General features: G+C 39.0%; 1 protein-coding gene across 2 annotated transcripts; it reads left to right on the top strand.

The window, feature by feature from the left end:
* Positions 1–46,032: 46,032 nt before the first annotated feature.
* On the top strand, positions 46,033–171,268 carry TNS3 (tensin 3). 2 transcript variants are annotated; one of them, XM_084222384.1, is made up of 28 exons: positions 46,033–46,074; positions 57,487–57,539; positions 58,305–58,476; positions 62,499–62,549; positions 63,794–63,916; positions 65,399–65,463; positions 69,943–70,026; positions 73,212–73,324; positions 74,965–75,025; positions 75,181–75,253; positions 85,469–85,598; positions 86,541–86,606; positions 89,959–90,063; positions 112,619–113,872; positions 123,504–123,679; positions 124,040–124,157; positions 124,253–124,336; positions 146,474–146,645; positions 149,003–149,643; positions 150,273–150,359; positions 154,293–154,421; positions 156,697–156,792; positions 160,177–160,254; positions 161,966–162,043; positions 166,522–166,690; positions 167,618–167,686; positions 167,816–167,842; positions 168,782–171,268. In XM_084222384.1, the coding sequence occupies exons 1-28, from the start codon at positions 46,048–46,050 to the stop codon at positions 168,924–168,926; spliced, it is 4,446 nt and encodes a 1,481-aa protein (XP_084078510.1). In that variant the 5' UTR covers positions 46,033–46,047; the 3' UTR covers positions 168,927–171,268. The 2 variants fall into 2 exon arrangements, with proteins under 2 accessions (XP_084078510.1, XP_084078509.1); XM_084222383.1 differs by lacking the exons at positions 46,033–46,074; positions 57,487–57,539; positions 58,305–58,476; positions 62,499–62,549 and having other exon boundaries at positions 63,850–63,916; positions 123,507–123,679.
* Positions 171,269–288,358: the final 117,090 nt, after the last annotated feature.

Below are 288,358 nucleotides of genomic sequence, written 5' to 3'. Positions count from 1 at the left end.
ACTGGGATAAAAGTACTTTCTGTCATTTTATGCTACTTTTTTGGCCCCTTACGCTTGTATAGTAATGCAATTTTGTGCTATCAAATTACATGATATTTTTCTTTTTGACATGAACTTTACTCAACTGGTTTGGTGAGACATTTTTTTCCTCACTAACTTTTCCATGTGCTGTCACTTGAATCACAAGTCAGGAGCAGACTCCACTTGGAGATGTATTGCTGGTTCAGGTTGTATGATCCTAAGTCATAGCTCTCTTCTCTAGCCTGGTCGACTTATTTATCTTTCTGTGAAACACCTTGAATGAATGAGGAAAAAATGGGGTATCTATAACAAAGACTCCATTGACTTTGAAATTCCTCTTAAGTTATTTAGTAATAGTGTTAGTACTATAACTAGCCATTTGTGTGCATTTTAGGATGTGTGTGTAAAAATAAAACCATATTTTTATACATACATACATACATACACAGAAATGCCTTATTTCAGCCAATATAAAAATACTTTGGTGTTCTAATTCTTTCACCACCATCCCACATTCTTGTCATGTAGCATAGGTTCTACAATATTTATATATTTGCTGGTGGTACTTGTGGATGTACTGATATGTGCACGATAGGTTTAGTTGATGTCATTTGGTTAAAATACAGCGCTACTTTGAAAGCAATAATATGTTTTCCAAGGGATTCTCATATGAGAGCTTCAGGGAATCTCATATGCCATGCTCTTTGCTATTTCTGGGAAGTTCTTAATTCTTTATTCATATTATCCTTGTGTGAGACTTTTGACATAATCTCCCCCCTTCTTTTTATATATTTTTCTTTCTTTTCTTTGTTCACCAAGAAGTTGTGGTCAGTCCTGTTCTAAAAGCCAGGTTTAGAGGGGAGATGGACAATATATTACTTGGTCTGTATGCACAGTAAGCATTCTTAAATATTTTTCTGGAAATGAAATCTGCAGGAAATATGGAGTACTGGTTCAGGAGGAGGAAAGTTGAAATATCCTCTTTTACTGCATGGAGAGTAGATAAAAAAGCTATTTTGTTTCATCAGTATAATACCAACTGTTGTATTCTGGGAAGCTTTATCTCATCAGTATTGGCTTGAGGAATGCTGGTTATGGGAAAGTGTGGGTAACCTGAAGAGATTTTATTCTTTGATTTTTCCTTGGGATCTTTAAGTAACTGGGCAGAAATCATGCAACTTCTGTGGTGCATTTCAAGTAAGAAGGAAGAGAGGAAGTGGAGAAGTAACAATGAGCAAACTTAACAGAAAGGGCTGAGAGATGACAGTCCTCTGTTTGGTGTGCTGTTTTTTTGTTAGTGATAGTGTTTATGAGATAGCTTAGTTTTGAAAAGGTTTCCTTATTTGAACTAGGGCTTAGACTTTTCATGAAGACTTCTTTCAGTCATCTCTTGTCTAAACCTTTCTTTTGGACACATCTGTGGACATTTCTTTAGCCCATAAAAGGTGGTGAAATTACTATTCTGCTAATACATTTCTGGCCCCTCCCTCCATGTATTTAAAATAATAGTTGTAACCATTATATAATCCAGTGGATTTAAAGCTACCTTGGAGAGTAGAAGAATGCACAAGGAGAGTCCTGGGAAATTGCAGTATAGGTTGGTAAGTTAGAGGATAAGGAAAAGGAATTTGTTTGACCACCGGTGGGAAGTTAACAAAACATATATTTTTTTAATATGATTCTGCAGTTATGCTAAGAGGCCGTGTAAAATTCAGCAGGACTAGAGTCTGCCATAGGGAAAGTTAATAGGGCTTTCTATGTATATTTATAATTTTCTTTTACCTGGAATGTGACTTGGATTTTTGCAAGTTTTAGAGATAGCCAAAACCTGTTTGCACATTATTTCTCTATCTCATCAACACAGAGAAACACCTGAAATAAATTATTTCATTTCAAAAGTCTAATCATTTTAGATTAGATTTTTGAAAATTTTCTCATAAATATAAATTAGTCACTGCCTGGATGACTTTGTAGGGAACCAATTCTGTTCAGCTAAGCGCCTTTTTTGGTTTGTTTTTAATGGAGCATGTATGTGTGTGAATATAACTATAGTTATATAGTTTTCGTGAAGATTATTTGAAAATGTTTAATTTAAAAATATTTCCTTGATTATTTAATAAAATATCTAAACCCTCTGACTGCCTCTTTAAAGAATGAACTGTTATTACAGTTGTAGTTTGCATGTTGGAAACATGAAGTTAAAATAAACTAATGTTGCTTTGGTCTATTATTCATTGAAACATTAACTGTTATGTTGTGATATGATATTTGGGAATAATATTAGGCATACCTATTCCATAGGTGTAATGAACCAGTGCTAAGTCTCTGTCAAGAAGGAATTGCTGTACTGGTATTGCCAAAAACAAAGTTGTGGATCTTGACTGTTTTTATCTATATTGGCTTAATTTCAGTCTGGAGAGTTTTTGTGTAAACTGCCTTTGACAGAGTTGCTGTGAATTTTGCATCTGATGATGTTTAGCCTGTAGCTACCTAATGAAAATGCTCTGTCATGAGTTGTATTTGAAATTCATCAGCTGATGAGGACAGCTGAGGATGCATCTGTAAGCTTTTACACTGTCTGCAGTTACATTGATATAAGTCTGTGACAGAGTTCCAGCTTCATTAGATTTCTGCGTGCCAAAGAGAGCAGAGCATGGCAAAATACTTCCAGAGTAATTTTTATAATGCTATCAGTTGAGAACACATGTAATTACAGCCTTTTCTTTCAGCAAAACCTGAGTTTGGAGCCTGTGGTTCTGCACTGTTTTCTTCCAGTTTTTGCTCCTAACAATTATGTGCACTTTGGATTCCAATCTTGAGCCTCGTGAAAGTAGCATTGCTTGCTGTTTGGTGTATTTGTTTTGCCTTACCTTTCGTTCCCTTCCCCTCCCCGCCCTGTCCCCCCCTCCCCGTTTCCCCCCTCCTTTTTATATATTTTTCTTTCTTTTTCCTTGGTGTCTTTCTTTGTGGTTCTCCACTAAAGCTGTGCCAGGTGACAACAAAAAAACCTTTGTCTAGGCTTCTGTAGATTTCACAGTAGGTTATGCTGACTTCTTGTATAAGAGACTGTAAGTTGTGGGTACTGAATTTTCTAAATGAACTATTTAACTGAATTGCTTGGAGAGCCCACAGTGGCCTAAAATGAACAACAGGGAGGGAACAAAACATGTGCATTTTAAAATACAGATGCCAAGACTGCAATGCAGAATATTTCCTAAATACCACAGAGAAAAATTGCATTTGATGTTTGTGTCATAAATTGACAGGTTGACTAGTTGATCAACTAATGTCAAGACCTACTTAAACTAAACTTCAGTATGTAAAGTGTGAGTTATGGTAATTGTTTTTCTTTCTAAGAGTGCAGGTGCCAGGGTTTATGAAGAAGTGTTTGTTAGGTAGGAAATAAGGAGAAGCAGGCCTAGCAACAGAATAAATTTACATTGAAGTTTATCCATTAATTTCTTCAAAAGTACAAGTTCTGCTAAACTTATTTTTGGAGAGCGTCACAGACATGTCCCAAAAGTAGAACTCTGCAGGGAAGAAGGGAGGATAAATCTGAGAACTGTGGGGTTTTTTTGTTTAGAAGTTTACAAAGAGAAACTGCAGCAACCAGTGGAGCTTGCTTTTATTTTTTCCTTTTTTTTTTTTTTTTTTAAATATATATGTAGAAGAGGCTATGGGAATGAGGGACTCCCAGCTCTTTGGGAACAATGCCCAAACCCAGTACAGAACCTCCTTGTCTTGGATTAGAGAAGTAACCTGCATGTAATGACATTTTTTCTTCCTCGTAGACCCCTGTCTCCTTAAAAGCATCTCCTGTAGTTTCAAAGGCAAAAAAAACCAATCAGGACAGAGATTTTTCAAAACTGAAAACTTTGATCTGTTTGCCATCAGCTATGTTCCTAAGTAATTCTGGAGTTCAGCTATTCTTTTCCTTTATTGTTTATTTTTGATATTAATTATACTTCTGACAACATCATCCAATTTAACCTGAAGTCACATGCTGCAAATGTCATACAGGGGAATTTGTGCCTTTGATTTCTTCAAGGAGTGATCAAAGTGTCTAATTACCCTGGTTTTAGCTAGGGTAGAGTTAATTTCTTTTCAGGAGCTTTTACAGTGCTGTGTGTTGGATTTGGTATGAAATGGTGTTGATAACAAACTGATGTTTTGTGTTTTGCCAAGTTGTGTTTATACTAAGTCAAGAACTTTTTTCTCCCCCTTGTCTCATGCTCTGCTGATGAGGAGGTGAGCAAAACAATCTGGGAGGCAGTATAGATGGGACAGGTGACCTGAACTGACCAAAGGGATGTGCCACACCATAAAACATCATGCCCTATATATATAAACTGGGATGAATTACAGAAAGGGTGGCCAGTCTGCATTCGGAAGGGGTGGTCTAGCATCAGTCAGCAGGTAGTGAACAATTGCATTGTGCATTGCTTACTGTTTCCTTTTTATTATCATTATTATTTACTATTGAAAATAAGGTACAATACAACAATAATTATTAATAAATTGTTCTTATCTCAACATACAACTTTCACATGAATTCTTCTCCTTATTCCATTTGGGGTGGAGGGGGAAGAAAGACGGGAGCTGACTGAGCAGCTGTTAATTTCCATCTGGGCTTAAACCACAGCAGGCCCCTTCCTCGGTTTTAGCGCCAAAAAGACCATAGTGGGTTGACCCTGACTGGATGACAGGCACCCACCAAAGCTTCTCTATCACTTTTCTCTGCAACTGGACAGGGAAGGGCTCATGAGTTAAGGACAGAGCCAGGTGACTCACCAAATGCCATCATGGGCAAACTAGGTGCACATTAGAGATTTTAATTGAATTTGTTGTAAAAAAATGAGAGCAGGGTAATGAAAAATGAAGTTAGACCTTAAAAATACCTTTCCCCACCTCAATGTTTTTCCCAGGTCTACCTCCTCCCCTCCAGGGGTGCAGGGAGATGAGGAATGGGGATGAATATCAATTGATGATGAGTTATTTCTGCTGCTGTTCAGGGAGAGGAGTCTTTCCCCTGCCTGTAGCATGATGTCCCTCCCATGGAAGGCAATGCTCCACAAACTCCACCAATGTGAATCCATCCCATAGGCTGCAGTTCTGCATAAACTGCTGCAATGTGGGTCACTCTTCCATGGGTCCTTTGAGAACAGCCTACCCCAGTGTGGGTCCTCCATGGGGTCACAAGTCTTACTAGGAAACCTGCTCCCTCCTCTGCAAGGGTCTACAGGTCCCTGCCGAAGTCTGTTCTAGCACAGGCCTCTCATAGGTTTACAGCCTTCTCTCAGGCATCTACCTGCTCCAGCGTGGGTCTCCTCCATGGGCTGCAGGTGGATTTCTGCATCCCTGTGATCCTGCGTGGGCTGCAGAGGGACAGCTGCTTCTCCATGGTCTTTACCGCAGACTGCAGAGGAATCTCAGCTCCCATGCTTGGAGCACCTCCGCCCCCTCCGTCTCTACTGACCTTGGTGTTTGCAGAGTAGTTCCTCTGTCATATTCTCACCCTGCTCTTCTCTGGCCAAAATTATATCTGCACAATAACTTTTTTCTTCTAAAAAATGTTGTCATAGAGGCATTACTACTATTTCTGATTGGCCCAGCCTTGACCAGCAGTAGCAGTCTTGGAGCTGGCTGGCATTGACTGTGCTGGAAATGGAGGAAACTTGTACCAATTTCTCATAGAAGTCACTGCTGTAGTCATCCTGCCCACCAAAACCTGGCCATGCAAACCCAATACGTTATTAAGCACTGTATACAATTCAGTTTTATTTCTCTAATGTTTCATCCTCTCTTTTAGACTTCCAAGGATGCGGACTAGTAGATTATTTCTCTCACTAATTTCTGCTGATTAATATACCTTATCATGGGAAAGATTTTCCTGAAAGTTTATTCCTGCAGTCTCTAATTTATTGTTTATGGATGTAAGTGAATTATCTTGGCTTTACACTGTGAGTAAGACCAACAATATTTCCTGAAGCTATTCTTAAGATCAAGCTGAGTGTGAACCCCCAGTGGGGATAGCCTCTGAGCCCCCACGCTGCTCAGTGTGGTCAGTTGTTGCAATCTCTGCTCCTCGGGGCTTCTGTGGAGTTTTGGATAGGCCTGTGTGGAGGCTGTATGTGAAAAGTGTAATTGATTTTTATTACTGTTCTTGTGCCTGTCACGTAGTTGTGTTTAAGTTATTTTTGGAGTCAATGAACCTTACACCTAGAGCCATGGTAAGTTGCTTAAAGCCACAAAGAAATCTTGTGATACCTCTTTACCATGTTACCTTAGGCATTGCACCATGCTGGGAAATTCTCTCAGCCAACATACGGGTGGAAGTCTGGTGCTACAATGGTCCAGCCATGGGACAGCTTTCTGCTTCTAGACACTTGTAATGCTTAAGCTCAGCACAGGTGTTAGTGTTGAATGCAGGCTTGTTTGCAGTGTTTTAAGGACAGTAAGGTGCAAATGTGAGATGAAAATGAAGAAATGTGCAGAGTGCTTGGAGGTTTTCATGGTCTGGTGAAATGTATATTTATTTCTGAATAGGTGACTGATATTTCCAAAAAGTCTGCCAATGAACATGAATGGTGTTCTGCACCTTCTAGAAAAGATAACAGCTGTCAAAGGCTTTGGGTAGCCTTCTCTGTTTTTCTATCTAAATGTTTCCTAAGTTATAGAAGCCATAAAATACATGTTGCAAATATAGTATTGACTTTTTGAATTCTGTCCCCAATCAGAAATTTAATAATTGCATTATATTACTATATGATATTTCAGCTATTGTGGAAATAATGCTGTTTTAAACTAGTGTATGTTTCTTATGCAGGAATGAAACAAAGGGATTTTAAGGCTTTGGTTAAATTGGCTGTTGTGATAGGGCAGTACTTATGATATTTTTAACCAGTTTAAACGGAACCAATCCTAGTTTTTATGTAGATAAGATCTTACGTCAGAAGACTGTTGGGTCATATCATAGACCTTATTCTTTATTTCCACTTAAAAGATAAGTTATAGAGAGAATTGTGAAATTATGATAAAAAATTAATTGCAGTGGCCATGTCCTGATATGGAAGAGATTCCTCACATTCTGTTGTCTCCCACACTTGAGAGTGGAAAAGCAAGGATGAGAGAGCGAGTGAGAGCACTTTCATGTAACTACTATTATACTGCTAAATATAACATCACTGTTAATTTGTATTATGTACAAAAGTATACTGTTAAATTATTTTATATATATACACTACTATATATAACACCACTGCTTTTTTATTTGAAAATTATTTATATTTCCCTTAAAATTATGACTCAAAAGCTGAGTGAAGGTCTGATGTTATTCTCCTTGCTTCCAGCCTCAAGAAACAGCTTCAAGGTCTCACACCTTCAAAAATAAGTCTTTTAAGAAACCCAGTGTCTGTGGATTCTGCAAACAAGTCATTGATAGCCAAGGAGTTTCCTGCAGAGGTGAGTAATATATGATGTGGTTTTTACTTTCTTGCTTTGTTAAGAAAATTAGTTTTATATTAATGTTAAAGTTTCTAGGAATACATATTTCTGGTAATTCCCCTTGGACTAAGTTATCTTTGGTTTATTTCCTTCCTTTGTACAGTAAGGTTCCCTGCTACTGTCAGGGAGTAGGGTTCTGTAGTAGGTAATTGGACTTGTATAATCATGTGCTTTTACTACAATGCTGTTTAGACAGAATAAGGCAGTGCCTGCCGAGGATCTGTGAGGGGGCATATGAGTGACGTTTGCATGGGGGATGACACTTGGCTCTGGAATTCAGTCTACAAATGAGGAAGTGTGTGACCCTTGTTCTCTGAGGCATGAAGGATTTATCTATGTTAATTTGCAAAAAAAAATCACAAGAGCAATAGTCTATTTCCTTTAATTTTTCTATTTGCATTATGCTCTGTCTAATCCTTCGTCCTTCAGTCTCATCATTCACTGAAAGAATGAAGTCCTGGATAACACAGACTAGAGACTTTCTGCGGGTGGCATTCCTGCCTGCACCTTACTGCTGTTTTCCCTCACTCTTCTCCCTTGCTGTGTAGAATTGTCCATCCTTTCATCTTCTCCATGGGGATACCTGTGATAAAATTAAATATTGGGAAAGCTTAATAGGCCTTTTCTGCAGGTTATCCAGGGATAGGGCTTTTGATCCCCTGGTTCCGTCTGGTTAATGTTTGACTCCTGTTATTCTATGTTATCAAACAGTTTCTTTACTTGCTACATGCATGGTTTACTTCCAAGAATGAGAATGTTATTGTCTGTTCATCTAAAAAGTAGTTGCTGTTTTCACTTAGAGGTGTTTGCACCAACTTCAGGTTCCAGTTGAATCTCCTTCTCCCATCTCCACCCTTCCATATTCTTCAGACACCTTAGGATCCCTCTGAGGATTTGAGAGGAAAGTGTAAGAGGATGGGGAAGGAATGTGGCCATTTTTGGAGCTATGGTACAGACTGCACCATAGAACAGCTATATATCCAGCATTAGAGCTATTGTTATAGGAATGGTAATTATGTATGTATTTCTTTAAAAATTTCTTCTGTCTGTCCTTCTGGAGGTTGGTTCCAAAGTTCTTAGGATTTAGTTGTTTTCAATTTAGCAGAAATTTTTTGGAAGGAAGACTGTTTAGTGAAGGAACTGCCTAAAGACCCTCTTGATCAGTTTCATTGTAAAAGGTACTGTATCAGGAGAGAATCAGAACTTTGATTCATAGAATTATTTAGACTGGTTAGGACCTCTGACATCATTGCGTCCAAGCGCTAACCCATCACGTCCAAGTATAACACTAAACCATGTCCTAAAGGGCCACATTGATGTGTCTTTTAAATGGCCCTTCCTTCCAACACACTCCCCATTCAAATACATTCATGTCTATGATACATCTATGTCTATATTGAAGTCAGTTTTGGATAAAAAAGCTGTGGGTGGGTGTTGTGTAGGTTTTTAGTAGTATGTGCTAGTCATTTTGGGAGTGTAGTTTTTAGACCTGTCTTGTAAATGTGGTGCGTAAAAACTTACTGTGAACAATGAACGTTTGAATGAAAGGTGCCTTTGAATGGCATCACTTTATCCTTTCATACTTCATTCTGTCCCAGTAAAGCATTCTCAGTTACAGTTTTTTTACAAAAGCAGTGGCAGAAAGGAAAGAGAGTTGAAGGAGGGGCTCTTCTTCTGCATGTTTGTCTTAGAAACAGATTCTCATTAGGAAGTAAGGACAAAAAGCTGTGGATTGATTTCGGCATATCTTACAGTAAGCCCAGGACTGCACAACTCCCTGTGGCTCTTCAGAACTACCCTCAAACTTGAATGTTCTGGTTTGATTTTTCCCTGAAGTACGGTATAATTTAATTAATGGCTAAGCAAATAATACATAATCTTGCACATTTACCTGGTTATCAAAAGGCCACTAGAGTTACAGGAACCTTTTGATTTTTAACCTGCTTACCCTAAATGTTGAATGTTCACTATTTTACCTTATTTGTAAATGTAGAAACCTCCCAGGGATCCCCCTGATGGGGAGACCCCTAAAAAGTTCTGTGCCAGTATTGACAGACGAATGGGACTTTTGTTTTTTTTGGTCTTCAGGTTGCTGTTTATTTTTTTCTTATCAAAAGTTCAGCACATTGTCTACATCTCAGACTTAGTGTACAAAGAGAAGGCCCCAAAAGTCACAATGCACACAGGTTCAAGGTCTTTTAAAGCTATTTTGTCCAATTAACTCTTAGAACATACTTTATTTCTACCTTTCTACCAATAACTAATTTTTTGTCCGTTCACGCAACATCCGCATTGTGGTTCTTTCTAACCAATCACTCTGTGCTACCAACACTGCAGAAAATGGAGCAGATGAAGAACAAGAAGGCAATCAGACAACGCCTAAAAATCTCTGTCTTGTGTTCTATCTACCTCCAAACCAAAAACCCAAAACTCTTAAGTTTTTCACCCTGTGATGAAGTATACTACTATCTATTTTACACACTCGTAGATTTCAATTAATCCCAAAGTCTTGGACGCTTTCTCCATGGGTGAAGGTTAAAAGCAGTAGTCTCCTGGGGATCAGGATTCTCAGGACAGGCAGAGAAATATTCCCTGTGCAACAGGGTTCCAACAGTAAACAAGCTGTCATAAGGATGTAATTTCTGTCTTTACAAGTGGATTTCTATTTTATTATTTTTACTTTATATTTTATATAAATTAAATAGATGTTAAAAATTTCTTTTATTTTCCTTTCCTTTAAAAAAATTATTATTTTTCTTTGTTGTATTGTGATTGAATAATTTTTAGTGTAGAACAGAGAGCTCTGAATCTCTTGAATCTCTTGACTTTTAAAAAAACTGGAGACCAGATTTGGGAGATTTGAGTAATTTTAAATAAGAAAGTATAATTTCACAGCTCTTAGAACATTGATGTGATGGGTGAAATATATGCAAAAAGTTGGAGTACTGTATAGATGTCTTTTGATGAAATTTCTCTCATCTCCAGTTGATAGTTACCTAGTTTAGGTTTAGCTGCTAGTGAGGCTTTACATGCAATACAAAGCATTCCATAAACTAATTTTTGAACTTAAAGCAAGTAAGGGTTTTTTTAATGAATTTAATGTCTTTTTGTCAATCTAATGCAGCTGTGAATGTGTTTGTTTTGGAAATATATATGTTGGAGGGATCCAATAGGAGGTCTTGTAGAATTTTAGTTCCTCTGTCTTTGTTTGTTTTGTTTTTTTTTTTCTTGAAACCTTTTTCCTTGATGCTTTAACTACATTTGAGTCTTGCTTTCTTCCTTTGATACTTTCTTACTTTGAAACATGTATAAGTGTTAGCTAGAGGTGGCAAATTATATTGGTATGTGCTGTTAACTATTGTGAGCAGAGAAATGCTTACCATGATATTATATGCAAGCTGAGTGTAATAAAGGATGCAATTCATCTTGTCTTATTTGTAAGATATTATACATCTTTAAATGTAAATTGGAAATTGTGTTAACATGTGTTTCATTCATTTGTTAATCGGCATATGTAAATAAGTCTTAGACTATTACATTGAGTGGGTTAATGATAGAAACTATGTTCTCATCAAATTGCAATATCTGTGTTTAATCAAGTGCTTTCACATGCTTACAGACTGTAGATCAAGATTTGGAGACAATTGGAGTAATTTTTCTTCTTTAAGAGGTTTGATATTTTTCTTTGAAATTCACCTACTTGTTTGTGACTGTTCTTGTGGTTGTCTAGTGATCCACTTTTGGTTTAGTTGGAGTTACTCACTTGAAAAAGCCCTCTGTATTTAATCAAATTCATTGCTTGTCACATTCATGGCAAGTCAAAATACATTTTTATATTAAGACTCATATGGATATGACAGATTGTTTGGGCATACTGTGTAAGTATATGTGTCTTTAATTTTATATTACTAAGTTGTAAGTGGTTTTCTATACTCAGTTTTTTCAATTTTAATACCAGTAATAACTTAGGAGCATCTTCATAACGTGCAAAACATGTCTCTTGTTGTAGTCCTGACAGACAAACTAGAAAGCTTGAAATTAAATTTGAATTGACAAACTAGAATACTAGAATTTGTATCCTGCTTGGGCTAGTGGCTTTACAGTTGGCTTAAATGGCAAAGAGTGCAGTGAGGTACAAGTTTTTGTGTCAGTCTGATTTCCATTGAGTGATCCTTGTGAATTAAGATCCTGCAAGGTGCTTACATGGGTGTATTATGAGATGTATCTATCTGTCTGTCTATCTGTCTTATATATATATATATATATACACACACATATATGTATATATACACACTCACTGTAACTTCAACATAACTAAACCACCTTCTAATTAATTATGGCAATGGGCATTGGTTGATTAACCATAAGATCATTAATTATGGCAACAGGCCTACCCATCTACTCATGTTGATGTTATAATATGGGAAGTCTTTGAGAGAATGAAAAGACTGTCATCAAATTGAAGGGGATTTTCATCATATCACTATTTGCTCTCTGTGTGGTGTTTGTACACTTACATGTTTTCTTGAGGACTGATCCAGCAGATCAGATTGTCTTCTGCAGGTCTGTTTTAAGATGGCTTTGAATCTCTTGTATGTGTGGTTTAGACTCACCAAGAAACAGCAGAAAACAAACCAGAAAATCATATACTATTTTCCAAAGTAATTAACTGCTAATTACCTCCAAATTTAAAGCAGGATATGCAGCTTATAGGACGAAATGGCATTGTCTGTTGTTATCCCTAGAGCAGATTAATAACTTACAGGTCTGGTGAACTCTAAGGAAGAGAGATTACAAATTGCCCAAGCAAGGCTGAGTTAGGTAGGGACCCAGACTCTTGCTGTAAAATTTCATTTCACTGTCAGTCTTGTTTGTGAGGATGTCCAAGTGAGACTGCATTAATTGAAGCAGAGAAGTCTTTTTAGTGACCCCTCAGAAGTGGGTGGATGTTGACCTGGATATGAGTGACACAGAGTGTACTGTCCTAGAAAGGAGAGTGAAAAAAGAAATGTGGACTGCAGCCCGTCTGTTGTGTTGGAATTTTGGGATTGTCAGCTCCTCTTCTCTGGATAAAAGGTGCACACAGTAAATAGCAAGTTCCACTGGATTAGTAAAATGTACTCTAACACAATTCTTCAAGATATGCATTAATATTTCAGTGCAGAGCTTAGCTAGTGAGACATGGAAACTGTGCACTCCATGGAAGTTATGTGCATAACAAAACAGCACAGACATGAAAGGGAATGATGATTAAAGACTTATTGGAGCATATAGAGATACAAAAGAAGCCACTGTAATCAGCAGGCATTACGCAACTGGTACATAAGCATTCTGGCTGATCACACCCACTCTGTAGCTGAGAGAGACAGTAAAATAGACATCCTTTGATGGATATATTGGTATCTTAGTAAGAACTCAGAGAGATTGGAGGAATTTTGGCAGAAGTCTCTAAGGTAAGTTCCTACTAACTTAAAAATAAAAAATGCACAAGGCAAAGAGCTCTGTGGAATGTTTAATGTTCACAGCTGTTACATGATGTTTCAGAAAATTGTCTGTAGAACCTGAGCTCTCTATTTGTTTACCTCAGAAGCACCAACTTAATGACACCAGAATTTGATCTGTGATTATTTAATTTAAAGTTAATGTTTAAACCTTACTTTTAACCTTAGTGCTCCTAAGGTTTCTAAAAAGCAGCAACTTCTCTTTATTATGACCAATAAATAATTAAATAAAAAGTACATGTGATCCCTCACCCCACAGTTTTTTGCCAGCAGAGCCAATGACTATTGGCTATTTCATCTGATATTCCTGCAATTTTATAAGCTTAGCCCACTTCAAGGGAACGTAAAATTCCTAAGGGTAATTGGAAATTAGAATTATCTGCTCGATTGGGAAAATCTTGAAATAAAATGCTAGTATCTTTAGAGTGAATGTGAAAAACTTCATATGCTATGTGAGGAACCTCAGAGTAAATATTGATGCATTTCAAAAACAACTTTACCCTTCTAATTAGCTTCAGAACAAGGGGTGGGGCCAGGGGAACAACTACAATGGGAGACAGAAATAATGTATAGGAAGATAAAATTTATTTAAAGAAAAGGTGGGTTGAAGAACATAGTTGTAATACAAAAGAGTTTGTTTTGGTACATGAAGAAAGCTTCAAGACCCTAAGTCAGGCTACAAGCATAACATATTGATTATATAAGCATGTGTCTTAGCTGGAAATGCAAGATGTGTCTAGAGGTGTGTATTCTATTGCCATCTGTTAGAGGTGGAGCAGTTATCTTCTGTTAATTGGGCCACCACTTAAAACCAGGTGGGGAAGTTTTTTATCTCTTCCACAACCAGTCCTCCCTCTGGAAAGTATCTTCTGATAATGGGGCATTAAGTCTCACTGCATGACTGATAAAATTACATCATCCCATCGTGAGATGCTCTGCCCAGGGGAGGAGCCAGGCATTCCTGCCTGAATATAATCTGAGATTTGGAACACCACAGTCAGCCTTTTCCACTGGATTCCTAGAAGACCACCAGGCCCATCTGCACCACTGGACCTTCAGAGGGAAACTACACCCCTCCTGCAGGATCACTGCTTCAACAGAACCACATCTGTCACTGCAGGAGGGCTGCAGCCACCATTTAATCAGGTTGCTACCCACACCCTAACCAATAGTATTCTGACTCTGTTAGTGTTGTTTTGTATTACTGCATTTTTATTTTTTCCTGATAAAGAACTGTTATTCCTACTTCCTATTCCTGAGAGCCCCTTAATTTCCAAATTCTAAAAATTTGGAGGGAGGGCGTTGGCATTTTCCATTTCAAGAGAAGCTCCTGCCTTCCTTAAAAGGCACGTGTCTTTTCAAACCAAGACAGCATATCATACTGATAATATTCAGATCATGTCAATGGTTTCCTTTTCATAGCCTATATTATATTTTGATCTGGTGGTGGTCTTTGTCACTGACATTTTTTGTATGAGCTTTAAGAACAATTATAAATCAGAACTTCTAGGCCCATAATGTTTTACCCACATAATCTAGCAACATCTGCCTTCTTACTTCCTTTAACCCTTTTTAAGCTGATCTCTTCTTATTTTTCTTTGATTCTTGCTCTTAGCATAATTTATGCAGGATATGTTTTCAAGATCCATGACAGACATGCAAGTTCTTGAGATCTTACACTGTCTGCAGCTGAAGATAGACGAAAAACCTGGAAGACAGTCCAGTCATTTTTTGGGTTTCATGTGGGTTGCTGTCTACAGTAATCCACAATCTGGTTGAAATGGCTTTGTGGATGAAATGTTGCAACATGGGGTTATCTTTTTAGCTGGAGGAGGGAGGTCTAAAAATTACCTTTTTTTTCTAAACTGGTGTAAGGTTTATCAATTTCCTAATTGATTGGCATGTGTACCTTAAAAAGGTCAGGGAAATTAACAGTATGAGTATTTTTTTAAATGTTAAAATATTTTCATTGTTGCTACTGTTCTGCCTTTGTAAACCTTTTGTGATCAAGATTTTTCTACAGGACAGGAAGAAGGTGGGAGTAAAGGAAAAGAAAGGACATGCTATTGCAGCTATAGTGCCAAAATATTTTTCTCTTTATTAAGATTTTCCACTGCTATAGTTGGCAACAGCAAGTGGAATATTTTCTGTTGGAAGGCTCATTCACAACACTATATTGCCCCTCTGCCCCCAAACAAAATGCTGAAGTTCTGCACAAATTTCCCATAGCTGTCTGTTAGCCTTGTCATGGTTTAAGGAAAACCAGACGTTTTCAGCTGGGGAAGGTGGTTCCCTGTGGGGAACCTGGTGGAGCTAATGAGTTGGCTAGTTTTGAAGAACCAGTCATCTGGCTTGGTTTTCAAGATTGATATCCGGTTAAACCACTTAAAAGAGTTGAATATGTCTCTGTGAAAAAGCACATTTAAAAAATAACAAAGCCAGGGAAAGCTTTCTTGGCTTTTGGATTTTGAGGAGGTAGCTGGCTGACCCGGTCCTGTGTGGCCAGGTTGGGCAGGGCTGGACCTGGTTGGGCTGGTGCCGCCTGGCCGGGTGGGCTTTGCCTGCAGCACAGCTGAGATTTCTGCCCTCTGAGAGGTGATGCATGGGCTGCTGAGCCCCTCACTGAGGAGCCTGTTGGGCCCCATCCTGGCAGCCGGCTGGGGCCCCTTCCTAGTGAAGCCCCCTAGTCCTTTGTTCTACTGGCGCTGCTGCGCCATGCGGGCCGGAAGCTGTATTGGCGCCAGGAGCCACCATGCAGTGGGGACCAGCACTGGGAGTGGCCCCACGGTTGGCACTGGGTGCAGCCCTGAGGCCGGGAGTGGCCAGATCTGGGGTGGCTGTGTGGCTGCCACCAGCCCGGACCGGGAGGGGCCACATGGCTGAGACTGTGCAGGTGAAATCGGCACAGCTGGGACAAAGGCTCGCAGCCATGGCTGCCTCGGCACGGCTCATAATGGACTTTGTGTGTTTAGCCGCTTTTAGCGAGCCATACTGCGGACAGAAGGACAAAACCGGCACCAGCAGCAGCTTTTCTTGGTTTTGGAATCTGAGTAAAGGAAAAGTGTTAAGTAAAGCCAGCTCTCACGGCGTTGGCGGAGACCACATCAATAGCAGCGAAAGACACATCAATTTCCCTAATGCAGAGCCTGGATAAGATCAACCTTTGAGTGCTATAAAACTCTGTAAAAACTGTTTCAGTTGATAAAGCTTGAGAACAAATGAACCTATGAACACCAATACTTTCCCAAATCAGGAAGAGGGAAAGGTGAAGACGTGTGGGGAAAACAACATGAGACACTGAGGTCAGTAAAGAAGCAATTCAAATTCTAGATGGGACGAGATTGAGGAGATGCCTTAGTCTTGGACTGAAATTCTTTTATGAGGCTGTGGTGAAGATATATTTTTTGATATATCAGACTTTGTTTTTTCCCTATTTTTATGCTAAAACACCTCATCCTTAAAATAGTACCCTGTAAGTTGACATGGCCCATTAAAGCAGCAAGATATGGGAGGGACTTTCACACTGGGAACAGATTTTCCTTACCCAGGCGGCTGATTGGCTGTGACATGGAAACCAAGACTGCTGAGGGAAGTGTTTGTTGTGGAGAAGTCTCCATAGCATGGCAAGAGCGACTCCTAAGCGGACTGAAGAAAGATTATTTTAGAGGTGGTAAACTGACTAAAAATTGCAAGTTTGATCTCTTTTTGTTTGGTGGGAAAGAAAAGAGGGTGTGGGGGGAGAAGTGTTCTGAAGGCTTGCTGTGATTTTCTTATAACTTTTCTTTAATTCTGTTAATAAAGTTTTCTTTATACTCTTTAAAGTTTTGAACCAGTTTTGCTCTCCTCCTTCTAATCCATATTTCACAGCAAGAAATGAGTAAATAATTTCTAGTGGGTATACTGCTGTTTGACCAGCACTAAACCTACTAGATATATTGGTGTGTTGGCTGGGAAACTCAGATTGGTGAACCAATACTGCTACAGCCTTTATCTTCAAAAACTGTTACTGTCATGAAGTAGTGGTAGCAATATTCGGATGAATATTGGTTGGCTGAATATAAGGAAAAGAACAAAAAGTAAATGAAGGATAATATTTGAAGCACAGGAAATGCACCAGCTGATGTTGTTGCTGTAATGTGGCTGTTAGAGTAGTGACATCTTTGGCTTTGCTAACTTCTTAAAAGTAGAAGTGTTTACTTTTACATCTAATGACTATTATGTTCAACTAGGCTACACTTATCCCACCCTCTACACAAAGTGGGCTGAGGGAAGAAATGCACAAAACTGCCTCCCACGAAATTGCATACCAAATTATTTTTACTGCTGTACTTAATTTTTGTGTGTCTGATTTTCATGCTGCTTTCCTTTTTTTTCTTGAGTTGAATTGTTGCAAAGTTAGTAGGAACGGGTCAGCAGAAAAGTGTGGTGGTGTGAGTCTTTTTTCTCATAATCTGATCACAACATTATTAAACACTGTTGAAATAAAAATAGCCAGCAAGCTGCACTTGTAGCAACATTTCATCCACAATGCCATTTCAACCAGACTAGTTTGCTGTAGCCAGTAGCCATTTGGGAGATTTTGGTCAAAAGTAGCCTCTTCTCCTTCCCTGCCCCAATGAGATTTTGTTGTGGTGGCCATAATTTGCATTTTCAGAAACCAAATCAAGTTATTTTAACAAAAAGAAAGTGTATTTTCTTCAGAGCCAGTGACAGTTCTGATATTTTGTGCAAGACATTTTCTGCAGGCATGAACTGTTGGTCAGTAGCAGTATTGCTAGCCTGCATATTAACATAGCTGGGCTATACCACTTCTATTACCCTCTGACACCTATCTGTCCTGGTATTAAGAGAGAAGTCTGGAGTTGGGAACTATAAAACTTAAGTCTTGTAAACATAAGTCTTTTTATATGCTTGGTTTAGATTGCATTCTGTTGTGAATTTTCGAGGACTCTGCTATTACTGTCAAAATCTATCTTTAATAGCGCGTGTCTGTTTTGCTGAATTGGAGATGGTGAGGGAAGGAAAGCATCTTTTAAACATCTAGGCCATTGCTTTGGTATCCCAGTTTATTTTGTTACCAGGAAGTTAAAAATGAATATCCAGGCCTGTCCGGTGTATGTTTTTGGAACAAGTAATTTTTCTTAGGGATTAGAAAGACATTAAACTGGGTTACATCTCTTTGATTCTCTATTCATATACAAGTTTCTACCCCAAGAGTATTTCTGAATTATCTTCTTTCTACTCTTGCCTTACATGGTGGGGTTTAAAAACAAACCTACAAAAACCTATCACAGAGAATCACTTAATAAAAACTGTGGTTAAGTGCATGGTTGTCTTTATAAACCAGCCATATTCACTACGTGTGCAGTGTGATGGAATATAGGAAACATGTTGCCATAACATGGGTCCATTAAATGCTTAAATGTGTCAATGTGCAGAGCCCTTACTGGACAGAGAAAAGGGCGTCCTGGTAAAGCATAAATCATTCTGCGGTTGGTTTACAGCAGTAGTTTCTTACTTTGTAAAAACATTGCTAGTGGTTTTTGCTTCTTACACACAAGAATGTAAGAAGCAGAACTTTCATTTTACAAAACTTTTGGAGCTTAAGTCTAAAAAATATGATTCACTATGCTCATTCTTCTCTCTTTACTCTGGCAGCAGTATTGGTAACTTGCAGGAGTTAACACGTCTTCTTTTTGATACCCTTAATCCCCTTTTCTCCCTATTGTTTAGGAACTGTTTTGAAGCGCAGTAAATTGACTAAATATGGCTTAGTCTCCATTTTACTACTACCCAGCTTGAGACAGTTCTTGAAGCTTCTGAAAGACTCAGTCTTGAAGTTGCTGTCAAGGTTAAGTTCACATCTGACTTGAGTGATTTGTTTCCGGAAAAAACTGTAAGAGCTGTTGTGTAACGCAAATGCAGAAAATGCTGATTTTCTTGTACATGGAAACTTTCAAAAAAAAAAAAAAAGCATGCATTTAGTTATCAAGAACTTTAATAGAGATTTTGTGTTTTGGTGATATTTGTTTTACATGAACCAGTAGCAAAATCATGGAAGTTGTCATGGAATTAAATCTGTTTTATATTTCTTCTTGCCTCACAGAAATCTAGGTCTAAGCATCTAAAAAGTAAATGAGACCTTGTCTGTAATATCAAGCCTTTCTGACAGTCACCATTTTTTAATTTACTTTATTTGGGGCTATCTTTGTTTTTGGAGGAAAATTCAAAGTAGCTTATAGAATAAACAGATCATATGTATATTTTTAGAGCATTTGTTAGCCTTTTTCAAAGTTAAAACTATGGTACTTTGGATCTGATTAGCATAAGAGGTTTGATAATCAGGATGCATTGGCAAGAACAAACAGAGCAAGAAGATAGAATCAAGAAAGAAGATTGCATGAAGACTTCTACCAGCAAAAGATGTTGCAAAATGTGTAAGTTTGTTTATGTGATGATTAACCCAATCATGTAGTAAAAAATTACTAGGCCTTTCTGGAGTAGTATATAAGTGTGCATAGTCCACAAAAGACAGCTTCTGATCACCTCTCAGTCTCCCTGCCTATCTTCATTGCTGATAACCCATGCTGATGTAAAGTACGGATTCTGCTAAATAGATGGTTTTGGTATGTGAAATCACTTAATGAATTTAGCCATTTATTCCCTATGCTGCCATGCAGGAAAAGTAAGTTTTTTCTCATGGTTTAAGAGAAGTCTTCCATTTGCTTTAAGGTTGACAGAGTTTTTAAATGGTATATATCATTATAAATGCTAATAGTGTGAATGCTAATACATTTTGAGAATAAAGAAACTTGATCCTCTAAGGCACTATGAACAAAGAACTTGTTTCTAACTTACATGTGGAGAAAAGAAATGAACATAGCATGTTCTCCTAGGGTGATGTTATGATGCTTGTATCCCCAACCGTGTGTTCTGTTTATGCTGGATATTATGTTCTGTGCCTTCAAGACTGGCTCTGAGAGCAAAGGCAGGGAGAAGAAGAAGCACAGAGCTTGTTATCAGCCTGCACTTACTCCTCTAGATTCTGCTGAACTGTGTTGTCTGGGCATGGATGGGGCAGAACAGGGCCCTCCTTTGCTTTTTAGCTAGTTTAGCTAGCTGAGGCAGAGAAGTTTTTCCCTGGACTGGTTCTTTCCCTTTTCTTGGAACTGTTTGAACCTGCTCTGGACTGGGACCTGGGGAGCACTGAGAGCTTGCACTTTGTAGCCTGCCGGGGTCGACTCTGGGCAGCAGCTTTTCCCAGTGCTGGAGGGATTGATAACAGAGCGAGCACCCATGGGAGAGACTTCCTCCTGAATTTGTCATCTCTTCAGAGTGGCTAATGAGTTTTGTCATCTGGTGTTGTTCATTGTGCTGGGGAGTGCTTTGCCTGTTAAATAAACAGGTTTTTTCCGCTTCTCTCTGAGGAAAATTTTCCCAAACTGGTTGGTGGGAGGGGCTGTGTGGGTGGGCTTTCTGGGGGGGGCACCATTTGGAGGTTTTCTCCCAAATCTGCCCTAAACCAGGACACATGTACAAGATAGACTAGAAGATGTGTCAGTAAGCCTTACTTTTTTTCCCCCTGAGCAGTGATGGGAGCATGGGGGCTTTTCATTCATGAGTTGTTGCACTTAAGTATGAAATGAGTATGAGAATTTGCCGACCTCCCACCTTGGTACTTGTATCTTTCCTGTTGGGTCAGGAAGCACAAAGACAAACAGGCTTTCAACTTCAGTGGTCTGAGGTTATGCCCCGGTTAATCTTGCAGTTAAACAGTCTTTCAGGAATGGATGAAAACTAAAATGCATCTTTTCTTTTAGTTTAGTTTTGTTTTGAAGTATGTAAATACTTTTAGAGATACAGACTTGAGTTTGGTCAGGTCTCTTATAGAAAGCTGATGAAAAGGAGGGGACAATCCACTTACTCTTTTAGTCATATATTTTGGTTTTTTTGTTTTGTTTTAGTTTGCAAGTATGCCTGCAGCAGGAAATGTGAAGAAAAGGTAAGCATGTTTTTTTGGCCCCACTTCTTGCTGATCTACATTTATTCAAAATTGAGGTAACAAAATCTGTATGACGTAATTAAGAATAAGATGCCTAGCTGGGGTATTGTTCTTGCCATTGATTAAAAAAAAAAATCCCAGTATAGATGAAACATTTGCACCAATGGTTGAATTTCTCATTCTTCCCACAGGAGGAGATTTTTAAGTTGAAAACATCAAGTTAAGTGGGTGAAATACAAATCACACAGTTCTGCCAGAAAATAAAAAAATATATCTGAGTGAATAAGGTATACATGCTGTTATGATCTGATTTAAACCCAGAAAAGCAAAGAACATTAACTCTCTGTGTGTAAACTGGAAAGAACTTGGAGGCGTTCAAAATGTACACAAAAATGGGATTAAAACCAAACAAGGTTAGATGTTGGTGCCAAAAAATTGATGTATTTTATTTAATAGTAGAAGAGGCAGAGAAAAAGGAAAAGAAAGAAAAGAGGACAGAGAAAGAAAAAGAAAGTATGAAAGAGAAAGAAAAAGAAAGAAAGAGAAAGAACAAAAAAGAAAAAGAGAGGAAAAGAAAAGAAGTATGTGTGGTGGGTGTGGGGTGAGAAAGTTACAGGAGTTAGGTGGAAGCATATCACCATCCAAGGGTCCCAGTGTTGTCTTGTTGCTCCCTTCCATCTGGTCTTCTTGGTGGTGAGGGTTCCATGCCATGCCGCCACATGCCGAGAGTACAGAATTCTGTGAGTTTTACCCCACTTGCAGGGGCCCAGTTTCACATTATCCTTTGCAACACTGAAGGTCTGTTGCTTCATCTCTGGTGCTGTGGTTCAGGGTCTGGAGACCCCTGGGAGTGGCCTTTTCATGGGGGGTGTCATGCCCTTCTGCTGCACATGAGCTTTCCCATAAGCTTTCCCCCGGAGGAGGGCCCTCAGCTGAGCTGGTGTGCACATTGTGCCTCTTTCCCCCCTTTGGTGGGAGGGTCTGTGGGAAGCCTGGCCGCTGATCGCCCTGGGACTGCAGTGTTCTCCCTGAAAGGTGCTAAGCTTGTGCTTTGTGAATGTCTCCAGTTCCTGAGTTTTATCTTATCTTCATCAGCGAATGGTCCAGGGCCTCACTCCGAAGGCCTGTTCAGGGTGTGGTGGTATTCTGTGCAGCTTTTGTAATACAGTTCTAAAAGTCCTTAATGAAAATGTTTAAGTCAAAAACTATAATATTTCAGTCTCCGATACTTGCACACCTGTATATCAGCCCCCATGTATGTGTGTATACACGCACCTATATAAATATATATATAATTAGTACAGCAACAGAGGTTTAAAGGCAAACTTTTGGCATTGGATTATAGAAGTATAAACATATTATTAATTTTCAGTGATTACTGTAGATTCCCCCAGTTCAGTTTCATTATTAGATTTTTGTTACTTGAGAAAATCTTCAAGTTCCTTTCGCACAAGAGGACGTCAGTAGTTCCCTGGTCTCACGTGACTCTCCCCATTGCTAGATTTGTGTAAATCAGAGACAGATTCAGTCTAAACTCTTGGAGGGCTTTATTTTTCCAGCAGCACTTTTATGGGGTGATATTCTGTTCTTTTAACTTAAACTTTTGATTAGTACTTGTTATCTACTAAGATAGCATATTTTATAGTCTCTTCTGGAGACCAAAGATCGAGACCTAATATCTGTGTTGTTACCTTGATGTTTGCAAGTATTTGGTTCAGTGCATCCAACGTGTATAACTAAATTCAAGAGAAGAATCTTTGCTTTGTGAAGGACTTGGAGATTTTTCAGGACATAAGTTTCAATAGGCTAAGCATTTCCCATTTTGAGTAAAAATGGTACATGTGCATTTGAAAATCACTGTGTTGTGTGGTATGCTGGGTAAATGCAGAATTCTGGGTTTTTTAATGGAATAAGGTGATAAAATACACAGTGATAATAATACCTTCAAGTAAGATACTACCTTTTAAAGGGTTTTATCACTTTTATACATTCAATAATGACTAGTAATAATACTATAATAATGGTGCTGTGTTGGTAGAAGCGAAACAGTGTAGTAGAAAGATGTCCTTTTTGTTAGACCATATGATGTAATTTATCCCTCTTGGCACAGTAGCTTTGGTTCTCAAAACAGTACTTGCAGTATGGAATTCTACCAGTTGTATGAGAAAGAATCTGATTTGTTGATAACATTGGTAGCTCACAGATTTACTTGGATAGGTGCTGCATAGAACCCAAAATGATCATATTTAAATGATTCTAAAGACTGATGTGATTCTTTGAACTTGTTTTGGAGATGAGCAATTTGGTATGTGTGCCTTATGATTAAAACAGGAAACGCTCATTTCAGCTCTCAGCCATTTGGGTTTTGACTGGCAAAAAGATTAGTATATGGATTACCAAAAATATATAATAGCCTAACATCTAGATACTGACTGGCATGTTTTATGATTTTTGAATAACTGAAATGAAATTATTAACATTTGTTAGAGAATATTAAAAAATTATGAAAAGAAAATAAAATTCAATAAGCAATTATTTCTTACAAGAGGCTTATTTTCTGATTTTCAGAGAAGTAGTCAGTCAGCACATAGCTTAAATTCAGAATTTTTCTATGAGTCTTTTTTTCTTTCTGACTACTTTCCAAGGCTCGTGATTTCTGCACCCATCAGTGTATGTAGTTTCACATCATAGTTGAGACGGTCACAAGACAAAACAACACTCCATTTTCAGAAGGCTTCAAACCTGGTTTTATTATGGCATGCAGGCTTTTTATACATTCTTACAAAACTCATAATTTTACACTTTTACCCATTGGTCAGGAAAGACAAAGTACTAATTGGAATAGACAGTTGCATGTTTCTCTTATTTATCCTTCTTTCTTTTTTGGTTTCTATGTCAACAACCTTGGTAGAAAATTTTTTCAGGGGCAATCATGGATCCTCTTATCAAACTTCTCTCTGGCTCACAGAAGTCCCTGTAAAACCTTTTTCACAGTTTCAGATAGTTGGTTGTGTTGTGTAAGATCCAGCTGATACATTGTCCTGGTTTAAAGGACAGGTGTCTGCCAAGGAAGGTGGGAACTTCCCTTGGAATGGAAAATGTGACCTTCTCCCCTGCAAATTATTATAACTTTGAACTGACAGGCTTTCAGACAAAGATATGGGGAAATGAACAACAGTTCTTTATTAGTGTGTATATATATATATATATCTGTATGTATGTATGTACAACAAGGCACACAAGCAACCGCAATGACAGCAACAACAAACAGAACCAGAAACCCAGTAACAGCCTTCTCTCAGCTGTCAAGCACTTTCCCCTTTGTTGTAGTTAGGGTTCCAGCTGGCAGGGGCGCTGGTGGCTCCTGGCCAGACAGGACGGGTGTGATGATTCCCCCACAGGTGCAAGGGGCACTGTGGGGTGAGCTCAGCTGCGTCTCTCCACGTGGGTAATGCTCCACCAGGAGAGATCGATAAGGGGATTTCTTTACAAGGTCACAGGGGCAGCCTCACCCATGGTAAAGAAGAAGTAGAGCCGGGATGGACTTCGTGGTGGCGGTAAATTCTTCACGGTAGCAGGAACTTGACTATTCCCCTCCTATCCTGAGAGAGGGGGGGAGAGAGAGAGTGCGCAGCCAGCTCCACCCCTCCTTCTTGGCCACATCTTTTTTTCCTCTCTTAAGTACTGGTCATTATCATCTCTTAGGCAACAAATGGGACAAAAATCCCTGAGAGAAAAGGAAAAAAAAAAGAAAAATCCTAACCTCCAACATACATGTATAACTTTGAGGTTGGCTTTTTTTTTGGTTGCTGTTTTTCGTCAAAATAAAGAAATATGTTGGCAAGGGGAAAAGTTATTGAGATGCTATTAGTGAGAGAAAGAAACAGAATGATTTCTGCTTGTCTTTGTTCACCACCAAAATATGGATGAGTTACTTTTTCATGATGGATTTGAACTTTCCACCAGATATCTCAGGATGCTTTAGAATGTTTTTAGGAGCGTTTGTTTTGTTTTGTTTTGGTTGGTTAGTTGTTTTATCCTCCCATGACCTATCCTGTTCTGCATGATTTGGGGAAGAACCTCTTTACTGGTCTAGTTATTAGCTGATTATCTCTGATCCTTTTTGTATAGATGCAAGAGATCTCACACAGACTTGCTGCATAACTTTTTTTCTTAGTTTCTTCTTTCTTCTTTTTTTTTTTTTTTAAAGAAGAAAAGCATCCTTTAGACTTTGAAAGTGGGATCAAAGAACCTGAGAACTATGCATTTTACATGGCTGCTGCTTGAAACACTCTCTTAGATAACATTATGTAGCTCATGCTTGTTTCTGGGAAAAGGGAATTAAGTAGCTTACAAAAATATACCACTCCTTTCTTCTTCAGTTTCTGTTACAAAAAGTTGTTTGCCCTTACTTACATTGTACTCTTAGCTTCTACTAAAGAGTCATTGCCTGCATATCCACTATTACAGCTAAAGGCAATAGCAACATCTTGAGGGGTATTCTGAGTATCAGCAGTGGCTGTAATTGGGTAGCAGGCAAAATGCACTGGGCTCCAGTGATATATAGCCTTCTGCAACATTGCTGTGTCAAACTATTTTGCTTTTGCTGTGCTGCTTTTATTTACTATGTTGCTCTTGCTGGGTATTTTGATGAAGCATGCATACACACAGAAACTGGTGAATTCCCCCTTGCAGTATTACATCAGAAAAATTGGAGCCACCCCAGCCTTATATTCCAGCTGTCTTGGTTTGAAAGACAGATGCCTGCCAAGGTAGGTGGGAACCTCCTTTGGAATGGAAAATATGACCCCCAACCCTCCAAATTATTATAACTTTGAAATTGTTGGGCTTTCAGGGAAAGATTTGGGAAAAGGAATAACAGTTCATTACTAGAATATATATATTCACACACACACACACATATATATATATACAAAACAAGGCAAACAAACAAGAACAACATCAGCAAAAACAAGCAGAAGAAAACCCCGGAAACCCAGTAACAGCCTTCTCTCGGGCGCCATGCACTTTCCTTTTGGTGTAGTGCTGATCGCAGCCACCAGGGGCGCTGGTGGCTCCTGCTCTGGCCAGGCAGGTGCGATGATTCCCCCACAGCTGCAGGGGGCGCTGTGGTGCCAGCTCAGCCGCCGCTCTCTACATCGGTAATACGACCGCACGGGCGGCAGGCTGGCCCGGTGCCCCTCCCGATGGCGAAATGGGCTGTGGCAGGCACCTTGGAGCAGCAGAGACAGGCACACCCAGGGTGGCAAACAGTATAGCAAAAATTCCAAAGCCGTAGCAGGAGCCGCTGGGTGTCCCAGCAGACACAGGGTGATGGATTAAAATGTAGCAACAAAAAACAAAACAAAAAAAAGGGCCTGAAGTGGTGGCAGAAAACAGTGCGGCCCGGCAGTGGCGGTGGGAGGTGCTCCCTCCGGAGGTTGAGGGGGGTCAGGGTCCTGGGTTTTCTCCTGAGGCATCCGAGTAGATGGTGAGGGTCCTTTCCAGTGCAGTCAGATGGTGAAAAGGTCCCAGTTCAATGGCAGCTGCTGGAACGAAGGCTCCCGATGGTGAGGAGAAAGTGTGCAGGACAGAACTCCACAGTGGCAGTGAATTGTCACTGCAACAGTCCCATGCTGAAACCACTACCGTCCCCCCTCTGATCCACAGAGGGAGAGAGCGGGCAAGGACGGAATACAGCCCCTCACCCCCCACCCAAAATCTTGTGGTGTCTCTGCACTTCTCAAGAGAAAGCTGCCCAGTTAACAGATGGTAGCAAACTGCCCCCTTCCCCCTCCTCCTTCTCCCATCCGCATCTTTTGTCTCTTAAGTGTTGTAGTTTCTATCTCTTAGGCAACACATAGGAGAAAGTTCCCTGAGAGAAACAAAAATAAAAACAAAAAGCCCAACAAACAAACAAAAACCAAAAAGAAATAAAAAAGGAGAAATTCTAAAATTCTAGTCTCCAACAGTGAGGAGTTGCCTTACTGGCTTGATAGAAGATGGAAAACTGGAGGCAGACATAATGAATAACCACAATTTGGTGGAAACAGGATGACAGTATTATCCATTATGAAGCTTTATCCCAGCAGTTCTGTTTTTTATCAGCTAGCTGAAATGCCTAAGCTTTGTTAGAATTTGCTTTTACTAATTGTGTTGATAATACAGCATTTAATAGCATTTTACTAGTAATTATTTCTAAAAGGGTGCTTCCCTTGTCTTGTTCTTTGTAGCTGAAGAAAGCATTTAAAATACATCCTACAGTTAAAGCATAATAATGCAAATTCAGTCTTAGTCTGGGAGAGCTAGTTCTGATGATAAAAGTATGTATTTAAATGTCATTCTGTACCATTTTATTGCATTATCTCTCTTCCAAATAGCTGGAAAACTGAAGATATATTTGGGAGGTAAATGTTTAAGGCTTTATTCTAATGTGTTCTGAGAAGAGGGACTTTTAAAAAATTACTAGAGAGCTGTTAAAGTCAGTACTGTGATATATAAAAGTCAGAAATAATGCCGTAAAACTCAGGTGCTTCCATGTCAACAAAATGCTCTCAATCTCAAAAATGTGCGAATTGCGCTTTACAACTTGGCATTCGCCCACTTTTTTGTGGGAAAGCGGAAGGGTCCTGTTCACAAATCTATGGCCTAGTTTAGCCTCCTTTGGCTTACTAAGCAGCATATTCCTAAAGTTTTTGCAAATGTTTTCTATAAACTTCCTGCTGCTGGAGAGGTCACTGCCCTTTTGACATGATTCTTGCAGACCTTCTGTCACAGATTGAAATCAGGCCTGTGCTAAATTGCTGTATGCATCTTAGTATTGTCTAATGCAAAGAGCTATTTTTCCTTCTTATGATTTAATACATTAAGCATTAAATTTACCTTAGGGAGATGCAAAGAGTCATCCTGTAGATGGATGGTTTTTAACCATCCAATACAGGGAAATAAAGCAAAAAACCAAAATGACCCCCAAACTAATTTTTGAGTTTTGCTTTTTTACCAACAAGTTTGACACGTATCTTCTGCCTTCATATTTTTCTGTGATGTTGAGTAGAAAAGACTGACATTGCTGCCTTCTGGTGCCCTTCTGTACCCCATTCCTTTCTTTCCTGTAATATGTATTTTAAAAAGAAAACAACCCGCACTTCTCCCCCATTTTAACCTATGCTTGTTGTTTAAATATTGCTTTTACCTTATCTTTCATCTCTTTATTTGATGGGCATAGATCTGTCGCAGGTCTTAGACATATACTAGATGTAGTGAAATCTGTGGGCTGAGTAGTGATTTCTGCAGTTTGTTGTGACAAAACTCCTGTCTCTTCACCCTAAAACTTCTGATACTGTTGACTGAAGTGCCATTTATGACCATAGGAACCACGATGCCTAAAGCTCTTATCGCTATTACTCAGGTGTTGGAAGCAGACTGAAGCCTTGAGAGACCAGACCGGTACTCATGTTATAGGTGCAGAACTCTGAGATACAGCCTTTCTGGTCCACAGTTTGTTTCCATTCAAGAAAATTCAATCCATGCTGGTAGTTTGTTCCTTTGGGAGAGGAATATGTTGGCAGAACAAAGAACCCTTCTGCTTCCTGGCCCCCTCCATACCTGGTAATGTTGCAAATTTTTTTTGGCTTTGCAAATGAAGAATGTTTACTCATGTAGATTGTACCAAAATACATACCCATGGAATACTTAAAGGGTAGCATAGTTCCCTGAGCAATCTGTGCCTCATAAAGCTTGGAGAAGTTAGATCGGTTACAAAGAAAGCAGAAGTTAAGTCTCAAACAGATGTATACAATTGTCAAAATTAGGATTTTTTTTTTAGCTGAAGAGGCAGCAAAATGAGACATTTTGAACAAATATACTATATTTTTGCACTTATTTCTGTTAAATAGTTTCAGCCTACTTTACAAAGCTCTTTCATCAGTTTTACAGATTAAATCAGGAGAGGCAGTAGCTAGCATTTACAGTTCAGGTTGGGAAATTAAACCACAGTGCAGAGAACTAGTGCAAAGTCCAGTAAAATCTAGTTTTAAGATCCTGGTTTCTGCTGCCTGGTTTAAGCCCTGTTAGCAGCACCCAAATTCTGACTTTCTTTTCCTTTGCTTCTGAACTAAATTTGAACAAATCCCATTATTTGAAGAAGGAAAGGACTTCATCTCTGTTTACTAGTTTACAGTTATCAGGGGAAGCTCATCAATTTTTGCTTCCAAGTACCTTCTGTTTTATTAGAAGATTTTAAAAAATCTTTTCCTCAAATAACCCATGTACCTTAGCTTGAGTGTATTCTTCAGAGAATTGAAGAGCTTTCATGATGTAGGTCAGGACTGTGATGTTGCAAAATGAAATGCAGCATGGAAGAAGGCCAGCATTTGTCATGAGTGTTTTGGAGGGTAGGTTGGAAAAGGGGAACAATAACTGGGCAGGCATGTCAGAAGAAGAAAACTAAGCAGAAAAATATTTTTTTTCCCAGGCTTAACTCGAGAGCTCTAGATTGGAATAAATAGGTGTGTGTGGTTTTGGTAAAAAAAAAAGATGTGTGTGTATAAATGTGTGTCTGTGTATACGTATGTATATATAGTATATATGTATCTATCTATGTAACATTCAGAAAATCTCCTAACATGACTATAATTTCATGCTATTTGCAGGATGTCAGTGACTTCATTTTGCTTGTCTTTTCACCGTTTCTCCTCCATTTTGTAACATAAGTAGTGAGCTAGAATGAACAGGTTTTTTAGTAGCTTACTTTATAGGTGAGGCTTCTTCCCCCTGCACATAGTTGGTGTTACACATAACCTGTGGCAAGCATGCTAGAATTTCTTACTTGATAAAACTGTAGCTTGAAAGAAAGTGGTTAAATTGCTTTTGCAAAAGCAATATAATGGTGTTTGAGATTTGGACTTTGAAATGCACCTTCGGTAATAACTTGCTCATTCTTTGAAGATGGTTGTTCACATACTTCTTGCAAAAAAGAGAATGAGAAGGAAGGAAGATAAAAATGAAATATGCATCTGGAAGTGGGGGAAAAAATCACTGAAATGTAACTACTGGTTATCTCAGCCAATGAACAGTTGTGTGTTTTGCGGGGGCATTATTGTGTTGCTATTGAGAGCGAGCAGGAACATATTTTATTTTCCTAGCGCCAGATATCCTGCCATTTGTTGACTTTTTTTTTGTTTGTTTGACTTAACATTTATCTCATGTTAGTCAGTTACTCATTAACTGATGTGGCTGATGTTATAGTCATATGAAGAAAAAATTACCCACAGATTCATTGGAATCAGAGTTCTTCATAAAAGAAATAATTTTTAATCTTTTTTCCATCACTATTGGACTTTTTCAAACTAAGGCTGAATGCAGGAAATATCACACCAGGAAAATGTTTTCATATTAACTGTGTATGCAAGAAAAGGCAATTTGTTTTTGAAATAGTTGCTTGATTATTTGTGACTAGTCTAACAATGTACCTCTGTGTCTATGTGCTGGGCACCGAAAAGGTAGGTATTTCTTAAAGTAGGCAAACCATTCTTACATTCTGGTATGGCTTGTTTATATGTGACTGTACAGAAGTACAGGAGCTAAATCCACCTTGGTGTGCTACTATGAAATATTACACTAATGCATATGCAGTACATTTCCTATAAGAATAAAGAAACTATTGAAAGCTGACAAACCTGGTTATCGTAGATGTCTTCAAGATTAGCTGTAGCTTCAGTAGGTGGACCAGAAAAGTCCTTCTGAAGTTTATTGTTTTGTGGGGTTGGTACAGAGTGTGTAACTTTTTAAACAAATGACTGAGACCTTTATACTTGGTTTCCTATCTCTGCATTGTCACTGAGTTTAAGTCTTGCTGTTTTACTTTTTAGCTCTATACTTTTAAATAAGCTTATTTTTTAGCATGTCCCAGACCTTTGAAAACTAGGAAAGAGAATTTGAGCCACTCATATATTCTCAACCTAGATTGTTTGGATGTCATAATATCCTCTGTTATCTGTTAACAGGTTTTAAAACTTTTAGCCTGTGTCTGGGTTAACAGTGGAAGAATTTGCTTCAACTGCTCATGAGAACTGAAGTTGGAATACAGCAAGGTCTTGATTATTTTGCTTCATCTGGGAAGAAATGTGCTATTTGTGTATATGGAGTTAGAAGAAAAAAAAGGTCAGTGCATCTTGGGTGCTTCATTGAGTTTTATAGCTGAAACACAGCAGCAGAACATCAAAGTCTTTGATTTCTGTAAAGAGGAAGTGCAGAAGACAGAATCAGCAGAAGACGAAATCTTTTTGTAAAGTCGGTTTCCTATATAGAGCAGTTTCAAGCATAGAGGAGCTAAGGGAAGAAAAAAAATCAGGTGTTATTCTTAGTGTTAGCTCTCTTCTTCTCACAGTCCAGAGCTGCCTGAATAAGATGCCACAAATCTGCAGAGATCTGCAATTCTCTTCTTAAGTTCTTGTCCACTGGATGTCCCCAGTGTTCTTGTGTCAGAAGAAAGGGGATTTTTCTTAAACAGTGAGTCAGCTGTAATTAGCTAGCAAATTACAGCAGAACTGTGTTTTAGTTAGCCAGAGGGGTAAAGATATGCTTGATTCCTCAAGGGTTTTGATCTGTGGAGGGAAGGGAGACAGCGGAGATTATATTTATGTATGTCAGTGATGACAATTGTATTCCACAGTGGTTCCAGTTAATAATTACATGAGCATGTAATGTTAGTTCATCTTTTCCACTGCACGACTCAGCCAGTCTGCCTGCTCCTTTGGTGTTTCCATTAATTCTTTCTTCCTAGTGAGAGGAAAGAAATATAAATGCCATGTTTATCTACTTTAACCTTAGGTGTTGCTAATGAGAACACGAGCAAAACTAGTTTATAAGTATGAGGTAATCACATGGTCAGGACAACTGAGATAGTCTTTCCTCCCTAGATGCAGGTGTTTGCTGCTTGTGGTGGTGGTGCAGGGTGCATGTGGTTTTGATTCTTTCAGCTGGGCACTGTTCTGCTTAGTGGTTTGTCACTTTGGCTTGAAAGGAGAGTTGTAATTCAAGGTGGCATATGAAGTTTTACATGCTATGTCAGGCAAGAGGTCACCAAGGCAGATGATGTCCTTGCTTCCAGCAGTAGGCATGCTGTTATGACAGGTTAGTTAACATCTGCCATGTGTGGAAGTATGAGTGTTAGGTTGGATAGAGCAGTGAATCATGAGTCACAGTCACAAAATGAACTGCAGAGGTGCAGTGTATTAAAACGTCGGACTTGCAAGCCCACTGAGGAATCAGAGGGGAGAGCAGACAAACTACAAGAGTTCAGTCTGTCCTCTTTTCTTTAGAGATAGTCTGGAGATCATGAGTGAGCTGGGAGTTGAAGAAACAATGTGCTACCTTTTTTTTTTCTATGAGTAATTTATGATTTAAGAAGCATTGAGAATTGGAAATCAGTCTTTTTTATAACCATTTCCAGAGGCAAATGCTGTCTCTTCCATGCTAGTGGTTAAAAGCTGTTCCTGAGTATTTAAGCTGGAGTGGGTTGTCCTTGCATATTCAGGTAGTAGCCCCTTTGACTCTTTGTCTGTGTTGTGTACAGAACTGATGTTTCTTTTTGTTCTTGCAGCTTGCTCTATTGCATGAGCTGCATCTTCTTTTTAATATTCTAAGGATTATAAATGACCTGAGGCATGAGGCCCCCTCTACTTAATAACCCCCTCTGTATACCATGAATTGAGCCATCATAGGAGTGTTCAGAGGATCATAGCAGCTGTTCTGAAAGAAAACTCCACCTTTGTTGTCCAGGTGTTGCTGCAGAGTTTCTGGCTGCACTCTGCTGACTGATAGACAAATCTGTCCTGGAGAGCCATAATTTTGAAGGTGAACATGTTAAATGAAACAGTTTTCACTGGGGTTGACCTCAAGGTGCTTGTTAAAGTGAGCATGCATGATGACTACTACTGAAGCTCAGCTGAGTGGTGTAAAGTGGTGTAAACCTACAGTCTTTAGACTGTATGTGTGAGATTTGAGGGTGCCTGCTATATGAGATTGTAGAAATAATCTAACACTTGGTTTTTCCTAGATCATCAAGTAATCCAAGTTAGTCATGCTTTTCCTGGCTTTCTTTGTGTTTTGGTTTCTGAATATCAAAATAAGCTGGTTTGCGTTTTTTTTGGTGCAATGTATACAGACTATGTTCTTCATAGGAAGTGTTTTTAATTTGGAGATAAATCTGTGAAGGTATGTGAGTCCACAGAATATCTGTGCTGCTTTCTCTGCTAAACCCATGACCCAAAGTCAGTTCCAGAACAAGGGTAAGGTGTTGGGAACTGCTGAAGTTCTAGATTTCTTGAAAAGCAGAATATTTACTCATTAACTAAAACTGAGATGATTATTAAAGAATGCTATAGAGGATAGAGGATGGGAGAAAACCCTTGATGTTTCCCTGTATATGTGACCTGAGGGAAGGCATTACTCTTCAACCCATTTCATTGATTAGAGTATGTGAGCAGGGCACTGAGTTTGCATTGAGCTAGTGCTAACTTTTTAGGGAGCTGAAAGTAGATAGTACAGCTGAGAGCAGCAGTGGATGCTCAGGTTCTGCACCTGATCTGATTGGTGCTTCTTTGACTGTCTGGAAAGAGCTCAAACAATGCAGCTGGGACGTTTTCAAAGGTACTATCTTTTTTTCCTTATTTTGTCATCATTTTTTATTCTAGGTGGTGACATCCTGCTTTCTTCCAAGCAGCTATGAGCTGGTAAGTATTTTTGGCACTACTGATATCCATCATGTTTTATTAGGTTATAGTTTAGATTATTCTTGTAGTCTCCTGTAACCTCTTATTATTTCAGTACTGTGTTATCACCTTCCTTTCTGAAGGCTTGGCAAATCAAGGGTCTTTTCCTGAAGCTTGTTTCTGTGTCCTGTCCCATGCAGGAATCCACGTTTTATGCTTTTATTTGTGTGTTTTAAGTAGAAAAAATACTTCAGTAATTGTTTGTTTCAACATTCTCATGTCAGTTTGGAAGTACGAGTAGTGTAAGATTTATTTGGGACCTGTTATTTTTTTGTTCCTGGTGGAACAGATAGTTGATTAGGATAGGAAAACCTTAAGCCTTTTCTGGCTTGCAATACTGTATTTGGTTGTTTTAGCTCCAAGGGTAATATGAGTGATGCTCGGAGGATGGATTGTAACAGTTACTTATTGAACGAGTGCTGGCAGCTGCTAGTGTCATTACTAGGACTAAGCAGCCAACAGCTGATGCACCAGTGTCAGCCAAGAACTCTATGTATTTTAGGTAAGTGATGCAACCACTGGCAGTTAGGAATCCTACATCTCACTTCTGCATTGCTGTGTGAATTGGCCAAGTTACTTTGTAAATTTTTGTGTCTTGTTTTCCCTGCTGGAAAAATAGAGGTAATGGTACTTACCTATTATGAACCACAGAAGTAAAAAAGTGCTTTTAAAATTATTATCCTATAAAGCAAAGCCTAGAAACCAAAATCAGTAATTTCTGGTGTTATGAGGAATGTGAGTATCAATTAATTGAAGATCTCTCCTAGATTTTACCCAGTAATTAACTCATATCAGATTCTGAGGATCTTGTATAGCATCACTGCTAAAATTATTAAAAGAAGAATTTTTAAAAGAAACCCTTTCTTTGTAGCTCACAGTATTAGGGGCATACTGGCAACTGCAGTTTCTTTCTTTTGTGTTGTACACACAACCCAAGCATTGATTCTGAAATGGAAAACCAGTTACTGTGGTTCAGAAGAAATTTTAAACATACAGCAACCTGTGGGATATGTTACTAGTCATTAATAATTCTAATTGAAGTTGGTTTATGTGAACTTGGTTTATGTGTGTATGGGGCAATGCTGATAATGTAGTCCCAACGGACTCTGTGACCTGCTGACACGTAAAGAGTGTAGATGGCATAACTGGCCTAACCTGTTTTAGTTTACTAGCAGGAATGTGGACAGAGTTATATTCAGTCACCAAATAAACATTTACTAGTTTGGGCAGAAGGAGTGGAATTCTGTTTAAATTTTTTGCAGGGATATCTGTAGGTGAAATATTTTCACTATACAGTATACAATATGTTTTATTGCTGAGAGTGAGATTGAATAGTGTGGTTTCCTTTTGGTGTGTAATGTGGTGACATTTTTATATTAGGAGTCCTTGTTCAGCACAAATAAATTTTTTCTATTTAGTGAAGAGTTCTGTTGTTCTGAAGGAGGAATAGCTGCAAGCAGTTTCTTTTACAACTGTTTTGAGTGTAAAGTTTTGACAAGATCAAGAATAAGTAGTTGAGAGGCTTAGATAATAGGGAGGGCAATATCTATTCAAATCAAACAAAACTTTGTGGCATCATAATTTGCTGCTGAACCATGGTTTTATCCCCATTCACTCCAGCCAAGGAATTCCAACCTTTTAGTCTTCACATGAATAAACAATACATATGCCTTCTATAAATCAGTGTTACATCTATTTAGTCAATGTAAGGATTGCCTGTATTGCGCTCCTTAAACTGGCTTATGGCAAGATGGTAGTTAGACTCTCAGAGACATATTTCTTGGAAGAGTATTGAAGCCTGATGAAATTCACAGATGTTCTTTTTCTTCAAAATATGTGTTTTATTGAGTATTTTCTTTTGTCTGTTACCAAACTGGCCCTTCCCATTTCTCGTGAACCACATGTCTTGAAGCTTTGTAATGACATCAGGAGCCTCATATATCAACTCAATGCAGCTGTTTGGGCTTTCAGGTGCGAAAATAAAAAGCAGTTCCTGTGTTCTAACACTACTTACTTTATGGTGTCATGCACATTCCTCAGAATGTGGGATGATGTTAGTCTAGCTCTCTTAATTCAATTCAAATGTTTAGCAAAGATGATGTATTCTGTTGCACTTAATTTTATTTCATGAAGAAACAATGGCCTATTTATGGGAATGGTCTTGCATTGCAAAGATTTATAGCTTAACCCAAAAACTGAAGAAAAAAAAAAAAGGTGGGGAAAAAACTGTCATGGGCCCTGTGTTTGTTTGTTTTTACCTTAGAGCTGATTGAGCTTATATAGTACTTCTAAAATTAGATAAAAATCAAAGATGGTAGGTTTGTTTAAATGGTCTTTGCTGGAATTATTGGATCGTATTTTGAAAGATTTTTTGTTACTCAGTTGATAGTATTTCTTAAATTGATGTTTTTATTTTAAAAAAATGCTGACAACTTAAGTCTTTTTCTCTAATGCTGTCAAAATAAGAGAAGGCTGTAAAGCTCTGAATACTTCTTGTTTCATCTATTACTTAAAAAAGATAAAAATCAAAAGGAAAGCAAATGGAAGCATATTATATTAGAGATAATTTTTGGATTCCATGAAATAGTCTAGAGTATTTTAAGATGCTTCAAAAGGGCAGTAGGCTAGTCTTCTTCACTGAATTTCTTTTTTGTCCTTCATGAGAGTGTATCTTTGAAAAGAATAAAGCAGACTAAATCTTAATTCCTCAGAGTCCCATCACCTATGCTGCCAAATTTCTTGAAGTAAAGAAATGTGTGAAGGCTTGAATTCTTACCTTAAAATGACTTGATTGATGAATGGTCCTAATGACTGCATGACTTGTCAGTTTTAAGACACATTTAAAAAGTGATCTTCAGCACAGAAATTTCTGATTTAATCTTAATAGCCTTTCTTCCTTCCCCCCCCCCCCCCATTTTTTTCCTTATTTTTTTTCCTAATAGTTACCAAAGAATTCTGCATACCTCTAGTCTGCCACCTAAATATCACTTGTCATAACTTGCTGTTATAATGCAGACAGATTAAATGGACATACCTGTAAAGTATATTTTATCATAACAGTTGCTTCAGGCTGAAGTTTGTTTAGCTGTTTTGCTAAGTCTTTGAGTGGAAGTTTGATCATTTTAATAGAGATTGGGGAAGGGTGTCAATGGTTCTGATTCCCATCCCCCTTCTGCTTAATTATGCAAGCTTCTTTTATGTCTGTTGAAAGAAAAATCAAAGACTTGAACATTCAGGCCCCTCCTAACAAACTAAAACCTGATTTTGAACAAAGTCAGATTGTGCTCTGTACTGTTTCAAAACAGGAGGAGAACAGAATAAAAGTAATTGTGGGAGAAATAGAGATTAGTTTGCTTTGGGGTTTTTTGGTGTGTGTGTTTTTCATTTGGTTTTTTAAAAGGAGCAAGAGCATACCTTGAAAAAATTGCTGAAGAAGTGAATGTGAAGTCACAAAGGCTTTATTTTAATTGCCTATCTCATTTTTTACTTGAAATTTTTTTTCTCAAGAAAAAATTAAAAACTAAGAACTGAAAATACATGTTGATATATAAAAGTTAAACCAAACTCCCAGCTATGTATGGGTAAAGTGAGGAAGAGAACAGGAAACTTTAAAAAAATTCAGTACTCTTAACAGTGCTTAGAATGCTTGTCCCCTGTTGCTAAAGAACACTCTCCTTCCTTTTTTTCATGCTGTTGAATGCAAGCTTTGTATGAGAAAGATCAGTGAATATAAAAAAATGAATTTTTATCCCTACTGCATTCATTTTAAACACATGTTTTGAGAAAAACAATGTGACACAATTTACTGTTCCCATGGAACACAGTCACACAGTCGATCTGTTTTTAATGTGGGCATGCAAGAGATTTTTTAAGAAATGGGAAGCTGAAGAATTGTTTGTAGTATTAGGAAGGTCTGTGCATGTAGATGAAGAATTGCATTCTCCAATTTCATTTTAAGTGGGGTCTCATTACTAGAAGATATAATATGTTAATTTGGGTTAGTCAGGCATGACCTCCAAACACAGTGGAGTATGATGACAGTAACTAAGCTGAGCTAGAAACTGACAAATACAATGATTTTGCTCTGCCAGCTCTGAATTTGGTTTCTGGCTTACATCAGTAAAAGCTTTTGAGAAAAATTTATCAAGTGGGTTTGGTTTGTAATAAATGTCTGTAACTAATGGCTAATTAGTTCTCATGTCTTCCCGTCTTTCTTCTTCCAAGAAATATTGTGGAAAGCTTATGGAAAACTAGGAACATGCCCAGCTCCATTATTTAGGGTAACTTCCTTTTTTTTTTTCCTATATGCTACATTCAAACTTTAGCTCACAGGATCTGTGAGATGCATGCAAAACAAGCCTTATATGCATATGCAGGCATGATTTGGTGAAGGTGAAGGACATGCTAAATCTACCAGACCTTCCCATTGATGTGAACTTTCCTGGCTCCTTCCAAGACTGTCACCAGAGCAGTTCTTAAGGGTATGCTGCAGGCTATAGCTGCCTGTCTCATGCACGTGCCTGCACATCATGGGAGGGGAAATGCAACAGCCTTGTTCTGTTCTCTGGTTTGTTTGCAAAGGGTGGGAATATCCAGTGGAGGTTTGTATTTGTCTGTTCAGTTCCTGCTCTGTCACCATCCAGAACCATAGTGCTCATGCCTCCCTGAAAACTGTAGGCTTTGGAGAAACATTTAAGGAGGGATGTTTCTTCACTTCTGGTTCATACAACTTTCCTGAACTCACGAGGAAGCAAAGGTGAAACTTTTGCTTGAAACTTTTTGAAACTTTTTTTTAAAGCTCTGTCTTGCTGTTCAGTTTTTCTTTATTAAATTTTGATGTGTGCTTTTCTCTTCCTTTTTTTTTCTTTCAGTTTCTTAAAAAGATTTTCCTAGTTTTCTCAATTTCTTTATTTGTAGTCAAAGATATGCAGAAGAACAAACTAATGTGACACTTTCACAAATCTGTGAGCTGATGCCTGATTTGAAATACTTGACATGATTGTGGTTTAAACTTGTTTTGGATTTCAGTTCTCCAGAACCAGGCTGGTGTGGGCCTCTTCGTAATGCATTTCTGTGAGGTTTGTTTTTTAGTTTTAGATTTCAAGTGCTTGCCAGAGTAAGGCCATGCTCTTCAAGGACATGCAGAGTTGAAGTTCCAAAATGCTTTTTTAAGTGCAGTCAGTGTCTTGTTCATAACTGTCTCTGACTTAGTCATAAGACAGCACAGAGAATAAAACTGCATGAATTGGCTACCCCAATCCCTCAAATTAATGAAATGCAGTGATCCCAAATTGAGCTGTGCAAGGCACACTCAATTCAAAAGCTAGTAATTGCATTTGCCAGGAGGGAGGGCTCACATAGTTTCTAGGAATATTAGAGGATTACAAGATTTAATAGGAATTCAAATATGAAGTTTTGTTATAACACAGTATGTTCAGTTCCAGGCGTTCATCCAAAACGAAATGAAAAGCAGGCTTTCTTTGAACAATGGAAACAACAGAAACAGGGAAATCAGCAAGAGGGAAAGGTTTGGTTGTTTCCAGAGCCAAGTGTGCCTGCTTGTTTATTTTCTTCAAATGGACTTCAAACCTTTCTACTGAGTGTGGTACTTTTTCAAGGCAGAAGCATCTGCTTTTCAGAAGTGTAACACTAAATACTATAGCAGATAAATCCAGAAGCATGATTTTCTTTCAAGGTATAGCATGCTTTTTTGTGCCATCCCAGCTTTCTTTTTCTAAAGCAAAATGATCCAGATTTTTCAGATTCCTCAGTATAGATACTTTTCAGATGGCATAGAAATTTTTCTTATATGTTTGACTTCACTAAAAAGCAAATGGGCTTGCATAAGTTCTGCTTGACATCTGACACTGGAAAAGGGAAATACCCACTACAGGGTGTATTTTTTTTCTGCTTATCTGCATAATTTTCTATTCTTTCATAGCTTATCCTGAGAGTGACAGATCTTATGTCCCTTGTGAAGATGCCTCTGATTAAAATTTGAAAATGCTTTTTCAACACTGAAATGTGTGAAAGGATAGGGTAGTACTAATGCCATCACTGTAAGTGAATGCTAGCCAAATATTAAAATAATAAACGACTGTGGCATTAGTTATTACAATGTAATCGAGGACTGCCTCTTGTCTTTCAAAAGGAAAAGACAAATCTTTTAGTGTTAATTTAAAAATCTGTTTTTCTTATAGTCAAAATTCATTGTAAAAAGCACAATGAATCATCTATGTGGACCCTTCTCTTTAGATAGAACTGTGAAGCAAGTGTGATGCTTTAGGTAAAATTCTGATGTTTGGTCTGACTGCTATATAATGGTGAATTCTGTTTGTTTATTGCTTAACTAAACTTCAGCCTCTGGCATCCCATTCAATTTTAGTTCTCTATCATGTCAAAAATCATACTTGTTTCATTTAATTTAGGTTTTTCACATTGGTGCAAAATTTTAGTACTTGATCGTAAGTAAAACGGTGTGGCAGAAGTATTACATATGAACTTTCTTTTGATTGTTCTCATTTAATGTCATTGAATGCTGGAGTCAAACCTCAGGCATGTTTCTCAGAGAAATGTCTTGGAGAACACCACTTGGTAGATTTTGAGGGTGGAAAGGGGGAATTAATTGAGTTTTCGATGTCTTTAAAGTGCAATCCAAATGAGAAGTGCTCAGGGCAAGGTAGTCTTACTGATGAGCAAAACAAAGTTAACAAATGTGAAGAAACTGTTAGTGGTGTCATTTTATCTTTTGCTATAATGACTTCATTTTTCCTTCAGAGAGGCCGTTTTTAGGGAGTCATTGTCAAAAATCTCTAGTGGTTTTCTTCAATAATGGTAGGAGGGAGAGGTGGGATTGGTTTTGGAATTATTTTAGCTCGTTCCATGGAAAAGTGGTTTTTATTTCTAGCCATGTCAATCAAATTTCCATTGAGCTGTCTTCATTGGGGGGTGACAATATTGTCTTTGGTATTGAAATGCTGTGATTGGTGAGGTGCAGAGGTAGAGCCATAGAATCACAGAATGGTTTGGTTGGAAGGGACCTTTAAAAGATTGTCTAATTTAAACTCCCCTGCCATGGGTATGGACACCTTGGACTAGACTAGATTGCTCAGAGCCTCATCCAGGATGGGTATCCACAGCTTCTCTGGGCAACCTGTTCTAGTGCCTCACTACCTTCAGAGTAAAGAATTTCTTCCTAATATCTAATCTGAAACTACTCTCTTTCAGTTAAAGCCATTTGCCCATGTCCTACCACTGCATACACTTGTTAAAAGTGCCTCTCCACTTTCCTTGTAGGCTCCCTTTAGGTTCTGGAAGGCTGCTTTTAGGTCTCTCTGTAGTCCTTTCTTCTGCAGGCTAAACAACCCCATCTCTCTCACCCTGTTTTCATAGGATAGGTGATCATCTCTGTAGCCTTCCTCTGTAACCTGCTCCAGTGGGTTCACATCTTTCTTGCAATGTGAACCCCAGAGCTGGATGCAGCGCTCCAGGTGGGTTCTAACAGGAGCAATCTGCCTTGACCTGCTGACCAACTGCTTTTGAGGCAGGCCAGGATATGGTTGGCCAAGTCCTTCTTCCCAGGGTTGCTCTTGATTCATTCTTGGCCCAGACTGTATTATTTATGCTTGGGATGTCCCAATGCAGGCACGGGACTTTGGATTTGACCTTGTTGAACCTCATGAAGTTCACACAGGCCCACCTTTCAAGCCTGTCTAGGTCCCTGTGCATGGCATTTTTTCCCTCCAGCATGCCCATCACATCACACAACTTCGTTTTGACAAACTTGCTGAGGGTGCACTTGATCCCACTCTCCATGTCACTGACAAAGATGTTATAGCGCCAGTCTCAATAGCCACCCAAGGAATGCCACTGGTCTCCATTTGGACATTAAGCCATTGACTACAACACTGTGACTAGCCAGCCAATTCTTCATCCACCAAGTGGTCCATCTGTGAAATCTATGTCTCTCCAATTTATAGACAAGGGTGTTTGTGGGACAATGTCAAATGCAATGCACAGGACCAGGCAGATGATGTCAGTCACTCTTCCTTCATCTGCCAGTTCTTCTAATGCTGTCATAGAAGGCCACCAAATTTGTCAGGCAAGATTTGCCATTAGTGAAGCCATGTTGGCCATCACCAATCACCTTATTTTCCATGTGCCTTAGCTTAGTTTCCAGAAGGATCTGTTCCATGATCTTGTCAGGCACTGAGGTGAGACTGACTGGTTTGTAGTTCCCTGGGTCTTCCTTATTTCCCTTTATAAAAATGGGGGCTATGTTTCATTTTCTTCCAGTCAGTTGGAGCTTCAGTGGAATGCTACAAATTCTCAAATGTGATGAACAGTAACTTCGCCACTTCCAGTTCCCTCAGGACCCATGGATATTTCTCATCATGTCCCATGGACCTGTGCTCCTTCAGGTTCCTTAAGTGGCCTTAGACCTTGTGGTCTCTTACAGCAGACAGTTCTTTTCTTCCAATCCCCGCCTTTACCTTCATTGAGTACCTCAGCCTTTTCCATGTCCTGGGTAACCATATCCTTCTTGAGAAAACCCATATTTTCCCTAGTCTTTCTTTCATCACCAGTGTACCTATGGAAACCTGCTTTAATGCCCTTGGCCAGATCGTGTCTGTTCTCTGGCTGCTCCGACAATTTTTCTGTTTTTCCTGGTCTCTACCTTCACCTTTTTAGAATGTACCTTTTTGTGTTTGAGTTTGTCCAGATGTGACTGGTTAATCCATGCAGGCCTCTTGAAATTTATGCCCAATTTCCTTTTGGTAGGCATGCATAGCTCTTGAACCAGGAGGAGACAATCCTTGAATTTCATCCAGCTTTCCTGAGCCTCTTTTCCCTCCAGGGCTTTAAGCCCACGGCATTCTACTGAGGAGATACCTGAAGAGGGCCAGGTCTGCTCTCCGGAATTCCAAGGTAGTGAGTTTGATGTGCGTGCTTCTCACTAACCCAAGGATCTAGAATTTCACTGCTTTGTGGTCACTGTAGCCCAGGCTTCCCTTGAGCTTCATGTTTTCCACTACCCCCTCCTTGCTGGCGAAAACAAAATCCAGCATAGCTGTTCTCCTTGTTGGCTCATCTGTCACTTGGAGAAGGAAGGGATCAATATGTTCCAGGAGCTTGCTGGATTGCCTGTGTCCTGCTGTGTCATCTTCCAACAGGTACTGGATTGTTTGAAGTTCCCCATGAGGACCAGGGCTTGTGACCCTTGATGCTATTCTGTTTTGCTGTGGAAGGCCTCATCAGATTGGTCTTCCTGGTCAAGTGGCATATAGCAGGCCTGCACTATAATGTCAACTGTTCCTGCCCTCCTCCCCTTTCATCCTGACCTGTAAACTTTCAAATCAGTTCCTCATCAATCTTGAGGTAGATCTCCATGCTCATTCACAGAGAGGACAACACCACCTCCTCATCATCCCTGCCTTAGCTTAGTTTCCTTAGTCCTTCCTAAAGGGCCTATACCCTTCCATTCCAAAACTCCAGTCACAGGAGTTGTCCCAGTATGTTTCAATAATGTCAGTAAAGTCATAAGCATACATATGTGTTACGCAGGTTAGCCGTAATATACTGAGTGTACTGTTATCATGGTGTTCAATGTCTTATATTGAAGTATAATGACTACACATGGGGCTCATGAAATGTGATAGGCATCAAATCTTCTGTTGTCTCTGATTTCTAGTTTTATATCTGGAAAATAGTTCTCTTAATACACATCACAGTTTCCCCATGGAAACCTCCTTTTACACGTAGTATTACAAAAAAAAAACCCAAAATGATGCAGTGAGATATTTTAATATTTGGTGATGTTTTCCATGCAAGATATCAGACCTTATGCCTATGGCAGTGTGTCTTCCAAATGGAAGAGAAGTCAGAAACTGGAAACAGCAGCCATGAGATAAACAGGGAAGGAGGGAGGGAGGACTTTCATAGTTTTGTTACAGAGATTGTAAAATCAGTTTGGCTGTCATTTTAATTTTTTTTTAAATCAATTTTTTTCTTTACTTTTTTCACTTGGATGTCCCATAGATTTATGTGTGATCCCTTCCCTTTTATTTTTTTTTAGCACTTAAAACTTCTAGCACTTAAGACTTCTAGTTGGCTCAGCTGTCTCTTAGAGTGGTTAGAATGGTCACCCCATGTGGGTGTAGTAAATAATGTTGAAGTTTCAAAAGAAATGTCAAGCCTCCACTAAAACTTTAGGAATTTGAAGTTTAAGTCTTCAATCTCAATGGGGCTGATAGTCTTGGTTAAGATGTTTAACTTGGATATTAGAATATACTTTCAAAGCCTCTCTTCATATGTGTTCAGTCAGAGATTTGAAGCTGGATTGTCCACATCTCGAACAAATGTACCACAGAAGTTAGCCAGTCAAGGAGTTAATTTGTAATTTTAGCTGATGAATAGGCAACAGGAATAGCAATATTTGGCTTGGGGCAACAATTTTAAAGCTGTGAAGGAAGCGTATGAAGACCTGAGTGTGATCCCTTATTATGTACCTGCATACAGACACTCCATGTGTATACAAAGACCTCTGTTTACCTGAGATGGTTTTTTCAGCACAACTCATTTCAGCAGTCTTCCCCTTAAATCAGAAGAAAAAAGAAACAGTGTGATCCTGCAAGCTGAGATAGTTATGTCAAGTCCTGTGCTTTTAGCACTCTGTTTCCTCATTACTAAAGTGGAGAGAGCTATTGCATCTAGCCACATGAGAGAATATGAGACATTTCAGTAGAAGCTTGACAAACTGGAGAGCAAATTCAAAACATTAAAAAAAAAGAGAAGAAGAGCTTCTTGCTTCTTATTCTGTATTCCACTTTACAGCTATCCTAGAAAACTTGCAGACTACACCAATGCAATGCCAGATTGAGAAATACATGGACAAAACCCCTTTTAACTGGCACACATTAGGTGTAAGCCTCATTTATGTCTCTATATGCAATTACACAAATAGGCTTGTGTTGGAAGAGTGGGTGCTGAGTTCAGCTTATGTATGAACTTTCTGGTGAAGGGCCAAAGTGGGCAGTGTGTTTTCCCAGGTGCTCTGCTCGTGCACCTCATGAAGTCTCTTCGTACGGAGATTTCCAAGTGAATTCAAAACCTGTATTTTGTGTGTTTTGTCTTTTTCTATTTGAGTCTGTGTATTTTCCTAGGTAGCAGTGGATGTGCTAAGACTGAAATAATATTAACTGAAGTTATAGTTACACAGTTGTTTGTCCTATATATATCAGCTTTAATCTGCTGAGAAGAACCTGGAAGCTTCAAATAGGGTTCCTGGGTTGAATTAACAGCACTGATCAGTCTGTATGTTAGTTTTTCTGACTGACAGATTTGTACTTGCAACACTGTGGAGATTTGATAGCTGATAAGGTAAGTCAAGATTTTAAGTAATAAAATCAAACAAACGCAAAGCCTATTTTCATGGATTAACTGTGAGCCAGCCAGTCTCACATTGTAAGCATTATGGTTGATGTGGGATGTATGCCCTGGTAAACTGTGTGTGGTTTGTTTAACTAAGCAAGGTTTTGAAGGTGTTATAATTTATACACACTGAAAACCTATAGCTCTTTCCAGCTGACATTAGTAACTACAGTGTGTCTGGACTTTAGTGAGCAAAAAAAGTTGACAGTTATGAAACTGCCTCTCTACTTCAAAACATCTTTCCCACAGCAGGATTTGGAGACCAATTTTTAGTTGTACCACTGCTAATATTAGACTTTTTGCAGTCATGGATTGGCTCTTTCCTTTTAAAAGGTTTGTTTTAAACCTCCATTGATACAATTTAGCATGTTTTTAAGCCTTGAGAAGATTTTTTTTGTCCAGTTCTTACAGAAAATTCTCAGCAGTTCACTTCATTGATGTCCACTCGAGTGTCTGTTTTCATGAAAAAGCATAAAATAAGAGATTGGATGAGAATGCAAAAGGGAATAAGTGGTTAGCAATGTACATCTCCATAGATCTTGTACCTTGGAATAAACACTCTCAGTAGCTGAGTATTGTCATATAGACTTGAATATGCAGGATGATAATGCAAAACTAATTAATTTTCCATATCTGTTTGAAATGTAGTTAGCTTATTAATACTGTAGAATGAATATGTATTTCTGAATGGTTTTTTTGTGTATTTGTGTATATGCATATATATGCCATTAGGAGAGGATTTCTTAGAATGTACTTAAGCTATGTGGAGAAGTAGTTTGTGTTAACTTTTCTCCTTTTGCAGGCTAATAACTCTGAGATGGTTAAAAATCATGTAACCAGAAGTGTAAGTAATTCTGTTTTATTTATTATTTTTTCTTTTACTTGGCCTGATTTATTTTCCTGCTTGTGGCTGCTTATTTGTATCACATCTTCATAAAGCATTTGTTGCTAGCCATTTTCAAAGTATGCACTTTGGTTTCTGTACTGTGTGAAATTAGCCTCTGATTAGGACTGTTAGTGTTTTTTTCCACCACTGAGTTTTTTCAGAAACAATGAAATGACCTCTGCATCCCTTGTTTAAACCAAGCAGGGGAGAAATAAAGGTAAATATTATAGTCTTCGCAGACTCAATTGTATTTAGATGCATTCAGAAAGTCAGTAGATTTTTTTTCAGAAAGAATGATATTAATTCTTGTATTGTATTCAATATGAAATTGATCTTTTAGCTTATATTTGTTCCAGTTGCTATGCCATGTTATTTAAAAAACAAATTAGGTGCCACTTCCCAACCCTTTATTACTATGGCTGTAGTACTCCTGATAAAAGTAGTATTAATGACATTTATTGCAGTACAGTAGAACCCACTCGTCTAATGTACAAATTTCTGCAAATAGGAAGTAGAGCCCATTTCAATACTAACAGCACTTATAAGTATACTTTTAGCACAATTTCTGTAAAATAAATAAGACAAAAAAAACTTTTCAAGTCCTTTGGAGTTACCTTTTAACAGAGATGTCAAAGCTTGTAGATTTCTAAATAAATTATGGGAGATGCCTATAGCTAACTCTGCTAGTAGGCAACTGTGATGCAGGTATTTGATTTGCCACTGTGAAGGTGAGGCTAAAATTTAAAAAGGGACAGAAGAAAGGACTTGCAAGATGCACGTGGTCTTCACCAATTTATCGTTCAATTTCAGACCAGCTCTCTATTGCAATAAATGAGCATTTGTTTCACAGTGTTAGTCCTGTGTGCATTGCATTTATTTTGTGATGCTGTCCATGGTTCAGTGCTGCAGGCTTCTGCTGGTGCCACTCTGTGCAGGGCGTGAAGAGTTCTGATCCCTGACTACCTATGTAGACAGGAGATGTTCAAAGAGGTTACGTTTGTATTAGCAGTATAGTTCATTTCCTTTGGCTGACAATACATGTTTTTCTACAACCAAGGGTATCTCTGTATTGTATCCATGCTATTATCTACTCTGTTTCAGTAAAATTAGAATTATTTCTAATTGCTAGAATATATTTGAAATTGAGACCAGCTAAAATGTATAGTTATGTGATTGTTTCACCTTTCAGTTCACTGTTCTCCTCCTTAACGAGACAAATTGACTAAAATTAAAGAATCAGAAAAGAGCATACTTCTTAGTTATTTGCATATGAATAATTGGTTTTGACAGCTGCTTATAGTGAAACAAATGTGAGGCAAAATAGTGAGGTCACTCTCTGATCTAGTTGCTAGTTGGAAATTTTTAGCATCTTTGTATTACATCTGAATACTTCAGAGGGTTTCCTGTTTCTACTGGTTGTTACACAAGCCAAGATCATATGTTTCTTGACTTTTTTGTTCTTTACATGTAATGGTTTGTGCACAGCCATTTTGAATGCAACTTTAATAGCAAGCAATGTTTTTTCAGCTGTGCCTTTTGTCTTATTGTGTTTTGCATTGATTATTACTTGACCATTAGCAAGCTTCCTGAAATTGTCAGTAGTTACTTTCTATGGACCAGTATATTCCAGGAGCAAAGGTTGACATGGATGGATGTGCAGAAGAAAGGTCCAGTGTGAAGCAGAGACGTCTGTTTGGAAAAGAGAGGAGATGTAAAGTTGTGGGGCTGGGCAATTCACTGAATGCTGTCCCCAGACAGTGGGCTGGATGCAGCCATGAGATGAGGCTTGGATGAGGCTTTTGCAAGTCTCGCTCTGTGACCGCAGCACACATCCCATCTGTGTGGTGCTAATGGGAGGTGCATCTTTCTGTTCTCTTCCTTCTAACTTTGTGCCGTGCTTGTCCTCCTTTTTTTTATTAACTAAACTGGAAGAAACTGTTTAACAGTTTCTTGACGCTGGAATTGCTTCTTCTTTCTCTTCTCTCCTTTGCAGATTGTTTCATGGCATCTGGTCCAGGAAATAAAAACTCTCTTGCATTTTTCTGGCAATATGTCTGCTAATGGAATATTTCTAGTGTCAGCTCTTACTGCTTTATAGGAAAGGTGTGTAAACATCAGCCAAGACAGTTATGCCTCAGTTGTGACACTACCTAGAATTCAAAATTTTGTTAGCTTTTTTCTAGTGTTCAGGGTAGCTCTGAGGCATGGATAGCACCTTTTGACTTGGGAAATCAAAAGTGCATTTTCTTACATTTAAAGGCCTTCCTCATGGAATGTTATTTTATTCTTAATATTATCATATTTAAAACAAATCAAACTTCTTGTTTCAACTAAAGGCTGGCAAAAATGATTCTGTCACTTTCTGTTCAAGAAGTGTGTGCACAAATCTTCTGTTAGTTAACAGGTGGTCTAAATGTGTGGTGAAAGTTTTACTTCAGTTTTGATCATTTACATCTTAACTAGGTCTGAGAGAAACTCAGGAAGTCCACTCTGAAGGCTTTTCCTCTGCTGTCAGCTCTTTTTTTTCCCTACTCTGCTCATAACTATCTCTTTAGAGGAAATAGAGCACATACATATAAAAACTTTGTGTTAGGTGTTACTTGGTCATGCCATACAGAGCCTCACAATGTGGTAGGTGTGAGTTAATGCAGAAACCTTTACACTCTGCTATGTCTGTTGTGCTTAATTAGATTGCCTGTGAATAGTACTCATTCAGGAAGCTGTTTCAGAGCTCCAGCATAATTATGAAACTCTGCTACGACTGGAGCTGGAGCACATATGTTATTTTAGTCAGTTGAGGCTAGCTCCCTTCCTAATACTTAAATTAGTAATACTTGCTTATGGATATGCTAATTTCCCTCATCGATTTGTAGTGGAACACAGCCATTTAGTGTTGTCACAACTCTGATTCACCCAGGTAGGTGTGCAAAAGACAATAGTGCTGATGAGGGCTAGCTGCTAACCTCACAAAGCTTTGTGTGAACTCCTATTCTTGAGATATGGTAGAACTAAGGCTTCAAGAAATATTATTTTCTAAATGCAAGCATGTATACCTGCAAAATTTTACACTAGGACACAATTATACCTCATTCTCACATGAGTAATGACTTTACATGCATTCAGTATTTTCTTCTAAAGAGTCTTTTCTTCTAAAGAGCAGAAATGTGCTACGTGCCTTCTCTCTGTTATGATAAAACCAAATCATGGATAGATAGCCCAGCCATACAAGGAACTTTCAGTCCATGAGCAGGGCTGTTTTCTTGAATCTAAGTAAGTTGGAAGATAATCTTTCTGCTCTGGTTAGTTCCTTCTTGCCCTGGCAGGTTGGTAGGTAGGATTCTATATCCAAGGGCCCGACACACTTTTTAAAAAGTGAGGTGGACTACAAAGCCCTACAAGTAACTTGTTTGGGAAGGCTGGCAGTTTTGGCTGAAATGGTAGGAGCTCCCATGAAAGAATCGTGGGAGCAGCTTTGCCAGCTGCTAAGAGAGAGACAGAAAGCAAGCTGGGATGTGTAAATTCTGTGGACACTGTCATTTGCAAGGGTCACATCTGTCTGGATTCCTATGCAGGGGAACAGATCAGGATTTTTATACCACAGTATACAAAACAAAATGAAATTTGCTCTCAAACAAATAGCTGCCTGCAGTAGAAATAAATATCTTCTGTAGAGTCAACTAAAACAATATTTTAAATTAATATTTAATATTTACTAGAGGAATTGATACACAGTAGCATAGAGATATTTTTATTTACAAAGCATGAACATTTTCTGCACTTGGAATCATTCTAAAGCCAGAAGCCAAAAGATTATGCAAATTCTGGTTCTCATCCAAAACATCCAAACATGTTTCACTGTGTCAGTAGGAATTATTATGGTGAGCATCCCACAATCAGTGCAGTTCATTGTCCTGTCTTTTTCTGCAGTATGCTGGAGTGTATAGAACTGTTACACTGTGCCTTGGAATAGGTTGGAGAATTGCTTCTGATTCCTGTCCATGGCCTGAGGAATGAAATACATCACAGATCTGGTTCAAATGCATTCAGGTATCTTGAATCTCTTCGTATTTTTATTTATGCTGTTTGAATGGCGAGCAATCACACACAAGAAAAAGTTTCATAAGATGATTAAAATCTGTGTAAAACCAATGTAATTTTATGCAGATTAGCTAATTAAATTCTCTGTTGCCTATAGCACCATTAAAAATAGGCACAAATAAAATACTTATATTTGAAGTAGATACATGTCATTCTTTCAAAATGTCCTGATACCTTTAAATCACAGATTTGTCATTGATTGATATTTCAGATAGTTGGTTTCTACTCATTGATCCTTATGCCTGTCAATGCTTTCATTCAAGAGGGAGCCCAGGAGAGAAACAGATGAGCTACGTGAATGCATGCCAGATCTTGTAGCTCTGAGTTTGCAGTACTGCAGTTCCTTAAAGGAACATATATATGGTTGATGTACAGCTGACTCAGCTGTTTAGAACAGCCCAATCCTTGAAGCCAGGTTTTTTATATTCTGCTGAGATAATTTTTAAGCAGATACTATATCATTCTGCTAATACTATTGTATTGTAGTTCAATGCCAGCAGCTGGGTCTTAGGAAACGCAATTGTTTGATTTTTCATTTAGCTTCCTTAGTCTGTCCTTGATTCTAGTCTCAAAAGGGGCAAGTCATAATCCCACATAGGATTTCTAAGCCCATGTGTGTCTCACATGTCTAGTTCTACTTTGGTATTGGAAACTAGTAGGTAGCATATTTGGTTTTTGATTTACTTACTTTTCCAAGCTGTGTAGTAACTCAGTGTACTGCAAAAATGCAGATGAATTTGTCTGGGGCAAAACTGAACTCCCTTCTCTGTTGGGGTTTTTCATGAACAGGACGGGACTGCTGGGATATGACCCTTGAGCTTTATTGCAGCATCAGCCTCATTACATGGTTAAGACAATAGGAAGATGGCAACAGTTCATATACTGCCAGCAGCAGCCAAAGATTTCTTTGTTACAGAGCATTTTAAAAACTTTCTAGCCAATAGCATATTGCTAAAGCTTACAGATAATTGTTCTAGCCAATCACTAAAAGCACAGTGCACCTGCTTCACAGAATGCTTGCTTGTATGCTTTCTATTAACAATACACTATATGCTATTATTAAGCTTAAAACCTTCTGCTGTCTTGCTAAGCATAGTGTTGCTTGCACTGCTTTTCTGAAGACTTAAGGTCTATCTTAGCCAAGCCTAAAACTCAAGCTATTGTTTCATGTCCTTGCTTGCTGTACTATTTTAACTTTTTCTACTTTCAGACTTTGCAGCTGCAGCTAGCTCTTAAGTTTTCTATTCCTTCTGTTTCTAAGGCCTGCTTTTACAGCTTTCTGGAAATCTTCTTACTTTTACTATTTCCCACATTTCCCTCTCTCAGTACAACTACAAAGAAACTTTCTTATCTTTATAGTTTATTAACTACCTTGTGTTACACAGCTGTATTATAATACATAGTTCTTTTTGCTTGTTTGAGGTACTTCTCTTGCTTGTTTTAAGCATTGCTATTTTACACTACAGCAATTTTAATGCTGTAAAAATCCGGTCTATTCAAAGAATAGAAGTCAAATCTGGTAGTAGTTACTATTTATTGTTCTAATAAATTTTGTTCATTCTAAGGTCTTAATTTAAAGCCTTCATTTATGTCTATACTTGCATCTACTATCTCTGTAAGATCTTGAGAACTTTCTGTGATTTTATTTCATACATCTTTCTCTTGTACGATAAACTTCTTTGATAGTTTGGCTGTCATTTGTTGCACATACTGAAGTACATAAGGTGTTATTACTAGTATCTCCACTAAAACTATTAACACATATAAACCTGTTTTACAAAGTTTCTTTAACTAAGGTGTAAAGCTTTATCTTTTGAACAAATTATCTATGATCTGCTGTCTTCTTTGATTCGAGCTGTTAGATCTTTCAGCTTTTGAATGGATTCAAAATGGTCAGATTCTTATAACACAATGCTTCAAATTCCTCTCAACTATGTCTGTGTGCCAGTAAAAGAAAATCAATTGCTGCTCTATTTTGAAGGGTAGTATGTCTGACACTGCTGACACCTATTAGCATATCACTAATTGCAAAAGTGGCATTGGTTTGTTTACTCTGCCAACTTCTAACTCGATCTAACTGTTTCACTGCCTTGGCAGAAGTAAGTTGGGATTGAAGCAAACCTGCTGAAACTCTTTTTGCAGCTTTCTAGGGCCTAAAATCACTGTTGCAATTTTCTTCATATTGATGGGTGAGTCTTTTTCCTCTATGTTTTTTCTTAATGACTGTTTCAGTACTAGGTGCTAGCACAGTAAGTTGTCTAATACTGCATGGACTACATTCAAGGCATGATGGAATGCTTTACTAAGCCCTGTCTCCACAAATGAACTAATATCCTTTTGGTAATTGTCTTGGATATTGTTCAACCCCGGAAAGTCCACCCCAACTATCTGAGTAATTGCACCAAAAGCTCGAGTTTCTATAAGCAGGGTAATTGGGACTGACATTGTATTTCAGAGGATCATTGTCTTGCCAATTGCTATCTAAAAATGTAAGACAGAAACTTATTGTTAAGGAATTAAGAAACTTCAATTCCTGGGGTTCAGAAGGTGCTTTAGGAAGTTCTTTAGTCTAAATGTCCCAATTAACTACAGGATTGCTCCTGTTGGCAACTTCACCTGGCTTACTATTGATTTTTGGTCAAGGGATCATAATATATGGGTAATGGCTAATCTTTTACTGGCACACTGGCTAGACAGGTTGAAAAAGGCTTTTCTGGGTTCGAATTGGACAGACATGGTATCTGAGCCTGCTGCCTTGGCTAAGGTCACCCAAACATTTGTTTTTGGTTGTTCTACAGGCAAATCTGCGCTGCAAGAAGCAATTAAAGCTAGCCAGCACCAGTGTAATACTTGATTTTGCTCTATACCTTTCATGGGCTATTTTTTGGCAAAACATTTTCCCATATATTTCAACTCACAAATTCTGCTTTTGTTCCTTCTTAAAGTTGCCTGAAGACTAAACGACTTATTATTGAAAAAGTGGGGTTTTGTGTGTTCTTTCTGTTTCTAAGGCCTGCTTTTACAGCTTTCTAGAAGTCTTCTTACCTTTACTATTTCCCACACCTTCATCCTTTGTCCTTTTCATACATAATCTTCCTGGTGTCAGAAGCTCAGTGGACTTTAGCCTATGAACTGTGTAAGCCTATTGAGGTATGTTAGCCTACTGGCTGTAACCCAAGTTTCCTTATTCTGTTCTTGGAAAAGTTGAAAATTATCATCTAGCTGAGATAATGACTTTTTTTTTGCAGGCATTATTTTTTACTTGATTGCCTCATTTTCTTTGAGAAGTCTTCTCAAGCCTTTCAGCGTAGGACAGGGGATGCAGATTTAACAGAAAGGTTATTTCTTATTCCTTCTATTTCTGGACTTGTGGAAAAGTTGTCTCAATGCCATCTCTGTGCCACATGGTGTGAGATGGCCTATGCATGATCTTTGTCATGTTTTTTGCTCTGAAGCTGTGAAGTGGCTTAAAGTAAGATTATAAAGGTATGAGATGTTGTTTGCTGTGTGAGGCAAGCGCAAGCTTTCTATTTGAGGCAAGCCAGGACATCCATGAAGGAATTCACCCTCTTTGGTGTCAGAAGAAGGTGAATAAACAGGGCTGATCTCAAAAGTCCACTTAGTTCAATCTGTGCTTTAGTTTAATTGGACTGCTTGGCTCACTTTCTACACTTGCATTGACAGCAGGCTGTACTGGGAAACTTATGTCTAGGGACTGTTGTGAGCTGGTGAAAATGATTCAGAATTAAATATGGGACTGTTTCTTAGCTTCTGTATCATGTCTTGGTTGTAGGGGACTCTGGGATGGTGTCATGGTTTGACACTGGCCCAGTGCCAGGCACCCATGAGAGTCACTTGCTCACCCTCCCCTGCCACAGGTGGGCAGAGGGGAAGGAAAAAACGTTGATGAAGGCTTCACAAGTTTAGATAAGGACTGGGACAAAACACTTCAAGGGCAAAACAGGCCCAACCTAAGGTTGCAAAGTGAAATTTATTACTAACAGAATTAGAGGAAGACACTGAGAAGTAAAATAAGCCGTTAAAACACTGTTTCCCCCCAGCCCCTCCCTCCTTCCCACCAACAGTGCAGGGAGACAGGGCATGGAGATTTTGGTCAGTTCATAACCGAGATTTTCTCCCGCTGCTTTGGGAGAGGAGTCCTTCTCCTGTGAGACCATGGGGTCCCTCCCATGGGAGACAGTTCTCCGTGAGCTTCTCCAGTGTGGGTCCACTCTCACAAGCAGCAGCCTTCTGCATCTACTGCAATGTGAGCCCCTCCAACAAGCAGACAGTCTTTCCAAAACTGCTGTGGCATGGGTCTCTCTTTCCACGGGGTGCAGTCCTCCAAGGAGAGGCTGCTCCAGCCTGGCCTGGAAGCAGGGACCCTCTCTTTCCGCTGGGTCTTCCACTGGATCACAGCCTCCTCTAGGCATCCACATGCCTGGAGGATAGGCACGTGCTCCGACGTGGACACCTCCCCCACGGGCTGCAGGTGGATCTCTGCATCCCCCATGGACTGCAGGGGACAACCTGCTTCACCATGGTCTTCACTATGGCCTGCGGAGGAATCTTGGCTCCACATCTTCCCCCTCCTTCTCCATTGACCTTGATGTTGCCATGTTGTTTTCCTTCACATGTTCTCACTTCCTCCTCTTCTCTTGACTAGGAGCAAAACCTGTGACTTTTCTAGCAGCTTCCCACAGGAGCCATCTTTGTGGCTCCCCTGCTACCAGGAACCAGGCTGTGCAAAACCAATACAGATGGTTTTGTCTGAGGACTTAATTTTTGAGAAAGTCGGCATCAGAAGCTCTGTGATGAGTCCAGTACTAGGTGCAGGAGCCAATGGCAATAAAAGAAGGAATACAGAGTGTGTCAAAGGAGAGAGTTGTATGGCTTGATTTTTTTCTGTAAAAGGGCAATGACAGTACCTTGGATGCAATGAATTTGCTTATTAATTTAAATTTGTCACTGGAGAGAAGGTGGTTGTTTGTTGAGAAGCTATTGCCTCTATTTGCTGGCTTTCATACAAACACAGGTAAATTTGACCAAATGGTTCCTTGCACTTGCTTACGTTGAGATAACTTCTATGTGGTATTGTTTGGAATATCAAAATTGCTTAAAACTGAATAAATAGGTGAATAGAATGTGTTTACTTTATTGAAAACTGTTTCTTATATGACTAGTTATACTGTCAGATGTACAGGTTATGGCAGCATTGCCAGGCATTCCCAAGGAAGCAGGGGAACAAGAATCATGGGGAGAGATTAACAGAAGAATTATCTAAGGGTGGTCTGTCCTACTCACAACATATCAAGCACTAGTTTCACTGAATCTATTGCAGTTGCAACTCTAAATTTTTAGCCAGGTGTGATTAAAACACTCCATATGGAACCACTGTTTTTCATTGCCCTGCATCTTCTCTACTGCTGTTAGTTGTCAGGAAATGAAAATCATACCTAGTTTTGTGAGATTTTCTGTGTAATTGTCCATTTTGAGATGTGCCAGATGGCATTTGCTGTCTTCAAAGGTTAGTCAAATTTTTTGCCATTATCCCTTCAGTGTATCACAAGCAGAAAACAGTGTTTGCTTGTTTTCACTTGGATGGAGATGATTTGCCTTTAAGGATGGTCTGCCCTGTGCTGCTGAATCCTGTTAGAGGAAACTTGTGTTCTGATGGTTTGGTGACACAGCGTGCATACAGTAAATATATATCTCACTCATGTTTTTTTTTGCTAGTGGTTTGCATTATGTTATTGTTCATATGCTTATACACTGAATGCTACTAGGATTTATTCTAGTTTATCTGGCACAACAGTGTGAAATAGAGAATGATTTTATCACTAACTTTCTTACCAGAGGAAGCTGTTTTAAGTGTCTGATTATTCAGGATACTTATTTACTTGTTATTTACTTGTTTTGGCACCCATGGTATATTATCTAAAGCCTTTAAAATTCTAAGAAGGGATTGGTTAAAAAGAGGCTGAAAATACCGTGAAGTTTCCTCCTCTTCTGTTGTCTAAGTAAAGACAGAAACTAGTGAAACTGGGACCAAACACTTACATGAGGCGCACCTAATGCCATCAGTTGTGCTTTAAAATTTGCCAGAACAGTTCACTTTGAGAAATTCTGAAAGAAAATATGCCACTTTCATGCTTATATGTGTTCTAGCTATTCCTAGATTTTGATACACAGCATCAGTTTATGGAAAGTTTTAAGACGTCTTCTATTCAAACACAGTTTATTTGGTTTGGGAATACTTGTGTGTAGCCAAAATAGATGGGATTTATCAGTTTTTCAGCTCTGACTCTTGATAAACAAGCTTTATGTGCGTGTGTCTGTATATTAAGCATGAATTCAGGGCAGGGAAAGGAAGGAGTACTCTTTCTCTTATTGATTTACTGATGCATGATGCTAAACTGAACTTCTGATTTTCTGTATCAAAATATATCCGTATCTAAGTGCTAAATTAAAAAATATACAAAACACATGAATTTAAAAGTATTAAAAATAAAATATACACAAGCTAAAAATATATATAGAAATAGCTTAATGTAAATTGAATAATATTACTTATTTTTATTTAATGTTTGTATAGTAGTAGCTGTCTTTTTGTAGAGTTTTTTTCTTTTTAAACCTGTCCTAAAAGGAAGGGATACTGCTCCCTTCAGATGTCTCTTTCTCCCTGTTACATACAGAGCTTGGGTGACAATAACACTGGAGCTTAAATCTAAGACAGCTACAGTAGGTGAGACAAATTCCATTACTGTGGTTCATGTGGGAGTATGTTTTTACACTGTTTCATTCATAGTTACTATTACTGAAGAAATGGAACTACAAAAGTAAACTACTACACATTCTCAGGAATAAATTCTTAAGAGTCTGATTCAGGAGTAGATATTTCAATATTGTCATAAGAAATTCAGTGGAGAGGGACTTCTTTTGAAGGTTTATACAAAAATTCAAGTTACATTTTCTCAAAGCCCACTATGTTTTCTCTAATCTTAATGCTAAGAAGAGCACTAAAGTGCTAAGAAGAGCACTAAAAATGTCACAAAAGACTTTTCTGGCAGTAGTGAGATGGAAGAGGTAGTAGAAAGTTAGACAAAACTTGGTCATAACCACAGTGCATTCAAAACATAGGGCAATGATCCTCTTGTATCCTCTTGTTGTTATAGTCTTTCAAATCATAAATGAGGCAAAAAGGTAGAAACATTGACATCAGTGACAGCAAGTTAAGGTTCTGGATTGATTTTTCTGCTTTCTTTGTTCCAGAATTCCAGCGGTGTTTTGAAGAACTCATCTTTCAGTTGTGACAAAGTATCACGGCAAGTATTGCTTTCAAATTTATGTAGCAGCATTAGGTGGTGCTGCGGTGGGCTTAGGTTTTGTAATTTGTGGTTGTGATTTCTGTGAGTTCAATATTCTGCAAGATACGATCTGCTATGCAAGTTCCATTTTTACAATGCCTTTGTGAGAAAACAACTAGACATATTTATTGAGCTGATCTTCTGATATTTTATTAAGATGGACAAAGTTGTGGGAAAGTTCCATAAGCTGGAAAAGAAAGAGAAGTATTTGTTGACTAACCGGTGAAATTATTTTAATTACATTCATATCGGTTGTATTTTGGGGACTGGTTTTAGATTCACTTCAGTTTTACTCGGAGCAGGCTTCAAGATCTGCAGTGTTCACTGTTCAAGCTTCTAATTTGTAAAGCATTTGCAGAATTCTACAGAGAGATGTGTACAGACAGAAGTACCTATACATTTCTATTTGACTCACAAATTTGTTGTACCTGTATTTGTCAAATTGCTTTCATTTTCCACATTGCTATTCATTTTCCACATTATTGGTTGCAGAGATTTTTTCACTACAGTTTTGATGTGAAGAATTCTGGTGAAGAACTCCATTTGTGTTCTGAACTGAATACTTCGAGCTCTGTAGGCATTTAGTGAGTTGTAACTGTAATGAAATTATTGGAAACATCTGATGCTTGGCTGTAGGAGTCTAAGTTGCAATTTCTTCTCATTAATATGCCATGTCTCTTCTGGGCTGCCTTGCTCTGAAATGCCTGATCTAATTTCTTCCAGAAGTGCAAACTTTGATCACATTATGGAGGAAGGCTCTGAACTTGACCTCACTTACATCACAGAGCGGATTATTGCTGTATCGTTCCCTGCTGGCTGTTCTGAGGAAACTTACCTCCACAATCTACAAGAAGTAACACAAATGCTCAAATCCAAACATGGTGATAATTACTTGGTATGTGTAAGATCAGCCATTTTTGACACATCTTTCTTTGTCATGCAGGAAGACTACTTTTTGTCCACATAAACCTTTACAAGCTAAAACTCACTCTTTGGGCCATCTTTACAGCCTTGTAAGCAAGTTCCAGATTTGCAGTAGTGTTTTAAGCGGCTAGATATTGAAAACACTTTTTTTGCTGGGGCAGTGCAGTCTCTGTGTTGGTGTGGTGATAACATGTAGTCAAATGCTGAAGAATAATTTCACTGACCATTTTCATTGTCCAAAGCATGCTCTTAAAAGATACACACCCTGCAATGAGGAGTGTGTTCTTTGTTTGTAGCAGTGAGCTACATCTGGGTTCTCAGGTGGGTATCTGATAGTCTGTCACTGTCATGTCTTCACTTGTGAAGGCAACATTTAAAACTAGGGTTGCTGTTGATGTGTTCTGTCCAACTCTTCCTCATTAACTTGTTTAGGTGCATTTTTCATGCCATTTAATTTTCTATAGGAAATCAAGCAAATATATAGTGAGCTCTGTGTGCAGATTTTTTTTTTTAAATGTTGACAAAAACTGTAAATCTCCTGTGCTGTTTATTTGGTATTGCCATGGCATGTATTGTCTCAGCTTGCTCTGTGAGGGTGAATTTGAAACAAGGCCAATATTTTATTTACTTTTTTTCTTGTACTATCTTTTTAGGTATTGTGTATTAACTGTTAGAATTAAATCCATGACTTCAGGAACATGAACTTTACTCACAGTAGAAATTAGTTACTAGAGAGATTCCACTCATGATTTAAACACATTATCTTCTTCTCACAAACTGAGATGTCATAGGTGCATTATAAACCAGACTGAACTTGTGATGTGAACTGATGTCCTCAGCATGCTGCCTTGCTGCCCTTGGCTTCCCCTCCATCAGGCACTGGTAGCTTATAAGGCACACGATAGTAATAATGTGAAGGTGACCTGTGTGTAAAGCTTTATAGGTTCAAATTCACCTGTTCTCTGGCCATTTCCGTGCAATAATAGTGTAAGCTTGTAGTCTCTCCACTACACTTAATCTCACTTAATACTTGATTGTATTACAAAAATCTGATATGTGGTAAGTCTGGTTTAGTGTCTCAGAATGATTGTAGTCTCTGCCTCTGAAAGTCAGTTTGTCCTGCAAAGTTTAATTTTTTAAATTTTTTGTTTTAGTTCTGTTCTATTTATTAATTTCTTTTCTAATGGATAGTTTGGAAATCAGCTGTCTTGATAAAAAGAAAGCTTTATGCCATCTACTCCAAATGTGTTTCTGCAAATTTACAAAATAACCTGACAAAACATAGCTAGGTTGTAGATTCAGAGAGCTTGTTTTTAAACTACCTTTTGTTTCTCATGTTTTGAATACCTCTTCAGCCTGCTCAAGAGGCACATGTGAATCAGCAAAGAAAAAACCCCCAAAACCTCCATGAAATGGTATGCAAGTCAGCAGTCCTGCTGAAGTTGATGGGAACAATTCTACTCTTCTATTGGGTCAGGGTCTCAGATAACAGAACATATACTACAGCATTTGTCATTTTTTTCTAGTTGTTTTCCTTTCACTACAGTGAAAGGAGTGAACGCATTGCTTCCTGTTTGAGTCTGAGTTCATTATGAAGAGTATGAAAAAAACCCCTAAGTATCTAATTTTCTTTAACAGTAGAGGATTATACTTTGACAGTCTGAGACCAGAGATTAAAGTCTGTTGATAGCTTACAGTGAATTTTTTCTCTGCCTTGATAGCCTAAAAAGCCATATTCCCTGTAGGCTTTGGTTCCCAGAAGAAACATGACTTTTCCAACAGATGAAAATTAGAAATTGAAGTTAATGCTCCTCTTTCTTGTACCAAAATATAAGTAAGTAGACCTAGGATATGCCAGAGAGGCACCAAAAGGGATGTAGTTAATCTTCCACTGTGTTATGGTTTAATCCCAACCAGTAATTTAGCCCCACACAGCTGCTCCCTTGCTTTCTCACCAGTGGAATGGGGGAGGGAATCAGTAGAGTAGAAGTGAGAAAATACATAGAATGAGTTTAACAAGTTACACAAAAGCTTTACACACGAGCAAAGCAGGACAAGGAATTAATTGCTTTCTATGGGCAGGCAGATGTTCAACCATCCTCAGGACAGTCAGGCTTCATAAGCCAAAATGATGACTTGGGAAGCCAGAAACCACCACTCTGAATGTCACCGATCCCTCCTTCCTTAAGCTTATATGCTGAGCATGTTATATGGTATAGAAAATGCCTTTGGTCTGTTGAGATCACCTGTCTTGGCTCCGTCCTTTCCCAGCTTCTTGTGCATCCCCAGCCCACTCACTGGTGGGGTGGTATGAAGGCTCTTGGAGAGAAAAAAATTTCTTGAAAAAGAAAAGCTCTTGACACTGTGTAAGCACTGCTCAGCAATTGTGAAAACATCTCTGTTTTATTATCACCATTTTCAGCAAAAATAAAAAAAACCACACCCCCAAATGAGCTACTGTGAAGAAAATTAACTCTACTCCAGCCAAAAACAACTCGCAATGGCATCTATTTATACTATATACTTCTTTTCAAAGGCTTCTATGATGTCTTGCTTTGTTGTATGCAAAATGTTGGTTCCTGTACTTTCTCGTTTCTATTTTGTGCTGTTGGGATTCCTGGAGTATCTCAGTGTGATCACTGTAGCTTGATGGGGACATGGGTACAACAGCATCTTTGAGTTTGGTGTCTGACCCAGCAGCTACAAATACCCATCATGAACAGGACTGTATCCTGACACAGGAATTTTAAATTGTTCTTAAATAGAAATACAATAAGAAAGATGAGTAAAAAAGTTTTTGTCAAATACCCCTTCTTTTTCTGTGGAAAATTTTAGGTAATCGATTTCTTAATATAGTTTTAGAAATAATTTTAAGAATTCAGTATTGAGAACTACACCTCTCTGTTACTTTGTTTTCCAAAGCGAATAGAAAATTACAAAATTATGAAAGCTAGTAGAAAATTACAAAAACAATTGTGTCATTTATAGAAGACAATGTTAATTTAATTCCTGTTTTACTATTGGTATTTCAGGAAGGATAAGTACAGTGATGTAGTTGCTTTAACCTGTTCAGTTTTTGGTTTCTTTGCTTAGCTGATGAGAGTGCTGGTTAATGCAAAAGGGTAATACTTTAGGAGAGTGTTACACTTTAGAAAAGGGTTCTTAAATTGTCCTTGGGTAGTACTAAACTGTAAAAGGGACTTGCCTCATATTTACTCTTTTTCATGTTTATGGCCTGTTTATTCCATTCTCTCAGTGTAATTAATGAGACTTTTTCAATGATTATGCCATCTGTACATAACTTTGCATGTAAAATAGCCACGCTGTGAAGGAGAATCTGCCTCATTAGCATTGTTTCAGTTCTTGAGTAATGGTATTTCAGTTTTTTGTTATTGATTGATACTAATTTAAGGCACTTTGTAATGAAAGAGTCAATTATCCTTGTATACACTGCTTTCTTGTGTTCATTTTGCTGTCTATCTTTTCACTTATTAAACACTAAGTGGAGGGTAACTTCCTATTTAGTGGGTTAACAGAAGAGTTGGAAAATCTCGTAGTCTGAGTTATAGTTAGATAGGTATGTCATAACTTCCCTGCAATGTTTTGACAGACCAATACTTTCCTGTCAGGAATGCAAATTCAAATATTGAACAGTGTACCACCCTCCCAGACTTCTTTTTATTAATTCTTATGGTCAGCATTATATTTCATGGTAGCCAGGTCTCTCAGTATACCTCTGACTCAAAGCCATGTTAAATAAATAAGATGTAGTAGAATTTTATTCGTCCTTTTTCAAAATGTGAATTTAAGTTTAGCTTTAGTTTCATTGTAAAATAACTGAATATCTAAAATACATTTGCTAGTGCTACCTAATGTCAAATGTTAAGCCATATCATTGTAGTTTCTGGTAATTGTTATGTTTCAAATACACCTATTTATTGCATAAATTATAGAGTCTTGATGGTTAATATTTTTTTCTTTCTTTCTGAACAGGTATTAAACCTCTCTGAAAAGAGGTATGAACTTGGCAAGCTTAACCCAAAGGTATCAACTGTCTTCCATAACATAGCTTTCTAGTGTTAAATACAGCTTAAATGGCCTGATAAACCCTGAAGCTATGCAAGTGTTGATATACAGAATAAGAGAAGCTTTGGAAGATACTAAAACACCCCACATGCATCCCCTTTTTTTTTTCCTCAAGTTCTGTTTTGTGTCTGTTAGATCTGTGTTTTACACAGCTATTCCTGTTATTTTCTTAGACTTTACACACAGGACCATAAGCCTGTTGTGACTTCTGAAAAACTTCTGTTGGGTGATACAAATTTTACTTCAAGTATACTTTTTTTGTGCAGTCACAGGATACAAGAGTTGTATACTGTAACGTACAGTCAGCTGAAGCTAGTGAACTTGATTCAGATAAGGACTTCCCCTTTGTACTATCTTTGAGTAGTTGCTTCTCTGCACAATAGAGACATAAAGAATTTCAGAATGATTGATGTCTGACTCTTGTTCCTTCTCACTAATTAATGTTTTTGTTTGTTGTAAGAAATGATGTGCAGGTACACTTCAGCATCTGTTATAAGGCCAGATAGAATGGCACAGATGTGTATTTACAGCAGTAGATTTACAGAGATAAGCTAGCTACCTGAGGAAAGTACTGAAACACCTCTCAAGTTTAACTTTTTGCATGCTTTATTGATCTTAAAGGATGGGTTTTTTAATATTAGGCATATGTTGAATGCATAATATGTATATATTGCATATGTTTTGTTAGTAAATATGCATATAATAAAAATAGGCTTAGTAAACTGTATTATGTAGTGAATAGAAAATCTGAACAAAATTTTTACATGCTGTAATCATGTTGCACATGAAGGAAATAAACTGAAAATAAAATTAAAGCCATCAAAAATCATTATTTGCTCTAATTCTAATTGAATTTACTGGTACAAAATACCAGAAATGCTAAATGAAAAATCATGTAAGAAATCAAGACTTTCAGAAATGTTGTCACTTCTAAGTGGTTGGTGAGATTGGGATGGTACGAGGAGGGGGAGAAGGAAGTTTTTTGTTTATTTGTTTTTATAAAAGTACTCGTATCCTAAAAATCCACAAATTCCCTCTTCACGTTTAGAGACCTGTAAGCATCATGACAATTGAATTGCATGACTGTCTGAGATGGGAAAAGTTGTGAATACTTTCAACCATGACATTTATTTAAATCCGGATTTTAGTATGTGATACTAGGGTCGAGGTGTCTCTCGTAAATGTTACTTGTTTAATTGCAGATTATGGATGTGGGGTGGCCTGATTTCCATGCTCCACTTCTTGATAAGGTGTGCACCATCTGCAAGGCTATGGAGTCCTGGCTGGACAGTGATCCTCAACACGTGGTGGTGATCCATTGCAGAGTAAGTGCTGTGGATGAGTTTGTATTCATTTTCAAAAACCTTGTCCTTTACTCTTCTTGCTTAAAAAAATAAAAAGTTAGATCTGTTTTCAATGTTGGCAACAGTGTGGCAGATGTTCTGTTGATGTAAATAAGCTTAAATCCATTGATCTTCCATGCTTGTTAAAGATGTCTTTTTTATGACTTACTTCCTAGCCCTTGCTGTAAGTATAGCGTGAGCCAATGTTACTTCATCCTTCAAAGATCACTGTTACTTCTGTAAATGTATTTAGAAGCTTGAGGTTTTTTCAGCTTGATGGAAAACTCTCCATGTTCTCTGACACTCATGAATTTTGTTGCTGCAAAAAGATAGCTACTGTATCACACATCATCTCTTTAGACTGTGTGTGGTTGTAGGAAATGAGGTCATTAAGGACCTTTGGATACTTTTGAAAGGTTTTAATTGACAGCATCATTGCAGTGCCTTAGAGTAAAGCTACCAGTGTGCTGTGTTGCTTCCTCCTGCTTGCTCACAATAAACAGAAGTAAAGAAAAACCTTAGTTAAATTTGGATAAAATGAATTCAGAACTGGACTGGTAGCTGCGCTCATGACACTTGATGCAAACCTATCTCTGTATCACTGGCACATGTTATTCTAAGCAAAATAATGGTGATAATGGGATGGAAACTTCAAATCCAGTTTTGTAGTCTCCAGTCCCAAATTTCTTCCAGGCAGAATGTTGTATGAAACACTTGAAATGTTACTAGTTGCAGGAATGCAGCCAGGAAAACGGCCCATATGTGGGACAAAAGGGAACAAAGAATTTCTGGGTACACAATCAAATGCAAATTGATAATGCATGTTTTTGATTAATGCCTTTTGCTAATATAGATTTCCAGCCACAGAGATAGATACAGCCACCTACTATCAGCTGAGAGACTGAAAATATATTGAAATCTCTGAGAATTACTGCATGTTAAATTTTATTGCATTTGTCATGTAAATTATTTAAAGACATTACTTTAAAGACATTACTTTAGAACACTTTTTAAATTATCCAAAGAAAATCAGTTACTATAAATCTCAGGTGTTGGGGAGGTAAAAATGTGAAAACATGCCAGAAAGGCCTATTCTTTCAAAGATTTCATCCTGGGAATTGCAGCATTGTCTAGACTTGTTGTGAATGATCTCTGAAAAAATAATACAAAATTAGAGTAGTTCATGCATTTTTTTTCTTTTTTCCCAGTTGATTCCTCTTAATTGGTAAGATTTGACAGGCCTGCACATAGAAATCCTACTTAGTTGTTTTTTAATGTCATTTGTCAGCCAGCTTACATTGACAGATAAGCTGCTACTCATTATTTCCACCTTTCCATCAACCTAGGATACATGAGAAAGGACTCTGAATCTCTTGCCTTGAAATTGTATTTAGTATGGGTCTTAAATATAATAATGCCCAATAATGTAATACATAAGTTATGATTCCCTTTTTCCTTATACAGGGAGGAAAAGGAAGAATAGGTGTAGTCATATCATCATATATGCACTTTACCAATGTTTCTGCAAGGTAAGTATGAGTAATGCATGTTGTGTGTTTTTTTCCAATAAACATTGGGGAAAATGCCTTTTAGTTGATTACTGTCAGCTTACTGTTTGTCAGGTTTTCTTCTCAAAGAATTTTGAAGCATGTCTTTCTTAACAGAGGCTGCTTTCATGATAGTTTTTGTGTAATCCTGCTTCCAGTAGGAGACTGGATTAGGTGAAAGCCTAAGGTCCCTTTGAAACTGAGATTTTATTGTGTGCAGAAAGCTTTTCTGAAGGATGTTTTCAGATGAATGATAGAATGTGCAAGAAACCATTTTTATGTCATGGTACTATCTTTATTCTGTTAAACCTCTCTGTTTGCCACATCCATCAAGTAGCCTGTTGAATTGGTGAGAAATTATTCCTTAAGTACTTGAGAAAAACTGTTATTAAAATCTGGAAAGAGTGTTTGAATAGGGAGCTCCTAGACATTGATCCAAGTGCAGAATGAAGTGTAAGGAATAATCTAGACTTGAGTTCGCAGTCGGTTCAAACGATAGGTGTCTGATTACTTAGTTTTAATAGTTTCTTTTGGAGTACTCAGATTATGAGATGACAATTGACAATTTATATTAAAAATGATACAGTTTGATAAATGGTCTCAAAAAGGATGAAGTGCATTTTGGATATTTTTGTTGGGATTCTAATCACATTGTTTTCCTTTGGGGTTTTTAAATTTATACACATACATAAATGTATGTATATACATTTTATATACATACATAAATGTATTAAAATAAGAGTACACTCTAAATGTCATGGTTAAATCAAATTTGGTCCTGAATTCACACCAGCATGTCAGTAATAGATTTGATTCACTACTGTAGTTGATGGAGTCTTGAATCACTAGAGGTTAATGGCAAATTACTCATGGATTTCAGGCAAACTAGAATCCTGGAAAGTAATCTGTGTTCATTGGGGCAAACCAAATTTATAAGTAATTATGGACCAAGAAACGAAGTGCATTGTGTACACCAATATGTGCTGAAAAAACCACTTGCTTCAGTGATTGCCACAATTTCATATTTTGCTGAGAAGTATTGTGAATGGCTAAAACTGTCAAGTGAAGGTAGTACAGTTGTTATGGTGTGATTTCAGTGTTGCAGTATTATGTCATCCTTAAAGGTGGTACCTGGCTATGAATATATTTTAATAACACCATTACAGTCACATTCAGGTGGTGGTTTGTTAAGCCCAGCGGTGAAAGGTATCAGCTTTTACCCCAAACAAATTCAGGATTCCTTCAGTGTGAAGTTGCAGGAGAGGACTGAGCTTGGAAGCCCTCTTTAACTTTCTGGATATCTGGCAGCTGCTATCCAAAGCTTAACTTTTCTGTGTAAGGATGAGGTTGGGGGTTTCCCAGCTAGGATTTGTGTATCCCCATTATCAAGACTCTTGCAAATTGTACACAGCAACCTTGCAGAAGCAGAAATTACTGCAGATGCTGCTGTTAAGGGTGCCATCTACTGTGTCTGAATTGTTACTTGGAAGACCTTGAAGATGTTGGCACTAAAGAAAGTTCATACTTGTTAGCGTGCATAGGTGTCCTGGTTCTGGCCAGGACAGGGTTAATTTTTTCAGTATGTTTGAGGGAGCGCGGCCAGTACCCAGAGGTTGTTCTAGACCGCCTCATGTCATTGCCAGGTGTGGGGGGAAGGGGATCCTTCAAGGGAGAAGGGGTCCCTTTGGGTTGAGATAGTGTGGCAGACAGAGCCATCCAGCACTGTCTATTGTTGGGGGTTTCCTTTCTTCTACTCTCTGTCATTAGTATTGTTGTTACTATTCATTTTCCTATCTTACTCCTGTGTCCAGTAAATTGTTCTTATTCAAAGACCAAAACCTGTGATCTTTGCCATTGTGCCTCCAATTCTCCTCTCCATCCCACTGCAGGGACGGGGAAAGGAGGGAGGGAACAAGCAGCAGTGTGGTTTGGAGAGCATCAGTAGGAGCAATAAATTAGGGAATTCCCTTCCTGAACCAGGACAACATGCCAAAAAAATCTAGGCTTAGTGAAATCCTGTGAATTTATGCTTAGCACCTGCTGTAAAGGCAGGCTAAGAATTAGGGTTGAGGTTGTTCAGTCTGGAAGAAGAGTAGGCTCCAAGGAGACTCTCTGGTGGTCCTCCAGTACCTGAAGGAGGTCTACAAGATGGGTGGAGTGGGACTTTTTCAAAGTAAGGCAGTGATAGGACAAGTGGGGGATGGCTATAGACTGAAGGAGGGTAGATTTAGATTAGATACTAAATATAAAGAAAAAATTCTCTAATGTTAGCGTGGTGAGACACTGGAACAGGTTGTCCAGAGAAGTTGTGGATGCCACATTTCTGGAAGTGCTCAAGGCCAGGTTGGATGGGGCTTTGAGTAACCTGGTCTGGTGAAAGGTGTCCTGCCCGTGGCAAGACAGTTGAAACAAGATGATCTTTAAGGTTGTTTCCAAGCTAAACCGTTCTATAATTCTATGAAAAATCTTTATTGATGCAACCTCCCTTTAGTTATATGTTGTAATATCAAATTTTCTCATTTAGGAAGGAATAATGGGTCATCAAATTTATGAGGTCAAACAGAGCTCTTTGCAATTGTTGACAAACTCTATTTTAACAAGCAAAGTGCTAGCAGTTTTTGGCCAGTTAGGAAGAGGCTGCTTAAATTCAGGATGGCAGTGGGGTGAAGATGAATGAAGATATATGATGGATTAAGTGAGAAGAGGATTTGGGTCAAGAATATTTTAAGTACACACTATGTAATTTTGAACAGCCATGAAGAAAAGGCTCGACTTCAAAGCTTGATCCAGCACCCTGTCAAGACAATTGGCATCTTCTGATTAATTTTTGGAAAATGCATAAATTTCATTTTTATCCTGATATACATATGTGTAGTTTGCAGGTTGTTTTTTCCTCTGAACTCATTTAGGTTGAACTAATTAGGGAATTTAAAAGTTGAGATTTTGGTGTTGTCTTGGTTTAGGGCAGATTTGAGAGAGAGAGCCTCCAAAAGCAGGCCCCCCCAGAAAGCAAACCTACATGGCCCCTCCTCCCACCCAGTTCGGGAAGAATTTTCTTGGTGAGAAGTGGAAAAAACCTGTTTATTTAACAGGCCAAGCACTCCCCAGCACACAAAATGAACAACACCGGATGACAAAACTCATTGGCCGCTCTGAAGAGACGACAAATTCAGGAAGTCTTTCCCATGGATGCTCGCTCTGTTATCAATCCCTCCAGCACTGGGAAAGGCTGTGGCCCAGAGTAGACCCCGGCAGGCTACAAAGTGCAAGCTCTCAGTGCTCCCCAGGTCCCAGTCCAGAGCAGGTTCAAACAGTTCCAAGAAAAGGGAAAAAACCAGTCCAGGGAAAACTCTGCCTCAGCTAGCTAAACTAACTGAAAAGCAAAGGAGTGCTCTGTTCTGCTCTGTCAGTGCCCAGACACCACAGTGGAGGAGTAAGTGCAGGCTGATAACAAACTCTGTGCTTCTTCTCCCTGCCTTTGTTCTCAGAGCCAGTCTTGAAGGCACAGAACATAATATCCAGCATAAACAGAACACATGGGGATGCTTGGGGATACAAGCATCATAACGTCGCCCTAGGATTGGTGTGTTCTTATATTTTGGAACTTCCAGATCTTTTATGTTCTGATGCAAATTAAGACTATGAACTATATCTGTTATGAGACACATTGTTTTTGTCTGGAATAGATATGCAAGAATCACCATAGCATGTTACTTGGCATATGTGATAAATAACATTCTTACTGATGTTTGGCACTTCTTTTTCCTTTTTTTTCTGTAACCTCTTGCCTTCCTTCACCCAAAAAGACCCACATAAGAGCCATTCTGGATAAATAATAGAAGAAAATGTATTTTTTGGAATATGCTGCTCCTTGATTGTGTGTTTGAAGTGTTTATGGTTTTCTGATGTAAAATAGTTCTTTTTCAAAGAACTGTTTTACATCAGTCACTTCCTTGATGGCTCAGGGTACAGGAAACAAAGGCTGAATGAATTACTGACTGCTTAAATTAACCTCTATCCTGGTACTACAGTTCTTTCTGAAAAAGAAAATAAGTTTGTGTTTTATAGAGAGAATTCCCAGTGGCACATTCAAAAATTATGGCAAGTATCCTTCTTTGGGAGCCTGAGTCATTTGGTTCTGCCAAAATTTTTTGCATTCTGATTTCAATGTATTCTTGTTGGAAGTATGCAATTCAGTTTATTGAATAAGGATGTAGGTGCTTTGCTCAGGAAGGAAACTATCTTAAGGTGTTGAATATGAAGGTGTCAGTGGAATAAACATCATTGTGCACAATATCCAAATTATTAGAGTTGCTAGTTTTTTTAAGGTGCTTGTTTTTTTTATTTTTCTTAACTTCCCTCCTTTTTTTCTTCCAAATATTTCTGCATATTTCAAGCAGTAGCCTGATGAATTTTTGAGATAACACTGAAGCAGAATAACATGTGTCTCTTTCTTGACAGTGCTGATCAGGCTCTAGACAGATTTGCTATGAAGAAATTCTTTGATGATAAAGTTTCAGCTTTAATGCAGCCATCCCAAAGAAGGTATTCGATTTGTCTCTAATTTATATCAATAGGAAATGTCATAATTATCTTCTGGATCCATCCCTTAATCCTTTCCCAGCTTCATGGAGGCTATTTCCACAATATCCTCCCGTGCTTCCTGAATTTTCAGCTCTTTATCTTATATCAATATTCCTTGATTGATGAGATCTCTCCTTCAATTCCTGCATGTGGTCCCAGACAGACAAGACCTTTTGTACCAAACTGTTATCTAATGGGTTCTCACTGCATTGTTTATTAACAAAGAGATGTCACAATCTTGATTGGTGCAAGATAATAATAAACTAATTTTTCTCTGGTATAATAATGAGTATGTGAAGTGTGCTGATTAGTGTGCAATAAAGATCTTTTTACTACTTATTTAGAGGATCTGCAGATTATGCACTTGCCCCATGCCCATGCTAGTAAATGTTTGTCAAAGCATGCAATATTCATTATGTTTATCTGGATGTATTACCTTTTCAGGCTGTCTGTATGACAAAGGTTGAATCAGGATTTGAAGTAATAAGCACTTTGGAAAGTGAATAGTTCTGGGGTTCACTCTGTACCTTGTTTTTATAACAGGGAATTGAATGATTCAGTACCAAAAGAGACTGATATCCATCAGACAAATAATTGTGATATAGGTGAATCTCTTTTAGAAATATGAAATATCACCTGGGTTTGATTTGGTAATTACTGTTTTGGGTTTTTTTGTCTTAATCCATGTGTATGCAGTCGGTAGTTTAGAAGTTGTTTAAAGTATAAGAATTTGCTAGTAATTAAAACAGAAAAAACAGTAGCAACAACTAATGTAAGGTGTTTGATTCTGTTAATCTCTAAATAAAAACTTACCAGTTACTTTTTTAACCCATTAGGTGACATGCACAGCTCTTTTAACTTGAGAAATAGTAACACAACATTCCATTAGACTTGAAATAAACTTTTCATTAGTAGAAGTTGACTGGCCTTTTTTTTTTGTTTCAGCTTTGTTCTTGCGTATATGTGTATCGCATTTCAATAATAAGGATTTGAGGATGCTGCTTACCAGAGAAGTGTGAACCATAGCAGCAAAAGGAAAGAGATATTGTTAATCTTCCCATCCAGAAGCTCTAGACAGCAGGCATATTTCAGTGAGAGCTAGGAACCTCCACAACAGCCTCTGAATTTTGTATCAGGGCAGTTTTCCAACCGTATTGACAAGAAATTTCAGTAGCTACTGACTTGAGTGAACTGTATGTGAGCCCTAAAGCTAGATGTTAGGTATAAATGGTTGCATCTAGCTTTCCTACACCCCCTTCAAGGACGTTTGCTTAATTCTGCTGGGGGTAACTGCCGGTGGGAGGGTCTCAGAGATACTCAGTTTGCTTCTTGACTGATGGAGTTAACATCTTTGCTCACCAGTACTGAACTTGAGCTGCCCTTGCCATCTTCCAGACATATACACATACTTAGGAGTGTAATTTCTCATGAGAACAGAAGTAGCTTTCCAAACTGTTTGTCAGAACTGTTATCCTAAATCTCACCTCTCCTACCTTTGCCTGGCCTGGCAGTGGCCACTAATCTTATTGCAGAGAAAGGAAAACCAACTCTTTTAATATCTGTGGATAATTTTATACTCCTTTGTTCCCATTCTGATCAGTCAGTGGCCTTTTAATATGCTTTTTCTCTGAAACCATTGCTGGGTACTTAATTAGTGATATCATTGGTAAAACCCAGTTGATGTATAAATGGGTATAATTTAAGTGGATCTCAAAATTGTAAAATATGAAAATACACCATTTTTTCCACGTTTTGAAACCTTTTCTCTGCTAAATCTTGTCCAGATAAAAATAAATTGTGGCCACTAAGTCACTTAGCTTTTTCCTACTGCTAATTGGGTACTGTAACAATGGCAAGAAAAGTAACTGTAGACCAGATCTATTTTGAATCCATTCTCAGATAAGCAGTTGAAGATTTCTCTGAATGAGAAATGCAGATAGAGACCCTTCATATAAAAAAAATTTCTCACAAACCTTCAGGATAATGTTTGAATGCTCTTCTCAAAAATAAGCCAACTGTCTCTAGGCCCCTTAAGTGCACTGCCTTGAGAAAGGTTTTCAAAAATTCAGTCTAATTTTTGTAATAATTAAAAGAAGCTGGTAAAGAGAAAATGGTCACATTGATAATAATAAATAATTTATTAAAGTCGTGAGAGGTCACTGACAAAACATTTTAACACAAATTTTTTTGTCATGTTAGGTGTGCCACTTTGTAAAATTTGTGCTTTGATGTACCAAATCCTTTCAGAAAGACTGAAGGAGAAAACAACAAAAAAAAAGTTGCCTTTTCTTAACATTAAAAATAAACTGAGCTTTGCAAGCTCTCTGTAAAATGAAATCTATTTTAAATTACCCACAACCCTCATTCTGGGGTAGTAAAGCTGTTGTTACTCAGTGGGATATCCTTAGTTGTGGTGATGCCAGGAGTTCAGTTAATGAGATCTGTGCTAAAGGTGAAAAAAAGGTGATTTTTCTCTATACATTCCTGAGAATAAAATTAAATGAAGATCTTCTCATAAGCATGGGAAAAAAAAGGACTCAAAGCTGGTGGAAAAATTAAAGACACTGCAATGATGTTTACTTGCATGTATTTGCTCATGAGCTTGTGACCAAACCACGTATTAAATTGCAGAAATAGAATAATTTTCACATTGCTGTGGTAGTTTTCCTCTTGTTTTGTGCTGAATGAGATCACTTCTCATTATGAAGATGTTATTTGACAGCATTGCCCTTAAGATTTCTGATGAGGGCACTTCTTGCTCTTGTTTTAATGAAGATGACTTCACTGTAAATTGGATGGAAACCATATCGTGTTGCTGTGAAAGACATTTGAGACTACAGTTGTAACTAGGAATGTGTACCAAAACAATTGACTGTACTGTCTCTTCTACTTAATTTCTTACTTAGAGTAGTAATGTAAATATCTAAAATAAAGATATCAACCATAGCAATGTAACAGCCATGGATTTAATACATTGGTAAATTAAAGTGTCTTTTCATGCTGTTTTGTGAAGATTATTATTTTGGCTTTATGTGCATTGTCACAATGCTATTCATTACCCATAATCTGGAAATACCATTGTGTAAATAATGTATTTCCCTAGTATTAGTGGTTTTATATAATTCAGATAAACTTTTTGTTTTCAGATACGTGCAGTTCTTAAGTGGCCTTCTATCTGGATCTGTGAAAATGAATGCAACCCCTCTTTTCCTGCACTATGTTATCCTTCATGGCATCCCCAACTTAGATGCTGGGGGAGGTAAATTACCTAATTTTTCCTATTCCGGTGTAGGATCAAAGTCTTGTTTCATTTTGGAACTTTCTAGAAAGGCTGCATGAATCTCAAATTAGAATTAATATCTTCTTGATGTCCATCCAAATATTCCCAATTAAGTAGCCAGAAGAGAAACATTCTAAGAGTAAAAATTGGAGCAGGTGAAATAAATTTCTTGTTTTTTTTAAATGAATAGTTGATGCTATTTGTGTCTGCCTATCTCTGAACAGTTTTGGTCTCTGTTACTGCAAAGGATCTGGGAACCTGGTCAGGTTTCACAGTAATTTCCTCTTTGTTTTGGGAAATGATGATAAATATAATCTCTTTTCTGTTTTGAGATTGGATTTTGTGTTGATAAGCTGTTCAGATAAGGTATACTTACAGAATTACACAGAATAATTTTGTTTGGAAAAGGACCTCCAAGATCATAGAGTCCAACCTTTGACCCATCATCACTTTGTCAACTAGATCATGGCACTAAGTGCCATGTCCAGTTGTTTCTTGAAAACCTACAGGGATGGTGATTCCACCACCTCCCTGGGCATTCTGTTACAAAGTTTAACAACCCTTTCAGTGAGAAAAATTCTTCTTGCTGTCCAAAAGGAGCTTCCTCTGTGCAGCTTGAGGCTATGACCTCTTATTGTATCATTAGTTGCCCAGGAGAAAAGGCTGACTCCCACCTTGCTGCAATCTCCCTTCAGGCAGTTATATGGAGTGATAAGGTCTCCCTGAGCCTCCTTTTCTCCAGGTTGAACAACCCAGCTCCCTCAGCCTCCCCTCATAGGACATGTGTGGAGACTCTTCACCAGCTCCCTTGACCTTTTCTGGACACACTACTGCATTTCAGTGTCTGTCTTGAAGTGAGAACTCAGCACAGTAGTTGAAATGTGGCCTCACCACTGCTACTAACGTGGCTTACTATCCTAAGGGGATTTAAAATTAAAATGATAGAATGAGATAATGTGCTAGAGCACTGTGAAGGAATACAACTTAATGGTTGCACTTGATGAACTTAGAAGTCTTAATGATTTATGATTTGTTTCTGCATTTTTATGATTCGAAGGTAAAATAGCACTGGTCTTTTGTAATATAATCAGCATGAATTTCCAATGATTATATTGCCATTGTTGTTTAATCTGATTTTATTACTAAATAACTGCTTAAATAAGGTTAGGGTATTGTTTGTTCTAGGTAGAAATTTAAGGACCTTATTAATTTTGAAAAAAATCTGAAGATCAAATAATTTGTTTATTTGGAAAATATTTTTATTTTATACTGAGGGTTTGCTTTCTTTTGGCCATTATCATTCTTCCTTTATTAATTTTGTTTTCTTGCAGAATTTTTTTCCTTAATTACCTTACGAGAATCCTGTAAAGTCCCTCCCTATTGAATTCAGAACTAGTCTACAATAAAATGAAATGAAATAAAATAAAATAGAATACCTTTTAGCCTAAAATAAAATAAAATATAATACCTTTTAGCCAATTTTGCTTTGAAGGGTATTTTGACATGGCACTTATGTGCCATTTTGCTGAGTCTGGATGTGCATGAAACTTCCTAGTTGTAATTGTTTTCCTATATCTGAATGTTACAAAACACCCTTTTTTTGGTTGGATTCTTTTCAGCTTGTTGGCCTTTTCTGAAGTTATACCAGGCTATGCAACCAGTTTATACATCTGGAATATAGTAAGTTGTAAGCATTTTCCACTGTGTTTTAATTTAGGTTTTAATTTCCATGATTACAGAATTACATAGCCTTTTTTAGTTTGGTTTGTGGGTTTCTTGTTTGTTTTGCGTTTTTGTGTCTTTAAACCATCTATGTTTTTTCTTCTGTCAAGTAGCATACAGTCAGAAAATCAAAGTCGAATCTGCATTGCTATAGACCCTGCCCAGCTTTTGAAAGGAGATATTATGGTGAGTTAATTGTATGGAATGAAAATCTATTGACATGACATTTAGTTTACAGTTTCTGACCTGTTTTATGCTGTAAAAAAAAAATACTTGATGGAATGCCTGGAAATACTACAGAATAATTTAGGTTAATTTAGTCATAATTTTTGGCTTTCATGGGAATTAAAAGTCTTGTAAAACTCAAACAAGAAGGTTTTTAGGAGGAAATTGTTTTCAAAACAATTGCTCTCAGCATTCTCATTTTGTATCATCACCAAGTCCAGTAAGGCCTGTATTGCTCTTTTCTTTATAAAAATTACTGTGGGGAATATTTGTAATTTGGCATTAAAATATCTTGCCCTCTAATTTGGCAGGCTGTGTGCACAACTGTAAAACTATCTGCTATAAAGAAAATGCCTAAGTAATTCTAAATTGTTCTGGCGCTCAAAAAAGTGCGATACCGAATAAGGGATAGATAATGTCCGAGGTCTGGCCAGCAGAGGGTTAAATTTTGCAGTAGCCAGGCAGGGCATGGTTTGGACCCAAAGGTTATTTTGTATGACCTCGTGTTATTTTTCAGGGACAGGGGGAGGGCTTCCTTCCTGGTCAGGTAGCGTGATGGAGGGAGTGCTCAGGTATTGCTGGGGTTTCTGGGAGGTAGGGGGGAGGAGGGATGGGAGGGGTCTGTGAGCAATCATGTGTGAATTGTGTAGGTTTTGTATACTTGTCCTCTCCATCATTTGTATTGTTGCTGTTACTGTTTGTGCATCCAATCTGCTCTCCAGCCTGCTGCTGGGGAGAGGGGGAGGGGTAGTGCTTGAGCAGTGTGTGTGGTTTGGAGTGTTTCAGTGGGAACACTGAATTGGACAATACCATTTCTGGACCACAATAGTCTTTCTTGGCGCCCAATGTGAGGCACGAAAGGTTAGGATAGCAACAGGTCTGCCAGAGTGGGTTTGAAACAAATTTCATTTAAGCATTTTGTTGCATTAGGTCCAGGAGCCACTGGTCACAATGTTGCTTAATTTGTCGATGTTGTACCTATGTATATTTCTGTACCTCATCATATTTTTCAGATCAGGGAGAGGGATCAGGCTTGTTTTGTTGGTGTTCTATGTGATACAAGCTTATGATGTGGTAACATCAAGGACAGTGAGGGTCATATGGATGTGTATTGAGTACTGCTCTCCTGCCCTTACCTCCAGCACTATCTTTGTGTAACATAATAATCATACCCAGTTTGTGGGGGGAACAGCGGAGAATGATTTTCCCCAGCTTTTCACCTCCTTTTTCTCTTTCGGACCTCTTACAACAGTTTTTGAAAATTTTGAATTCCCCTTGGATATTTAGGAAAGCTTGTTCCTGTGGCTAGGTCTTCCCTCTCTCCTCAGTCTGGTCCACACCATGTTACAGGAGTCACCAGTTACAGGAGATTTTTAGGAGGGTCTTTTAGAGATCTGCCCCCAGGGTGGGTCATCATGAGTGGCATGGAACGTAGGAGAAAATGGGCCAGCTTCTGAAGGACTATTCTGCTCCAGTGGTTTGTAAGGTCACCCCTGAACAACTACAAGACTCTGTTGAAGTGATAAAATATGCAAAAGAAGAAATGCTGTGGCAGTTCCAGAGAGGAATGAAGTTTTGCAATGTGCTGGGCTCTGGCTGCTGTTTATTGGACATTCCTCATTACCAGACAGCACACTCCGGGGGAAGGGAGGAAAGCATATCAACAGGCACTGTGGCCACTCAGACTGCAGCTGAACCAGAGGAACAACATGTGCTGGTAGCAGTTGCTCCTATACAGAAGAAGAAATCCAAGACTGACTCAATTGGCATAATGAGGGATGAAGAGGCAGTAGAGGACTACACAAGAGGAAGGAGCAGGGCTATCACCTGATCTCTGTCCCCGGGTGAGCTGGGAAGTATGAGTAAAGATTTCAGCCACCAGCTGGGTAGCCCCTGGTGATGTGGCTGGTCTAATACTGGGATATTTTGTCCCATGATATGAAACCAGATGGTAGTGAAGCCAAGCAACTGGGATTTGTGTCCTGGAATGTGTACATTGGGATTGGGAAGAGGACAGCATCTCAGCCTCAGGAGGTGACTCCTGTCAAGTATAGGGAGTGTTTTGTATCTTAACAAGGGTGATCTGTTAGTGCAGTGAGACAAGTAGAACACCATGGAGAAAGGTATCCAGTACTTGAGAGAATTAGCTGTGCTGGAGGTATTTATAAGGATTCAAATAATGAGCAATTTCCTATAAAGCCAGATGAAGTCTAGTGTACACAAACACCACATGTGGTGGAAGTTCCTAGGAAGTGCACCATTGCTGTATATTAACTCATTGACAGTAATGTCATGGAAAGAAGGTGAACAAAGAGTGGATAATTTGGTTGCCAAACTCTAGCTGTATGAAGAAAGTATCTCTTCCTCCCTATGGGCCTGCATCTTGTCCATAGAAGGACTGTCCTTCTGCAATTCAGAGAGCAATTCAGAGAGCAATTCAGAGGACCTCCTGCAATTCAGAGAGGACTACCAGCAATTTAAAGAAATGTCCCATGCCCTGCCAGTACAGACAAGTCTCTGCTATTAGCAATAAGTGTTGTCCTACTCAAGAGAGAAGGTACACACTACAAAGTAACCTGTGGTTTTACCTGCATAACCATGGAGAGGATATATGGAGGTGGGATGGAAAACCCATCTCTGTGCTAGCAGCACTGGTGTGTGAATTGAGAGGAAGCACAACTACTGCAGAAAATTCTTCAAGGATAAATCCTGCTCCAGTTTCCAGTAAGACCTCAGAGAGAATAGGACGACTGGTGCTACTTCCAATGCTCTTGAAGGGATCTTCATGCTTACAAGAAATAAGTAACAAGTACTGTTACAGGAGGGGCCCTACCTTCAGCCAGGTGTGGGAGAGGACGGTCTGATTTATTTGACTTCATGGATCCCATGGCCTGGATCATCAGACTCGCATGAGTGTAAGGTTTTAGTTGACACCAGCATACAATGTACCCTGATGCCATTGAGATATGTAGGGGCAGAATCTTGTGCTCTTTTCGGGGTGACAGCTGACTGTAATGGAAGCTGTAGTGAGCCTGACTGGGAATGAATGGCAAAAACACCCAGCTGTGACTGGTCCAGAAACCCTATGCATCATTGGCATCAATTACCTTAGGAGAGGGTATTTTGAGGACCCAAAAGGTCATCATGGGGCTTTTGGTGTCTCCACAGCTGCTATGGAGACAGAGGAATTTGGACAGCTGAACACCTTACCTGGTCTCTCAGAGGACCCTTCTGCTGTGGGACTTCTGAGAGTCAAAAAACAATAGGTATGGGTCACTGGGACAACAATGTACCCTTGACAGTAGTGCAACAAAGCATGACACCTCAATTTGTCGTAGCATGGCGGCCCCGGCTGGGCAATAATTAACACTGGCTCCATGATTCTAGAAGGCTGATCACTTGCTTTATCATACTATACTTATTAAGAAAGACATATCCCTTACAGACAGTCGGATACAAGTGGACCCTATTGGTCCTTGAATCCAGACACCATCACCATTGGCCAATTAAGAAATCACCTTTTGGTAAACAGATCTCCATAACACATTCCACATATTCACAAAAACAGGTGCAGCAAGTGAAGATAAAAATGGTTTATCATGCTTTTCTCTGATCTTCTCACAGGCTTCCCCAGGACAATGCCTGGGAAAGTTGTGTCTGTTGCTCTCTGTGACCAGAGAGCTGCTGCCACAGTGATTCCCCATGCATGAAGTGATTGCTTCAGAGAGCCAGGGAGTGGTCAGCAAGACTCTCTCACCCTTTATTAGTCCTGTATGGCCAGTGCATAAATCCATTGGAGAGTGGACACCACTTCTGAGTGCTGCTGTGCTGGGCATGCTGGAACTTCACTATGAACTGGAGTCCAAGGCAGCAATATGGTGTTACTTTTCACATTGCTAATGCATTTTCCTCCATTCCTTTAGCAGAAAAGTGCAGGCAACAGTCTGATGTTATATGGAGGGGTGTCTAGTACACCTGAAACTAACTGCTCCGGGACTTGAAGTAGCCCCACTATTTGCCATGTACTGATCCAGACTGAACTGGAAAAGGGCAAGGCTCCAGAATACTTGCAACACATTGATGGCATCATTCTGTGGGGTTACACAGCAGAGGAAGTTTCTGAGAAAGGCAAGAAGATAATCCAGGTCCTTCTGAAGGCTGGCTGTGCCACAGAGCAGAGTAAGGTCAATGGACCTGCCCAGGAAATTAAGATTTTAGGAGTAAAAGGGCAAGATGAGTGTTGTCAGGTTCCAGTGGATATAAGCAAAAAAAAAAAAAATAGCAGCTATGTCCCCACCAACCAGCAAGAAGGAAACACAGGCTTTCCTAGCTGATAGAGGTTTTTGGAGGATGCATTTTTCAGATTTTAGTTAGATTGTAAAACCCCTCTATGAAGTGAAGAAGAATGATTTTAAGAATAATGATTTTAAGTGTGGTCCTGAACAACAACAAGCTTTTGAACAAATCAAAACAAAAGACTGCTCATGCAGTAGCCCTTGGGCCAGTAAAGACAGGATAAGATGTGAAAAGTGTGCTCTATACCGCAGCTGGGGGGAAAATGGTCTTTCCTGACGTGGCTAGCAAAAGGTATCCAAGGAGTCCTGAGGACAAGCCCTAGGGTTCCAGAGTCAGGAATCCAAGGCCTGCTATACCCCTACTGAAAAAGAGATCCTGGCAGCTTATGAAGGGGTTTGAGCTGCTTCAGAATGATTGACATCAAAGCACAGCTCCTCCTGGCACCTCAACTGCCAGTGCTGGGTTGGATGTTCAAAGGGTATTTCACACATCACTGACGCTTCATGGAGTGAGTCATGCTAATCACATGGCTAGCTTGAATAGGAAACTCCAATTGCCCAGGGATCTTGGAAGTCAGCACAAACTAGCCTGTAGGCAAAAATTTGGTACTAACATCAGAGAAGCAGGAGGAGAAGGTGACATGCTGAGGGGGTCTCACCATATAATTGGCACCGGAAAATGAAAGCAATATTCTCTCTTTACCAACAGTTCCTGCTGTATTGTAGGGATACATTGAAAACAGAAAGCTGCTGTATAGAGTCCTATGTGACAAGTTGCAGAAGCTATTGAGGGACAAGGTGGATCAAGTCAGGTCACAGAGCTGAAGGGCATCCAGTTGGCTTTAGGTATCACTGAATGAGAGAAATGGCCAGCACTCTACCATGGATGGTGTACACATGGATGGGGGCAAGTGCACTGTGGGGGTGTCTGTACCGGTGCAAAAAGATTAATTGGTAGCACAGAGGTAAACCTATCTCGGCTGTTGAATGATATCAAGACATTGCTGCCTGGATAGAGAAGTTGGCTGCAAAAGTACCTCATGTAGATGCACACATACTGAAGGGTCAGGCTACTGAAGAACGTTGCAACAGCAGGGGGATCAAGCTGCCAAGATTAAAGTGTCTCAGGTGGATCTGGACTGGGAACATAAGGGTGAATTATTTCTGGCTTGGTGGGCCCATGACACCTCAGATTATGAGGGAAGAGATGCAACATACAGATGGGCTCGTGATTGAGGGGTGGATTTAACCATGGGCTCTATCTCTCAGGTTATCCGTAACTGTGAAATGTGCTGCAATCAAGCAGGACTAGCAGGTAAAGCCCCTGTGGTATGGGGGACAATGGTCAAAATATAAGTATGAGGAGGTCTGGCAGATTGATTGTATCACACTCAGGCAAATCCTCCAAGGCAAGCACTACCTTCTTACAATGCTGGAAGCAACCACTGGAGATGTACCTTGTGCCTCATGCCACTGACAGCAGCATCATCTTGGGCTTTGAAAAGCAAGTCCTGTGGAAACATGCCACCCCAGAAAGAAGTGAGTTGGACAAGGGAACAGATTTCAAAAATTGCCTCATAGACACCTGGACCAGACAGTGTGGTATGGAGTGGGTGTATCATACTCTTTATCATGCACCAGCCTCTGGGAAAACTGAACATTACAATGGACAGTTAAAACCATATTGAAAACAATGGATGCTGGGACCTTCAAACATCGGGATGTAGCGGATGCCACCTGGGAGGTTAACATGAGAACTCTACCAATTCAGCTGGCCCTGCTTGATCAAAACCTTCACATACTGCAGAAGGGAATAAAGACCCTGTGGTGCATGAGGAACATGTTAGGCAAGACAGTTTGAATAAGTTCTGCTTCAAGCAGAACTTCATGCATGGGACTGTTTTTACTCAGGGACCTGGATGCACTTGGTGTGTAATGGAGAGGTACAGGGAAAATGTCATGTGTACTTCTAGGGGACTTGATTTTGGGTGAGAACAGCAATATTGAATTGTATAATGTTGGTTGCTGAATGTCATTGCCAGTGTAAACAGTGAGAACAAACAGTGAGAATGGACTGCTCCAGATACACCAGTCATGAGCTCCTGTTGCAGCTTGCAACCACCCAACAGCACACCAGCCCTTCTGCCTTAGAAGACACCTAGGACAGATGGAAGTCACAGTCATGGACTGAATTAACTCAGCAGACAACTTGGAGGGATTAGGCGAGTGGCTATGGAAATGATACCTGTGCTTGTGTGTGTGTATGTACATATATATATATACGTGTGTGTGTGTGTGTGTGTGTGTGTGTGTGTGTGTGTGTGTAGATGGAAGGTGTGGGTTTTGGGCATGATGTAGATGGCATAGAATAAGGGGTGGATAATGTCCTGGTCTTGTTCAAGACAGGTTTAATTTTTGCAATAGCTAGAACGTGCATGGCTAGGACACAGAGATTATTATTCCATACCACCTTGTTTAATTTTTTTGGGATGGGGAGGGGCTTTCTTCTGGTCTGGTTGCATAGTGGAAGGATACATAGTTGGGTATTCTGTGGGGGGGACGTTTGAGCAATTGTATATGACTCATTCATTTGTTGTTTTGTTTTTTTTTTTCTTGTACACTCTGTTGTTGCTGCTACTTTTCATTGTCTTATTTCACTGCTGTTTTCTGTAAATTGTTTTTATCTTGGTCCGTCATTTTGTCTTTTGTGCCTCCAATTCTCTTCAGCCTGCTGCTGGGGAGCAGGGGAGAGGGTGTGGTCGAGTGGTGTGTGGTTTGAAGTGTTTCAGTGGGAACATTGAATTGGGGAATACCATTCCTAAACCACAACAGTGTCCTTGGTATCAGATGATTTTTTTATTTTCCCTCCCTATTCAGTTCTGTATATTGTTCTTTTGTTCTTTCACTGAAAAAGGGAGAAACAATTTTAAAATATACTATTATGAATTGGAATACTCTAAAAGTTTGAGGCAGTTTCAAATTAAGAACATTTTGTTAGTGTTTGAAGGACTGTTGGTACCTAAGGAAATGGAATAGATCACAACAGAAATCAGTCTGAGATAAAAACTCAGTATCTCTCAAATGAGATTTTAGAATGGAAAAAGAGCATGTAGCTTTTCAGTAATGCATCATTTTAAAAGAGATAATCTTCCTTAATATTATGCTATTATTTGAGATAATTCTGAACAAACCAGTGTCTTTTTCAGCATTTCAGTGTTTCCTAAACAAAAACTTCAGTTTTGAATATTTTTTTTATTATGTCTAAGAAAAATCTTCAGTGGTATCAGACAAAAATGATCTGTAAGATGCTCCACCTCTAATTCCTGAAAGGTTTAACTATTTGAAATGCATGTATGTATGTTTGTTTTAAAAAAGGTAAATATCCTTTCTTGCCTTAGATTTAGGGAATTTGTTAACATCATGTGAATAGCATGTGGTGATACAGAACAGATGCAGCTGTTGAAAAGCTGCACTGACATCTGCAAATGCATATAGGAATTTTCCAGCACATTACAGTGGCTTGCATTAATTCTTGATTATGGCATCAAAAGGTAATGAAGTCAGAATTCAAAGTTATGCTTAGACTTCATTGAAAGTTTGTTATGCGTACTGAGCGCTACAAGATGTTTATGGTCTATGGATGTAGAGGTAAAATATTACTGATTGTAAAAGAGAACAGATTTTCATTAAAAATTACAATTCTCTGTAGGTAAGTTCTTTGGGGCAAAAATTAAGTTAATTTTAATTTAATTAAAACTTTAAATTATTTAATTTTAAACTAATCTAGGCTAAATCCAAGGCTGGTACTTTGAAGTAGAAAGAAGGAGGAACTCCCTCTCTCATTCAGTATTTTTATAAATGAGATTATGTAAAAGACAGTACATTTTTAATAAATCCAACATCTGTGCAAAGCCAAGATTTATATTATGTATGAATATATATAAACTTAAAGATGCTCTTTTCAAGTATTTTTGCTCACATAATACAATTACATGGAGTTATCACAGTTACTTTCATACTAATTCTACATTTTGGAGCAGGTTAATGTGGGAAATGGATTTGTAGAGACCCACGAGGGGTAGTTTTAGATGATTAGCTTTACAGCATCTACATCATAGTATGGCAAAAAGCTGACAGGCTAAGAAACACTTCTAGTGTATTGTAATTAGGAAATAGCTGGCTTCTGATTGTGATGGCATGAATTATAACATCTGTATTGTTTTGACCTTCTCAGTAGACTGAAAATAAAATAAAAGTTTTTAAAACACCTCTCAGTTGCCCCATCTCTAGATGATTAAAAAAAAAAATTCCAACAGATTAGTTCTAATATCTCTCAGTAAGAGAGATATTAGTACTGTTTCTGTCCGTTTTTCACTTCTAGGCAAACTTGCCTTTTTCATCCTTTATGATGATGTTTTATCTTTACAGAGTTGCTTGGCATGCTGGAGATTGAGCACTTTTTTATTGACTTGAGCAGTCCAACTGCTACTCATACCTTACCTTTTGGTAATTAAAGTAATCAAGTCATGCTGGTAGTTGTGTTGGACTAAAAGGAAGTAGACCCTTTAACAGGGGTGTGTACACAATTAGTGCATGTAGAGCACTGTCTAAAGAAAGAAGCAAATACAGTTTTGCCTGATATTGCCAATATACTGTAGGGGATTCTCTTAAAGCAAACAAACAAACAAACAACCTCCTTGCTTTCTGATTAAATAGAGATTACACGCATAGAGAATCACCCAGCCCTTATAATGGTTTAGGAATATGTGATTTGCATACAGAATACTTGACAAGAAAACATTTCTGGTATATGGGCTGAAATATTTCAGAAGTTGTCCTGTGTGCCAGGTATATGGTGAGTGCTGATTAACTTCTGGAATTTAGGATATAATGAGGTTACTATAATGAAGGCTAGATAGTAACATCTTGTAAGATTTTTCAAATTCTGAAGTGAGAAGAATTTAGTTACTATGTTTTAACCCCAACTTTCAGAAGCATCCTTTGTAAGCTCTTACATTTTTCTTGCATTATTTCATTTGAGTAACTATGCTCTTCAGTTGTTTGGCATTTTCTATCTAGGATGCTTTTCATATTCTGAATTTAATAAAAGTGATATTTGTTTTCTTTTTAATGCATGTCAGTAATATCTGCTTTATAATGAAATCCTGATATAATCAGGATAGTGTAACAAAATTTTCAGTCCTGTGACTAAGGTTGTTGAGCGCCTTTGTAGGCCAGTAGAGTCAGAAAATCAGTTGGTAAAATATCCATAGGTTTTGTCTAAGGGAAGCTGGTGTTAGAGAATGTGTATGGTGTTCACTTTTAGCTACTGAAATTCATACTAGATGTTTTTGTAGAGTTCTTGTCCTAGCCAAGGTGTGAAAACTACTATAAACTTCCTGTAGTAACTTAAAATAAGATCCTATCATTAGAGCAGGTTTTTTACAAGTCCTAAAATAGATATAATCAGCTTGCAGGCTTGCTTTGAAGAAGTCCTCATATTCTTCAGTTATTTTGAAAAGGGTGTACTGAAATTCATTAATTCGGTAGGGAATAAGTTTGTATACAGGTCAGCATTTCAATATTGTACACATATTGTGTACAATATCACAGATATTGTGATTCTGGCTCATAACCTTACTGATGGGTGACTGATAATGAGGAAAATAGTGATTATTATTTTTTACATATCAAGAAGTACCCTGCTTTGGACCTGTTTAATCTTAAAGGATTGAATAACACATACCCTGCTTGTTCCAACATCAGAAGTGTCTACAATAAATTGTGTTGTGGCTGCTTTAATTAGCAACTAATATTTACACATTTGTTCAGAATTGTAAGAAAATACTATCTGACATAAAATGTTGCTCTGTCTTTCTAGATAAAGTGTTATCACAAAAAATACAGGTCAGCTACTCGTGATGTGATTTTTCGCCTTCAGTTTCACACTGGAGCTATTCAAGGACATAGCTTGGTATTTGGCAAGGAAGATTTGGATAATGCCAACAAAGGTACTTGTCTTCTGTGGTTGGTTGGATGTGTGTATGTGTGGACATCCAAGCATATGCATGTGATGATCTTCTTCAGCACCCATTTTCAAAAGGATTTTTTTTCCCCTTACTTATTTTTGGGGAAAGGGAGACTGCTTTGAGTTAATTAAATTGTAGTGTGTAATACCAGTAAAACTCTAATGACAGGAAAAGCTCTTCAAGCAAATTAACTTGTCAGAATAATTCAGATACTCCTACACAGTCCTTATCACCTTCTCCCTCATTTAAATGGTGACTCTCTTTGTCACCATTGAAGGAAATAAGATGAGCTCAGTAATTCTCTTTTCTGGCTAGTGAACACAGTCATAAAATCTGATCACATGTTTGTGACATAGTCTGAGTCTTTTAATATGCTTCAGAATAGCAAAGAATGGACACAATGTTCAGACACACTTGACAATATATCACACTAGTTCTCATATTTTCCAAATAATATTGTCAGTTTTATTGTGTTTATATGCAGGATTAGAACTTCCTCAGCCTATGTTACTAGCAAACTAAAATCAAGCATATTTTCCTGCAGCATGCAGCATAAGGATACCAAAAGTTTTGTGGTCAAGTATTGTGGTTTAGGCAATATGGGGAACAATTTTAATTTTCCTGGGTGTGTTTTCTTTATAAGCCACGTCTGTCTACTGTCTAGAGAGGGGGTTAGGAACTGTACATCTCTTCTGCTTTTTACTGTTCTAGAAAGCAAGCAAAACTCCAGCTGGCATTTATGTGGTCTTTTCTGGAGAATGTGTGGCACAAAGAATATGGCTTTTAAAACCAGATCACTAAGCTGTAAGTGGGAAGGGAAGAGTGATGTGTGTACGTGAGATAGCTGTAGAGAATCCTGATTTCTGAGTGCACTGAAACTGCTCTCTGAAAACATCTTGCTGAATTCCTGTCCTTTGTTCTCAGATGACCGTTTCCCTGACTACAGCAAGGTGGAATTAGTGTTTTCAGGAACTCCAGAGAAAATTCAAGGTGAGCATAGAGAACCAAAAATATGCTTAATTTGAAAATAAATCAAATTGAAATACACACTAAAAAAAAAAATTCCTCTTCCAATTCTCTTGTTAAAAATCTGAAATGTTACTTTTTCATTAAAATATATTAGTTATTGGTCTAAATTTGGAAAAGTTAATGAAGACTCTGCATTTATATCAGCATAGAAGTCACCAGATTTTGTTTTAAAGGTATACCAGAACACTTGCTACAACTAGTAGAAAACATTAATATATCTGTGTAAAAGATAGTAGGTGGTTTGGCTCAGCATGTGGCAGCCGTGGCCTGTCCCATAACCTCTCTTGGATGTTGTTGTAATTGATTATGTTTGCAGTATTGAAGTTTGGACTGTCTTCAGTTTAGCATAAAGAGATACAGCTGTAGTTTTCTTGGAAATGCTTCTGCTTTGAAGTTGGCTTGTAGGATATTCTGCATGCTTCCAAAATTCTGTTTTAATATGTTTAAGATTATGTGATAATTCTTACTTGCAGTAAGAATTTAAGATTATGCAGATCATTGCAGCTTAATTCTGTTAAGGAATGTGTTCTTAATCATTTTATGGTCTCCCAAAAAGTATGGATTCTGCCTAAGACTGACTGAAAACCAAATACTCTTAGCTGTCTCTCTCATACATATTCCCATTCAGTGTCCTCACTCTCCTGTGAATTGCATCTTTTCCTCCTTTTTTTTCCACATGAATTTGATAATCTAGAAAATTATGGCCATAGCCACTAAGAAGTTGGCACAAAAATCTCACTTAGCCTGTTTGAAAGCCATAAAAGAAAACCAGTTTTATAAATGAATTTGTCTAGCTTGTTCTAAATGTTTCTGGATAGTAAATGTTTGAAGATAAGCCAGTTAACATGTCTAAAAAAGGACCAAAATTTTTTTCAAGTTTTCCTTCCTTAGATGACAAAATGAGAGGTGTGGATTTTTTAGTAGGCTTCAAGCTGTTGAAAAGTAAGGTTCTAAGTAATTGGATATTTGTATTCAGTTGCTGTCTGAGGAATTAAGTGGCTAGGAAGAGCAGCTCACCTTTGTTACTCAACAAGTTATATTTTTTTAAGAAGAAGTCTATGCAGCGGTCTGGGAATATGTTGAAAAATTCTTTAACTTTAGCACAATAGTATATGATCCCAGTATATAATCTTAATGCTTAGTTTTGGACCATACAGTGCTTAATACAAATACCAGAGATAAATGTGACCTTGTGTTAATTCTCTACATCTGTGACTAACAAGTCTTGTGCCAGCCAATGCTTCCTTATTTACTTATGTTAGTGATTAATGTGTACTAGTAGAGATCTTAGTTTTGAGAACAAGGATCATCTATCTCAGAACAAAGAACGATAAGAGAAGGACATTATGACATCACCACATGTTTGAAATATTCTCAAAGAGAAAAGATTAATCAGAAAATATGAAACCATATCTAAATAAGTCCACAGAAATAATTAGCATATATGCATGTATTCAGGAAATGTGATGAGTATATATTTGTTTCAGGAATATAACCTGGTCTGTTAGGTTACTGGGAGTACCTGCTTTGAGGAGAAATCCCCATGCAGCCAACACTGCTAGTAATGTTGGCTTTCTAACCTATGAATTGATTGGAGAGTTTATTTCCTGGTTTTTGGTGACACCTTGAAATACTTACAATTTCTACAAAATGAGTTTTCCACATATGAAAATATTATAGAATTATAGAATAACTAGAGGGTATCTCTAGTCCATCCTCCTGCTGAAACAAGGCTCATTTGTAAGATTAGACCAGTTTCCCTAGAGCTTTGTCCAGTCAAATAATGAAAAACTTCAAGGACTGAGACCTCACAGCCTCAGTGGGTGGGCTATTTAAATGTCTGACTGTCCTCACAGTGGAATTATTTTTTCTTATGTTGACTCTAAATTTATCTAGATTCAAATTATTCAAATAATTTTCAAATATTCTGTTCCTTCTGCCTTGCTCCAAACTGGCTGTCTCTTCTACAGCCTTCAGGAAGCTGCTGTCAGCTCTTTGTCAAGACCATCTTATCTCCAGACTGAAGAAGCCCCGACCCCTCAGCCTTTCCTCACAGGGAAATTCAGGGGAGCATGACCAGGGTGCTCAGGTCTTCCAGTCCTGAGCACCCTGGTCATGCTCCCCTGAATTTGCTTCAATTTGTTAATATAATTCTTGTATTCTGTAGCTTGAAGCTGGACACAGTGTTCTAGAACAGAACTGACTGTGATTTTTTTAAGAAAGAATGCAGTTGCCAAGAATATAAGATCCCTGAATATTTAATAATAAAGTTTATAAATCTGCCTTGTGACAAATGTCATCACAGAAACTCTCTATAGATGGCTTTTCCCAGGCTGCATATAAAGGTACAGGACCATAGCATTCTAGTCCTAGTTGTAACTATTTTTGTTTTAAATGTCACAGTATGTGCATAATACTGTTGCTTTAGAAAAATTTACAGTAGGACTTTGTAGACAGCCAAAGGTTTGATAACTGAGGATTTCTTTGTTCCCTAATCTAGACTGAAAAGACAGTCTGTTGATTTGTATCAGTATCAAAGCCAAGTTCAAGGTTGTGAATTCTTGATGCCTGTGCTTTGCTTTTGAATCATGGGATTATGCCTAAATTCCTCATTGTATCCATTTAAAACCTGAACATTAATTAATGCCGTGTTAAGGGCACAAAAACATGGGTTACTGCTGAAAATTCCAGGTGCGTTCAGCAGAGCAAAACCCATTGAAATGCAGCAAAACACATTGAAAGCTGGCTTTCTAGTCTCAGATTCTGCAGAGCTGCCACCTTGGGGGAACTGGAAGGGACATGAAGTCACAGTTTTCAGCTCTTCCTGTTCATCCTTAGTGATAAATTGCTCTGGTATCAGAATGATAATCGGTCTGAATCAGAATAAAATCTGTAACAAAGTCTAATCTTATAATTCCTTTAGAACCATCTCCTTATAGATACTCATGGTTTCATTCTCAGAAGCTCTTTATCATGTCTGACCCTCTAGGGCTGGGTGGATCATGTTTGTTAGTTGTGTTTAGGAACTGTGTTTAGTTATCAGCCTACATCATAATCAAAAAGCTCAAGATAAAATTCCCTGAATGATAAATTAAGCTTTTCTTCTTTTTTTTTTAACTGTTTTATTTAACCTTTCTTCCCCTTTTGCTGCTTCTTACATTTCAGAATATGGTGTTGCCATTCAGGGAGCAAACATCTGTCAGAAGGCTACATACATACATACATACATACATACATACATACATACATACATACGTGTATATAATTACATATGTGACTGATAATTTTTGGTTTCAAACACGTCTCATTTTAGGATGTGAACACCTTCAGAATGATCATGGAGTAATAGTTGATTACAATACATCAGACCCACTGATACGCTGGGATTCCTATGAAAATATGAGCCCTGATGGGGAAGGTGAGTAATTTTGTCACACTAGACCAGGGCAAAACCTTTTGCAACAGTTCCAGAATGTTCAAAAGAAGAAAGGAGACCTCATTTGCTTGAAGCTAAGGCCACTTTACTGTAGTGGTGTGAAGTAGTTTTCCACCCTTCCCTATTTGGCCTTAGTAGTTCTAATTTAGGAAAGAAAGCTGTAGTAGCTGAGATCCCTGTCAATACACAGAATGAAGTGAGACACAACTGATTGATAGAAGTTACTTATTTGTAAATTTGCCTAGAGACGACTTCTTTGTTCCAAAGCTTCTAGGTGGAATTCTAATACAGAATTTTAAGAACAACAAAATTATATGGTGAGTTTGTAGCTTTTGGTTACTATGTTATCTGGAGTATTTCAGAACGTGCACCAGGCTGTTAATAAACAGACAGTAAAGGATGTGCCTATTTTCATATATTCCTTTGTAAACATATTTGTTTACAGGTTTTTTAGATTTTTTCTTTCTGTAATTGATGGCATTTTTCTTCTGTAATCAGATGGCAAAAGATGAAAACCTCCAGTACTGCCTTCAGATTCTGACTCCAGTGTGAATGCTCTCCTGATGTTTTGCTTGAGTGAATGCTGTGCTTTTAATGGATGTAGTTTTTCATGTAAGGACTCAGTATGTTACACGTGTGGCTGCACACGTCAGTGCACATGCAAGCCTGACTTCTTACAAGTAAAAACATGAGATAAGGTATTGAATAGATGCCAAAGTTCTTGTTTTTACAACTTGCCTGTTATCAAATGAGAGACACGTGAAGCTGGGATGCTTAGGTAGCTTCTCTCTAGGTTCAGTTTCAATTGATTTTTATAGTCTAGATTTGGCATTGACCATCTAATGACCACATCAGTGAGGGCAGAAGCTTACTGGGAGCTTGAGCTTCTTCCACTGCCTCACTCTTGTAATAAGAGTATTTCCTAATGCACAGGAGACTCCAATCTGCAGAAAACTGGGGGAATAGAGAGGGTGGAAAGAGAACAGTAATTTTTTGCAGCAGCAGGTAGACCACTCCACAGGGAGTCATCAGAGTTTTATGAGACTGTGCAGTGTATTTTAGGAGTAACGTCAGAGAGACTGAATCTTGACTGGAGGTGATGTCTTAGTTCCTGCCCATGATGTTTCAATATCATTTATGATTCCTTTCCCTTTCTCCCTCTGCCATCCTTTCCCCCTTCCTTTGCATATACCTAGCCCTCAACAAGCAATGCATTGATATCAAATATTTTTTAATTGCTGAGATTGATTGTCTAGATGGGTTTGACTTTCCCATTGTCATGCATTGCATTGTAGGTAACTACAACAGTACAGGAAGTTGAAAGCAGAGATAAACATGCAGGCTGTTGGAAGATACAGAACTGTATGCTATTCATGTCTTCAATAACAGTTGGTCAGAGCCCATTTACAAGTACAACTAGCTTGTTTGCCTGCTGTTCAGAAGTCATATGTGTTATTTAATAGATTTTTATATCTAATTTGTGTGCAGGGTACTTTTTAAATTACCTGAGATAGACCAGAAATATGATAGCATAGATATTGAGAATTTCATTGTACATCTGCAAAAAACCCCACTTGAGTTTAAACTAGAAAATATACCACAAGATTAGATGTATATATTTATTCTTTTCTCAAGTAAATATTTATGAGGCAGACTGTTACCTTATGATATTCAATAACAGAATTGCAGGCAGAGCAATGTCTCTGCATAGGTTGGAGAAAAGATCATGAGGAGCACATACACAGGCAACAGATATATTTTTCTCTTAAGGATGGGGTCTTTACTTAACACAAGTTTGAGCTTAGTCTGCTGCTTAGGGAAAATATAGCACAGTTAGGTCATCTTCTGTGTAAGATTTATAAACATCAGGACAAGCTTCTCTTTAGGGTTTGTGCAGATGTTTAGTATCCTGCTTGTGCATTAAAAATGTGTATTGCATCCTAGTTTTCACTAAGGTGACAGACCACTAAGGGGAGATGGTGATTTCACATCCAGAATGTGATCAAAGTCAAAAACCTTAGAATATGAGCCCTTTAGCTGTAATCCTAAAGTCTGAGAGAGAATCTCTTCTGTACTTTAGAAAATATAAAGGTGTAATACATGGTACATTTGAAAGTGCATAGCAGTGGTGATATGTTTAAGGTGCAGGTAAGTGTCATATAGAGCACCTTTTTCAGTTCTACTTTACATTAAGGTAAACCCATAGCCTTATGTAGGAGCTGGTCTTCATGGTTTTACTTGTACCTGTTTTCCCCCAGGATATTCAGTAGAAATAGTATGAGATGTCAGTGACAGATGATTCTTATATTACAGTTATAAACCTTTTTGTTAATTTAAAAAAAAATGTGAGCCCATGAAATTCCTTACCAAGGCGGTCAGGAAGGCTACAGCAGAGCCTTGTGAACACAAATTGTTTTGTAGGTATATGTGCGTGGAATGTGAATTTTCAAGTTGCTGTGTTAAAATAGACATTAGAAGTGAATAAGAGAGTAGTATCTCTTTTGAAATGGTACAACTACTTGGCTTTATTTTAAAAGATGGGAAGACATGATAAAAGAAAAATATATCCAAAAGCTCTTGATTTACTGGCATGATACACTATTATGGACATAAGCAACTGCCTTTTAAATGATCTTGAATCATTTGCTAATAAGACTGTGTACATAGGTGTTGAATGTAGCCTGGCTGTATTCAGTTTGTTATCTGAATTTAGTTCCTTATCCTTCATTCTTAATATTTTTATGGAATTTTGACAATTGGAAAGCAATAAATTATTTGCATTTCTTCTTATAAATACTGGTTTTTTTCAGATCCCTTGGGAAGTGGTTTTCCATAATAGATGAAAAATAATATTAAGTTCCTAATTTTCAATTTATATCAGATTTCCTCCTCCTTGAGCAATACATTAGCACAGAGACTTCTGCTACACTGATTTAAAAGTATGCATTTAAGTGTAGTATTTGGTACCAGAAGAATCGGATCTTCCCACTGCTGTGTAGCAGTCTGACATAGTTGCCATTGCTTTTCCGGTGTTTTTGAAGTCAGGAAAGACTTTTGTGATAGAAAGGAACAGAAATGACTTTTGATCTTTCCGAGCTCTCTTATTTTTTTCTTTAAAGTGTCACTTACCATACAGTAAATGTGTATGGATTTACAAAAGGTTGTTTATTTGCTGCAAAACAGCAAGATATCTGTGGCCACACATGTAGTATCTTCCAAAATCTCTCTCAAATATGAAATGACAAAAAATATTGAAAAAAGCTCCCCAAACCAGAGGGATTGAGGCAAATGGTAAAGATTTGATTTGTGTTTTGTGGAGGAGTTTTAGTTCTCAGTGATAATTTCCAGGACTATTACTTAGCATAGTGCATAAGAGATACTGTTCTTAAACACTCCCTCCTGCTGAAAATGCAAGTCTTTTTTGAATAGGAACCATCAGTTTATATGAAACCTGCCAGTGGATCCTGGTAAAAGCCTGGGCTCTGAAGTGTTCTGAAAATGAAATCAGATTTCAAAAAGATATTAAAATAAAAAGATATTAAAATAATATATATTGCTGAAGAACAGAAACTCATTTTAATAGAAAAGGTGAATTATTGGAAGAAGAGATGAATGCTACTCTTCCTTTTGCACTGTCTGACTACTTTATCTCAAGTCTATTCTACGTATTCTCATGGCATGCTAAAATTATTCTAGAAAAAATGCCATTTGTGTGTGGCATTCAGTTGCCTGAGATACAGGATTTTAGTTTTTTTTTTAATAAAGAAAACTGGTAAACCCAAAGTTCATTGTTGGCCAAAATAGTATTTGTTTTGGTTCAACTGAATTCAGTGGATTGACAACAGAAGTGCACATGGTTCTTGTTCAGTCTTCCATTTTAAGGCATTTTGCTTATTTTACAACTGCTGAATCCCTCTGCACTCTTTCGTCTTCCAGCTCTACAGTCTGTGGAAAGAGAAGCACATGTGTTTAGAATGCTTAGAAATAGCTTAAAATGACAAAGGAAGGACTTTGATTTAGTCTTTACAAAGCAGATACTAAAATTTCTTTCTCAACAAAGCCTTGCTGTTTGTTTCCCAGCAAACTACCTTTGCTTGCTCAGTGGTGCTTGGCAATTAGAACAGAAACAGCTTTGGCATAAAAATGATGGTTTTAATCCAAATAGGGTAGGACTGAGTGAATCCAAATTCCTATGTCTCAGGAGTGTTGCTTTCCAAATTTTCTAGTCTTTTGTAACTGTACTCAACAATAGTCAGTCAAAATTTGCCAAATATTTATAAACTGGTTTGCTCCTGCTTTTTTTCTTCCCATGAAGGAAAGTATCTGAGAAGTGTCTCCATGTACACAATAAATGTTTCCATGGAGGCAGTAAATAACCAACATTCTGGTATGCACCCATGTCATGTGATGAGATAGGATGTTTGACTTTTACTGAGATTTTTTTGTCCTCTTCAACACAAAGTAAATAGCTATTCAGTAGGGAGGTGCCCTCTTATGTTTTTAAACACTTGTGAGGGCCCTTTCAATAATGTAAAACTCAAAAGTTGAGGCAAAACTGCTTGGTTTTGGCACTTTACAGGAATGCAGATGACTACCAAAGAAAAGGGCAGCTTTGATGCCATTTCTGGTGAGTGAAGCTGAAGAAAAAATTCCTAGTGAATAAATGTTAATTTCAGTTTTTAGTCACCAGTTGGATGCAGTATCTTTTGAGACAAAGAGAAATTTGGCAGAATGTAGGGATAAAAATGTGTCCTCTAACACTTCCCCTCTATTTTACAGTAAAAATAGAGAAGCCTATAGAAGATAAACAGATTTACACTATAAAAATGTTGCCGCCTTGAAACAGTATCTGAAACATTGTGGAGTGTCTGCTTATAATCGATTTTTCTTTGAGAAAACTTAATTCTCCTATTTCTTGAAGTTTTGTATGTTCTTTTCTTTAACAGATATAATTTAAATTAGTTTGTGTGCTTAATAATGAAGCTGACAAAGAGCTGGGGAAAAATTAATATAAGATGGTTTCGTTAGAAACATTAATACAAACATAGGATTACAAGGTTTCATTTCTAAGTGTGCTGCAATAGGCAATTCTCTTTTGCCTTCCTCATTAATACAGCACTAATTTTAACAGTACTGTGGCTTAAATTTTTTGTTACCTCAATATGTTAGGGAGTAAATATAATTTCACACAGATATCTTCAAGTTTGTGCTTAATAAACTAAGATTGGTCTGGAATGTATTTTCTTTGGACTTAGCTTTGGGGGTTTGGGATTTTTGGTTGTGTTTGATTTTGTTGGGTTTTTTTTGGTTACAAAAAAAATTAATGTAGTATTTTGCATAGGTCAGATAGAAACAAACAGTTAAGTGCAGCCAGGGGCCTTTTCAATGGATTTACTCATTCAAAGTTACTTTCTTGTCTCTTTTAGGAATATATCATAAGGTATACTGAACACTTCATTGAAAGTCTAGAGTGTTCACTTAAGTGCTGAGCTGAACTCCAGAACTTCGCCTGTCCAGTTCTGTTGAAAAATAGTTTTTTCCTTTTACCCAAACATATAACTGTGTTGATAAGACAGTGTCTGAAGTGAGAAATTATGTGTATTTTACTTTGTGCCCGAGACCGTGATTTTCTTAGGTACCATTTACAAGTTCTGCTTAGTTTAAACTTAGTTCAGATAAAAAGAGAATCTCCCCCAAAATGCTAAGGGCCAAAGAGAAATAGTTATACCTTACCTAAATATTGAAAGTCGTATGTTTAAAGACAAGAAGAGATGAGAACCCCGGTTCCCTAGGCCCATGAATTTTTTCTGTGAGGCTCCTGCCTCTCACTACCGGTATTTCCATTTCTGGGAACACTTGCCTCCACACCCCTTGGTATCAATGTTTTTAACAGTGCACAAGTTTATCTGAAGCGCAGATTGCACTTGTCTAATACTTCCAGGCTACTGCAGAGCCAATTTTTTGCTTCCAAAAGAAAAAATGCATTTTAATGTCCTCCAATTAATTTTTGTCTTGTCTCTGTAATAGGCAGTGTTGTTATCCCAAGGATTTATTCACTAGCCCTTTGTCAAAAGCTTTCATTACGTTTCTAAACTCAAAGACCACAGGGTGAAATTTGAGTGGTTTAATAGATGTTAATGTAGTTTATGCGACATATAAATGTTCTCTGCAGTTCTGCTTTCGTAAGACTGTGCAAAAGACGTCTCTCTTCAGCACAGCAGATTCAGATAGTAGAAACTAGGAGGAAGGTAACACATGTGACTGTGACTATGTGGCGGTTTCGGTTCAAAACGAGGGCAGAAACAACAATGAAGTGTAGCGGTTTTGGTCTGCCAATCTGTTTCCCAGCCAATGCACCAATTAATGTAGGGGGTCTAGTGCTGGCCAAATCACCAGTGTACCCGCTAGAATTATTTCTCATCTTCTGCTGTGAGATAAGGATTAGGAGGAGGGCAAAACAGGCTCAAAACTTTTAAGGGTATAAAGAGAACTTCATTAACAGAAGTTAAAGAAAAAAAAAAAAAAAGAAAATCATAAAAAATAACAATAATAAGAAAAAATAATAAGAAAATCAGCATAAACCTTCTGTTCAGAACACTTCTCTTCCTCCCACACCTTCTTTTTTTCTTCTACATTTACTGACAATGTAAAGAGACAAAACCTGGGACTTGCAGTCAGTTTACCACCTCTAAAACAGTCTTTTTTTAGTTCTCTTAGGAAGAGGAGTCTCTCTTACTATGCTGTGGAGACTTCTCCACATGAAACACTTCTCTCATGGTATTAATGTCACAGCAAATCAGCAGGTGCCCAGTAATCCGCAATTGTGAAGTCCCTCCCACATTTTGAAGTTTTTTCTCATAACTACCACCGTGGGTCATTTCAGCTTATTGGGGTACTATTTTAAGGATGACCTGTTTTAGTATAGAAACCCAAGTTCTCTTCCTTTATCTCCGGGAACAGAGGCTTTCTCCTTTCTTCCCTGGGGCAAAGTTCTGATCTCTCTCATCTATCTCTGTTCAAGCTTCTCTTTGGATTACAGCTCCTGCAACATCTGCTTATTTCAACACTGGTGCTTCTGCTCACGGCTGTAGTTACAATGCAACAGCCCCCCAATGCATTCTATGAATTATAGGGAAAAAATAAAGTCTGATCTATCAACTATACCTTCACCATAGCCTTACCAGAGAATTTCAGTCCAAGACTAAGGCATCTCCTCAGTCTCCTCCCATATAGAATTTGACTCCGTCTTCACTGACCTCAGTGTCCTGTGTTGTTTTCTTTACATTTCTTCACCCTTTCCTCTTCCTGATTTGGGAGAGAATTGGTGATTGTAAGTTTGTTTGTTCTCAAGTTTTATAAATGAAAACATTTATTTATTGAAAGAAATAAGTTTTTATAGAGTTCTGCAGTGTTGAAAGATTAATCTTGTCCAGACTCTGCAATCAAGGAAGCGCTGTGTCTCTCTCTGCTGATCACATGGTCCCCGCTGGCTCTACGCAAGCCATGCTGGCGGATGGTGCTACCCTGTGACTTTCCTTCAAGTGGGGCATTGGAAAAACTGCTGCCACTGCTTTTGTCCTTCTGTCCACAGCATAGCTAGGCTAAAAGCGGCTCGGCAAACAAAGTTAATTGTGAGCCGTGTTAAGACAGCTGTGGCCACATGGCACTGCCCCAGTCATGCTGATTTTGGCCTTGCAGTCCCAGGCACATGGCTGGTCCTGGCCTCGAGGCCACTCCCAGTTCTGATCCCGGCCATTTGCTTGCTCCCAGTGTTGGGATGGCCCCTGCTGGCATGGACTGAGGGGCTTTGCTGGGAAGGGGCCTGATCACACTGGGACGGGACCTGGCAGACTTTGCAGGAAGGGGCCAGCCCGGACAGTTACCTGTTCAAAGGCTGGAAGCAAGAGAGCTTTTCCCAGGCTTTGTTTGTTTCTGAGTGGGTTTTTCCACAGAGGAGTGTTCAACTCTTTTAAGTAGTTTAACCAGGTGTCAATCTTCAAAACTAGCCTGCTGATTGATTCCACCAGGTCCTCACAGAGAACCAACCCCGCAGCCCATGGACTCTCTCCCCAACTAAAAACCAAACAATCTGTTATACCACAACAGACTAGCATTAACTTAGGGGCCATGTAACACTGCTTTTTCAACCAAGCCTATATTTGCCCAGCTTATATGATTTTTTTAGTAGGTTTGTCTTTTAGCATGTGCCTGTTTCTTAGTCATGTCAGCTTCAATCTATGGTTGTTAATGTTGTTATTTAAACACTAATGTCCAAATCAATATCTCTTCCCATGTACAGATATGACAGGAAACTCCTCCTCACCCAATCTTACAACCTATTTAATGGACCAGGTTGAATAAAAAGGTGCACAAGATGATGCCTTAAGATTTTAGCCTTTTTATTTTTCAAATCCTGTACTGCATTAGTGCATAACTCTAAACTCCATATAAAGTGTTAGCTACTGTCTACACATTTTGGTCAGACAAAACAATTCCTCTAGGCCTGAAGCTCAAGGACAGCCTACAGCCTCAGGCTCCGAAAAGTATAAAGAAAATTGAATTGGGGGGGGGGGGGGGGGGGGGTGCAAAGTGGGGGAATATGACTTCATTACCTGAAGCTGTAATTGGAGGATTAACCTCTGATATGTAAATAGACCAAACTTATATCTGTCTGCAAAACTCGTGACCATCATTCATTTTGAGTGTAGCCCTTTGGGTAGGCTTCGTCTGCCCTTAATGTACCTGAAGGCCCTTCATTAAATATATCCACTTTTATTCTTGGAACTTTGACTGGCCTCTGTTTCTAGGTAAGCTCGAAAAAGGCATCAGAGGCAAGCCTCTGCCACAGGTGTTTTCCTTCCCTGCACCTGCTTCCTGAACAACTCTTCCTCCTTCTTTTGAAGGCAATAGGGCATCCCACCAGTTTAGCTTCATTAGACAAGGAAAAATAACCTTCTTGATGTTATAGGTATTGGATATATTTTAACACCATACTTGCTCGAGAGTAAAATTAGCATGGTAGCATCACAGATTAAAAGTGTAAGGAAGAAACAATCCAAAATGCCTTAGTACAAATCAGGATTTGATTCTTTCCTAAGACCAGGAAGAGCAATTAAATCCCCACTCTGTGTCCACACCAAAGTATGCGTACACTGAACTCCCTTATGCGTCATATAAATGTGAGTGTTAACTCTGGTAAACAAAGGAAATGCGAATAGATGGCATTATCAGTCGTGATGCCATTTGTACATGACGTAAGAAGTCACAGAATCATTACATGTGCATGGATGAACTTGAAGTAAGATACCAAATTAGTTATGAATGTCAAATGACAAATCTCTGGGAAGACTTACAGAACAAGAGATGGGTTTTTTAGGCCACTGTGAAGCAATAGCAATCCTTTTTCTGGTGAATCGTGAAGTAATCACATTGTTCTGATTGGGAGTAATTTCTGCGCTTTTGCTGATCTTTTAACATTATATGCCTGCCCTTTTTTGGCTAGACTTCTTTCCAGTGACTCTCTTGGTCCTGCTTGGTGGTTTCAGCTGGCCACTGCAATGCTCTTTTTATAGGGTAATGATTTTGTGATGTTCACACTTTTCTCCCTGTTGGCAAGCATGTTCTGTTGATTATAAAGCTTGTTCAAAATGCGTTTTTTTATTATGAAGGTGCTTTGGTCAGGAAGGCTTGATTCTATGACGAGCGTTGTTTTTTGAAGGAGGGCTCTTTCAGCAAATTTGTCATGCTGAGATTTATTTGGACTATCCTGTAACTGCCTGTGACAGTGTCTGGGACACTGGTTAATTAAACAATATGTGTAAGTTTCTACCATTGAATACTTACTGAAGAACTGAGGACTTTTCCTGGAAAGGTTTCTGCAGGAAGCATCTTCTACAAATAGTGATATGTAGAAAAGTTTTTTATTTCCTTGCATGTGTTTCCAAGATGGTGTTAATACAACCACCTCAAATATGTGCTGGTGGATTTTTTTCTTGACTTTGAAAAAGACCATAATAAAAGACAAGCCCTCCTGAGTCCCACAGTTTTAGATTTTAATGTCTGGATTTTGAAGAGGCACCTGTTATATTCAATAGTCTGTACAGAGTGAAGCTTAATACTCTGTGGTTTTTTAGCACTATAGACCACAGACACTTCTGATAGTAAATTGTGATTAAATAAATTCCTCCAAACCAGGAGATTATATTTTTTTAAGTGACAGAAGAATTTTAGCTGTACAAATAACAATAACAGTCTTTAGTGCAGTTAGCTCTAGTGCTTTGCTTGTTTTTTAATAATGGTAAGGGAAGCTTTACTAGAGTTAGTACAATTTGTTATCCATGTATTGATCCCAGAAAGCTGGGATCAAATGTTATCCAAATTGATCCCTGGACATCTCTATCCCTGCTCCAGCAGTTTCACTTAAGTGTTAAATATTTATCTGTGATTCTTTTTGTGTAAGGCTTAAGTTCTTTGCAAAGATTTTCCTCGACATCAGAAAGCTTTGGATCAGACTGCTAAGCAAGAGGAAAGTGAGAGATGGGGTAGACTGCAGGTCTACCTTCATATTTATCATACCTGCTCTAGATTCTGCATTCAGACATGGGCAGAATCCAAATGCTGAAGAAGAGTTCTAGTTCAGACTCCTTCCCGACTGAATAGATGGCAGCAACTTTCAGTAATCAGAGAGAAATTTTTTTGTCAGAACCCAATCCTATTTCTTACTGTTGACATGCTCTCCAACTGTGGAAGTAAAAGTTGCATTACTACATCTCTTTTTCATTGTTTATGTTTTCTCTGTTCTTGGAGTTCCAGGTACGAAGGATCTGTACAGCTTCTGAGATGGCCCAGAGCAGTGAAATCTCTCTCAAGTAGTATGGGCTAGATACTGTCTTTCTCTGTCTTATTTGAACCTTGAAGAATGTTGCCTAAACTGTTATCCTTTTAAGGAACTTGCTAAGCTTCTGAAGTTCATCTAAAGTTTTCTGTGTCAGGATATTCCCTGTGCTCCTTTCAGTAAATATGCATAAAATATTCTTTGTATGAAGAACTTTTGTTCTTAAGTCATTTAGGTACAGTATAAGTTTTCCACCAAATATATAATTTATGTTAGTATATGCTTATGTTGAACGTGTGTAGACCATCTTCAAACCTTTTTTTTACAAGAAATAAATACTATAATTATTATCATATAATGTCACCGTTAGGTCAGAGATGACACATAGTCGGATCAGAAGGCAAAGTGGGAAAAAGCCTCATTTATTTAATCCTCTCTTCTTTTATAGCTTATTTTGCTACAGGTGGACCTGATTGGTCATTTAAATAATACATTTCACATGATTGGCTAATTAACAAGACACCCATTTGTAAACAATCTTATGAGAAAAACAGCAAAACAGATTATTAGAAAAACACCATCTGCAGGTTGTTTTTAATATTTGACGATCATTGTTTATCACCAGTTCCCTAAAGCTTCCTAAGCTGATTCTGGGAAAACTTATCTAGCTTTCTCTCTCTCTGGCTGTCAGATCCACAATATAAGGTTACCCCATATTGCTTGTACTTTTGCTCTATTGCTCAAAAATAAATAACAAGTCTTTTGAGTCCCAGTGCAAAATCCTTCAAGTTCAGTTAATGAGTTAGAAAATCAAAGAGCTGTGCTAAACATATGTGTACCTGAACTTTCTTTTTTGATCTGTGTACTTATTTAGAAACACCCGAAGATCAATTTATTGTGCCATGGAGTGGTGGAGTAATTTTATTATGAATGGCAATACTGTGGAACTACATGTTCCATACATAAAGAAAGGAGTGAATCCATTATGTTGACCTTTTGGACAGCCACTTTAAGCGTTTCACTGTGGTTCTGTACAGTTTTCAGCAACCATGTAGAGCCATCATTGTTTTTCTGCTGCTTTATATTTGATGACCATAACTAATTTTTGCTGAAAGCCTAGCAGTGTAGTAAGAGAAATGCCATGACTCATGGTGTGTGTGCTGTTTCATCTGTTTGAAAGAATAATTATGAATTCTGAACATCAGCATTTGGAGTATGCGCTTGCAAATTATTGAAGTGTTCCTGAAGATGGGCTTTGTTTTTAATAGGAACAAAGGGAGATAGTTTCACGTAGTTTAGTGACATTGAAATACCCTTAAACTTTATTTAGTGTTTTGTTCTTGTGGCAATGTTTCTGTACTGTGATGTTATATTGCTCTTTTGCTGGTTATCCAAGCACAAGGTACTTCAGTTGAGTCTTTGCTTACAATAGCTGAAAAACTTTTGCAGAAGTAGAATCAAAATGACACAATAGCTTCTGTATATTGGGTGACAGTTGTAAATGTATCGGTCTATTCTTTGTACTTTGGATGGTGGAACAAGTATTATTTTCCATTGATCCCAGGTGGGCAGAAGTGGGATGCTAAATTACAGTAGTATTCTAGGGATGAGCCTGTGCTGGCTGACTCTGTCCATGTTCCATACTGGCTGAACAGCAGCCAGCCTCTGGTGAAGAAACTTGTACTTTGTGAAGCAGTTTTTTCTTGCTCCAGTGTAATTGTAAAAACATTAAAGTACAAATGTGATCCTTTTGACTGGCAAAATTCATCTTAACCTTTGCACAGATAAAGGTTCTCTCGGGTCATGGATGTCCTCTTTTCTGCTTCTCAAAAGATTCAAGGTTTAAGGACTTCATGTGATCCTGTGTGTTCTGTTTGTTAGCATTTTGCTAACAACAATCCCATCAGTTGTTTTCCTTTCAGTGTTTGTTCACATTTTGGTTTTGTGATAACATACCTTGTTTTCTTCCGCCTCTTTTATTTTTCTCTTATGCTCAGGGACTTGAGAAACTTAGCAAACCAAACAATTTCCTGATGACCTAGGTACTGCTCTACTGCTCTTTCATGTTGGAAAACTCATTTTGTTTAAAATGAACTGCATATATGAATATCAGGTTTGCTTGGGTCAGGTTAAGGAAAAAAGTGATCGATGACTTCATACCTTTCTCCTTCCTTTCTAGTTAAATTCTGTTACCATCAAAAAATAATTTTCTTAAAGCTCTTTAAAGACATATTAAAGGATTGCCAGATTAATGTTTATGAAACAGAAATTGATCTCACGGTCTTGAACCAATTTATGAAATCAGGACCTACTTACCTACTTTTTATGTCACAGCTTGAGAGTTGCACTAAATGCAATTCTAGGTCTCCAAATTGCAGAAAGCACTACAACTGGACAATGCCAGGTTCTAAGATGTCATGGTTTCACAATCCATATATTTTTCTCCAAATTTTTCATCAGTTCATTGTGATTGGTTCGTTTGCATGGCCCTTCTCTGCCACTCTGCACCAGTCCAGGTATCACCTATACTTGCAACAGGCAGCATAAAAATTTTGAAGAGGTGAATATTGTAGCCTTGCTTACAAAATTTAAATCTATATCTGAAGTGGATCAGACTGGTGAACCCAGTAATCCAGTTGACCTCAAATGTGGGAATGTGTGCACAGCCAGAAGTACCTAGTACTGCAAAAGGTGATGCATCCCAGGAGTCCTGGTACTGATAACAGAGGAAAGAAAATCGGTTGAGTGGTATGGTTAGAGAACATCTTTCTAAACATATCTATGGATAGGTTTAAGTAGTGGTTGTACCAAAGTATTCTTGTTACGGAACAGCAGCAAGAGCACCATATTGTTCTATATCTCAAACAATAAAATTTGAGCAGCATGGTGACCTGTCTGAATGAATCTGTGTCAGGTAAACTTATCCATAGGGTAAGTTAATTTATGCAGTGATGCTATTATGTTTTCTGTGTTTCTTCTGGTAATCTAGCTAGGTGCAGGTATCAGTGTTGAGCCTCAGCCTGTACTCAAGCATGCTTAGTGTTAATAGTCCAAAATCACTGGCATGTACATGCAGTTCAAGCTTATGAATGAGCAAAAGTATCATAGCAGCAAGCCCCTGAACCGGGAATAATTAGTATTGACTCCATGATTGCAGAATGCTGATCAATCGCTTTATTATATTATGCCAGGCCATGCCCATCGCCCTTGCAGACAGTCTGATACAGAGGGATCCAATTGGTCAATCAATCCAAACACCATCACCAGTGTCCAATTAAGAGATCATCCTTTGGTAAACAAATCTTCGTAACATATTCCACCTGTGCACAGTAACAGGTGCAGCAAGTGAAGATAAGAATTGTTTCTCATTTTTTTCTCTGAGCTTTCTCACAGCTTCTCAGGAAAATCCTGGGAGAGCTGTGTCTTTCTCTCTGTTCAGAGGATATGTGATTACCACACAAAAGAGGCCTGTAATTGAAGCAAGGAAAACAGTTGGGATTTTTTTCTCACAGAAAACGAAAATGCAGTAAGATTAAAAGTTACTGTGAGACACATGAGTTTGCATTAGGAGTTTTTAATATACTTCTCTGTTTCTTTTTATATCTTTAAAGCAATTGTGGGAGGTTTCAAATTTAACAGCAATTCTATATCATCCCAAAGGATCATCCCAGTTCTCTGGTTTTGGAAAAGTACTGCCAGCATAGCATGTGTTGTGTGCTTTGTGTCTTTTATCAGAATTCTGACTTGTTTCATGTGCAACCATTTACTGATTTGCAAGAACAGCAACACTTGAACTAAAAAGTGTGTACTTTCTGAATTAGGTTTGAACTTAATTTTTAACTCCTACGTAAACAATGAACAGGTAGATGTATTTTGGGGATACAAGAACCACTTTTATCCTTTGTTCAACTGAGAAGTCATTAAAGTGCTGACTGTCCCTGAAATAGAACATGAACATTGTCCGGGGGTACAGCTCTCTGGTGGCAGTGCATTTGTACGTTTGGAATTACGTTCAGAGGAGAAGTGTGTGGACTACTCTGTGGTGAGATACAGCTGTTACTAAAGGAGGAACTAACCGCTTCACTTCCCCTGCTTTGAAATTATTCATTCCAGAGACGGAGAAGGTAAAGCCTTCTGGGATCTGGGAGCTTGAGAGCAGCAGCCGCTAGGTAAAAATAAGTGTTACTGCTACAGGACTTCCAGAAAGCTTTTCCTGCCTGAGAATTCTGGCAATACACAAATTTTTGAAGATGTGGATTAGTGTCTAGCCTGATTGGTCAGTGCAGGAGAAGAACTTTTTCTAGCAGCTGTTTATTTTGGGAAGAATGATGTCAGTAATCTAGAAACTGAAATTCACTCAGCTTTGTTTTGATATTGAAACAGAATGTGAAAAGAGCCACTGTAAGGGAATAGCTTGTAGACAGAATTACCTTTGCAGCCAAGTTCTTTCCACTCCTCCTTTGCTGTAGTAGTTCAGATTTCATTAAACATGATTGCCTCCTCTGGCTCCTCCCTTGGCATTTACATTTTCATTTGCTTTTTCTGGCTGATACAAGTCTCACGATTCTTCAGCAAGACTACGAACCTCCAGGTGCAGAAACAGTGGCTGCAACTCAAACACCGGGAGTAGAGACAATTCTGGCCTTTTTAAGCTTGGGGATTTGCCCTAACTTTGGTCTTCCTATGTGCAGAGTTTTGCTTAGAGAATATTAGCTGATGTAAATATGCCAGTGATTGACTATTGCAGAAAATTCCTGGTCACGTCTAGTAAAGAGGTAAGCGGCTTTGTTGTGGTTCAAGGGCTGGGAATACAAACCACATGTATTTCTCTATGGATTTTGTAGGAGTTACAGAAGGAGAGTTTGTAAGGAATGAAGGCCTGTCTTTGTTAGAGAGAGAGTAAGGGAAAGACAAGCACACATAAAATAATTTAACTTCAAAAGAATGCAGCTCGGGACTTGTCCAGGTTTGCCTGAAGGTAAAAATATTTATTTATGAGCTTGATAAAAGATAATCCAGATCTTCTATAATGCTTCTTGCTGCAACATAAAAAAGGGTACAGCTTGAAAAAATTTGTGTATTTGCAATTATCTTTTTGTTCAGGTGGACTGGATCAGAACAGCTCTTGCTGAATTTGTGGTGTATTAGTTTACCTAGCTGGCTTTCATTTGTTATGTTTTCCCAAGTGATGAATGGACAGCAGGTAGCTGTGGGGACAAGTCAAAAGGCTTAGAGACTGAAATATTTTTAGTTCACAAGCCTGACTTTGGCTATTTGGATTTCAAGAAGCGAAGTGCCAGGAAAACACAGGCTTGGAAGGATGTCACTAAATTTGGTATGTGTTAGTATTTCAGGTCATAATTTTAAATAAGATACTCTTTGTGTATCAGGTAGAGGAGTGAAAATACACACATAACCTTTGCTCTGAGATTTTCACTTAGGAGAATCAGTTAGTGTGTGCATGTAATTCAGATTCAGCATGGGAATGTTGTTGGGCTTCAGCCTGGGCAGTTCAGAGAGTTGGAACAGCTCCTCGGAAGAGTGGACAGGTTGAAAGAAAGTGGGCCTCTTTGCTTTAGTTAATTAAATTGCAGCATTACTTAGGTCAACTCTGTTGCGATCTTGTTTTTTGACAGCTATGTTGCTGTGCATTTTAACTTGGAAAAAATGGTAGCAGAGATTGAGTCATGCATGGAGATGAGATACTGAATTTATAAGGCCTCTGTGGTGCCATTACTAAGCAAGGTATAAAGAATGAAACTTTTCACTGCTGTTATGGTTACTCATTTTCTTTTGTCAAAACTGTTCCCTGCCTATATGCATAGCTTTACTTTTACAATTAAGTTGGTTTTCACCTTTTTTGGTGAACACATGGATGAAGACCAGGGTAAAGCGAAATCCAAAAGTCTTAGTGCAGAAGTGTTCTAAAATTACGTTTAAGAAAAAGGTAGAATATAAAATAAAGAGGTTATATAATAGAAGAACAACTAGAAACCCTTGTATTTTCTAAGTTTGTAGTATTTGAATAGTTCATTTGTCCTAGTTTTATGAACAAACAAACCATAGATGTATATAGCTTTTATATACTTATGGTTGTAAAAATTTATCGTTGTATATATTTATAATTTTTATAGATATAATTTATAGTTTAGTAAGACCAAGTTCAAGGTGCTGCACCTGGGTTGGGGCATCCCCCAATATATCAATACAAACTAGGTCGTGAACAGATCAAGAACAGCCCTGCTGAGAAGGACTTGGGAGTGCTGGTGGTTGAGAGGCTGGACACAGCTCAGCAACATGCTCTTGCAGCCCAGAAAGCCACGTGTCCTGGGCTGTATCAAAAGCAGTGCTGGCAATAGCGTGAGGGAGGGGATTCTCCCCCTCCACTCTAGTGAGATCCCACCTGCAGTGCTGCATACACCTATGGGGCCCCTACCACAGGAAGCAAGACCAGCAGAGGCCACCAAGTTGGTTGGAAGGATGGATGGTTTTCCTTATCTCCTGTGAGGAAAGGCTGAGAGAACTGTGTTTGTTCAGTCTGGAAATGAGACAGGAAAAAAGGGGTGACCTAACTGCAGCCTTCCAGTACATGAAGGGAGCCCACCAGAAAGATGGAGGGAGATTATTTACAAGAGCATGTAGTGAGTGACAGGACAGTCTTTAAACTGAAAGAGGAGAGGTTTAGATGAGATATAAAGAATAAACAGAGGGTGGAGAGACACTGGAACAGGCAGCACAGAAAAATTGTGGATGCCCCATCCCTGGAAGTGCTCAAGGCCAGGTTGGATGGGGCTTTGAGCGACCTGGTCTAGTGAAAAGTGTCCCTGCCCATGGCGGGGGGGTTGGAATTAGATGATGTCTAGTCATCCCTTGCAACCCAAACAATTTTATAATATATTCTATGATGATAGTTAAGTTTAAAAACTCCAAATTAATCTAAGAATGTTTTCCTACAGCTGTGCAAATTAGAAAATAATTTTGATATGTTCAATATGCATTTTATTTTCACAATTAGAACCTGCAAGTTTAAATATCCAGACTCCTCAGGAACAGCTAGATTTTTGTTTAGCTATGAGTTTCATTCTTTCTTATCTGCTTATAATGCAGAGTGGTATTTTTTTGGTTCCTAAAAAGGCAGCTATCTATTAGAGCAAATTGTCTAGTTGCAAATAAATTATTTTGACCCACAATCACAGTTGTTTTCTTGTGAGGTCTAATAATATTGTATTCATAGTTAAATTTAGAACCAAAAATCAGCAGGTCCCAAACTCTTATGTTTCTCATTTCATTTGTACACACATAATATGGCTCCTCAAGTTCTAGCATAAATATCAAAAGTCATGTCTGTCAGGCTCACCATTGTACTTATGATCAATGAGACTTCTGTTTGGGAAACCATTATTTCAAGAAATTGCTTTAGGGATTGCAAGAAACGACTGCTCACTTTAAAATTTTAAAGGTTTATTAAACCTCAACAACACAACAAAGGACTGAATAAGGAAAAGTGGACAGCACTGTGAGCATGGCTGACTGCTAGGGGCTCATCCACAAAACGGCTGCTCTGCCTTTTATTATACCCCTGGTGTTGCATCAGGCAACCCTGGCCCCTCCCAAAGTCTGCCAGTCAACTCTTCTTTGCTGGTGGAAACCTTCTTGCAACTTTATTGGAGGTGAGGTGTTCCCCATTCCCAGTTGCCCCATGCAAGGGACATATGTGCATGGTCCCCCTCCACATGTCCCTGACAACCAAGGCTGTCTGGTGGCAGTAATACAGTGGGGGGGAAAGGGGACTATGGGGAGAATAGAGGGTGTCCAAATAACAAACTACAATAACATAACCATACATCAACAAAAATTTTCTTAACATACACACAATATTCATCCCTAAATTGTGAGAGCCAATTGTCATATTACCCATCTATAGTAGGATTTTTGAAACTTGGTAGTAAACCAGACTTTCAGCAGTAATGTTCTTTTTCCTAAAATGGTGTCCCACCATCAATGTGGGGTGACCCAGCCCTGGGACTGGTTCAGGCTTTGTGCTGCTGGCAGAGTTTGGAAAATTTACTCCAAAACAGTTTCTGATTGTGAAATTCAGTTTTTTGAGTTGCTATTTTTGTGAGCCCAGAAAAACCTACCTAAACAACCTCTGAGGAAGTGAAACCTCTGCCTTGAGCAAAAGCCACTAGGGAAAAGAGAATCTGGCTTGGGTGCTCCAACTTTATAAAGAAACCCTGGCAGCCTCTGGCGCTGTTTCCAGACACAGAACTGGGTCTTAAGGAGACAGTTACAATCTTGGGCACAGATAGATATGCTATACAATAAAATTTTGGTTACCCAGGTGAGATAGCTTGATGGTAAATTTAAAAGCTATTTATTTCATAAAGTTATTTATTTATTTAAGTTGTTATTATTATTTATTTATTTATTAAAGTTGTTTATTTCTAAAAGCTTTTAAACTTACTTAAAAGCTGTCTGAGAATCCTGAAGTAGTTTAAGGCTAAGGCTAAATTAAGGCTACTAACACATATACATGCAGTATTCATTTTCTGTTTGTGAGTTTTGCCTTTTTTTTGTTTGGGGTTTTTTTGGGTTTTTTGTTTGTTTGGTTTGTTTTTTTTTTTTTCCTAAGTGAAATTTAAAGTAAGCTGTACTTGTGTCTCTTCTTCGGAGTAGAAGCTGTACAATTTACAGCTGGAAGACCCCCAAATATTTGGGGTTGCCTAGCATTCCTAGCAAGATGCAGAATAAATGTGATAATTTTGTACTAGTGGAAGAAGTACTGGACAGGGTTTTCTCTGAATCTTACAGAGTGCACATGTGCAAGACCTTTGGGTCAGTGTCCGCTGTCAGTGTGTTTGTCTTTTTGTCTGTACTTCTGCCACTAGGCTTGTATGGTACTGTATGATGGTACTGGAAGGGCTAAGAGAGGGAGATACATAAAGGTTTTCTGTTGTTTCCATGGCTGTACTTGAGAATTTCACAGTTTTTTTCTACTTACCATTTCTGCAAGGAGAACCAAATCTGCATGCTGGAATGTTTGAGCTTGTGTGAGGTATTGTATTTGGTCTGGCTGAGCTGGAGTAAATTGTCCTTTGGAAGCCCTCACAGTGCTGTGCTTTGCATTGGTAGCCCGAAAAGTGTTGGTAACACACCAGTGTTTTGCCTGCTGCTGAGCAGCACTGGCACACCATCAGCACTGTCTCTTTAACAATTCTCTCATACCCTCCTCCCATCCAGAGGGCTGGGAGTGGGCAACACCCTGGAAGGGCACCCAACTAGGTAAAAACAGCTGACCCGAGTTAACCAAAGGGAAATTCCATACCATATGATGTCAGCTCAGATATAAAAGCTGTGGCAAGGAAGAGGAATGGGGGCCTTTGTTACTTTACAATGTTTGCCTTCTGGAGCAACCGCTCTGTGTGGAAGTCCTGCTTTCTGGGAAGTGGCTGAACATTACTCTCTGCTGGAAGGTAGAGATCACTTCTTCCCCCCTTTGCTTATGCATGCAAACTTAAAGTTTTTTCTTGCTTTAATAAACTGCCTTACCTCAACCTTTTCCACCTTATTTTTGTCTCTGGTTCCCTGGGAAGGGAAGTTGATAAAGTGGCTTGGTAGGCATCTGGCATGAGAGCCAAGGTCAACCCACTACAGTATTTAGTCTGACTAGCATTTTTGAAGCATAGAGCCTAGTTTTGAGTAACAGAACAGTCAGACAAGACTTTGTAATTTGAACTATTACATTACTATGTACTGGTTCTGTACTACTTCACTGCATTCTAGTTCTGACCTGTTTTCAAGTCTGTATTTTATCAGGATATACAACTATTCCAAACAAAACAGGGTTTTTTATTGTTTTCTAGATTTTTAACTCAAAACCAAGCATACAGTAAAAAAACCCCGCTTAATAGTTACTCTTAGTTCTGTTTTTTTTTTTTTAATTTTTGTTTTTAAAATCCTGCAGTTTATTGTGGTACTGTATCAAAATACTTCACATGAAACACCAAGTATGCTTCATAGTCCTGGAAGGTCGTGGGAGCTGATGAGAAGTCACAGCGTGAAAGAGCCTGAGAAACTGTCTGTTGCTGTTTTTTTGATACATCTTCTTTTAAAAATACTGTTTTTAAGTATCTGTATACAGACATTCAGCCTCACGCATAGCAGCCCTTTTCAACATGGAATTTACACATCAGACTTGATCCACAAAGAAATTTTACAGCAAGGGGAGTTGCTTTCCTTTTTGCTCAGTTTGATAACTTTTTCTGAAAAGGAGTATTTTGGTGTTCTGCATGTGCTGTTTTTAAAATGAACATGAGACAAACAATAGTTCCTGGTCCTTAGAAAGTAAAAGATTGTCCTTTAGTTTAGCTGAAATCTATTAGAACTATTGTATAACCTTTATTATGTAAGTATTTTAACTGATGGAACCTTGTCAGTGATTTGTCCCCAAAGCTTCTTCCAACCAGACCACTTTTCTTGCCATTATAAAGACAAATGAATTAGTTATCATTGTGAGTACAATTTCTGCATAATGCTTTTTCTAAATGGGTATTGCCTAGAAAAGTTTCCTAGTTTGGAAGTTCATGATCATGATTTCATTATACATATATTTTGAAAATGTGTGGTAGAGTTGATGTTGAAATGCTTTGGGCTCTCTATAGGGCTTTTGATTCTGGAACTACAACAGATGTAGTTGATGGTAACCTTTGAGAAAAGTCTGCCTGTTCCTAAATTGTAATGGTTCAATTTTCTTAATCTCAAACCAATCTCAGACTATGAGTATTAAATGTTTTTCAGAAATATCTGCTTAATATAAATATTCTGGTACATGAACGATGTCATTTGAAAGCGGAGCTACTTACTTTACTTTCTCGGCTTTACAGACATTAGACGTATTTATTCCTAAAACTTTCCTTGAGAAATAGAATTGTGCTCATTTTCAGCACTGGATAAAAATTCAGTAGCCATACTTTAAGCTCATGTTGGTCTAACCTTTGTGATGTTATAGGTGTGCTGAGTTAGATGGGAGTAAGGCAACTATAGTTACTTCTGTTACTTCAGTTCATTAGTCCTTCTTTGAAACAAAAACATGACATGCATACCAGATCCTTTATATATGTAGAAATGTCATACTTTTAACATTTACTTGTGCCTTGTTTTGTGTAGAGATTTTATTCCAAGGACTGCAGCTCTGATTAAAAGCTTGTCTTCTCCTTGCACCACCAAGAAAAGGAGAAAATTATTCTTTGTAGTATAGTCAGATCATCAAGTAAAAATGGACTAAGTAATAATTACATAATAGATATATGTATTAAAGGCAAGTCTTGCTGGTAGGTTTCTGCTATTCTTGCTTTGAATGGAATGCATAGTAGCTACTCTCAAATTTCTAGTACTATAATGGGGGATTCTTTAAATTAGTATGAAGAGTTTGTGGTGCCATAAACATGAGCTCAAAACAGAATAAAAAGAGAGGATTTTATTTGATCTTGAGCTACAAGTGGCATATTGTATTTCCATCAAGAAAAGTCTTGTGAAATTAAAGAAGATAATGTCATTGGTATTTGCTGTAGTTATAGAGTTGATTTAGTTTTGCAGAAACAATACCGTTAGTGTTAACAATACTTGTGGCATGACACTAGTCAAAGCCCTTATATGATGCCTTGTCCTTATCTCTCCTTTTCCTTTTTACTTGTACCTCCACAGTGTTGCATACCCAAGGTCCCATTGATGGCAGTCTGTATGCAAAAGTAAGAAAGAAGAGCTCTTCAGACAGCAGCATCCCTGGTGTTGCTCAGGGTGTTCATGTTGCAGGCAGTCCTGATCACAGTGATCATACCCTGTCTGTCAGTAGTGATTCTGGACACTCCACAGCTTCCATCAGAACAGACAAGACTGAGGAACGCCTTGTCCCAGGAGTTAAATGGGGTTTGAGCCCACAAGAGAAGGCAGAACTGGACCAGCTACTTAGTGGCTTTGGTCTGGAGGATTCTGTCAGCACTGCCAAGGATATGACTGATGCTCAAAACAAATACAGTGCTACTCACCACATAGTGCCAGCTTACATTCACATGAATGAAGTCACCAAAATGAAGGACAGGGAGACTGATATTCTGGATGATGAAATGCCTAATCATGACCTTCACAGTGTGGACAGCATTGGGACATTGTCTTCCTCAGAAGGGCAGCACTCCACCCACCTGGGGAACTTCAGTTGCCACAAGAGCAGTCAAAACTCACTTCTTTCAGATGGCTTTGGAAGTAATGCTGGGGAAGAGCATCACAATGCTTTTGCTGCAGACCTGGGAATTGGTGTGGATTCAGTCTTTGAGAGGTCATTTGGAAGCACTGAGCCAAAGACAACTGAGCAACAGAATCCTTCTATCTCACCCCATCCACAAGCCTATGGCGCAAGTAACTACTCTACTCAGACCTGGGTACGCCAGCAGCAGATGGTCACTGCTCACCAATATGGTTTTGCCCCAGGGAATGAAATTAGGGTTGGCATTCATAACACTGTGGAGAATTTAGGCAGTGTCCAGAGCCAGTCCCAAGTCCCAGATGCTCCAGCACGTAGCTGTAGCAGCAGAGATGCTGTGCAGAGAGGGCTAGGAAGCATGCTGGGTGCTGCAGAAGCTGAAGAACATGCAAATGCTGATAATTTTAAGTCAAGGCAAATGCCTCAGAGGAACAGAAATGGCCTGGATCTAGGACAAAATGCTGGGGACTTGCCAGCTTCTCCAACTTTGGATATTGATCAGTCCATTGAACAATTGAACAGGCTGATCTTGGAGTTAGACCCTACATTTGAACCTTTCCCAACCCACATTAACACTCTCACCACAGACAGAAATCAAGTAAATGGCTTCAGCAACCTTGATGCACACATGGAAGAGCTTAACAGTAGTTCTGGTTTCCACGACAAAATTGAGGTCAGGAACAGGAATGCCTCTGGACATGGTAAGCTGTAATACTTTCTGAAAATCGTTCTTTTTCTAGCACCTGTGTGTTCATTATATGGTACAGCAGGACCCTCGGGTCATTGCTGACAACTTTGACAATGATTATCAAGGGATTATTTCTGATGTCCTCTTTACATAATCATCCAAGATATGGAATCAAAGGTTGTAAGGTAAGTGAGTTTTGCAGGTACTTGCCTTTTTGCTTGAAAAAAGTACCGTTCAGCAAGTTCTTACCTGTTATAGATGATGTCTTGGGATTATTTTGCTGTTGTGATAATAAGTTAAAAGGGAGCAGAATTTGTACATTGAGACATTTTTAGAAGGCATTGGTGGTGTAGGTTTTTCATTATTACAATTTCCATTTAAGTTAGGAGAAAAAGTTCCAACCACTTTATCTTCAAATACAGTGTAATGATGCTGGTATTAAATTTCTATGCAATGTTTTCACAAATAATATAATATTTGCCAGTAAAGTATTTTAAGACATGCTCCTTTGGAAAGTTTTCTGTTTAAAAATGTACAAATCACAGTGCTTGTTTGTTATCTCTGACTCTGAAATGATTACAGCTGGTGAAATTAAATACACAACACTTGCTGACTGTGTTGCCTAAGTAATGCTACTAGAACTAGCAGCTTTGCAAAAGGATGAGTAGTCTGCCTCTGGCTAAGTCCACTAAACCTGTTATTAATGGTCAACCTAAAATTTGTGACAAATAAGGCCTGTCCTACTGTCATGTTTGAAAATTTTATGGGGTCTAATTTCTCTGGCAAAACATATGCCCTTGCCTCCCTTTCTCCCCTTCCATCTTCCTCTTCCTCCTCTTCTTGTCTTCAGCCGTGGTGCAATGAAAGACTTGCTCAGATCCAGTCCCGAGGATTTGGTTGAGTGTTAGCCGGCATGACAGAAATCTGCCCATGGCCTCACTGGACACAGAAAAGTTGCTCCAGCTCAAGCCCATAGGATACGCTAAACCATGAATGTGCCTGACTAGTGTGTGGTGTCTGCTCATGGGCAAACCTATGTGATGAAGGATGGTGATTCTTGTAGGGAAGGTGAAATCACAGTTCTGTGCTTAGGAGGGTAACCGAAGACTGAAGAAGTCCAAAAATCCATGACTAATAAATGTGAGATATTCGCTGCTTATTTTTAATACACAGTATGTATTTTGTGGCATTAGTTTGTAATTCTCTTGATCTTTCCAAATTATTAGCTGATGGACAAATTGAGATTTTTCCAGCAGGAGAGAACTCTTCTCTTTATAGACAGTAAATCTACTGAGGGGGATAAAGAGATCATTTAGAATAAGTCACCTTTTACAGTTCAGTGTTTGAATATATGAAGCTTAAAAGAGATACGTGACATTTTCTCAGAGATTCTGGTCATCTTGAAGTAGAAGTCACTGTAATTTCCCTTCCATTTTTAATGTCAGGTAAATAAAGACCAGTGAAAATAATTGTGCTTGGGGAATGTTCTGGAAGAGGTTTTGTTTTAAAGAATTAAATGATGGAATTTCTGTATTTAAGGAAATCAAATATAAATGTATAGACAGCATTTTAAATTCTGGATATTTGAGGGAAGGTATCAGGGCACAGTAGAAGAGGAAAGACTTTAGTAGTCAGGAACATAAGAATAGCCTTTAATTAAACAAAATTAGAAAAATAATTTGTATAGCTTCAGAACAATAATAATTTTTTAAGTTTGTCTTTATGTCAAGTGCTAAAATGTTCCATTTCTGACTTCTGCAAGTAACATTCAATTTATACTAGCAAGAGCTTCATTTTAAAACTACTCAGAGTTCTAGAGGTAAAACAACACAAATATGTGGTATGCTGCCACCTCTGCATGAGACCAGGAGGTCACCAGCACGTACTGATTTTCTAAGTGCTGTAGAATTTATATATTTACATATCAGGACTTGCCCCACTGAAATATACAGAATCATATGTTTATTCATGCATGGTGTGCGCAAACCAGCATGGGGAAAAAGCTATTTGCCTGAATGAATATTAAGAATGAGGAACACTGGAATGTTTCTCTGTATATACACCACTGTTCTGAATCACTGGATTGAGAACTGGGTGCATATCAGGTCTCAGAGGGTTGTGGTCAGTGGCACAGATGGCTGTAGTTCAGGGGTCTAAATCCAGTCATGTTTAATGTATTAATCAGTTGCATGAAGGGGTAGAGTTCCTCCTCAGCAAGTTTGCTGATGCATAAAACTGGAGGAGAAGCCATACTCCATAATATGTTGAATGTGGTTTATCTTACTTTGGAGTAGACTCATAGAATTTTATAGAATTAGGATAAGTAGGGGAACATCCAAGGCACTTAATTAGCTGTTTAAACTAGTGTAGCATAGGAGCTGTAACTGATGGCACAAAGAAATGCTGGCTGCCATGGGAATGAAGAAATAGCAAATAATAATGGATAATGAAAACAACAGTTGCTCACAATGGCTGATCGTACAGAGTCAGGTTTTAGAGGGAGCTCTATACTCTGTGACTTAAACAGTCCTTGACCTAAGAAGTATATTAATAGAACGAATTGGCCTGTGATAAAGAGACTTGGCATATTAGGACTGAATGGTCTGAGTGAGGTTGATTGGATGAATGAGACATTTTGTGTGAATCTCTTCAATGGGAGGAGCGCCCAGTGCTGGAGGTGAATGAGATCAGTGTGATACATGGTGTGTGTGTGTGTCTAACTTGAGGGCTGCGTTAAAGGAGGATGGTGGAATTGTCTGGTTTCCTGCATGAGTGGTTTCCTGCATGAGTGGTTTCCTGCAGAAAATACATGCCTTAAAAGTGCATGCATGTTTCCAGTGCCCTGCAAAGCTGGAAGAATGTGCCTAAGAATGAAATGTGTGTGTCAGCTGGGATGTACATTATGATGCATTCTTGCTTCTGTTTGCGCATATGATTCTGCACTGACTGACAGATAGGCAACTACCTCTCCTTTCATGCTTCTTCCTACTTGTTTTTATACACCTGTATCCTTAGCATAGGTCAACCTGGCACAAACTACTGACTGCCCATGTAACAGAGTTCTGGGTTCTCTCTGAAATGATTTCTTGCATTAAGTGCTTAGGATTTTTGGATCATTGAATTTCTTTTTGCTAGGACATATCTTTATGAACCATGCAGAACAATGGCTGATGACCTCTTCTCTCCTTCAGTGTCATGTGTGTTGCTTATCAGAGGTGAATCACTGCACTGTTTATTAAGATTTTTCCAATTTTTTTTTTTTTACATAAGTTGAGTTATGCACAGATGTGTTTCTGATAGTGAATGAAGCTGCTGTTTACTAATAACACAGTGCTGCAGTAGTGCTTAATTTTAAATGACAGGAAGTTAGAACATGAAAAAATTTTGATGTGCATATAAGCTTTTCTTTCAGCCTTATATTCCCCGTTTACTTCACTCTCTGTGTATTCTTTTATGCCTAATAATTAACACATGACCTCAGTCTACTGCTAAGGATATTAGTAAGACTTATTTTCTCAAATCAGCCACCTGTTATCACAAGGCTTATGCTTGTTCAGTAAAAGAGGAAAGTGAAATCAAAATTTTGCTTCAACCTACAAAACTATAAAAGCAAGAATTTGTTAATAAATGTAGAGGACAGTAATGTTTTTACCCATTTTCATTATAACCTACCATCCTTGTCACCCATGTCTCATCTGTGTACCCCACCTTTTCACTGTTAAAATGTTAAAATTTGCATCTTTAGAAAAGTATTAGATGCAGGTGAGGAATTGTGTGATCACATGAAGGCAGAACACAGAAGCACATGCATTCAATATTTTGGGCAGCCTGTTTCAGTGACTGTGACCAAGATATGCATTTCTACCTAAATTTGCCAGCATGAGGAAAAGAGGTTCTATATTTGCCATAAGGTTGAAATGATATTGTTGCTCTCATGTAACTCTAATTCTTCTTCCTGCATGAGTGATGGCCATAAGGTTGAAATAATATTGTTGCTCTCATGTAACTCTAATTCTTCTTCCTGCATGAGTGATGGTGTTTGAAATTACCATCTCAAAACTTGGCTAGGTTACCTACTTTAGGAATTACACAGATACACAATTCATACAGTCTTATATTTTGCTTGGAGTTTATCAGCTCAACGCAGAATTGAGCATTAAACAAAGCCTCCCTCTCTCAAAAAAATAATGCAAAATGAATAAAACTGAGGTGGCTTAGGATCTGATTACATGTCTGGAATACCTTCACAGATCTTTCCTCTGTCAAAAATAAACCTTTGGAGATGGTCCAAGATACAGTATCGTAAATCATACTTCAGCTCTTTGCAGACAAAGGAGAGAGAAAGAAATCCTTTTTGCATACCTTATTAAATAAATTTTATAAAAGCATTGAACTGTTGCAGATGTTCCCATTTACTGTGCTATTCTGTGGGTAAGCACAGTCCCTCTAAAATAAATTGTGAAATGAGGGAAAAACAAAACTTGTCAAACTTCTCACCTGCTTTATTTGTATGTAAAGTACACTACAAAACTGGTCATTTCTGTTGGACAGGAAAATTTTGGTGCCTGGCTTGGGAGTTAATTTTACAGTGGTTAAGAGTAAATTTGAATTTTTAAGTTATAACTGAACTAGATTCAATTTTTAAACTAAATTAAATAATTTTTTGAGCTACAGTTAAAAATTGAATTTTAGTTACATTTAGCAGCACAATAATTTTTAATTTATGTCATGTACTTACACCATACATTTTTAAGAGTCTTGTAGTTTTCAGCATGTGGGCCTGAGTGTATCATCATTATGAACTCTCTCTATGGGTTTGGAGATACCCAGTCTGGATTTTCCACTGGTCTTGCTTCCCATTCTTAGCATAATGTAAATGGGCTATGAAACTAAAGTGACAGATCTGCAAAGCTGCTGTGTCCTATGTTTGATGGTCTACTTGAATTTGGGGTAGAGTTTAGACCTTTTCATTTGCTTGTTAGACTAATTGGTTATAAGGAGTTTACACTCCTAGTCTACTAGCTGTTAAAAATTGGGGTTAAAAAGAATAGTTTGCTTGTTAGTAATTGCTAATTGCTAATTATTGCTAATTATTTTTTCAAGAATAAAGGGATTTTCTGACTTCAGTGGCAGTTTAGGTTACATTCAATGCCCTAACCTTTCTAAAATGTATCACAGGCACAGCATAGTTGGCTTTTGTTCTAATTAATAGTTTTGAAACAGTGTTCCTAAAGATCTTGGAATCTGAAAGTGTGGGCATATCAAGATCCTTGTTTAGTACTCGCATCACTAATCCACCAAGGTCATGGGTTCAATCCTCATACTTCATTTAAGATTTGGACTCAGTGATCCTGCTGGGTCTCCTCCAACTCAGAATATTCTGAGATTTTGTTTTTGAGCTGGCTATGTATTTGATTATCTTTTTCCACCACAGCAATATTTAGTTCAAGTTTTGTCATGCTGTCTTTGAAGTTACTTTTTCTTTCAGTATGTCATAATGATTCTAAAGCTGATTCTAATTTCTTAAAGTAGATTTGCTATGGTTTAAGTATAAAGCTGTTTTGAAAGCTTGATCATTCCATGCCTTCTTTAAAAACCTTAAAAGTCGTAGAAGATAAATGGTGGCAAAGGAGGAGATCACTTTCAGTTTGGATAGTGTTGTTGGTAACATTTTTAGTATATGGGATACTCCCTGAAGGCTCCTTTATTAGAAGTGAACTTACTTTCCTTGTTGCGTTCTTAAGCCTCATGTTGCATTGTATCCCCTTGTTTCAACAGTAATTGATAGGTCTTTTTAAACTGCTGCGTAGGCATCGACTTCTGGAATTTCTGCAATGCTAACACAGTTCTCCCCAGAGTGTTATTTCAGCCTTCATGACTTCTGCTGAGGTCTGTGAAAGGCACACTGGAAAACCAGTTTTGTGGAGATTTTCACTGTTCCTTTCACAACAGAGCCCTGCATTTTATTGCTCTGTGGGTAGAGCTTCTTATGTCGTGCTAGCTTTCCACACCAGTTGGAGCTGTGGTAAGAAGCTCACTTGAAGTGCAAGCACTTGATCTTTTCCTCTCTGTGTGTAACATGCTTGTACACAAGCAATGAATTCCAGCTTGTCTGTCTGCAAAGTGTGTTAAGTTGTATTGATTGGTTGATTAAGCATATATCCTAGTAAGGTTTCCTTTTGTTTCTTAAAAAGATATATTATTTTCTTAAACCACTTAAAAGTTTGTCAGATTTTCTTGAATGTATAGATGTTACCTGTTTCCTCTTGTGAAAGGATTAGAACTGAAATGAATTGCAGATTCCAAAAATCCTGCTAGACAATAAATGAAGTTGAGAAGCTGCCTGTGAAATAATATAGTTAACACTGCTTAAGCTATATCCAGAGAAAATGATCTTAACTGTTGCTCAAGTATAGATGATTGAAATTCAAGTGGTTAAAATCAGTTTTACAAGTTCAGACATTCATATTTCAATGCTGTCACAAGGAATTATATTTGCAACCAGTTGGATAATTCGCTAATAAATGAGATACACCATTGTTATTGACAAGCCACTGGAGACAAGATTTTAAACTTAGCATTGTTTTCTTTCCAATAGTTTTAAATACCTCTCAATAGTAGTTGAGGAAAGGTAAGCAGTTAAAGAAACCAAACAATGATTAACCTTTAACCACTGGTTAGCTGTAGCTTTTGCATGGTGATAACCATCTGATGAGGTAAGTGCCTGATGTTGCTCTGATGCCAATCTGTTGGAATGTTATTATTTGTTCATTGGGCAAAACAAGACTACTTTTTTAGGGAAAAATTACTTTTCACATGGGAAAAGAGAGAAAGGACAGTATATGAAATGCTTTCAAAGAAATAAATATGTGCTCCTGGGTTATTTATGAAGCTCTGCCAAAACTTTAAGCTAAATGATAAAAACAAAAATGAATTTTGTAACTTCTAGGAAGTCTTGGCAACTGACACCTTACACTGTAAAAGGTTCCTTTCAAATTACTAAGTCTAAAATATTAAATATTAAAAGTCTAAATATTATGAAGTAAAGTTTTGAAACTAATGAACTAAGTAGTAGTAATTTTTGCTTACTCCTTCACTTAATTTTAATCTCTTAGACTTATTTGCTTTAAGCTTTACTGAAATATATCAGCTCAACTTCTCCTCTCTGTTGTCCAGCATCTAATGGTAATTTGGTATGTAAAGCACTTTCAGTCTGTTTAAGGAGAATATCCATTTTCCCAGAGAGGCCTCTTTATAGCTTTCTGAGGACTGCATTAACTTTGTAGAAATGACTAGCTTCATGAGTGTACCAATATTATTGATGATGAAATCCTCTCGTTAGTATGACAAGCAAAACTTGCATTAAATTTCAAAGGTCTTTTTTGACCGATCCAAAAGATAGGTATTCTTTATCATAGTCTCCAAGGCCATGTTAACTTAGAGAGATATTCTGAAATAAATTGTCTATGCCTTTGTAACTTGTTTACAGATGGAGTGAAACTCTTATTTGCTGTTCCTGGCTCCAGCTGCCTCCTGTGGAGAAGTGGTGGGACTGGGAGTATCTGGTCTCAGATTGTCTGAGATTCTGCAGTGATTCCCGCTCACTTTTCTTTACAGAAATTACAAATAAAAAAGGAAATCCAATGCAAATGTTAGTAAATGCTGAAATAGTATAAACTCAGTCTACATTCTTAAATGTCTCCAATTTCAGTAGAATTCACTGTGACTGTTCAGTGTCATGTAAGAGGTTTAGAAGATATTTGTGATTTCATGTCCTTTTCTGGCTTCAAAAATCTTGAGTGATGCATCTAGTTTGCTTACAGGGTCTTCAGCACATACTCTTTCCATAAATGAGAGACCACACATAAAAATTCAAGCTGGGGGGGAAAAGTTAAATATGGATGCTTAAAAAGTTCTTTAGTTTTCCCGGTTGCAGCAACCATAAAAACAGAATCTCAGTTGTGTTTTTTTCAAAATCTCAGGTTTTTTTCAGAATCTCAGTTGTGGTTTTTTTCACTAGCTTTATAAATACTGACTTGATAAAATTAATAACTGGCTGTATTTGGACCCTGAAATTTGACCTTATTGGTGGAATTTTCAAAAATTACTAACATGGTTTTATGTATTTCTTTATTTGCTTCAATAGTAGTTATTATAACATTTGCTTGGCTGCTAGCAGAGATGGATTTTTTGGAAGTGTCTAATTCTGTAGTTTAACAAGAGATTTATTAATATTTTTAGGATAAGCCCCTACTTGCCAGCAAGTTACTCACGTTGATACGTACATATGTCAATGCAGAATCAGTTAAGTATCATGGATTTTAGTCTAAAATCCCTGTCTCTGTTTCAAGCTTGAATAAAAACTGTTCCACTATACAGAAATGTACTTGTGCATTAATGCTTTATAATTGTGTAGTGTAATCAAGGTGGAATGTCTTTAACACAGACTCCTATGCTGCATGCCAGATTTTACACCTTAGCTTCTATCAGCCACTTCAGATTAGGAAACTGATGTTGTGTAAGGTGTACGCTATTGTTTTTCTCTACCCAAGTTGCAGATTAAGCCCTCCTGCTGGTTTAGATGAAGGACACACTTTGGACTCCTAGTGTTATGGCTCCATGATCAGGGTCCGTAGGTGATGTGCTTCAGCAACACATATTTACTGTTGGAAATTACTGTAAAGGTTTAAATTACACCAAGCAATTCAAGTAACTTCTTGGGGAAATACTCAACTCTTTTAAGAGAAATAGCTAATCCTCAGAGATCTTTTTGCATATATATAGAGAGAGAGACTATAGAAGCTCTCAGAGGAGTATTTGAAAAGTTGCTATGCATGTGGTTGTTTTTGTGACTACTCAGTAAATTCTACGGATCCTTGTTGTTGATTTAAGAAGGGTAGAAAAAGCAATTGTTGCAGGAATAATCTGGAAGTGCCTGCTGTTTGGAGTGGATGATGACCATGTATAAAATCCTGCTAATCATAGCTCTGCATCTAGTGACGTGCTCTTAATAACGTCTTTGGAAAAAAATAGTGCTTTCTGTCCTTGAGTATCCTGGATCGTTCTGCTGGTTAAGGTTACTCTTCTGTGCTGCTCCTCAAAAGGATTTCCAGCTTCTGTGTGTAGCTAATACCTAATTTTTGTGATTGCTATGTGTGTCACAAAAGGTATACAGTGAACTGAGTTTATAAGGGCCAGGATCTGTTTTAGCTAAAAATAATCTGCGTTTGGGAGGGGAAAGGGGTGGGAGAAACACAGCCCCGGGCAGCAGCAATGGTTTTTCTGCCCAGAGCCACTGTGTGTCAGAAATGGCAAGAGAGGGTTCTCATTGGAGGGCCCGTAGCGACCCCTGCTGTTTTGCTCTTCCGATTGCACTCGGGGTGATAGCTTCAAAAATGAGCATCTGGAGAAACATGCTGCTTAACTTACTCCTCTACAACAAAGGACATGGTGAATATTTTCCAGCTGGTGTCAGCAAAGAAACTACAACTGGTGTCTTTCCCCCACCTATGTAAAACAGTTTTGTTTTGTAAAACAGTTTGAACATTCTTGATTATAATCACTACAGACAGAATAGTGAAGTTTGTTTTAACAGTTCTAATTGAAAAAAAAAATAGTTTCTTAATCAGCTTGCCTGTTTTCAGCAGCAGGTATGCAAGATGATGCAACAGGAAAAAGGCTCAGAAAGTTAAGTGTTGGGCAGTATGACAATGATATTCCTGGGGAATCATCATATAACAGGTGTGGATGGATGAAGTCTCCTGCTAGTCACCAGGCTGTAATTCCAAGATCACCGGTTGCTGGAGGGAAAACCAAGGAGGTAAACAATCAAGAATATTTCACTAAATACTGAAGTGAGTGGCCAGTAGGAAATCTTATGTTCTGTGTCCAAAATTAATGTGAAGCAATTGGGCAGTTACAGCATGACAATAAGAACAAGTAACTGCATTCACCTTAGTAATGCAATTTAATGTTTAAGGATGTTCTTGTCTTTGCATGTTTTGGATGTCTCTTGTGTTTGCATGTTTTCAGTGTTCCATGATATCTCTGCTGGAACAGTAGATTGCATTATATCTAATTACAGAAACCTTCTGTAATTTGAGGAAGAATGCCCCACTGTGTCATAGGGTTAAGTGAGAATTAGCACACTGTAATTTTGCTTTTTTGTGTCTTCTCTTAGATGATTGTTGTACATTACCAGGATGAAATAGATGGGGAAATCTTCTCCACAATAAAAAATGGAAATGAGGCTGTCACATTCACATCAGCTTTTCCCCTGTCACCAGAGGTGACCTATGGTAAGAAAACATCTCTATTTATTTATTTATTTAAATAGCACTTTTGACATTTTAGCTGTTACTGAAGAGGAACTGCCCTTTTCCCTCTCTCCTAGTGACAGCACCTCCACCGTGCCATCAGCAGATTCCCTCCAGCCAAAAGGCCAGCAGCCCGTCTGAGCTGTACAGAACCATTTCTGGTAAGGTACCCCTCTTTCCTAAGTAATGTGAAAATGAACTGTGTATGAAGGCAACTAACACAACAGTGGTTTATAAGTAGGACATATAAATGGTGAATTTAGACATGCCAATCAGAGAAACAGATTTTAGCAGTCCTATTTTAATCACACCAAAACCCAATGTAGAGTAATGAAGAATTATCCAAGAAGTATTTAATACCTTCCACATTTCAACTGCCAACAGGGAGTCCCATGTTCACATTCTTTGCACAAATCTAGTGTGAAGCAATTAGGCAGCTGTGTCATGAAAATAAGAGGAAATGCAGCTTAGTGTTTGAGGCTATCCTGCTCTTGTTCTCTCTCTGTTTGCATGGTTTCAACGTTCCTCAGTCTTTCTGCTAATATTTGATGACATAAAAATACTATCAGGAGACTTGAGTTCTTTGTAATTTTAAGCAGGTTTTGTCTCCATCTCAGGAAGGATGGGTGATATCCATGTTGCCATCTTTCCAGGCAAGTGAAGCTGACAATAGAGCTTGACAGCAGCTATGCTCAAGTCAAGGAGATCCTTTACCAGAGGAATGGATGTTCTGGAGGGGTCTTTTTGCCATGATACAGTTTGTAAATGCGCAGCCATGGGAAAGTAGTTGGTACTGGATGATTACATATTTAAAGATTTAATATGATCTTGCTATGATTTTTTTATTATAAAGGATGATTTTCAAGGCCTTAACTCTTTGCTACTAAAAATAGCAGCTAAGCTACTGTTACGTGTCACCTTTTTTGTGCAAAATTATTTGAAAACACTAGGATTTAAAGGAAAAAAGTATTTCTGAACTGCATCAGAAAGTGCTGGACATAGCAGGAAGCCAGCTAATGTATTTAAAACCTGAATAAAAATCACAGGCATTCATTTTATGCATTACATATGTTCTCATGAAAATTCATGTATATTATGTATAGTTTTACTGCTTAGGCTGTGACTGTCTTCTCCAGGAGAATCTTGACTAGACTTTTCAATAAATTTGATGATAGGTTTTGATGCAATAATAGCTAGTGTTTCAGTTTTAACTTAAAAGACCCTTTATGTTCAATTTGCCTCACTTAATAGTTTTATTCTGTCTTGACATTATTTGCTTTTGACAACTATCTTTAGAAAAATCTTCTACCCAGTTCAAGACATCTCTATATGGTTCTCCCTACTTCTAAGTAATTAGTGGCAGATATCTTCCTGGTGACAACTTCATCAAATCAATTATAGGTTGATCTACTGAACACTTTGTTGTGAAATGGTTTCTATTAATGTTGCTAAGAGCTAAGAGTTGCCCTGTAAAAATATTTGGCTTTCAATGTGTTTCTCTATTTTGATTCTCCTGCTTAATTTTAAATAATGTCATCTCTCAAATGCTGGTTTTGGATTAATGAAACACTGAAAATAATTATTCTAACTATTAGAAAAGGAGACAATTCTTCCTTTGAGTGCCTGTTTTAAAATGAAGCTCAAGGTGTACTGAATGCTGCAGGTTACGTGCTCATCTCCATGCAGCTTTGGTTTTAGCTGTAAACATAATGTACTCTGACATTAAAAATGTTAGTTGTTAATTAGTTAAAGGTTAAAAGTGTATGAGGTGGGTCAGCTAGAGAACATGCAGTAAAGACACCTCTTGGCAAGCATCTCTTAGAAATGTTGATTGGGTGATTTTCCCATCAGAGCACAGAAACTTCTGTTGTCAGAGGCAAGTAAGAATCATACTTCAAATGTTTTAAAATTTTCTCTTTTCCCTTCACTTCTACTGTACTTATTGCCTGCATCTACCATAAATATCCACTGTATCTACTTGCTTCTATGTCTTCTGATTTCTTTCACAAGAAGTGCTTCTTATTTCTGCTACCAATCCCTAATTCATGCCCTGAGTAAGAGTGTTTATGTTTTGTGTGTTGAAGAGGCTAAGAATCTGAAGGGAACACATGCAGCTGTTCCTGTGGCTGAGGCTGCTTTAATGCACATGCCATAAAGGTGACTCTAACAGTGTGCACTTTGCAAGAGTTCTTAACAGCCTCAATTTTTAGTACTTTCCCTTACAGTCCACCTCCTCTTTTAAATGCTTACGTGGTCTTTATTTTGGTAAAAGTCAGGAAGCATACTGACTTCTTCAGAAATTTTCAACAGCGTGAGGCCTTTTATATCATGGACTCTGGAGTCTTAATTTCTGCCATTAAGATATTACTACTTTTGTCTCAGTTCAGATCACCCTTGAATTCAAAATTGCTTTGTTCTGCATATCAGCTTTGCTGTTTATCTCTTTTTTAAGTTACCAGTGTGGATGCTGTAACCTGGTTACCAATTATCTAGATGTATTATTTCCTCCCTGTTTCCTTGTGGAGAATAGCATTCAGTGTAAGTAGCACTTGCCATATCAAGGGATTCTGCTGTGATTTTAGAAAAGTACAAAAGTATGTAAAGAAAAAATAGTCAGGAATTGCAATGATATCCAGTCCTTAAGTATTAAAAAAAATGACAAAATTCTCTCTTCTTTAAGTTATTAATTTAATCTGTGTATCTAGTGTCTAGAATGCATCTGATTTTTAACCTGTTTACCTAAGGACACTGTTTTTAATAAAGTCTTATAAAATGGAGCTCTGTTATCCCTAGAAATCTTAATTTTCTTTCCAGGTAAAACCACTTTGCTGGGGAAAGTCAGTCTAGTAGTGTTACGTATCTGCCTCCCTTCCATTAGCTATGCCCTAACTCTTCATTCTTCTTGTACATTTATTGGAGATGTCCTGCCTGCAATATTTCAGAACCTTGTTCTTTATCAAACAGGTATATATTTAACTTCCCTCAGTCTGTATGCACGCAGTCAATTTTGTGTCAGCACTACTGCTCCAGTGATGACTTGCTGCTATGGTTTCATGGCCCTTTTCTTCACTTTACGTAGCTTGAAAGTAATACAGCACCCACAGAGTTCATTCTGAATTGTCTTTGAAAGACACCTTGTTTCTTGAGATGAACTTAAGTAGTCTATAAATTGGCTAGTGGCCTATAAATTGGCTAGTTTTGTAAATACCCCTCAAAAAATAGGGCTGCTCCACTCAGAACCCAGATACAGCTCTCTGGAATTTCACAATAGCTGATGTATATTACATGGGAGGGTGAGTCCCACACATCACTGAAGGAACTGAAGCACTATTTGTAGGCTATTTTGAAACTTATAAAGGCTCTTTTTTCTTGAACAGCAGACGGCTAATTTAAGTCTCTTTGTATATAGAAGTAACGCATAAAAGCGTAGCAAGCTCTTTGCCAGGGGACTGAATGCTGGCTTGCTGCCCTGCTACTCTGCCCCTGAGGCTAGATGTGAAGAACTGCCCCTTCTTCAGCCCTGGTCAAAGCACAGACAGAACTTTGCAGAAGGTCTGCGTTCACAAACAGGCACTGTCTCGCAACAGAGGGGAGGGATCTGTGGAACAAGGGAAGATTGTCTATAATCCTTTATCAATGTACTGACAAAGAGAAGACATGATGTCAGTTTTTTCCATCTTTTCTGAACAGCCTAACTAGGCTTGTGTAGTTCAAGCAGTGCAAATGATGGAATGAAAGCATTGCTGCCGGTGTAAGGAATCTCTGAGCCTTCAACCTTCAACCTAAAGCCTTGCCTTCTCATCTCTTCCATGGAGCTTAGACTATGTACTGTACTCAAAGCTTGTGTATGAGCTGCATCTATTCTAAAAATTTTAGAAAGGGCAACTTTTCTCCTCATGCCATTGTGGAACTCTTCAAGACCTCATACTGGAATATTTCCACAATTTTTCTTGTACAGACTCTGTTTTTATCTGACAGAGACATTGTAGCCCTAATTCTCTTCATTGAATAACACAGACTTATTCTATTACATCATCCAGCAGAGTGATGACTGTTTAATAAATGTATTGGAAGGCAAACCACAACCTAACAGCCTCATTATTGCATAATTCTATTACTATTAGAATTTTATACTGTTGTGGTATCATACTGTTATTCCAGGATTGTCATTTCTTCCAGTCACTGAGTTGCAAGGGAAATGATACTGCTTAATTTTTCAATTAAAAAAATATCAGGGTTCTAAACTGAGGGGCAGTTTGGGAATAAAAGTGAAACTGATTTATGGAAGGGAAAAAAATCCCTGTTTATTATGGGCAAAAACTTTCTCCACAATGTGAAAAGCTTTCATTTATACCTTTCTCTCCTCCTCTTACCTGTTTTTGTAAGCTATGGATGTCCAAAGCAAGTAATAGATTCAGAACTTTTCCAGACATCTGGGTTCATTTGCTTAGAACATCAATGCATCCACTTATGTGGATGGTTAACATAAGCTCTGTCCTCCTGAAAACAGGTACATTTTTATTTTTGCTATTGCAATTTAGGGTTTTTTAGATGTTTTGTTTATTTTAGTGGGTTTTCATTTGTTTTTTTGTTGAGGTTATCAATGAAAAATAAGTAATACAAGTAGAGAAAGGAAATTTATGACTTAATGCAAAGCAGATACATCAGATTTCTGTTACATTTTCCATTGTCCTGCAATTGCCCTTGACATGTTTATGTCATGGCTGAATACACTGTTCATCTACACAATATTTTTATAAACACCTCATGTTTCTTGATTGATGTGTTACTCTTTGAGCCAGGTCTTATGAGCTCTCAGAGAACCCATCACACCTGAGATAGCTCAGCCACCCCAAATGGCATAAAATTAGCAGGATAGCTTCTGAGGTAGTATTGGGAACAGAAAAAGGTTTAATAAAAGGCAAAATAACAAAGCTCTTACAGAGAAAAAACTGAGCCAGGGCAAGAGGTCCTTGCTTCTGCTAAAACACCCCACAAAAGCCATTATTTCCTTTGTTCTCTTCTTTTTCTAGTGAATTACCCAGGTGGGACCTCTTGGCCTCTGTCCAGTTGGGCAGCCCCAGGTCTGAGGTGAAGTCCCAAAGGTCCTATGAGGTGTCTTTTTACCAAATTGAGGAGAGAAACTTCTGGGATTGTTGCCTTTTTAAACAGACAAAGAATAATTTGGTAACTCTGTCAACAGAGGGCATATTCCTACACTTAATTATTATAAAATACACCATTTACTAGTGCATAAGAAGCCTCCAAAGGCTTCTGGAGCAAGCAGGAAATTACTTGGATCTCCTGTTGGGATTCTACCAGCATGAACTTAATGAGGGCTTCCAAAAAGAGCATTTGGAATGCTGCAAAGCAAAATCATAAATGTTCAGAGACCACTTCTTGGTTGTTGTAAACATTGAAGTCAATATAATGTACTATGATCTATCACACTTTTCTGTCTCTAGGTCACTTTCATTGAGACATTTAGCTCAGTAAAACTAACCTTTACACAAAGTTTTTATTGCAGAAAAGTTGGAGATGACTTGATGTGTTTTCAAGTCTTCACTGTCAGAGGTCTCCTTCCCTTTGTGCCACTGATTATAATACAGTTCTCAACATATCTTTCAAATACAGTCATGGAAATGTATTTATTTGGTCTGCAGAGAAATAAACAACACTTATTATCAGTGATTTCACTCTGGTAGTCCAAATTCAATGAAAAAGTAATAATATTCCATCTCATGTGCTAAAAAGCTTAACCATTTCATTTGGTTTATATCAGTTTGAATGGTGAAAAATATCTTGTAACAGTAGAATGAAATTGAAACTGAAAATAACTTAAAAAACTTGTAGTCCATGCCTCCACTGGGTGGTATTAACTACAATCCTTACAGTATAAGTGTTTACAACTGAGCTATTTGATAATCAGCTGTAATTGAGATTTCCCCTCCCCCTCAGTTTGGCTAAGATTTTCATGGGAGGAACTCTCCCAGTCGACACTACTTAACTTCCCAAAGCTTTAGAGATTAAATGATTTAGAGTTTAATCCATTTAGCTAGCTAGGTTTTTTTACAGCTATATGTTTCTACATAAAACTTAAAAAAATCTGTACATGTTTTAGCCTCTCAGCAAACACTCTAATATGTCATTGATTCAGAGGAGAAAGGAATATTATTTTACATAACTGAATAGAAAAAGCTAGGGCGTGCCAAGTCCATGGCAGATAGTATGTGATGATAAACCAGTGGGACAATATAAATGTGTGTTTTCTTTGGCTGATACATTAAAGCTGTCCAAAAAGGTCACTCTCGTTACTGGATTCTCATAAGAAAACTCATTCTCTAAAATATACTCTCTCTTCCACTGCTTTTGGATACTCTAGGTTGATAAAATATTCCGGAACATGAATACATTTTGTTTTGTAGCCAGCGTTGTATCTGATCACAGACTCAGTAATTCTTCAAATCTGATGCATATGTTAAGACAAAGATATTTCCTGATTAATTGTACTTACAGCTCCCTGAGCTAAACTTCTGCAAAGGGACACAGTCTGCTGTGACCTACATGCTTACCATCACATTGAACATAAGAAAAATTCAAGTACTATAGATGGTCATAGATAATACTGTGCTAGCAGAATGCATAATCTAGTGCACATGTACATAATTCCATGTGCAGCTTCTCTGTAATACTGAAGAATTTGAAGTGGGAAAACAAAGAAGATAGGTGTGTTTGGAGGTTTTTTCACGAACAGGATGGGACTGCTGGGATATGTTCCTCGAACTTTTATTGCAGCATCAGCCTCATTACATGGTTAAGACAATAGAAAGATAGCAACAGCTCATGTACAACCAGCAGCAGCCAAAGATTTCTTTGTTATAGAGCATTTAAAAAACTTTCTAGCCAATAGCATATTGCTAAAGCTTACAGACACTTGTTCTAGCCAATCACTAAAAGTACATGTATGCCTGCTTCATACAGTGCTTGCATGTATACCTTCTATTAACAATATACAATACACCATCATTAAGCTTAAAACCTTGTACTATCTTGGTAAGCATATTTTTCTGCAGGCTTAAGGTCTATCGTAGCCAAGCCTAAAACTCAAAAAAACCCTTCTTACCTTTCCTATTTCCCACAGATAGGTTCTTCAAACATTACATTGAAGAGATGTTGTGAAACTATTCACTGTCTCCTCTTCTGCTCTCCCTTGCTTTTGTAGCAGGATTTGCACCTGGACAGAAACACTGTGATCATAGATCAGAATTGGCCTTAAACCATTAAAACTGCTCTGTTCAAACCTCTTTAGAGATAGAATCAGATACTGATTTGGAAAGACTGTTTTATACTATGTGTTTAATTTTCTGTGCAAGTATTTACATTGGTTTGTTTGTTTGTTTGTTTTAATGGATGACTTTTCATTCCATGTGGGCAAAGCGCTGATAGATATGTAAATTAGAGAACTGAGACTGTTCCCTTAGAAATGCCCCTCTCAGAGGTCCCTTGGCACTGCCTGCATCATCCATTTGAACCAAGACACTTCTGAAAAGTTGTATGGAGTCTTCTGCCTCAAGCAAGTGTGAATTAAGTTTTCTCATGGGAAATGAGTATCCAAGTAGTGGAGACCCTAAATACAGAAAAAGGCTCTTTACTTTCTCATCCACTCATTTTCTCCTGAACTCAAATGTTGAACTGCATTAAAGGAATGGCAGATCTTGTGACAAAAGAGTTTTCCTACAGGAGGTCATATGAAATAAGGTTTCTAGCTTGGGACATCTTTAAAGTCTCTTGCATATTATATGTCTTTCATCAATGGTACCTCAACAAGTCTGACTGGTCCTTGATCCCTCACTACTAGCATTAAATCAAGCAACTGCTGATAGGTTCTTCATCAAGAATCTACCTACCCTCTAGGTGCTTCCCTTATTTGGGGCACCACACTTTAATCCAGTTCATTTGTTACTTGTTTTGTCTTGACTAACTTTTCATACCACTGCAAACTGTAAATGAAACAACTGCCTTATTTCAAAAGGATTTATTAATGGAGAAAAAACTTGAAGTTTTTCATAAGACACATTATTGCCTGTTGCAGTTTCAGGAACCAAAACATCTGAAAGTTTAATTGTGCAGCTTGCAGCTTTCATCCTTCCTGTAGCTCTAATCCAAAGGCATTTTCTCTTGAGAGAAAGCAGTAGCATTATCTGATGTTTATTTATTTTTGTGGTTGGTTTTTGGTTTGGTTTTTTTTTTTTTAATACTTACCATACAAGATAACTGACTGTACTTGGAATATGCATTTATTAGTTGAAAAGATGATGGCACTTCCAAGGGTGCTGAACACAGTTTCTTGTTAGGTTCACTAGTATCTGTGAGAGCTCAAAAATTCTAAAATTTAGTCAATAAAATAAGCTGTATAATTCTGAAGTTCCAAATGCCAAAAAAAGTTGTTTATATAATCAAATATTACATGGGAAAAATGTGTTTATACAATGCTTCAGTGTTGTTACTCAATCATGGTCTCAAAGCATATGTGCCTCTTCAGTTAAATTTGAAATACACCCTGATAATACACTGGTGGGTAGTGGTGGTTTGGTTTTGGTTTTTTTCCTCTTTCTTTTTTCTTGCTAAGAACCACTGAAAAAGTGATTACTTGAGTGGTTTTTAAACATTCTGTTTTATAGAGTTTGGTTTCTCTTTCTTTCACTTTCCATGGGAAAAAGTAATGCATTTCCCCACATAAATCAGTCATTTGATAAATAACTATCTTTGTATATATTCATTGAAATATAGATGAATAATATCTTACACATACATAAAAAAAACAAAATAATCTGAGCTGGGAAATCCATCACTAATATTTGCTTCTTTTGAAGATGCAAACAAGAAGCCATTGACTTAAAAACCATTTAAATAGAAATACGTGATTGGAAGAGCAGACAGCCTGGCAGATGTGTTTGTTTTTACACATACCTGAGGTTACTTGTTTGCAGTGCATGTGCATAGCATACATTTTTGAGATGTCACTAGTTACTTTGCCTGGAAAAGGTTAAATTAACAAAAACCATGGGAACGGCTACTGCTCTTGCTATGATTCTATGAAATTTTTTCAACTTTTCCAGGATGAGGCCTGGCACTTCATGACTGATATGCCAAATTATTCCATGTAGTTTGAGGGAAGCCCGAAGAAGAGAGCTCCAAAAATCAAAGTACAGCTGTGAGCACACGTTTTCAAAACAAATGCAGTTTTAAAATGATCCTGTGTTTGAGTGAATGCGAGGGTTTGTCTACTGCATTTACAAGTTAAAGACATTCTGCAGTTTCAGAATAACTGACCTTCCAGTGTTGAGTAGGAACAGAGAGGAAATACACATTCCACTTAATTGTTTATAGACTAAAGGTCACATTGCTCTTTGGTTTTTTTAGGATGCTGTTCTCCCCAATGTTAATTCTCTTCATGTTTATTCCCTCTTGCAGAGGAGGAGAAAGCCAAATTAATCTGTGTTTTTCTGTGCCTGAGTTAGGCAAGTTATTTCACAAAGCCATTTATATTCAGGCACCTTGTAGACAAAATCTGAAATGAGCAATCTACTTGACATTGACTCCTATGTTTCTGTCAATCATCAGAGTAGCAGGGAAACACATGACATTCCTTCACAAATTGTGGAGTTTGCTGAATTTGTATGAAGGGCACAGCATAGCCACTCTGCTTCAGGGATTCTTGCTGGAGAAAGGTGCATGTTGCAATTCAAGCCCTACATTTTAAACTGTTTTCATTAGAATTTGCAGTGTAATGGTTCTGATCAAGCCAGGAATCTTATGTGCTATATCTGGGAGAACTGTGCACTGGTACCACCTGGCAGAGATTGAAAGACCTGATCCTGATCTGCTGTGCTGTGCCTGGAACTGCCATTAAATCAATTCTTCTTGCCAAATAACAGACTTCCTCCTTTTGAGATGGCAGTATCTTACACGCTGACCTAAACCAAATCAGTTCCTCAGTTCCTCGTGTTGGATGGAGATGTCCAACACTGCCTTTCCTTCTCTTCCTAACTCTTTTGTGTGCAATCAGCCTTGCCCTTTATATCTTCTGGCTTTAGAGTTTCGGACTTTTTTCTTCCTTGGAGAAGAAAGTCTCATCTGGTTGAAACTTTGAATTTGTGATAGAAAGACAAGCAAAAGGTGAGATTTTTATTATGTGCCCTTTTGTTTGTTACTAATAGTCCATGTCATAGGGATTTTCTTGATGAGTAGCCCCTTAAGTATAACTGAGTCTATTAGAAGGATCCATGTAAAAAAATCTTGAAAAAGGGTGAATTTGATAAATGCTGACAAAACTCAATTATATTAATACTTTAAATTACATTATTTCTGCTTACATTACATCCTTATAATACTTTGGAAAGTAAGTTTCTTATTTAACCAGCCTTCTTCATATGTCATCTCAGACTACTGTTATCTTCTTTGTTAAAGGTTACTACTATTCTTGTTCCCTTCTAATTCAGCAAGTGTAAATAGCCAAACAAGCAAAGCTTTCTAGATTTGAAAATCTGGAAAAGAATGACATATCCAAAGGTCCTGTGATTACAGTGCTTTTTATGCAGATTCAGGGATACTTTCTATGGAGAGAAATTTTCACTAATCATTATTCTTTATAGAAGTGTGAAGTTTGTGTTTACCTGCCTCTGGCTCTGCCAGGAAGCATCCAAGACAAAGTGTAGTTGTATAATAAATTCAAAGTAACGGATGTCACTTCCGAACTGCTGCATAATAACCTCTTCTTACCCCATGCCAAGGATTTTCTCTTCTTTTTACCTGATGATATGTTGTATATCACAACTAGCCTTTGCTATTTGATTCTTCTGAGTGCAATCTTTATGCAACATGTTTAATAGGAGCAGCTGCTATGAAGGAAAACAGTGGTAGGAATGAATATTTTTATAAATGAATAGTTTGATTTACATTATGGTCTGTGGGAGAAGGCAAAATGTTAATTAGTTTACCAGTACTCATCTCTATAACCAAGCTAGCTTGTGTATTTTAATATTATCAAAACTGTTTACATGCATTCAAAGCACGGTGCCGGTAGAACTTTGAAAGCAATTGAATAATTCATCATGGGAAAGTTTTAAATGGTTGCATTTGTTTCTGTCTAGATCTAGTAATTTCCTGCAGTGATCCTTTCAGAAAATACGGTGTGCTGGGTAGTGATGAACAATCTGAAAAGGAAATATGCTGCTCATTGTGCAGCTGCAGGTTTCCACTCGTCTTCCTGACCTGTGAATGAAACATGCTCAGAACAATGCTAGGGGGATGTTGAATGCAACACAATAAGGCTATACGTGTTTTGTAATCTTGGGAAGCGAGTAAAACTTTATTCAGAGCTCTGGAGGCTAAATTTATCCAAGAGTGTTGGGCCACTTCGTTGTAATGGAGTAGCTGGGCTTTGGTCAGCATTAAAAAGCACTAATCTGACAATTCTCGGTTTCGTGTCTTGCATCTCTCTGAAAGAAACAAAATAAGTGAGGTCAAATGAAGTGGTGGGGGAAGAACAACACCCGCCCCCCAACACTCAGAAAAACCTCGCAAAATCAACCAAATACCAGCACACGCAACCCCTCCCCCAGCCCGAGTTCCCAGTCTCCCCGGTTCGTGTGCCGGCCGCTCGCTCTCCGCCCCCGCGGCGCTGCGCGGAGCAGGGGACCCGCTGGGAGCGGCGCTCTGCGGGGAAGAGGCGGTGAGAGCCGGGCGGGGAAAGTGGGGGGAACGAGTCGAACGCAAGTAAGGTGGAGTCAGCGCAGCAGGCATACACTGAATGGGCAGTCGAGCTGAAGAGCGAGCGGGAAGCCTAATCTAACAACTATCGGGGAATTACTTTCTGCCTGGATGAAGGGAACTCTGGCCATTCTTCGTCTGGGCGGCTGTATTGAGACAAGGGAGCCCGTGCTTCTCTCGCCGCAGACACTGGAACCCACTTTGCGGTGAAGTTCCAACAGCGAGGGAGAGTGGCGGGCGCTGGCAGATGCGGGCAATAGCTTTTCCCAAGTCTCTGCGTGGCGGGCTGGCGCGCCCCGCTGCCTGGATTCCGTGAGCCTCCGGCGGCGTACGGCACGGAGGGAGGGAAGCACGATTTCGCACAGCCCCGTGGGAGAGCCGCTGTCGCGATGGCTTCCGTAGGTAGGTTTGTGATTCCCTGCGCCCCTGTTTAGTGCGTTTTCCTAAATCTGAAAACTCTTTTTGTGGGCTGGTCTCGTGTTTGGCTGGTCGCGCTCGCCGCAGCGGCGGCGAAACGTGACCCCGGGAAAAGGGGAGGGCGGCGGGCGCTGACTGAAGCGGAGCAGCCTCAGGCGGGGGCCGCGCCGTGTGCGGGGTGCGGAGCTGGGAGCACGCAGCCTGCGGCCTGCTCCTGCTGCTGCGAGCTCCGTGGAAATGAAGTGGGAGGAAGAGTTGCGCCTTTTGTAGTCGTGTAACAACGTTGGGAGTCTGCCCAGAAACTGCTGAGAAGGTTTGCAGACGAGGAGCTCTGTCAGTATGAGAGTTTTCTGCAATCGCTGACAATGACTGAGGGCATGAGGCAGGGCTCGAGAGTTTTGTCTAGTCACTTTCCTGCCGAGGAAGCCTTGTAATGTTTTGTGTGCCGTGGTGGGTCTTTTTCAAAAGTAGAAGAAATGAGGGCTGCCTGGAGTATGCATAATTTCTGTCTACGTAGAAGAAAATTTGTCCAGGCTGAGTCTTTTTCCTCCCCTGAGGAATGTTTTAGTAATGTTATAGCAGCACTGAATTTCTTTTCGGAAACATGAAAGTTGTAAGATTTTGTAAACACGAGTTTTTCTTAAATGAGGAATATGGCATAGTTTTTCTGCTTTCTTGCTTAGTGAGAAAAACACTTTATTGTGCCATTGGCACTGGAAGGGCAATTGGTCTAATTTGTGCATCCAAGACAAAGTATATTTGTGTAATACATGTAGAACACTCTCTTACTTCAGATCTGAATTTTCCATGAAAATCTCATAGAGTCTTAGAGTAGCCACCTATTACGTAGTACAGTGTACAGGATGCAGCAGAATGTAGATGCAACCTGGTTCCTACTGCCTTAATGCAAACAATTTTTCTATTCAGGCAGTAGCAGCACATGGTTGGGTAAAGACTGCAACCCTAAAAGGAGAGTTACTGAATCACAGTTGAGACAGACCAAGAAAAAAATGCAAGACTTCTCAGTCGTGTGTTTTGTGATACTGAACAACACTGAAGATAAACTGAACTGAGTTTATTTTTACCAGTATCAATTTCAGATTATTAAAAACAGCCTTTGAAAAGTCAGATTTTTCTGGTTTTAATATAAAATGGTTTAGGTATACAGCTTGAAAATCAAAAAAACAGCCCTCAGTTTTGTTATTCAGGCCGCAGTGAACTGGGTTCAGCATTTTGTTGCCGGCAAGTGACTAGAAAAATGAACAGGTTGAAGATTGTCACATTCAGGCGGAATTTTTCTCACAGCAGAAGAACAGGACCAAAGTGAGTGTTTTGATAGAAGGTCCAAACATCAGTTTGATTGCTTCCATTTTTTCTATGAGGCAAGTATGCCTCAGACGTCAAAAGCTGCATACTGGGACCCCCGCTGGTTTCTCGTGGCACCAGGGAGCTGGACTGAGACAGAAAAAGGGGAGTTTAAACTCCTTTGTTGCTCTTTCACCTTAGGGAAAGTATATAGGTCATAAAATAGAAAATGTCACAGAGTCTTTGTGTTTGCTTCTCAGAAGTGTCAGAAAGTCAGGCCCAAGCTCTGTCCCTTCTTTCACTCAGTTTGCCCTCTCTACCTTCACCCTTGCCTCCTTTCCTTAGGCTTTGCAGTGTATCTTGTCAGTAGACATGAGTGGCACTTTTCAGTTCAGCACAGACACAGCTTAGACCTGCATCTCCAACATTTTAATGGATAATGAACTTTGGAGCACATTGCTGATATTTTACTCTTTTCTTGAAAGGTCTTTCAGTGCATTCTTCCTGATAAAAGTATTGCTGTTCATTGGAAGGTACCATATGCATGTTTCATAGGTTCTTTTCTCTTTTCTAAAACTATTGCAATTTAATTGTATGGTTTGATGAAAATTGTCATATTCAGCAATGTGAATGTCTGAAATTCCATTATGAGATGAACATGATAAGAATGGAATCGTCTGTCCCTAAAACCATTTTACTAATTTGCTGTGTAAACTTAATGTGGACATGTTAATAATTGTGTTCTAATTGCTTTATTTGATTTTTTTTTTTTCACTACTGAGTGAGCTGCTGTACACAGAGACAGAATAGGGGTTCTCTTGTTTATGCGTTATGTACTGGTAGTGATTCTCTACTAAAGAGTGTTTTAATCACATTTTATGTTGCATGTGATCTGGAAGTCTTGAGGACATGCCTCTGCAGCTGCTTTGCATTCCTAAGACAGCAAAGCTTGCTTAAAGTCAGTATCACAGCATCTGCAAGGTCTTTTAAAATACATTAAAAGATAGATGCAACTGATTGCTTTAGTCCTTGGGGAAGTTTCTTTTCTTCCCTCGGTACTACTTGTGAGAATGAAATGAATTAGCATAAGAAAGCCTTTCAGAAAGTCATGATAGGGATTTTACTGCTTTCAAGATGCTGTGTTGTTATTCTGTTCAGCAAATAGGAGTTATTTGTATTTTGGTGTTTGAATGAATGTACGATACCAAGTTACCTGTAAAACGGTCTTCCTGTTTTCTCAGAAAAGAAGCAATATAGTACAGGTCTTAGGGTTTTAGTATGAGGCAAAGTGTGGTCTGGTAAATCATACTTTTCATTCTGATCGATGTGCAGAGGGTAAATGCTGTTAATTGTGTCAGCCTGTGGTTGTCTGGAGATAAGCTGACACCTGGCATAGCTTCAGAGGCTGCCTATGGCTGTTACTGGCAGGCTGTTATGGGAGCTAGAACTTGCAGAATACAGGAATGTAGCATTACACTCCCACTTTTGTCATGCATCTTGCTGGCAGGCCAGGGTCTCCCTTGACGGTGGTGGAATGCTAGCCTTCCTCACCCAGTGCTGGCTGGGGAGGGCTGCTGTGCCAGGGATGCTTCCTCGAGGGGTGACAGCTCTCTTTAGGGCATAAGGCAAGATTTTTTTTTTTTTTAATTCTAAATTCATTTGACAGGCTCCCAAAACACAGTGAACACTTTCTGAACGCAGACAAAAAATAATTGCATGAAGTTAGAAACCTTCAGTACTGTAGTGTACATTACATTTAACTATTAGCAATTTGGCTTCTAACTGTTGAACGTGTTTTTTCTTACGCCAAATAAACGTCCCTTAGACATACTTTACTGCCTCTCCAGATGTGCTGTTTTATTTCTGAGGTTGTCAGTCACTCCATTGTTGTATTTTCTGTAATATCCAAGTATGCAATATGTATTCCACTGAGATTCTTCTCAGAAAAAGCAACTAAAGCTGATCTTTTTTTGTGCAGAGAGGTTAATGCCTGGATGCTGGAGCCACTGTCTTAATTACTTGCCTCAGGTTCAGCCTGACTGATTATTTTCGAAGAGAGTTGCTCCACTCAAAACAGGGATTAGCAGAATCTTCTAGCAATAGTAATTTTGTCTTTTCCCTCTTCACAAACAGGAAAAATCCTATTACATTTTCTCTGCTTGGTATTAGTGGGTTTTTGGGAAGTGTGGGAACTGAAGGTGTCTCCATGTTGGTACATGGCATGTACTTCTAAATGAGGAGCGGGGCTGCTTAACATTGAATAGGAAAGCATATACTGTGCAAAAGAGACAAAAAAGTTATTCCATTCCCTGGTATGTGAAGTTATAAAAGACAAGACTTTAGGCATTCTTTATTGATTTCCACATATTCTGTGAAAGGGAAGGAACAGTGTGACCAAAGTTGATTGGTTTCATATAAGGGAATAATTTGGCTCACTGTATTTTAGTGAAATTGAAAGCAGAATGTGACAAGTTTAAAAGGTCAGGATTTCAGTAAAGTTAGTACTTCGGCCGAAAGCAGGAGAGACTGCTGGTCTCTCTTACCATTTTTGGCACCTTTGCATTTGGAAAAGCAAGGGAGTGAAAGAGAAGATAGATAACCTGTAAGAATCTTACAGTGCAAATAGACTTGGAAAAGCATTAGTTTGTTATCTGGCTCAAGTGGGCCATTACTTTGGCTTATTTCAGAGCAGTATTATTTTCTCTGTCCATTCGGCTTTTATATTAGCCTCAGATAGTTGTAAGGTAATAAGCTTGATGTTTTGGAAGCAGAATACTGACTTTAGGCTCCCTTTCGCCAGAAGATGTAACTGAGGGTCTTTACTTGAGTTTTCAAGCTGATGCACATGCCACATTAACTAACACCTTCTCACAAAAAGTATTACAAAGTTTGAAATGTATGAAGACCTACTACAATACAAGGTATGGTAGTGAAATGACTGAATGTTGTTACCCATCTTTTATCTGGACCTTAGTGGTGTGGGTTAAGCTACTCTGGGTTTTTTTCTTTTTTGGTAGGTTTGGTGTTTTTTGGGTTTTTTTTTTGTGTGTGTGTGTGGGGGGGGGGGGTTTGTTTGTTTGGGGGTCTGTAAGATCTTACTTTATGTGGCTGTGTGGTCGGCACACCCAGCAGTTTCTGCTTACAACTGAAAAAAGCCTGCAACTTCTACAGGTTTTACCTCCTGCTGTCAAGTAGAAGAGTGAACTGGATGTTTTTATGCCTTGCACCTTGACACAATTAGTATTCTTTTCTTAATCTCAATTTTCAATAGGGTATGGTGCAAAGAGCTCCTTTCTAAGGTCCTGCCTTTAAAGGTGATGATCAGTGTTAGTCAACGTACATCTGACCTGGGTGCATGCAAAGATACCAACATGAATTATCTTAGCTTTGTCATGTCACTTCTTGAAGTAGGGAGCTGCACTTTTACATTTGACAGTGTTTTCACAGCTCTAAATGGCATGGTAGGGGCCTGAACCAAGAAGCACTGATGCTTTGCTTTCTGTTAAATGTGCCAGGCTAGTTAATTCTGTAGAAGCTATGAAATTGCAGAATTATTGATTCCGTGAGATAAAGGGTTAACAGCTGACCAGTGAACTCTGCAAGAGACAATGAGGGGACATAGCTAAAGTATCCAGCCGGTTTGTTTTGAATTGAAGTAAAAACAAGGCTGGTTTCATGGGAAGTTCCTTTAAGATACACTTGTTTCTAGCCTGGGAAGAGTTGTACCGAGTTGGTGTTTTTTTCTGCAGTTTACGTGCCTGGCTGCCAGTGGCTTTTCACACGGTGGCTCTGTGTTTAGTATTTTACACCTGTGAAAATGGGCTGTGAAATGCATCTGTGAGCATGACAGTGGTCCTTCTCTCGAGCTCTAAAGATTATAGCAGCGATCCAAAGCCTGCAACAGGGAAGAATCAAGTCTTGGTCCCTTTATTTAAGCAAGTGCTGTAGAAGGAGTGGAATTTGCTGTGTAAATCTGTTGGACTAACTCTTATGCACGTAGTTGTGCTCGTATTAGAGTGGGAGATTTAAAGCTCTTTCAGAAGGATTGCCACTCCCCTCTTTGCCCCCAAACTCTTAGTAACTGGATTCCAGTGACTTCCCTATATATTCCGGTGTCAGGAGAGACACAGAGACATGAAAACAAGCAAGCATGTGGAGATAAGTTTGGGATTGTAATTCCTATTCCTGTGAGGAATTCAATTCAGAAGCAAAATCGTCTCAACCTTCAGTGTAATTGGGAAGCATCTGGGCAAGTTCATGAGATGCCTGTTGTACTTGAGGTACTTTTGTCTCAAGCAAGACAAATGCTGGTCTCTGGAGATTTGTCGAAGTTGTGTTTCTGGAGAGGCTCTAGCAGTCTTCCCACTGTTATAAATTATCACCAAGAAAGCCGAATTAATAAATGGGAAAGATTTTATTTTCGCGACCAAAATACAGTTCTCAAAATCCACAGTCAGAGACGGCGTCGAGCCCGGGATCGCGCTGGGTGAGCCTGGATCCCGCTCTGTTCACCAGCGCCGTGTCCGATGAGGCTGTTCTGTACATTTCTTTATGCCTGAGGCAGGGGTGCCCCGATTTCTGGTGTAACCCCGCATGTGTATGAAGGTTTCTTTTCACTGTGCAGGGTTGGACAGCTGCTGTTTCCTGGGTAGTGGCGGCCGCTGATCGGGTCAGGGGAAGTCGCGTATTCAGATGGATGTTTCTCGAAGGCTTCGGGTATCTTGGTTGATGATACTTACCAAGTGCCGATCGTCCTCGGGTGTGCCCTGATGGTTCCGGGGTAGCCCATCTCTGCTCCAGCCACGTTCTTTTATTAGTTAACGTGGCATTCTTCTCCTGCTGCCACCAGGAGTTTCCTAATTCCAGTGTGGAATTTAACATCCAGTCTCGTTGGATGCTCGTTGGATGTTAAATCCATTTTACTATTTTTATTTTATACATTTTTCCCCCTTAAGCATGAATTACTTTATATTACATAGTACACTATCTACATCAAGTTGACCAATATGGTTTTGTGCAGCCAGCTTTTTTGACTCTTATTTGCACCAGTATGAGGATGACTGTAATGTAGCTGATCGGGTAAATACAGATTCACATTTCTGTAGCTCTTCCACACGAAACATTTCTGCAGTGTTTCCCTAAAGTTCACTCCTATGGCTGTCATGAATATCGTTAAAGTAATGGTGTAGTTAAAAGTTTCTATTAAAAGGCAGTTTTCTGTTTCCCTCATCCAATTAAATGTGCTGTGTAATGAATTCAGATGGTTTTTAGTCAGGGCACTAACGTGCAGATTTTCTTGTCTCAGACGTATCTTTTAAGTACCTTGCACACTCCTCATTCAAGTAATAGCTGAACCAAGCTTTGCCATGAATTGAAAGGAAAACAGTATTCATTTTTACTTGTTTTCAGTGACTTTTTATATTAGGAAGATTCACTTATGGAAAAAATGCATTACTGTGATCTTAACTCTTTGTAGGAGTGGATTTATTCCCTGACTTCCTTGGTTTTGGGTTCTTTTTCTCCCCCTCCCTGATTCTTTGGAAGTTTCTTGAGTTGATAGTCAAGAGACATTAATTAAAGATTGTTTCATCTGTGATTGTCTTACTGGGTTTCAGTCCTGCCAATGTTGAGGTCAGTAGGACTAATCGGGTGAATGAAGCTATTCAGATGCATGGGCATTTGTAGTATTATAGTCTTCCGACATGGAAAACAGTGTGGTTGAGCCTGGAGCTATGTGAATAGGTGTTAACTTTTTAATAGTAATACAGAATAATTAAATGCAATCTCCATTAGAGCTTGACTGGTTATTTAAGTGTACCTCTGAAAAACGGGGCGAAACTGTTCCTGTATAAAGCTCTGCAGTAATAGCATCCACATTATTCCTCATCTAAATACATCTGTTTTAACTATATCCTATAGTATCTGTGTGCAGTATAATTAAGTTGGACATATTTCATATTTCAGTGTGGTGCTGTTTGCAGGCTGTTAGGAAATAAAGGTTACAGTTGTTTTGCTTCTTTGTCTGTGTGGTGTGGACAAAGTCACACCTGAAAACTGTAGCTGCACACGTGTCATAGCTTAAGCCCAGCCAGCTGCCAAGCCCAATGCAGTTGCTGGGCACTTTCCAGCCCCTAGGATTGGGGAGAGCATTGGAAGGGTAAAAGGTAGAAAACTCATGGGTTGAGATGAAGACAGTTTAAGAGGGAAAGCAAAAGCCCCATACACAAAAGCAACACAAAAAAAAGAATTTTACTTCTTTTACAAAGAACTTTACTTCTTCCCATGGGCAGCCAGATGTTCAGCTATCCCCAGGAGAGCAGAGCCCATCATCACATCTAATGCTCACTTAGGAAGACAAACACCATCACTCCAAATGTCCCCCCCTTCCTCTCCCCATTTTGTATACTGACACTGATGTCCTGTGATCTGGAATAGCCCTCTGGTCAGTAGGGGTCACCTGTCATGGCTGTCTCCTCCCAGCCTCCCATGTACCTTCAACTGCCTTGCCGGTGTGGCAGTATGAAAAGCAGGAGAGGCCTTGGCTCTGTGTAAGCCTTGCTCAGCAATAACAAAAATATCTCTGTGTTATCATTACTGTGTTAAGCACAAATCCAAAACAGTCACATACCAGCCTCTATGAAGAAAGTTAACTCTACCTTGGGCAAAACCAGCACAACAGGTAAACCATGTGCTGCTCTGTGCTGCTAAACTTTAAACCCCTTTAGTTGTGTCCTTTTCTCATCCTGTGAGCAGAAGGCACCTTCGTGCCTTCACATCAGGTTTATACACACAGTGATAATATTCCCTTGAGCTTTCTTTTCTCCAGGCCGTACAGTCCCAGCTATCTGGGACTCAGCCCCTGCTTCTATAAAAGATGCTTCAGCCCCAGTGATGGTGTCTTTGTGACCTTGTGCTGGACTTGTTCAAGCAAATCCCTGTCTCTCGTATACTGAGGAGCCCATAAATAGGCACAGAGCTTCACATGTGGCCTTTAATGCTAAGCAGGGAGGAAGGATCACCTCCCTTGATCTGCTGGCAGGACCTTGTGATGTTAGCTGAGATTCTATTGCCCACCTTTGCTATGGAGTTGTATTGCTGGCTCATGGTCAGCTCATCGTCCATGAGAACCACCAAGTCCTTCTCTACAGAACTGTCTCCAGCCAGTCTACCCCCAGCATGTGCTGGTGCCACAGATTATTCCTTCTCAGTTGCAGGAGTTTGTATTTCTTCTTGTTGAGCTTAAGATTCCTTTTCTTCTTGGATTAAATAGGAAACTTAAATTCAACAAGAAGTAGGAGGAAATCTTAAGTTTCCTTTTTTCCCATTTCTCCCACGTCTGAATAGCAGCACAACCATCTGGTTTGTCAATGACTCCTCTGTCAATGACAGTTTTCTGCTGTCTACAAAACTTTATCCTATTATCAGTGTTGTTAGTGAAGGATGTTGAAGACTCTTGGTCCTAGTATCAGGGTATAATGCTATGACGTGCCTTCTAGTGGACTTGCTGCAGCTGATCACAATCCTCTGGGCCCAGATATTCAGGCAGTTTTTATTAGATCTCACTTCCACTTATCCAACCCTTGTTTTATCAGTGTGCTTATGAGGATATTATGGAAGACCAAGATAAAAACCTTACTAATGTAAAAATAAGGAACTCCACTGCTTTTCCCTTGGCCACTAAGCTAGTCAGTTTACTGAAGAAAGTTATTTCAGTGGATATGCATTATTGCTGCTTTGTAAATTCATGCTGACAACTCTCAGTCCTTTTTCTGCCATGTGTTAGGAAGTGGTTTCCAGGGTTAGTTGCTCCATCACCTTTCCAGAGACTGGGATTAGGTTAACCAAGCCTGCAATTCCCTGGATCATTCTTCATACCTTCCTTGGAGCAATGAGTGATAATTGCTCCCTTCTTGTTCTTAAGAATCTCTCCCAGTCATTGAGACCTTTTAAAGATTATTGAGAATGTCTTGCAGGGTATCAACCAGCTCCCTCAGCTCTCATGTGTTCGACGTCTCCACTCAAATACGTCCAGTTTGTTTTAGTTTTCCTTTGCTTAGTCCTCCTCTACTGAGGGTATGTTTTGGTCCAGATTTTTCCTGTGGTCTCAGGGGCTTGAGGTTCCCTAGTGCCTGTCTCACTGATAGACTGATATGAAGAAGGCTGTACCTCAGTGTCACCTGTGTCCTTATCCATCAGGTCCCCTGCCCCATTCAGCAAGTGGGCCCCACCCTGAGACCCTCCAGCTTGCTACTGCCACCACCACCTGTTCCCTCTGCCATGCTTTCTTAACCAGAAGGGACCTTTTCTCCCTGGAAGAGACTCCCTTCCCCCCACCCCAGCGCTGATATGAGATGGTATGCAATAACTCCTGGCCTACTGCAAAAATAACTCTGTAGTGGCTGGGACCAGGACACCCAGTTTTCTACTGGTATTTTAAGTGCAAATGGTGCACTTGACTAGACATACCTGATTAGCACTGTGGACTGTGAAATGCAAAGCATCTTGGAACAAACAGTCCATTCTCATCTTTAGGGCTAGAGAATGTATTCTGGAGAAGTGATCAAACAGTTTGAGTGTAGCAATTCTGTAATCTCTATTCCCTCTGCTGTTTGACCTGCTGGATGTTTTCAGCAATCAACATAATTTTTCTGAAATAATATCTACTGCACAAACAAACAAAAAATCTTCCTTATAATCTTATTAAGAGAAAACCAAACTATTTTATGAACATATTTTTTAGCACAAGGTTCATAAAAATGCATGTTGTTTTTAAATTTGCATTTACTTTGTTTTCTTTGCTGCAGAATCTCAAAGTTACACGGAAGCCATTAACCTCTCTGTGGTGATGTCTGATGGCACCGTGGGCACTAACTCTTCTTTGCTGAGGGCCAACATGCAGACTGATCCCTCTTTTCAGCGCTGTTTTGCATCTTCATGTACTGTTTCAAATAGCAGTCCTATCCCAGGGGCAGAAAGGTAGGAAAAGATTCTCCTACATTATTGTTTAGTTCTCATAATAATAGTTCCCAGACAAGACGTTATGCTTGCATCTTCACTGCAGACCATTTTCTAAGAACTTTGAGGTGGGTTGTGACAGTTAATGTTGGAGTCCATTGGATGGATTTTAACACATATAGAGGTGTTACTTTTATGTGAGGGAAACAATTAACTTTGAAGATAAGTGAGAAGACAGAATTTTATAGCTCAGTTATGTTATTTGTGCTAGCACATATATATAGCTCGTATATATTTTTCTGTGTGCTTAACTGGTGTCTCTGATGTTTAACTTAAAGCCATGTCATGAAAATTCACATTGGAGTAAGCTGTATAGGAGAGAAAGGGAGCACTCTTCTCACTGCAGACATGTTTTTAGTCGGTAAAATGTCAGTAGATTTGCTTTGGTAGTGTATAGCTGATTACCTTTCAACTGATCAGCAGGCTTAAAAATTTTATTGTTTTACAGTTAGATTGTGGTAAACATGTAGGGCTCTGGACAATAGTGTGAACTGTATAAATTTACAAAGTAGTTCTTGTCCAAAGGAGCTTACAGCATAAGCTAAGAAATGGCAAGAAACAGCAAACAAACAAGGAGTCCCTAGTTACTGTTAGAATAGTCGGAAGACCATAGCAGTGCATGATCAGTCATTAGCTGTGTGCTATATTTATTCGATAGACAAGGTGGTACCTTAGACCTGGAGAAGTTATCTTCTCTATCACTCTGCAAAAACATTCCTTTCTGGCTAATTATCCTATACTTGTTTTTAGCTATTTGGCTCCTTTTTCACAGTAAGTATTTTGGAATACTTCTGGTAGGAGTGTCAGAGTGTCAATACTTCAAGTATGTCTTTACCTATTTATCTTTTATTTATCTCCCAATCTAACCGGTTTCATTTTCAGTCAGTACTGAGACTGTGAAAGAATGTTTTGGTTTTGTGATTACGAATGTGAACCTTAAGATGGAACAAAATATGTTGGTAATTGCTGCAGAGGAGGCAGTGTAACAGTTACAAGTGGATGTGTATTAAAAGCTTATCAGGCAATTCAGTCATTATCAAGCTTACATTCCTACTTCAGACTTTATCTAGAAAATTTTATTTGCTTCTTTCTAAATATTTTTCTATGTTTTTTTATTTCACCTAGAAGATAGCCACAGCTCTAGAGGAGAGGTTTTTTTCTTGCAGCAATGTCTTCTTCAATTTGCTTACCTTCCATTTCTTTAATGGCCTTTCTAATTTGAGTTGTTTAAAATCTGCATTCATTTCCACAACTCACTTTTAATTAAAAATCCTTTCTTTTTTGATATATATCTTATGTCAGCTTTTTCTCTTTGCATTTCACAATGAGTTTGTTCTCTCTGAATTTGGTAATATTAGTAATCTTTTCCAGCTACAGCCTAAGGGCAATTTTCAGAAGCAAGGAGACAGCTTAAACTTTTATCAAATGATTTTATCAGATGCTTAGTTTCTTTTGTATGGGAAGACATTTTTTTTTATTTTTTACTTGAACAGGTAGAATTGCTACCCAGTAGAAAAACAGAATGTTTACTGTTGAAATATTTAATTCTATAAATCAGAGTTTTTCCACTGTCAAATAAATTAACCACTGGACCTGCCTACTTTCTTTTTTTTTTTAATATAAATTGTGTTGAAATAGATCTGTTCTGCAACTTATTCCTTCTAAACTATGTTCTTACCATTATCATAGTTACTGATTTGTTGTGTGATGGTGCATAACCACCTCCTCAGCCCATTTAATTTTCATTTTTATTCTGGTGAGCATTAGACACTGCATGCAAGAGCTGGTATGGCCGTGTCATGTTTCTTCCATAAACCTCTACCTCGATGCAGCTTTGGCATAAGAAATTGTTGCCTCTATTGTTATTTTTCAGGTAGCACTTTAGCTCATCAGGACTGTGAAGCAATGCTGCAAACAGCCTCACTGAACTGATTCATATTAAAACTAAACCCCTCAAACAGGGAGAAGTATTTTTAGCTGTCGTTAAATTTCATGGACTGGTTTACCGTGCAAACTCAGAAACTATCCCATCAACATGGCTAGGTGGAGGGTGAGATAAGGCAGAGCGTAATGGATGTACATTGAAGAAGTTACTGGTCAGGGTGAGGTTGGAATCCCTTGATCTAGCTGCATTACCTGGTCTAGCATGTTTTCAATCAGCACCCTGGGATATTTTTTTGTCTTGAGTGTCATGTTTCATTTCTTTCAATGACCACTGAAGTACGGGTTGTGCAGTAACATTTTAAGGGAAGATGTGGCTGGTGTTTTGTTTTTGTGTTCAATTTTTGGCTTTTTTTTTTTTTTTTTTTTTTTGACAGCTCTTCTGCCGCAGAATATCCTTGGCTTGAAAACAGCTCTAAAGCTTCCCTGTCAACCCAGTTTTCAGTGGGAAACACCAGGCAGCCAGGAGGTTACCTTGTGCCCTCTGAATTTTCAAGTGCTGTGCAGGATGTCTCTCTCCTGTCTCATTTCCAAACTCCAGGAATGCAAGCTGTCACCCTGAGCAACCCGGAGAGTTCACCAGCAAAGCCACACCAAGAACATGATATCAGCAGCAGTGCCCATGCCTACCTGAGCTACAGCACCGGTACCGGGGACAGTACTTCCCCCCGAGAGGAGACACAAGCTACTTGCATAGCCAGTGCTAGCACATCTAAAACGTTGAGCTCATCAGTGGCAAATGCTGATGACAATGACTTTTTGACACAAAACTTTCTTACAGTGGCCTCTGGACACAACAGCCAGAACAGTGCAGTTCTGCATCACCATGGAGGGAACCTACATGCTCAGCCACCTCTTCCAGAGAAGAAGAGGTCCTCTGAAGGAGAACGTTCCTTTTCCTCTGTGTCACCTTCTTCAAGTGGCTTCTCTAGCCCTCACAGTGGAAGTACAATCAGCATTCCCTTCCCAAATGTCCTCCCAGATTTCTCAAAAATGTTAAGCCCTTCCCCAGTGCAAGGTAGGTTCTGCATCAGAGAAATGCAAAATACATCAGATTTTATATAAGGTTTTAAAAAGAATTGTGGGGGTTTTAAAAGTGAAGAGGGGAAAAAAAAGTAATAGAATGAAAATGGCACAGAGGACTTGAATGTTTGCAGTAAATGGTGCCAGTTCTCTGTCTTTGGATGCATTATTCAGGAAACAAGGCTTCAGATTTATTCCTCTGCTTCCTAGAAGCCAGCCATTGGTCAGCTTACCTTCTCAGCTGTCAGATTACAATGGACCGGTGTTGAGTTCAATTTGTTTTAAAAAGGGCTGGCTTCTCTCTGTACCTTTTAGAGTTGCACCAAGAAAAGTAAAAGATGTACATGTGTGTTCATTGGGCCCTGTTGAGAAATTTGTATTTAATGCAGCTTTACAACTAAAAGGTTTTAATATGTTAGTGTTTTGCAAAATGAAACATCAAGCATGCTTTCAAAATCTTAGTGTATGTTATTATATTTGCTGGTTCTAAAACAGTTCAGTTTCTCTAAACTGTCCTAATGATGAGTTTTTTGAGTAATCATGGTGATTGGAAGTTGGAAAGAAAAGTATAAACACTTCTGTATTTAAAAAAATTCTTGACTTTTTTTCCTTTTTATTTCACAGAAAACACAGCTGATAAACATGTGACTGTAAAATTTGTTCAGGACACATCCAAGTTCTGGTATAAGCCAGATATTTCAAGAGAACAAGGTATATCAATTGATAAATATTCTGACATATCTGTTCATAGAAAAGCTAGTTGGTGAGGTCTCGAGTTTAGGTGCATACTTGATCTCTAAAAGAAATATAAAACCTAGAAGGGCCATAGACAACCCCTCTTGTTTCTTTTGTTGAAAGGCTGAATTTGAGTGTGGAGGGCAGTCAGATAGTCTTGAAAAATATTCAGTTAATCAAACAAATTATTAACCTAACTGAACTAACAATGAAGTAATGTAGGTCTACCTGTGGTAGCTGCTGCAAATGCTCTTTGGTGTGAAGCTGCAGATTTTTGAATGGCAGATATGCATGAAACAACACCAGATGGCTCTCTGCTCTCTGAAACCTTTTGAGTGTAAGTGTGCTGTTCTGACATGATCTCAGAATAATTCCTTAGCTAGGTCACCACAAAGGCATCCTCACCCACCAGTCATTTTCTAGCCTGAATTTCAATGTCAAGTGACATGCATTATTTCTTAAAGGTCACTACCATGGAACAACATCTTTATGATGTATGATGCAGATACAGCACTTTTATATGTAGATGTATTATTCAGTGAACTGAAGAAATCTTTTATTGTCTGTGTGAAAATTAATACTTATGAGCATGTGGGGTACTGCATCTGGCATACAGGAAAAACGTAGACCTGTTGGAGTGAGTATAGAGGAGGGCCACAAAGTTGATTAGAGGGATGGAGCACGTTTCCTATGAGGAAAGGCTGAGAGAATTGAGATTTTTCAGTCTGGAGAAGGAAAAGCTTCAGAGTGACCTAATTGCAACATTCCAGTACCTGAGTGGAGCCTACAAAAAGGATGGAGAGGGACTTTTTAGAAGAACGTGTAGTGGTGACAGGTCAAGGTGAAATGGTTTCAAACTGAAAGTAGGTTTAGATTAAATATTAGAAGAAAATTATTTACTGTGAGGGGGTGAGGCAGTGGAAGAGGCTGCCCAGAGCAGCTGTGGGATGCCCTCCAGCCATGGAAATGTTCAAGACCAGGCTGGATAGGGCTCTGGTAAAATGAAAGTTGTCTCTGTTCATGGCAGGAGCATTGGAAGTAGATGATCTTAAAGGTTCATTCCAATCCAGGCCATTCTTCCATGATTCTATGAACCCTGTCCCTACAACAGTACATATATAAGCATGCTGGGTGCTTGTTACAATCTACTAATCATAGAGGAGTAAAGTGAGCTCTCTGTGGATTCCGGATAGAAACTTCAGATTTGAATATTCTGTGAAATGAGACTAAAACCAAACAAGGTTAAATGTTGATACCAAAAAATTGATATATTTTATTTTATATTTTATATTTTAGTAAATGAGAAAGAGAAAGAAATAGAAAAGTAGATTGTGGGGGGACAGGAAGAGTGTCAGGAACAGATTAAGTAGAAATATATCACCCCTCTGTGGGTCCCAAGATTAATACAAGTTTGGCCCAGGTACCTCCCCTGAAGGGGGATACTCTCTCTTGCAAGACTGAATCGGTTGCATCACTTTGCATCGTCTATAGTGCTGTGGTGCAGGGCCTCTGGAATGAGTCTGGGGAGAGCTTTAGGAGTCTTGTTGGGTTATGACACTTCCTCAGCTGTCCCTCAGGTGAGTGTCCTGTGGATGTGGCTTTCCCAGAGTGGGGGGTTTTACAGCTGAGCCAGTTTGTGTAACGGAGGGTGGATGTTTGCTGTGTCTGACCAGACATCATGACATATACCCAAAACTGTCCTCCTCCCCGCTTTGCTGGGGAGGAGTCTGTGCAAACCTGGCTGCAGATAAGCCTGTGGGCTATGGTCTCCGCCCTGAAGCCAACTGGGGATGATTTTCCAGACAGCTGCTGAGCTTGGCCCTCCTGTGAATGCATCCTTCTCCTCAAACCTGAAATGACTGAAAAACAGTGTCACTTCTATCTTATCTCCAGCTCTTTTATGTGGCTTAACTCCCAGTTCAGGGTTTCAGTCAGGAGGTCCATTCAGGGTGGGATGGGCTTTGGTGGTGCAGCTTTGTTGCTGCACCTTCGTTACATACTTTTGCCACAATGGGCAAAAGTCCTTTATAACAGTGTTTCATCCATGAAATTATAACATTTGTCCCTGATAGTGCTTTCCAAATGCAATTGGTCTGACTGTGCTTGTGTTTATACTGTAATAATCAGCTATAGTGAATTGTGAGTATTGAGATAAGGCAGGATTTTAAGCTGGGATTTTTTAAAATGTGGCTGTCAAAAAGGAAAAATTACTAACTAGTTTTACATTGAGAAAGATACTAATACTAAACCAAAATAGTGTGAACTTTAGCTATTGGCAAATGGTGAATTGCTGTGTCTGTCTAGTTACTACGTTCTCAGATGGTGAGGATGTTTTTTTGTGGTAAATAGGATGTCTGGGGAATAAAGATCATAGAAAACTGAGCATTAATTCATTTTTGGATGATACTTTGTTGGTCCTTTTGCTCCAGACCCCTTTGCATTATCTACTGACCACCATAATGAAATCTGAGTCTTTAAATATGCAGAAAAATACCTCACGTGATGTGTGTCCAGTGAGGGACGTAGATATAAAGCAATTTAAAACCTAATTGCTTGAACAAATGAAACAGCAGTATTCCCAACTTTTAATATGCCTCTTTTCATCCTTGAAGTAAAACTTCATTTAAAAAATGTTTTAAGGTACTCTTGCTGATCTTTTTTGATATTTTTTCCCCCTGTGTTTAATAGACTGCTCCTGTGGCAAATTATTACTGTATCCCTTTGTATTTAGAAATGTTATGTACTGCTTAATTCCAGGGGTTTGTGTATTCATCCTTATCCTCTCAAAACAAGACATATTTTTGTGAAAAAAGGTTCTTTCCTTTGCCATCTGACAGATGAAGATAATAAAATGCATATGTTTGCTTTACTTGCTTTGACATAAGAGATAATTATGTCTCCTTTTTCCTGTTTTTTTTTTTTTTTTTTTACTTCCTCTTTTTTCATGAAATGAACCTTTGCTTTGTAAACATTGCTCAGGCCTTGCAAAATTTGCTTTTGTGCCCCATATGCATAAAAACCATGTTCTGTATGAACAGTCAATTAAGGAGTCCAGTGTCAAATTTGGGCTCTTTCTAGGGTTTCTCTGAAGGCATGCTGATAGTTGGAAATTCTAGAAACAAAGTATACTGATAGACACACATATTTCTAAAACTTGTATGGGGGAGGAAAGAAAGCAAAGTACAAAAATTTTATTAAGATCAATCATAAGATTAAATTTTTATCTGTTTTCAAAGTAAGTTTAAAATTTTGGGGTACTAGATTTCAAAGTCTGCAACTGACTTGTGCAAAGTAGCAGCAATTTCCCTGCAAGTGTTCCCTCTTGGAGAGGACTTCATATTGCACTTGCAGAAGAAATCCCAAAATAGAGATGAAAAATACTTCAAAGAGCAGAATATACACTTACATTCCTTCCTGTGCTTCAAAACTCCTAAGGCAGTAAGGTAGCTTTGCAGGGACAAGAACTTGGTGGTGGATGAAGATGAATCTGTCCTGCCTGTTGAGTCTGAATAGGAAGTTAAAAACAGTGCTGTCTAGTCAGTGTGGGAATTACAGAGAGCTATGCAGTCTTTTAACAAATTGACAAAATCTAAGCAGAAGTAGACTTGCTCTTATACTGGTTGTAGGAATTCTGGTGGGACCTGAGCACTCTTAGTTTAAAAAACAGTAAAAATCAGGGTTCTGTACTTCAGGCTTCTTTTAAAATAAGTATCTTGGAGATTTGGATGAGGTGTTTCTGCTCAGGTCCCCCAAATACACTTGATTATGTTTTGTTGTACGGCAGTGAGGATAGAGAAAAAAATCTTACTTCTTCTGTCCTATTCATTATACATTTGTACTTCTGTACTTTTTGAATGTGTGTATTGTGCTTGAACTGTTTTTCTGTCTCTTTCCTGGAATCCCTTGCAGCCATTGCTGTTCTCAAGGAAAAGGAACCTGGGTCTTTCATCGTTCGAGACAGTCATTCTTTCCGAGGAGCCTATGGGCTAGCAATGAAAGTTGCCACACCACCTCCTTCTGTGCTACAGTTAAAGAAAGGTACTTCTATGTGTTAATAAAAAAGCTATACCTAGTAGGTAGTTCTTATTGGTGGGTAGCAATCTGTTAGAATCTTCCTCTCTTCTCAGAAGTGCAACTTGAATTGCAGATTACATTTGCTGTGTTGTTAAATGAGACTGGATACGATGCCTCTTATACTATATGGTTTCACCACGACTGCTGTTGTCTGTGTTCATCAACCTAATGAAATCAGTGTCATCTCAGCAGTTGGTCTTCCCTAGGAATCAGAAGTTTGCATTTGATTCACAGGCTACAATGTAAAGTTTTCACTCGGCTGGAGGGCTGAATATTTTTGATCCCAAAGTTTTGTTTTGAGACAGTTCTATTTCAGATATAAATCTGAAGAGATTCCTAAGGATAATTGTTTAAAAGAAGTGGTGATTTATATATCTACTCTGTCAGCTCTAGTGCCTCCATATATAACTCGTGCCTGATGGTTGTGAAACATAAAGTGAGAAAAACATGCAGAAATCAATAATTGGTATATGGAAACTCAGCAGCCAATATCTGTAGTGTTCTTGGTTCCATTTATACTACTGCAAGGTTAGTGGAGTGGTTTTTGTTGCTGCTGTTTTTCTTTTACAAAGCTTATTATGTTTCATTAGTACATAATGACCGGTGAGGTAGGCAATTAGGATTACAGGAAAGCATTTATTTCTTAGTGTTGTTTTTATGGAAATATGATTTTGGCTGTTTTGGTTTGTTTTTTTGTTTGGCTGTTGGTTTGAATTTGCTTACTCTTTGGCAACTGTTAGCAGTTCGCCTCTATTACACTAACATTTTGAATCTATTTTAATCTGGTGTCTTGAAACAATTTTTAATAAAAACTTGCCATGTAGTCCTTTTTGTTGCCAATAAACATCAGCAGAACCACTCCAATGACTTATGTAATGAACTCAGCGTAGGTGTACTGGGGTGGTGATAGCAACAACTAGGAGGCAAATTGAAAGTAGCTTGTCAGGTGTTTCTAGTAGTCTTTTCTTACTAGTGAAGTCCAGGAAGACATGAAAGCTCACACTCTGCCAGGCTTTAAGAGACAGTTTATGTTCGTAGTAGTAAGACTAGCATTCTTCCACTTCTCACTTCATGATAGTTAGCTTTTCTGGTTTCCCTTGCTTAATCCCAGAAGGCACAGATTGGTTCTGTTTCCTGTAGTGTTTCTTGTTCCAGGCTTCTCCTCCCCACATATCTTGTAGTAATTTATTTTTAGTTTGGTGAGAGCATAACAATAAACAGTAAGCTGTTTGAAAAAGCAATCAGTGCAATAGTTGCTTGCGTAGAAGTTTCTGCTGTCCATATTAATGCATTCATCTGTATTGGCCTGAAAGTCAGCCCTTGAGGTGTTTCCTGATAGATCAAAGAGAACACCTGTTTGTAGCTCTTTTGTTAAGGTTTGCATGGTTTGATAGCTTTGTCCTGTTGGTATGAAATAATCTTTTAACTACTTGGAGAAGGATTAGTTTTGTAGTCAGGTATGAAATACTGTCAATCCATCTTCCAATAAATATTTGTCTTAATTATATGTCTGCATATATATGTACATGTTTAAAAGAATGTTAAATTTTGAGAGATATTTTACACATCTCTTAGACTTTGATTCTCCTCTTTTCATCCAACTCTACAGTTTTGGTTTGTCTTCGATTCCTGAGATTAAAGCTGTCTTAAAAATCCAGTGAAACCCTAGTGCTTCATGTAAATATTTGTTTTCAGGAGCAGAGACATAGCATAAAACTGCAGACATTTGGAAACACAATGCACGGAGAGAATTGCCATCATTACCTCTGTGTAGCTTAATCTACTGTACTTTTAATGTGGGGAACTTTGTGAACAGAAATATTACTGGAAATGGGAATATTTTTTCATAATTTTCTTCCTTGTCACTTTGGATACAAGTTCTTTAAATGGGCAAGTGCATCAAAATTTCTAACCATTCATTTTCCAAATTTCTGTTCCTGTCTGTAGCTGGGACCATATTTGGACATTTTTGAACACCAGTGTATATTTGGTTGTCAGTCACTTAAGAATATAGAACCATTTTCTCTGGTTGTCTAAAGTGAGCTGTTGGCTTATTTGTTTTTTGAAAAATAACCTTTTAAATACATCTTGTAACTTGAAGAGTAGGTCTAATATTGTATTCTTTGCATTTTGTATATAAAACATTTGTTAGTAATGTGGAAAACTGCTTCATAAATACCTAGTTTGTGAGAGTTGTCTGTTAATTGCTTTTTTTAATGAACTTTCTTTTTCAACACAGTTGGAGATTCGTCAAATGAACTCGTAAGGCATTTTCTGATTGAATGTACTCAAAAGGGGGTACGCTTGAAAGGATGCCCGAATGAACCATATTTTGGTGAGTACTGTGCATCACTGGGGCTGAGAAGATGGAACCAGTTGGCATTTTCCAGTACTGACTTGGATGGAATACAAATGAGAGACTACTTTGTTTGAGTCCTGATGACTTCTGTAGGAACCCATTCCAAGGTTCCAGGAGCCTTTTTACACATTTACTTTAGGCAGATGTGCAGGGCACTCTAGCATAGATTCACGTGACCGTGACCAAGCTTCAAACAGTCAGGCTTGTCTGCCACTACCAATGTAGCTGCAGAAAGCTGAGCTAAATCACTCTTATCATCCTACTTGATTCAGGACCTTTTGTCCTGTGTTATATTTACATTGCACATTAGGTGGCTAAAAATGACACCAGAGTGAGATATTCACAAAGTACATTATGCTATGTCAGTACATTATTTAATGTAGTATGATGGAAGTACAATACCCATAATGGCAAACAGCCTACCTAGCTGTTTCCACTCATTTGGGGTAGGAGGGGAAAATAGGATGGGACAGTTTATGGGTTGAGATGAAAACAAGGAGATGCTAACCAGTTACAGGGCAAAATAAACTCAACTTGGGGAAAATTATTTAAATTATTTTCCAATTAAAATCAATATTCAGGCAGTCAGATGTTGGGGGATACATTTAGTGAAGGTAGCTGGGTTTGCAAGCTGGAAGTGCAAACTGCAGATTGATCTATGGGTGTCCCAGGCAAGAGGCCATGACCTGCTGACTCTTTGCATAACAAAGGGACTGGGGACCTGTATGGCCAGGTGACCACTCAAGAGGTGCAGCAGTGGCAGACAACCCCCAGACTTTCCTGCCTTTTGATTGTAAGGGTATCTCTCCTCAGAGGCACCCAGTTTGAACTGTTATTTTGTTATTAAGTTGTTGCACCAAAATTAAATTGTTCTAATGATCTGGAAGTCTGAGACTCTGCTAAGGGAAACCTGGGGTTGAGCTTCTAAGGAAACATCTGACTGTAAGTGTGGGGTGTGTAGTTGTGAAGGGGCTTTGAGTACCAGCTCAGGTGGTGAAAGAGGGACTGTCAGAATGGCTCCTGGATGGTCAGACAGAGAATCCTTAACATGAGAAACAAAGACAAGTATTAAATAACACTTTTCCTTCCCCTATTCCAAGCTCAATTTCACTGCTTCCTCCCAGACTCCTTATGCCCACTGCAGTGGGTTTGAGGGCATATGGCCATTACAGAGCAGTTCCTCTGCTGCTTCATCTCTCTCCCAGTTTTTCCTTCCTGGGACATGGGCTTTCCTTGTAGGCTTCCATCCTGCAGAAAAAAAATAAATGTTTGAGCATGTGTTCTCCATTGACCACAGAAAATGTCCCATCTGTTCCAAGGTGAGGTCCTCCAGAGGCTACAGGGTGGGGGATGGCAAGTTGGATACCCAGAGCATCTCCTTCTCCTCTGTCCATGGCATTCTCTCTGCTATGTCTCACCCAGCCTTCCATAGGTGCCCTGCAGTGGGTCTGCTGGAATGGGCTGTGTTTGGCATGAAAAGCTCCCCTGAACTTTACCCAGAGGTCATCCTGGAGACCTCCCACCCCCTGTTACAGGCCTTGTCACATACACCAAATACACCTGTGAAAGGGACATCTACCATAAAATTAACAGATGTGAAATAAAGTCGCATTTAAAATAAAGGTGGACTGAAGTTTATTAGTATTTGGCATGAGACTTACCTTAAAAGAGAACTTTTAGTCCATTCCTCAGTCTTAAAGTACCTGTTTAGGCACCTATGTAGTCCTACTAGTCATTTAGTTTGAACATCTCCTAGTCTTTCAGTTTGTACAGCCCTGTGCTGGTTTGAAAATAAACCACAGTGAGAGATAAATCCCACACAAATACCTTGAGAGCAGGTCAGGGTTACAATTTAATAAAAAATATTACTGTAAATGCTGTGATACAGAAAAACTGGCTTAAACTCACTAAGTCAGAGTACAGTCTCGCACCCTGTTGGTCAGGGTGGTGGTCGCAGTCTGATTAAGCAGTGGTTGCAATCCTCTTGAAGTGATGATTGCAGTCTTGTTGAAAGCTGTGGTCTTGTGAAAGGTCTGATCTTCCTCTGGGTCTGTTGAGCAGTGGTGGTGGTGCCCCAAGTCCCCAAAACCCCAGTTGATAAACAGTCAGGTTCAGGTGTTGCCTCCCTCGGGATGGGGACTTTCACAGTGGAATGGTGTAATACTCTTGAGTCATTGCAGTCATCCATTCTTGCTGGGGCCGTTGAGTCCCCGATGGCCCCTAGCAGAGATGACCTCCTCAGGATGGGTGTAGTTACCATGCCTGAGTTAATTGTGAAGACCATTATGCCTTGCAGGGTATGCCTCTTCTCCCTTATCTAACATCCAGTCTGAAGGGTTGGGCAGCTGTTAAAAATGTCCCACTGTTAACACTTCAGGAGTTCTGTAAATGGGAGTAGAATACATAGCTTAGTTACACCCCACATTGTAACCCGGGTCACAGGCTCAAAACTGGTTCACAAAGTAGGTGAACAGGCACTACTATGCATGTTTATGGGTAAGATCATGAAGGACGAATAGTATCTATCAGTCTTTGCATTTCTGCAAGACCCTTGTAGAATTGGATCATCTTCCTGTTTCAAAGAAATTTTTGATGGACTGTAAAGATGCAGTTGGTTTTGGTTGAACTGGGATTTTTCTCCAGCACATGGTTATAATGTTTGCTGCTTGTTAGTAAATGGGATTGAAGGATGGCTTTTTGTACAAACAGGCTGAATACTATGCCTTCCTCTCACCCCTTATAGTCGGCATGCTAATATCAAAGGTAACTAATACTGAATTGCTTCAGTTAAGCCAAGACCAAATTGCAAGAGTGACTTTAAATAGAAAAGAAGAATCATTTAATAGATAATTCTTTGTACATCACTGCTGCCTTAAATGGAAGAGGTTTTACCTGGACTATCTTTTATACTTTCAGAATTACAAAATAGAGGCCTGTATAGACAGAACACTAGATGATGAAGACTAGGTGGCTAAGAGGTAGAACTTGCTTTTTTTACCTCATCATGTAGCACAAGCGATCTTATGTGCTCGTGCCACCTTCGTAAGAATTTACTACATTTAACGTAGCAGAAGCTAAGAGCATTGAAAAGAATTTACTGAGTTGTATATGTTACTGATTTTGTAATTTTTGTGCTTTCTTCATTTGAAACACAGACATTTAGGTTAGGATATAAGCAGTGCATATAAGAGGGTAAGGGAACATACGATTGTGATTACTGAGTTCAAGAAGATCTTAGGACCCAAGAAGTGAAGCAGAGGGGCCTCTTACTGTGTAAAATACTTGAGAGCAAACATAACTTAAGCATTCTTGTTGCCTACCAAGTTAACTGTGCATGTTTTGTTCCTTTTCTGACCACAGGGAGTTTGACAGCTCTAGTGTATCAGCATTCCATCACTCCACTGGCATTGCCCTGCAAGCTGCTCATCCCAGACAGAGGTATGCTTGTTGAAGTACAGACAAGATATTCACAGCCAGGTTTTGCTTTAAAGTGTCAGTGTTTGAAGGCAGGTGAACGTGTCACAAGTTAAGATCTAAGCAAAAACTCACTGAGAAGGAAGCTGTGGTGTTGTCTGCAGTATTGGTGATGACCCTTATCCAAAGTGTGGTTGTGAGCATGTTGGTATTGTGATATTCCAGCCATAAGCATATATTCATCATGGAAATCCGTGCAGTAATTTACCATGTGGGAAGACAAATGTCCTCCTTAGACATGACATGATGCCAGTGTATGGTTAGATTTAACCACTCATTCAGGTCTGGATAGCACAAGGACGAGTAGATAAAGAGTAGATGGTCCCCAGAGTGCGACACTGGCAGGAAGAGTGTAGCAACTTGCACAGGTTCAGATATCATTCAAGTAAATGATCAAAAAGCCTATGTTGCTTCATGGGATTGTGATTCTAATTTTGCTTATACTGATTTCATAAACCACTCCTAAGACAAAAACAAAATGTTCATGCTTGTCCAGTAATTCAGTTGTCTTATGTTGTCCCACATGAAGTTAACGCCAGATGCATTATTGAAACATTAAATAATCTTCTGGTTTATGGCTTTAAAGGGTTTTTAAAACCCTTTAAACTTTTGTCATAGATCATATGTTAATATACAGAAATAGCATTTGATTTATGCAAATACACCAATGAAACCATTTTAGCACAAAAATGTGCTCTGGTAGATGTGACAAGAGATCTCATGCATTTAAATGGCGAAACAGTGTGGAGGTTGGCTTGTTCTCTTTATCCCCCTCACCTAAGATGGAAAAATTACTCTGTTCTTCCAGAGGTACAGGTCTGGAACATTTGTCTTGTCTTGAATAAACATACCACGGTAAAATTGTATTTTGGTTTTATTTTTTAATCCAGTTTGATTATGCATTTTAAGATGATTTTCTGTAGTTAATGACCGGATACAGTGCCTGGAGTATTTAAAATGTTTGGATAACTGTAACTAGCCTTATGAATAGTGTCTAAACTCTAATGTCTCTCTTCCTCATTTGATTATATTCAAAGACAGCATGCCTCAGGCTAAATGCAGCAGTAAGTGAGATCTTTTTACATGCATTTATATACCTGAAATAATATGTTGGTGGACAGTTTTCTTACTACTTTTAACGATCCGTTAGGAGGAAACGTTCCACTGCTGTCTTAATGGTTCAGATGGTTTTTTTCAACTTAAGAAGAAGGTTTTGTTGTCATCCTCTGGATCAAAATATAATTAATTGATTTCATCATGGTAACACAGAGTCTTTTTTGTATAAATTACTGTAAATTATACAAATCAAACAATATCATTAAAATCACACTAGTCAAGATATTTTTGGCTGTTGTGAGGGAATACAGCTATAAGTATTGTCTTAATGTGTAATCATGTGAGTCCCTACAGCATATGCCTGTGTTATGTCTTTTATTGTCAGGAAATAAAAGTTAAGCATCCTGCTTGCAGTGCTCAAGGCAAAAACAAATCTGATGCAGCACAAAACCTACATAGGTGATTATAATTGCAGATAAAAGGTAGTTTCATGTTTCTGGCCAAGAGTTGTTCAGTAGATGAGACCACAATTATAAGTGTAACAGCTCATACATGACTGTGGACTTTGATTTGTTGATTTAAATCCATACAAGACATGGACAGTGTTTTCTGTTTGCAGATCCCTTGGAGGAGATAGCAGAAACTTCTCCACAAACTGCTGCAAACTCAGCTGCGGAGCTTCTCAAACAGGGTGCAGGTCTGTTAAACTTTTGTCCTTGTATTTGACTGTTACCAAAGTTTGTGTCTTACAGGTTGGGAGAAGCTGAAGCTTAGACTGGATTAAAGGATATATAAAGGTAGCAGTTAAACTTATTGTGCTGGGTAGAAGTGTAAAAGGCATTGGAGGATATGTACCAAGTTTTTTCCGTTTTCTGCAACCAGCTCCTATATTCCGTGTTTCCTTTCCCATCATGTGTCTTGTGAGAATATGAGGTGTATGTAGGTTACTTCAAGCACGGTGATTTTTAAGCAGGACATTGCTTTCGTAACTGATGAACTTTGAGAGGATATTTTCAACCTATGGTTGCAGAGGTTCAAGAACTATGTGTGAGGTCTGCAAAAGCCAACTAAGGAAGGTGTTTAGTTAGGGTTTAGTTCTCATCATAAGGGTTAACAATACCACTGCAAAATGCTTACTGTTGCATCAATCTGAAAAGAATATTAAAGAACAGTTCTCTTTACTTTGCTTGGTGCTGTATTTTCTTAGGAAATGTCATGTGTCTTTTTCATTGGATACTTTTATGGATTCCTATGCATAGTGCAGCACCCATTCTGGCAAGTTGAGTTCTTTTACTGCAGACTTATTTGATGTGACAGAAGAACCATGACCAGAGTACGTTCAAATTGTGTGTTGCTATGCACTATTACCATCTATGGCTCTCAAACTAGGGTGTTTGCAAGAGCTGTGTAGAGGTGTGCTCTGCTTCTTACCTGCTTTGTTAGTGTGCATCTGATCCAGAGAACTAGTTAAACAGCCTGTCTGAAAAAGTGTGGTGACATTCTAACTCACCGTATTGGACAATGCTCTAAGTACTCCTGCACAATCTTAAGTTGTCTTTAGAAATGCGACCAAGTGTGTTACTCTGCTGTACAGTGGGCATGTCCGGGGGATCCTGCCCATGTCCTGCAGTGGTCCTTGGTTTTCAGGTTGCTCTGCATTCTCCCCAGAACCCAATTAGTGCTGTTAGAGCACAGGAATACACTACATTTGCCCCTTTCTTTTGAGTTTAGCCTACCATTGGATCCACAAGTGAGTGTTGTGGCAAAGCATGTATTTCTAAGAATGCTGCCTCATTGCCCTCACGCATTTTTAGAGCACTTCTGAAGGGCAGTTGTCAAACTGGCCAGCTCTGGAAAGAGTTTTGCTCTTTGCTTGTGCAGCAGTCTGCTTTGACTTCAAAATTTGAAGCACCGCTTCGAGTAGTGCTGTAATTGAGCAGGCACGTGTGGCTGAGGCAATGGCAAACCTTTGTGAGGCTGCGCTGCAAGTGAGCACATTAGCTCGCTAGGTGGTGTTTGTTGTGGCCAACAGGGGAAAAAAACCAGAGAATCAATTTTTGTAGAGCTTTACTTCTTAGAAAAGCTATCAAAAAGGGCATATATTATCTTCCAAGAAATATTGGTTTCTCCTTGCTCAGACAATGCTTTTCAAAGAAAAATAATTATTTCTTCAGCTGCAGTAGTAGTCAGATAAGTCTTTATGGGAGCTGTGGAAGGGGCTGACAGCGGGCCTGTCAGCTAAAGGAGCGAAAAGAAGCAAGAAAAGAGCGAGAAGAAGCATGAAAAGGCCGATAAGGAGCTCTCTCCAAAGCTATCACCAAAGAGACCGAGAGAAGAGAAGAATAGAAGAATGATAACACCTTTGCAGCTGGACAAAGTATTTTTAGAAAGTTAGTTAAGTCACCCTATGTTGCACCAATAGAATCATGTTGATGTATAGTGACCAATAGTACAGGTAGAAGAACCATAAACAACTGAACAGTGTATAAAAGATCAGCCATGTTCAGAAATAAAGAGTTGCCAACTGAGACTGCTTGTAGTCTCTGCTTTGTGTCGTGACCGCCTCAACAGCGACAGGGAGCTTTTGTAACATGGATCATTTAGGGTACTTAATACATTTGGTTTTAATCTGTTTTGATGTTTTTGTTGTTTCTAAACAAGGATTTGGAGCCCAAATAGATAAATTAGCTATGAAAGGTTCTCAGAGATTTTTTTTTTTTTGCCTTTTGCCTTGATACATCAGGGGTCCCTTTCGAGTCACAGAAGCATTCCAAGTTGTGGAATTCAACTCTGAAGTGTAGATTCAAAGCATGTTAATTGAGTCCTTTCAAAGAAACTTTAAAGCAGATATACTTTCTCCCTGCCCTTCTATACCCACACTTCTCTCACTCCACAAGCAAAAAACCAGTGTGCTTTCCTCAAAGGACTATTTTTTATAGCTCCCTGAAAAACCTAATGAGCATTTCCAGGTTCTAAGTGCTGAAGCTGATTAGAAATCCTTTGCTTCTTAGACACTGACAATTGAAGACGGGAAACCATACAGATAAGAGGCTTTTCCCTAGAATACACCTTGCTTTATTAATCTTCCTGTTCAGCAGCAAAATTTTCTGCTCAATTAAGTTGCAGTTCTTAATTCTCTTTACGCTGATACAGTCAAGAAACTAAGCATTCTGAACAAAGGACATTCCCAGTCTAAAAGCAGCATTGTTAAGCTGTTGCTAGTGGCACAGATGTGCTCCAGAATGTCACTTGTGAAAGATAAAAGTAGCAACATCGCAGGGCAGCTGTATTGAACAAAAGGTCTTCCTTTTCTTGTAGCTTGGAGCATGGTTTCTCCAAGATTACTGTTCTCAATACCTTGTCAGGCCATGCATGATTTAATGACAAATCTTTCTGTGTTTCTCATTACCTTTCCTTTTTAAGCTGACGCGTTTTCACTTTGCAACACTTCTGGAAGTTTCTGTTTATTATTTGCTGTGCTACAGAAGCAAAGGACACTGTATTGGGTAACTTCTGTTTGAACTATCACTTTGAAGGCAATCTAGATCAAATGCTTGGGAATTTCATTTAGAAACAAAGTCTGAAAACAGTCTGTTGATGACGATGCACTGTGTGGCAGAAGAGGAAGGGGCTCTCATGTGTGTGGCTGTGGAAGAAGGGAAACTTACTGTTCTGGGGAAGGACCCACAGGATAGTGAAGAGCTTTAGACCTGTAGCGACCATACACAGTGGGAGGGGAGAAGAAGAGAGTTTATGGTTTGGAATGTTCATTAAAGTTTTGGGTTGCTACTCATCATCTTAAGTCCTCTGTGCATGAATTTAACTGATTGAAGCAAAAGTTCTTGAAATTTTCACAGCAATGCAAAAATACATTTTTGAAATTTTACACTCTCAAATCAGATAAATGAAATCTCAGGATCCCTTCTTTCACTGATGGACTCCAGAGCTTGAAGTTACTGGGCTGATCAATATGCTGGAGTCAAACTTAGGCTTATGCACTTTTTAACTGTATGATTACTTGGTTGTTTTGAAAGTGCCAGTGTCTAGGTCTATAATTTTATGTAGATAGTCATAGGAAAAATCTTAAAATAGATTACAGAGTAGCTAAATAAAAAGATAAACTGTTAGATTAAATTAAATGTTTGCTTTCATAGCAATGTTGGCAAGCCAAATCAAACTGCTAAACAATTGAAATGTAACCATGGTAATCTGTATGTGTCAGCTGACATAGTTGTAAATTTTTTTCCTGGATACCTACACAAGTGTTTTTACCAAACACGAAATCTCTTGGTGCTAGTGTTTAGCTATGGATGTGCATAATCATTCTTGCTTGTTCTTTGTTCGTAAATTTGACTTTCTACCATAGTTCCATAGTAAGTGTATGAATAATTCTGTTACTACCATATAATAGTCCACATTTTAGATGCCACTGTACTATGGAGTACTATAGAGTAGTACACTACTACTGTATAATGCTATATAATATTAATACATGCTTTCTAGTGCTCACTGCAGATTTGATACAAAGCCGTGTAAAAAAAGTAACTGTTTGATAACCTTAGAAACCACTGAGTATCTATTTTATAGAGATATTTCAGAAGTTGCTAATATCTCTAGAAGAGGAATAGTACTTTTAGAAGTAAGTGCATGCTGAAGTAAAGAAATAAAGAAGTAAAGTACTGCATGCTGAAATAAAGAAAAGGCCTAAAAGTGTATGTCAGTAATTTTTATCAGTATGGAAATTGTTTTACTTGCTCTAAAATCATTAAAAATACGCAATACTATTAATGAGAATTAAAGAGAAATGAGCTTTGAAATAACGCTCAGTTCTTTCTGATGTGAAAGCATTCTTGTCTTGCCAATCAAGTGAATGGTTTCATTTGAATATAGTTTAAATATTTGAAACTTTAGAACATGTGAATGTATGCTGCAAATGTGTATTTCCTTACTGGCTGATGTATTTGAACTTAAAAGCAAAATATCCCCATTCTTTCAGGAATGCCTTTGCTCCAGTACTCCCTACAAGTGTACTCTCTGCTGTTACTTTGTATTTATTTAAATTTCAGGATATCTATGGGTAATAATCAGTATATTAATTTGCTTTAAAGGTATTAAAACCAAAGGGAGAGTAAAAAGCCTATGACCTCTCAAAATCTTTCCCCTCTTTCATTACAGCTTGTAACGTTTGGTACCTGAATTCAGTAGAGATGGAGTCCCTCACAGGATACCAGGCAGTACAGAAGGCTTTGAGCCTGACCCTGATGCAAGATCCATCTCCTGTCTCAACCGTTGTCCATTTCAAGGTGTCTGCTCAGGGAATCACACTGACAGATAATCAAAGAAAGTAAGCAAATAAGGATGGGAAGGGATTATCTAGCCCTGGCCCTGTCAGAGGGGATTATCTGGCCACTGTTGATTTGATGTTCCTAGTTACATTTTGCAATCTCTGTCTCAGAGGATACCAGGATTATAGGAATGATGGTGACTGTGTAAGATTTGGAAGGTCACTTTGATAAGACATTTTTTATTGTTATTTCTTAGGAAAGTAATGGCTTTGCTAGCATTTGATATTGAACCTATACTGTGAAGTAATTTATCTTCATGATGTCTTTCAACAGTATCACTGAACAGAGCTGACTTAAGCAGATGATGTGTATCTCCAGGATCTGAAACAGTGTTTTGGATAGCCTGTAAAAAACTGTGATAAAAAGTTAATTTATATTTACTTTTTTCTAAGTGCTAGTTAGGCTACCACAAACTCTTTCAGTTTGAAAAATTACAATAACAAAGGAAGGACAACAGGAATTCATTATAGGTAAAAAAAAAAAAAAAAGTGCCAGACTTCTTCATTCCATGGGGTTTTCAGTCATTTGTAGCAGATCACAGAACCTTTATCTTAATGGTAATGCCTAGGAGTGTGAATATTTTGAAATGTAATACAATCAAATTATTCACAAGTTCCACAAAGTTGTCTGTCCCACCAAAATAGTATCTAAATGGCCAGTTTTTAGTAAAAATACATTTCGTACTCCTAGCTCTTAGCTTCAGAATCAGTTTTTCTTTAGTTCAAAAAACTTTATGTTAGTCCTTTAAACATGTATTTATTAGGTTGGAGCAGTTCAGATGAATTTCAAAGTCACTCAAAGATAGCAAAAAATATTGTCTATAATAAATTAAGACTAAATACAATTTATTTTTCAGATTAGTTTATTGTTTGGAATTCTAAGCATCTTTACTGTTTCTGAAATTCGTTTTCTTTCTTCCTACCCAGACTCTTTTTTCGGCGACATTATTCAGTCAACACTGTTATTTTCTGTGCTTTGGATCCACAGGACAGAAAGTAAGTATGACAAGCAGTAATTTTAATAAGTTATTTGTATCATGCTACCAAAAAAGCCCAACAAACAAACTAAAACGAACATTTTTATTTCTCCATTCTATTTTTTTTACTGCTCTCTTAATGGACAAGGTGGATGAAAGATGGCCTTTCTGCAAAGTAAGTAGAGTCTCTTTTAAATGAATGTTTGGTGTTCTAGATTACTGTTGTCTGAGAAGTGGACCAGAAAGCATTTTTTTCAGAGACAAAAGTCTCTTAGCCCTCTGTAACTAGACATTGGTTACTTCATCTACACCTCTACAAATTGGGGCCTAATTATGTGATGGGTGCGGTGGGAGGTCTGGAGCCAGAGCTCGCATGGTTTATTTAGATTGTGGGTCAGTGATTTGACTGTGGTTTCAGGCATTTGAGATAGTCACTCTCTCAGTTTTGTGTTCCACTTGTCCAGCAAGACTTAACACAAGCTTTTCTCACTTAGACTCATAGCTTTAAAAAAAAATCCCTCTCCTGGTACATGGATGAAAACACTCCTAGTAATATTAGTGTGTGGCATAAATACATGATTACCTGTGGATTGCAAAGTGTTTTCTGTTGAAGGCAAACCTTGCTGTCACCCTTAAATCAAAAGAAATAACTTACACAGAGAGGCTCAGCACTTGTTTCTGAAAAGGAACAGAAATAGATGGCTTAAATCCTTTTTCTAGTACTCTGTCCACTAAGATGTGTGGCCCTCAAAATCCTCTCTTTGGGCAATCCCTGACACGCCATGCCACACCACACACCCCTCAAGCTAGGAGAACAGCAGTGTCGAATCAGATTAAATATATGTCCAGGGTTAGCAGCATGTCCCTGGCAGCCAACAGTACAGGATGCCATATGGAGAGAGTAGCAGGAAGGGGACAGTCTGCTTCCCTGATTCTCTTCTGAGCTGGTTGGTCCGTCTGGACCTCTGTGTTTAGCAGCCACATGGAACCTTGTCCATCAGAACAGAGAAGTCTGATATGTGTGCTTGGTTTCTGCAGTATCTTTTCTGTCTTATGAAGTGAGGCAATGCCTATCTGTCAGTTCTCTGACATACTTTGATTGCTGCCCTTGCAGAGTGTTTGGGTTCATTGCCAGGAAGCAAGGCAGTGCCACAGACAACGTATGCCACCTCTTTGCAGAACATGATCCAGAGCAACCTGCCAGTGCTATTGTAAACTTTGTATCAAAGGTCATGATTGGATCCCAGAAGAAGATATGATGCCTTTCCATCCTTGATTCAGAACTCTACGCTGACTTCACCGAAGGAAATCACTGTGAGAGGGAGAAAAGCTATTCAGCAACAATGTCTGAATATTGTCATTCCCAATAAGGAAAGCAGAGGATGATCTGTGTATTGTGTTTGCAAGAGCTCAGGCTTTTATTTCAACGTGCCTCACAGAGCATTATTTCTTTGTTTTTATATCAGAGGACAAAACAAAAGAAACTGGGTGCCACCCTAAACCACGTAGCCCTTACCTGAATGAAGCATAAATGAAGAACTTTTCTCCTGATGGGTTTCTAATGTATCTTCATATGCTGTTTCTCATAGTTTATTGGAGCAGAAATACTTAGTAGATTGCACTACTTTTTTGTTCAGGAAGTGTTTTGTAAAACCTCCACAAAGACGCTTGCCATGGTTGCATCAATGGTAGTTATAGGACTTGCAAACGTGCTTTTAGGAGAATGATCATCTGAGGAAAACTATTTGCTCTTCCCTTTGCCTGTGATCAGTGATGAGAACTGAATGGAGAAGGGGGAAGACGGATGTGAAGAGAACGTTTGTGCAAGTTGTTTTATGGTAAGAAAGGAGTGGCAGTGTGGAATATTCAGGAAGATTGCTCTGTATTTAGTGTTAAGAAGGCTGAGCTGTTTTAGTTTGAAAATTTTTCAATAGAGCTGAAGTGGCAGAACAAAAAGAGGTGTGAAAATCTGTTCTATAATTAGGAGGTTTTTGTAATTTTTTTAATATGGAGAACTAAGCAGGGAAGATTAAGCATGTTAGTAATTACAGGATAAAAATGAGGGAAAAGCAAAGAGGAAGATTGTATAATTTATGCATTTTTACCAGTGACAGATTATTTATAGTGGATCTCAGATCTTGGTATGTCAGAGAGATAATTCTTAAACTATACCACTGTTGAGCTTTACCTTTAGCACTATTTTGTGTAAGTAAATGTGTGTGTAGCCTGTGCCTTGCTAGAGAAAATAGTCTGATATTTTGTCTTTTGTCTTACAGTGACAAGACACTTCCCTGTTTCTGCCTCTACAATACTGTTTTATTCCCCTACATAATATGTAATTATATTTACAGACTCTTCTACCCCATTATTTTGCTGGAATTTTGAGGATTTTTCATCTATAGGAACTATATTTGATTTGCTATTCCTTGAGCTAGGGAATCTGAAAATGAATGGAATTTATTTTGTTACTTTGTCCCATTTCTTGAGAGCATTTATGTCATGATTTCTACATCCAGCACACTTGTATATATATATATCTTTTTCTTTCTTAACACATTGATATTTGAAATACATAAGAAAGTGCTATTTAGCTTTATAGAAAATTGATGCAGTAGGTTACAGTGGAAGCCTGCGCAAGGAGAGTAAGCCACTGAGATCTCCTGTGTAGTTCCCATTCATTCAAAAAGAGCAGTACTAGACCCCTGTATGAGAACTGATGGTTATAATGCAACTTTAGTGTGGCGAGTGCTGAAAAATTTCATTGCTTCTATTTCTTTCATGTGTAGCTGTCAACTTTATGTTAATAACCTGAGGAATAAAATAGCATTCTGTATTTTATATGTTGATAGATGAGCCACTTCATCCACTCGTAGATTTTGATCTTTTTATCCACCAATTTGAACTACATTTGCCCTGTATAAAATATGGGGGTTTTTTAACAGCTCTCTTTGTATTTCATTAAGTATTTAGGACCGTGTTAAAACTTATTCAGTGACCGTAGCTGGAGTGTTACCAAATTATTTGTGTAACTACCAATTTTGTGTAAATAACTTTGTTTTTTAAGAGGAAGGTGGTGAGGAAGAGAGAGAGAGAAGAAATATATGAAGTTTAATGTATTTGGACCAGAAAGTGGTTTATTAGTAGCAGTAGGCATTGGATATCTGTAGAAGGGTGAAGCAATCCAAAGTGCGGAATTCAATAGCTACCATTGAAGCAAAAAAGGCAAGTACCTCTGATTAGTAACACACAATTCTGTTCTTTTGGCACAGAGGTATACTACTTAAACAGTGTTTATGTACCATCCAAGAAAAAGAATGCAGTTCTTACATCAAGGAGCTTCGCTCCTTTTATGAAATGTGAGAACAAGTTTTCTTTTAAGATTCTTTTGGTGTACTAAGATTCCAGTTGCCTAATCTCATCACCCTGTTGGAGCCCACAGAAATTCTTCAGCTGACATTTCAAGTAGATTTAAGTCTCAATTAGATTTTAATCTGATGCGTCGTAAGAATTGAAATAAGGAGGATTTTTTAAAGTATATTTTTTCACTTATGTAGATAATAAATTTTAGTGTGTCTTCTTAGACATTAAGTGTTGGCCTTTGGGCTGAAAATAAAATGTCTTTTTTTCCCTGTGTATTGTCGTTTCCATTCAGGACCTTATTTTATATTCCTTGTGCTTTCTCAAGGTTTGCTGAATTCAAAAGCATGAGGGATTGCATGCTGACACTCCTGGTGGTATTTTCTGGGAGTTTAGCTCTACTTGCTAAGTGGGAAAAAAGAAGTTACCCTGTTTCTAAGGGAGATTTTCTATTTTGCATTCCTTTGGATGGTATATTGCCATGTGCATTTGCTTTTTAATGAATTTTAAAATGGACAAAGCAAGATAGTTCAGTATGTACCATTATGTAGTCTGTGTAGAAAAATATTCATGGAATTTATATGTTCATGGCAAATATAAGACTAATCTTTATATAGCACTTTCTTTCAAGATTTTTGGTAGATGTGTATATGCAATTTCATAACTAATGGCAGCAAATTGACACATATATTTAGCCAGACTCCTGTTAATGTGGTTCATAAATACACTATTATAATCATAAGTGTTAAACTACAGAAATGCTGAAAGCCACGTTTTTTATTAATGGTTTCATGTATCCAATACTGTCATTAAATATTTAATATTTCTTTCTTGTTTTTTACTACTAGTGAAAATTTTAATTTTTTTTTCTTGAAACTGTAAAGAAGCATCTAAAAGCCTTCAGTACATAAATAAATGTTCTATAAATTCTTTGTATAGTCATTTTCTCTGCTCTTCAGATACCGCCTCTTTCAGATTATAATAAAATTACAAAAGTGAAATTCCACCACTCAGTGTCACAGAGCAGTCTGTTTTGAAAGAAAGTTACCTTCTGGCATTCAAAAATCAGCTAATAAGCAAAACCTTCTTCATGAATTAAGAATAATTTGGGTGCGGGGGTTTAATTGGAAGAAATGTTTGAGATTTCTTTCAAGGACTTCAGATGACTCTGTGTTAGTGGTTCAAGTCAGTTGAAGCGTATGATTTTCCTAGTTAATTTGTGGTTATAATGGTATAAAAGTATCTATTGCTTGCATTGCATATTTCAGTGTAAGAAGGAAGAATATGATACAGTCCTCTGAGATATTATAACCATTTAACTTTGCCTCCACTCTGCTTATGCTGGAAAACCTTCCAGAGTGGGCTGAGAAATTTAACCCCTGGCTGAAACAGGTACAAAATCAGTACATCAGCCAGACAGTGAAGGTTGAGTTATATACATGCTTTATCAGGTTTATTTCTGAGACTGATGAACTCTGGTATGTCAGGCTTATGCCTTTCCTGTGACTGTCTTGGTTTGAAAAGACTGCTGTCTGCTGGGAAGGCAGGAGCCTCCCCTGAAATGGAAAATGTAAACTCCCTCCCTCTGAATTGTTATAATTTTGAAATTAAGGGGCTCTCAGGCAAAGATGTGGGAGCAGGAATAACAGTTCTTTCTTTAGTAGGGGAGAAAATTAAAATAAACAAGGCAGTAATACAAAACAACACAGACAGAGTCAGAACACAACCTGACGCCCTGTTGGTCAGGGTGTTGGTAGCAGTCCAATTGGGATTGTGGCTGCAGCCCTCCTGCAGTGACAGGTGTGGTTCTGTTGGAGCAGTGATCCTGCAGAAGGGTGTCTTTTTCCTCTGAAGGCCCAGTGGTGGTGTAGATGGGCCTGGACTTCCTCTGGGAATCCAGTGGGAAAGAAAGCTGCTCTGGGAATCCATTGGGAAAAGGCTGCCTGTGGTGTTCCAAATCTCAGATTATATCCAGGTAGGAGAGCTTGGCTCCTCCCTCTGGGCAGAGCATCTCACAGTGGGATGATGTGATTTTATCAGTTATGTAGTGAGGCTCAATGGCCCCTTAACAGAAGATATTTACCTGGCGGGAGAAGTGGTTGTGGAAGGCAAAAGAAAAACTGCCCAGAACAGTAACAGAAGATAATTGCCATACCTCTAACAGGTGATAATAGAATACAGACCCCCACCCACATCTTGCAACCAGGACAGTGAGGCATACAATGGCAGGAATTTCTATTCCGTGTGCTTGACTCATTCATCAGTACAGGTGATTGTGAGGTTTATGCATGGTTGTAAAGTGACATTTGTCCATTAAAAGTGTTGGTCTTTTATTAGAATGAATTATAATGTGAAACAGGTGACAAGGATGCAATAGTAAAATGATCTTTAGTGTCAAGAGTCCAGTCTCTCCTGTTAAACTCTTGGCCTTGAACCTGCATGCCATTGTGTATGTGTGCTGCTGTTAGGTGCATTTTAAGGCTGCTCTGGAGTGTCTTTGCTCCAATGGAAGAAAATCTGCTTTCAGGATTCATCCCAGATATTTTCACAACTAGTTTTTATGCAGTTGTTCTTATACCAGTGTTCCCTTAGTATGAATAACTGTTCTCTCCTTGAGATATTTATAGCAGGAGTTCTGCTCCCCCTTGTGTCCCTCAGTCTTCTTTTGGCAAGGCTAAACAAGTCAGCATTTGGCTTTTATGTGCATTTGTGTTTGAAAGGCTGTTTTTTGTCCATTATGTAATTTCTTTGGAGAGACTGTTAAGTATACAGCCAGACACTGAATAAAGGGACAGAAGCTGCTGCCTTCTAATTTTTTAAATGTTTGTATTAGAAAACTCTTGGAACAAGAAAACTTGGCCCATGAGATAGGCAGAATAAATCTCTCATGTGCTTCTGCTGTTGATACCTAGAATAAAGGCTACAGTAATGTAAACTGCATCAGGTGGTGTGGACAAAAGAAATCACAAGGGCAAATAGCTGAAGAAGTTTTTAAAAGCCAAAGTCAGAAACAGGAAGCTTGCAGGAGACCGAGCACATCTGGCAAACTACCAAGAGGGCTATGGGTAGCTTTTTAGAGAATTAAAGGATCTTGCTGAATAACTGAGAAGGGATTTGCATCACATGTCACAAGGGATATCAAATTGGAACAATTCCCTTTCTTTGAAGACGTTTAGTGTCTCACAACATACAAATGTTTGGACCAGTTTTAATGTTTTATTATTTGCAGAATCACAGTGTGGTTGAGGGTGGAAGGGACCTAAAGAGATCATCTAGTCCAACTGTGTTGCCTAAAGAGGGACGTCTAGAGCCATTTGCCCACACAGCTTAAATTTACCTGGGGTAGAATCTCCAGTCTCCCTGGTCAATCAGTGGTAATTCTTAGTCACCCTCACAGTGTTTCTTAATATTTAGAGGTAACCTCCTGAGTTTCAGTTTGTGCAAATCACCTCTTGTCCTGGTAAGGAGCATTACTGGAAAGAGTCTGGCACCCTCCCTGTATTTATACACAACGATGAGCTCCCCCTGAGCCCTCTTTGTCAGGCTGCACAGCTTCCACAGCCTCAGTTTTGTGTCATCAACAAACTTCCTGAGGATACACTCTCCCTGATCATCCATCCAGATCATCGATCAACGTGTTACGAAGGACCCAACCCAGTATGGACCCCTGGGGTAGACCACTAGTTACTGGCCTCCAGCTAGGCCTTGCACTGCTCATCAGCAGTGTCAGCACCCAGCTATGCAGGCAGTTTTCAATCCACTTTGCTGTCTGCCTGTCTAGCTACATCAACAGCTTGTCTATGAGGCTGTTATCCGAGACAGTGTCAAAGGCCATACTGAAGTCCAGGAAGACAGTATCTACTGTTTTCCTTGAGCTAAGCCACTCATTTCATCACAGAAGGTGGATCAGTGATGACGTACCCTTAATGAAGCCATGCTGACTCCATGGAGGTGGACAGAGGGCTGGAGTACCTCCCCTATGAGGACAGACTGAGTGACTTTGGATGGTTTAGCCTAACAAAGTGAAGGCTCCAGGGAGACCACGACCTTCCAGTACTTAAGGCTTACAGCAAAGATGAGGAAGGACTCTTTATCAGGCAGTGTAGTGATTGGATGCTGGGTCAAGTAATGGTTTTAAAGAGAAAGAGGGTAGGATTAGAAGAGAAAATTCTTTGAGTCAAAGGGTGGTGAGGCACTGGAACAGGTTGTCCAGAGAAGCTGTAGATGCCCCATCCCTATAAGTGTTCAAGGCCAGGTTTGATTGGGCTTTAAGCAGCCTGATCTAGTGGAAGATCTTCCTGCCCTTGTAGAGATCTTTAGGGACCTTCTCCAACTCAAAACCATTCTATGATCTATGATTCTGTGGCCCACAAACAGGTGGTGCTTTGCCTTGCAGAGATTTCTTCTCAGGTACACAATATCAGCAGTGTTTTATGGAAGGTGTTCGGGGTTGCAGCTAATCACTGGTGCCTTTACAGTAAGGTAAGCAGTGTTTACAAATGAATTCACCTCAAATTTCTGCCTGACCTTTTAAAAAAACTAAGTCTTTAAAATTATTAAAATACATTTTCATAATTGTAAAAATCTTCTAATGTCTTTGGCAGTGTTATTTGAAGAGTTGTTTAAAAAGCAGAACTAGCTTTTTATGTAACAATGAATTATGTTCTGTTACATACTGTCCTCAAATTTTGTTTTAAATATCTACAGCTATTTGTATCCAGTCTAATTAAATCTGACTTTTGGATTTTTTTCTGTTGCCACCTGTATTATGTACAAGTCATGATTTGTTTGTAAAGCAGATGGCAGGTATGAAAGAAAATACAGAAAAAGAGTTGGATTAAATGCTCTATGGATGGGGAATCAAAATGTGGGATGGAATTGGCCCAGGAGAGCCATATGCTTTTGTTTACTCTACTAGACTAATCCGGCTTTAAAAATAAACAGACCTATGTTGATTGAAGTGCTAGTATCAAGCCTTTCTGTTTGCAAGCTAATGCAAAACTCCCACTAAAGGTAATTGTTTATACCTAGGGTATGCGAGTGATCAGAGCAGGCCCAGATTTCAGCAGGAAGCTTCACAGCACACAGATTTCTCCCTGCATATGAAAATAGTTATAATACTTTCATATAACTTAGTGCTACACTAAAGTTGGAGTCATATTCTCGTGTAAAAGCATGTTTTGCTCCAACTGACAAAAAGACAACAACCCCTACAAGTAACTGCTAGTTGAAATAATTTTCCTTGTTGGAGCACTCAAACAACTTCTAAGCACTTCAGTCTCTTTCCATAACAAGTACCTGGTACCAGGTATTTGAAGTAGCACTTAGAAGTCTGTTAAGGATTTTTGTGAGGAAATGTGGCTTAACATGTGTCAGTATGTTGTCAGTGTGTTCTGTCACAAGGCAGTTAAGAAAAAATCCCTAAAGGTGGTATTGATCATGTAGTGGCATAATTACAGTACATGGTATATACATGCACTGAAACCTGTATGTAAATTTGTTCCTGTCAAATATATGTTTAGTCTCATGCCAATTGACGAACATCCAGATTTGGTATTTTTTTCTGTATTACTTCTTACATGGGACCCATCCACACCTGTTTCTCAGCAGAAATGGAATAAACATGGTTTGAATCTCTTCAGTGGTAACATTTAGTCACCTTTCACTGTGACTTAAAACTTTTGTGCCTTATTTTGTTAGAATAACATGTTGAATAGCTCAGAATTTTGCTTGCTCCTACCTCTGATACATTTGTTAGGTGTGGAATACTTCCTGGCCTAAACCTTAGTCCAGTTCATTGAGTGACATGCAGTCTGAGTGTACATTTTCCTGTGTGCACTGTCACACAATGTATTTGTTTTGCATGGCCTGGTTTTTGGTAGCAGGGGGGGGCCACAGAGATGGCTTCTATGAGAAGCTGCTAGAACCTTCCATCATATGCAGCAGAGCCAATCCCTGATGGGTCTGAAGATGAATGTGCCTCTGGCCAAAGCTGTGCCAATTAGAAAGGTTGGTAATGTCTCTGTGATAACATATTTAAGAAGAAAATCAGAAAGGGAGGGCACAGTTTTTCCTAGCCAGACATGCCTATATAACTTAGATCAAAGTTACAAAGGGCTTATATAGCTTGAGTTATAAGATAGCTATATAACTTAATATCAATATAACCCAAATAATGACTTTTTATATATATGTATGACCTGATACCTTGTAACCTGAATCATAGTTTTTTATACCTATATAGCCTGATATAAATAACTTTTTATACAATATATTGGCTAGTATACGGTTAACTAGTTGCTTAATGCTGAATAGACAAAAAAAGAAGAAAAAACTCACCAGGTGGATAGCTTTAGAAATAGATAAGTATAGTGCTTATAAAAAATTGACAAATATAAAGCCAGTTAGCCACAAAACAATGAATTTAGGCCGGTTAAGACCAGACAGACCAAGGAACACCATAACTGTACATGATCCAAAGAAAAAGTTGAAAAGTTCAGATGTGAAGAAGACTTTGGAAGCCTTCATCAAAGACCCCTGATGACCCCCAAATTGGGGAGATGCAAGCACAGTGCAAAAGAATTAATAACCATGAGATCATACGATATAAATTAGTTCCGGTGTTTACATGATGATGTTATAGTTACATAGTGATGCTAAGCAATACTGACTATAAATATACCACAGTGTGGAGGCCTTTGAGCCTATTAGGGAAACTTCTAGGGTATTTCCTTGGAAGAATTTCCTAGAGGCTTTGAGAATATCCCACTCCTCAGGGTGAGTCAAAAGGGGCTTCTCCCATGATGCCCTGTGACATTATGTTAATCTGCCCTTTCCGCATAGGTCACTGCCCTTTGCCCTGCCCTTGTACTACCCCTGTGGTCCCAAATCATTGGCTCCTGACCCTGTACTTTACGCAGGGCCCTGCACTGTTTGCCTCTCTTTGTCCCTGGAATCCTTCGGCGTGACTCTACAATAAACCTCGCTGGAACTCCATACAGAGACCATTTCCATCATTCTTCGCTGACCTGTCCGTGGTGTGTGTGAGTGTGGATTGAGTGACTGTCTGTACCTGCCAAGTGGCTTTCTCAGAAGACACTTTTGGGAAGGTAGCAGCTAACACCATCCATATTACTACGTTGCTACACCACAGCACTTGACGGAGGGGGGTGAGTTAGGCAAAGCTATCCCGCTCACCACCACCGCTGCAGTAAATACCTGCTCTATAGAGCAGGTCTGTGGGGATTTATTTCCAGCCTATCGTTCAGGCATCACAGAGAAGAGAAGGAAGTGAGAACATGTGAGGGAAAACACCATGGCAACACCAAGGTCAGTGGAGAAGGAGGGGGAGGTGTTCCAGGTGCTCAAGCCTCTGCATGCCATGGTGATTGATGACCAAGGTGAAGCAGCTGTCCCCCTGCAGCCCATGGTGGAGGGGCTCATGCTGGAACGGGTGGATGTTTGGAGGAGACAGTGAAGGAGGCTGTGATCCAGTGGAAGGCCCAGTAGAGAGAGGGCGCCCCTGCTTCCAGGCTGGAGCAGCCTGTTCTTGGAGGACTGCACCCCATGGAAGAGTGACCCGTACCACAGCAGTTTTGGGAGAACTGCTGCTTGTGAGATTGGACCCATGCTGGAGAACTGTCTCCCATGGGAGGGATCCCGCGGTCTCACAGGGGAAGGACTCCTCTCCCTGGGCAGTGGGAGAAGATCTGGGGTGACGAACTGACCAAAATCCCCATGCCCTGCCTCCCTGCGCTGTCAGTGGGAAGGAGGGAGGAGCTGGGGGGAAAAGGTGTTTTAAGGGCTTATTTAACATCTCATTATCCTCCTCTGATTTGGTTAGTAATAAATTCTCTTTGCAACTTTAAGTTGAGCCTGTTTTGCCCTTTAAGTGTTTTCTCAAGGTCCTTAACTCATGAACCCTTTGTTAATTTTTTATTTTCTTTCCTCTGCCCAGCTGTGGCAGAGGAGGGTGAGCGAGCTGATTTTCGTTTTTGCCTGGTGTTGGGCCAGTGTCAAACCATGACACACAAGGCTTTTTTAAGTACTGTGTTCACAGTAAGGCTGTCTAAGTGTGTATGTACTTTCGGACTCAAGCAAGATGTTGCTGAGATGTAATAGATAGGATTTCTAGAAACTACTGGAAAGATTAAAAAATTCCACATGAGTTTGAAATCATAGAACCACTAAAAGAAAAACAATGTAAAATATTTGACAAGACTTGATTATTTTTGTTTAGTGGAGATGATTAATCATGTATAAAATGGTAGGTGCTTGCATGGAAAAATCCAGTCTCAAATTTTTGTCTTTACCCTAGACAAGTAGTTGTTGGCAAATAGCTGTGAACATTAATATTATGGTAAATTTGTGAATTGTGATTTCTGAGGTGGGTAAAGTTGTAGGGGTATGTATCAAAAAAATCATGACTTTCACCTATTCCTCCTATATTTAATTGCAATAGCTGAGGTTGACTTAGTTTCTCTGGACATGTATCTCTGTTTTTATGTGTTTGTATTCCAGAGCTAGCTTTTGTGTCCTTAAACCTGTGTGCTCTTATAGTCATGTAGAATCTTGCCCACTATCTTCAAGGTCCTTTTGGCTGTCTGAGAAAGGAAGAGCAACATGCCTTAAGAGGAAGGTAGCAGTATGGTATGCTGTGAAAAAAACATAAAAACTTGAGCCTTGGAAAAAAGGAGGCTGCAGAACTAGATCTAGGCTTTTTGGAAAGTGGGATATTGTGAACAGGGAGAATTAGTGGGAATTTAATAATTTTTTTCCTTAATACTTATTTCTACTCTAGTTAAAATATAGGTGGTTGAGACTTTAATTTGCTTTACATTCAGGTTTACATAAGGGCAGTAATAAAGGAAAAAATTGTAAAGTGGAAGATCTAAGATGACAAAACCAGGTCATTATGGAAAATGTAAAGTCCTTTCCCTGTTAGCAAAAAATGCTGACCTTGAGAAATAAAAAATTGCAAAGAATACTCAAGAAATCAGGAAAGATATCCCAAAGGCTGTGTCATGGTTTTGGGCGTTCTTGGGTGCTAGATCTCCAGAAGTTCCTCAGGATTAGAAACATGCTTATTTTTAAAACTTATAGCTCAGCTTCTCATGTAATTAGCCATGTCTGAGACCTTTATGAGAATACAAGGCCAAGTGCAATGAAAAAAACTCAGTAGAAATCCTGATTTTTTTTGCCTTTTTGTCTCCTCCTGATCTGACCTCTTGCCAGCTAATGCAGACACAAAGCTGTAGTGATGCAGTTCACAGTAGCACAGCCCTATGAAGGTTTCTTTGGGAAGTAACAGCTCTTTGAGACTGTTACTCTGTTTTTCTACTTCTTGGTTTGCACCTGTTTGTGATGGACACTGAAGCAGCACAATGGGCAGCAGCTGGTACAAGAGAAGGGACACACATGGAGAAGGCAGAGCTCTTCTGAAAGGAGGTTGTTCTCCCCCAGCTGATCTTGGACCTGCTGATGAGTGTTGGCAATGCAAGCAGTGACAATCCCACGTAGCCACTCTCTCACTCTCCTGCGGTGGGATAGGGGAGAGATTTGGAAGAGTGGAAGAGAAAACTCATGGGTTGAGTTGGTAAAGGCAGGTTAGTAGGTAAATATCGGAAAGCAAGGCAGCCCCCAATGATGGGAGGAAAGACAAGGAGGACTCCATTGCTATCAGAAGGCTAATAATTAATACTATATTATTTTATACTATATTACACTACATCTAAACTGAAACTGCACGAGCACTCAACTCAACAGCACAGAATCTCATGACTGTCAGCCGACAGTTCCGAGACACACACACACATGGATTAAATTGGTCAGTGAATCAAAACATTCACACCAGAACCCAATTACCAATTCTCTTCAGTTAAACAATCTTCCACCATGCATTCCACTTGTGAACAACACAGGAGCAGAAAATGAGATAAAAATTGTTTTTTCTTTCTCTGAGGTTCAGAGAATGTGAATCCCACAAAATCCTTGGGAAGTTGTGCCTGGCTTTGCTCTGTGAAGAGAAATGCGGCCGCAGGTAAAGCAATAGCTGCATGAGCAAGCAATGCTAAACAAGGAATTGGTTCAGTATTTCGCATGGTAAGGCTGTTCTTCAGACAAGTTGTGCAGCTGTGGGATGAGTGAGTTCATGGTGCACTGGGTGAAGATGTGGCTGAAGGACAGAGCTCAAGGGTTGCAGTGAACAGGGCCACATCTGGCTGGTGCCTGGTCACCAGCAGTGTTCCTCAGGGCTCCATTCCAGGGCTGGTTCTGTTCAATATATTTTTCAGATCTGGATGCAGAAACTGAATGCATCATTAGCAAGTTTGTTGATGATTCCAAACTGGGAGGTGCTGCTGGCGCTCCTGAAGGACAAGATGGCTTGCAGAGGGATCTGGGTAGCTTGGAGCATTGAACAGTGATTAAAGGGATTAAATTTAACAAGTCTAAATGCACCTAGGATGGAGTAGCACTTGACACAAGTCTAAATTGGGTGAGGAGTGGCTGGAGAGCTGCCTTGCAGGAAGGGGGCTAGGATTGCTGCTTGGCAGCATCAATATCATGTAGCAATGTGAGCCTGGGCAGCCCAGAGGGCAAACCATGTCCTGGCATGCATCAAACACAGTCAGTCCAAAGAGGTGATTATCCTGCTGTATTCACTGTTGGCACGGCCTCACAATTGGGTATCATGTGAGACCCACCATGTAAAAAGGATGGGAAGGTTGTTGAATGCATCCAGAGGAGGGCAACAAAGCTGGGGAAGAGACTGGCAGGTATTTTCTCTGAGGAGCAGCTAAGGACACTGGGCTTTATGTTGTCTGGAGAGAAGGAAGCTCAGGGGTGACTACAGTGCTCTCTGCAGCTTCCTTAGGAGGGGTAGTGGAGACATGTGGTGGCCAACAGGTGGCCTGGAGGCCTCACAGTTACAGATAACCCTAATTAAATAACTCAACCAGTCTAGGCTGTTAGGGACGCAGACAGCTGTTGGCAGTAAGCCAGGCGGTAACAAAATGCAGCCAATGGGGACCAACCATATGGGCTTTCTAAAACTATATAAAAGAAACTCAGTAAAAGTTGGCTGTTGTGGCGTGAACCTCAAATGTCGTGTCGTGTGTCTGTCTTGATTGTGACAAGGGGTGATACCTGAGGTGATCGGTAATAGCCAGGCCATGGGGATAGTGGCAGAGATGGAACCCCAGCAGAGGAGGGCAGCCAGGGAGAGCTGCCTGCAGTGGGGTTTGCTGCAAAGGTCTGGACTTTGTAAATAGAACATGGGGACATGGGGACTCAAGTTTCCACTGAAGAAAATGCCATGGTATCGGTATGGACCCTCTTTTTATGCAAACGGAATAAAATACGTATATGAACAGGCTCTACAAGCCTTGTTGGGGCTTGAGAAGCCTGGGGGACACCGCAGCCGACAGTGCCACTGTCAGTGCCTGAGGGGCTGGAGGCTGTGAGTGGCCCTAGGGACAAGCAGACCGGAACCACGCACTGCCAAGAGCCACCCCGGAGCAGGTGACAAGTCACATCATCTAGCAATGACTGTCTACAGCCAGAGCCCAGCACAGTGTTCTGAATCAACCACGCTGAGAGTCACTATCCTGGAGGGGGCCCAAGCAGCCACCCCTGCCCTGGGATTGGGGAACGGGGCATGGGCAAGGCAGCCATGGGGAGCGGCGGGCGGCGCCTTCCCGGCTGCTGCAACCTGCCGTGGCCTGCTTGCCTGTGGTGGTGCGGGTGGCTGATGTGCAGAGCAGAGCCAGAATTATTTACCGAGTTGAAATGCATTGAGGAAGGCTTCTTTGGTGAGGTCTTCCAAAGAACTGATAATCAGACACAGCAAGGCAAGTGATTACCACAGAAATTCTTAGCCAGAAAGACGCAACAACAACCAACAACTTGCTAAATTTTGAAATGTCTGGCATTATGGAATTTGAGGACCATAACTGTGAGTTGTTAAATATTGTTGATGTTTGTCAAGTCTTTTTTTATATTGCTGTAAACTTTGAATTAACAAAAACTACTTAGATTTGATTATGATTTACACAACTCTTATGAAAATCTGATTTATTAAAGGTGAAATTATCTTGCAGCATTTAACTATGCACAGGAATGATTTCTGAAGATTCTGGTGTTTAATTCTGCAAACTAGTTTTAATATTTACCCACTTAGAAATAAGCTAAAGGTTTTTAAGGGTGCCTTTTTGGAATTGGTGTAAGATCATGTCAGCTGCAGGTTACAGAGAGGGATGTTGTTAAGTGTACTGATGATGCATTTGCAAAATTTAGTAATACACTACAAAATTGAAATCAAAATCTGAACGTCATCTTGTCTCTTAAGTGTGTATTTTTATTAAGCTTTAAACTCAATGCCTGGCACACATAGGGATCCAGCCGTAACATATTTGATGTTAGTTGTGTGCATTCCTTTGATTATTTGTAAGTTTTTTAAGAAACGTTTTCAGTAGATATTAATAGAGGTTTGTTTTTAAGATATGATATGGAAAACCTCCCAGCCAGGGTCTTGGCTCTGACCCAGCTGTGTCCCTGGCTAGCAGAGGAAGTATGCCATCAAACCCAGGTGTTTCTGTCCTAAAAATGAAATCAAGTCACTTCGAATTGTAAATTTGGTCTTATAAAAGCTGGACCCCCTTTCTCAAAGTAGGCTTGGAGGTCTTGCCCAGGAGGGGCTTTCCAAGTCCTGACTAGGAAAAGGAGCTCCCCCAGCTATGGGTGATGGTAAACATTTAGGCAGCTGTAGGCATTTTTGTTCACTGGTGCTTATTATTTTGTTGAATGTATTGTTTTACTGTTCATGATGGGATAGGTGCATGTTGTCCTGAACACCCTTCTGAATTTAACAGGTTGAATTATGTTGATTGAATTATTAAGACTGAGAACAGAAGTGGGTACTGATAACCTGAATACATCTAAGTGGCACTGTCTACAAGTATGTATTATGATTGACCAGTGCTCACTAGTCAGGGCCTGCACGAACATTGAAACCTTTAAATTACTCTATTTAAGAAACTATTGAACTCCAGACTGACAGCCAGCATTCATCTTGGGTATTAGTTTAAGGCTTTTTAAAGGATTATCCAAAGATACCATAATCCACTGAATTTTTGATCAGTGAGGCTGACTGTGGGTACTGAGAGTCTGGTCAGAGAAAGTCAGATAAACTTTCCCAGACATTCCAATGGGAAGTTTTGAGAAAACTCAGAGAAAGAATTAAAACAATCCTGCAGCTGGTGTTTTGAACGAGTTGTTTACTTGTAAGAGGTGCAAGAAGGGTGTTGTTCCTAATCAGCCAATGGTGTGAGGGGTGTTGGTTAAGGACCAGTCAGGTCCACCTTTATTGTAACTGTCTATAAAAAGAATGTGTGGTTTCTAATAGACTTTGCATTTTGTGTCCTGAGACGTTGGAGTCTAGATGTCGTTTTATTCACCCGTCCTCAATACAACAGCAACATCTGGTGGACCCCAGATGTGACTGCAGCCAAGACTGAAGAGCCAGGGGTCTGCTGGACCCCGTCATTCTCTGCAGCCGATGCTGATGAACAAGGAGTCTGGTAATCTCCGACTTTCCCTGCAGCCAAGACTGGAGACTCGCAGTTGCCTCCGTCCTCTGAGATGAGAGGTATGGTGCCTTTTCCCCGTGCCCTTCTAAAAGGGGGCTGATCTTTTCTGACCGTGGGTAGTGGAGACAGCTTAGACTACTAGGATGGCTTAGACTCCTAGCAAGCGAGAGTTTGCGTTCTGGACCAAACCAGTGCTTATACAGACTGCTGGGAGGAGATTCCCTTCAAGATGGAGAATCAAACCTCTGCAGAGGAACAAATCATGCTTTCTGTGTGGAAGGGTGCATGGCCGTGCATGGAAGTCACTGTATCGGATCACTCTATGCACGTCCTGCTTTGCTGGAGCAAAGGATTTTCATGGATTTTCAGTGGGCGCTGGGACTGCTTTTAGTTTAGACACTTGGCAGTCACTAGGAGACAGCTCCGGCAAGAAATCTCCAGTGGAGATAAGGAGACTGTTATGGATGGATAATGAGATAATTGGCTCTTGCAATTAAGGGATAACTATTGTGTGAATATTAAGAAAAGCTTTAGTAATGTATAGTTACATAGTCATTGTAGTTTAGATGCCCTCTGTTCTCCCCGTAGTTCCCTTTTCTTCCCCCCCCATATTGTTGCTATCAGACAGCCTGGGTTATCTAGGGCAGGTAAAAAGAAATAGATGTTGTGGACTCAGGGTGGGTGGACAATCCATCTCTGGACACTGATGTGCTGGAAGGCGAGGAGGCTGCTGGCGGCTTTCCCTTGGCTCTGCCTGAACCCCTGAGGGACACTGAAGTTGCTCGCACCTAAGATCACAAAAGTCATCCTCCAAGGGCCAATAACATTGCAACCCTTTTCTCCAGTATGAGCAGATGCCCACATAGCAGGGGAGAAAGTGTCAATAGAAACATGCGCATACTTAAGTAGGCCAAGGTCGGCAATATGGGTGACATCCATTTGTCAAAGCTGCAAGGCTTTTAGGCCTCTGGGCTCTACCCCTGCTTTCCTGCTTTTACCCCTGCTGGTAAAGGTGCAGCCAGGCCATGACAGTCAGCGCAAGAAAAATTATAAGAAAATCAGAATAAACCTTCAGAACACTTCCCTTCCCCCCACACCCCCTTTTCTTTACCACTGAAAATGTAAAGAGACAAATCTTGGGACTTTCCGTCAGTTTACCACCTCTAAAATAATCTTTCTTTAGTCTACTTAGAGAGAGGAGTCTCTCTTGCCATGTTATGGAGACTTTTCTACAAGGAACAGTTCTCTTGTGGCTTCAGTGTTACAGCAAATCAGCCCCCTGGGAAAGGAAAATCTGTCCACAGTATGAAAGTCCTTCTCATGCTTTGCAGCTTTCCCACAGCTGCTTTCATGGGCCACGTCAACTTATTGGGGTGCTATTTTATGGATGAGCTGTCCTAGCATAAAACAAAAAGTTTTTTCATCCCTCTCTGGGAACAGAGGTTTTCTATTACTATTTCTGGGGAAAAGTTCCTTATTTCTCTTGCCTCTTTTTGTTCAAGTTTCTCATTGGATTACAACAGCGTCTACTTGCTTTAATACTTGTACTTCAGCTTACAGTTGTATTAGAACACTACGTCTTCTTAATGCATTTTCCTGAGTTTGAGGGAAAAACAAAGTCTGAAATATCAAATATATCTTCACTGTAGCCTTACAAAAAGAATTTCAGCCTAAGACTAAGGCATCTCCTCAATTTCCTCCTATCAAGAATTTTACTCTTTCTTCACTGACCTTAGAGTCACATGTTGTTGTTGTTGTCTCTATGTGTCTTCACCCTTTCCTTTTCTTGATTCGGGAGAGAGCTGATGTTTGTAGGTTTCTTTGTTCTCAAACTGGTATCAATTAAACCAGTTTTTATAGAGTTCTGTATCATTGAAAGGTTGATCTCATCTAGGCTCTCCAGCTGAGGAATCGCTGTGTTTTTTGCTGCCAGTCATGTGGTCTCCACCGGCACTGTGAAGCTGTGCTGGCTGCCGGCCCTACCCCACACTTTTCCTTCATGCGGGACACCGGGAAAGAGTAAGAAAAAAACCCCATTGCCGCTGCTTTTGTCCTTCAGTCTGCAGCGTAGAAGGCTAAAAATGGCTGAGCAAACAAGGGCCATTGAGAGTAATGCCAAGACAGCTGTGGCCATGCAGTGCTGCCCCGATCCTGGCCGCGTGGCCCTGGCCGTGTCACTCTCCTGGTCCGGGACGGCGGCAGCTGCGTGGCTGCTCTTGGCCCCATGACAGCAGTACTGCAGGGCTGCTCCGGGCCCTGGCCTTGGGGCTGCCAACCACGGCGCCATTCCCAGCGCTGGTGCCTGGACCCCACAGGAAGGGGCCCCAGCCTCCTGCTGGGACAGGGCCGGGTGGGCTCCCTGGAGAGGGCCTGGGCAGCCGGCTTACCACACCTCCAGGGGCGGAAAATGTTGGCCAGGCCACATGGGGGCCGCCCCGACTGGGCAGTGCTGCCACACGCTGCCGCAGCCATGCACAGGGCCCCGCCGGCCAGTTTGCCTCCACAAAGAGCAGAAGGCAGGAGCATTTCCCGGCCTTTGTTCATTTCCAAACGCGCTTCTCCATGGGGGCGTGCTCAACTCCTATCAGTGGTTTAACCGGGTGTCAATCTTCAAACCTAGCCAGCTGATTGGCTCTTCAAAACTAGCCAGTTGATTGGCTCCAGCAGGTGCCCACGGGGAATGAAGTCCATTCCCTCTCCGGAATGAAAATTGGACTTCCATTAAACCATGACATTGGGAAAAACAGTCATCCAGGAATTAAACAGTGAAATATTGTGCCTCACCTCTATAGATCTGGTCTTTTACCCGAACTTAATTCAGTCCAACTCAATTTATGTACCACAAATGAGTGCTACAGACGCCTGAACAATATCACAATGCGTGTTTAAAAGAAACCAGACTTTACTAAACCAGCAGTTATGGAATTGTGAATATAAGAAAATGTAATTACAGTAGTAGCTAAAAGGAGGACACTGTCGAGTGTGCCCATGGCACTTTAAAATGCATGTTTAAAAAACAAAGAAGGAGGTGTGGGGATGGTATATACCCCCATGAAAGCCTTAGATGTTTTTAAAATTCTCAATCATGACCTAACAAACTGACAGTTGTCAGATGCAGAATGTTGTCAGCAATTGTGGGAGCGCTTGCCCATTGCTTCACTTAAACTTGAAGATCAAACAATTTAAGGACAAGACTAAGCAGAAGGATATAAACCCTTGATATGAAGATTTGCTTGTAACTTCCTTTAACTTCAAGAACCAGACATTTTAAAGACAGGACTGAGTGGAAGGATATGTATTTTATAGTGGAAACAAGACAGCGATACATTACCCCAGACAGTTTTTTGAAGGTTATCTCCAACAGTGTTTGAATTTACTTGTTTGTAACTTTTTTCAGTTGGTGTAATTAGGCCTGTAATGTAAATAGCCTGTGGCATACCACCCTGCAAAGCTGGTCTGGATGGCTCCCAGACCTGCCTGTAAAATCTCTTGAAAGTATGTGGGGTAAACCAGTGGCTGGTAAGGCTAGACTTGTTGAGTGGGGTAAAGAGCCTCATTTGAACTAGGAGTATTATCTGTGTCACCATAATTATTCTGTACATTGTGTCACGTTTGTCATCCTGTCTGCAAGGGCCCTGCAGAGGATGACAGACCTTGCCTTTTATTAAAAAAACAAAGAGAGGGAACTGTGGTGGCCAACAGCTGGCCTGGAGGCCTCCCAGTTTTAGATAACCCTAATTATCTAACCTGATCAGTCTGGGCTGTTAGGGAACCAATTTAGGCTGTTAGGGACACAGACAGCTCTTGGCCAGTAAGCCAGGCGGTAACAAAACCCAGCCCATCAGGACACACCCTGCAGGCTTTCTAAAACTATATAGAGGAAACTGCACTCAGTAGAAGTTGGCTGTTGTCACATGAACCTTGAATGTCATGTCGTGTGTCCATCTCGACGGTGACAGAGACGCAGGTGCTGATCTCTCCTCCCTGGTACGCAGTGCCAAGACTGGGAATGGCTGAAAGCTGTGTCGGTCAGTAAGGTTCTGACTTGACATAAGGAAACATTTCTTTACCAAGACCAAACCCTGTGGAACAGTCTTCCTGGAGAGCCAGTCATGATTGACCCTGCCTTTCCAGCATTTCAGAGTCATTTGGACACTGCCTTTGACCTTTGGTGCTTTAACCTTTGGTCAGCCCGTTGGACTGGATGATCAACCAGCTGAGATAGTGGAAACTGGAACATGATCAAATTTCACTGTGAAATCCTCTGTATCCTTCCCCCTCAGGGAAGTCCCCAGGGCATTGCCTTGGAAGAATTTACCATAGAGTTTCCCCCACTTAGTCAGATAGAAAAGATTTCCTCGTGGAGTCTTGCACAATACCAGTTCCTTTTCCCATATGTTCCAAATTCTAGTGGTTTTTCCTTTCCCTGTTTCCTACTTGGTTGTGGTATCCCTGGTGGCCGGCCCTGTCTTCCCTGTAAGCCAATGGCCTTTGTCCTGATATCCCTTCAGTGTGCCAAAATAAACCTTTGCTGGAACAGAATCATACAAAAGGCCATTCTGCCTCCCTTCACTGAGCTAGCTAGGTGTCGTGAGTGTGGTGTGTGGACTGGACTGCTTTGCCTGAGTGCTTACCCAAGCAGCTTTTCCACAGCACATGCTTATTGGGAAGTAAGTATAGGTATCAGCATCCACCATCTAAACCCCTCACTGCTACATTTCACCTTAGCAGGATTAAATATTGTCTTCTTGTTCCTCATAACAATTGTGACTAGAAGTGTTTTGATGACCTCACTGTTCATTTTTCTACACATTTTTGTTGAAGTGAAATTTTCTCATTCAGAGCATTTCCCATCATGATGTGAAGAATTTTTTTCCCTTAACTTTGCTAGAACAATACAAAAGATCTTTCAATTTTCATTTGAGTTTCATTACAAGCAATGATCCAGGATGAACTGCACTTCCAGCTGTTGATGAGCCTAAAACATAGCATGTAGCTGGTTACTGAGTTGCAGTGTATTTCAGGAATTAGTGTCGTTTGAATACAACAGCTATTGTGCTCACGATCCAGTAAGTTGTTATATTTTTCTTAGCCTAACTCACCAATAAAAAAGACTCAACCCTTCCTCCCATGCCAATCCTCCCAAAGCCTAAATGGTAGTGAAACATCCAGTCTATCTTGTGAAGTACTTTGCCACCAATGTACTGTTTAAATGGGCTAAACCCTGTTTGCCACAGGTAAATTATATAGATGGTGTTTCACCACCAAAAACTCCAGTTTCTTCACAGTGAAGCCATCAGTACTGCTGAGCCTCTTGGACTTCTCTGAAGAGCTGGCCATCATTTGTTGGTTGTGTTTTTTTAAGGCTTCAAGACCTTAAATCAAGTTAGTGGCTTACTTTTCTTTCTTATTCAAAAGAAAGGTCATAGCTTTCCAATTTTCAGTGAAAAGCCTCAGTATTTGAGTCTTGATAAAAATTTATAAATACTGCACATGCCATGAAATTGTGAATTTCAAAAAACTATTTAGGAAAAGCAATGTCTGCTGATACATATTCTTTCCGAATCTAATTGTTACCTCTAGTGAGGTCTTTATTAAGATATGAGATTATATCAAAGTCTGGATATGTATTATGATGAAATGTGTCATGCATAGCTGTGTATCTTAATGTTTAAAAACAGAAAAAAAAATCTTGGAATCATTATAAGTTTTGGATCGTTTGGATGAATACAGTATCTGAGTCACTCTGGGATCTATGTGTGACAATGTGTGTTTCTGAGATCATCGGGGGACTGTTGGCTCTGGCCTTGGACATTTGCTAGCATTTACTTTTGAATGCTAGCAGTCATGTTTGCTATTTAGGCAAAGACCCTGCAGGGACTAGAGCAGGCACCAGAGGTGAGGGGAGAGCTGGACAGGTGTCCCTCAACAGCAAGAATGATGCAAACTCTTGACCAATGCAGGCGTGCTGCATGCTGGGCAACCGCTGAGTGGGGAGCAGTCCCAAAGCATCACCTTGCATCATAGGCACTTCAGTTCTTGTTTGAAGGCAAAGATATCCAGGAAGACAGGAGAGTAAAAAAAAAAAACAAGGCAACTGCAGAGTTGAGGAATACTCCCAGTGCAGGCAGCTCAATGAGCAGCTGCAGTGCAAGCTGTGGGTTACTCTTGGTAGCGTGTATGGTGTCTGTGGTGGTCACTAAGGGACTCTGTAGAACCCAAACAAACAAAAAGGGAACTCCAGATCAATTATTATGGCCAAGAGGCACATGTAAGGGGCATGAAGTGTGTGTGAGGAACATGTCCACAGACCATACGGATACAAAAGCCCGAAGATCCTTTTGTTTGGGGTCTCTCCCCAGAGCCATCAGCTTGAGCTGTTGTCTTGCTGCTGCAACATTTAAGAATAAATGCCTTAAAGGGCACAGACTTCTGGGAGTCTACTCCAGGAAACCTAGGGCTTAAGTGGTGAGGGAAACCTGTCTGACTGTGTGAGAGAGGTGTGTGTAGGGAGTCAAGTAGGACATCTTTTGGCTTGCTGAAGCCACCTGCTGCAAAGGATCTTCAGTCTCAGTAGTTAAAATTGGGGGTGGTGCAAGTGTGACTGCTAGAGTGACATCAGAATGGTCAGATATGAATGTCTCCAATTCCCTGCAAAAAAAGGGAAGAGAGCAAATGAAGGAATTAATGTATGGTTTTAATTTTTTTCCCCATCCTAAGAAGCTTGCATTAGCTTGTTATGGCACTTAGGAGGCTGTGTGAACTGGGAAAAAGATTACTTTTGAATGATATGCAGTTTAGAAAAACAGAAAAATTAAGAAGTGGTTCACAAAGCTGTATGGTTCCTGATTGTGTCTGGAGATTGCTTGTTGCATAATGTGAACTCTGGTCCTGAAGCTAGAGCCTGTAGGATTTCTTTAGTAGTGGACAAGGTGGTGGTGCTTTAGACATCAGTAGGCTGGCATAGACGCATGGCTAATTTTTTTTTCTTGTTTTTTTTCTAATTCATGTCGAAGAAGGGAGTAAACCAGAACAACCTTCCCAGGGATGTGGTAGAGAATTTTAAGATGGATTGAACAGGATTCTAGATAATCTCATCATGGCTCTTTCCCATCAAAAAAGTTGGGCCAGATGACCTTCCAGCCTGGTCTATTCTAAGATTCCATATTTTAAAACTCTGAAGCCCACTTGCATTTTCCTTGCAGGGCTAAATTGGCCTAAGCAAAGGTGTGAGCTTAAATACTTCAGTAGGTTTGTAATAATCTCAGAAAGCTCACACACACACACACACACATATATATATATAAACCAGGAAATAGAATGCTTTTAATTGCTATTATCAAATCTGCTTATGTCTGCTTGCCTGACTGCCAGCCATTTGAAGCCATGCTGCAATCATCTTTGGTGCCATCCTTAGTATTTCTTCTTGCCAATTCAATGTTCCCTGCATGAGGCATGCACAGAACCCTAAAAGGAGCATTTGTGCAGTAAGATATGACTTGTCTTAACTGATCACTTGCTTGAATATATCAGGGAAAGTTATCTGAACAGCTTTGATGCACATGCATATACATATGTCTTATTTATATGTACGTGTGTATGTTTTCATATTTATATTTTATATTAATTTCACTATGCCAAAGAGAATTAATTTTAATATATTATTTTGCTGCCATATCAGCAATCTGATATGCATATATTATTATGTAATTTATATACATATGTCTGTATGTTTACCTTTTCACTTTATTAGACTGTGCATATGATACATATTTCTGCTGTGGGCATAGATTACAATATCTCATTAAAAATTATGCTTCAAACTGAAAGGCCTCTTTGCTGTGATTAGCAGCTGATTATACTTTAGATACTCCATCAGTGGCATGCTCATCAGTACTTAATGATGTGACACTGACACCACAGCTATTGTGGGACAGCTGTAAGAAGCCCAGGGGAATGGAGAATTTTTTGTTCTTGTATGGCTTCGTTGTAGAAAAAAGGTGCGAACAGAGAGGGGCTACTGTTTCAGGGACATGTGATGCAGACAGAAAACTATTTTGTAAAGAAGAAATCTTAGACAACATGATTAACTTGCTCTCCCACATTCTCACAGACAAGAAGAACACATCTGTGTCTGATAGTCCATCTCAGTTTATGAAGTTTTACATACTTCTTCTTTTTGTTAGACTTTATCATAAGGGGGATATCTGAGAAGGATATCTGCTCTTACGGAAATGATACTAACTCACAGGAACTCTGAGTTTCAGAAGTAGCGCATTTTAAAGCGAGCAAAATGTGGATTTAAGTGCTGGATGCTGGTCTGTGTGGAGAGATGGAACGTAAGAAAATAGTGCAGAAGGTAGTCTCACACCTGAGGAGTTGCTGCTGAACCAATTACTAAAGATTAGAAACAGGCCCAGATCTTAACAAGCCATACCTGTATCCAATAAAAGTGAGTGCTACAAAAGAGTGAGTTGGCTGGCTGTGAGGAGAGATGGCATTTCTTGGCTGTGCTGAGAAGAGAGATGGATATGTTGGCTGTGAAGAAGAGGAGTCAGATGACTGCTGCAAGGACCAGGGACAGGCAGTGCTTAGAGGAGCTGCGTTGCGAAGAAACCTCGAGGAGGTATGAGGCCCTGGAGATGTGAAATCCCTTGCACTATAATGATCCTAGAATTCGTGCTAAGACGACAGGTCTGTTCAGTGGAAAGTGTGGGTAAAATTTCAGCAGCCGAGTGGTTCAGGAGAATGGAAAGACAATGGGTGTTCTTACCTCCTGCTGGTTTCTTAATGACTGACATGATGAGATCTAAACATGGGTAAAATCGGGGCAGCATTTAATTAGATCTGTGAGGAGAGTGGAAGGAATTTTGCCTAGCTTTTATACAGAATTAAATTTTCCTTATGTAACCTAAATATGAACCAGAGATTTCCAGAATCAAAGCTATCATGAATGGGTTTACTGTGTTATGTTTTTATATACTCCTATATGTGCGCTGTATTATGTTTTTGTATGTGCTGAAGTGGAGGACAGTGAAAGCCTGGAAAATTTAAGGAGTCTGGCAATGTAAGGTGATGACAGAAGCAAAAGCAAAGTTAATTTCACAACTCTTGACAGTCCCAATTGCCATCAAATTACTACTGTGCTCAAGTTTATTTTGGCTCATTTCCTTAGGAGCATCTGCCTTTATTATTGTTTAGAGAACAGAGTTGGGAGAGAGTGGTTGGTATTGAAATGAAGCCCTTTCTTGGGATTTTTTTGGTTTTAAATTTAATTTACTATTTGTGCTCGGCGGTACTTGGAATTGTGCTTAGTAGTTTTAAAGACATTGATTCTTGCTTAAAGGCCTTTGGAATTAAGCCACCATGAAGAAAGTCTCCACGGTGGAGTCAGGCTGGTTAACTGGTATTCCCATACCTCCCAGCCCTTTCATCTCTTTTTTAAGCAGCGGTACTTGAATGTTTCCCAAAATGCCCAGGTTACTCTGATGTTTTTGCTGATTGCTGAAAATTTCTGCCCAGCAGATGGCGCATTTGTACAGTGCCTGAGACCTGCCTGAGCATCTAAAACTGATTCTCTGATTTAGAACTTTCCTTCAAGCTGTTAAGATTACACAGGGTGCTTGCACAGTGATATGTACACTTTTTGCTCCTCAGAAAAGAAGGAGCATATTGTGTCCGTCAGTATCCCTTGAGAAGATGGTTCTTTTGAACAGTGTAAATTGTAAGTTGTTCATCTTTGTTTTCTTCTCAAGTTGAAGCCATTCTGTTTAAACTGAATGGTGCCACTTTGTTTCCAAAATGCAGGAGTTATAGAGGTCATTTTGGTGAATGTGGGCAATGGAGAGTATCTGAATGGGGTGTAGAAACCTACCAGGGAGAATGCTCACCTCTTGGTGCCCCTCTGCTGGGAATTGTACCACCACATCCCTACCAAGGCCCCAGTGATAGCTCACTATACCTCCTTCCTGCTGCTCAGCATTAAACTTAGAAGTCTCCAGAGGGAAACATAAAAAATTGTGATTGAGACAGCATATCACCCTTACCTGCCATATCATCAACCTCTATCCTGTATTAATCAGCATACCCTGACATACACAGACATTTCTTTCCTTTAAAACATTAGCATAGCTCATTTCTGAGTGAATTTTACAGTTATCTAAAATAACATATTGTTAATGAATTTCTAGCAAAATTTGTGTACAATGTCATTGTAAAATGATTGTATTCTTTTGTGCAATTAGAAACCAACTTGCATATTCCATGCCTAGTTACCATTGAAAAAGCATGTTCTGGTGTCCTAAGGCTTAGATGAAATCAGCTCAAATCTGTTGCTAATGGGTGTTCTCTAGACAAGCTTTATTGCTTTGTCTGATAAGGATTTTGTGGCATAGTTTGTTTGGGTAATTTTGTGTGTTTTGTGGTTTGGGATGTTTGGGTGGGTTTAAGGGGGTTTTTTTTGTTTGTTTGTTTGTTTTTTTTTCCTTATGAGACTATCCAGAAATGATCATGGATTTGGATTATAAAGAGAAATCTTCCTAAGTATCTTCTTAGTACAGTGATGCTGAAATGAAGAGACTGCAACACCTGTCCCAATTGTACCTTTATAACCACGTTTTTGAACTCTCGTGTATTAAGGACAGTCTCTTCTTACATTTGAGATTGGAAAGTTTGATTATCCTTGCATAAGGCTTGTTTCTTTTATCGCTTACTATTTCTAATGACTTTACAATAATGGTATCTAAATATGACAATTTTGGAAATCTGTGAGGAACTTGAAAAGCTGATATTTAGTCAAAGGCTTTTTAGGTTTGATTACTCGCTACTAATGTTTATATTTGCCATCTACACGGTTCAGAGTAAATATTTTCATTTGATTTTGCAAGTATTTTGTGGTCCTTTATATTAAGTATGTAATTACAAGTATAAAAAATTGCTCATGGCTAGCATAGACATTTTTCTTCCTTACCTGTGCCCTATTGGTTCTTTTGAAAGAAATAGGGAAATCATGAGCTTTCTAAACAGTGAGCTCACAACATTGAAATCACTGTTCACTGACTCCTCTCATCCTGAAGATAGATTTAGGGTGTAAATGCAGATGCATGAGTGGAACTTTTTTAGCTTTCTCACATCTAAAAAACTGTAGCGGAGCACTGTATTCTGAGCCACATCCCTACAATTTCTGTGGTTCTCTCATAGAAGATGTCTGTAATCTGTGGTTAAATTAAGGAGAAAAATAGTGCAGTTACTACATAACATTTCTTACTGAGCTTTTCAAGGAGTGCTTGTGCTGATGCTGCAAGTCTATGATGAAGCCCAGAAGATAATCAGATTTCATAATCAGAATGATTATTAACACTGAAAAAATGATCAATATCCTGGTTACAGGCAAGTCTTTAATTTTGGCTGTACTCATACGCTGCGGACCAGTGTGTGTTAGATGCATAGTCATTATTCCACTTCACCCAAACAGCAGTAGTAGAGAGTTGCACCAGGGGATAATTTACTCTGCTTAGTGAAAATGCAGCTGCACCGTGCACATCAAAAAACTACCCTTGGTTGCAGCTGTCCAACAGTGCCTCGTGAGCTGGCTTCATTTTTATATATCTACATTGCCATACACATGTTTTGTGTTAAAATAGCTCAGCATCTATTAATCTTTGTAATGGACCCCAAGGCTGCCTCATCTTGTTCTCCTTTTCTGTTAAATCCATGGCAATGTCTTTGGAAGATATTTTCCTAATCCTCTCCTGGATTTTAAGTTTGTTTTCTTTGTACTGAATTGAGCTCCAAACTGGAGGAGAATTACTGTTGTTTGCTTGATGAGTTACTCATCTGCCAGGAAGCTCCATGAAGTCAGATCACTTTCTCCTATAGTTGCATCATGCAGCCATGCGCAGAAGCTGAGTCATATCATCATCAGCTACAAGGAATTAGAATAGTATTTTGTAAAACTTTTAGAATACTTTAATAAATAATTTGCAAAACTGGATGGGCCAAATCACCATTACTAGAAGTCTTTATGCCAAGAAAACTTTATTTAAAAACCACAGAGCTACAGATGGTCATCCATTTGTTTAGATGAGATCATATAGCTGGTGTTCCTATGAGGAAACTTTGGCTGACTTGGATTTGTTCTAGAATGGAGATCAGTAGAGCTTAAAACCCAGTAAGTGTAGTCCTCTGGTCTGCAGCTACTCTACTGATTGGGTCTGCTGATGCTATGCTTTCAACCTCTTGCTTGAAATACTTTTCCCCTGCAGTTCAGACCTACAGGCCAGGAAAGGACATTTACCTACCGATGGACAACATTGCTGATGTTTATACTCTTGAAGATCAAATGCACAATGCTAATGTTTGCTCTAGATAGTGAATTGAAAGGTCTTTGTATTCCACACAGGCCCACCTCTAAATGCCTTGCTTTTTCTTCCAGAGGAAACACAGGAACAAGTGTTTGGTAAAACACCTTACCTTAAAAGGGTAGTTTGGCAAGCTGCCAGCTTAGAGATTTTTATCCCTTCTCATCTAGCTATGTTTGCAGAAGTACTCTTAATTGAATAGCGCTCTTGTTTCTGCCCCTATAAACTTGCCTGGTAGTGGTAAAATTAGTGGATGTTTCTTTGGCAACCAGGCTGCACAGCTACTGCTCCTGGGACTGTTTCAGCTTTTTCCATTGAGTGTGGCTGCAGGTGCTTTTCCCAATCTGCCTCCCAGTTATAACTGTAGAGGAAGTATTTCCACTCTCTCCATAAAAGAATGGATCAGACCTTAATGAATAATGAAAAGTCTGCAGCAACAGATCTTTTTTCATTTGTATTTGCATGAAAGTTTCAATATAAAAGGTTTCTAATATTGTTACTGAGATTCACTCTTCTCTCAGGTGCATTGAGAAAAAAAATTTTTATGTGGCTTGCTTCTCTATAAGGTAGTGGTGTGACACCTGTCTATCTGATGTGCCACCTTTTGGGACTTGTATATTTACAGTCTCTTTTGAAGATGAAGAAAACTATGGACTGAGTTAGACTTAATAGTTCTTTTTCTTGAGAGCTAAGGAAATAAGTTTTTCAAAAATATGTCTTTAAAGTTATTAAACAATTGTTTTTCCAGAAATATGGGCATTTCTTTGTGAAGACTTGACATAAAAATTGAATTACAAGCTGCATCAAGCAGCCTGAACTGGTCCTTACAGGTAATATAGAATGATTTTCTTCCTATTCTGCCTAAAATCCAAAATTTAATAATCTCAAAACAAGCTGTTTATTTCAGCTTATAAGAGATATCAATTTGTGAGTAAAATATTATTAAACTCTTTATCTTAAAAGGGAAGACAAACATATTGAAAGTCACATGAAAATGTATTACTTTATTTGTAGAAAAATTTTGGAAAGTATTAAGGGTTTAGGTAAATCCTCTTAATCTGGTAAAACTAATTAAAACCCACCAGCAAAGAAAATCACAGAAAGTTATCCTATTTACTTTTCATATGTGCCTAAAGGAAGAATGGTGCTATAGCTGTTAGACTACAGTATTTTGTCCAGTCATACTTTAAATTCAGGGAAGTTGTTATAACCTTCAGAGGAAGATTTCAACTCTCCAGTTTTGGATAGCTGTAAATGTTGTCTGACTGCTCACTGTTGTTGGATGCTGGAGATAGGTTAGTGGAAAGGGCTGGTCAATGTGCAACAGCAATCAGAAATGACAGTTTGCAGAGAAGTGCAATGAAGGAATTATAGATCCCTTACGGAATTAGAGAGTTGGCTATTCCATCCTAAATGCAGAACTGGACATTTCATTTTGAAAGGGATATAGCAGAAGTGAAGGAATTTAAATAGAAAGGCAGTGAGATGACAATGGCCATCAAAATCTTGCCCTTGCTTTTTTTTCTAAAGAGATGACTGAGGTGTAAGAGAAGAAAAGCTCTAAACAAGAGGACAACTGTTGTAATTCAAAATGATACTTTGATAATAAGTGAGTTTATATTATAAAATGTTGCACAAGTGATACTTTATAATTTTTTGCTTTTATGCTTAAATATCCCCTTTTATACAAAGGAAAGAACTCTATGAAAAAGTGCAACACCTAGAGGACTCAAAAAATTTACTGTGAGAAGATTCTTCAGTTATACAGTAATGAGTAGAATGCAATTGTGGGGGATAGCAGCATTAAGCTTTAAGTATAAACTGGGTCAAGGTTGTCTATGGCAATTATTATTATTGCAAAATGCTTCTTTATTGTAAGTAGCAGCTGGTCTTGCTGTTTACTTGTAAACAGAAGATATCATGCCTACTGACTTCTTAAAATTAATTCACTCACATCCTTTCTTTTCCCCAGAATAACTGTTTTACTACCAGTGATAGTTCTGTGCAAATGTGTTTTGCATTGGGATAAGAACACTGAATGTGGTATTAATCCAACTTTTAACTGGGTCAAATACTCAGCTGAATATATACTGGCTGAGGTCCACTGAAGATCTGCCAGTATGCAGGGTTGGCTCAGAGCATTTGATGAAGCTAAAGGAATGCCAAATATGTTCTTCAAAGGGTGCCCTTCCCCAGGATTGCATATTCGATGGAGTTCATTAGAGATTAGAATAAATGAGCTGATTGCCATAATAGCAAAGTACAAACAAGAAAACAATGACCCAAAATCAAATCACATGTTTTCCCTATTATATTCTTTTTCAATGCCAATCTTCTCCACTGCTCTGCTACTCTGGAGGCTGATTAAGTAGGCCATAATAAGATTTCATTATAATAATTTTTCTAAAAGATGAATGTTGTTTTTGTAAGAATAATGTGCCCCAGATGCTATATGTATAGTGACAATTGGAATCTCCACCTCCTTCCAAGTTCACTTGAAAGCAACTGTAAGAACATGGTCTCTAATGTGTAAGTACCTCATTAGAAACAAATACAGTTCAGGTAAGGTGGAGACCAGCCCAAGACTACTGGTTTTACCACAGGGAAGTCAATAAAAGTAATTTAATTAAAGCTGCTCAACCTTGCCCTTATCTGACTAACTTTTAAAATGTATTCCCTGCCCCACCACCACCTTTCTTTCCAGCACAGTCCAGGAGCAGGAATGTGGAGGAGTGAGTGCAGTTTCTGAAAACAAACTCCAAACTTCTTCTCTCCCCTCCCTTCACTCTCAGAACCATCTTAAAGGTGCACAACTTATTATCCAGCATAAACAGAACAGACAACTGGGAATACAAGCATCATATAGCCAACCCAGGACATTTTTCCTGTTTACAAGGTAGACACTTCATCTTTTTAGGAAGTACTATTCTCAGAATTTGTTACAGTGATTAATTCTTTATCCATCTTCTTATTTGCACAAAGAAAGAATTGGACAGTATAGATCAGCGCGGGGATGGCATGTTGTAATTAAAGAAGAATGTGCACCGTAATTAATTGTTGTAATTAAAGAAGAATGTGTCATCGTAATAAATTAATTAGGTTTGCTAGGAAAAATTGTCACTTTCATTGTTTCTTCAATGGCCTGTGAAAGATTAATTTTTTTCTTAGCTGTATGTTGAAAAATATTTGGTTTGAATGTCTGTTTTAGAGATATATATTAAAGCAGGGCAATAAAGCCAACAAGTTTATGAAACCTGTGTTCAAACTGCACAGTAAATATCAAGGAGGTGAAGTAATTTGTAGAGAGTTGACCTGAAAATCAGTTGAGATACCAGACCCGAATGACTTTGGTCTCATACAGGTCTTTCTGCTGATTCAGTATGTGTCATGTGCAAGTCTGGGATATGGATCACTTCCAAAAGGTAATGATTTCGCTTGAAAAATAGTCACCAATTCCTCAGGGTTGGCTGCAGTCCTGGTGGAACTGATGGATTTACTTTTATATCAAAGGCTGAACAAGACCTCTCTTGTGATAAACTGATATGTGGTTGGGGCTGTGACTGATTTTTACGAGAGCCTTCAATTTCTGAAGCTTTGCTTCAATTTAGTGAGCCAAACTATATTTCATTTTTATGCATTGTTTTCTTAATATCTGCTTTTGTCCTCCATGCATGCCTGTAGTTTTCACCATTGTATTTACCACCCATGCTAATGTATAATGGGAGAGATTTTCAGTTGCACTGCTTGAGGTGAATCAAATCTTAGTGCCCTACAATTTCAATAGAAATAGCAATTTTCCCATTTGAGAGACCCATGTAGTCATGGACTTTTAAAAATCTCAGCCTTGTTAGTCTTTTTATGCTTTTAGCTTTACGCATAAATGCTAAAGACCCACTAGTATTTCTTGAGATAGGTAGTCCAGCTGAAACCAAATGGCATGAACTTCCTTCTGCAACTTCTCCAAGTTTACATGTACCCACATCTGATATGTGCTGTAAGTTGAACTGATGTGATAACAAGAGTGAGTCTCCTTCCTATTTGGCCTTGTTACTCCATGAGTAGAATGGTATTATTTCTCTTTTGTGATGGAGAATGCTGGCTCCATCCTTAATGAAAATGCCTTCAGCCTAGTCCCACCTGCCTATCCTTTCCTTGCCTCAGGTGTCTGTGTCTTAGGTTGACTTTATGGTGCTTGTATCAATTATCTGTTCTGTTTGGCCCAAAAATAAGTTCTGCACCTTTAAAATTAGATCTGAGAGTGAAGGGAGGGGGAAGTGGTGGCAGGCAGTTTATGTGTGCAGAAGCTTCATTTTCACTCCCCTGGAATTCCTTTTCTCTTGGTGCATGTAGTCTGCAGCATGGACAGGGAGCGAGAGAACTCTCTATTGCTTTTAGTTGTTTGTTTTTTTAATCTAGCTGAGGCAGAGTAGTTCCCCAGACTGTGGCTTTTCTTTTTCCTGGAACTGATCAGCCCTGCTTTGGACCAAAAAACCCATAAAAACACCAGGAGCTCATGCCTGTGGTCCACTGGGGCCCAGGACATGGCATTTTCCAGCTCAGGAGGGACTGATAAGAGACTGAGCAAACCGTGCTACACCCCACAAAAAGGACTCTTTCTCTGAATTTGCCATCTCTTCAGAACAACAAGAGGTTCCATTGTTTTGTATTTATAAACCCATTAACAGCCTTCTTTAGCTGTCAAGCGTGTTCCCTTTGATGTAGTTGATGTAGTGATGATCACAGCCAGCAGGGCTGGTGTGATCCTGGCTGGGCAGGGCAGGTGTGATGATTCACCTGCAGCTGCCAGGGGCCACTGTGGTGTGAGCTCAGCTGCATCTCCACTGGTTGGGTAAGGCAGCTCAGCTAGTGGGAGAGATAGAAAGGGGCTTAGTTCGTGAGCTCGCAGGAAACAACCGGTCTCAGTGCTCCTCCAGGTTGTGAAATGGGCTGTAGCAGGCTGGAACAGCAGAAACGAGCACAAGCGCAGCAAAAACTCTGAAGCTGTGCCAGGAGCTGTCAGGGGACATGGGGTGTTGGGTTAAATTATAGCAAAAAAAGCCTGAAGCAGTGGCAGAAAACAGCAAGGCTGGGCAGTGGTGGCCCAGCTCCCACAAGCAGACAGGAGACATTCCCTCTGGACAGGGTCAGGGTCCCAGGTTTTCCCCTGAGGCACCTGAGTAGATGGTGAGGGTCTTTTTCAGTGAGATCGGGTGTTGAATGGCCACTCTTATGAGCAAGGGCTCACCCATGGTATGGAGAAGGTCTGTGCAGGACAAAACTCTATATTGGCAGCAAATCCTTTGGGCAGCAATGGTCCAGCACCAAAACCCCACCTGTCCCCAGTCCCACCCCAAGAGCAAGAGGGCGAGTGAGGGCTGAGCCCAGCCTCTCACCCTGCAGCTAAAATCTTGTGGTATCTTTGCACTTCCCAAGAGAAAGATGCCCAGTTTAGACATTACCCTTCCCCCCTTACCCCTCCGTCTCCTCCTCCTCCTCTCTTTAGTATTGCAGTTTTCATCTCTTAGGCAACACATGGGAGAAAATGCCATGAAAGAAGGAAAAACAAAAAGGAAAAATCCTAACCTCCAACACACAGAGAAGAGATCTTTCCTGGACATTATAAATAGATCAGATAATGAAAAGTAGCACTGACTACTTTCCCAGAAGTTAAAAAGTGAACTAAACTGGGAAAAAAAAAGAAAATTAAAGTTTTAATGAAGGTATTTTTTTTCCATGGAACATATTTTGGCCAGCTGAACTCCTCCCATTCCGCCCCCACATTTTTTGGCAGTCAGCAATCTGAAGCACTTAGAAAGCAGTAGACAATTTTTTTTTACAAACAATTTCCTTGCAAGTTACCATTATAAAAATATTTTGAAGTCAACAAAGAATATTGTAAATTAACCCAAGCAAGCAACCCTCTCCCCACAACCCCATGCCTTTCTTAATACCTGCTTCCATGAGTTTGATACCATCAGAATTTGAGATTAAAAGAACAGCTAATCAAAGCAATGGCGGTAGATGAAAGACAGGAGGGCTTTTGAGTCCTGAAGAATTCTTGCACCGGAGCAATGTTATTCCTATGACAGCCTTTGTGTGGAATTTGATTACAAGGGAAAGGCAGTTTTGAAATGAGGAATTTTCCTTGTATTATCAGAAAACTTCATCATAGTTCACTTTTTCTTTCCAAATTCATTCATATAATGTGGGGGCAAGGTCCCAATTTCAGAGAAAGAAGTAACAATTTTTCTTCCTTGGGTTTCATTGATCTTCATTTATAGAAATATTCTTATAGTGCTGAAAAGTAGAAAACTTCAGGTATTTGTCAGCTAGGTTCTCTCCATCTGCCATATGGCAATGCATAGTTTTAACTCCCATGTGATCTTGTCCACTGTTCTTGGTGGCAGATTGCTACACAGCTGTGCTTTTGTTGTATAAATTTCAGTCCTGAATCACTTGTCCTTATTTACCTTATTTTCTTTACTAAATACTACTCCATTCCTTTTTTTTTTTTTCCCTATTCAAATTTCAGGTAGCTGTAGAGAACTGGATGCTGCTACTTTAAATTAGTGTTTGAAAAATGCTCTACCACAGGAATTATCTATGTGAATAAATGAGCAAGACAGGAAAAGAACCATGTCAGTTTTTAAAAAATAAATCTCTAATTGCACAATTAGGCATCAGAGCGAAAGTGTACCTGATGGGTACGTGTAACCTTTTGCTTCTTCAGAAATGTGAGGGGAGGAGTTTATTTGCCAAAGCAAATTAGAGTAGATGTAGTTTCACATTTCCACACAGACAGATCCCACTGCAGCAAGTCAGAAACATGGTCATTTATGCTTAAGCATTCCTTAATTTGATTTAGTCTAAAAGAAACATTTTGTCCCTGTTTGTGTGGTCATGGCAGCATGGAGGAAGTGGGGGGAGAGCTGTGGCTGGGATCAAACTCAACTATTATAAATGCTAAGCATGTTAATAGACTATACTTTTGACTATAAATGGGAAGTTGAAAGGATGCCTGCGAGGTTCAGGCTCAATACAGTGGCTTGGCAGAAAACTGGGTTTAAGCTTTTAGCTCTACCATAAACTTCCTGAATGAAACAGTGTTTCCTTTGGGTTTCTTTCCCCTTACCATGTATGTAAGAAATAATCAGGTTTTGTTTATTTTAGAAGAGTACTATGAAAAGAAGATCACCGCTTTATTCAAAGGACTTTGCTATTAGATACAGTAACCTCAGATGCCACATAACTTTGAAATGGGTAGTCACAAAGCTCAACCTTTTAGTGAGATAAAATTGATCCCGTATTATTTAGCTCTTGAAAAAACATACCTATTTCATACAGATGTTACCATAATATTAGGCATAGTTGGGAGGAGCAAGGTTTACAAGCTGGAAAGTATTGATTCTAGCTGCCCTCAACTTTGGGATTGGATTAATTTTGAATTAATCCATTAAGTACGTGACACTGTTGCATGGTAAGGCTGTTGATTTATGAGTTAATTGTTTTTCAGACACTCCTTTTGTAGCACTGAGTATGTGTTTTATATTTTGTCTATTTGTATCTTTTTTCTTGTCACTGAACCACCATTCTTTTCTTCCCATAGAAATTTGGTTAAATGCCTTAAACTTTTGTTAGCAGTACTGGTTGTCATAATGGATGTCACAGAAAGCAAACTGCCGACAGGTCTGGTTAATTTCAGACACGAAACAAATGTGGGACACTGGCTTTTCAAGGAGTAGTTATGCCAGACACAAAACATAAAATATTACTTAGTAAGTGAATAAACAGGCTGGATCTAATAATGCACAGCTTGAGGTACTGTGATCCATGCTGCAAACATATGTGAACAAACAGCACCCAGCAGCCTTTGCTTCAGAACGGTGTACACCAGGAATACTATTCCTGGAATAAGTGACTAAAGTTCTTAGAAATCTGTGGTTCTGGGCATATTTTTCCCTTGTGCTACACATAATGTGATATCCAACATCTGGTAGTAGACAGGTTGCTACTTGGGTTTTATGTCCCAAAATACACAGATCTGGGAAAGAAGAGATAATGACTGCTTCAGAAACCTCTGTGGGAAAACACACTTCCAGAAAAACATAAACAAAATGAAAACAAAGTTTACAGACATCTAAGAAACATTTGGTACATTAAAAGGAAAAACAAACAAACAAATCATCATCAGCTGATAAATGAGTCAGAAGTCCATGACCTCCCATTGCAAAAATAAGGGTGAGACTAGGCCAGCGCTGGGTTGTTTTTGATTCATGAGTCTGAGACTTGGCATTGCATTGAAGGGTGAGTAGTTGCACATGTATAGGCTAATGTTCTCAGTGATAGAACCCTTGCAACCTCATTTATATGGTGATTAAAACAGCAAGTGCTAACAGGTCCTAGTGAAATTCTGACCAAATCATTGAGAGTGATTAGAGAAACTGAAGAAATTTCTGCAGTTTTTCAAAGGAGGGGGAAAACTTTAGACTATGCAGAGAGTAATGTGTTTTCTACCTTTAATTTGTTGTACAATTACTTACAGTAAAATAGTAAACCAAAAATCACTAGTAGAAGAGAAAAAAAATATAATTAGTGGACATCATTTCCACTCTAAAAAAGTGAAAATATGCAATGCAGTTAATATAAATTGCTATGTGACTTCCCATCTACCCTGTTGCGAGTGGAGAGTGATGTTTTTAAATAGTGTATGAAGTGTCTTGCTGTAAATCTCAAGCAAGGGAATGTTTATTGTTTCCTTCCCAAACACTAGGAAGTGAAAGCGTTTTAGCTATTGAGTTTTCCTCTCCCTTTCCAATTGTTCCACAAATTACATTTTTACTGAAACATATGGGACGCTCTGTCTTGTTCTATAACCTGAAGTAGAGTGGGCATCCCCAAAATGGAGACTTTCTTTATTGCAAGGGCTTCACATCTTCTCTACCAAATACATCTAATACAGGTGCTTTTATGCCAAACACTTGTTTTATTGTTACCTTTGTTTTTCCAAATCGCCTTTCTTTGTTTAAGCCCCTTTGCCTGTCTCACAAGGCAATTGCAAACTTTCTGAGGCTGGATTTATGTGTCTTTACTGATCTGCATAATGCCTAGGACATTCCATTTGCCACTTTTGACCAGACACTTATGCCCAGCAGCTTCATTTAAGAATATAATACTTAGTTCTTCATCCTGTTTGTTACAGAACAAGAGCTGTAGGGATGGCTAGCAGCTAACTGCATATTGTACTTCTTTCTTCAAATTGGGAGCTTTCTTGTTTTTCTTCAGTTAATTTGTGGTGTGTTCAGTACTTAGTAGTTATAGCCATGCCAATCTGAATTAGTTATGCAAGTTACACAGTGTTAGCTTGCCTCAGATATTTAATTTTAAGAGAAAATCAGCTATTCTTTGATCCATTACCTTTTTTTCTCTAGTCTTGCAGATCTATACTTGCTGGTCATTGTTCTAGAAGTATGGACCTAGTAACTGTGTTGTCAGAAACCTGGAAGACATTCACATCACATGAGACATTCTTCTTTTATTCTGACTAAGCATGAATATAATTGCATACATGGCTCTGTGGAGCATGAGTACAAAATAATGGTTTTCCTCTCCAGTATCAATTCTCCAGTTAGGCTTATGGTTTGGTAATTGTTATGTCAGTCCTCCTCTTAATCTAAAATCTGGTAGAGGGTTTCCCTTTCCTTTTACTTCAACAGTTTCTTCCTTTTCCTATTCTTTGAGTATTGAATTTTCTTTTTCACCTAAATTAAAAACAAAATTGTTATTTTGGCAACCCTGGCAAATACCTGTTGATCTGTTTCTATGTGTACATGTATTGTAGCACTGGCTTTTTAATAAAGAATCATTTTATTAGATAATCAAGCCTTCCAATAGATATTTTTTGACATTGCCTGGCTGCCAAATCCTCACCCAGCTGGTTTCTTTGTGCATCTTCCTTAACTGGACAGAGGGTCAAAATGACAAAAAATATTGCGGGTCAAGGCAAAGACAAGGAGATCACATTCTAATTACTATCACAGGCAAAACAGACTTGACTTGGGGAAAGTTAATTCAACCTGTTTCTTCCTTTTTCCCTCACTACCCCCCTGCTGGGCAGTGCTCTGCCCATTCTCAGTTGTGCTTCCCCTTGGAGCTCAAGGCTAGAGAGCTGAGAGGCATTGCTGGAACTATCTGGAACCAGTTGTGTTAGGTCTGGGGTAGCCTCTCCTCTTCCAGACAGCACACCTGGGCACTTGCACATGGTAGATACCACCAGCAGATTTGTGTGTCTGTTTCCTCATGAACAGGACAAAGTGGAACTGAGTATATATTTGTAGTGTAAATGACAGCTTAGCATGGATATTGTCTGACTTGGCTCAACCAGAGCTAACTCTGAATGTTAAAAAAAGCCCGACTGTGGGAAATTAACTTATATGTGTTGTGAATTAGCACTGATAGTCATGCTGACTTCTCTAAAGTGAGGTGAATTAGCATTGGTATTCATGCTGACTTCTCTAAAGTTGCATTGGTTAATTCATGTTGTCCTCAGTCCAGACCTATTTTTGACTCACTGAGACAGTGAGTGCAGTATAACATAAGTATTGTGTCTGATTGTTTTCTTTCTTACTATGAAATCTTGACAGGATGCTGAAATGAGAGTCATTCAGTATTAGTATAGACAAAGAGGTTAAAGGAAGCTGAGCCTTAGAGCTCCACCTTGATTTGAAGAGGAGCTAGACATCAGGCTGCATTTGAAGGCCAGGTTAAGTAGATTGAAGTACTTATTCCGTCATGAAGCCCCCGACTAATGCAGTACATATTTCTTGCTTGCCATTGAGAAGATTTTCTATGTTATTTTTAGTTGCCTTTTACCCATGGATAAAATCTGTTTTATAATAAACAGACTCATAGCACATGGCTTCAGTAATGCCAAATAACTACTTAAGTTCCTACTTACAGTAGATAGATATCCACTCTGTTTCCCTGGGGTATGCTGATGACTCTGCCAAAAACTGTGAATGTCTGTAGAAAAATGAATACTTCCCCATGATTGCAGCTTTATAGACACAACAATGCCACGTGTTTAAAACTTGCTCTGCAGCAACACACTCTTCACTGCAAAGTTTTGAAAGCCCAACTCCACCAGACAGAAGAAAGCAATATAGTGATTAACAGGCTTTGAAGGTCAGGGAAAATGCTGAATTGTAGATTAATATCATTGTTAGATTTAGTCTGCAATTATTTTAGTTTATCCGTAAGTCTCTGTGCAATGTCGTGCACTTTGTGCACTGGAGTTCAAGTGCAATACTAAGCATGGAAATACCAAGGACTAGAGGCCCTTATGGAACCTGGAGATGCTTCCATCTTTTGTGGTAATCTCATGAGGAGCAGGCAGTGGGGAGTTTGCAAAGCAAGGTAACTATGGCTGAAAAAAACCACATTTTGGTCTCATCAGAAGAGATTTGGCACACGCCATTGAGATAAATCTAGTACATGAGAATCTCATTCAAGCTATCAGGATCAGTAAATGTCCTGTCTCTTGCATTTCAAGTCTTAGTTGAAACCTCTATTGGAATGTACAGAATAAAGCTAGAAAGCCAAGGTGGAAAAAAGAAAAAAGATTTCTAAAACTGCATGGTCGTTTTGCTGGTGCTTGCTTCAACATATGTTATACTACAAAGCAACTAATATTATAGTGGTAATGATCAGTTAATTCTTAGGGTATTGTGGAATTAAATAATTGCATAAGGTATTCAGAAAAATAAGTTTTGGACCTCTGCTTCTGTGCGTATTCCTCTGTTCTGTGCATATTCCTTTCTTCAAAGAAGCAACACAATTCAGCAGAATTGCAAGTGACAAGGCAGATAGTGGAACATTAAGCCTACTGAAAGGAGATGAAAAAATTCACCCATCATTTCTATACAGGTCTCGATTGACTTTCTAGCCAATAAAAAAATCTCTGTGCCTCCATTGCTTTTCTTCTGTTTTTCTTCACAAGTTAGTTATTTATACACAGCCACTAGTGGACTTCCAACAAAAATCAATTTTCACATAGTTATTCTATTGACATGGACACAATATTGCTTGGCACAAGATGTTTTTCCCATTTAAAAGGAGACATCATGAGGTCCAGGATTCTGACCTTTGATGTGATTCAAAGTCCTGGATTGGGTCAAGATTCTAAGAGATACACAATCAAGAAATATTAGACTAAAATGAATGATTTATCAGAACACTGGACAAAATATTTATGTTTTCCAGTGAGTACATGCTGATATAAAGTTGTTTTTATTTTTATGAGCAACTAGAAATGCTACTAGATCTTAATCTTAAAACTTAATCTTTTACCAAATCCCACCTCATGACAATTCATATAGTTTTTAAAGGGTTCAGTGCAGGTTACAGCTTGGATAGGAGTCTGGTTTTTATTTCTGGCAATGTTGTTGATCTTTTCTATAATTTCAGTCATTTGACTTCTCACTCTTTACTGGCCTTATATATTCAAATAATAAATCCACCAAATTGTCTATGATTTTTTACCTTGTCTATCCTAATGGCATGTGCATGTGCATAATTGATTTGAGGTTTTGGGTAATCATATACCTTATAATAGTATTTCTACAAGAGTAACATTTAGAACTTGTGTTCCAGTTTAAATTGAGTCTTTTATTTCAGGTACTTCTGCAGTTGCATGTTCTGTAAGCCTGTTTAGGAAAAGAGGTACACAGAGGTATCAATAACACTTCTAGTTGAGATAAATATGGGCCTGAGTAAATGCTTCCCAGTCAGCAGTTGATTGTACTCACACAGTCGAACTCTGACATTAGGATTCAACATGATTGAGCAATCAAAGTGTGTTGAAGACATGAAGAGCTGCATTTTATATTCTACAGTTATTATAAACACTTACTAGCCAGGAGAACAGATTTCACATCATCTTAAAAAATGGACATAAAATTAAGTATTTTGTAAGAAATGAGAATATTCATGCACAGGAAGTCCAGGAAATAATTTTTTGTTTGTGTTGGGGTAGTGGAAAAAAGGGACAGAAAGATGTTTCCTAGGAATAACTGTGAGAAAGCTATGCCTTGAGTTGCCATCTCTACTTGGCAACATGATAGTTAAAATGAAGCAGCAAAGAAATCACTGTGTGTTGGGAGCAATTTACTCATGATTGTTAACTAATTGTTTTATATGTTTCCAGTCTTTCTGGCTTATGCAGATTTATATAATTCCTTTGACTTGTTCTGTTTGTGGAGTGTACTACAAGAATTAATACTAGACCAGCTGACTTTTGAGAGCAACCTTCCTACATGTTAAAATTTGAAGTCTAGAATTAGAAAGTTTTTGTACTCCTTAAGTATTAAAGATGGTACTGGTTTAGCAAATCATGCTTAGATGTAACAGACTTTTAGGGAGCCATGTAAAAAGTAAAACAAACAAAAGTATTTTTCCCCGCAGTGAATACCTCTTTTTAAGCCAGTGTTAGAGCTAAAATTACAGAAGTCTACAATTTTGCTGAAGCCACTATTGGTGAAATGAGGACTAATCTAGTTAAATTTGTAATTAAAAACCTGTAACAAAAATCTAACCCTCAGAGCGACTACAAGTAACCACAGAAAATATTCATCCCCACCCCCCACAGAAAAATTAAAAATCACTTTATAATTAGGGATCATTCCTATCTCTTGGCTTTGGTTTGTTTTTGCTTTTGCCTCCTGTGTTTCAAGAAGGCTGTAGCCTTACCCTGTTTGTAACATTTTTGAGAAGAGCAAGACCACAGTTTTATTAAGGCATTCACAGAAGGAATGAAAAATAGTTTTAATATATACCAAGACTTTGTGCAAAGAGAAAGGAATTTTAAGACCCTGGTGAATTGGAGCTACCTCTAAAAGAATGTAACACCTCTGTCAGGAACAACCTGCTATAGGACCTAATTCCAGAGCCAGTCTGTGGATTGTACCTTGGATTTCTGTAATAGCAACTGCCCAGTTTTGAAAAAGATTGAAGTTAAAGCATTTCTCTCATCTTTGCAGGAGCTTGTTCTGCCTGTGTCCATGGAAATTGTAGTTTTATCTTTCCTTCCACTGTCTGTGGAAATCTTTCCCATCTTTGACCCATATGGCCTCTATCTACAGCTATGTGTTGCATTTCTGTGATAGGTATGGTAGTGAAGGTGCCAAAACCCCTGATATGTCTAATACAGTGCACAGTGCAAGGCAAAGATGGCAACTTGATTTAAGTAGCTAAATAAACATGTCAACAGGATATATCATTGGGCTCATTAGCCTTGATTTTAATTATGAACTTGTCATTAGCTGAAAGCAAAATGGAATAATTTTTTCCTCTATCTCCTCTGGCTCATCTATTAGTGGATGGAAGTGTTTCCAAAAGTCTTGCTGTCAAATTACAGTATCACAAACGGGGCCTAATGACTGGGTCAAATCAAAGGTCACAGAATGAGACTTACATGTCTACAATTAAATGTTTTCACAAATAATTGTGAAGTAATTATCACAGAAGTGTGAGAACCCTATTTATTTAGGAAGTCGTAAAAGTTGCTATTATTGTGCAAAACTACACAGCAGCAGAGACAATGTCTTTGCACTGTAAAAATATAGTCACAGTGGGACACTAACTATAATAATTGGTAAGTATACTTGTATTCTTTTTCATACATATTTTCAGGCTGTTTGGATATAGAAGAAGGAAGAAAACCGTGGTTATTTTATCTTTGTTAATGATGTGTCATGTTAGATGCCTATTAAAAATGTCTGTAAATATCCTGAATAATCAAATCCTACTGAACATTGATGGTATTAAAAGCAATAATCCAGGTGAGTTTCCACCCTTCAAGGTATAGTGGGTTGATCCTGACTGGATGCTAGGCATCCACCAAAGCTGCTCTATCACTTCCCTCCACAGCTAGAAAGGAGAGAGAAAATAGCACAAAAGGTTCATATGTTGAGATAAGGACAGAGAGATCGCTCACCAAATACCACCATGGGCAAAAGAGACTGATTGAATTTATTCCCAAGAAAGTCAGAGCAGATAATGAGAAGTCAAATAAATCTTAAAACTACCTTTCCCCTACCCCTCCCTCCTTAACAGACTCTCTGTCCTCCTCCTGCCTCTTCCTCCTTGGTGGCGTAGGAAGATGGGAAATGGGGATTATTATCATCTCATCACAGTTGTTCCTGCTGCTGCTTGGGGAAAAGAGTGCTTCCTTTGCTCCAGCATGGGATCCCTTTCACATGAGACAGTTCTCCTTGAACTTCTCCAATGTGTATCCATCCCATGGGCAGCAGTGCTTCACAAACTGCTGCAGCATGGGTCACTTTTCCATGGAGTCCTTCAGGCACAGCCCGCTCTAGGGTCACAGGTCTTACCAGGAAACCTGCTCTAGTGTGAGCTCCAGTGTGAGCTCCTCCCTCCACAGCTCTGCAGGTCCCTGCCAGGAGCCTGCTCCAGCACAGGACTCCCATGGGTTCACAGCCTCTTTTAATCATCTACCTGCTCCAGCATGGGTCTCCTCCATGGGCTGCAGGTGGATCTCTGCACTCCCACTGATCTCCATGGGCTGCAAGGGCACAGCTGCTTCACCATGGTCTTCACCATCGACTGCAGAGAAATCTTAATTCCAGCACCTGAAGCACCTCCTCCCCCTCCTTCTCCATGAGTTGTCCCTCATATATTCTCACTCTTCTCTTCTCTGTCTCCAATTACAATGCCACTATAATTTTTTTTCTTCTTCCTTAATATTCTACAACAGAGGCATTACTACCATTTCTGACTGGCACAGCTTTGGCCAGTGGTGGGTGTGTCTTGGAGCCAGCTGGCATTGTCTGTGCTGGATGTGGAGGAAACTTCTAGCAACTTCTCATAGCAGCCACCTCTGGACCCCCACCCCTGCTACTAAAACCTGGCCATGCAAACCTTATCCATAATGCTGGGCCCAGAATTCTTGCAATGTGTATCTCAATAGCTTATTTTTCACTCCTAGAGAGATATTTAAATGATTTATCCAGAACCAGTGCTGGAGCTATAGCTAAGCAGTTATCCCATTTAAATTCTGGGCATTTCTTTTTTCCCAGAATCAAGTAGTATCTTCTGAAAGAAACATTTCTCTTTGTAAATAGCATTCAGGGTGCCTATTAGTATTTCAGTTGCTACCTGCTGGCTGACTGTTGAAAGACTTCATCTAGTTGAAAAGTCCCTGCATAGTGGCAAGTCAATAATATTTCTACTCTTGCTAATTGTGTTCTCATGTTTGTTGTGTATGGAACTACACAAGCTTTTTCCCTGCTGTCTTTTCTTCTGTTATCTAAACTTTTTTTCACCGCTTTTAATTTTCCTTACCACAGGTAAAATAGGTCCATATTTTTCTACATTTTAAATTAACCCAAAATCTGTGCACACACATTTATTCTTTTTTTTTTTTTTTTGTGTGTGTGTACCATTATTGTTTGTCAATAAACAGTTGGGTTTTTTTTTCACTTTCACACACTAATACTAATTTCTTATCAGTGAGAAGAGATTGCTGAAACCCTTTTCTTTAGAGGAAACATTAATTACAGAGTGTTTTCTCAAAAACTTATCTCTAAACCAAGACAGTTTGCTAAGTTCCTAAATAGTTGCTGTTTTCCCTAAAATACTTTCTGTATGAGTATTTGCATTTCACAGATAAATTTATTTCTCCTTATTTTAAATACATTTCTTACCAACTGACCAATGCAGGAAAATTCTAGTTGTTTATAAATCTGAGGAAACAACTGTTCCTTTTTTTTTTTTAATCAGAAAACATTCACCATGTAAGGAGTAGGACTTCTTTGTTACAGTTATGTTAAATATAGGAAAACAATTGTATACTTTTTGTTACAACATAAGACCTCTAAGAGAAAGATAGGAAACACAATTACTGCCTTGAATATTTTATTGTGAAACAGAAATTATTTGGGAATCTTTGACATGGATTTTACCCAGTTCCTTCATGGGGTCTGTATAATTGTGTTTCCTACAATACCTGACTATAAAATGTTCTTGTCTAGCCATTTGGATCATGCAGCATGGTAAAATGCAGGTCTATGAACTGTACATTCTCTTTCCTTGGCTTTTTTTTTTGGGCTGTACTACTGTGGAAGAAAGAGGTTAGGTAGACCTTCCTGGAGGAAAAGGGAGAACATTTTTAACCTGCCTTGGGAGAATGTATTGTGAGAGGAATGTGAGAGGAAGCTCACAAGCCTTCACAATATAGAGTGTTTAAGGTTTATAGGAGCACAGAAACCCCCTACATATGTGGAAGCATGGGCAGATTGCTGTGAAGCAAAGAGAATGAAAAGTCAGGACTTATACCAAGGAGTATATCTTTCTAGGGGTCAGATCTGATACTGTGCTTAGGAAGCTATGTTTAAATCTTTCATATATCTTATTATTGTAACCAGTCTGTTTTTATTTTTCCTCATTTGGACCAAAATAATATATTTGATATCCAAATGATGCATGAATTTCTTGGTATTTTAAACTGTCTGGTCTTCTTTTTTTAATTTTCTTTTAAATTTTTTTTTTTTTTTATTTTCCCAGCAGCTTGCTGTAGGTGAGAAGCCTGGGAAGAATTGCCTTGAAGACCTAGCTGATTTGGGGCTCTATCACATGTTACTGGTGTCATTAATAAGCTGGTCATTGCACAGATGAACTCTGTATCTCTTGCTTTTTTTCTGTTTTTAGTGAAGAGCAAATCTTAAAACTTCTATATTCCATGCTTGCCTAGCACATTATACAATAGCATCTGTTAGCCTCTATCCTCTATATGGAAGAATAGAAAGGAGGACCCCTGTGGGGTCTCACAGGGAAATGATGAGTATAAATTCACTAAAGTTTGGGGTATGGAGTGCTATATGAATGTCAAGATTGCTAGGAGTTTTGTGGAGACTGAGCTTCTTTTTGAGTTCTGAAACTGAAATTCAAGCGGAATTTGAGCTACCTTGTGCTACTATGTAGCTATAATTCACATCCATGCTGTTTAAAAAAGTATGAAGAAACCTGATGCAGTAACTTTGTCAAACTGTAGTGCTTGGCCAAAATTATTTCTTAGTGAAGGCATTTAAAAGATTTTTAAACAAGCAAACACAAATATGTTTCCCTCTTATTCAAACACTTGTATCTAATGGACTAATGTCGCAGTAGAGATGGACGTGACACTTCAAGGTTCAAGAAGCAGTAGTGATCTGTATTGTTCACAGCTTATATTTATATGGTTTTCCAAAACTGTGTGTTCAATCCCTCTTGGCTGGTAACTTGTTGGCACCCAATTCACTGGCCAATAGCTGCCTGTGTGCGTGCTTGCCAGAGGTTGGCCAGCACCTGTTCCTTGCTGAACAGAAGTTAAGTCCTTCTGCTTTTCAGTGCTTTCGTCCATAAAGATCTTTACTTCCTTTTCTCATGGGTACAGGCTGATCAAGTCAAGGTTACTTGTGTTACTTGAGGCCCTCAGGCCAGCTGTTAGACGTCACAGTTCCCCCTTTTTGTTTTCTGACTACAAAGGCAGTCTTTATCATCCTCGCAGGACCCTTTGCAGACAGGATAACAAACACAGCACAATGAGTGAAATAATTATCATAATACAAAAAATTATAAGCCCAGTTTGAACAAGATGCTTCACCCAGATTGATAAACCCAGCCCTTCCAGCCAGTGATCTATCCCAGAAAATCCTCCGTACAACACATGCCATCAAACTCTTCACAACCATGTGCATGAGCTAACAAAAGAAAATCAATAGCAGCACGATTTTGCAAGGTAGCATGCCACACAATATCTTCATCTATAGCCAAAGCACTCAAAATTAAGGAAGTTTCATTTACTCTTTTTGTTATAAAGCAAGCCAATTTATTTAATTCAGAAACTATCAGGGGTAACATTTTGCTTTCCTGTTCCAATTCAGTCCCACATATCATGTCCCAGTGTATAATTAAAAATTACACATCTTTTTGCTGAATCATCCTTCTAATGTCCCTAAAATGTCCAACTCTTGGGCTTCAAGTGAAGCAACAGGTAAATTGTCATCCCAAAGAACCCACAATTCCATACAGCGGGTTATGGTATTATAATTGTTCTGGGAAGAGTGTCACATTTTGACAAAATTTTGTGTTACTTGTATGCTTTGTGTGCCATTCAAGGGTTCCCCAATAAGCAGGTATGAAAAGGTTGTTCTGGTTATTCCACAGACACCCAAAATCATGTCTGATTCAATGCATGGAGCAATGATCTCCAAACATTGTTACTATGGAGTCAGCTGAGGGGCCATCAAGGAGGTGTTGCTGGTTGTGATCCAGAGCAGAGTGTTGAGCAGAGCCCACACACTGGGTAGGTACCCATTGAATTCCAGCATCTGTAGGAATACAGGCATTCCCACGCTCCCAAGTGACAAGGTCCCAAGTACCTTCTCACATGTTCATAATGAGGTCACATACCAATTCCTTAGGCTTGGGCAACTGGATGTCACTAGAGGATTGTGATGACAAAAAAAGATTTAAAATGATAGGGTTTGGGGAGTTTGCAATATCATCAGGTGATGCAGCATATACAGAGCTTTGGCCACCCTACTTTGTGGGGTTTCACCAGACATTCCCCTTTTTTTGTTTTTCTAGGATGCACTTCAAAGTGCCATGGGCATGCTCAACAATGGCTTAGCCTATAGGGGAATGAGGAACACCAGTGAGATGTGACACACCCCATAATTGCAAGAATTGATGAGTTTTCTGTGAGAAATAGGCAGGGCAATTTTCAGTTTTAATGGTGTGGAGAATGCCTAGGGCAGCAAAGGGTAGCTGCTGATGTGTAATAGCATCATGGCTTTTTTCTCCTGCATGAACTGAAGGCCACATAGTGGATGAAGAGGTGCCTACTGAAACAGGTACACACTTTAGCTGACCAAATTCAGAAATGTGTGTGACATCTGTCTGCTAAATTTGTAAGTCTCACAGACCACAGGGGTGTGCACTGATGCAGTGTGGTGTTGACGATCAGCACAGGTATTAACAACGTTGTGGGCCTCAGTATTTGTTAACAAAAACTGTTTTTGTAAGGCCTGAACACCTTGGTGAAAAAGGGCATGTGATGCTCTCGCTTGTTCCAGCATGTCTGGCTGTGGTGCTGTCCAGGCAGGGCTGGCTAAGCAATCAGCTTGTGCATTACCTTCTACTATAAAGCCAGGCAAAGCCATGACTCCAAACATGCAACACATAGTAGGGAAAAGTTCTGCCTTGGATTGCATGCCACAAAGTCTTTGACAATTCAAATAATGCAGCATTATCAATTTCTTTTAACAATGATCAGTCCAATCACTGTGTGATGTCTGCAACATAAACAGAATCAGGTACAAAATTTAAGGGAACATGAGGGAAAAATTGAAAAGCCATGGCTACAGCACATAATTGTAGAGGAATTCCTCATTGATCAGGGGCATGGTCTGCCCCTAGAGGGATTGGACAACCCAGCCTTAACCTAACAATGAACTGATGTCCTTGGGGTCACCTGGGGTCCAGAAAGAGGAAATGTTGTGATGTTGCAAGAGCTAAGTCAGACCGGATGCTTTAACCACAAAAAGGGCTGTACCCAATCATTTACTGCTCCTGTGTTGCTCACAAGTGGAATGCATTGTGGAAGGTTGTTTAACTGAAGGGAATTCGTAATTGGATTCTGGTGCGAGTGTTTTGATTCACTGACCAGTTTATTCCGTGTGTGTGTCAGGACTGTCGGCTGACAGTCACGAGATTCTGCGCAGTTGAGTTGAGTGCTGGTAAAGATTCAGTTTAGATGTAGTGCAGTATAATATAGAATAATACAGTACAATAAAGTAATTAACTTGCCTTTTGATATCCATGGAGTCCTCCTTATCATTTCTCCCTGCCATGGGAGTTGCATTGAATCCTATATTTCCTTGGGCCTCTCAGGTTTTGGCTGTGGATGTGGTGGGATGTGGTGCCCTGCGATCCCAGGTGCTGGCAGCGCCTCTTGGCTCCTGGCTTCCATTTGCACAGCCGAGGCTGTGAATGGGCATATCAAGCAGTGATGGGGCTGTCAGCACGAGTTCCTCATCAGTCATCTGCAGGCAGAGGAGGATAGAACAGGTTTGTGGAAGCAGGGGGGGTGGGACAAGGTGTGTGCGGTGCAGGTGGTGTTGCAGGGATAGGAGGCTTGGATAACAGCCACTCCCCTTCTAGTTTCGTGCCCATCCTTTCTGCCTATGAACTCGGTGTGGCTCCAACTCCCCCATCCACGCCCCCTTGCACTCCTCTATCACTGGGTGTTCTGGTGGGTGGTGCCTGTGGTGCCTTAGCTGCAGCTTTTGCATTTTGCTCAGCTTTCAGCAATTTCAAGGTATCCAGAACCAGCCTCCAGGTAGTCATAGTATTTTTAGCAGTCTCATTGCCTTGAGAGGCTGACTCAAAAATCAATTCACCAGGCCATTCCCAGTTTTTAGTATTAAATGTGGCTTCTGTGGTGGTACCTACCCCTTGGCTCTTGCACCATAGCAATAAAGTTTGCAGTGCCTGCTCATCATATTTTATCCCTCATTTGTCCAGCATAAGGGTCCATACATTCACTATAGCTTTTTTTTTTGGTTGACTCTTGAACTCCCATTGTGCCCAGCAGCCCACCTTCTTAATTGTAGGTCTGGACCTTTGCAGCTCTCCACACTGCTATTCTCCATTGGGCTTCATCTCCACCACTCTCCACACGGCTGGCTATTGTTGCATCATGTTGGGGTCACCACTTTTCAGTGCTTTCTTCCTTAAAGAAAGCACTTTTTCTCATGAGTACAGGCTGATAAGGTCAAGGTTACTTGTGTCTGTGAGGCCTTCAGGCCATCTGTTAACCATCACAATCCAAAAGAGGTTTTCTCTTTTAAGGCCAGTTATTGGTTAAATTCCAGTACATTTTTGGAAAGTAAACTGATGTACATATTAGCAAAAGTAAGGCATATATTAGAAAGTAAGAAAGGCATAAAGCAAGGAACTGTCTACAGACTAACACTATGAAGTTCACTTGGACTAACACTGTAAAGTCATCAGGACTGGGTGGCTTCCATCTGAAAAAAACACTCATAATGAAATATTGCACACTCCACACCAACATGGGAAATCCAAGGGCATGTGTGCACTGCTAGCCAAAAGTGTAAGGACAGTGCAGGCAGGGCTATTTGGGCCTGTGTTAAGCTGGGTAGTAATAGAAATACCTTCCAGAACTGTATGCAGGTTGTGTATTGTTGCTATTATTATGAATTCATATTCTCAGACATCCCAAACCTATCTAATTGCTCTCTCCTGCTGGCAGGAAATTTCAATGTTTCTATCTAACTGGGTATTTCTTATGTAATTGTAGGAGTAAGCCTTGCCACCTTATCAATGGAGGGAGAGGTCAAATTAGTAACATTTTGAAAGGAGTGGGGCATGTGTTGGTGGTTGAGATGGTTGAGAGTGGGTAGCATAAACAGGACTCCCCCTCCAACCTCCTCATTTAAAAGTTAGGCTTGTTCCCTGCAAATCCTGAAGCTGCAACCTTCAAAAACGGAATTGTTCAGAAATTTGTGCTAGTACATTTTAGGTGTTTTTAACCATATTTACTGAGTTCAGTATGCTTCCTCATGCTATGGACACATTTCAGATTACACTGCTTCTCAAACTTCAAGTTTTATGTCTTTTCTTCTCTGAGAATGAATTCTCAGGGAAAGTTTAAGAAGTTTCTCAGGTTTAAGAAGTAGGAACAGACCATTGGTGCCATAGAGCTGGCCATTTGGCTAGAATAGAGTTCATTTTCTTTGTAGTAGCTAGTATAGGGCTGTGCTTTGGATTTGTGTTCAAGGCAGTGTTGATAATTGCCATAGTTTAATCTCAGCTAGTAGCTAAGTACCATGCAGCTGCTTGCTTGTTCCTGCAAGGGGATGGGGAGAAAATTGGAAAAGTGGGAAAACTCATGGGTTGAGATAAAGTCAATTTAATAGGGAAAGCAAAAGCAGCACATACAAGTGAAGAAAAACAAGGAATTAATTCACCCTTTTCCATGAGCAGACAGGTATTCAGCTATTCTCAGGAGAATAGAGTACCATCAAACATAATTGTGGCTTGGGAAAACAAATGCTACAACTCCAAATGTCTCTTATTCTTCCTTCTTCCCCCCCTTTGCCCTGTTTATATACTGAACATGACACTATATGGTATGAATTGTCCTTTTGGTCAGTTGGCGTCAGCTGTCCTGGCTGTGTCCCCTCCCAGCTTCTTGTGCACTCTCAGCTCCCTAGCTGGTGAGGTGCTTCAGAAAGCCTTGCTCAGCAATAACATAAACATCTCTATACTATCAAGACTTATTTCAGCACAAATCCAAGGCATAGCTCCATAACAGCCACTGTGAAGAAAATTAGTTCAGCCAAACCCATCTATTGTTGAGCAGTACTTTCACAGCATCAAGGCCTTTCTTTTAATTTGATCATCCAACCAATTCCTCATTCACCAGTCCACCTGTCAAGTCCATCTCTCACCAATTTAGAAAGAAAAATGTTGTAGAGAACCATGTCAAAGGCCTTACAGAAGGTTATTATTTAAGTATCTCCTTTTCTTTTTATAAAATCAAGGTAATAGACTTATTATAAGTAAAAACCACTATTTTCTTGTATAAGAAAAATAAATAAACACTGTAACCAATGACACAATTTCTAAATGTCTGTATAAGCTGGTTTAAGGTATGAATAAGACTTTGATCCTCTTTAGAAGGACACTGTTCTATGTTTGTAACTGATATAGTTCCAGCGCATCTTTCTACTGAGAAATGCAAAGTACAGAAAGAAGACCTTATATAGCTTTATATTTCAAATTAATAAGAGAATAATTTTCTTTTTTTTTTTGAAAGTAGAATCACAATCAGCATTTTCAATTTAATTTGCTGTTTGTCTTATAGGAATCTTTCACCATAGGTGTCACACATGTTGAGGCATAAATGAAAAACAGCTCAGTCCGTCCCCATAAGGTTACTACTTATGTGCGGTAGAGGCAGGTAAGACAGATTTTAGTTTGTTCAATAAAGGAGGGTGCAAAATCCTTTGTGTAGGATGGAATAACCCTATGCACTAGTACAGGCCAGACTGCTGGAAGGAGGCTTTGCAGAATCGGGAATACTGATGGAACACACACTGAACATAAGCCAGTAATGTGCTCTTGATTGAGGGAAGGGGTTTTACCTCTCTTTGTGATACTTGTGAGGTTGTATGTGGAGTGCTGTGCACAAATTCAGGTCAAAAGACAGGCAGGGAAAAACTGGATCATATCCAAGTGGATGCCTGCCAGCATATGGTAAAGGGGTCTAAGATTTGAGCTCAAAATATCAGAATCCCTTCAGCCTTAGGAAGAGAAGGCTATAGACAGATCTTATTGGTGTCTATAATGTCTATACCTACCTGCAAAAAAGATACAAAGACTGATTATTCTCAAGGGTGTTGATTGTACAAGAAGCAGTAGATGCATGTTGCAACCTGGAAAATTCCAGTTAGAAAAAAAATCACCTTGATGGTTGTCAAACACCACAGCCGTTTGCCCAGTTAGGCTGTAGTAATCATAAATCATTAGAACAGGGCCCTGAGCAACCTGCTTTGAGCAGGACATGAATTTGACTAGATGACCTCCAGATATGCCTTCCAACCTTGTGTGAGAGCCTGGAAAGATCGAGGTCTTGAGACATTTTGGCATTCATATGTGCAGGGGAAGGGGCAGGTCAGCCCTTGCCCTAGTGAGGCAGCTGTCTGCCCTCTACACCCCCACCCCTAGAGCCTGTATCCCAGCCTGGCAGTGGCTGCCAGTCATGGAACACCAAAGGCAAGGCCCCACAGTCTCCTAACCCAGCTTCGAAGTGGCCAAATGACCAGAATTCCCACCTGGGGGAAGGGCCCAGGAAGGCCAAGGGGTATTTAAGGCCAAACATGAGACCATCACTTTTGGAGTTTCTATCATCATGGGAAACCAGGAGCTGGTAGCTGTATGTGTGCTTTTCTGTATAGTTTCTGTCCTTCTCACTTTCTTTTTCTTCTTCTTCAATTCTCTCTTTTTGGAATTCTTGAATAACTTGTAATTGAACAGGCTTAAAGTTCTTAAAGTTTGCCAGCTTAAATGGGCTAAATTAATGCTTTGAGAAATCTTTTAAATAGATTGAATATTGCACTAAACCTTTTGCCAAAGTTTCCTTGATTTTCTAAAGTTTCTGGTAAAATTTGTTGCTTTGACCTCTTGAGAATATCTTGTCAGTATTTCTACCATGTGTCTAACTCAGAGTACATGAACAAAGCCCTGTTAAAAATCTTGTCAGCTAAGTCTTACAACTTGGTGGGGCTTTACAACCCCATACCAACGTGAACTCTGGAGATGAAGCTCCTTTCTCTTTCAGAGAGAGCTTTGAATACAGCAAATCTAAAAACGAAATGAAAATATATTTGAATACTTCGAATACCTCCATGAAAAGTAATTCCTGTCTTTGCTCAATTCTCTCTTGACGACTTCAGACAGGAAAATGAGATTAATTTTCTGACAGCTTACTTGTTTTCGGTACAAACTTCACTTTGATTTGACTGAGGACTTTGAAGGAAAAAACAAAACAAAACAATGTCTCACTTGCCTTTTCTTCCCTTCCCCCCCTTTCCCCCGCCTTTCTTTTAAAGGAAGCTGTGGTTGATTTTAAGTTCAGTTTTCTGGAGTATAAAGGTTATGGAACTCCAAGGAAATGTGGATTTTTTATGGTGAATTTTGTCCAGTAGGTGTCCCTCATTCATAAAGAATCTTTAAAGGACTTTTCCACTGCCAGACCATGGATAAATGAAGAGAAAAGTTTCAAAACCAGTTACCCGCCTTATCATTTGCCCATTTAAAATAAGCAACAAATTACTATACTGTATATCACTGGACTTTGAAATTAAGGAATTTTTGCAAGAAGTAGCTCCCATTCTGACTCTAGTTCAGTCTGAACAAAAACAGTGGGAAGCATTGTAGCAAGAAAAGGCAGGGGAGCTGGCATGGTGCTGATTCACAGCTGTGAGGTAATTCTGATGTGTTTGAGCAAAGCTTCTCTGCTGAATGGTCACCTGGCAACAGCTTTAAAAGTAACTTTTTACATGAACAACTATAAGCCCTGTTTTTCAAACAAAACCCTTATCTTCTCAGTGTCTTATTGAAAGACTATTATTTCTTTTACCTCAGCCAGCTTTAACGTTTCCAGGTGGTGCTGGAGAAATTAGGTGAAGGCTTGATGGTGTAAGAAACAGAGGCACTATATCTTTGGCTCACTATTGGCAGCTGTGCTTCTGGCAAAACCTAATGTTTTTAGGATGGAAGAAGTAATTGTGCTTGCTAAAGGGTACCCAGCTGCATTCACAACTGGTTTTTTTTTCTTTATAAGTTTAAAATTTAAAAGCTATGCATTTTGATTGTAAGTGAAGGGATCAGGAAAAAGAACTGCAACAGCATGAATGAACTGTAAATGCCATGATGACTGGATTGAGCTAGGAAGGGTCTAGGATATGTGGGAAGCTATGGTTTCTAGGAATATTTTTAGAAGAATAGAAATGTTTGAGTAATATGTTTTAATTGTAGCTAAAGAATATTAATTTTCTTGAACTACATCTGCTTGATTCAAATAACCTCAAATCAGTAACAGGTCTTCAATTAACCACATGGACAGCAAACTGCAATGGTACTTTAGCATTTGCTTCTGGGTATCTAGATGTAGCTAACTTCTTATAGACAGGAAGTCCTATTGGAAAGTAATCAAGAGACCTGCTCAGTTCTTACTTTAGTCCATGCATTGGGGAAGTAAAGAATATTGGCTAAATTGAATAAATAGTGACAGTCTTCTGGAGGCTGACATACAAGTCTGTATTTCTAATACAGAAAGTGAAGAAGGAGGTCTTTTTGCTCTGGCCTGGAAACTGCACCACGTGCATGTCCCTTCCCCATTCAGTAATAACCAGGAAATTAGGAAAAGTGACTGCAGCAGCTAGGCACAACAGAAAAAAACAATCAGTGAGTCAAAGGAAAAAAGTCTTTGAGAAGTTCTGTCTCTTGTAGCCTTATTGAGCACCTGATTACAAAGGCCTCACAAAACCATTGGGGTATCCATCTGTTCTCCCTTTAGCTATTTTCATAGTACAGCAATCCAAATCAATGTCTTACTGATTTGGGGAAGGCAAAATAACTAGAACAACAGAAAATACCTGAAATTCCTTATCTAGCATTGAAAAGTGTCTTCAAAAACAATTGCTGTTTTGAATGGCAGATCACAGCTCTGTATTATATGCTTCAGATTTAAATTTTCTACTAGACTTTTATTGGAAAAGAAGCCATCAATATTTTAGTTATATTTTCCTCATAATTTCAGGAAGCCGTCCTGAATCGTGGCCTAAATGCTTTTTTTGTTATTGTTTTCTGCTATTCTTTCATGCTTTTAATTAGTTTTAAAGGTTTAAAAGCTGCTTTGTGGCTTCATATTTTAATTCCGCAAGTAATTTAGGCAGCTGTCCTGTCCTTTCTTCTCTCCTCCCTCTCCTCCTCCTTCTCATTCTTGCTGATGTTGTTCTTCCACTCTTCTTATCTCAACCCATGAAGTTTACATTTTTTTTCCCTTGGATTCTCCTTCCCACTGGGTTCACATCAGGGAGTGTGTGAGCAGCTGCATGGTACAGTTTCTAGCTGGGATTAAACCACAACAGCAAGAGAAACCCTCAATTCTTCAGTGATCTTTATATTCTAGGTAGTAGTGCATGAGTGCTTGGAGAGATGAGTGTTCATGGCTGCCACCTTGGTTGAACTGCTGGGAACTGGGACTGCTGGAGCAAAAAGTGCTGGGAACTGGGATTGCAAGGATCATGCTGACCTCACTCTGCTGTAAGACCAAGGCATACAGGGTTTGTGAAGAGCTCATTAGGATCAGGTCCTAACACTTTCCAAGTGTGCCCTTTCCTAACCAAGGGTCAAGCAGCATTGCCAACAGTAATAGTTTGTTGTTCAGAGGGTCGAGTCACACAGTTGTATGAGTCATTTCAGAGGACAGAATGTAGGTGTGGTACCACCACCACCGTCTTAGTGAATTTGTAGTTGCCATCTTGTTTTCTAGTCAAAGGCCAGAGGAGGAAAAAGAAGAAAGGATCACAGTTCCCCTGCCCTCATCTTTTCTTTTCTACTACTAGTTCGTAAAGAAGGTGTTAGAACATTTTTCTTAGTGTTTTCCCAACATGATGATATTTTTATCTTGTATTTATGTCTCACAGTTGCCAAGTTAGCTGACCCAGGAACACGTCTGGTCTACTCCCTGGACAGATCACACTGCTATCTCTGCCAGTCAGGAAGTGGTGAATGCACATGAGGATTAGGGTAGGACCACTAGTAAACATTAGTAGCATTTTTCTTAATCAACAGGAAATTGCCAGTATGATATATAGCTGGAATGAAATACGGCCTCTCTGGGTTTTGAGCTCTGAGAGGTTAAGAAAACACAGCAAGTAATATGAAAAGGACATTGATTTTCTCCCATGAGTTCTAACAGAGAACTACCTAGTCACAGCAAGAAAGAGTCCCTGCACAGCAAATCCTAGGAATGTAGCCTGAAGCCTCAGACTCTGGAGGGGGGCCAGCTATAAAGCTCCCCTCAGGTTAAGACTTGAGTCCATTCACTTGGACACAGAGGCCATTTACAGATGCTAAATTTGCTTGGTGGCGATGCTGCAAAAGCCAAAAATAAATCAATTTGTTTTTTCAGCTTCATAAATGTAGTTCACATTTGTTTAAAGGTATGGTATCCAGGCCTGCCAGTGACTCCAAGGTAAGATATTTTTGCAAATAGAATAATTACCTTAGCAGGCTTTTGTGTTACGCATCTGTTGACATGCAAATGATGGATGATATAGTGTATGTTGGTGTACAATGACTATATTAATCTTCTGAAACCAATGAAGTAGTAACCTTTTAAGAAAGAAGAAATTGCCATAGTCCTAAGTGTCTCCTTTACTTTGAGTTCAGAATGTCCATTATTTAATCTTGCTGCATAATATAGGTATTTATTTGTTCTGTGGTTGGAAAATATTTGATGAAATCAGTAGTACCAGATTATAGGAGGAATAAGCCATCCAGAAACTTATATGTCTGTTAAGATATATAACAATTATTTAAATAATCGTTGTAATATTGTAGTAATTTCTTCAATTTCCTATTGTAGAAAAATAGTTGGTTTTGGACATCATGTCATATATTAATTCATTAGGAAGCTTGGGATAAGGGATCCAATCTACAAACTACACTGGGCTTTGTGACTTTAAGCACCAAATATTATGTGACATACAGAATAAAAGGGAAAGGATTTTTTACCATGCCTTATCTGACACACTGATAAAGTTAACTTTGGTGGAATTGCATATGAAGACATAGAAATGAAACAACATTCTTATTTTGCTGCAGATATATTCTTCTTGAAATTATTTTCTTTCTTGGAATAACTAACTGACATAGTGTTTAAGGCTGCATCAAGAATGCACTTTGTCTCCCAATTGCTACCGCATAAAATATTTTGGTTCATATCCTGAAACAGTCTTGGAGTGCAGGAACTATTTCTTTCTCTTTCCTCCCTCCCTCCTGCTCCATCCCCCTGCCCCCTCAAGCTATATCAGAAAATGTGCTCCAATAGTACACCTAATGTACTTTAATCACTAACAGGTGCTCAGTCTAGGTGGTCAGACTAAGGCTACTCCAAAATAAAGCCTCCAGCTGCATGTGTTGTGAACATGAAGTCCTCAGCATTAGGTGCTGTACAAAAGTGTGTTTATTGTGCTGTACTGCTTTCTAAATGCGAAGATTGTGATGCCATGAAAAGAATTAAGAACAAAATAGAGTAGAATTGCAGAGTATTTGAGTTAAATAATTTTAGAGGTTTTACACATCTTAGTGGGGAAGGTATTAGATTTTAAGCTGATGAACTGAGAGGAGGAAAAACATCTTTCTGTGGTTTTAGCTTGCAGTTCTTATGTCTAAGATTGTGACCCATTGTATCTGCATAGGGCTGAGGACTACACCCAGTGCAAGCAGCTCAGTGAACAGCTGCAGTGCAAGTTGCAGGTTGTGCCCTGGATGGAGGTAAATGGCTGGAGCACCAGCAATGAGCCATGACCTGGCACCAACCCTTTGCAGAGCTGAGAGTATGGGAACTTGGGGGCAGGCTGGTCCGTCACTCAGGGACTCTGTGGCAACAAATGAAAGACAAGAAGACTCCAGACCCAAAATCGCCATTGGAACAGGTGCACAGACTGTAAGGAAACACGGAACAGGTGCACAGACTGTAAGGAAACCAAAGCCCAAGGATTTCTTTGTTTGGGGTCCCTTCTGGGCGGCACCAGCACAAGCTGCTGTTGTGCTGCTGCCCCATGATAAAAGGCTCGATCATTACTTATGGGAACCAGACATCTGTGACTGCTACATGGTACCTGGGGCTGAGCCAGTGAGGGAAACCTGTCTGCACCTGTGAGTGGAATGTGTAGGGAGTCAAGCAGGGCACCCATTGACTCAGTGGAGCCACGTGTTGCGATGGGTCTTTGGTCCCAGGGGTAACAGTCTTAGGTGGTGCGAGTGTGACTGCCAGAGAGGCTCCTGGATGGTCAGACAAGAAAGTTCCTTCAACATTAGCATCATCCAGTGTATACAAAGGAACCTCATGTTCAGGCTGGGTAGAAATCAGGAAAATAAACTCTCTGACTAGTTTGTTAGGGTAGAAAGTCAATTTTATTCAGTGTTGAGCTATTATGGGGATGCCTCCACAAATCATGTACGTCAGTTATCAAAGCTTTTAACTATTTATAGATTTTAGCAAACAAAGGAATTAGTGTTCATTGGCTAACAAGTTACGTGATGTGAGAAATGGATTTGTAAGGAATTCTCAAAACCTATCAGAGAGCTCACATAGTCTTGTACTCCTGTACGCAAACACTGAGTTAAGGTGTCCTGACTTAGGAAGGCCATGGAATAGACATGACATTGTTGATAGAGAGATTGAACTTGAAACAAGTTTCAGCAAATTTCAAAATGTGGCCTTGCAAAAAGACCAGATATTTTAGAGAATTAGAACTGTGAAAGATGCATTGTAGCAGGACCACGTGGGGTGAAAATATAGGTGATTTGCATTAGAAGCATTAGCGGCATTGTGTGGCAGAAGCTAATAGGCTGAAAAACATTTATAAGGTATTGTAACCAGGAAATAGGTTGGCTTCTGATAGAATGGCAAAGAGTTTTACATCTCTTATGTCTCATCCTTCGTCAAGACTGATAATGGAATAAAAACTTTTAAAATGCCTCTCAGTTGCCCTGTCTCTGAAAAGCTGGGAAAACCAACAACCTAACTGTCTTCATTAATTAGTATTCTATCTTCTATTGGTAATTGATTTGCTTCTCATGCCAATTAGTCCACATTTTCTGTCTTTTTATTAACTTTTTCCCAGACAGGGAGAACCCCAGTAATTGTCTTAGTTTCTTCTTCATGTCTGGTTTCTGTAACTTGTCTTTGTGGTTTATAAATTCTGCATCCTTGGTGTCCAGGCCTCAACAATAAATTTCACTTCCAGGATTTGTTAATTTCCCATCCCAGGTCTGAGAGCACTGAAGCATGACAGGCCCTAAATGTTTTTCTAACACATGGATATCACCCAGAGCTTACTTGTTAACTGCTATCTGTTTCATGGAATAAATCACCCTTCTTGTTGATTAATTCCAAAGATTTTTCCCCACTGCTGAATAGGGCCCTTTTTATAGAAATATAACTTTTTGGTAACAGTATGTTTATTTATTTAGTTGTTATATTTCAGAGGAGTGACTGTAATGATAACAAGAACTGAAGTTTTGATGCACAGAGTAGCCCAGTATGATTTCCTCATATTAAGAGCAGAAAAAATATTTTGCAAACATCTAAGTGAAGCCAAACATTCTTATGACTTCATATTGTGGCTTAGCCTCAGCTAATGGGCAAAATCCCAGCCAGCTGCTTGCTGATCCCCTGTCTCTTTCCCAGGATGGGGTAGAAAATAAAAAGAGCAGGAATGAGAAGGCTTGAGGGCATGTATAAAGACAGGGAGATTGCTTACCAGTCAGTTTTGTGGGAAAAAAAGACTTATTGTGGGTAAAATAACTTAATCAATCGCCAATTAAAATAACATAATCACTATTTGGAGTAGTGGGAAATAAGGACAGACTTTAAAATAACACTTTTTTTTACCCCCCTTCACAAACACGGTATCACTTCCTTCTAGTTTCATGCTAGACCACTTCCCCCCTCTTCAAGTGGTGCAGGCAGATGAGAAATGGTGTGCTGCAGTCTTGCTCCTTCCTCCTCACACTTTTCCCCTGCAACAGTGAGAGGGTTCCTTTAGGCTGCAGCTCCTGTCAAGAAAATATGCTGTGATGTGAGTTCTATGCTGGCTGCAGTTCCTGCAGTAATATCCATTTGCTCCGGCAGGGTGTTGTCCATGGATGGCAGTGACTGTCTGCACCGGTGCAGGTCCTCCATGGGCTGCAGGGAATAGTTACTCTGTCCCCTGAAGTACCTCATCCACCTGCTCCTCTTTCTCTGACCCTGATATTCTGTCTTGTTTCTCTTTTTTTTTTTTTTGGGTCCCCTCTTCCTCTCTGTCTCTCTCTCTCTGGTGTTTTCTGTCTTTTCTTACATACATTTTCACAAAAGCATCTCAAATGTTACTGGTAGAGTCTTCTCTGGTCTGTGATGGGTCTCACTGGAGCTTGCTGTAACTGGCCCAAGTCAGCACAGTATCTCTCCACCATTGCAGCCCTCCTGTTACCAACATTTTGCACCTACTCCCAAAACAGTTTTGTCTGTTTGAAAGCCTGTAGAGTGACTGTCAAGGCAAAATTGACAAAATTGATAAATCTTGACTGACTTGTTTATTCTGACCCACAGAACAGGAGTGTGGTACCTATCAGCCAGTAGGTAGGAAGGAATCATAAAAAGACTATTGTATTGTACTACTGTATGCAGATTTCTTTAAAAATTATAAAGATACACATAGAATAAAAGAAAAATTATATGGTATCTTTACTGGACTCTGTTTCTGCTTTGACTGCCTTTGGATATTTCACTTGTGTTAGGATGAGGTGAGAAGTAAAGTTATGTTAATGGCACGTGACCATAAGAGCCTTAGACAATATGAAATTTCTTAGAATGTGAGCAGGAATTTTTGACCAGAAAACAAGAATGCTGCTTTATCCTGAACCAGTATTGGAGTCTAAATTTGAGATTAAAATACTATTATATTATATTTTATTTTATTATATTATATTAGTATACAATCCTATATATTAGGACTTTTTTTACAGCACAAAATGCACAAAAATTAAATGCACTAAAATGATGCCTTAAGTCATTCATGGAAAGCCTTGTTCTGTGTTGGAATTTCACAGAATGTCATCACTGCCAAGGGACTTCTCACACAGACCATGTATACTGTATATTTGGGAGGGGAATAATTTACTGTGAGACTATTTAAATTTGAGGTATCTGGTAGGAAGTAGGACTTAGCCTTCCTGCAGAATAACTAACAGAAGGAGAAGGAAGAGTTTATTCTGATCTTTTAAATTTACAGTTATTATCTTTGGTAGTTTGTCATTAATGTTTATGTACTGGTTCCACACAGTATTCTCTGCTTTGAATATTTGAGAAGAATAGAAACAAAGATGATCTATTCACAGGTTTACTTTTAGGGAGGTCAGTGACCATGAAAGCTGATTTATAGCCATAAAAATAAAAATCTGTCTCTACTACCATACATTAAAAGAAATCGTATAAATGTTATACTTTTTTTCCCCCAGCATACATCAGTTGAGCCTTTTTTGACATTATTGATAGCTCATAACTCTCCAGGCTGAGATCCAAACCTTTCGAATGAGGGTTAAGCATGAAAATAAAGCATCAAAATGTGTTATGCACGTGAAACTGAGCAAATCTATATCTTCATGGTTTTGCTTCTTCTCTAAGTCTAAAAGTATTTTAGACTTATGGAAGGTAGTGTAGTCCTATAACATCCAAACTAGAGACACTGTAAATTGTTTCAGGACTGCAACATACATTTATTTAGGAGCACCACATTTCTAGCCCAGCTGTTATGGGTTACCTCTGACACACAGTTGAGGCCCATACAGACACTCACTCACTCACTCACTCACTCCCCCACAGTGAGAGTATAAAAGTAGGAAAGTTCATGGCTTTAGATTGGATGTTTTAATAGGTAAAGGAAAAGCTATGTGCTAAAGCAGAACCAAAAAGTTAGTTCAGTACTTCCCATCAACAGACATACATTTAGCCTTGGCTTGGAAATTAAGACTTCATCCTACATAGCAGTTACTTGGGAAGACAAAGTCCATAACTCCCAGTATCTTCTGTCCTTTTTTCCCCTCCAGCAGAGCATGACTGTATATTCCAATCTGTTGTCCTTTTGACTTAGCTGACTGAGGAATGCTTTATTAGTGATACATAACATAAGGAAATACAGGAAATAAAGAAATGTATGCTAAGTGCTATATATAGCCAATACTATCAGGCCTGTGACAAACAAAGCTCACTCTTCAGAATTTTTAAAAGTTTAAAAAGGGATAAAAGTATGCAGCACTGGGGTGCCTGGCAAACTGCCAGAAGCATGCCATTAACTACAACCCTTCATATATGCTTTTTTATTGCATTGGTCAAATGTATATTAATGAAGATTATACATATTCACACATTCCTTTGAGTTTACATGTCCTGAGAATTCTTTATCTTCATCAGACCCACCCTGACCTCATCTTAGAGTATGCGCCACAATGCAGATACGATTTTGAGAGTCTTGTATTTTATTTCCTCACAAGGACCCCTGGTCTGTGGTTTGAGAGTTATTGACAGCCAAAGGGTCAGTAGTGGATTCTTCCTTGTGCTTTCAATGCTATTTGTCTGTCTCTTTTCAATATTATCTTATCATACAGACATTCTAGCCACTTTTACAAGTACTTTCAATCAACATTAGCTATTTCACTATTGTCAGACAGTTACAAAAATAAAAGCATTAGTTATTATTTCACAACTACAATTATTTCTGCAAAAGTTAATGTTATAATACAGAGTACGCGTCCTCTATTTTAATATTTTGCAAAAGCCTAAACTATAATATATATATTTACCACACTAAGATATACAATCTACATAGGTATTAGGGTATTAACCACATGAGGCTGACAAGTTATACTATATCAAAAGAGATTACAAACTGTACTATATAAAAATAATTTACAAAAGCAAAAGACAGGTTTTATTTGATAGTAAATATGGGAGAGAGAGTGAGAGAGAAAGAAAGAAAGAAAGAAAGAAAGAAAGAAAGAAAGAAAGAAAGAAAGAAAGAAAATAGGTGGGGGGGGTGGACAGAAAGAGAGTAACAGGGACAGAATAAGGAAAATAACTATCCACTCTGTGGATCCCAACCATGTTCCATTTATCCTCTCCAGCTGAACTTCTTGGTGTTGAAGGTGACCCTGAAAAACATAGAATCTGATGGGTTAATATATGCTCAGGCCAGGTAGGAAAATCCAGGCACCTCCACTTGTGTCTTTACCTATAATAAAAAATTCTTGTCTTTTCATGATGTTCCAGTAACTCCTGTGGGAATTACTGCATAACTTTCATTCATGAAGCATGTTAATTTGGAAGCTGCCGGTTCACATTGTGCCCCTGGGGATCACTGGGGAAGCAGCTGATGATTGTCTCTTACAACAGATTCTGGGTTTGTGTCACGTGCAGTCCTGTGGTGCAAGGTTTTAGGAATGACTCTGGGGAGCACTTTGGGGGACCTTTGATGGATTAAGGCACCCCCTCAGCTGCCTCTCACCTCAATGTCCTGTGGATGTGACCTTCCCGGTGTTGGGAGTTCCATAGTGGGTTGTTTTAGGGAGGGATGGCTTACAGAGGCTCTGAGCAGAGCTTACAGCACACCAAAACTTCCTCCCCCCACCTCAGCTGGGGGGGAAATCTGCAAACCTGCTCCCAGAAAATGGGTCTGGGGGCTATGGCCTCCCCCACCCCAAAGCAAGCTTAAGATTCTTAGCAGGGCTGTTGGGTTTGGCTCATTCTTTTCCTTATTTATTTGTTTGTTTCAGGTGACTGAATAATGGGTTTTCCCTTTATCTAATTTGACTAACAGTCCAAAGTTCCAGTCAGGCATCTTCAGGAACTCTTCTTTAGTTGTATCTTCTTTATACAGTTTTTGTTATAATGAGCAAAACTTTATATCAATGCTCGAGGCATGAACTATATTTTCCTTCCTCCCTCCCTCCCTCTCTTCCTTCCCTCCCTCTCTTCCTCCCTTCCCTCTATTTGCCTCTTTTACTATTAAATAAAATAGATCAATTTTTGGCACCAACATCTAACCTCATTTGGTTTGAATCTCATTTTTCGGTACATTTTGGACCTTCAAAGTTCTTTCCATTTTTACATAGAGACTTAATTTTCTTTACTCTTCTGGGTTTAAACCAGATCATGACACTTTGCTAAATATTTGAAGAAAGAGGAAACAGCACATTAGTTTGAAGACTCCCCCAAGTTTGTTGTTGGGAATAAGACAGAATGCTAACTCCTGAAATCTTGCTATTAAAAAAAACCAAATGTATCTGTCTGTGAAGGCAACATCCAACAATGATGTGTGGAAAGTTAATTACCTGGCAATGAGAAAATGAAGTTTACCTTTTGAACTCTGGCTTATTTGAATTGTCTGTCTGGAGGTTTGTGGATGCCTTTAGAGTTAGGTTACTCATTCTAAGCTATAGCAAACTCAATAGAATTTCTTTGATATGGAAATTGGGTAAGAAATTTATCAAGAAAAAGGTATGTCATGAGCTTGACAGTATTCCCTAGATTTGATTGAGTTGGGAACTTACACAAGGATAGCCTTTTTTGCAGTATTAACACATTGCTTTCTGTCTGAAATGGAAAATCTAAAATATGCTATTTGAAATTTTAAAAAAACCAACCCAAATCAAACAAAAAAACCCCCCACAAAACTCTAAGAAATTTTGGAACTCTGAACTTAAAAAGTTTTTTGTAGGGTAATTCCAGTTTCATTTTCCTCAGGCTCTAGTTGATTTTTTTTTTTTTTTTTTGAATGATTTGGGAGAAAGTGGAAGGTTCATGGATTAGAAGACCTATTCCATTTGATCGCAAAAGAAAATTCAAGAGACATCATGTGAACTTCCCAATACTTCATATGAAATCTGTGACAGAAGCCTGGAATTTCTGAGATTTAAGTCAATGCTTTAAGAACATGGCTGTTTTTTACATCTTATGCCCATCTGCTGCCTCCCCAAGTAAAATCCTGTGATTTTGAGCCACTCTCAACCTATGGCAATGTCTGCTCTCACTTGCCTGAGTATAGACATAAGCAGAGGTGTAAATTACCAGTTGAATATATCTTGATTAGAAAATTGGCCAAATTCATGGTGGTAATTAACTTCTACATTCAACCATAATCAAGTATGTGCAATAAGAGCAATCAAGTTAAAATAATAAGAAAGAAAAATATAATTTGTCACCAATAAGTGAATGGAAAGCTTGAAAAGACTGGTAGATTTAGTCTGCATTTACATTTGCTGCTGAAGATAGGCACACCTTAAAAATACTTAATTTTTAACTTGCTGAAATCTTACATCAAGTGACATGAAAATTATGATAGCAGCTTCTGTAGGTGGTAGACATCTCATCCCATTGTGCTGTTTCTTGCAGAAGAATTACTAGTATTTATTTTTCTCTTGCGTGGGTGTGATTCATATATCTACTGTGATGGAAAAGTGATATGTTTAAAAATAAATTTATGTGGAAGGGGCTCACAGCTGTTCTCTGAGTCAGGAAGAGTTAGTGAAAGAGAGGAGCTGATAAGAGTCGCCTTTGCTCCTGAAAGGAGCTTTACCAAGTCTGTCAGCATGGAAATGAAGGAGAGAGAGAGATAAATGAGGGGCAGGCCACCTTGCTCCAATGAATACTATGCTGATTTACTCTGACCAATGAATAAGTATAAACTTTGTGAAAGAGTATAAAAAGACAACATGCTGTCAAATAAATATAAAGAAGCCTTCTCAAATACAGTTTGTTCTTCAGTTTGTTATGACTTTCTCGACAACAATAAATTTATGTACCTATATATTAAAGAAAACTCTTTAAAGTGATGGAATAAAGTAAAAGCTTTGGCCCTCATTTGTATTAGAATGCCTGCCACTAATTGCAGTACATTAGATATAAATTCATTTTAGCTTTGGTGGAAAGATAATTTTGGCTTTTTTAGAGGTATTAAGAGAAGGGAGGACAGAAGAAACAAGAGTATGGTGACTTGTAGGTAGGGATTTCAAAAGCATCTAAGGAATTTCAGGAAATAACTTTCAAGTGTCAAAATCAATTGAAATTTTGTGTTCTTACACATTTTTAAAAAAACTTCTATAAAAAAACTTCTTTAAAAAACTTTCTTTTAAAAAAACTTACTTCACTGAAGATTTAGCAAAGCAAAGATGGTTTATTAAAGTTAAGTGCTAATAGATTTTTGGTCTTAATACTACTATTACTACTTCCTTATCCTCAGGCAAATTTCACTTACTGAAGTCTTATTTTTATTATCTTCATAGTTTTTGACTGGTGTTTGTGTGTGTGATTTTTTTAGACACTGAGAGCTTTCCTATCCAGTATTCACTGTGAAATCAGACATGTATGTGACTTTCCAGTTCTGTTCAGTATCTTGCAGTCCTGTTCAATACTGATGATCTCTTGAACAGATCAACAGATCCCTCCCCACCAGGATGAGGGGGCCGAGTAAATTTGCAGATGACACCAAACTGGATGAGAGGGTTGATCTGCTGTAGGAAGGTTCTGCAGTGGGATCTGGACAGACTGGATTAAAGGGCTGAGACCAATGATATGAGGTTTAACAAGACAAGTGCTAGGTCCTACATTTAGCCACAACGACCTCATGAGTGTTACAGGCTTGGGGAAGAGCAGCTGGAGAGATGACTGTCATAAAAGGATGTGGGGATTCTGGTTGGCAGCCAGCTGAATGTGAGCCAGTGTGTGCCCAGGTGGCCAAGAAGATTGGTGACATCCTGACCTGTATCAGCAGGTCCAAGGAAGTGATTCTTCCCCTGTACTCAGGCTGGTTAGGCCACACCTTGAGTACTCTGTCCAGTTTTGGGCCCTTTCTGCAAAAAGCTCATTGAGGTGCTGGAGTGTTTCCAGAGGAGGGCAGTGGAGCTGATAGCCCTATGAAGAGTGTAAGCCCTATACAGAACAGCTAAAACCTTTCCTCGCCCCCTCCTTTGGTGTAGGGGTCTGTTCAAGTCTGGCAGCTGATAGCCCTGGGGCTGTGGTCTCCACCTCGAGGGTGCCAAGCTTGATCCCTCTGTGAATGTATTCTTCTTCCCCTTGCCCAGACCTGAGTCACTTTATTTTATCTCAGTCAACGAGCAATGTAAGGCCTTCGTCAGGGATTAGTGGTATTCAGCTTCTGTTATACAGTTTTGCTATAATAGGCAACATGAAAATATTTGAGCCATAAATCACAACATTTCAGTCTCCAACACATCACTGCATGCCAACAAGGCTAGACCAAGAAAAAGCCAAGTGGAAAAAGTATATCCCTTATTTGCTGGTATTTGTCTGATGTGAGAAGCCGCACTTACCTGTTTTGATTAAAAATATAGCTTTATATTTTTGAATGTGTTTGGACTATGAACCAACCAGAAATGTACAGAAACTAAATCTACACAAGATTTTATAGAAAATTCTCACAAAAATATTTTTAAAAATTTGTAGGATGCTTAGATTCATGTCGCAAGTTGGCTTTGTTTTTTTTCCCTTCCTAGCATGAGAAGTCAATGAGAAGGCATATGTAGGATGTGCTTTTTGAAGTTTATTTAATTTCCCTTAGCAAACTTCAGAATTATATTTTAATTAGTAATCAGCAAGAAAAAACCCAACTAGATTATTATAAAATGCGTACAGATAGTAAGGACACTCTTAATTTTATAATCCAGAGTGCCTCTGAATGATTTAGAGTACCACCTTCTGTAGTGGGGGGGTCTGGCTTCATGTTTGCCCTGTGGGTCATGCTGACCCATATAAAGTAGGAAAGGCAGGGGCTGCAGCCATTTGCTTATTGTATTGGAGACAATATGATGCTAGACCATCCTGAGATCTGTGATATATTTTACTTGCTGAACAGCATTAAATGTAGTAAATATTCTAATTAATATTGCTAAATATATTTAAAAATATTCCTACTCTTCCAGAGAAAGTCAAAGAGACTAACTTTTTAGACATGTTAAAACTTTTTTGTTTGCTAGAACCACTACAACTTTCAATTTCAAGAAAAACTGATCTATACTTCAAAGCAGCTAAATTAAAACTGCAAATCTGAAAGTAAATCCATCTAAGGTTCTTCTCTGGAATTTGTAAGAATTTTAGCTTCAAAAGCAATGACTCAAAATATGGATTAAATACCATTCCAACCTCTTCCTCATCCCTAGTAAAGGATTAGGTTCCTTTTAGCCTTTGGCCCCAATAAGAAGGCAAAGGAGAATACAAAACTTTTAAGTTCTACTCTACCATTTTCTTAACACAGTTCCTATTTGTGAGAAATTTACTGTCTGACTATAAGTTATTTTTAGGTGACTTACTCTCCCCCCCTCTAAAGACTGAATGGCCTAAACACCAAAATGGCCTATTGAGCATTTGTGAATTTTTGCTCAACAGCTGCTTAGATTTTGACTAAGCTAGCTCTTGCCTGATGGATACCAGGAACAGTGTCTCTAGGTCAAAGCAGGAGCATCATAGAGGCAGGACAGGTGGCCAGAAAGAGTTACAAGGCTGTTATGCAGCAATTGTCTCCTACAAGACTGTTGTGTCCTCTGGAAATTATGTTTTCCCTGACAGTGTCATCAGAATCCACTAACTTATGGAAATGGTGGATACTAGTCCTCTAAACTGGAAGGTATAAAATGCCAGCTAGCCCAGAAAGCTTTTGAAGTGGATCTAACAGCAGCTAGACTACCAAGGCATTTTTGCTTCTTGGTGTCATCCAGAGGACATTGGCATTGTGATGAAGATGGAAGGATGAACATTATCGCCCTTAGCTAGGTAAATAATGCCTTTTTTTTTCCCCACATGATCTTAAGAGCTATGGGTTATAAGTTATGAAACCCTATGACTTGAAATGGTAAATAAGTGAATTCAAATGATATACTGCTCTGAGAAAAGGAAATTGAGCCACTGTTTATCATGTTTAGTTGCTGTGTTTCTTAATCAGTTCATTAAATACAGTTTAAATCACAGAGTAGACAGTGCTATTAATTGGAGAGGTCCAAATGACATCATAACCTGCAAGGAAGCCACTTCCCGTAAGATATTTTCAAATCTACTCACTGTTCAATAAACAGTCGATGAATAAGAATAATTACTCTGGCACTAATTGAAATTGAATTCTGAGTAAATTTAACACAATTTGAGATTTGAGTAATAATTAGCTTAATGGCCCTGAAAAAATAGTAAAAAAGTGCTTAGTCTTAATTGCATACCTTTCCAAACCAAATATTGATTAGAAGAATTTAAAAGTAGAATTTCAGAGTATTTCTTTTGCATAACAAGAAAATTTAAGCTAATGAGAAAGCCAATATAAAATATTTTTCCTATCTGTTGGGAAAGATGAAAGTTTGATAAGAAAGTTTCAGAGATATGTATGCTTGGCAGAAAGCTCTCTGAATGTAGAACTTGAGAACGAAATAGAGATGGAAGCAAGTTTTGATGTTGAAGAATACTAGATGTGTAAATTGAGGACTGCTGAGTCAGTCTTACTGGACAACTAAGAAAGCAAAGGTTATGTTGAGTTGGAAAGAGATTTTATGACTTACAGCAAAGGATAAACTGACCATAAACAAAAGGATGTTTTTACAAAGCAGAAAGATACCACAGGGAAACAAGACGTTGATGTGGCAAGTAGAAAAAAGGTTTAAGAGGTTTCCACTGCAACAAAACTGAAAAACAACTTTAAGCATAAAGTGTAACATACTAACTCATGTGATTGGATAGTATTGACCATAATATGGTAATGATAGTAGTTATGATAGGCTGTAGGTAATAGTAAAGGTATTGATTGGTTGATTATGTATTAAGGTGCTCAGCAAAGAAAAATATATCATGCATTGTAACCAAAATTAAAGGGTCTTCAGGTTTGTCTACAGCTGGAGCTGGCAGCTAGAGGTGTGGCTCTGTCAGCCAGGACCCTGGACTGCTGTAACATCTTGTATACAATAAACTGCTTTTTGAAGAGCTGCCTGGAGTCTCACATCTCTCATCTCAGGCTCTTACCACTATTATTCAAAGGAAAATGTTTGACTGAACAGTCTTCTCCTGGAAAAAAAATTGCATGTACCTAAAAAGAGACATGTGAAGTAAGTACTATAATCATTGCAAAGGTACCAGAAATTTGTTAAGTAAGCTTTTCTTCTTGTGCATTCTTCCAGTTTGAAGCTGGAAATGTAGAATACTAAAGACACTTGGATTTGTTGTACTTTTTTGAAGCAAAGGCTAAGTAGAGGATTAATTAAGTAGGTGTTGACTTAAAGAACCAAAAGTGTATTCAAAATATTCCCCATGCTCATATTTTTGAAAGTGGTATGCACTAGATAATTGTGTTTGGGATTCAGAAATACCAAATAAGGTTAGGAATTCAATTCACTTAATTTCAGTGGAAATCATATACATAATCTGTTGAAGGACATTTGACAATACCTTATAGAAGCACATGCATTTTTATATTATTAACTCAGTTTAGATATCTTGCCCAAGGTAATTTGCAAGCACAAATCCATTAAGTAATAGCAGATTAGTTTCCATGTTGTTTTAGTTTCCTGTTACTCCACTCTGTGCCTTCAGTTATATTCACTGCATTCTTGTGTTTACTATTAGAAATAACTGCATCTTTTAATTTCGACAGAACGTTTGCTAGTGGTAAAGATTTAGCAGGGTCCTCTCTGTCACAAAGACTAAAATTTCAAATTGCATATGCCAGAAAGAGAAGAATTTAAGGGCAACAGGAAAACATTTGTAACTTTTCCTGCTCCTGAGGTTCTGTATACAAGATGTAGTTGGTTGAGGCTCCTCAACGAGGCAACAAACTACAGCCGAGATAGTGCATGAGGAGACTCAAGGTATCACAACTGAGATGCAGCAGTAGCTGCTGAAGAGACTGAGAGGCAGAACTCAGATACATGAATTGGTCTTCTTTGGGAATGTTTGACAAAGTTCCATTACAATTGAGTTTAGGACCCTCCTGTGCTTAGTTCATTGTAAAGTATCATCAGAAAAGAAACTCCTGATGTATATTCTTCTTGCTTACAGGTAGATAGTGCATGTCCTACTGCAAAAATAGTCACATACAATGGCTCATGCTATCTCACTATGAATGATAGAATTATTTCTTGACTTTTTTTTCCCCATATGAGGTCTAGGAACTTTATGAGGACATGTTACTATTTGAGCTCATAGATACCTTTGAGGATAAAAACCTGCATTTTATTCAGGAAACTGTTGTGAGTAAATTGTGTAGCCTTGCTACTTTTCAGTAGGAAGACTTTATTTCTTAGTTGCAATTAAATTAATACAAAATATCTCGTACAAAACATAAGGATGTTACATTTGAGTTAATTTTTCCTTATTCTAATGTAAATCTTATTAAATGATAAAATAATTAATTTTCCTAAATTATTTGGTAGTCCTTGTGCATCTTTGCCATATGTGGGGCAATCCCTCTGTCTTTCCCTAGATGTACATTGAAATAAATAGAGCCTCCCAGGGTATCTGTAATTTTTCACTGGAACCTGAGTAAACTTAGTTATGTAAAAAAGTACCAGGTGTGACTCTGTTTATTTCAAGTTGAAATGCCAAATGTTTTTTTGTGAAATACTATTTCTATTGCTTTATGTATTTGTCTTTTAAAACTATGTGTGCACATGCAAGTTGATCATCAGGACTGAATAGTTCTTATTCTTTGTTTTAAGGGAAGACTTGTTTTGCAAACAAGATATTTTTACACATTGGGGTTAAATCATAGTATATTGATAGAAAAGAAGATTTTTTTTCAAGACTTAAGGAGGTAACTGCAAATTTGACTGACATTTTTGACCTATTCAATAATCCAAATTTACTCATTGATTCACTTTGTGAGAATCCTAGGTGTCTGTGAGACCAACACCTTACAAATGTAAATATTTGGGACATTAATGATAAAATGATAATGTCTTCATTTGGATAATGCATAAATTGTGCATATGTGGAATTAAATGGATTATTTGCTTCCTCTATTAGTTACAGTTCCCTGAAGAAACCCTGGGAGGTAAATTTTATGATTGAGATAGTGAAGTTCTGCCCTGCTCCTTGCTTGTTCCTGAAGAAAAATAATGTATGGGGATTTTTTTATCTTACTGTCAACACCAATTCATATTGAGCCAATAGAAACATTTCTAGCAAAATGAACTTTAATCAAAGAATGCTATTTTGTCATAATGTAAACATTTGATACAATTATCTCTTGTGAAAACACACTAAAGTTTCTTTTTTTCTGCATAAGTAGAGAACACAATTCAAAACTCTCTTTTTCCAAAAAAAAAACCCAAAAAAGAATCAGCCCTGCTCAGCAGCCACTGCTGTTGTGCTGCTTTTCTGTTTGTCATTTGTCTTAGAACATTTACTACCCATTCATTTTGGGTTGAGGAGGGATGAAGAGAAAATGGGGCTTTTTCTAACAACACATAAAAATTGTCTGGTGCCTTCCTAGCTCTTAATCTTCAGGCACTGACTGCTTTCAGAGGAAGAATAAGGAAGATTTTTTTTTTTCTTTTTAAGACTGATTCAGTAAAATCAGAAGGAGAAATCAGTTGCCTTGAGTTAAGGAGGCTGGAAGAACTAGTCTTAAAATGTTGATATTCTTCCCGCATTTAAAAAAGCTGTTTGATGGAAACTTTGTGTAGGGCAGAGTGGGGTTCATTTCTGTTTCTGGAAGAAAAGTTTGAGAGGAGTCATATGGAGAATTTGGTAGTTAGGCTGTTGGAAATCATGATATAGTCTGTATTATGAATACTGTCCGTAGCGGAATCTTAGAATAACATATTGAATCATAAAAGATATAGTAGAGCCCACATGTCTGTATAAAGTTTTCTTCCAAGCTTTGTCTTTTCAATAGAAAATAATTTATTTGCATTTTAAGCCTTAAATGTGACCATTTGGTCTTGCTGAATGTCTTAAAAACTCTATCGTCTAACCTTCCTATTTCTTTCAGCTGTTTTGAACTTTTCTCTGGCCCTTGCAGCTGCTTGCAAGAACTTTCTGACCCAAAACTTCCTTGCTCTTAGTGGTTAAAAGTCATCTGGAGTTGCTGTGATAGTGATTTAGGATGTTTTAGTTATCTGAAAAGTGGCGTCATATTAAGCCACAGTTTTCTGGATAAAAATTGTCTCAAATCCCCGAATGCAAATTAGAAAATGTGAAATTTGGGTGTAAATTTGTTGTGGTTTAACTTAGTTTGATTTTTACATAGGAAAAAAAAATCCACCAGCTCTGGAAATGATTCGGCATAAGGTTCCTTTGGACCTGACAGAACCAATCAGAATATTGACACCCTGTTAAACCAGTTAAGAGGGCCAATACCCAGAGCACTGGGCAGCCATTAAAAAGAACCTCAACAGCATGGAGAGATGGGCATAGTGGGATTTTGAAATGCAGCGAAGGCCAGTGTGGTATCCTGCGTCTGGGGAAGAATAACCCCATGCACCAATGCAGGTTGCAGGCTGACCTACTGGAAAGCAGCTCTGCAGAGAAGGACCAGTGGGTTCTGGTTGACAAGAGCCAGCACTGTACCCTTGTGGCCAAGAAGGCCAATGGTATCCTGGGGTGCATTAGAAAGAGCACTGACAGCAGGTCAAAGAAGGTGCTCCTGCCCTTCTACTCAGCCCTGGTGAGACCACAGCTGGAGTGCTGTGTCCAGTTCTGGGCTCTTCGGCACAAGACAGACAATGAGATCCTGGGGCAAGTCCAGAGGAAGTCAATGAAGAATATGAGGGCACTGGAACATCTCACTTATGAGGAAAGGCTGAAGGAGCTAGGCCTGTTTAGCCTGGAGGATAGATGACTGAGAGGGAACCTTATCAGTATCTATAAGTATCTGAAATATTTGAATGCAGGGTGTCAAGAGGATGGAGCCAGGCAGTTCTCAGTGGTGCTGAGAAGGGTGAGAGACAATGGGCAGAAGCTGATGCACAGGAAGTTTTATCTGAACATGAGGAATTCTTTACTGTGAAAGGTGACCAAGCACTGGAATAGGTTGCCCAGAAAGGTTGTGGAGTCTACTTCCTTGAGGATATTCAAAAACCATCTGGACACAATCCTGAGTATCATGTTTGAGGGGACCCTACCAGAGCAGGGAAGCTGGACTAGATGACTCACTGTGATTCCTTCCTACCTTACCTATTCTGTGATTCTTTAATCATTACTCTGACAGTGATTAAACAGTCTGTTCTAGCTGTGGACTGTAGGATATGTTTTTTCAAAGCACAACTCTAAGCATATATAAGATTAATGTACATGGACTTAGCCAAAGGGCAACTTTCATTTTGGTGAATCCAATAACTGGATAATTGCTAATAACCTATTTTGAATGCACATACTGCCTTCACAACAGAAAGTGAGCAACCATACTAGTTAGGTCCTTTCTGGCTAGTATTTGGCAGGCTCACTACAGTGAATGTTACTTTGACATCTTGCTTTGACAGACTTGATGTTTCAGAGTTCATGTGCTGATGGAAGGAAATAGAACTGATTATCCTCTACCAGATACCTGTTGCAAATGAGCCAAACGAGTCAGCTCTCTAGTCAGAAAAATCTGGACAACAAAATGCAGCTAGAAGATTTCTAACACCTGCCCCTCTGTTCTGGATCTAGGAGCAGGATTATGTGATGAAGCTGTTTTGTTTTTCTAGTAAATGCCAGCCTTTCATGGCTAACTGGCTGGCCTCTTGGTGTAATGTATTATTGTTCTGTCCCAAATTAAAGCATGCTGGATGGAATTAGGAATGTGGGGCTAACTGCCAAGGAAAACATTTCTGTGGCCTACAAACCTGCCACCACTCAGCACCTGTCTGGGCATGAATTGAACATTGTAGCACTTGATCCATGGCAGTCAGACTGAGAGATGTGTGAAATTTTTAGCTGTGTTATTCTCAGTACTTGAACACCCTCCTGCGGAAAAAACATACGAAGCACATGAGATTAACCCCTTTTGTGGAAAGCATGCAGCCAAAAGTGAGGCTTGCTCACTTACTTTTCCACCTCTTGTTTGTGGAAAATGGGTGGAAGTAAAACACTTGCAAATCGATGCAAATTCCCATTAGGTTAGAGGCACTGGGGATGATGGAAATGGGGGAAATAGGGAATGAATGGGGGAGAGAAAGAGAGATGGATTTCAGCCTAGAAATGCACATTGTATTCAGTTCAGGATAATTCTTCAATTAGCATTTACTTTTTACAAAGAAATTCTATTTGTGACTGCTCAGCTGTGGTAATTTGTGACAGAAGAACGATTTTGCACAGAGGGAGGACAAGGAGGCCCAGTTGCAAGGAGTTACAGCGGCTGAAAGCAGGAATGCCAGAGACATAACAGACTCCTTGCAAGAGAGTGAGGTTGTCCTCCATGAATTGTCTTGTAGATCATCCTGGAATCTGAACATTCAGGGTCCAAGCAAACTGCAACAGAATGGGGGTGGGGGATAAATCCAGGGCTGGGCTGACTTGTCCCATGCAACTGCACTCTGGATTGGTGCGGGTGCAAATGTGTATAGGAAATATACTTGTGACACATCTTTGGAGACTTTGTGTACAACTGCGTATTGCAGTAGGACTCTGCTCAATGCAATGTTCATTAAAATTGTGCATTTCAGCACAAATGTGTGTGTCATTTTCTTCAAGGGATACCATTAAATTTCCACAACAATTCCCTATTGTGATTCTTTCTGGTAAGCTACTCAGCAATAGACATGAAACAAACAGTAAATAATATGCAGGAAAATTCTAGAGTTGCAGACAGTGTGGCTTCACTTGTCTGATCATAATTTAAGATTCCCAATGGACCTGAAATTATCTACAAGTGTCAGATATTTCCCATAAAAGTCTGTATTAGAACTGCTTTAAAGAAAACAGTTAAGTAAAATAGAAAACAAATTATTTAAGTGCTAAGATAGTGCTGGGTAGATTGCTTGCATTGCACACAAACTCTCATCCTTGCTCTCATCCCAAACATCGGAACTCTGAAACTTTAAAACTCAGTTTGACTAACTGATACATATACACATTCCTTTATATTTTTTATTTTCACTTCTTGAATGACTCTAAAAGCAGAACACAGGAAATAGAGAACAAGATACTTTTTTATGTCTAAAGCAGCCCAAGACAGGATAGAAAAGAAATATGCAAAAAGCCTAGTAAATTTTGAGATGAAATTGCACATTCACAAAAGATTTCTGGTCAGTTGTGTAAATTCAGAACTCAGTCTCCATATATTCGGGTCATATATGAGTCAGAATTTTAGAAACTAAACTTTTTATGAGTTTTCAGTGAACCTGTGAGCTCATCATTGTGGCTTAAGCTTGGCAGCCCAATGGAACTTTCCATCTGTCTCAAGTTAGATATGAGCTTTCACTTTGTCTTTGGAGAAGCACTTGCTATTTAGCAGTTAATAGACTTAACATAATTAGCCTCTACATGAAAAATGCAGACTCTATGAAACCATTTTCCCCTGCCTTATTTTTGTGTGATTGCATCATTTGGAAGAGACTTTCTTGTTATCTACCTACTCGGCTTTCTGGTAAGTGAAATGAAAAAAATTAACAGATATCAGAGTAGTTAAAAACTATAAGTATGTAAAACTATAAGTATGTATTCTATGTTTTCCTACACATTATCATCATCATCCAAGATTAAGTCCATATTTACATGTATTTTCTTTCTCACATAAGAGATTAGTATATCTAAAAATTATAACTATATTTTTTGCAGTTCATCTCAACTAAGGAAATACTAAAACCCAAGGGAATGATTTCAATTCAGTCAAGAAATTTGCCTTGTGATATTGTCTTGGTTTGAGACAATTTAAGGAGAATATTCTGGAATGAGGTTGTTTCCCTTTAAGGGTTCCAACAATCCATTTTTATCAACAAGGAGTGAATACTAATAAATGAAAGTGGAAAAAATAATGGTTTGTTAATAAACAGAACACCAACAGGAGGGTGTAAAAAAGGTAAATAACTGCTAGATACCAAACGGATAAATTCCACAACCACACTGGAACAGAGACCTGAAATGCCGGAAATACCTCCTCCCAATACGAGGCCTGGTGGGATGGCCTTGGATTGGTAGGATAAAGGGACAGGATGGTGTCAGATCCTTTGTGGGAATTCTGGAGCCTCATAGAGCTGTTCCAGCAGCAGATGAATGCCTGAAGGCTCATCTGGAGTCAGCCTCCTCCCGACAGGAAGGCACAGCTAGGTAGGCAGGGCCAGGCAGAGCAGCTGAGCTAGAGACACTTCTTGTCTCTTCCTGGCTGGGCACTAGTGACAGTGGCTGGGCTAGGGTGAGGCTGCTTTACTCCACTATTGCCAGGACAATACCCATGGCTTTGGACAGGCAGCTGTGGAATTTGCTCTTAAGGCAGCTCAAACACCATTAAAGCTGTCAGGGTCAAGGAAAAGGGGAAAAAGACCCCTTAAAAACTGAAAAGAGAAGCAATGAACACAAACCTCCCAAAAAACAGAAGAAAAGACTTTGCCTCAACAAAGATTAAGCAGCCAGTGAAATAAATACTATTCCATGAACAGCAAAAGTCCTGGGTGCAGAGATTTTAAAAATGCCTGTGGATAGTAAGCCCCTGCTGCTGCAGGGTCTTAAAGATACAGCAACAATTTCTGCATGCAGAGAGATATGGAATACAATAACATTAATGAATTGTCCCAGGACAGATACCCAAAGCCTTTGCATCAAAACTGCACAATGGTAGGAACAAGGCACTGGTATTTAAGATGCAGTTGTTTCTGTATCGTGTGCTCTTATTGATCCTTTAAGTGAGGGTGTGATGAGACAACTAACAATGAATATGCTTCAATAATTGAGTCTGGATAAGTTTTAACATACTTACCCAAAGCTTATTTTGAGTCTCAAAGCTTGTGTTGGAAAGGGCATTATAAATTCTCAAGGTATACGAGGTTTTGTCCATCTGACTTTAGTGGGAATACTGCCCCAGAAGCCCAGGAACAGCCTTCTCGCAGTAAGAGCCGTCTCCCGGCGGCAGGCACTCTCCCCTTTGGTGTAGTTACGGCCACAGCCACAGTGGGGCGCTGGTGACTCCCGGCGGGCAGGGTGGGTGCGATGATTCCCCTGCGGCTGCAGGGGGCGCCCCAGTGCGAATTCAGGGAACGCATGAGCATGGCGGCTCGACCGAGACGGGAAGGGATGGAAAAAATCCTGCTTTACAAACCCCCCAGACACAGCCCATTGCAGGGTCTCAGCAGGACTCTTGGAAGCAGCTACCTGGAAGGGCAGGACGTCCTGGAAGGCAGAGGGTGAAAAGATACAGTGTAGGACAAAGGTGGAGCAATGACAGCGGTACGGTGCGGGGTTGGGCAGTAGCAGTCCAGCTCCGGAATGCAGTAAAAGGCTCTTTGGGATGTTCTCGCCGGTGCTGGCTCCTTCTTTGGATCTTGGCTGTGCACAGGGTGGGGGCAGCCCTCCAGCAGGAAATGAGGGTGGTCCCAGGTCCTGGTGGGGCATGCACTGGCTCTGGGTTTCCCGACAGCAGAGCAGCAAAAGAAGCCCAGCAGACAAGCTCAGTCACAGTGCCAAAGCCAAACAAAAACAAAGAGAAGCAAAAAAGCCACAGAAACAGCAGGATCCCCGTTAGAGATTCTGGCCATGTGTGTCCCATTGAACCACCCACCAGAAGAGAGCAGACTGTCTCGGCCTGCCCTCAGCTCTCTGCAGAAATCCCAGCTCAGCTTCCATCCACTGCGACAGCCCCAGAGCCAGGGAGGATGGGGGCGGGGCAGGGACAGCAACCACCCCAGGCACAAAACCAACCAAACCAGATTGAACACCCCAAAAATGGGATGGGACATAAACCATCCCCAAAACACTGCTTTGGAAGTGCAACTGATGCTGTTGTGAGAAAGTGCAGGTCAGCAGGATGTGAGAAATGACTGCTCACTTTCAAAATTTCAAAGGTTTATTAAACCTTAACAAAAATTACAACAAAGGACTGAATAAAGAAAAAGTTTTCAGTGCTGGGAACCCTTATGACTATTAGCTACCCACGTGCTCATCTTTAAGATGAATGCCCCCCCTTTTATATCTCTGGCCACTCCTAGAATTTTGTCAGTCGACTCCTTCCTTGCCATCCAGTGGTGGAGATCACTTTCTTATATCTTGATCAGAGGCCTTGATTACTATAGCAGCAAGCCAACCCTCCCCAAATGCCCTGACTACCAAGGCCATCCCGTGATACCAATGGGAGGGGGAGAGGACATATTACAGCAACATACTATACAGCTACCAAACTTCCCTTAACATACATATAATGTTCACCTCTTAATTGTGAGACCCAACCATCTCATTATTCATCTATAACAAATCCCCCTTTTTATTTTTATATGCCATTTGTCTTGAACTCTTATTTTCGATTCTGATAATTTACTCTTACTTCTCAAAATTTTTTTTTAATGAGTCATACTAGCATCTGTTGATGTGGGTGAGGACAGAGGGAACAGAAAAAATCTTGGGTTCTCCTTAGGCCCACTTATTGATGAATTGGTTGGACAGACCAAGACAGAAGGAATCAGAGAGGTCTGGTATAGCATTTTACCCACATCTACCGTGCCTATGGGGTTGCTACCCATAGCAGGTGTATCTTAGTAGAGAGAGAGGCCAACTTTCTACTTACCCTCTAGTCTTTGTTGTTAATTACAGCTGTATTGGGTGATGAAGGGAAAAGACAACAGGAATGATAGAGGTCCGATATGGCCTTTTACCCCTTTTACCATGCCCATGGGATTGCTGCCCGCAGCAGGGCTATGGAATCTTCTCAGTGGAGAACACAGAGGCCAACCCAATCTTGCCCTCTAATTCTTGCCTTTCTAAGCAAACCACTCCAGCACCTCTTAAGGTTCTCTGTGTACCTCGCCTCAACAGACGCTTGCAATCTTGCTTTAAAGCATGACAATTACATCAGTAACAGGTACGGTTCAAACTCCTCATTCAAAATATTACTTAAAACAGTCCTCAAGCTGCCTGGTGGGAGCTTGACTCTCTTTTTTACTTCTTCAGACTTCTTGGCGCTTCTCTGGTTATCTCTCCATCTCTGCTTGATTGTTGCACAGCCAATTCAATGGTTAGCAGTACGTGGAAGGGACCTCCCTGCAGAGGGTTTGGAAGCTGGTCCTTCCATGATTTGATTAGCACTTAATCTCTAGGGTTAACATTATAAATTAATGCTTTAAACCCTTCACCTTTTACACCCACTACCTGCGTGGTATTTTGACTCTTCCCATGTCCCCTTTCAATTCTATAAACACAAGTTGTTTGTTCTTAATTCCTGTGTTCACCAAAAATTTAAATTCTTTTTCTTGGGGACTTATTAAGGGTTTCTGATGATATTTTGTCCCCAGGAGGTAGAGCCCTTGACACCTCTAATCTACTACCTCCCCTCTTTGCTTGTTCTTAAAACCCTCAAGGTCCTCTTCCCTTTGGGGGCAATTTCTCTTGAAGTGTCCATTTTCCTTACAATAAAAACGAATGTGTCCTTCTCTAATGGCAATTGACAATACTCTGGCCTCTTTCATTGCTTTCTCTTCATCCCTTCTGATGTATACTTTCTGTTCTTCATCTAAGAGATCCTCCACTTGCCTTTCTTGCCAGTTGTCTAATTTCTCTAGTTTTCTCCATATATCTAGCGACGCATGGGTGACCAAATATGTTTTTGGTAAGATCTTTCCAGCTACTATTTCAGGGTTGATACCTGAATATTGCCTCATATTTTTCCTCAATCCTTCTAGCCAGTCATTTGGGGTTTCCTCTATCTTTTGTTATTCATCAAATGCTTTCTGAGCATTTTGGCCCTGTGGGGCCGCTTCTTTAATACTCCCTCTAATTAATGTTCTATATTCCTCCATGTTTTGCCTTTCCCTCGTGCTGTTGTGGTCCCAATCAGTGAACACTTTGGGCATTTTTAGATCCACAGGAGGTCCTTGCATGTGCTCCCTTTCCCATATCCGCATCCCAGACACCCTGATCATGTCTTTCCTCTGATGTAAATAACATGGTGATTATTGATGGCATTTCTTCCCATATATAAATATGGGGGCCTAAAACTGGGTCTAACTGTTCCCCTAATCCAATGGGATTCTCTCGTAATCCTTTTAATTCTCTCTTGAATTTCATATTTCCACCAGGCTAGTTTCCTGCCCAAACAACTATCTGGGGGTATGCCCATTGGTACCTCCTCAATTTCCACTTCTCTCCTTGGGGATTCCCTACTTGCCAATAGTCCCAACTATGGAGGGGCTTGACAGCTGGCCTGCAAGCAAAGCTGAGTCAATAGAAGAAATAACAATTGATAATTTTTGAGTGTATCCATAGCAAGGAAGAAGACAAGGCCGTCAGCATGGAAACCGATTAGAAAAGATACATGAGAATTTTTGCAAGCTAGACTACATGCCTAAGTAGATGTGTATACGTGCTTATTAAATTTCTGTAAAACTTTTGCCAATTATCTTGATGGTGATTGCTTTGCACCAATGAAAATAATAAGTTATTGTGATGTAGTTAATGACTTAAGATCACGCTTTGTTAAGGGTATAAAAACTGGAGAACAAATAAATAATAAGCAGAATAAAATCTTTTTGGATCCTGGTCACGTGTGTATGTCACGTCCGGCCGAAGGGTGACACCAACCTGACCGGCTGATCACAGGCCTTCCCCCCCAAAAGAGCTCATGGTTCCAACCACAGGCCCTCCTGACAGAACCCGCCTTTCCAATCAAGATCAGCTAACTACAGGCTCTCCCAACAGCCTGCCCTCCAGTCGGCTAACCACAGACTCTCCTGACAGAGCCCGCCTCCCTAATTGGTTTGAAAGAGAAAGAGAAAATAGAAAAAGAGAGAGAGAGAGAGAGAGGAAAAGAGAAAGAAGGAAAAAACCTTACCTTCTCCCTGGCAGGGTGGAACAAATAATAAAACTCCGCCTGCAGTCCAGGAACTCTTATGCGACTGGGTCTTCTAGTTTTTGTTGTAGTTTTTGCTGTCGGGGTCTTGCACCCCAGTGGTTTTTGGCATTCTAGGACAATTATCGAAAGCTCCCCCCTGTCATGGGCTCCTGTGGGCCGGTGGCTTTTAGGCTGGCAGATACTGTGGAAAAGTCTCCACAGTCCAGCTGCTTTGGTGCCCCTCAGCATGCTAGGACAATTGCCAAGAGACCCCCCCACCATGTGGGTTCCTGTGGCCCCACTTCGCTGAGCCCGAGTCGCGATCTACTCCTGACACCACTCCTGGCGCCGCGGCTGCTCCCGCACTCCCACCAACTCCCATCCACATGACCTCCTGCCACAGCCTCCAAGACCTTGCTGCCCACACCAACACGGTCAAACACCCCCAAACCCGGTACCTCTCAGCCTGGCTCCCCAGGTGTTCTTGAGCACCCTTAAATCCGATAGCTCTCACACACACTCCACTCTCAGACTCTCACGTGCACGCAAATACTCACAAATTTCATGTGCTGCTTCTTTCCCCTCTTCTTTTTTGTTATTTAGTCCTCTGTTGTCCCCAGTGCTGACCTGCAATCACCAATGGTTGCAGGAGAACTCGATGGAGCTGCCGAACTTATGGCAGGGAGCACTTTCCATCTGAAATCTCCTATAGCCGCAGAGACGAGGTTTTTATCTGGGAAGATTCCCCATTTGTGAGAAACAACTGCTCACTTTCAAAATTTCAAAGGTTTATTAAACCTTAACAAAAATTACAACAAAGGACCGAATAAAGAAAAAGTTCTCAGTGCTGGGAGCCCCCATGACTACCAGCCATGAGCTCATCTTCAAGATGGATGCCCCCCCATCCCCCGCCTTTTATATCTCTAGCCCCTCCTAGAGTCTCGTCAGTCGACTCCTTCCTTTCCATCCAGTGGTGGAGATCACTTTCTTACATCTTGATTGGAGGTCAGGTGTTACTGTAGTAACAAGCCAACCCTCCCCAAATGCCCCAACTACCAAGGCCATCCCATGATACCAATGCAGGGGTGGGGGAGGACGTATTACAGCAACATAACTGTATGTCAACAAAACTTCTCTTAACTTACATATAATGTGCACCCCTTAATTGTGAGAGCCAACCATCTCATTACTCATCTATAACAAGGAGAATTTACACGGAGATATTCCAACAATTATCTAAAATTTATCATGTATTATACGTTTCAGTTCTTGCAGCATCAGATCCTTTGCCTGAGTAGTCATAGCATATGGTGATGGATGGAGTTTGGTCGGCTGGAAGTTCACTTTCTCAGTGGATCATAGGTAATGGATAATGACTGAAGTAAAGCTGGTAGGATAATCAAACTGTAAATATCAGTCTGGATATCTGATCTGAAGAAGCATCCTTGGTATTCATGCAGTTCCCTCAAACAAGACCTTGTTGGGCTGCTTGAAGAAGCAATTAGCTAAAAGATGCATAACATAACATCTCAGTGCTGAACTTTTGTATGGTCATTGCATGGTGCTTAAAATCTACCTGTGGTACTCAAAGAAAAAATATCTATTTATTTGCATGTCAGCATAATATCAAACATAGAAAGAATTCCTCATTCTGTTATATACATACATAAATTGAGAGGGTATATTATTTGCATGTTGAAGACCGGAAAAGATTAGAAAGAATTGGGTTTTTACAGTGTAAAAAAATTAGATGAGTTGACACAGTGCAACCTACAGTTTCAGGAAGCTTGCTTCTTAATAAGGTATTTCACTGATATAGTCTTCTTCCCTTTTGACTTCTGAAAGTAAAATAATTTTGTTTTGGTAACTTAGTCTTAGTACCTACCTCTTCTTCTAAAAGTGTGTTTTGGCACTGGACACACAATGTTATTTAGTATAAAAAAGGGATTATGTTGTACTCTAAATCTGCCCTGGGAGAAAATGGATATATTTTCATATATATATAAATATATATATAGTCTATTCCTCAAATTTGTTACCTTTAGGAAAGAACCTACTTCTCTGTCAAAAGGAGTGTGTAGAGCAGATAAATTAAAAGAACCTTTGCTCACCTGTGGTAATTCTGCATAAGAGGGGAAAAGAGAACATAATTTTCTTGGAATAAGTTGGTTCCTGTCTGCTTGAATTTCCAGTCATTGGCATATTTTCTGTCAGTGCACCATAATGCAGTGTTAATATAGGCAGTGTGTGTTATGCAATGTATATTCAGTAGTGCACAGAGGTAAATACTTCATGTGCAAGTTCTAAGCCTTTATTTGTAGTCAACACAACTGAATTCTATTGTTTGACTTCTTAAATATATCTTTTCAAATTAAAAAATACCAAATGCTGCAGTTTTAAAATATAATTTATTATATATTGGTGAAACGAAATTGCATCAGTGCAATGTCTTTATGCTGTAGTATTTGTATGACACGTATGTTGGCACACACAAGAAATATGCTCATGAAAGTAACTAAATGACACTTGCTCTTGTGATTACCATTATTTGAAAATTTTTTCTAGTTACAAAGGAGTCCAAACCAACTAAAGTATTTCACATAGTAGAAAATGTGGTGCCACATATCACTAATTTAATTTAGAATGAGAAACAATCTCACTAATTTAATTTAGAATGAGAAACAATCTAGGAGACTATCTTTTCTTGGAATAATTGCAGAAAAAAATAATGAAACCAGTGTAAAGCATTCAAGAGTACCATAATATACAATCTCAAGAGCAGCTTGGTAGAAGTCTGCAGACTGTAGTAAGCAAAATATTTATTATTGTTTAAAGGTTATTTTTGGATGAAAGTTGTGCTTCAAAATTTGGTTTTGTCATTCAAGTCCAATATAGACTTCCAGCTGCTTTTAATTAGTTATTTTGCTAATTCGCTTGTTCGCTCCCAAGGGAAAATGAACATATTTATTATATACTGAAATTTATTGTATTTACTGAGATGTGGTGCATTTCAAGGTATTTGGCAATATCTAAGAAAGACATTGTGAAAATAACTCAAAATTAGGAGAGAGAATTGCAGATGCTTTATCAATCTTGAAATAAGCCTCCGCATTGAGAGACAACTTCTAGAGTACCATGTTCCAGAAGCTGTCCTTTATAAGGTTCTTCAGAGGTTCCTGGCATTATTCAGAGGAAATAATCTTCCAAATATGAGTAAGGATTTGCATTAGAGTCTAGACGGTAATACTTTGAAATATTTTGAAACTTTAAAGTGTTTTAACAATAAGCTTCTATACTTCTGGATAGTGATTTATTATTATGTGTAAACCTAAGGTTTTCCAAGTGATCACTCATGATTTTGCCAAGCTGGATTTCAGGTGCATTTAATCACATTATGTAGATTGGATATCTGATCTTTTTATGGAGGATAATTGCACCACTGGAATACTTTCCAGTGCTATCACAAAAAAACTACGTGCTAACAATTGAGTGTAGCTCTCATTCCTGAGAGGGAATGATAATGCATGGTCAGCCTGAGAGCAACAGGACTCTGTCTCTGCCAAGATGCTTTCCAGGGTTCAGTCAGTCCCAGGGTGTGCTGGTGCCTGGGATTGTTCCTTCCCAGTGTCAAGATTTTGAAACAGAGTATGACCATAATCTTCTGCAATTGTGGCATAAAAGGAAAATTGAAAGTAGTTACTGTGAGTGGCCAATTTAATTTTGATTTCTGTCTCAGCACTGTTTGTCGGGGGGTGGGAGGGGTTACACATGTGCCACTTGCAGGAGTCAACTAGGAGAAGATGGAAGAAAGCATTGTCTCTGGGGAAAAATTTGTCTGGCAACCCTTTCATGTCTCAGATGGGACAGGCGGTCAGCAGGGGAACACCAAAGGCACTGTACCCTCCAGAGAGGCATCTCCAATCACATGGTGAATGGACTCCAGTGGAATGTTGGACTGGGCCAATGGTCTCCTGTCAGTAGGCAGAGTTTGGGAGAAGCCAGGGGGTATAAAAGTAACTGCATCACAAGCTTTTGGTCTCCTTTTTTGCCCTGGCTCATCCTGATTTTTGGTTCTTTTGCCCTCATTTTTGCCCTTGCTGGCCATTGCTTCATTGTGTTGGGTTATTGCAGGGTTTGGCAGATAAATGGGCTTCAGGCTAATAGCATTAGGAAAAGATCTTATTAATTGAGAGAAGTATGAAACTTTTATGCATACCAGTTGTTTCAGGGCTCACAAAGCTGAAATTGAAGTGCTTCTCTGAGAAAGGGGTGTGTTAGAATTCTCTGATACACTTTTTGTGTTAGGTTTAGATTGCAGTAATTGTGACGGATATAAAAATCCTAGGCTGTAAAGAAAGCATTCAATTCCCAAAACAAATTTCAAAATATGAGTTGAAGAGCATACTGAAAACTACAGTTTGTTAGGTCTGAAAATAGTCTGCTGAGACTGATCACAATGCAAAATGCCCATCTTTAAAACAGTATGTTAAAATGTTTAAATCATCATCTAGAGGGACCATTTAGTTCTTTTGGTACAGTTAATAGAGATGCTAATTTTAGGGATGAAGGACCAGCCATATGAAAACTGCCCAAGACTGTAGTGAGAATAACTGGACTTGAACATTACAATTTGGTACAGTCAATAGAAGAGGAAGTGTGAATGATGTGCAAGAATAGCCACAAATCCTGTAGAAAACATGATCCTATTTCTGCCCAGGTTTAGGGAAAGGTGGAGACAGAAACTGGCACTTAAGAGTATGGGAATAAATCTAGACAGCACACTGAACTTAAGTTTGTGATCTCTGCATATGAAAAGAATTCACCTTAGTATATTACTATTTTTAAGGTCACATCAGGATGATTCTTTAACATATCTCACAGAAGGAGCTCAGGTTGGCTCTGGGGATTTATTCAGTGGTACCTGGGAGCTGCAGATATTCTGCCTTCTATATTGAGTCTCTTTTAGTTGGTTAAAGTACAATGCTAGAAAGATTCTGCTTTGAAGCCAGCAGTCTTTAGAAAAACTCACACTTTGTCATAGCAGAGTATGCTTAATGGTATTACTTGTCAGGTTTGCAGTTGATGGATAACCCTACAGTATCACATACCTATAAAATAGACAAGTATTGACTCAAGTATTCAGCTGGTTAAAAAGATGTTGGCTACAATCAATTATGTGTTTTCATTTCAGGGAGGAACGGACCTTAACTTTTCCCAAAATACCCCTCAGACGGTTTCAGATTGTCATTACATGAAACTGTCTGCAGTGGAAAATTTTGACACCTCTCTCAAACCTTCTGCCCTAGTTTTGGCCAGGTCATCAATGTCAGCTGATACTATCTCATGTAATTGCCAGCTGTGGGAGAAAGGCACTGTCTCTGGCTTCTGCAAAGAAGGGTGTGGCTTCCAGTAGTAAAAACATGGCAGCATGGTCTACCATTTTTTCATTGTCTTGGTCCATGGTGAGCATTTTTGTATGCAAATCACTCCCACTTTTCTACACTTTTGGTATTAATTACCATGGATGAGCGACTCTCAGCCAGGGAATAATGTGCTCTGGCTCTATGATTCAGAAGGCTGAACAATTGCTTTATTAAGCTATACTATATTACACTAATACTCTACTATAATAAAGAGATCCTATAGTAAAGAGATACTAAAGAAAAGCCCATGACTGTCTCCAACAGTCATGACACAGCTTTGACCTAAATGGCCAATCAATCCAAACAACTATCTGAGTCCAATTAACAAATCCCTTCTTTGGTAAACAATCTCCATAAGACATTCCACATGTGCCAAACAACAGGAGCAGCAAGTAGAGATAAGAACTGTTTTCATTCCCTTCTCTGAGCTTTCTCATTGCCTTCCCCAGGAAAAATCCTTGAAGAGAGAATTATGTTGCTCTCTTTTCAAAGAGTATGTGAATACCACAAATGATAAAGTAAAAGGGCAATACTCTTAGTCCATAGTCAATGATGTGAGTAAATTTATTGATGTTGATTAATTTTGATTTGCATATTTAGTATTTTTCTTCTCTCAGGCTTTTGGCATGTGATCTTTAAACACTATTTCTATTGCCCTTATGATTTTTGTTCAATATATATTGAGTCAGTATCTCCAACATACATTTTGTAAGCAACTGTAAGTTGGATCAAATATTATTTTTATTTTTTTCAAGGGTGAAAAAATGCAGAAAGACACCTGGAAGAATTTTTAGAGCACTTTGTCCTTTAATGTTCATTCAACACCCAATGCTGTGGCAAAACACTTTACAAAGGTTACACACAGATCTTAACCACAGATCTTGTGTATGGTGCATTTTCTTTCAGGGACTCCTTTACAGGAGTTTTCTAATCTCAAAAACTTCTCCATATCCTGTTTTTGGAACACTGTAAACAGACTTGCATATGTGTGCATGTGTGTAACTCAAACACATTGAATATTGTTACTGCATTTAAATCTGAGTTTGATTTTTGATTAATAAAGCTGAACTTCCTCTCTGATTTTAGTGATCAAAATTAGAAGAATGCAATTTTTTCCTTTGTTTACAATCTAAGAAAATTCTTTCAGTGACTCATTTGAGTACTTTACTTTTTATAAAAAATGCTTGGATACTGTTATTTTTGAACCACTGGAACATTGTTTTTAATTGTGCAGTAGATAAAATAAATAGCTCTTTTAAAATTTGATTAAACACATAATTTTACTTTTTAATGAACAGGTTCCTCTAAATAGGGTATTGCCTATAAACTAATCTATTATACACACCATCTACTAAGTGGATGTTTTGGCAGAATTTCTAGGCTTATCTGTCATAAATTCTTTTGAGAACTGAATTATAGTAGAGTTACTGAGTTACAGAACTAAGTTACTGGAGCACTTTATTTGTGGTTATTTGGAGTAATTATTTGTTCTTGCCAGCGGAAGGCCATATAAAAAGATTTTGCCTTTATGTTACAGAACCACAGGGTATTTCCTCTCTGATACCTGTGAAATATTTTCATTTTTTTTTTTTTAATATAAGATATCAGTTCAATTTTTTCACTAGCAGAGTAAAATTTACATGAACTGTTATCATGATGCTAGGTTAACAGCTAGACTTGATGATCTTGTAAGTCTTTTTAAACCTCAACAATCCTGCGATTCTATGACATAATTTTCATTGTTGGTTTATGGTGAGTTGGTCAGCTGAAACAGTCTTTCCAGCTGTCTGTAACATTGTCTATACATAGAATCAGGTATGCTAGTTTCAGCTATTTCAACTGATTTATAATTTACACTTACTGCTAATGCTGATGATGTCTGTAGAAACAGTTTATTTCATGACCAATTGAGAGTTCAACACTTCTTTCAATGGGAAATCAAAAAACATGTGTGTTGCATCGCTTTGCAACTGAGTTCATCATGTCCAGGGAGGGTGCAGCTGCCGGTGCCAGGCGACAAATGAGACAGGTCTTCGTTTCATAAAGCTTGAGAATGCATTTATTACCCCTGGGGAGGAGGGGAGGGACAAAGATGAAAGACCAGGCAAAGGTAGGGTTGTGGGGCTGCTATCGGGTATCGCAGGGGTGGAGTTAGAGATTGGGTCAAGGGAGGAGTTATTAGCAACACAAGGAGGGTACAATCAAATTCCTGCCTCTTAGGAACAGGGACACTCCACACATGTGCACGGAAGAGTATTAAACAACTCAGTGAAGACATGAGTGCACAGGTGCAGTACTCCAACCCCATAGCAGCTGGCATGGTGGGCTGATGCTGAATGTTCCAAGGGAGTTGCATGCAAGTGCCCCATAGGATGTGTTTTAGTTTTGTAGAATGCTACCAGTCTAGTGCAAAATCAAAGAGCATGTTTAAATTACCTTCGTGATTGTTCTGTTAAAAATATCTTTAATTTATTACATTTACTGTACAAGGCAAAGCAGAGTCATTAGGCTGATGCTGCCATTTTAGGCAAGAGGTGTGATGAAGTGCAGAGCAGTTTGCTGTGTCCTAACAATAAGGATGCTTAGGATGCTTTAAACTGTCTGCTTTTTCACACTAAAAACACCTAGAAGCGTTCCTACTGTCAATTACAGAAAAGAGGCAGTTCTCCAATTTCCCCTCCAGGCTTCTCAGTCAATATATATAAGTGTCCAGCTAAGGCTGCAGTCTTTGTAAATTAGTGAGAAGGTGGTTTCCATGTTCAACAGCATCAAATACCAGTGTCTCTTTGGCAGGCCAAACTAAGTTTAAAAGCCTTGTTAACTAATCTGAAAGCTTGCATAATAGTCTTAAAATACTAAGCAGGGCTTTTTTTATTTTAATTTTATTTTATTTTAATATATTATGAAAGTAGCTTTTGTTTCTTCCTTCTTGTTCTTACCTGGTATGGATCACAGCTCTCAAACACTTTGTGCCTGAAAGGACAAAGAAATTTGCCATCACCTCCTCAAAAGTATCTGTCTTCAGTGGCATAAATTTAAACCATGTTCTAAGACAGAACACAATTTATGGGATTACTTTTCAAGATTTTTTAGAATACTTTTTCAATCATCTATAATAAAATGGATCCTGCAGTGGTAAAAAGTGCATTTTCAGATATCACATGTTACTAATATAGTTATTGCTGCATATATTTACCTACATTTTGTGCAAGTTCATAAATTTTGTAAATTTACTAAAGCCACTGAAATGGTGTTTAATGAAGGCTTTTTACAGTGTTGTTCCAGACTGCGAAGTTGGTGGTATATTTTGCATTATCTTTGCTGTGTCGTGGTTTAATGACACTTAAAAATCCCCAATTAAATCAATCATAGAATTCTCCAGTGAGTAGTACTTCTAATAGTTTGGGCTTTTGTTTTTATTAGTAATCTTGAATGAAAATAGGAGTATGCTGATGACAAGCACTTTTTTACAAAGCTGGAAGACATTTACATAAAATGTCACATATTTAGAGTATATCAGGAAAGTTTATGGTAGGGTGAAAATAATTCAAATAATTAAATGAAATTAGTATCTAACATGGAAAGACTTGACTGTATAGTATGTGTTACTGTGTTGGTTTTGCATGGTCTGGTTTTTGGTAGCAGTGGGGGGCCACAGAGGTAGCTTCTGTGAGAAGCTGCTAGAAGCTTCCACCATGTCTAGCAGAGCCAATCCTTGATGGTTCTGAAGGTGGACGTGCCTCTGGCCAAGCCTGGGGAAATTAAAGATGTTGGTAACGCCTCTGCGATAACATATTTAAGAAGAAAATCAAAACGAAGTTGGGGCGCAGTTTTAATTCCAGACAGAGGAGGAGGTGAGAACGTGTGAGGGAAACAACTTGGAGACACCAAAGTCAGTGAAGAAGGCAGGAGAGGAGTGCTCCAGGTGCCGGAGCACCTGGAGGCCATGGTGACTGATGACCTTGGTGAGGCAGGCTGTCCCTCTGTAGCCCATGGGAGTCCACAGAGATACATCCACAGTCCATGGGGGAGATGCCCACTCCAGAGCGGCTAGATGCCTGGAGGAGGCCATGATCCAGTGGGAGAGCCGATGGAAACAGGGACCCCTATTTCCAAGCTGGAGCAGCCCATCCTTGGAGGGCTGCATCCTGCAGAAGAGTGACCCCCAGCACAGCAGTTTTGGGGGGACTGTTTGCCTGTGGGAGGAATTCAGGTTGCAGCAGTTTTGGGAGGACTGCTGCTTGTGAGATTGGAGCCACGTTGGAGAGGTTTGCAAAAAACTGACTCCAGTGGGAGGAACTCCACAGTCACAGAGGGGAATGACCTCTCTCCCTGAGCAGTGAAAGAAAACCTTGGATGATAAACTGACAAAACCCTCCACCCCACTGTCTCCCTGTGCTGCTGGTGGGAAGGAGGGAGGGGTTGGGGGAAGAAGAGGTGTTTTTAAGGGCTTAATTTACTGCTCATTATCCTCTGATTTTGTTAGTAATAAATTCTGTATCTCTATGTTGAGCCTGTTTTGCCCTTGGAGTGTTTTCTCCCTGGCCTTAACTCATGAACCCTTTGTTAAAGTTTTCTCTCCTCTGTCCAGCTGTAGCAGGAGGGTGAGTGAACAGCTTTCATGGGAGCCTGGCATTTTGCCAATGTCAAACCACAATGGTTACCTACCATGAAAAAGGCAGAAAGCCCTTAATTGTATTGCATGAGGTATTTCCAGTAAGGATATGTCATTTTGGATGTCATTATAAAGCAAACTGATCCAGTCTCATTTCAATAGTGTGTACCATGTCAAACTGAGGCTCTTGCAGAGAGAGATAAATGGGAGAATAGAAACCTTGCTTCACAAGAGAAAAATAAATGTTGGTTTTCTATTAATATGTAATCTCTTTAAATATTAAAAATAGGAGAAACATTTCTATCAGCTAAAAGCTGAGCTTTCAAATATTTGAACAAATAAATACAGTAGGGACAATTTTTTTTTGTCACTGTAGACACAAATTTCTAAGGTTTGTTAAACCTGCCTGTGTTTAAAATGGTTCAGTGTTACGTATGACCTGAACTGAATGTTAGGGATGTGAATCCAAAGACTCAGGATTTCCTTGTAATTCTGTATTTGGTCAGGTTGTCAACTTCCCTTTGAAGGGAAAGAATCAGTTTGTGAAGTTCAAATTACTTAAATTTCTCACACTAAATTTCAAAATTTATTCATTAAATTCTGAAAATATTTGGAATGACATATTAGTAAGAAAAATTCATTGCATACTTGTCTTTATTTAAGACAATTTACAGGGTGGAGCCTGGGAAGCAAGCTCCCTCCCCTTTAGCTTAAATAATTTTAACCAATTTAACCCTTTCACCAATAAGGAGAGATGAATGCTAGAAGATGTAAGTGAAAAAATAATTGTTTACTAAAAACAACCAAGATAACAGTAATAAGCACTAGATATTAATGTGCTGAATCTCTTGGACTCCCCAGGACCAAAACAATATGGTGGATTGTCCTTTAAAAGACAGGGGTCTGCCAAGGAAGACAGGAACCTTCTTGGAATGGAGAAGATGATCCCCTCCTTCCAAATTATTATAACTCTGAAATTACAGGGCTTTCAGGCAAAGATAGGGGAAAAGGAATAACAATGGCTCTTTGCTAAATACACACACACACACAGACACACACATATAACAACAGAAACTACAACAGCAACAACACAAAAAAAAGAAGAAAACTTGATAACAGCCTTTTCCTGCCCTTTGTTGTAGTTATGACCACAACTGGCAGGGAGTGCTGATGGCTCGTGTTGAGGCAGAGAGGCTGTAGTGACTCCCCTGTGGCTTCAGGGGTTGCTCTGATACCAGCCCTGAGCCTCCCAAGGGGTTTATGGTGGCCCTGGGAAAAGAGAGCAGGTAGAGGGGCTGGGGGCTGTTCAGTTTCCCTGTTTTCAGGTGTCTGGTGCAGTATCCTGGTAATGGTGGCTCTAGTGAGATTCTAGTCTACCAGCAGCTGCAGGTGGTCTCTCCAGAGAGAGATAGAAAGAGGAGGTGGAGGCCCAGTCTTTTCCCTTGGAAATACCCATGCAGACCGTGCAGGTCTCTCCTGATAAGGGTGGGTGCTGCAGAGTGAGTCCAAGTCCACTGGCAGTTCACTGTAAGCAGTGGCCTCGCCAGTAGGCAGTCAGGAGAAAACTTCACAGCAGTGCCAGACCCCCTGGGCTGGAAAAGTCCAGCACCAACCACCACAAGTGTCTCCCCTGCAAGCCACCTCCAGCTAAGATGCTAAGATCAATATCTGTTTGCCATTTCCATGACAACAAATGTGAAGAAAATTCCTTTAAGAAACCTAACCCCAAACACAGACAAATCCCTCACCCAACGTGGCTACGTCTTTAGCCAGCTGCGTGGCCCATGGGGCAGAGACAAGACAGCAGAGAAGCCCTGTTCAGCTCAACCTTGCCCCTGTGGTGTTAGTTTAGTTCCTCTGCTTTGTTTTGGCCAGCTGGACCCACTTGATGTTGGTGCTGCAGTCCTGAGCTGGTGCCGTGTTCTGCAGAAAGAAAAGGGACTCACTGGGCATTGAAACCCATAGCCCTGGGCCAACAGCTCCAGATTGGTGGTACAGCTGTGTACAGTGAAACTCTCTCTGAAACAGTTTTGGATCGTGAAATTTGCAGTTTCTTAGAGATCTTCCCACAGCCCTCAGAGAGAAACAAAAGAAGGCTTCTGCCTCATGCTTCCTTGGCTCAGAGCACCTGCCCCAGCTAACTCTCTTGGCAGCCTGGTGAAAATGGAAGAGGGCTCTGTGTGCCTGTTCCCTGTCTCTTAAAGAGAACCTGAGAATCCCCTGGTCCCTGCAAACTTCGGGTCAAAACTCCAATTCCTGTTTTGGTTTCCAGGTTTTGAAGGGACAGTAACACAAACTGCATGGATTAATGTAGACAAAAAAATGGAATAAAATACAAATTTTTTGGGTCACCCAGGAAAATACTTTTCTATTTTTCCCATAATTTATAAAAGTCATTCCATCTTCTGAATTATGGAGGCTACTAAAAATCTGCTTCAAAGGAATCTGCTAATGTCAATGCAAAGTTGATTTTAATGATATCAAATTTTAGCTTTCAGAATTCTGCAGGATAAATATAATAAATAAAAGAATTTATGAATGTATTAAATGTACATTATAGGGAGAAAAACTCCAAAGACAAACACTCCTTCCATATAAGCTTGGGTTTTAATGCTATACATTCTTCATACTGCAGTAATTACCGTTAAAAATACCACTCTCACTAGTGAGCATAAGGCACATGCTGTAGTTTTAGGTTCACATTTCCAAGCTCACAAAATCTTTACAGGGTTTTTCATCTTTTCAAGACAGTTAATTTGATAACAAATGCACAGAACAACATTAAGGGGGGAGTCAGGGGAGAAGAATTACCATGTAGCAAAGGAAATGTATGAAGTTATACTCATGATTCCTTGCCCACTGCTGTTTTCCTCATGTCAAAGGAGTTCACTTGTATTCATCAAATGTACCATCATAGACAACATTTACAAATAGTACTGTTGTTAAACATATTTTGTGGTAAAAGTAAATGCTGCTACAATATGTAGCATCTATTAAGAGTTTTAAGACTTCTCCATCAAGTTTTTTGTCAAATTTGTGTTACACTCAACATTTGTCCCAAATGGCAATATGCATTTAATAATATTTACATAAAACTCTGTGTTGAGGACAAGTTTGATAGATATCCGTGGGAATCCTGCCTTAATCCAACATGGCATTATTTTTTCATGCCCCCCACAATCACGCGGAACACTGCTGTTGCCTTAAAACTGAAGGGTGGAGAAAAGTGTCACTGGTGTTGGAGGAATGTGACAAAACACAGCAAGGTTCATGCACAACAGCCAACTTTTATTGAGTGATCTTTTCCTTACATGGATTTGAAGGTCTGCGCCTTTAATCCCTATTAGCCAAACCAGTTGCCAATAGCTGCTCGTGTCCCCAAGGGAATAGCCATGCTCTCCAACAAGTTACACATTCAAGGCACTTACATAATTAGTTATGTTTCAGTTATAAGATTGGGATTATAAATAATTGTGAGGCCTTCAGGCCAGCTGTTGGCTACCACAGAAAGGGACATATAGATTTCACAAAACAAGAGTATGCAAGTGTATATATGTTTTGAGCTCAATCCAGCAGGATTTATGGAGTAGCAATTGGAAGAATCTTCCTGAGAAGAATTAATTAGATACAGGTGGGCCATGTTTAAGCTCTAAATTCAAAGTATGCACTACCCTTGCATTTGGTGACAAAGGTAAGCTATATCTTCTACAGCAGCCTGGAAGCATCAGCAACAAAATATATTTCATTTTATCTTGTTTTTGGTTTGAAGCTAGGTATCTTTGCCATATGCCTTTCAGTAGTAAATAAGGTCTTTTTGGTTTTCTTTTGAGATAGTGTGGTCTCTCCAGAGCTTTTCAGTGCCTCCCCTCAAATAACATCTTAAAAATTGAGATGGTTCGCTGAGACCATGTGGATTAACTTTTCTACCTAGTTCTTCTCGGCTTTGCCAGCCACCATTGTCCCAAATATATGGGCCAAATAAATTCACTCAAGTTTTGCATCTCCAAAAGGCAAGGAATCTCCTATTTCTTTTTTGGAACTAAGCTGCTGGCCCAGTCTTCAAAAGAGGACTCAACATGGTCACACTAGGTCATAAGCAAGAATTTAGGAGAGTAATAGTTGCATATTTATACAATTATATATAAAAAGAAATAGCCTACAAAAACTAACCTGGAAGATTTTTTTTGATTTTGTACCTCAGAATGGATAGACTCCAGAACATTTAATCTTGTGTAAGACTCAAGAGGTTGGATGATATATATACTCGCAATTTTGTTAACTTTCAGTTGCCATAAAACTGCAAGAAAAGTATATTTGATTAAAATATTATTTTTATAAATATAATCTCCTCACAATCATTTTAGTAGAAATTTTTCAGCTTTGGGTGAAAATAAATGGAAAATATTTCCATGAAGTTATACTGATAATTTGTATGACATGAGGTAAAATTAGAATCTAGTAATTTTTTTTAAAGTAAGAATTAGTTTGCAGTAGTAACACTTATTCTAAATCTTCTAGCCAATTTTCATGGTTTTGAGAACAATTTTCCCCTATTTTTAAATACGGTTTTTCCTTTTTGCTCTTTTATACAGTGCAAATCTACTTCCAAATAAAAGAAAAATTATACATCTTACAAAATGTATACATACCACTTTTTGTAGGAAGCTCGTTGCCTTTAAAGACACACAGAAAGCTTTTACAGACTGGCTTAGACAGGACATCATGCTTCACATCTTCTATTCTCGTTTCTAAATTTGTACTTACAGTAAATGTTAATAGTTGTAATTGTTGTTACTTGCTTTCTTGGCAGTTTTGTAGGGCAAATCAATGACAGAACGATATTTAATTACTTACCATCAGTTGTCTTCTTGTCAGCAATATTAATTGGAATAAATGTCTTCTTAAAGCTATTCTATAATAAGGAGGGCCTGTGAAGGAACAGTTTGCTCTTGTGATCCTTATCACAATTTTCTTTACTTTTATCACCTTCAACTTGCTGCTTTGACCATTCTGTGTGCCAGCTAGAGATCTAATTAAGTTTGCCTGAAGAATACTTTAAAATATTTTGTGGTAGAGGAGGTAATAAATTCAAAGTGCCCACTGATTTTAGGATTTTGCTTTTTAATTTGAAGACAAAATTATTGTATATATTTCCTTTCTCTGACTTTTTGTAAAATTATTATTGAGATGCCCCTGATTTCAGTGAAAGTTACTCACACACTGTGCCAAAATAATTCAACACTAAACTTCTAATATAATAGCTTTTCAACTTGCAAGCCACTTTAGATTTTGAAAATATTAATTGCAGTTGGAAAGGATATGTAAAGATTCTTCCCTTCTCAGGTCTCTCATTTTTCTGGAAACCATGGAAAAGATGGAGATGAATTATTTAGCCCTTAAGGTGCCAGAGGGATTTGGGCACTAAACATAAGAGAAGGAGATTTGCGCATAATTTGAAGATTTTTAGTTTTTGCCAAGCCTATGGAAAGTTACCTACTCAAGAACTACTTGGTTTTGTGTTGTTTTCATTTTGGTAGGGTTTTTGTTTGTTTTTGGGTTTTATGGTGTGTTTTGTTTTGTTTTGTTTTGTTTTTTTCCTAAGGTAGCATTTACTTAGCTCCTATATGGAGCAATGCCCATATAGATAAACAAATGAGTTGTGCACTGAAGTTTTATCAATCATAACCTCTTTTTGCACACACCAGTCCTTCCAAGACTGTAGCACCTTGGTAAGTTCTATCTGTATACATGAACTACTGGGGTTTGTTTTTAAATATAGGTGAATTTCCACAACTTACTGTAATTTAGTATGACCTGACAAATAATGGGTATGAAGGACCTGTTTGGTATGTGAACAAGAAGAAAAGTGGCAAGCATCTGTATGTAAGGCTTATTGTTGAAGCAACACAGCTGGAAGTGATGCTACCTCATTGAAATACTTAAGTAACTGTCAAATTTTCATGCTGAATTTGACCCCTATTTAATTACAGGCTTGAGAGTTATTCTTAGGGTCTGCAATTTTTACAAAAATCTGATTATGAATCAATGCTTGAGAATGAATGCAGTATAATTTAAAATTAATGTCTGATGGACTTACAGCAATGGGACACGACTTGATGCTCTGCTAATGGATGTAAGAAAATTCTCTACAGAAAGAAAGCAACCACAGTTTAAACACTCTTGTAGTAGTCAGTAATAAACTGAGGTGTTAATAAAAGATTAAATCAAGGAATTAATAAAAAACAATAGCTTACATAAGTTATTGTAAGGGAAAGTAAAGGCAAATTGCTCCAAAAATTGCAAAAAATTCCAAAACCTTATTTCAATACATCCTAAGTTATCTTTATAAATTAGCTTTCAGCAAAGCCATATTAAATGGAAAGCTGTAAAAGACATATATTCCCCAATTTACGCATACAAGGGTGAATTTATATTTTTCCTCTAGGAAAAAAGGAATGAAGAATCAAGTTTCCTAGCTGGACCTGATTTCTGCTCCTGCCAGCACTTATATACTTTAGGAGTGATATGAGAGGAACTAAACAATTTATTTTAATATTTACATTGAAGAATGTACTTGGAATTGGGTGAATAACTGTTCACATTTGTGCTATGCATGTAAGTAACAACATGCTGTGACTTGAAAGCCACTTTTTCCTAACAACAACCAAGCTTTTAAAGAGTGAGAAAATGTGAAGAACTGGTATTTTGGAGTTCTACATACGGGGGCACGAGAGCCTAAGGAAAACCAAGTCTTCACTTGGGTGACATGAACTGCATGAACCGTTCAGTTCAAAGTGCAAAGCAGCAATAAAAATTTTGTGCTAACAGTGCCTTAACCTTTTGGAGTTCAACTGTCTCAGAACAGAAAACAAGGCACCAGGAGCTGAATTATTTAGAAGTAGGCCTCCATTTTATTGAACACAATGTGTCAAACTGTCTGTCATTTCAGAAGAGGAGGTTATTTTGCACAATGGATTTTAATTTTTTTTTTTTAAATTTGTATCTCAGTGAAAAAGACCCATACATGGCTTTGCATATTTTCAGTTGTGTTATAGGCTGTTTTTATCTAAACCAGGTCTTGCTTGCCTGTGTCTGGATAAATCATCATATCACTTACTTGGCCATTTCTTTCAGAACTCTGGCTTTAATTTATTGGAAAAAATGTAGCATACCATATGCAAATCTAACTCAGAAGTGTCTACTAACTCAGAAGAGTCTTTTCTATGTATGTATGTACATATGTGTATGTAGTCTGTGTAGCTACCAGCTAGAAAAAGAATTTCCTATACTCAGAGGATTGGTTTGTATTTCACATGCTACTCTGTATGAACATTACATTTAAGTATGCTGGCTGTGAGTTATAGGTCTTCCCATAATCACTGAATTGTTCTCATTGTGCTTATTATGTTCTATACATATATTTTTGTATTAGATACTTGGGTAGTTCAGGTAAGAAGATAGTCTTTTCATTATGTCTAGTGACTTCACATCTAGACTGTTAATCAGACTAAGTGGAAGCAGATACAAAACTACTGCTAAATAAATGGAATTATTTTTATTTTCATTATATAATTTTAAATGCTAAAGTAGAAGGAAATGGTTTAGCATTTGATATTGTCTTCCTCTAAAATTGAGACCAATTTATTTCAGTAATACTTCTCAGGAGGGATTAATGTAATTTGAATTCACTTTGTATCACAATTAACCTCTGTATTTATGTCAGCTTCATTAGATTCCTTGAGGCAGAAGGCCAACTTGGCTGAACAGGGATCTTATCTTGGAAATAAGATGGAAAAAACAGGTACGCCCAGTGGAAACAGGGTCAAGTGGCGTGGGAAGAATACAGAGATACTGCTTGCCACTGTAGGGAGAAAATTTGTACAGCCAAGGCTCAGCTGGGGCTGAGGCTGGTTGGAACTGCAGGGGACAATAAAAAGTTTTTTCAAGTATGTTAATGGCAACAGACAGTGTAAAAATGACATCAGCCCCTCACAGGATGAAGATGGTCACCTCACAAACAGGCATATGGACACGACATGGGTGTTTAATGCACTCTGGCACTCTCTTCAACATTGATGATGGACCAAGGGCGTTTCAGTGCCCTGAGATGGTAGACCATGACTGTGTGAATGATTAATCACCAGTTGTCCCTGAAATTGTGTGGGATCTCCTTCTTCAGCTGGATCCCTACAAATCTATGGTGCTGGATGGAATTCATCCAAGAATCATCCTCAAAGAGCTAGCTGATGTCATTGCAAAATCTCTCTCGATTTTTGAGTGAGCTTGGGAATCTGGACAGATCCCAGCTGACTGGAAGATGGTGAACCTTGTCCCAGTTTTCAAGAAAGGCAAGAAGGAGGACAACAGAAACTACAGGCCTGTTAGCCTCACTCCAGTACCTGGTTATGTACCTCACTTATGGAGAAGATTACTCTTGGAGGTATTGGAAAACACCTGAAAGACGATGAATGCAGCCATCAGTCACAGTCAGCACAGCTTCTTGAGAGGATAGTCCTGCTTGCCAAGCCTGATTTCCTTCTATGACAAGGTAACCCACCAAACTGATCAACACAAGCCAGGTGATGTAATTTTTTTGTATTTCAGAAAATCTTTCTGTACTGTCTCTCACAGTATCTTCCTGGAAAAAGTGTCCAGCCTACAGCTGGTTAAACACATCATGGGATGGGTAAGCAACTGGCTCACAGGCTGGTGACATCTGATCCAGACTGGTGACCTGTTACTAATGGAGTTCTTCAGGGCTCCATCCCTGGCCCTGGGTTCTTCAGAATCTTCATTAATGACCCGGTAGCAGGACTAGAAGGTAAACTAAGCAAGATTGCAGACAATACTAAATTGGGAGGAAATGCTGACTCCCATGAAGGCAGGGAGAGCCTGCTGAGAGACCTCAACAAATTAGAGGACTGGGGAATTATCCTCTGTGCTCCTCTGGCATCTCCCAAATGATTTGGAAACCCCAGCCTATAAGCTATTAAAAAAAAAAAAAAGATGTGAAGAAAATAATTTCAGTGGTAATAAAGCTGTCTCTGGGAGGCATGGACTGCTTAAGTAGGTTGCTAACTTCTGCAATTTAAGAAGTCAAACAGAAATACTAATATGACAGTAGAGAGAAACGGCTCTTGATGGAGCCTATAGGAGTAACATACCCAGTGTTATCTTAGCTCAGAAATGGACAATTGGAAAGAATCACAGACTCAGCTTTTTGTCAGAAGGAATATTCTTCTGACAGATACACTTCTTAACTAGACTGTTCAAGTCATAAATATTAATAATTTTACCACGATAGAAGAGAGATATAGAAATAACATGGACATGGAAATATGGAAAGGCAGAGAAAAAATAAAAAATAAAAAGGAAATGTGTCAAGGAGTAAAATACACAAAGAAAGCCTAAAAGAGCTAAGAAAAGGAAGGCAAAACAGGACTAGGTCCTCTGGGTTACATATAGTCAAGGAATTGAATTGTTTTCGGCTTAAGGAGGTCAGTGCTTTCCTTTTTCAGTATCTGAGTTTGGGCTGTACTTGCTCATTGCTCCAAGGCTAAATCATGGTGGTGAGAGCTTCTATTTTAAGTTGCAACACCAGCAAAAAACTTCATAAAACACACAATTCTTTACTCTTTTACAACATTTTGTACTGCATTATGTTTGATTTTATTAATCCATTTAGTAATTGAAAAACAATGCCTAAGTACCTTTCTTTTCTTCTAAATTAGTAGCATCGTGAAGTAAATTATCGCAGTGGAGAAAAAAGCTTTTGCTTTGTTAGTGCATGTTTGTATCAGAGCGCAAAGCATACTTTGTATCAGGCTACTTTCCAAATTGATGCTTTCCTTTCTGTAGCGCAGCTGAGGTAGGAGCAGCACAATGCCAATTTGATCAGATTGCCTTTTCTGACCTGAAAGCCAGGTTGCACCTTCTAGGCTTCTAGGAATAGGTTTGAATCCTTGGTGGCATGCTAGTTTGACAAAAAGTAGTTGCTGCACTAATGCTGGATGTGGTTAGAGAAATTGCAGGATGAGGTGTATTAGGTATTTTTGCTTCACTGTGCTTGATTTTGGTTCTTGCTCTGATGAATAGCAATGTAACTACCTAAATTCAATAGTCTTGCTATCACTCAAAATAAGAACACATCTCAGAATCTTTGTTGTTTTGTTGGAGTTTTTTTGAGCCCTATGCATTCAAAATCTCATTAAAAGAATGGGGTAACCTGAAATATATGCAATGCAAATATATGAAATATATGCAATGAGTAGCTATTTATTATTATAATAAATTCCCAGAAACATTAACAGAGGTAAAACAAGGGACATTGCAGCATTTTCATGTAATTTGCACTTAGTTGTATGAAAGGATGGTATTCATAACACAAAGGACTACTTTTCTATAGCTTGATCAATGGAATTAATTTATTGCCTGCTTGGTTGCAATGAAAATAATTAGAAGTACTTTGATATAGATTAGGTGGAATGGAATGGAATAACTTGGGCTACTTGTAAGGTAACTGCATTTTGTTGCTATTTTGAAGTTTATACTTCTTCAAAGAAGGTTTTTGAGATTTTAGGAATACGGTGCTTTGGAGGGGAAGAATCTATAAACTCTAATGAGCTCTATGAGATTGCACTGTATTTCAGCTTGCAGTTGTACTGATATGCATACCTTAATTGTTGAATTTTTATATGCTTTTAAATGGAAGTTTTATTATTTGCTATCTTTGTGGAGAAAAGGGATACATTGAGAATTCTTGAGTATTTTTACTCCTTTTTTATCTTTCCTTGTCAGCAAATTTTTATTGAATTCCCCCTTTTCTAACAAGATTGATCTTGGTAGAAAAAAATATACTTAAATAAACTAGAAAGAAATATTTAAACATCATGTTTTGAGACATACATCCTGCACTAATCCTGGAAATCCTTTCAACATCATCAATTGTATTTTACTGTGACACGGTAGAGAGAGAAGCATTATGTTTCTTCTAAGCCACTAACTACTCTATTTACATTCTCCATTTGTCAAATCTAGTTTACTTCTATGCTGCCTTTGGCTTTTGTTGCTATGAGGGAAATCCAGCAGCACAATATTTAGAACGTGTTGTGATGGGGACGATTTGGATTAGTAATCTTGTGTTTGCTTGTCAAGGGAAGAATTAAGATCTAATAATTGAATACATGTCATAAAAAACAACTGCAAAATACTGTTATGAAGTTTTACTTACTAGGACTTCAAGTCTCACTGCAGGACTCCTGACTCTTGTGGTGTGATGTCATGGGGTGCCTCAGATACCCCAGGTTTCTCCCTGATAATTCCCTGCCAGGTGTGTCAATCATCCCTCCTTTCCACACCCTGACCCCTGTTGAGCACTGCCTGTCAATCCTGGCATTCCAGAAGGGCGTTGAGTGGTTGGCAGAATTCAAAAGATGCCCCCTACCCCTGGGGGGACATTGGGCCATCCAGGTGTCCTTTGTCCCCTGAGACTTCCCCCACCCACCTGGTTGGTAGCCCTCCGTGCCCCTTCCCTGCCCCTTTCCCCAGGGTCAGAAGAGCCAGCAACCACGTAGTTTGGGGAGTTCTGTTGGAGCTGTTGCTGGATTCAGAGGCCTGTGGGCCAGGAATAAAGCTCTGGACTGAAACCCTCCAGCAGTACCAACTCCTTTTCCTTCACCTTCGCCTTAAAGCTTCTCCGCCAAGGTAAACCTGAGCTCCTGCAAGCCTGGACTTGCCTCCATGCGCCCAGCTGCAGCATCCAGCTTAGCCAAAAAGTGTCTCTGGGGGGAAATCACCACAGTTGCTGCCTTTTGGTCAAGCAGCAAGGGCCAGACAAGCCCAGGGACGTCCTGTCCGGCTATATTGGTAATTATTCCAACACATGGCATGGCATCATCTCATTGTGAGATGCTCTGCCCCGGGGGAGGAACCAAGCATTCCGACCTGGATATAACCTGAGGCTTGGAACACCAAAGGCGGCCTTTTCCACTGGATTCCCAGAGGAAGACCAGACCCTTCTGCACCACCACTGGACATTCAGAGGAAGACTATACCCTTCTTCTGCCTCAGCAGAACCACATCTGCCACGCCAAGAGGATTGCAGCTACCATTTAATTGGACTGATACCAACACCCTGACCAACATGGTTGTATTGTGACTCTGTCAGTAATTTTATACTATTAAATTTATTTTAATTTTCCTATTAAATTGTAGTTCTGACATGGAATCTTCCACTGGTGTGCTTTCAAACTAATACAACTGGTATTCCTCTTATGCCTTTCCAAAGAGAAAAAAGTTGATAGAGGTAAAGGTATGATATATATTCTATGTATCATATCTTTTAGGTATACTGAAGGTAAGATAATCTAATAAATCATAGGGGGATTTAAGGTAATCTTTGTCTTGTCAAGTCCTCTGTAGTAGGTCATGACAATGATTCTAATTTTGGAATATATCTGATAGAACAATTCTGAAAAAAAAGTGTCACCACAATTTAAGTGCTAATACCTGGCTATCTGTGATGCTTCTTCAAATCTACACTCATGTAAATACAACATAAATAAAGAACAAGAGTCTCAACATCTGTCAAAAAGTTATACTGGCCCTTGCCTTCTAAAGAATGTAGATCCCCTTTGCTCTTTTCAAAGCTGAAATACAAAGAAAGCCTTTATCCCAATGTCAAGTAATTTGAACTTGAGGCACTTGCTGTTTAAATTCTTCAAAATAAATTTCCAGTTGAATCCACCAGAACGGAGATTTGCTACACCTTTTGTGATCAAAATATTTTTCTTCTTTCATTTTAATTTTTAATTAATCTGAAATCCTTTACTGGTTGACAGTTCTGAACTATATACCTAGATTTTCCACTGGTGAATTTTGGGCTGATGTCAATTGGTCTCATAAATTTTTTCATGTATTCCCTTGCTAACTCTGGGCTAAATTTACATTTTCAAATGTGAAGAAGCCACACAAACCTCCCACAGGTCTGTTTGTTGTAACAACAGTAACCTGAAGCCATCAAATTTTATTTTGCAATGAAAGATACCGTAAAAAAATCAAACAAATGTAGTTCCTGTCTACTAAATTAAATGGTGCTTTTCAGAGAGAAATAGGAAAGGGTACCCTTTATTTTCCTTCAATATTTCCTCGGCCATGTGATCAAAATACATCAGAAACTGGTTAATAAAGAAAAGGCGCTTTCTTTAGCTTGTACCAGTGAGCTTTAGGGCTCACAAAGTTGTACTTCTCAGTACCTGAAAATGGACTGCTGGCTCTCTGCAGAGAAGATTGCTGTGGCTGACACATTATGGAATGCTAAAGGAAGGTGATCTGCTATTTAAGATCATCTTTCATCCTCCTGCTAGGGCCTGTAAACTGTTGCCCTTTTCTCTTAAAATGTGCTGTGTTTAATAAGCAACTTTTTCAGCAAAAGTGAATCTTCAAAAAGAATGGGAATGCAGTGCAACAGAAGACTTCCTGGAAAAGCTGAGGGTAAACATATTTAGCAGTGAAAACAAGGATGATGAATGATTGACAGAATAATTGCCAAACTTGCCTGCAATTGAGGATGCTAGGGTCAGTAGGCTAGCTCTTTTGGGAAAATATTTAAGGATTTTGCTTTGCTTCTATATGGAATTTGGAAAAAATAGAAGGAAAAATAAAAAGAGAAAGGTCCAAGAAGCAGCATAAGTGCTTTCTCCCATGATCTTTCTTTACAGTGATGCCAGAGCTAATATCTTCTCATGTGTGGACTAGTTATTTTTTATTAATACTGATTCATAACAGCATGCAAATGCCACTAAATTGTGGAAAACATTATTTCTTATATCCTTGGCAATATTTCAGAAGCATTTAAAGGCCCCCAATGGAATAAAGGTTATGAGTCAAAACCTGCCCTTGAGAAGTGTTAGCAGACCCTGGGATCTCTTGTGTCCCAATACAGTGCCCTGGCAAAACTGCCTCTAATTATAATACACAGAAGTAGTATTGCAGTCAACGAAATGTAAATAAAATTAGCAAAGTTCACAGCATTGAAGAGATTGGATTCTTAGTTTATAAGAACAGAGAAGACAATGGGAATTTCAAAATATAATTTTTTAGCTTTGCCAGGATTAGAATGACCTTGACTCTCAGCCAAGAACATTCCAATTGAGCTAACAGCAGGAAACACATCCAATGTTGAGATCATCTTTGCAATAAGATAACAATTTAATTTTATTTGTGAAGGTCATCCAACCTTTTTTAAGGACAGTATTAGTGTACAGTATGTTCACATATTTTAATGTCACAGTGTGAAAGACATGAAAAGGAGTCCAAGAACCAGGATACAACTACTCTAAGAAAATGTTACAAAATGATGCAATAATATTTCTTACAAAATATTATCATGAAATGACAGAGTTCATAGATGTTATTTTAACTTTAAAGTCTAACTTTGAATTTTTAATAACTCCGTATTTTTGCACACTACATATAGGTGTTCAAACTCATCATACTTTTTGAATCAGAAACCATTTTGGGAAGTCAGTCAAGCCATTCTCAAACTGCTCATAGTAGTTGTATTTGGCTCATTGGAAACCAGAAAAACTGCATAGAAGTGATTTGGGATAAAAGTGCAAAAGAAGCAGTCCTACTCCTCTGTTAAATATCAATTTTGATATATTTCATTATGCAATCATGTGTCTTTAGATTGTGCAGACTGGGATCAAGGAAATGACAAGTGCTAGGGAAGGCACCTTTTTAATTCAGTTCCACCACAATGCGTGTAGGAAAACATGGCTTTAGTTTAAACTTACCAAAGAGGTGGCTGTGCTATGGCTCTTGGCTGTGAACTGGAGTGACAGAAGTGTAGGTGTATTTTTCTCTGCCTCTTTGCCTGGCTGATTGAGGTGATTTCTTTGACTGCTTCTCCTGCCCATGGATGCCCCTCAGATCCTGTGGGTAGGTGGAAAGGAGACAGACCTATTAGAATTTCACTAATCTGTGTGAAATATTTTTCAACAAAATTACTTGTAATTTATGGATTGCTTGGGGAAAAAGCAGCAGATTTAACAAATCAAAGGTTGTGCTACAGATAGCTTTCCTGTTTTCCAGAATTCTAAACAGAACAGGAAAGCTTTCCTTTTAATAGATTTCTTTGAACTCATTCAGATAATAAACATATTGGAAAGCTGAGAGAAGGAGAAATTAGGGACAAAAATGAAATTTCAGCTTTATTTAACAGGTCACCATAACCTTTGTCTTCCCATCTTCCAAATCTTTCAGTCTTAAGAGTTAAGAGGAAAGCTTTACTTGGATGAATTAGGTAGTGTGATGAATTATAACAGTGACTTGGGACAAAGAGCCTTTTTGCCACTCTTCTCACTCTCTTTGAATTGAATATATAAATATATTTCTTAGGGGTGGGAAGCAACTGCCTTTTTTAGATGATGTTGAGGAAGAAGAGGCTGACTAGAAGGTCCTCAAAGACTTCGCAAATCAAAGAGGATTTTCATGCCAATTGTGGAAGAATACTAGCAAGTCAACTTGTGAAATTAGGGAGAAGTATGCTTTGCTTTCAAGAGACTTAAATAGAAAGACCACATGCCTTTAGAAGTAGTTTTTGTTTTCTAAAAAATCAATCTTTCTAAACCTTGTAATTCAAGGAATGCAGGGGGCCCCCAACACAAGGAATGATTTGCATCTGACTCCATGATCCAGGATGTCAAAAATTGCTTTATTAAAATGATACTATATTACATTAATACCATATTATAACTATACTAAAGAGATACTATACTAAAAGAATACTAAAGAACACTAAAGAAAACCCTGTGACTGTCCAAGACAGCCAGGACACAGCCTTGACCTAATTGGCCAAGGAAACAAAACAATCTTCTCTGGTGTCCAATAACCAAATCACTTTGGGGAAACAATCTCCATAATGCATTCCACAGGTGCAAAACAACAGGAGCAGTGAATAGAGATAAGAATTGTTTTCTCTTCTTCTTGAGGTTTCTCACTGCCTTTCCCAGGAAAAATCCTTGGGAAATTTTTCCTGCTGCTCTCTCTGAAGAGAGCTGAGGCTACAGAAGAGTATGATCTTTTTCCCCTCTTCTTTTGTATTTTTTGGTTTTGTTTGCTTTTGTTTTTGTTTTTTTTTTTTTTTATAGCTAATTCTGATTTTACAATGACAACAATTTAGGACTAATTCTACTAAAAGGGGCTGTGCAATGGAGAAACAATTTCAGGGAGTTGACAATCAGTTGATAATCTATTGATAATCATATTTACTTGCATGTTCATCTTCTTTCTTGGGATCTATATGGGTCTGTGCCACGGTGCCATTTCTGAAAGACAAATTGTTTGTAGTACTTATTCAAGGAAACTCAGTAGAACTCATTTTACATGACTGGTATTATACACCAATAAAACCACTGAATCTGTTTCCTTGAGCTCTTTTTTGGATAAACTTTACATGTCAATAAAGTTCAAGCCTACCTTGTCCTACCTTGATTTTTCTGTTTTCAAAGTCTTGTAATTGCAGGTACTGAAGTTATTTCTACATGGCAGCATACAGGTCCGGTGGTTCTCTGAAGAACTGGTAGCTGAATATCTGCAAAGGCCACCTCTCATGCTATCTGAACTTCCTTAATTTTGAAAGTTATAGGAAAAGAATTTATCTCATGGCTATTAAGTGTATACACTTACTAGAATGACTGTTGCAAATTGTCCTGGTTCCAGACAAGACAGGCCTAATTTTTTGCATTATTCAAGAGGGGGCATGGCCAGGACCTGGAGATTACTTTATTTCATTTCATTTCATATCATTGCTGGGGGCAGAGGAAAGGAATTCTCTTGTCTCCTCCAGGGAGGAAGACTTCCTTTCTGTCAAAAAACATGGTAGGGGAATCCATCTAATATTTGTTGTTGTGGACCTTCCATGTAAATTGTTTCTTTATCTTATACCTTTAGTTAGTAATATTGTTGTTGTTATTGTTAATTTTCTTACCTCATTGCTGTTTCCAGTAAATTGTTTTTATCTCAAACTATGCTCTTTACCTTTTGTGCCTCCAGTTGGAAGGGGAGAGGAGAATGAGTGGTGGTGTGGTTTTAGTGGGAAAACTAAATTAGAGAATACCATTCCTAAACCACAACACAAGTCAAACTGCATATTAACAATTTTCAGTTTTCAGATTGTATTTTCCTCCTAAATGCTCACTGCAATATCCTTCTATTCTCTGCATTCTTTTAGGCATTTCATTCTGATGTTTCAATCTCAAAGATTGTTGCTTGTGTGAGTACACTTACCAGAGCATGTGAGTACAATTTTAAGTATATTCTTATGTATATTGTCCTGAGTCCATTTGCTAGTTGTGATTGTGTGATTGAACACACAATTCTGGCTTCAAAAGCTCCTTTTGGGTCTCTGTAAATGCTGAAAAAGCCACTGTCATGTGTCATTGTAGAATCAACATTCCACTAAAACTTCTGGATAAAACGATACTGTAACTATCAAATTTGGTACTGTGAATATCTCATAATCTTGCTGAAATACATACACCATCAGAATAATTTAAATGGTTGTTTAGAACTTGCACAATTAGGAATGTGACAATTTGTATGGCACCCTTTTTTTTGGTCAGAAAATAAAAACTGGTTATTCACAGGAAATTGGTATTTAGATATATATTTTTTTTTACCTTTTAAACAGATAAAGACCCTCTGTTGACTGCAGACCACCAGGAATTTCCAAGCTAAACAGTGGACCACAGCTCCAGTTTAAAATTCATGTGTTGTTTTCGTGACTTTAGATGCCTGCCAATATTTTTTCTGATTGATTTTCACTGCTGTCATGAGCTGTAAAACTGAGACCCACAGGGGACAGAAGTGTCATTTATAAGATAGTCCTGAAAACACTGGCGAAGTTACTATGTGACTCTACAGCAATGGAGACTCTGTCATTGATTAGTAATATGGGGTTTTTTTCAGGCGCCTAAAATACACATATGTTGCTACCTTGTAGTCAAGTACTCCCAGTGCTTTTGTGACTGCCAAACTCCATGGTCACAAGACTGTATTCCCATAATACTTTTTAGCAGTTTAACTGCAACTCTTTTTCTCATGAGCTGATAGTCAAGTTATGTGGCTTTCTCATACTACCAGCTCTAGCATTATAAATTTGGGTGTCCTGGTTATTGCTAAAATAGTATTTACTCATAGTTCGAATAGTAAAATTTGGCTAGTTGTGTCTTGACAGTTTTATTCAGTGATAATGACGCGGGAAGAACAAGAAAATTAAGAGAATCAAAGAGTATTCTAAGAGTGAGTTGTTTTAAAATTTGCTGGCTGTTTCCCAAACTTAGATATCTGTGTTGAAAATTCTTGTTTTTTAATATATGCATTTTTATTTTAAGAATTTCTGAAAATGATGCTTCTGAATGTAGATTTTTGCCTCACATACCCTAGTGAGAAATCTGAATATACCTTGGTAGTCTAGGTGACTCTAGGAACTCATGGTTTGCTTTCTATGTACCCCTATTTTCTTGGAGAGAAATGATTTGCTACATTAAGAAAGCATTGGGAAATCTACTTCCTTTTCTGCTCTTTTTATGTGAAAAAGGTCAGCATAATGCTACTTGGGGAACTGCAGAATCTGCATGGGGCCGGAGGTGTTAAGAAATGACCATTTTCTTTTTTATATTTGCAGAGCACCAGAACAGACTCTGGAAAAGGTAAAAAAGTAGTATAAAATATTGTAATATCATGGAGGGTCTTTTACATGTATCTATAATAAGGAAATAATTCTGTTCCAGAAAAATATTAATGCCTGAAAGATAATTAAATTCAGAAACGAACTAATTTGGAAACAAATTAATTCAACCCACCTAGTAAATTGGGTTACGGGGCAAAGATTCCTACATTAATAATATAAATTACTTGGCGGGTAGACTGAATTCTTATGGGAATTTACTATTAAAGTATCATTTTAGTGCCATTTGAATTACTACTGTAACAAAAGGACACTGTGAAATATGAGTGATTTTAAAAATCTTAGCATATTGACATTTACTAGTGTTTCCCATTAAGTTTGCCAAAAATAGTATGAGCTTTTCAATGTGTCCCCAAATCACAAAACAGTGCCTGCTACAGGTTTTGTAAGGTATGGCTCTACTCAATTTTGTCTTGCAAGAGGATGGGGGGAAAGATTTCTTCTTCAGAAACATTTATGTTGGTCCTCTATCTGTAGACTTGCTAGCTCGACTGAGACAGAGAAAAGAATAAAAAACAAAATAAAGGTCAGAGAGGAGAAAGGAATGAACATAAATTTGTAGACATTTCTATTATAATTGAATAATAATATTCAATTATTATATCCAAGTTTTTAGTACAGCTTGAAAGGAATTGAAAAAAGGGAATCTTAGATCTACAAATAGGCAAATATAATTTCTTATTGTTTCAATTAAGTAAATACATTACATAATCATGTGTAATCTAACAAATCCCCTTTTGGAATCCCTAGTATTTGTTCTGCAACTATTTTGTCTATGATTTCTCTCTGTGAAAAGTTTTGTCACAGACTGAGCAAAATCTCTTTAAGGAAGGTTTTTCATAATTGTGGAAAATGAATGAAAAGTAAATTAAAACTCTAAAAATCTATAAGTCTTTGTCATACCTGAAAGTTATTTATAAAAGGTGAGTTCATATTTCATCTTTAGATTTCAGGTAAGTGTTGAAACCAGTTACTGCTTTGGGTCTGCCCTTACATTCCTGTGATTTACACAGAAATATGAAAAATTACTGAAGTTCTGCATTGACAGTAGTGCTTAGTAAAAAGGTGGTAACAGTAATACCACTACTCATTTTTGAGCCAAACTTAGATGAGATGAGTATTTTGATAGCTTAAAATACATAGAATCTGGCATTGCTTATGGAATGTTCCCATCACATGCAAAAAGCATGAAGATTGGGTTAGCCCATGGTTGGTTTTATGTAATTGTCTCAGCCATCCTGCCATAGGTACAGTAAGAGCTTTGAAAAAGCTCTTTCAGTCCTCTAACTCACTTGGTTAATTATATGATCTCTTTTAAAAAAGGAACTTTAGTCATAGTATCCACTTTACACCCTGAAAATATCCTCAACAAACATGAAGGAAAAAAAGATTATACAAATTGGATGGTCCCAGATTTTAAGTCTAGGAAAAGTAAATGTCTTACTAGTTGAAATAAAAGGAAGAAAAAAAAATATGGAATAGATGAATATGGAATTGAAAAAAAATATGGAATTGAAAATATGGAATAGATGATTGTACAGATGTGATTTCTTAGATCTGACTATCACATTCCGCTGTGGGGGATTGTGAGGAGTTTTTTTAAAATAGATGGTCTAGAATGAATGATGTCAACTGAGACAACCTTGCATCTGAGAACTGTTTATTGATAATGAAAAACAAAAAAAGAAAGATTTGCCCCATTAAAGGGGGCTAGAAAAGACAAAAAAGGAGGAAGGAAAACAGAAAAGGAATGGGAAGAGAGAGAGAGAGTTGTCGATGTCCACACGAGGCGGCTGCGTGCACTCTGCCTGCTGGGGAGCCTGCACAGCGCCCAGAGGAGCGTGGCTCCACGGGCACAGCCACTGCAGGATGGGTGAGCAGACATGGAATGAGTGAGGAGGAGCTCGGGCAGGAGGTCCAGGGGCAAGGATCCTGGTGATGGGTGCATTGGAGGCAGGCAGGGTTGGACCCAGGGGGCTCAGGTGGGGACACAGGGATGAAACAGCAGGGAGGCAGTCGGGGACACAGGGAGGCAGGACAGGTGGTGGCTGCAGAGGCAAAGGGGTAGGCAGGACACAGGCTACAGACAAGGCTCGGAGGTCAGCCGGTGCCCAGATGGAGGAAAGGCGAGTATCTTAGGGTGAGCAAGCGCCAGCCGGGGCAGGAGAGCCAAAAGACAGGCTGGAGCCAGGGCAAAAAGGACAAAAGGTCAGCTAGGGCCAGGGCAAAGATGCCCCTCAGCAGGCTGGAACAAAAACACCAGACCCAAAAGGCTCCCAGACTGAAAAGGCCTAAAAGACAAGACACAAAAAAGCCTATGTTACAAAGCCCCAAAAACCAAGTCTCAAAATGCCCCAAGAGCTTGTGATGCAGGTAATTTTTATGTCCCCTGGCTCCTCCTAAAGTCTACCTGCTGACAGGAGACCATTGGCCCAGTCCAACATTCCACTGGAGTCCATTGGTGGAGACCTTTCACCATGTGATTGGAGATGCCTCTCTGGAGGGTACAGTGCCTTTGGTGTTCCCCTGCTGACTGCCTGTCCCATCTGAGACATGAAAGGGCTGCCAGACAAATTTTTCCCCACAGAGACAAGGCTTTAGTCCATCTCCTAGCTGCCTCCTGCCGTGGCATGTTTGCAGCCTCTCCCTCACTGGTCTCTGACAACCAGCCTTGAGACAAATCAAACTGGCTCCTCACGCTGACCTGCACTGACTACATTGCAGGAAGCTCTGATTTTTATCTGTGAAACACAGATGAGCTCAAGAATCAGTGTTAGCAAATTGATGTGAAACTAGCTTGGGTTTGGATTTCCTTCTGTGAAAAGTTTGAGAGAAATAAAGGTACATGAACATTTTTTTAAGGTTGTAGACGTGGGTTAGACCATGGGGTGGAGCAGCGATTTTGTGGAGGAGCACATGGCGGTTCAGTTCCATGTTCCCAGTGCTGTAATTTTTCCTTATTCAGTCATTTGTTGTATTTTGTTAAGGTTTAATAAACCTTCGAAATTTTAAAAGTGAGTGTCGTTTCTCACATCAAGTAAGTTATATCCAACAAGACGTCTTAACTCTAAGCTCTAGGAGACTTCCTTCCTAACTTCAGTTCCTCTGAATGCATGAGCAAAAATCATTGGCCTGAAGCATGACAGGGTTTTCTGAACTCTGTCAGACAACTGGGCTACTGAAACTCAGCTGCAGCTCTGCATCCTTAACAATATGTCTAAAAGCCCATCACAGTTTATCTGAGAGCTACTTGCTACAAACTGGTTGATGTTTTGTTAGAAATGATATTTTTAGATGTTTGAAAGCAAGGAGCAAAAAGAAACCAGACAGGTTTTTGTTTTTGTTCCAAGGTGATTTATTATTTATTATTTCTTAAATTTGGACCTGAAATCATGCAACCTTATTTTGCTTTCCATATTTTGAATGTTTTGCAGGGGAATGAACACTTTCCAAAGAAGATTTTTGTTTATTTAAGAGTTCTTGCAGTTTTTCTACTTAGGTGTTTTTACCTTTATGATTAAACCCCTCCCCTCAACTTTGTAGACCTTTAATTTTGTTTGTTTATTTTTGAGTGAGTATCACTGACTCAATACATTTCCCCCTCTTTGTTAGTGAGAAATATATCCTGTCATTTACAAGAGCTCAAGAGAGGCGAGTCAGCTGTTGGTCCATACCCCAAGGTCTCATAGCAAGGCTGAAGATGTATTCTCAGAAACTGCAAAGACTTAGAGCACATATATCCACTACATACATACATGTATGCATGCATGTACTTATGTATATCTGTATGCACATACACATAAATGGCCACAAATACACGCTCACATTGATACAGTATCAATGACCTGTAAAGATGTGGCTAATGAACTCACAAATTTAAGGCTTACAGTAGAAAATTGTAGGTAGAGGAGTATATATGGAAATTTGCAGTGGATTACAAAATACTTAGTAACATAATATAATTTGGGACACTTATAAATATAATAGTGTTACATTTTATGTAACAACATTTAGTATTCATACACATACTTCCAATATTGTACTGACTTCTTGTTTTAATAGTAGAAATATGCATGAATTAGCCACTTCTTTGTAAAACTGTCTGTATTTACAAGTGCTTTAAGAACGAACTGAATTTTGATTTGTGTTTAAAACATCTGAAATTTTGAATGTCTCATTTATAAGAACTTAAATATTTCAAAAAGTTTACAAATATATGGGTTTTTTTCTTTTTGAGTTTTTTACTCTTAATTGTTTCCCTCTCTGTTATTAGAGAACCTCAGCTGTGGATATTGTCAGTTCAGTCAAAGAAAGAACAGAGACTATTTCTCCCAGGCTGAGCCTGGGAATTTTAGACAAAAGAATTCAAACAATTATTATCTCTCTTTCTGCACCCATTGTTTATAGTTATGGTTCTTCACAGCGTGCTATTCATAGTACAGCATCAGTGTGAGCTGTTTCTACTTTAAAACCAATCAAGTATCACCTTAGTGAGTCACATTATATAAAAAGACCTGCTACTTTCATTAAAGGGAGCCTTCTGATCCACCTGTGGACTGGAGTCTTTCTTTCCATCCCTGAATCAACAGCACCACTCAGCCAGCTTGCAGGTGAGCATAAAAAGTTGATAGTCTAGCAAACTGTTTTCTAAAAATGGTCCAGTTTTTCTTCATTAGAATGATAATCATGTCTTACATATCTCCTTTTTAAGTATCTCTTAAATTAACATGGATTGCCTACATCAGACCTTATGTGTAACCTTCAGCTGTTTGGACAGCAAAACCAATTAGGGTTTTTTTTGGAGATTATTATGTTGTTATTATATAATTATATGTTATGTGTATAATTAATGTATAACTTATTTATTTAAAGCAAGGGCTCATTGCTTTTGATGTCTTTAGTGAAGGCTAATGTTATATGTTACAGCTACCCACTGTGGGTCTGACACAGGGCTTGTTATACGTGAGGTTGTTGCATATTGTTTGGCATAGGTGTCATTTACCACCTCTCATTTTAGAGTTATAGGGCATGGAAAAGAGTCTCTTGTAAGATTTGGTCAAGTTTCTTCTCTTGTAAGATATAAACAATGTACTTTAAATAAAGCTAATCTATTTTTATGGAATTCTCTTGATTTGTGAATAGAGGTTGGGAACCAGTTCTGCATAGCAGGGCTTTAAGGTTGAATATCACCACAAAAACTGAGTTCTTTTAAACTAAGTTTGGTTTAAAAAAAGTAATCTTTGATTCCAGAAAATAATTTATTTTCCTCTGTCAAAATTCTATTTTGCAGTTAGGGTTTTGGTATTTAAAAGCCTTTTGAGAACTACTATGAGTTTGGAAAATCTAGAAAACATTACTTTTTTATAAAGATACTAATAGCTCTTAACTTTATAATTAGATATATGAAATAGGTTTACATCAGAGTATTTTTTAAAAAGAAGCTGTGAGCATAGGGCAATTATTTGGTTCCTAATAAAAATGTGTTTGTGGACTAAATTTTTCCATTTTGGTTTCCATCTGTAGTAATGCTAAAATTGTATTATTGAGTGAGGAAATACTGAAGATTGTAAAGCTGTTATTTTTATGAAACTGACTACTTGCAAAGTAGTATTTAATCTGATGGCATATCTCTTATTTGTATACAATTAAAAAAGACCCCTACAGTAAATGAATACTTAAGCCAGACAAGCTAGTGAAATACTTCTATAATAAGACCGAAATGGTGTTCAAGAACAAAGTAATCTTTGACACAAACCTCACCAAAGAGCAGACCAAGCAGCAACCACAAACCTGCTGTTAGGAATGCCAAAAGAATCTTTCAGGGATTCTGCACTGAGCAGGGCATTGCAATGAGCAGGTTGAATTTCTGCAGCCAGAGACCCTTGTGAAGCTGGCATTTTGCCCTAGGTCAGCTGCCTCAGCATGGGCAAAACCAGCAGGGACAGCAGCTGCTTGTACTTTCTCATAAGGGGCCTGTGGGGACCCCAAGCAATCCGGAGCTTGACACGTCAGCCACAGTGGGCACACAGGGCATGGCAGCACACCACATCAGCCAGGGCACAGCACAGCAATGGTTAAACAGCTCAAGCAGAAACAGATTCTCTTCAACCAGCTGAAAACAGCCAGTGGAGGCAGCAAACAGACTCGGTAGTTGGTGAAGAAGGGCTCAAAGAGATCTTTTCATTCCCAGTCCTAGTAGCGCATGCTCCCTCGAGTGTGGTTTTGGCATACTGCAGAGCACAATCATCTGAAGCTGCTGGAGGCACTGCAGCAGCCGTGTCAGGAGCCTCCAGCCTTCTGATGGTAGATGTGGTCTCCAGGTCTCAGGTTGCCAGGAATGCCCAATGCCTTTCCATAGCATTGGGGCTGACAATCATTCCTTTATAGATGGTGTGGTGCTGTCGATAAGCTGTGTCATCAGGTGAAGAAACTACCGGAGTAAGTTTTGATGAGTAAGAACTTGATGGGTTATTCTCGAGCACCTACAGTCTCAGTAGTCTCAAACCTCTGCTATAAGGGAGAGGCAGGTGGATTTGGATCCCTGTCAAGTAGTTAGTCAAGGATCTGTCGAACCTGAAATCTGGAAGCTGGTCACTGCCCAGGTAGGAAGAATGCTTCTCCTCCTGAAAACTTGGTAGTGACGAGAAGGACTGGCACCTTTTACAAGATGTATGAGGCTCTGGAACCAGAAGGACAATCTACTGATGGGGTGGGTAGAAATCCTTCTGGGATAAAGGGGCCATCTAGGGCAACACCACCTACCCCTGCACCAAGACCTCCTCTGTTATGAGGAAAAGAGGGGTAGCTGTCATAGGTGACCCCCTTCTCAGGGGGAGGAGAACCTGATATGTAGACTGGATCCAGCTCCCAGGGAAGTCTGTTGTCTCCCACGGGCTTGGGTAAGGGGCATTACTGGAAAATTCTGGAGTTTAATAGGGTCCTCTAATCCATATTGTTGGCAGTGATGAGATAACGAAAAGAAGTCCAAGGATAATCAAAGATTTCAAGGCCTTGGGAAGAATGTTTGAAAGATCAGAAGCCTAAGTATTGATTTCTTTGATCCTTCGTCTAGCAAAGAAGAGTATCAAAAGGAACAGGCAGACTCATCAGACCAACACATCTCCAAGGCTGAAGTGGGAGTCCTTTTGAAGGTTCTGGGGTCCATCACTGGGACCTCTCAATGATTTTTTGAACATTCTTAGGAATCTGGAGAGATCCCAGTTGACTGGAAGCTGGCTAACATTGTCCCAATTTTCAAAAAAGACAAGAAGGATGACCCTGGCAACTGTAAGTCAGCTTGTTAGTCTGACTTGAGTGACTGGTAGAATTATGGAGAAGATTACACTGGGAGGTACTGAAAAACTAGTAATTGATCACAGCCATCACGGCTACATGGGCAGAAAGTCCTGCTTGTCAAACTTCATTTTCTTTTATGACAAGGTAATGATCTTAGCTGATCAAGAGAAGCCAGGTGCTGTAATCTTTTTGGATTTCAGTAAGGCTTTCCATACTGTGCATCACAGTATCCTCCTAGATAAATGTCTAGCCCACAGCTAGAGAAACACAGCATGTGATGGGTGAACAATGGGCGTATGGGCAGGGTACAAAGAGTTATAGTGAATGGGGGGACATCAAACTGGTGTCTTGTCTGTAGTGGGGCTCTGCAGGGCTCCGTCGTAGGTCCTGTTCTCCTTATCATCTTCAAAGATGACTTGGATGCAGAACCCAAAACAATATTAAGTAAGTTGCCAATGATACTAAATTGGGAAGAGATGTGCTCTCCTTTGAAAGGGGGAAACCCTGCAGAGAGACATAGGCAAATAAGAGAGATGGACAATCACCAACCATATGAAGTTTAACAACTGGAAGTGCCATATTCTGTACCTGGGATGGGCGACTGTGCTTGTGTGTACAGACTGGGGAATGAGAGGATGGAAAGCAGCATCATGGAAAGGGGTGCTGGTGGATGGCGAGGTGCATGTGAGTCAGCAGGATGGCCAACTGTGTCTGGTGGTGCATCAGGCAGAGCATGGCCAGCTGGGCAAGGCAGGGGATTGTCCCACTCTGCTCCAGGCTGCGGCAGCCTCACCTTGAGTCCTGTGTGCAGATTTGAGCACCACAATACAGAACAGATATTAAACTATTAGAAAGTGTCCACGGGAGGGCAGTGGAGGAGGTGAAGAGCCTTGAGGGAAAATCATAGGAGGAGCAGCTGAGGTCACTTGGCTGAGGGGAGACCTCATT

Source organism: Fringilla coelebs, assembly GCF_963513975.1.
Source record: "Fringilla coelebs genome assembly, chromosome: 1".
Classification (NCBI taxonomy): Eukaryota; Metazoa; Chordata; class Aves; order Passeriformes; family Fringillidae; genus Fringilla; species Fringilla coelebs.
This window is presented reverse-complemented; position numbering and strand designations above follow the sequence as displayed.

Bases quoted from the DNA above. Each gene is read 5' to 3' on its own strand.
- TNS3 (XM_084222384.1), top strand. From the start codon at position 46,048: ATGGTTAAAAATCATGTAACCAGAAGT. The intron at 85,599-86,540 runs GTACTTGTCTTC...CTTTGTTCTCAG, and splicing joins TTTGGATAATGCCAACAAAG to ATGACCGTTTCCCTGACTAC. The intron at 146,646-149,002 runs GTAGGAAAAGAT...TTTTTTTGACAG, and splicing joins CCTATCCCAGGGGCAGAAAG to CTCTTCTGCCGCAGAATATC.